This window comes from Aquarana catesbeiana, linkage group LG12, assembly GCF_042186555.1.
Source record: "Aquarana catesbeiana isolate 2022-GZ linkage group LG12, ASM4218655v1, whole genome shotgun sequence".
Taxonomy (NCBI): domain Eukaryota; kingdom Metazoa; phylum Chordata; class Amphibia; order Anura; family Ranidae; genus Aquarana; species Aquarana catesbeiana.
Window position 1 is genome coordinate 83,378,290 of NC_133335.1, and position 288,358 is coordinate 83,666,647.

A 288,358-nucleotide genomic window follows, 5' to 3' on the forward strand; every position below is an offset into this window, starting at 1 on the left:
ATGATCTTAGGCCGAGTACATGGATACCAAACATGACATGCTTTAAAATTGCGCACAAACGTGCAGTGGCGACAAACTAAATACATTTTTAAAAGTCTTTAAAAGCCTTTACAGGTTACCACTTTAGATTTACAGAGGAGGTCTACTGCTAAAATTACTGCCCTTGATCTGACCTTCGTGGTGATACCTCACATGCATGGTGCAATTGCTGTTTACATTTGACGCCAGACCGACGCTTGCGTTCGCCTTTGTGCGAGAGCAGGGGGGGACAGGGGTGCTTTTTTTTTTTTTTTTTTTTTTTCCTTATTATTTTTTTGCTTTTTTATCTTATTTTTAAACTGTTCCTTTCATTTTTTTTTTTTTTAATCATTTTTATTGTTATCTCAGGGAATGTAAATATCCCCTATGATAGCAATAGGTAGTGACAGGTACTCTTTTTTGAAAAAATTGGGGTCTATTAGACCCTAGATCTCTCCTCTGCCCTCAAAGCATCTGACCACACCAAGATCGGTGTGATAAAATGCTTTCCCAATTTCCCAATGGCGCTGTTTACATCCGGCAAAATCTAAGTCATGAAATGCTCGTAGATTCCGGTTTCTTAGGCCATAGAGATGTTTGGAGCCATTCTGGTCTCTGATCAGCTCTATGGTCAGCTGGCTGAATCACCGGCTGCATTCTCAGGTTCCCTGTTGGGACAGGAGAGCCAGAGAAAAACATGGAAGACGGTGGGGGGGGCATTCCCTCCCACTGCTTGTAAAAGCAGTCTAGAGGCTAATTAGCCGCTAGGATTGCTTTTACATGAAAGCCGACCGCTGGCTGAAAAGAATGATACCAAGATGATACCTAAACCTGCAGGCATCATTCTGGTATAACCACTCAAAGTCCAGCAACATACCAGTACATTGCTGGTCCTTGTTGGGCATACATTGTAAACTTTTTTTTCATGCAGCCTGTGGGCTGAACGAAAAAAAGATCTTGATCGGTGGGTATGCCCACCATTAGAATACCTCCCTTCATCCACCCACTTCTAATGATGGGCATACATGCACCGTTTTATATATGCCGAAGCATGGAGGCATCCTCCCACAAAAGGCAGGAGCAAATCGCTCCTCCACCCACTGCTGCCCCCACGCTTCGGCATATATGCTGAAGTATGTAACTGTGGTGGTGAAATCACCTCCGACAGCGCTGGAGTCACGGCTTTATGTATCGTGGGAGCAAACGCTGTTGCTGTCAAGATAAATAAATCCGCGCTGCAACTGAATGGCGTACCTGCTAAGCAAATGATGGTAAACAAAGTAACATTACAGTATAACAGTAATACTTACCATACCTGCAAAGCAAATACAAAAAAAAAACATAGTAAAAAATAAAACATTTAACGCAACCTGTGCCTACCTAAAATATATATATGCCGAAGCATGAGGGCATCCTCCCACAAAAGGCAGGAGCAAATCGCTCCTCCACCCACTGCTGCCCCCACGCTTCGGCATATATGCTGAAGTATGTAACTGTGGTGGTGAAATCACCTCCGACAGCGCTGGAGTCACGGCTTTATGTATCGTGGGAGCAAACGCTGTTGCTGTCAAGATAAATAAATCCGCGCTGCAACTGAATGGCGTACCTGCTAAGCAAATGATGGTTAACAAAAAACAAAGTAACATTACAGTATAACAGTAATACTTACCATACCTGCAAAGCAAATACAAAAAAAAAACATAGTAAAAAATAAAACATTTAACGCAACCTGTGCCTACCTAAAATATATATATGCCGAAGCATGGGGGCATCCTCCCACAAAAGGCAGGAGCAAATCGCTCCTCCACCCACTGCTGCCCCCACGCTTCGGCATATATGCTGAAGTATGTAACTGTGGTGGTGAAATCACCTCCGACAGCGCTGGAGTCACGGCTTTATGTATCGTGGGAGCAAACGCTGTTGCTGTCAAGATAAATAAATCCGTTCTGCAACTGAATGGCGTACCTGCTAAGCAAATGATGGTTAACAAAAAACAAAGTAACATTACAGTATAACAGTAATACTTACCATACCTGCAAAGCAAATACAAAAAAAAAACATAGTAAAAAATAAAACATTTAACGCAACCTGTGCCTACCTAAAATATATATATGCCGAAGCATGGGGGCATCCTCCCACAAAAGGCAGGAGCAAATCGCTCCTCCACCCACTGCTGCCCCCACGCTTCGGCATATATGCTGAAGTATGTAACTGTGGTGGTGAAATCACCTCCGACAGCGCTGGAGTCACGGCTTTATGTATCGTGGAGCAAACGCTGTTGCTGTCAAGATAAATAAATCCGCGCTACAGCTGAATGGCGTACCTGAAAACAAAAAAATGGTTAAAACACATTAAACTATAAAAAAATTACATACCTGAAAAGCAAACATGATAAAACATAACAATAAAACATTGCAGAATAGAATACAGTAAAAAAGAGCAGAACAATAGAGAGAAAATAGAGAGAGAGAGAACAATAAAACGACAACTATTTTTGTTTTTTTTTATTTTATATTTTTTTTGTGTATTTTTTTTTTTTTTTTACATTTTTTTTTTTATAACTGTAACTTTTAAAACTGTAACGGTTCCAGGTTTGGGTCTCTCAAAATGCGATGGCATCTTGGGAGACCCTGTGACCCCTGTGTCCTAGTCTGTGCAGTGCTGTACCCTACGCTAAAACTCAACTAGTGTATGGTAGCGTTCAAAACATTCACCAATGCAAAGACCAGGATTGCCAGGACAGGAGGGACAATAATACCGGGTGTCACGCCTAAATCCGCGCTTGCTGCAGACACGACATTTTCTTTGGGGGGCTCGTTGGGTAGGGGTACTCTGGAGGACATAAGGAAAATGCCTCTCATGCAGCCGGCCTACTGCATTTGGTTGGGGAAGGTGAGGTGGAGCACCGTCTGGAAACAGAAGGGCTCTGACGATCTCTTCCTGGAATTTAAGGAAGGATCCAGTCCGTCCTGAAGCTCTGTATAGCACGTGAGCGTTCAGCAAAGCCAATTGAAATAAGTATACAGACACTTTTTTGTACCAGCGTCTGGCCTTACGGGCAATTAGGTACGGCGCCAACAACTGGTCGTTGAGGTCCACCCCTCCCATATTTTGGTTATATTCGTGGACACAGAGGGGTTTCTCCACAACACCAGTCGCCGTAGTAATTTGGGTCGTCGTGTCTGCATGAAGGGAGGTAAGAACGAAAACATTCTTATTGTCCCTCCACTTCATAGCGAGCAAGTTATTACACTGCAAGCAGGCTCTCTCCCCCAGCCTAAGACGGGAATCTACAAGCCGCTGAGGAAAGCCCCGGCGATTAGGTCGCACGGTGCCACATGCTCCAATTTGATGATCAAAAAGGTGACTAAAAAGTGGCACACTCGTGTAATAATTGTCCACGTACAAGTGGTACCCCTTTCCGAGTCCCACACTATCTTGCCAGCGCTTCCTATGTAGTCAGGGCAGTTTGTCGGCTCTACGTGACTATCTTTGCCCTCGTAAACCATAAATCTACATGTATAGCCTGTGGCCCTGTCACAGAGCTTATACATCTTGACCCCGTATCTGGCACGCTTGCTGGGAAGGTACTGTTTGAATGACAAGCGGCCAGAAAATTTAATCAGGGACTCATCAACGCAGACAACTTGATGGGGAGTAAACAAGTCTGCAAAACGTTGGTTGAAGTGGTTTACGAGGGGCCGAATTTTGTAGAGCCGATCGTATCCAGGGTCTCCACAAGGACGACAGAGTTCATTGTCGTTGAAGTGCATGAACCGCAAAATCTGCTCGTATCGTGCCCTGGCCATGGAAGCAGAGAACACGGGCATATGGTGAATTGGGTCAGTGGACCAATATGACCGCAACTCACTCTTTTTGGTTATGCCCATGTTGAGGGAAAGGCCCAGAAAGATCTTAAATTCGGAGACCGTAATTGGTCTCCAATCTCTGGCAAGGGAGGACTGGGGAATAGTGGCGATGTGTTGACCAGCGTATAAATTGCTTTGGTCCACAATAGATCTATAGAGATCTTCGGTGAAAAACAGTGAATAAAAATCCAGTGGCGTAAAATCAACTGTTTCCACCTGAATTCCGGGTTGGCCAGTGAATGGGGGCAATACGGGTGCTGCAGAAGTGGTGGGTACCCAATTCGGATTGGCGAATGCAGCAGGAAGGGCACTATGGGCACGACGGGCCTGTGTTCGTCTTCTTGGTGGCAGCGGGACCCTACTAGTGCTTGCCACCTCACCAGCTTGAACTGCACTTATGGGACTCGCCACGTCACCACCTGATACTGCAGTGCTGGATGTACGACCAGGGTGTACTAGGCCGCTGGTGCTTGCCAGTTCACCAGAAGGAATAGCGGCACTAGTACTGCTCTGCTCCATACGAGGGACCTGCGGTTCTTGCACTTCAAGGACAGAAGAAGAAGTTCGGGGTCTGGCACGCCTGACCCTAGCAGGGACCACAACTCCGTCGTCAGAGCTATCTGTCATGGAGCCGCTGTCCTCTACAGGATCGTATTCTGAGCCTGAACTTCACTAGTGTACCTTCGATTTGCCATTTTGGGCTCTAAATTTAGGGGTACACTAGTGAGACTCACAGGCAAAAAAGCTCCTGACTGTCAGCGACTGATTCAAAACGCTACCAAAAAACTGTTAGCGATCGCAGGGATCAGGCCTGACTCTGCGAACGCTGCAGTTATGTGTGCTTAGTGTTTTGTGACAGTTATCGATCGATACTGCACTTGGGTGGGCTGGGCAGGGCTGGGCCGAGGAGCAAAACGCAGGTGCTAGCAGGTATCTGGGCTGATCCCGCTAACACTGCGGTTTTTTGGGGGACCCTAAACTGCTGGGGAGTATAGATCTGATCGGATCAGATATCGATCCGTTCAGATACTATAGCACTAAGGGAGGTGTATGCTGCGTGCGTGGGTGTTAGCGGTACTGGCGCTAACCTGACGCTGCCTGGGGCGACGCAGACCTTATCTGACCCTAAAAACTTAACTTATATCACCGCCGGGCAATTAGGGGGTTAAACCTTTATAAGGTAATAAACGGCGGGTGCCCTAAAACTATAATAAACTATAAAAAACTACAAAAAACAAACCAACTAACCAGCGTCACCCGTAACAATTATATGGTGATCACTGGTGAAAGGGTTAACTAGGGGGCAATCAAGGGGTTAAAACCTTTAGAAGGTAGTATATGGGGGTCCCTGTCGCTATAAAACACTGACGGCGAACCTATATACTTACCTCCCTAACTAGCGTCACCTGTGTCACTAATACAGCGATCAGAAAAACGATCGCTTAGTGACACTGGCGACGGGGGGTGATCACGGGGTTAAAACTTTATTAGGGGGGGTTAGGGGGGTACCCTGGACCTAAGGGGGGGTACCCTAGACCTAAAGGGGGCTAACCTAACTGCCCTAACACTTATAACTGACACAAACTGACACCAATGCAATAATCAGAAAAAAAAACTTTGTCGTTTTTATTCTTTAGATTGTTACACTTAATTTTATATTTTTTTGTTACTATTATAATGTGAATTTTTGCACTTATTTTCCACCACCCCTGCTAAGTCTATGTCTTTATGGACCTTGCTTTGTACACCGATGCGCAGTCATGTTGGAACAGGAAGGGGCCATCCCCAAACTGTTCCCACAAAGTTGGGAGCATGAAATTGTCCAAAATGTCTTGGTATGCTGACGCCTTAAGAGTTCCCTTCACTGGAACTAAGGGGCCAAACCCAACCCCTGAAAAACAACCCCATACCATAATCCCCCTCCACCAAATGATTAGGACCAGTGCACAAAGCAAGGTCCATAAAGACATGGATGAGCGAGTTTGGAGTGAAGAAACTCGACTGGCCTTCACATTAGAGTGGAGACTGCGAGCCAGGCCTTCTTGTCTAACATCAGTGTCTGACCTCACGTGCTTGTGGAAGAATGGTCAAACATTCCTATAGACACACTCCTTAACCTTGTGGACAGCCTTCCCAGAATAGTTGAAGCTGTTATAGTTGTAAAGGGTGGGCCAACTCAATATTAAACCCTACGGACTAAGACTGGGATGCCATTAAAGTTCATGTGCGTGTAAAGGCAGACGTCCCGCATACACCAGGGGTCTCAAACTGGTGGCCCTCCAGCTGTTGCAAAACTACAATCCCATCATGCCTCTGACTGTGGGAGTCATGCTTGTAACTCTCAGCCTTGCAATGGCTCATGAAACTTGTAGTTTCGCAACAGCTGGAGGGCTGCCAGTTTGAGACCCCTGATATACACGCATGTGTGTTCGAGCTTTGGGGTACACACCCTAAGGCAATAGGCTGCTCGCGCCTATGCTAGCACTCCATCTCCAGCTTCCACCCAAACAACTCCTCTCCAGCTGGGCTGACCCCTGAGTATTTAAGGAGGCCTGCCCCCTGCCAATCCAGATTGGGGATTGGTCAGGGCTCCTCAGAATACTCCAGGCAGTTCCACCTCTGCTCTCCTCCTTCTTTTCCAGAAAATTCCAGCATGTTGTGGGAGGTCTCAGTGATGCTGCCTGTGAGTCACCCAGATCTGCCTGAGTCACTCCCAACCCAGATCAAAACACACACAGACTTGGCTGCCTGCCAAGCTTGTTTAAGTTTTCCTAACCTAACCAAAAAAAAAAATATCTGTACATATCTAGCAACCTAGAGGGTGCTACACAAGAGTACATAAAAATGACATTAAATTAAAAATAAATTATGGTAGGATAAAGGACTGTTACAATGCAGAGTATATGTGAATCCCACTACAATTTACAGAATGACAATGTCTGCCTTCTTCGCCCCAAGGGTAGTTCGAAGGAGCGGGGATAGAGATATGCAATGAACATATTAAGTGCTAGGGAGGCCTTTTTAATGAGAGTCCTATTGGGTTTCTTTTTATGAAAGTGCACCATTGATGAGTTTTAATAAATATGCATGCTGCACAATGATGGTTCTATTTTATATTGTTCCTTGGTCTGTGGTCTGACATCTTCTTGTTGAGAGGGATATGCTGAATCTCTGCCTGCAGGAAAGGAGCAGCCATATTATTAACAAGCGTTATCTGACCCAGTTATAGTTAAAGGGTCAGTGGCTTTGGTGAGTTCTTAGTTTAGGTGGGGCACATCCTTTTAATGGAACATTGCATTGAGCACTTTTGAGGCGTGTCTGTTGGATTGGCACCTGGAAGCAAGCACTGAAGCACAAACTGTGTTATAACACCATATTAACTGTGGACTAGTGCACATTGTGCAACAATTTTGGGAAACATGTGAGGTATGTCACTGAGATTATATTTATTAGATGTTTATTTTATTTATGGTTTATCGCATTTAGCATCTTTTTTTTCACTTTAGCCTAGGTTCACATTGGAGCGATTTGTCATGCGAATTGAAAGTTCAAATTGCATGACAAGTCGCAGCCTATTGGAGGTAATGACACTGTTCCAATCAGTGCGACACTGATTTTGCGGCATCGCACCGATTTGCAAAAGTTGTTCCTGCACGAATTTTGCCGATTTCAGGTGCAACTTCAATAGACATCTGTGCATGAAGCCAACCAGATGTCTATCAAACAGCGCCTGAAATCGCGCTGACCTTGCTACTTTGAAATTGTGCTACTTCAACTGAACTGGGCGCAATTTCAAAGTAGCATCAATGTGAACCAGGGCTTAAGCACAGCTCTACATATGATTTTCATTTAGTATTAAGAGCATATAGGGTGAGCACTTTTGAGAGCAGCAGCTGGGTTTACACTGACGACACTTTTTCATAGCGCTGGTGTTAGTTTTAAGGTTGAATATAATTTTATTAAGATTTTTGAAGGTACAAAAATAACACAGATGCAGCATTGATAGAAAAAGGGGGAGGGAACCAAATACCAATCAATATATATGACATCTTAGGTTTCAGACATATGAATAATTGAAACAGTTCTTTACTGTATTAAACTCAACCATGTGGTGCCATCTGTCTTAGGACCCCGTCTAGGTTATACCGTTTATGTCCGAACTGTAGGGTGGGGGGTGAGGTGGGGAAGGAAGGAGTAAGAAGGGAGGGATAAGCTGGGGGGAGGGGCTCAGCAGAAAGGGAGTCACATCTTTGTAATTGCTCGTAGATTAAGCCATATAACAGTGCCAGATCATATTCATTAGTAATCAAGAACTCTGCTGTGTCACCATATTAAATAAAGGTGTGGCCTAATCCTCAAGTGGACACTCTATTGAGGAGGAGGTCTGAGGAGGAGAGTTGAATCCATGGGTACCATAATAGTTTATGTTTGTCTCAAGTGTCTCCCATTCTTGCTTGCATCTCTTCCATAAGCATAGTATCGTTAAGGGTATCTATCCATCTTGTGATAGGGGGGATGGTTTCAGTTTTTCCAAAATTGGGAGATGGTGTGGCGTGCTACGGACAAGAAGAACCTGAGGAGGCTCCTCTTGTGAGAGCTGGTGGAGCCTGGTAATAGGGATAGAAGGGCCATCTTGGGTGAGGGTACCAAAGATACATCATGTAAGTCATTATAGATACCAAATACCTTGTCCCAAAAAGGGCGAACTCGAGCGCACTCCCACCAGATGTGGATATAAGTGCCCTTTCCTCCGTGACAGCGCCAGCACCTATCGGACGTCTCCGGTAAGGATGAGCTCCGACCTGTTCGCACACTCCACGTGCAGAGCCCGTCAGGAAGTCGGCACTAGCACTGCACTAATCACAGGCAGTGAGACATTTTCCCAATTGGCGACTGCAGAGATCAGGAAATGTCTCACTGCCTGTGATTAGCACAGCACCGTGCTGACTTCCTGGCGGGCTCGGCACGTGGAGTGTACGAACACGCCGGAGCTCATCCTTAGTCTCCGGGTACATCTTGTTCACCGTGACTGGATCCCTATACCATCGTGATAGTAATTTGTAGTTTTTCTCTTGTGTGATCCCAGATATGGACGACTTGTGTGTGAGTGTGAACGAAGTGAACCATTGTTCCAAAGTTATCTCTAAATCCAAGTCCCTGGACCATCTTTGAGTAAAATTGGGTAGTGAGTCACAAGTGTGGGATTGTATGTCCTTGTAAATAGAGATAGCGGGTGTTTAGGGGTCTGAGAGAGACTACACATATCTTCAAATGTTGTAAGTGGTCTGTGGACCTGTCCTGAGAGATGAAGCCTTTTACTATGTTGTCTCAGGGATAACATAGAGAGCCAGTCAATCAAGGCGGCGGATTGGGTGTCTTGTTGTGGGTGGAAGTGGCCCGTGGAGGAGTGAACAAACTGCCTGGATGTAGGCCATTGCTCTCTCGTATACGGACCACACTGTCCTCGAGCCCTGTAGGTCGGGAGTGCTGGATTATCAAATAGAGATGAGAGAGGACTAGTATCAGTGGATAGGGCAAAGCCGAGTTGTTTGCCATACCATGTGGTTAGCGCCGCTATTGTCAGAGGGGATATTCCGTCAATTGTTCAGTATGTAGCATTGTGCACCCATAAAAGGGCTCTAAGGTCCACTTGTGCCATGTCTTGTTCGATGTTCGTGATGGTTTGGTTAATGGTCGTGGGAACCACTCTAGAAGTCTGGAGGTTATGGCCGCTGAGTGATATAATTGAAAGTCCGGGAGACCAATGCCTCCTCGAATTTTGGGGGCACACAGTATTTTGTGTTTAAGTCTGGGGGGGGTGGTGTTGCCAAATTAACTTAACTGCCAGGGAGCGAAACGTAAGGAAGAAAGCTTTGGGGAGAAGGATGGGCAAAGTTTGAAATAAGTAGAGAAGTTTGGGGAGGACGTCCATTTTAAGAACATTCATTCGTCCCCACCATGAGAGCTTGAGATGATGCCAGGATTCTAGGGCTGGTGTTAGTTTTAGATACATCCTGGCACAAAGGCGCAGCACTGGAATGTATACTGAGCTGTACATGAGCATCTAAGCATACATTCTGAGGAAGACTGTGAAACAGGCAGGTATGTTCAGGGCTTTTTTCAGCGGGAACGCAAGGGAACGCAAGGGAACGCAGTTCCGGCACTTCCAGCACCGAATTTATGCATTGGCAAGGGGTAGTGGGGTGTGCTGAAGGGTCCAATGATGCCAGGTGCTTGGGGATCTATCATAGCTTTCAACTGTCACTGATTTTGAGGGACTGTCCCTGATTTGGAACAAAGTCCCTCTGTCCCTCATTTTAGTCTGATCTATATATTTGTATGTAAAATGCACCTTTTGTCTTTCAAAAAGTGTTTCACAGTGCTAAGTCTTTAATACAATCTCTAAATTGCTGCATTTGTAAATTTGAAAAGCCAATATAAAGGAATAGTAGTGGTAAAAAATAAATATAAAAAAAAACAGTTCTTGTGGGTTCAACTAATATTTTATTTGTATAATTCTTCTTTAAGAGGGCATGGCAGGGTTTGTGTCCATACTTTTGCTAATATGTGTCCCTCATTCCCATCTCAAAAAGTTGGGAGGTATGATTTATTGTTGCCCCCCGTATTGTTGCTGGGGGGTCTTATGTTCCTTGCTAGGGGGTCAATTGTTGCTTGGAGGGATCCACTTCACCACTTCAACACTGCTTTGCATTGCAAGTGGTTACATGGCAGTTGCGGGATAACCCCATTCAGGCAAAGCTTCCAACTGCCGCTGATTTCGAGGGACTGTCCCTGATTTGGAACAAAATTCCTCTGTCCCTCATTCCTCCTCATTTGTCCCTCATTTTGGTCTGATCTATATAGTTGTATATAAAATGCACGTTTTATCTTTCAAAAAGTGTTTCCCGGTGCTAAACCTTTCATCCAATTTCTAAATTGCTGCATTTGTAAATTTCAAAAGCCAATATAAAGGAATAGTAGTGGTTAACCGATTGCCGACCAGCCGCCACAGTTTTATTGCGGCAGAATGGCACGGCTGCTCGAAAGGGCGTTACCTTACGTTACTTCGACTTTTGGCCACTAGGGGTGCCCGCCCACAGCGTATGCCCGAAGCCTATGCGAGTGCCCGGTGGGCACGATGACCGCTGGGCTCCCGCGATTGCTCGTGACAGAGCAAGAATCAGGATCTGTGTGTGTAAACACACAGATCCCGGTTCTTTCAGGGGAGAGGAGACAGATTGTGTGTTCATAGTTCTTTCAGGGGAGAGGAGACAGATCGTGTGTTCATACTAAGTATGAACACCGATCTCTCTCTCCTCCTAGACATCCCCCACAGAAACACACATAGGGAACACATTTAACCCCTTGATCGCCCCCTAGTGTTAACCCCTTCCCTGCCAGTGACATTTACACAATAATCAGTGCATTTTTATAGCACTGATCGCTGTATAATTGTCAATGGTTTAAAAAATGTGTCAAAATTGTCTGATGTGTCCGCCATAATGTCGCAGTCCTGATAAAAATCGCAGATCGCCACCATTACTAGTAAAAAAATAAATAATACAAAATACCATAAATCTATCCCCTATTTTGTAGACGCTATAACTTTTGCGCAAACCAATCAATATACGCTTATTGCGATTTTTTTTACCAAAAATATGTAGAAGAATACGTATCGGCCTAAACTGAGAAAAAAAATTGTTTTTGATAAAAAAAATGTGGAATATTATAGCAAAAAGTAAAAGATATTGTGTTTTTTTTCAAAATTGTCGTTCTTCTTTTGTTTATAGCACAAAAAATAAAAACCGCAGAGGTGATCAAATACCACCAAAAGAAAGCTCTATTTGTGGGAAAAAAAAGACGTCAATTTTGTTTGGGTACAACGCAGTGGCCTGGTCATTGAGCAGACAAAGCTTCCGGGGCTGAAGTGGTTAAAAAAGCATTTGTGGGTTTAACCAATCCTTTTTTTGTATAATTCTCCTTTAAGGGGGCGTGGAAAGGGGTGTGTCCTATGCCTACATACGTTTGCTAATAGGTGTCCCTCGTTGCCATCTCAAAATGTTGGTAGGTATACATTCAGGTGACTGAGTTCAGCAAGTGGTAGTGCCCACTGAATGTAACAGCAGGGAAAAGGTTTGTCATGTCCCCTACACATGCCTCTATTGCTGAAGGATTGGCGTACTACAGTGGGGACAGGAGTCCCACTGTCCCTATCCTGCTTGCCTCTGTGGGTGGCTGGGGAAGACAGGTGGGGAACTCTGCCCCCATGGCTATGTCACTCGTTGGCTGTCACACATGCTAGGAAGAGGCAGTCAGCGCTTGGCCAGCATGTGACGTCACCGCGCTGTGACCAGTGGCAGCAGGCGAAGCACTCTGGCTGGGCGGGTTAATGCCCACAGGATGTGGCTGTAGTGAAAGCTATAATATGCCCACAGTAAGGGCAGATGTGACACACATGGCTGCTATTAAGACAGTACAGCCAGCCCTCCTGTACTGGGCCCAGGCCCCATCAGTTCAAAAGGGGGGCCCAGCACCCGCCTAGCAGGCAGGCCAGCTGTACTGACTTATTGCTGACACTTGTGGATGCCCCTGCAGCGCTGCCAGCTTCTGCTCCTCTTTTTCCCCTCCATCTGCGCTTCACAGGGATTGGTTCTTGGATCTGCACCCCTTTCCATTTGCCTTCAGGCCTCCCTGTGTGCCCCTTTACCCACAGTGCTTGCGGCTTCTCTCCTCTCTCGCCTGCAAGCTGCTGCTGGCAAAAATACATAAGTTATATTTACTGGTCCCTTCCTTTCCTGAATAAACACAGTGAGCAATCGGTACCGATTGCTCCTGTGTCCATCACTAAAGCATAGTAAACAGTGTTTGCTATGCTTCAGTTTGTGAATGAACGGGAAGCCTGTGAGCGCTTCCCATATATTCACTGAAAAGTGCAACTGAGGCTCCATTCACACCTGATCGTGGGCGGAATCGCCACAATTTCAAATCGCTGCGAAATGCGGGACGCATTTGCGATGCCATTATTCTTAATGGCGCCCCAATCGTGCCGTGATTTTGCTGCAATTGTCACACGGTAAACTGCGATGGCAATGTGCTACGCTTTTCACTCAAAAAGGAACATGAGCTTCTTTTGGGGGACAAAAGTAGAGGAAAAAGTGAGACTTTATATGAAGCACGCAAATAAGTCAGATTTATTAGATTAAAAAGTAGTATATTGAATGATAATAATCATGGGCTGCATGTTAAAATATAGTTCATATACATAACATATACAGTATCTCACAAAAGTGAGTACACCCCTCACATTTTTGTAAATATTTTATTATATCTTTTCATGTGACAACACTGAAAAAATTACACTTTGCTACAATGTAAAGTAGTGAGTGTTCAGCTTGTATAACAGTGTAAATTTGCTGTCCCCTCAAAATAACTCACAGCCATTAATGTCTAAACCGCTGGCAACAAAAGTGAGTACACCCCTAAGTGAAAATGTCCAAACTGGCCCCACAGTGTCAATATTTTGTGTGGCCATTATTTTCCAGCACTGCCTTAACCCTCTTGGGCATGAAGTTCACCAGAGCTTCACAGGTTGCCACTGGTGTCCTCTTCCACTCCTCCATGATGACATCACGGAGCTGGTGGAAGTTAGAGACCTTGCGCACCTCCTCCTTCCGTTTGAGGATGACCCACAGATGTTCAATAGGGTTTAGGTCTGGAGACATGCTTGGCCAGTCCATCACCTTTACCCTCAGCTTCTTTAGCAAGGCAGTGGTCATCTTGGAGGTGTGTTTGAGGTCATTATCATGTTGGAATACTGTCCTGCGGCCCAGTCTCCAAAGAGAGGGGATCATGCTCTTCTTCAGTATGTCACAGTACATGTTGGCATTCATGGTTCCCTCAATGAACTGTAGCTCCCCAGTGCCGGCAGCACTCATGCAACCCCGGACCATCACACTCCTACCACCATGCTTGACTGTAGGCAAGACACACTTGTCTTTGTACTCCTCACCTGGTTGCTGCCACACACGCTTGACACCATCTGAACCAAATAAGTTTATCTTGGTCTCATCAGACCACAGGACATGGTTCCAGTAATCCATGTCCTTAGTCTGCTTGTCTTCAGCAAACTGTTTGTGGGCTTTCTTGTGCATCATCTTTAGAAGGCTTCCTTCTGGGATGACAGCCATGCAGACCAATTTGATGCAGTGTGCAGCGTATGGTCTGAGTACTGACAGGCTAACCCCCCCACCCCTTCAACCTCTGCAGCAATGCTGGCAGCACTCATATGTCTATTTCCCAAAGACATCCTCTGGATATGAAGCTAAGCACGTGCACTCAACTTCTTTGGTCGACCATGGCGAGGCCTGTTCTGAGTGGATTCTGTTCTGTTAAACCGCTGTATGGTCTTGGCCACTATGCTGCGGCTCAGTTTCAGGGTCTTGGCAATCTTCTTATAGCCTAGACCATCTTTATGTAGAGCAACAGTTCTTTTTTTCAGATCTTCAGAGTTCTTTGCCATGAGGTGTCATGTTGAACTTCCAGTGACCAGTATGAGAGAGTGAGAACGATAACACCAAATTGAACACACCTGCTCCCCATTCACACCTGAGACCTTGTAACACTAATGAGTCACATGACGCCGTGGAGGGAAAATGGCTAATTGGGCCCAATTTGTACATTTTCACTTAGGGGTGTACTCACTTTTGTTGCCAGCGGTTTAGACATTAATGACTGTGTGTTGAGTTATTTCGAGGGGACAGCAAATCTACATTGTTATACAAGTTGTATACCCACTACTTTACATTGTAGCAAAGTGTCATTTCTTCAGTGTTGTCACATGAAAAGATATAATAAAATATTTACAAAAATGTGAGGGGTGTACTCACTATTGTGAGATACTGTACATACAATAAGGTAGATTGTCACATGATTGTAGACATTACACATAAGATAAATAGATAAACACATGATACACATAATGAAAAATAGATAAAAATCTAATACAGCCCATGATGAATTGAAACACGGCATATGACAGCTCTACGCATTTCGTGGAGGTTATATCCACTCTTCAGGAGCATGCATTTGACTTGCATCTGATCAGGAGGTAGATGGCCCTACCAGTATATTAGCTCATATAAAGTCCCAAACCGTTCCCTCTCTTCTTTTTTGGGGGGACAAAGTTGCGCATTGTGATTTGCCGAGTTCACTGCATGATAATCATGACAAAATTGTAGCGCGATTGGGGTGCCATTAGACGTAATGGCATCGCAAATGCATCCTGCCGCAATCAGGTGTGAATGGAGCCTGAAGCTGCAGAGAAAGAGACTGATGAATCTATGTCCCAGTCCCTTTCTCTGTCACAAATGTGAGATATCAGGGGTCTGTTTAGAACAGGACAGTTAAAAAAATTGAAAAAAAAAAAAAATACTGTAAAAAATTGCAAAAAAATAATTTTTAAAAAATTAGGACATGTTCAAATGTCCTTTGCTTTCTGAAGAGCAGTCAGCATTTGGATCGCCCTTCAGAGAGCATTTGACAGCAATATGCCTCCTCACTGCCTGCTTTAACCCTGCACTACAATCGTGTGCTTTGCGGGACGCTTGCAGAACAGTGCTATTCAATTGAATGAGTATATATTCTGCCATGGCTGAGAAGCATAGAATCACAGCATTGACTCTTTAGCGAAAATATAATTTAATATTTTCTAAGAGGGGGTGTGCCCTGTCAGGTAGGCTGTACGGGGCACCTTTATTTCTAACAGTAGCCCTGGTGACACATCAGGAGGGAAGGATATGACACTGCCCCCAGCATGGGTGCAGTGCTCCCCTGTTTTCAGAACGGGACCAGTATATATTGGTATAATATTATGAGGTCCATGCAAAATGGAGAAAACACACATATGAGAGATAATGAAGCTGCACACCCCGAAAAATTGCAATATGGGATAGTTCCCCCAAGGGTTTTTTTAGCAGCAAATTATAAGGATCAGAAAGAGATAACTATTGATAAAAAATTCTTTATTGTACCAAGATAAATTTTAATAACATGTATTGGTTAAAATATAAGCTCTGGTTATACAACACAAAACACATTCCATAATATATAGCGGTATTAACACAGTGGAGCAAAACATTACATTACAGAATGCCAGCCACATTGACACCAAAACCCGTTTCGACCCGTACAGTCATGGTCTTCCTCAGGGGGATTATTTACTCTAAAACACATATATCAAAAAACTCAGAATTCAAAGCGTTTCATAATGCACAAACATCTATGTACACAACAATGGTATATTTACCACTAAAAGATGGAATTAGGAACAAAAATCCTATCACCAGAAATGTTAAAAAAGTTGGATAATCCAGAAAGCTCCATGATCTGAAAGAGACCAGTATATATTGGGATAATGGTATGAGGTCCATGCAGTGGTATGTACATGCCTTTTATTTGAACATACTATCTGATGCATTTATTAGCAATATTGGTGGCTTTATTGTATTGTTTCTTCACTTGCAGTACTCACATCCAGCCCCTGATGAAGAAAATATTTAGAAACGAGTTGGACTGTTCCCATACAAGAACTTGGGAAGCTCTTGCTGTAACATTTGTAATGACATCTTCTGTGATATGAGAATATGGGGTGTAAGCAGAGTATGCGGAAACAAAATTAACATTACCAGATACCAGCCAACAATTTTATAGCAGAATGTTTTATTGGTAACTAGAAATGATATTGATTTCTAATTAAAAATGGTAAGGCTGGGTTGGCATGTCTAAAAAAGTTACATTTTCACATTTCGACAATTTGTATGCATTTTAAGGTATTAAAAATTTTCCTTCGCGCTGGTAGATGTGGGAAAAAAATAATAATAGTGACTAAATGGTGTAGAATAATAAATGTAAATATTGCAGCAAAATGAGAGTGCTCACACAAACACTTGTTATAGTAAATATTTAAAATAAATTTCGCACAATATTGCTAATAGTAATGTGAAAAATGTGGGATAGGACAAAATTAATATATAGTGGTTGCTGTAGTGGTAGTTGCTAGGATCAACGATCTCTGTGTTGCAACATATATCAGTTACCACTATTTGACAGTAAAGTGATGGTGCTGTAATAAAGTGAAAACGTGCAAGTGTCTAAATTGCCAAAAAAATGGTAATAAGTGCAAGCAAGCTGGGATACCATAAATACATTATCGTGAATAAATACTGGTGAATAAAAAATCCTTATAAAACTGAATAATTAATACTGAGTGCAACCCATCAAAAAAAATGAATACATTATACACAGAAAGGTCCCAACAGTGAACTATAAAATAGTGCAATCACCATTCATTTAGATGTGCCTTTAAAAATAAGGTGACAACATTGCAGAATTAAAAATGAAAAGTTCATAAATTCTTAGATAGGTGGCGCTGTTGGGGAGGTAAAAATAATCCTTCTATTCAGATCTGTGTATATCTTGTGTGCTGGATAAATTATTCTTATAGTGGTGCCTCCTAGTACAGTCTCACAGAACTCTCACCTTAAAGTACCAAAAGTCAAGCTATGGTAATTAAATCCTTGAGGCGTGGAAGCACTGTCTGAGAGCCTCTCCTTCTAAGTGCTTAACTCTCCATATTTTCTCCTCGCTCACTCCGCTCTGGTGTAACTCAAAACAGGGGGGATAAAAATAGGGGAGGGAGAGAGAAGACAGGCTCCACTAGTGTGATATTGTTTTTAAATCAAAGGGGGGTGTTTATTAAGATCATGCTCTTACATTTAATAGCATAAAAACAGGCAGAGTAAAAACGGATGAGAAGTCTGGCGTTCTCAGCGCCCTCTCACTTGTGTTGTCAGCTGTGTGCCACTCCAGCCAATCCCTACGCGTTACGACACGTCACGTGTCTTCATCTGGGGAACCGGATTGGCTGTTCTATGTAACCTTATATATAATGAAACCGGAAATACTAAAACCGCCATTTTGCTTGTGGGTATGTTTGTTAAACTCGGCGGCCTGTATACTAGAACCGGAAGTTCTAAAACCACCATTTTACTTATGGTTGTATTTGTTTTATTCGGCGGTCATTTTTCTTTAGATTTAGGATGTCGATTCGCCACCATTTTGTTGTAGATAGCTGTAACACTACTCTATGTGATAGACTCCTATGTGGGCGGCCATTGTTTTGGTGGAGATACAATTGAATGTTATTTCTTATTTACGGCCAATGTGTGTAATAAAGGGAGTTACACCATAGACTATTAGAGCCGCAATACAGCAAATCCTTATTTGGTGCACTATTGGTGTTTTACAATAAAATATATACATATATATAACAATTTTACCGAAAATTAAATTGATTGATTAAAAGGTAATTATATTGCGGTATATAGCACTCTCACCTGGTTTTACCCATATACCGCAATATAATTACCTTTTAATCAATCAATTCAATTTTCGGTAAAATTGTTATATATATATATGTATATATTTTATTGTAAAACACCAATTGTTATATATATGTATACCTTTATACATATTTTTATTGTAAAACACCAATAGTGCACCAAATAAGGGTATTTGCTGTATTGCGGCTCTAATAGTCTATAGTGTAACTCCCTTTATTACACACATTGGCCGTAAATAAGAAATAACATTCAATTGTATCTCCACCAAAACAATGGCCGCCCACATAGGAGTCTATCACATAGAGTAGTGTTACAGCTATCTACAACAAAATGGTGGCGAATCGACATCCTAAATCTAAAGAAAAATGACCGCCGAATAAAACAAATACAACCATAAGTAAAATGGCGGTTTTAGAACTTTCGGTTCTAGTATACAGGCCGCCGAGTTTAACAAGCATACCCACAAGCAAAATGGCGGTTTTAGTATTTCCGGTTTCATTATATATAAGGTTACATAGAACAGCCAATCCGGTTCCCCAGATGAAGACACGTGACGTGTCGTAACGCGTAGGGATTGGCTGGAGCGGCACACAGCTGACAACACAAGTGAGAGGGCGCTGAGAACGCCAGACTTCTCATCCATTTTTACTCTGCCTGTTTTTATGCTATTAAATGTAAGAGCATGATCTTAATAAACACCCCCCTTTGATTTAAAAACAATATCACACTAGTGGAGCCTGTCTTCTCTCTCCCTCCCCTATTTTTATCCCCCCTGTTTTGAGTTACACCAGAGCGGAGTGAGCGAGGAGAAAATATGGAGAGTTAAGCATTTAGAAGGAGAGGCTCTCAGACAGTGCTTCCACGCCTCAAGGATTTAATTACCATAGCTTGACTTTTGGTACTTTAAGGTGAGAGTTCTGTGAGACTGTACTAGGAGGCACCACTATAAGAATAATTTATCCAGCACACAAGATATACACAGATCTGAATAGAAGGATTATTTTTACCTCCCCAACAGCGCCACCTATCTAAGAATTTATGAACTTTTCATTTTTAATTCTGCAATGTTGTCACCTTATTTTTAAAGACACATCTAAATGAATGGTGATTGCACTATTTTATAGTTCACTGTTGGCACCTTTCTGTGTATAATGTATTCATTTTTTTTGATGGGTTGCACTCAGTATTAATTATTCAGTTTTATAAGGATTTTTTATTCACCAGTATTTATTCACGATAATTTATTTATGGTATCCCAGCTTGCTTGCACTTATGACCATTTTTTTGGCAATTTAGACACTTGCACGTTTTCACTTTATTACAGCACCATCACTTTACTGTCAAATAGTGGTAACTGATATATGTTGCAACACAGAGATCGTTGATCCTAGCAACTACCACTACAGCAACCACTATATAATAGTTTTGTCCTATCCCACATTTTTCACATTACTATTAGCAATATTGCGCGAAATTTATTTTAAATATTTACTATGCATTTTAAGGGATGCTGACACTGCACACATTTCACATATAATCAAATATAATCAAAGGATGTACACAGCTACAGTACGTGTATAGTGGCACATGCACACAAATGTTAAAGAGTAACTCTACTTTTGTTGAGAAAAAAAATATTCCCCTCTGGGTGATCTCTGTACACTGCAAGGATTATAATAACCTTGCTTGCAGATTATTACCTTTTGTTATTCTGAAGAAATCTGTGTGTGTTTCCTAATTGTACATCACGGGACACAGAGCCATAGTAATTACTATGTGGGTTATAGGCCGCCTTCAGGTGATGGACATTGGCACACCCTAAGGCAGGAAGTCCACTCCCTATATAACCCCTCCCACTACTGGGAGCACCTCAGTTTTTCCACCAGTGTCTTAGGTGTTAGTCACGAGTAAAGATGTGCTGTGCTGAGCTCCACTAGAAGATTCCTTTGCTGGGGCAAGCTATGCAACCGGATCCATTCAAAGTGTCTTTTGTAGGCCGAATTAAATGGTACCCGGGCCTCGTGTCCGAATAAACAAGGTTTTGCCTGTAATGCTTCTCTTTTTAGAGAGCTGGACCCCAGGATCCAGTGCTTTGGTGTTTTCAGCCATAAAGTTTTACTGTCGGGGTGCTTTATGGGTACAGGAGTGTGGGTTCCCCGAGGGTCCCCGATTCCTGAAGGTTTGGTAATAGGAGCCCACCATGAGGGATGAAGATTGGGTCTGTTGGTTTTACCACAGAAATCCCTGCGGCGGGAAAGGTAAGTGGAAGTTTCTAAGGAATTTTTAAATTTTCTTATGAAATGTCTTTTAAAAAAAGTAAATGTTGTCATGCCTAAGAGTCACCACTGGGGACTGTATAGAGCACGTACCTTGTCATGCTTTCCTCAAAGATCACGCTGTGCAGCAGAAACAGCAGGCTTCCCTCCGGCTAGCAGCTCTGACCTCCGGTAAGATTGGGGGGGATTTTCTTCCACTAATCAACCCCCACCTGGACAAAGCTCTCCCCCTCTCCTTGGATAGGGGAAGCCAAAATTATCGGCGATGCCACTCCATTTTTTTCACCGCCTCTGCACCGCGGCTTGTCTCAGGTCTCCCCCTTGCAATCCCCTCCCCACACACACGCCAATTCCGTCGGATTGGAGGCCCACGCTCGTGCGGGAAAACCCTCTTTTGAAAAGAGAGGGGGCGCGATGTGACGGAAGGGGCAGGGCTTAGCGCGGTGTTAGCGTGCAGCAATGTCCAGCGCGGGAGTATGTTTAAAATCTCCATTTTTGCTGGATGCAGCTGTCGGAGGGACACAAGAGCAAAAAGAGACATGTAAGAGGTTGGTGAGACAGGCATTCCCTTGGCACATTTACTAATAGCATCAGGCTGAGCGTCAATAGTAGCGGCAGTGGCTGAACTATTGCTCAAGCAGTAAATGCGATTTCTTCTGGTAGTACCTCTGCATTTGTGCATCAGGCTATGGTCAGAAGGGGGGGCTAGAAGCACCCCAAAAAAAAGGGCTCAAGAGGGACTCCTTCAAGCTCAAAAAAGCCTAGAACCATCTCTAAAAAAATGGCATCCTCCCCGGAGAGTTCTGAGGTGGCTGGTCAGAGTGAGCCATCTGGGCCATCAGGTGTTGCAACTGTTACCAACACTGCAGCTCCTGTCTATGTTACTGAAGAGGTTTTTTCCTCAACCATATTGGGGTTGGAGCAGAGAATAGAGGCTTTAATCGCATCCCAGAATGGGACTAAGCGTGATAGGTCCCCTTCTTTTATCCAGGACCCTCAAACTGAGGAACTGGGGGCAGGAAATGATTAATTTCTCTCAGGGGACCAGTAAGAGGCTGATGACTCCTCCTTTGAGGGGTCAAATGCGGAAGGATCAGGTTCACAATCTGAAAGATTGATGGTACAATCTCTTACTGAATTGGTCTGCTCCACATTCATGCTACCTTTAACTGAGTCGGTCGATAAGCCTACTTCTTGTTTGAGTTCGCTAAAACCTTCCCAAGCTGTTCATGCTTTTCCTATCCATTCATTGCTGGAAAAGCTTATGTATTCTGAGTGGAATCACCCAGATAAGCAGTTTTACCCTCCTAAAAAGTTTTCAACACTTTATCCAAAGGAGGAAAAATGTAATAAAAAATGGGAAATTCCAGCAATTGACGCTGCTATATCCTCTGTGAATAAAAGTTTGACTTGTGCGGTAAACAATGCTCAAATGCTTAAGGATCCAATGGATAAGAAGTTGGAACTCCTATTAAAAAACACTTTTTCTCTGGCAGGTTCAGTAACTCAGCCTGCGCTGGCAGAAATTGGTGTATGTCAATCCTTGAGAGACCAGTTTAAACAGGTGCTCAAGATTATTCCTGATCAGCAGGCCCAAGAGTTGGCCGAGCTACCAGGGGCGTTATGTTTTGCCATAGACACTATGAGAGAATCTATTCTCCAGGCCTCACGCCTTACGCTTGGGCTGGTGCATATGCGTAGAATACTATGGTTGAAAAATTGGTCAGCTGAAGCGCCATGCAAAAAACTCCTGCCTAGTTTTCCCATTTACGGTGAACAGCTGTTTGGGGATGATCTGGATTAATACATCCAAACAATTTCTAATGGGAAGAGTTCCCTTTTGCCAGTTAGGAAAAGAAGTAAGCATTTTTCATTTAATGAGCTTCTTCTCCAGTGCCAGGGGCATCAGCCTCCAGGCAGTCTCGACGGCCTCCACCGCCAAGTTCAAGAGGTAAACCTCAGAGTCAACCCCAGGGACAGAAAAGGTCCTGGGGAAGGAAGCCTACAAGACAAAGTACTAAGGCCTCCTTATGAAGGGGCGCCCCCGATCGCTCGAGTGGGGGGAAGACTTCTGCAGTTCTCAAGGATCTGGCAGGAAGAGTGTTGAGACAAATGGGTGGCCTCCTCAATAACTCTAGGGTGCAAACTAGAGTTCCGAGAGCATTGGACCATCTTTTGTCTCAAAAGGTGATATCAGTGGTCCCATGGAAGAGCAGGGATTGGGGTTTTATTCAAACCTTTTCACAGTACCAAAACCAAATGGGGATGTCAGAGCCATTCTAGATCTCAAAGATCTAAAACCGGTTTTTGAATATCCGCTCTTTTCGCATGGAGTCAATCCGATCAGTAGTCTCCATTTTACAAGGTGGAGAACTTCTAGTGTCAATCAACATCAAGGATGCTTACCTCCATGTACCTATTTTTTCTGCTCACCAGAAATATCTACACTTCGAGAAAATCTTCATTTTCAGTTTGTAGCTCTGCCTTTCGGTCTAGCTACTGCACCTCAAGTGTTTACAAAGGTCCTGGCTCCTCCTCTAGCCAGGTTAAGGGCTCAAGGTATAACGATTCTAGCTTACTTAGACGATCTGCTCTTGATAGACCAGTCGGTAGCCCGCTTAGACCAGGTCACCACAGTCAGCTACCTGGAATACCTCGGTTGGATTCTCAATCTAGAAAAATCTTCCTTAAAACCATCAAGGAGATTGGAATACTTGGGTCTGATCATAGATACAGCTCAGAAGAGGGTGTTCTTGCCCCAGGCAAAGATCAGTGTCATAAGGGAACTGATTCAGGTGGTCAAGGCAAAGAAGAATCCTTCTATTCGACTTTGCATGAGATTGTTGGGAAAGATGGTGGCTTCATTCGAGGCCATTCCTTTTGCTCAATTTCATTCGAGACTACTGCAAAACAGTATCCTATCGGCCTGGAACAAGAAGGTCCAAGCTCTAGACTTCCCAATGCGTTTGTCTCCAAAGGTGCGCCAAAGCCTCAGTTGGTAGTTGATAGCCAAGAATCTATAGAAAGGAAAATCCTTCCTACCAGTTACCTGGAAAGTGGTAACAGATGCCAACCTTTTGGGTTGGGGAGCAGTCCTGGCAGAAGCGACTGTCCAAGGGAAATGTTCCAAGTCAGAAATGACCTTGCCCATCAATAGTCTAGAGATTTTGGCAGCACGCCTGGCCCTGAGGGTCTGGACGTTCAGGCTACGGAATTGTCCTGTCAGGATCCAATCCGACAATGCCACAGCAGTGGCCTATATCAATCACCAAGGGGGCACGAGAAGTCGCGCGGCCCAAAGAGAGGTGAATCATATCCTAACTTGGGCAGAAAACATTATACCTTGCCTATCGACAGTCTTCATTCCATGAATAGAGAATTGGACTACTTGAGTCGCCAGCAGTTGTTTCCGGGAGAATGGTCTCTTCACCCCAACATCTTTCTGACAATATGTCAAAAATGGGGAATTCCGGACGTGGATCTGTTTGCGTCCAGTTTCAACAAAAAGATCGACAACTTTGTGTCAAGAACAAAAGATCCGCTGGCATGCGGAACAGATGCCTTGATATTCCCCTGGAATCAGTTTTCACTGATTTATGCATTCCCTCCTGTTCTGCTGCTTCCACGACTTCTTCACAGGATCAAGCTGGAAGGGAAGTCGGCGATTCTTGTGGCCCAGGAGATCTTAGTATGCAGAGATCATAAAGATGGCGGTAGGGGTCCCATGGACCCTACCGCCACGTCCAGACCTTCTCTCGCAAGGTCCGGTATTCCATTCTACCTTACAAACGCTAAGTTTAACGGTTTGGCTATTGAGACCCACATTCTGAAGAAGTGTGGGCTGTCAGGTTCAGTGGTGTCTACCTTGGTTAATGCAAGGAAGCCGGCCTCCAGAGTCATATATTATAGAGTCTGGAAGGCATATGTCTCCTGGTGTGAATCCAGGGGTTGGCGCCCCAGGAAATATGTCATAGGTAGAATCCTTGACTTTCTACAGATGGGGTTAGAAATTAAGCTGGCCTTGAGTACTATCACCGGCCAGGTTTCTGCCTTGTCTGTATTATTTCAACGACCACTTGCTTCGCATTCTTTGGTTCGTAGCTTTATTCAGGGGGTAACGCGGCTTAATCCTCCGGTTAGGTCACCCCTGAACCCTTGGGACTTGAATTTAGTTCTGTCGGCATTACAGAAACAGCCTTTTGAGCTGATACGAGATATTCCCTTGGTCCTCCTGACAAGGAAACTAATTTTTCTGGTAGCCATATCTTCTGCAAGAAGGGTATCAGAGTTGGCTGCTCTTTCTTGTAAAGAGACATATTTAATTATTCACAAGGATAAGGTTGTATTGCGTCCTCATCGTAATTTTCTATCAAAGGTAATATCAGGTTTTCATCTAAACCAGGATATTGTTCTGCCTTCATTTTTCCCAGAACCCTGTTCTGCGAAAAAAAAATCACTACATTCTCTTGATGTAGTAAGAGCTGTCAAAGTCTACTTGAAGGCGACTGCTCAGATTCGGAAAATGGATGTTTTGTTTGTGTTGCTCTGAAGGTCCTAAAAGAGAACAGGCAGCATCGTACAGAAACAGTAATTGTTCAAGCTTATGGTTTAAAGAGGAAAATTCCACCTTTTCAAATTAAAGCGCACTCCACCTGGGCTATTAGTGCTTCTTGGCCAGTATATGACCAAGCCTCCATGGCTCAAATCTACAAGGCCGCAACTTGGTCTTCTGTCCATACATTTACTAGATTCTATCAAATAGATGTAAAAGGTCATGAGGATATTGCCTTTGGGTGCAGTGTGCTGCAAGCAGCAGTATAAGCCCTCTGGTCTCATGGTGCCCTAACTTTGTTGTGTCTCCCTCCCTTCAGTTGGCTTTGCTCTGGGACATCCCACATAGTAACTACTATGGCTCTGTGTCCCGTGATGTACGATTAAGAAAATAGGATTTTTATAACAGCTTACCTGTAAAATCCTTTTCTTTGAAGTACATCACGGGACACAGTGGTCCCTCCCTTCTTTCTGGTATACACGTTATTGCTTTGCTACAAAAACTGAGGTACTCCCAGTAGTGGGAGGGGTTATATAGGGAGTGGACTTCCTGTCTTAGGGTGTGCCAGTGTCCATCACCTGAAGGTGGCCTATAACCCACATAGTAACTACTATGGCTCTGTGTCCCGTGATGTACTTCAAAGAAAAGGATTTCACAGGTAAGCTGTTATAAAAATCCTATTTTCTCTGTGTCCATGTGGGAAAGTGAGTCTAATGGGAGTGGTTTTATAATTATCAACCAGCTGCTGCACCTGCAGGGCTCTAATGAGGAAAGTTGCAGGGTCTGCATCCCTTTAGGCCTGGTTCACACCTATGCAGGTTGCAGTTTGCATATCACAAGTGCGTTTTGCGTTTTTCATTCATTGAAGTCTGTGGAACCAAAAACCAGAAAAAAGTCCCTGGCCCTTTCCATAAAATGCAGATGTGAACATGACGCATAGGAAACCATGTGAAATGGACTGTAGTGCATTTCTACAAAACAGAAAATGCACTAAAAAATGCATAGGTGTGAGTCAGGCCTCAGACGTGTTCCTAATGGGAATATCTGACCAAAAATGAAATTTTTGTTGCAGGGGATGCCTGAAATCTGACTTGTATCTTAGTGCAGACTTATGGCAAAATCAGTGAGCTAATCACACAAGCAGGAAATGATGTTTCTGGGAGTGAGCAGTATACAATCTGTGTACAGAACAACTCTAGGTAGCCATATTGCGTTGAATTTTCAGAAAATTGCAGCGCTGCAGATTGAAAAATGAATACTCATTTTTAACCGCTTCAGCCCCGGAAGATTTTACCCCCTTTCTGACCAGAGCGTTTTTTGCGATTCGGCACTGCGTCGCTTTAACTGACAATTGCGCGGTCGTGCGACGTGGCTCCCAAACAAAACTGATGTCCTTTTTTTTCCCACAAATAGAGCTTTCTTTTGATGGTATTTGATCGCCTCTGCAATTTTTATTTTTTGCGCTACAAACAAATTAAGAGCGACAATTTTGAAAAAATCGCATTATTTTTTACATTTTGCTATAATAAATATCCCCCAAAAATATGTAAAAAAACATTTTTTTTCCTCAGTTTAGGCCGATCGTATTCTTCTAAATATTTTTGGTAAAAAAAATCGCAATAAGTGTTTAATAATTGGTTTGCGCAAACGTTATAGCATTTACTAAATAGGGGATAGTTTTATGGCATTTTTATTAATAATTTTTTTTTTTACTAGTAATGGCGGCGATCAGCGATTTTTATTGTGACTGCGAAGTTATGGCTGACATGTCGGTCATTTTTGACACATTTTTGGGACCATTGTCATTTATACAGCGATCAGTGCGATTAAAAATGCACTGATTCCTGTGTAAATGACACTGGCAGTGAAGGGGTTAACCACTAGGGGGCAGGGAGGGGTTAAGTGTGTCCTAGGGGAGTGATTACTAACTGTAGGGGGATGGGCTGTGTGCGTGACGTCACTGATCTCTGCTCCGATGACAGGGAGCAGAGATCCAGTGACACTTGTCACTAGGCAGAACGGGGAGATGCTGTTTACAACGGCATCTCCCCGTTCATCCTCTCCATGAGGCGATCGCGGGTATCCCCGCGGCACGCACGCAATGGCACGGTGGGGAATTCAAATGGACGTACACAAAACTGGAGTTACCCTTTAAGTCCTAAACATACAATACGTGTGTTGAGGACACTACATCTGTGTGCATGTGTCATTTTACACAAGTAGCGGCACATAGCTGCGTCTTGGCAGGTTCTTTTCTTGGGGGGCTTTCTTGGATCCAACCCATTGGTTCTGTGTATTATAAAAGGGACAGTGGTCCATAGCTTAGGGGCTCAGGGGTCTCATACACATGAGAAGCTGTTGGTACTGTTGCCGGACTCCATCCTGTCAGCCTGCTGAATATCCAGAATGACAAGAAAGGCACATCTGCTTTTAGGACCCTGCTATAGTTAGAAGGAGCTGCTGGGACTTGCAGTCTGCTTTGACAATGGTAATTCTGGATACTACCACTATGGACTCTGCCAAAGATGGACTCTCTCCTGTGCAGGTATGCTGGGGCAGCCACAAGCCTGAGTTAGAGGCCAGGGACTTTAGGAAAAGACTGCACTGTGTGGTGAACAGTCGTGTAAATTTATTTTCCAGTAAAGCTTTTGAAAATTTGCCTTTGCTTGGTCTGAAGTTACTAAAGGGGTGTAATACAAGTAACTGGTACACATAGAGGTTGATTTATTGAAGGCAAATAGACAGTTTCACCCTGCAAGAGCAGTTTCTCCAGAGCTTAGTAAATGAGCAGAAGCTCTGCTGACTTCCATCAGCCAATCATGTGTAAGCAAATATGCTGTTTTTAACCACTTGCCGACCGCCTCACGCATATATACGTGAGCAGAGCGGCACGGGCAGGCAAAATCACGTACCTGGTACGTGATTGCCTTCCCGCGGGCGGGGGGTCCGATCGGACCCCCCCCCCCGTGCCATCGGCGGTCGGCGTTTGGTTGGAAGCGATGAGAGACGAGGGGGAGACCATCCGATCGTGGCCCCCCCCTCGCGATCGCTCCCAGCCAATGAGAAACATCCCCTGCCTCTGTATAGTACACAGAGGCAGAGGATGTGATGTCATCTCTCCTCGGCTGGCCAGTTTCCGTTCCAGCGCCGAGGAGAGATGACATGTAAGTGCACCAACACACACACACACACAGTAGAACATGCCAGGCACACTAAACACCCCCGATCCCCCCCCGATCCCCCCCCAATCACCCCCACCCCCTGTCACAAACTGACACCAAGCAGGTTTTTTTTTTTCCTGATTACTGCATAGTGTCAGTTTGTGACAGTTACTGTGGTAGGACAGTTAGTATTAGCCCCCTGTAGGTCTAGGGTACCCCCCTAACCCCCCCTAATAAAGTTTTAACCCCTTGATCACCCCCTGTCGCCAGTGTCGCTAAGCGATCATTTTTCTGATCGCTGTATTAGTGTCACTGGTGACGCTAGTTAGGGAGGTAAATATTTAGGTTCGCTGTCAGCGTTTTATAGCGACAGGGACCCCCACATACTATCTAATAAATGTTTTAACCCCTTGATTGCCCCCTAGTTAACCCTTTCACCACTGATCACCGTATAACTGTTACGGGTGACGCTGGTTAGTTTGTTTATTTTATATAGTGTCAGGGCACCCGCCGTTTATTACCGAATAAAGGTTTAGCCCCCTGATCGCCCGGCGGTGATATGCGTCGCCCCAGGCAGCGTCAGATTAGCGCCAGTACCGCGAACACCCACGCACGCACCGTACACGCACCGTACACCTCCCTTAGTGGTATAGTATCTGAACGCATCAATATCTGATCCGATCGGATCTATACTAGCGTCCCCAGCAGTTTAGGGTTCCCAAAAACGCAGTGTTAGCGGGATCAGCTCAGATACCTGCTAGCACCTGCGTTTTGCCCCTCCGCCCGGCCCAGCCCAGCCCACCCAAGTGCAGTATCGATCGATCGATCACTGTCACTTACAAAACACTAAACGCATAACTGCAGCGTTCGCAGAGTCAGGCCTGATCCCTGCGATCGCTAACAGTTTTTTTGGTAGCATTTTGGTGAACTGGCAAGCACCAGCCCCAGGCAGCGTCAGATTAGCGCCAGTACCGCTAACACCCACACACGCAGCATACGCCTCCCTTAGTGGTATAGTATCTGATCAATATCTGATCCGATCAGATCTATACTAGCGTCCCCAGCAGTTTAGGGTTCCCAAAAACGCAGTGTTAGTGGGATCAGCCCAGATACCTGCTAGCACCTGCGTTTTGCCCCTCCGCCCGGCCCAGCCCAGCCCACCCAAGTGCAGTATCGATCGATCACTGTCACTTTTTTTTGTAGCGTTTTGGTGAACTGGCAAGCGCCAGCGGCCTAGTACACCCCGGTCGTAGTCAAACCAGCACTGCAGTAACACTTGGTGACGTGGCGAGTCCCATAAGTGCAGTTCAAGCTGGTGAGGTGGCAAGCACAAGTAGTGTCCCGCTGCCCACAAAAAGACAAACACAGGCCCGTCGTGCCCATAATGCCCTTCCTGCTGCATTCGCCAATCCTAATTTGTGAACCCACCGCTTCTGCAGCGCCCGTACTTCCCCCATTCACATCCCCAACCAAATGCAGTCGGCTGCATGAGAGGCATTTATATGTCCTCCCGAGTACCCCTGTGTCTGCAGCAAGCGCGGATATAGACGTGACACTCGCTATTATTGTCCCTCCTGTCCTGATAATCCTGGTCTTTGCATTGGTGAATGTTTTGAACGCTACCATTCACTAGTTGAGTATTAGCGTAGGGTACAGCATTGCACAGACTAGGCACACTTTCACAGGGTCTCCCAAGACGCCATCGCATTTTGAGAGACCCGAACCTGGAACCGGTTACAGTTATAAAAGTTACAGTTACAAAAAAAAGTGTAAAAAAAAAAAAAAAACACAAACAAAAATAAAAAAAAATAGTTGTCGTTTTATTGTTCTCTCTCTCTCTATTCTCTCTCTATTGTTCTGCTCTTTTTTACTGTATTCTATTCTGCAATGTTTTATTGTTATTATGTTTTATCATGTTTGCTTTTCAGGTATGCAATTTTTTATACTTTACCGTTTACTGTGCTTTATTGTTAACCATTTTTTTGTCTTCAGGTACGCCATTCACGACTTTGAGTGGTTATACCAGAATGATGCCTGCAGGTTTAGGTATCATCTTGGTATCATTCTTTTTAGCCAGCGGTCGGCTTTCATGTAAAAGCAATCCTAGCAGCTAATTAGCCTCTAGACTGCTTTTACAAGCAGTGGGAGGGAATGCCCCCCCCCACCGTCTTCCGTGTTTTTCTCTGGCTCTCCTGTCTCAACAGGGAACCTGAGAATGCAGCCGGTGATTCAGCCAGCTGACCATAGAGCTGATCAGAGACCAGAGTGGCTCCAAACATCTCTATGGCCTAAGAAACCGGAAGCTACAAGCATTTTATGACTTAGATTTCGCCGGATGTAAACAGCGCCATTGGGAAATTGGGAAAGCATTTTATCACACCGATCTTGGTGTGGTCAGATGCTTTGAGGGCAGAGGAGAGATCTAGGGTCTAATAGACCCCAATTTTTTCAAAAAAGAGTACCTGTCACTACCTATTGCTATCATAGGGGATATTTACATTCCCTGAGATAACAATAAAAATGATTTAAAAAAAAAAAAATGAAAGGAACAGTTTAAAAATAAGATAAAAAAGCAAAAAAATAATAAGGAAAAAAAAAAAAAAAAAAAAAAAGCACCCCTGTCCCCCCCTGCTCTCGCGCTAAGGCGAACGCAAGCGTCGGTCTGGCGTCAAATGTAAACAGCAATTGCACTATGCATGTGAGGTATCACCGCGAAGGTCAGATCGAGGGCAGTAATTTTAGCAGTAGACCTCCTCTGTAAATCTAAAGTGGTAACCTGTAAAGGCTTTTAAAGGCTTTTAAAAATGTATTAATTTTGTTGCCACTGCACGTTTGTGCGCAATTTTAAAGCATGTCATGTTTGGTATCCATGTACTCAGCCTAAGATCATCTTTTTTATTTCATCAAACATTTGGGCAATATAGTGTGTTTTAGTCCATTAAAATTTTAAAAAGTGTGTTTTTTCCACAAAAAATGCGTTTGAAAAATCGCTGCGCAATTACTGTGTGAAAAAAAAAAATGAAACACCCACCATTTTAATCTGTAGGGCATTTGCTTTAAAATAATATATAATGTTTGGGGGTTCAAAGTAATTTTCTTGCAAAAAAAATAATTTTTTCATGTAATCAAAAAGTGTCAGAAAGGGCTTTGTCTTCAAGTGGTTAGAAGAGTGGGTGATGTGTGACATAAGCTTCTAAATGTTGTGCATAAAATGCCAGGACAGTTCAAACCCCCCCAAATGACCCCATTTTGGAAAGTAGACACCCCAAGCTATTTGCTGAGAGTCATGTCGAGTCCATGGAATATTTTATATTGTGACACAAGTTGCGGGAAAGAGACAATTTTTTTTTTTTTTTTTTGCACAAAGTTGTCACTAAATGTTATATTGCTCAAACATGCCATGGGGATTTGTGAAATTACACCCCAAAATAAATTCTGTTGCTTCTCCTGAGTACGGGGATACCACATGTGTGGGACTTTTTGGGAGCCTAGCCGCGCACGGGACCCCGAAAACCAAGCACCGCCTTCAGGCTTTCTAAGGGCGTAAATTTTTGATTTCACTCTTCACTGCCTATCACAGTTTCGGAGGCCATGAAATGCCCAGGTGGCACAAACCCCCCCCAAATGACCCAATTTTGGAAAGTAGACACCCCAAGCTATTTGCTGAGAGGTATAGGGAGTATTTTGCAGACCTCACTTTTTGTCACAAGGTTTTGAAAATTGAAAAAAGAAAAAAAAAATTTTTTTTCTGGCCTTTCTTCATTTTCAAAAACAAATGAGAGCTGCAAAATACTCACCATGCCTCTCAGCAAATAGCTTAGGGTGTCTACTTTCCAAAATGGGGTCATTTGGGGGAGGGTTGTGCCATCTTGGCATTTTATGGCCTTCAAAACTGTGATAGGTAGTGAGGAGTGAAATCAAAAATGTGTGCCCTTAGAAATCCTGAAGGTGGTGCTGGGTTTTCGGGGCCCCGTACGCGGCTAGGCTCCCAAAAAGTCCCACACATGTGGTATCCCCGTACTCAGGAGAAGCAGCTGAATGTATTTTGGGGTGCAATTCCACATAGCCCATGGCCTATGTGAGCAATATATCATTTAGTGACAACTTTTTGTAAATTTTTTATTTTTTTTTTTTTTTTGTCATTATTCAATCACTTGGGACAAAAAAAAAAAATATTCAATGGGCTCAACATGCCTCTCAGCAATTTCCTTGGGGTGTCTACTTTCCAAAATGGGGTCATTTGGGGGGGGTTTGTACTGCCCTGCCATTTTAGCACCTCAAGAAATGACATAGGCAGTCATAAACTAAAAGCTGTGTAAATTCCAGAAAATGTACCCTAGTTTGTAGACGCTATAACTTTTGCGCAAACCAATAAATATACGTTTGGTAAAAAAAATGTCAATAAAGACATGTGGCCGAATACATTTTGGCCTAAATGTATGACTAAAATTTAGTTTATTGGATTTTTTTTATAACAAAAAGTAGAAAATATCATTTTTTTTCAAAATTTTCAGTCTTTTTCCGTTTATAGCGCAAAAAATAAAAACGGCAGAGGTGATCAAATACCATCAAAAGAAAGCTCTATTTGTGGGAAGAAAAGGACGCAAATTTCGTTTGGGTAGAGCATTGCATGACCGCGCAATTAGCAGTTAAAGCGACGCAGTGCCGAATTGTAAAAAGTGCTCTGGTCAGGAAGGGGGTAAATCCTTCCGGGGCTGAAGTGGTTAATTTATTTATTTTTTCCTTGCATGTGATTGAGTATTCTTTCTAAAGTGAAACATTACCTCATTTCAAGCTCTGGAGTAGACATGTGCAGAACAAAAAAAATTGTTTTGTTTAGTTTCAATTCGTTATTTACATAAATTCATTAGTTACATTTGTTTCATTCGTTTTCAGAATTAATTTTGTTTATTTGAATTCGAATTGAACTCAATTCGAACGAATTTGGAAAATTCAAATCAATTCAAATTCCATTCAAACTGCAGTCGATTTCGAATCTACTGTAATTTCTATTTTATTCGATATTAGAAAAACGGTTGTATTGTTATGTTCTTTCTATTCTATTCTATTTTCTAGTCTATTCTTTTCTATGTTATTTTCTATTCTTTTCAAATTTATGTCATTCAAATTTTGGAAGATGTTTATATTCTTTCTATTCCATTGTTTTTTTCTATTCTATTCTTTTCTATTATATTTCTATTCTATTCAAATTTTAATTTATTCTATTTGATATTTTGAAAAACAGTTATATTGTTATATCTTTTCTATTCTATTCTTTTCTATTGTTTATTCTATGCTATTCTTTTCTATTCTATTACTTTCTATTCTATTCTTTTATTTTCTATTCCAATGTATTTGATGTGGATTTTGGAAGATGGTTATATTTTTCTATTCCATTGTTTTTTCTTTTCTATTATATTTCTATTCTATTCAAATTTGAATGTATTCTATTTGATATTAGAAAAAAAAATGTTATATTGTTATATTCTTTCTATACTATTCTTTTCCTATTTTTTATTCTATGCTATTCCTTTTCTTTTCTATTCCATTCTATTCTTTTCTTTTCCACTCTTTTATTTTATATTCAAATTTATTTTATTCGAATTTTGGAAGATGGTTATATTCTGTCCATTCTATTGGGGTTTTTTTTTTCTATTCTGGTGTATTCTTTTCTATTCTATTCAGTTCTATTATTTTATTTTCTATTCTATTTTAATCTATTCTATTCAAATGTATTTTATTTAAATTTTGGGAAATGGTTATATTCTTTTTATTCTATTGTTTTTTTTAATTCTGTTCTATTCTTTTATTTTCTATTGTATTCAAATTCAAATTACTTCTATTTGAAATTTGATGTCACAAGATAGTTATATTCTATTTTGTTCTATTCTATTTTTTATTCTATTGTATTCAATTTTTTCCTTTTTTAGTCGACTTTTTTTTCTTTTCTATCCTTTTTTTTCATATTCTATTTTTTTTTCTATTCCTTTATTTTGTATTCTGTTCTGTTTTACTCTCTTTTATTCTTTTATTTTCTATTCTATTCTTTTCTATTCGATTCTAATCTTTTCTATATTTTACTCTCTTTGGAAATTCGAATTAGATTAGGAAAAGATTCAAATTGGATTAGAAAATTATTCGAATTTTGTCCGAAATTTTCGGAACAATACGAACCGCACATGTCTATTCTGGAGCAATTTCACTTTAAAAAGTGCACAGACTATTTGCCTTTAGTAAATCAACCCCAAAGTCTACATCTCGGGTCACTAAACATATTGAGGTATGAAGATAACAGTATAAGAGTTCATACAGTGTGAAGATACAGTGGTTACCAAGGGTAACAAAAACAAAGGTCTCTCTAGCAGCCTGTTGTAAGTGTGTACATGTGACAGGTGGGACAGCTTCTAGCAGGAGGAGTTGTTGTCCCTCTCTCTGTGAGCAGGTCTGTCTCTTATAGCAATGGGAGCAAGTACCCCATGTGTAAGACAGTGATCCTATTCAAAGTGCCTAGTGTAGCCCAGAAGACCCCACCCTGGGGTAGGCCTCTTATGTGACCCTTGCTTGGCACCTAACGTGGAGGGGAACATGGATGACGTGACAACCAACCACCTACAAGTAGTTCAAAAGGTGTGAAGAGGGAGTAGGGCAGCCCGCGGTTTCTCCTTGAAAAAACTTTATTGATCAGTATATAGAAAAAATAGACAAATTGTATTCACAGTTAATAGGCAATAGACAATAATTAAGTAGATAATGTTGTCTTACATAAAAGACATGCCCCGGTTTACAGCCACATCCAAAATCAAGCACACTGAAATACCACATAAATCTTGGGTACCGACTATGCCAGCTCAAGAATGAAAAGCAGGATGTGTGGGGTCTGAAGGGGTCCCAGGAAACTGCCGTGATGTCGGCTCTTACAACTCACAGTGGACATCTATGCTTCTTAATTCCCCAAATGGACTGGATCAGCTGGGCAGGAATCTGTATGTCACAGCATACACTGATGTTCCTGCAAATGTTTGATATAATGCATGGGTAAAGCGTGGGTAGCAGCTAGGATGAACTAGATCTAACAGCTATAAACCAATAATGCAAGTCACTGGTGTAAGTATCGGCAGTCCTGTGCGCTGTAAGTGACAGTTTATAGGTCTGGCTTATGGCAGTCTATGTTTGTGCATGTAGACACATGCAAATCCTGGTGGGTTGAGGCTACACATCCACTAAAACATGCAAATCCTGGTGAATTGAGGCTAAACATCCACTAAAACATGCAAATCCTGGTGGGTTGAGGCTAAACATCCACTAAAACATGCAAATCCTGGTGAGTTGAGGCTAAACTTGTGCAGTGCCGTTAATAGAGGGGCACTGCCTCCAGGTGCGGCAGGTGTCCTGATCAGGTTTACACTGATGTAATATGTATATAAGGCGTATTCTGAAAAGACAAGTCTCTCACTTGTCTTTTCAGAATACGCCTTATATACATATTTTCTCTCTGCAATACGCCTCTGAAGAAGGGACATCGTCCTGAAACATGTTAGGCTTATAGAGAAACATGTATTTAGAAATGCAAATGTAAAGTGATCAGTATGAAAGAAAATTTGCTGCACAAGCACTTTTGTACAGATTTATGTTCAGTTTGTCTTGTTTTTATGCTTTTTTTCTAACAAATAAATAATAGTTTTTTATTATAAACGTAATTGTCTTGTTCGACTATAAAGTCCCGCTGTACCGGGGGGTACATAGGTTCCCTATTCTAGGGTCCTTATTTTTTCACTTCTTGATTAGAGTTTGAACACTGCTAATTGGCATTCTCAATTCCTTGGATATCTTTTTATATCCTTTTCCTGTTTTATACAGTTCAATTACCTTTTCCCGCAGATCCTTTGACAATTATTTTGCTTTCCCCATGACTCAGAATCCAGAAACTTCAGTGCAGCACTGGATGAAACATGCAAGGGTCTGTCAGGAGTCCAGAAAAACATTGACCATTTATACACACACTAATTACAAGCAAACAAATCACAGGTGAGGATGGTTACCTTTAATAGCCATTCAAACCCCCTTTGTGTTAACTTGTGTGCATGTTATCAGGCCAAAAGCACCAGGGTATGTAAACTTTTGATCACGGTCATTTGGGTAGTTTCTGTTGTCATTATAATTTAAAAAGAGTAAACAAAGTTGGTTGATAATAAACGGCTTCAGCCAAACCATGAGTGAAAGAATGGCGAATAAATGGCTTCAGCCTAACCATGAGTGAAAGAAATGTTTTTGTGTTATCATTCATATTCTGTGAAAAATGGCCAAAAAATCATTAATTCTGCCAGGGTATGTAAACTTATGAGCACAACTGTATCTATCCTAATCCTTCTCCACGTTGTAACCTCATCATCAACTTCAATATCAATAGTCATCCTCATGATCTTCCTCATTCCTCTCCATAATCGTTCCCATCATCCCAATCACCCTCCAGAATCATCCTTCTCCATAATGTAACTCCATCATCCTCATCCCTCTCCACAATGTAACTTCATCATCCTCATCCCTCTCCACAATGTAACTTCATCATCCTCATTGTTCTCCATAACGATCTTCGTCTCCAACTTCATTCTCCATCATTGTCATCCTTATCCCTGGATTCTTATTACATATCTATCTTCATCTTCAACTAACCTCTCCATAATCACCCCGATTCCTTTTCAGAATCATCCTCATTGTTTTTTTGCTTTGTATCCCAGCCATCATCCTCATCCTTGAATTCTCTATCTGCTATTTCCTCAGTCATCCCTCTATTATTACCACATGATCTATCTTCATCTCTCTCTCCGTTATACTCATTCCTCCTGCAGCCTCTATCCTCCCTTCTTTCCCTAATCACTCATCATCCTCATCCCCACCATCTTCTTCATCCCTGACCTTGTCCCTCCCATCATTCCTTATGACAGAGGAGACTCTCCTGATGTCCGGGTGTATGACCTGAAGTGTAATGTGCTATGATGTCCGGGCAGATTAGTACAGCCAGTTAGAGTCCACAGGCTACACAGCACACTCAAGGCTCTCTTGAGTCCTTCATGTGCACCAGAGAAGGAGGGCTTGGTGTCTTCACTTCAGCGGCCAGCAGGAATTTATGGCAAGGAGTGGTCATTGTGTGCATGTGACAACAATATCACAAATTCTCCACAAATGTGGCTTGTATGGAGGGTTACAACAAAAAAGTCACTCCTCAAGAAACGCCGCATGCAATCACGACTGAGCTTTGCCAAAACGCACCTTGAAGATTCTGAGGCCACATGGAAAAGGTGTTATGGTCAGATGAGACTAAAATTGAATGATTTGACCTCAACACCAAACTATATGTCTGGCGCAAATACAAAACAGCTCACCATTAGGGATGAGCCGAACATCCCTCTGTTCGGTTCGCACCAGAACTTGCGAACAGGCAAAAAATTTGTTCGAACGCGCAAACACCGTTAAAGTCTATGGGACACGAACATGAATAATCAAAAGTACTAATTTTAAAGGCTTCAATGCAAGTTATTGTCATAAAAAGTGTTTGGGGACCTGGGTTCTACCCCAGGGGACATGGATCAATGCAAAAAAAAGTTTTAAAAACGGCCTTTTTCGGGAGCAGTGATTTTAATAATGCTTAAAGTGAAACAATAAAAGTGTAATATTCCTTTAAATTTCGTACCTGGGGGGTGTCTATAGTATGCCTGTAAAGGGGCGCATGTTTCCCGTGTTTAGAACAGTCTGACAGCAAAATGACATTTCAAAGGAAAAAAGTCATTTAAAACTACTCGCGGCTATTAATGAATTGCCGGTCCGACAATACACATAAAAGTTCATTGATAAAAATGGCATGGGAATTCCCAACAGGGGAACCCCGAACCAAAATGTAAAAAAAAAAAATGACGTGGGGGGTCCCCCTAAATTGAATACCAGGCCCTTCAGATCTGGTATGAATATTAAGGAGAACCCCGGCCAAAATTTTTTTAAAAATGGCGTGGGGTCCCCCTCAAAATTGATACCAGACCCTTCAGGTCTGGTATCGATTTTAAGGGGAACCCCACGCCAAAATTTTTTTTAAAATGGCATGGGGTCCCCCCAAAAATCCATACCAGACCCTTATCCGAGCACGCAACCTGGCAGGCCGCAGGAAAAAAGGGGGGGACAAGAGAGCGTCCCGCCCCTCCTGAACCGTACCAGGCCACATGCCCTCAACATTGGGAGGGTGCTTTGGGGTAGCCCCCCAAAACACCTTGTCCCCATGTTGATGGGGACAAGGGACTCATCCCCACAACCCTTGCCTGGTGGTTGTGGGGGTCTGCGGGCGGGGGGCTTATCGGAATCTGGAAGCCCCCTTAAACAAGGGGACCCCCAGATCCCGGCCCTCCCCCTGTGTGAAATGGTAAGGGGGTACCCTACCATTTCACAAAAAAACTGTCAAAAATGTTAAAAATTACAAGAGACAGTTTTTGACAATTCCTTTATTTAAATGCTTCTTCTTTCTTCTATCTTCTATCCTCTTTCTTCTATCGTCTATCTTCTATCTTCCTTCGGTTTCTTCCTCCATCTTCTTCTTCTTCTGGTTCTTCCTCTGGTGTTCTCGTCCGGCATCTTCCTCCGCGGCGTCTTCTTCCCTTCTCCTCGGGCCGCTCCGCATACATGATGCATGATGGGAGGCTCCCGCTGTGTGACGCTTCTCCTCTTCTGACGGTTCTTAAATAACGGGGGGGGCGATGCCACCCAGTGACACCGCCCCCTCTGACGCATGGGGACTTGACGGGGACTTCCCTGTGGTAAATTATCCGTGACGTCAGAAGGGGGCAGGGTTACGTAACGGGTGACCCCGCCCCCTCTGACATCACGGGGAATGCCACAGGGAAGTCCCCGTCAAGTCCCTGTGCGTTATTTAAGAACCGTCAGAAGAGGAGAAGCATCACACAGCGGGAGCCTCCCATCATGCCATCATGTATGCGGAGCGGCCCGAGGAGAAGAAGGGAAGAAGACGCCGCGGAGGAAGATGCTAGACGAGAACACCGGAGGAAGAACCAGAAGAATCAGAAGAAGAAGAAGATGGAGGAAGAAACCGAAGGAAGATAGAAGATAGAAGAAAGAAGATAGAAGAAAGAAGAAGCATTTAAATAAAGGAATTGTCAAAAACTGTCTCTTGTCATTTTTAAAATTTTTTACAGTTTTTTTGTGAAATGGTAGGGGTACTAGTTGTCTTCTGGGTCTTTGAATACAGGATTTTTCTTCACAGGGGCCGTGAGGGTCTTGTTAAGACATGAAAAGATTAGAGCATGTCTCCACGCATTGCTAAAGTTCCTTGGAAGCACTAAGAGCCACCAGCGAGGTGGAATCTGAGGCAGCAGATACCATCCAGACCCAACAGCACCTCCCGGAGGCAGAGCTGATGATTCTTTTAACATTAAATGCTGGTTTTTAACCCCCTCTTGTGAGTGTTACTTCAATGCCTTTTCATTAAATGTCTTAAATTACTACACTTAGATGGCACTGCTTTCTGTGTCTCTTTTGTAAAACATGAAAAGGACCATTTTCACAGGAAACTTTCCTCAATAGGATATTGTTGGGCCAAGCATTTTCTCCAGATAAGGCCAGACCCCATATAGAATAGGCTCCACCAGCAAGCAGACTGGGAAAGTTTTGTTTAGCCGCTCTAACGCTAAATAGGAAAGTACAGTGTCAATAAGGGTAGCAACGATATCCTTGTAATTGTAAAGGAAAAAAAAATATATTTTTAAAATAACAAACATGATACACTATACCTGCTTTATGTAATGGTTTTGAACAGAGCAGTCCTGGTCTTCCTATTCTGGGGTTCTCCATCAGTGTTCCTGACTCCTCCCCTCTTACGAGAGCCCCCATAGCAAGCCATTTCCTATGGGGCACTGGTGTGGACTCGATCCCAAGCCAGGCTCTGTGTATCCATTAACATACACAGCACAGCTTTGTAATGCCCCCCTCCCTCTCTCATCAAAAGCTGTGATTGACAGCAGCAAGAACCAAAGGCTCCCGCTGCTGTGTTTGAGCCACTGAGGAGAGAGAGAGCCAAGAGAGCTTGTGTTTTTGTATGCAGAGCAGGATCAAGATTTTGTCTTAAAAAAGTAAAAGGGGAGGCTGGGGAGAGCTGAACACAGGCTTTTTACCTTAATGCACAGAATGAATTAACGTAATTGAAAAGGATCATTTTTTTAAAATAAACTTGTTATACTTACCTGCTCTGTGCAATGGTTTTGCAAAGAGCAGCCACTATCCTCCGCTTCTCGGGTCCCCCCCAGTGCTACTGACCCCGCCCCCCATTCCGAGTGCCCTGCTATGGGGCACTTGTGCGTGCTCACTCCCAAGCTCACTCCCAAGCTTGTGTGTCCATAAGATTGGTCCTCTACACTGGCTGTGATTGACAGCGGCCATCGGCTCCCGCTGCTGTGTCTGAGCCCTTGAGAAACAAGAGAGCTGAGAGAGCCTCTGCTCTCGTGCACAGAGCAGGATCGAGATCGGGTGCAGGTAAGTATTTGGGGGGGGGGGGGCTTCTTGCAAAAGGTTTTTTAACTTAAGTTTAAAAAACCTTCCTTTTAGAACCACTATATGATAAAAAACTTTCTGCCCTTAGAACCATTTTAAGCTTGGATGAAACTGCTGACCCAGGGGTGTTATCCTGATGCAATTCCTTCTGAAGGAGAGGGATCATCCTCAATTACTACCTTTTCCTCAGCTAACATATTGGGTTCAAAGGCAAAGTCAAAGACCAACTCAGGAGAGCCAGAAGGGGTACTGTTGTGACACCTGCTAACAATGGCTTCTGTAAGCCCTGAGATTCTTCCCATAAAATCTGACATTGCGGCAGAAAATTCCTCGCTGGAAAAAAAAGAGCAAAATTGTGTAGCAGACAGCCAGCAGAATGGCAGAGGAAGGCAGGGAGTCAGATTAGGGACAACCATCAGAATAAAGGGTACTAGAGCCCTATGTAGATAAACTACCACCATTGCAGGAGCTAGGAACTGAGCCTGAGGTAGTGAGGCCATCGGATCCTTGGTTCTCTACACATGTGGTCCGCCGTGCCATGTGAAATGTTGTCCCAAAGGAATACCCACAACCTCTGCTGCTGTGAAAAGGGAGGGGAAGGCACTGGTGTCAAGTATAGGCAGCTGTGAACAAAGTTATCAAGGTGAGACAGTTGTGCTGTACTTTGAAAGGAGGCTGGGTGCTATTACCAGTTGGAAGGTGCGCCCAGAAAGAGGCATGGCACTCAGACTCAGTATCCCATGTAAGAATGAGGCAATGCAAGTGCATTAGGTTGCCATAGTGGGAAATTCATGCAGTTGTACCAGGCAAGTGCATGCCAGCATAGTAAAATGGCACTGCATTAAATTTTTAAAAACCTGACACACATAGCTCTCGCCAGCAACCATACATTTCAAGAAACTACCTAGGTTTTTGGCACCCTGAGCTGGAATGTTTAAAGAGCTCCTGTCCAATACTCACTGCTGAAGCATACACGCTTCAGCAGTGCTGTCAGCTTTTTGCTACACCAGTTTCTTTAGAATATTCATATGATGTATGATATGGGTAGGAGATGGGTTATATCACGCACCAAATGCCAATGATTTATAAAAAAAAAATAAGAGTAATATGGCACTTTTAATGTGCTTGCATAACACAAATGTGTACAAATATCCAGTAAAATTATCAAACAATGTATTCAGAATCCATTAAAACCATAATAAATTGTTTGCCAGAAAATGGTTTAAATGACATCTTCCATGCTACAATGATGTTACAGTCTCAACATGTTTCGCCAAATACACAGTTTCTTCAGGAGTTATTGTAGAGTTTAAAACTGCAAAACATAAACAATAAGAATTTATACAGAAGCAATGTTACAATATATTTTGTTTGTTTTGTGTTATTTTGTACCATGGAACCATGGAAACTATGTCATGGGCACTTACCTATTCAAGAGCTAGATTGGCGTAAATGGTTCCTTTCTGAATGAGATTAATTTAGCTATTGAATAGATAAGTGCCTGTGACATTGTTGTAGCATGGAAAATATCATTACAACCAGTTTCTGGCAAACAAGACCATATTGCTATTTGATGTTATTATGGTTTTAATGGATTCTGAATAAATTGTTTAATGATTTTACTGAATATTTGTACAAATTTGTGTTATCCAAGCACCTTAAAGCGGAAGTAAACCCATCCGTAAAACAGTTTCATTTCCGGTAACACTCCCATTGGTTGTGCTCTCAACCAAACTGTCAAATCATTCAATGGCTGGTGTCATCGCTGTTCACAAGTGCAGCATCATTGCAGTTGTAGATTAAACAGAGGCAAAGATGGCAGCTTCCTTGACTGAAAACGATAGGGGGGTTTACTTAGACTTTAAAAGTTCTGTACTACTCTTCATTTTTTTGTTAAAATATTCATAGTTCCCACAAGTTCACTTTAAAACTAGTGCCACATTGCGTAACTTTTTTGTTACAGAATGTGTCACTTTGATGAGCAACTGCCAGTAAATATAAAGCCATATAAAGGGAGTTTCACTTTGATATAAAAAAAGGAACAACTAACCACATTAAAGAACTTGGTTTCTGGTGGAAGGCAATGATGTAAATAAAGTATAGGAACAAGAATGTATTTATTGCCCTTATGTACTGTTCTTCTAAATATCCTGTAAAGAACACTTCCTCGCCAAGCTCTGCCTGGCTGTGCTCTCTGTGATACTAGATTACTATGTCTACACCTTCTATTGCACAGCAAATGCTATACAGCAGAACAGAGGAAAGAGTGAGCTTTCCATAAAATGTAGGGTGGCAAACAGTGCCAAAGGAGGTGCTTAACCCCTACCTCAAACTCTACCCAAAAAACCTCCAGCCAAAGAGTTTAGTTTTAGAGAGGGTGAGAGTCAGAACCTCTGCCAAGTTTACTGCTGTGTCCTCATTGAAATGATTTCTGGCCCATGCTTCAGCTCCGATTCACTGCAGAACTGCATTCATTAATGTACCTTGCCCTAAAAGCAATTATTTTAATGGGCTTCCAACACACAAAAAGTAGCCAAAAACAGACCATTTTTTTCCAATGTTGTGCATCATAAATACACAGCATGTAAATGGTGGTGTGTTGTGGTACATTAGTGCGTTGGGGGGCCATTCAAAATGAACTGTTTGGTTCTTGTTTTGACCCCCAGTATTTCAGATATCACGTAGTTTGCTAAAAGCTTGTTTACAAGTTTAAATCAGTATTTTTTGCTAGAGCATTACTTAGAACCCCCAAACATTAGATTTTTTTTTTTAGCAGAGACCCCAGAGAATAAAATGGTGATCGCTGCAATATTTTATCAAACTGTATTCGCGCAGCTGTCTTTAAAACGCTTTTAAAAAAATATATACACTTTAACCACCTCAATACAGGGCACTTACACCCCCTTCCTGCCCAGGCCATTTTTCAGCTTTCAGTGCTGTCACACTTTGGATCACAATTGTGTGGTCATGCTACACTGTAACCATGTGAAATGTTTATCATTTTCTTCACACAAATAGAGCTTTCTTTTGGTGGTATTTAATCACTTCTGGGTTTTTTATTTTTTCCTAAAAAAAAAAAAAAAAAAAAAAAGGCCATCATTTTAAAAAAAAAAAATTGGATTTTTATAACAGCTTACCGGTAAAATCCCTTTCTTGGAGTACATCACGGGACACAGAGCCATAGTATTAACTATGTGGGTATATAGGCACCTTCAGGTGACAGACATTGGCACACCCAATATAGGAAGTTCATTCCCTATATAACCCCTCCTCCTACAAGGAGTACCTCAGTTTTGTAGCAAAGCAATATACACAAATCCCAAAAGAGGGGTGAGACTTCTGTGTCCCGTGATTTACTCCAAGAAAAGGATTTTACAAGTAAGCTGTTATAAAAATCCTATTTTTTTTTATCGTACATCACGGGACACAGAGCCATAGTATTACCTATATGGGACGTCCCATAGCAATGTTATTTGAGGGGAAGGAGACACAACCCGTAGGGCACCCCCAGACTTGAAGACCTATACTGCTGCCTGCAGCACACTGCGCCAAAGGCAAAATCCTCATGCCTTCTTACATCCACCTGATAAAACCTGGTGAATATATGTACTGAAGACCAAATTGGGGCCTCACAGATCTGAGCCATGGAGGCCTGGTGATACACTGCCCAAGAAGCACTAACTGCTCTGGTAGAGTGCGCTTTGACTTGAAAAGGTGGAATCTTACCTTTTAAACCATAAGCCTGAATTAAAACTTGCCAAATCCACTTAGTGGATTTCGATGCTGCCTGTCCTTTCCTAGGACCTCCTGGCAGCACAAATAAGACATCAGTCTTCCGGATCTGAGCAGTCGTCTTTAAATAGACTTTGACTGCTCTCGCATCAAGACAATGTATTGATTTTTCTTCCCTAGAACATGGTTTTGTAAAAAAAGATGGCAGGACAATCTTGGTGTCAGGTGAAAACCTGAGACCACTTTAGGCAGAAAACTTGGACGAGGACGCAACACAACTCTGTCCTCGTGAATAATCAAATTTGGCTCTTTACAGGAAAGACTAGCCAATTCTGAAACCCTCCTTGCTGAGGATATAGCAACCGAGAACACTAACTTCCTTGTCAGAAGGACTAAGGGAGTATGATGTATCGGTTCAAATGGCTGATCTGACTGGCGGATTAAGCCGCATAACCCCTTGCATAAAACCCTGGAGAAAAGAATGTGAAGCAAGTGGTCTTTGAAATAAGACAGATAAAGCTGAGACTTGGCCCTTAATAGTACTCAAGGCGAGCTTCATCTCTACCCCTAATTGTTGAAAGGCAAGAATTCTGCCTATGTTGTACTTCCGCTGGTGCCAACCCTTGGATTCACACCAGGAAACATAAGCCCTCCAGACTCTATAATATATGATTCTGGAAGCTGGCTCACCTGCATTAATCAAGGTAGAGATAACTGACCTGGAAAGCCCATGTTTCTTCAGAATGTGGGTTTCAATAGCCAAGCCGTTAAATTTAGAGTTTGTAAGATAGGATGGAATATCTGCCCCTGTGAGAGTAGGTCTGGCTGTAGTGGAAGGGACCATGGATCCCCGCCGCCATCTTTACAATTTCTGCATACCAGGACCTTTCTTTACAGCTTGATCCTGCAAAGAAGTCGTGGCAGCAACTGAATAGGGGGAATGCATAAATCAGTGAGAACTGATCCCACGGGGTCACCAACGCATCTGTTCCAAATGCGAGTGGATCCCTTGTCCTGGACACAAAGTTGACCAACTTCATGTTGAATCTGGACACCAGAAGATCTACGTCCGGAGTTCCCCAATTTTGGCAAACAGCCCAAAAAATGTCGGGGTGAAGGGACCATTCCCCCGGGAGCAACTGCTGGTGGCTCAAGAAGTCTGCCTGCCAGTTCTCTACTCCCGGAATAAAAACTGCTGATAGGCACGGAACATTCCTTTCCGCCCAAGCTAGGATATGGTTCACCTCCCTCTGTGCTGCGAGACTCTTGGTGCCACCTTGGTGATTGATATAAGCCATAGTTTGGGCATTGTTGGATTGGATCCTGAGAGGATAACCCCGTAACCTAAATGTCCAGGCCTTCAGAGCCAGACCCACTGCCCCAATCTCTAGGATGTTGATGGGCAAGGAACTTTCGGTTCTTGACCACTGTCCCTGGACAGTTGTCTTTTCCAGCACTGCTCCCCAACCTGAAAGGCTGGCATCTGTTGTTACCACCTTCCAGAAAACTGGTCTGAAGGATTTTCCTTTCAGCAGATTCTGGGTTACCAACCACCAACTGAGGCTTTGGGACACCCTTGGGGACAGCCGCCTTGGCAAGTCTAAAGCTTGAACCGTTTTGTTCCAAGCAGACAGGATACTGTTTTGTAACAGTCCCGAATTGAACTGGGCATAGGGAACTGCTTCGAATGAAGCCACCATCTTTCCTAACAACCTCATGCAAAGGCGAATTGAAGGATCTCTTTTCGACCTGACCATCTGCACCTGCTCTCTTATGGCGTTGATCTTTGCCTGAGGCAAAGAACACCTTTTTCTGGGCTGTGTCTATGATCAGACCCAAGTACTCCAGCCTTTTTCTACGGTTTTAAGGAAGATTTCTCTAGGCTGAGAATCCAACCCAGATTTTCCAGGTATTTGGTTGTAATGCGCACGCTTTGCTCCATACGAGCCACTGACTGGTCTATTAGCAATAGACTGTCTAGGTACGCCAAGACTGTTATGCCCGGTGCCCTTAACCTGGCTAGAGGTGGAGCCAGAACCTTTGTAAACACTCGGGGATGCTGTATCTAGCCCGAAGGACAAGGCTACAAACTAAAAATTATGCTGTTCTACCTTAAACCGCAGAAACCTTTGGTGAGCGGGAAATATACGCACATGCAGATATGCATCCCTGATGTCGATAGACGCCAGAAGTTCTCCTCCTTGTAGGATAGAAACCACTGACCTGATCGACTCCATACAAAAATAGCGGATCTTCAGGAACTGATTTAGATTCTTTAGATCTAGAATGGGTCTGACATTTCCATTCCATTTTGGTAACGTAAAGAGGTTTGAATAAAACCCCAAACCTTGCTCTTCTGTGGGGATTTGTATGATCACCCTCTGAGGCAGTAATTGGTCTAGTGCCCGAAACAGAGATTGCCTTTTCCCTTGATCTTTGGGAACGTTTGACCTCAGAAAACAAGACGGTGGAAACTCCCGGAATTCCAGTTTGTACCCTAGAGTTACCATGGAGATGACCCATCTGTCCTGAATTTCCTCTTGCCAGACTTCTGAGAACTGCAGAAGTCTTCCCCCCACCCTGGCGAGCGGGAGCGCCACTTCATAATGAGGCTTTAGAATTCTGTTTTGCAGGTTTCCACCCCTAGGACTTCTTTTGTGCCTGGGCCTGACCATGAAGCTTTCCTCTAGACTCTGACAGCGGAGGCCATCGCCACTGCCTAGAGGCGGATGCCCCTGGTGCAGGAGAAAGAGCCTGCTTAAATGAAGGGCGTTTATTCCTTCTCTTGACTGGCAAAAGAGTACTTTTCCCACTTCCAGTCTTTTGGATGTCCTGTATTTATCGGCGTATAACACGCACTTTTTTCCCCTTAAAATCAGGGGAAAATCGCGGGTGCGTGTTGTATGCCGATCCCCTGCGATCCCCCGCTGACTGAGCGGAGCGATCGCCGACCGAAAATGGCGCCGCCGGCACTGAAATACACAGAGCCGGTCCTCGGCTCTTCTCGGCCGCTTCACTCGAGCGCCGCCCGAACCTAGCCGAGTGTACTCGGCTAGGTTCGGCTAGCTCCGCTCACAGTCACGCCCATCCCGGGCGGGACTACGAGTGGAGCCGAAAGTGGTCGAAAGTAAACAAGAGCCGCCGAGAAGAGCCAAGGACCGGCTCTGTGTATTTCGGCGCTGGCGGCGCGATTTTCAAACTGCAGTGACACTGACATGTCACTGCAGTTTAACTGCAGCCTGGGCAAGGCTGCGAAAGGACACAGAAAAGCTTCAGATCGGCACTGGCAAAGCTGCAAGGCTGCAAATGGACACTGATAAGGCTGCAAATGACACCAAGGCTGCTGACTGCAAGGCTGCAAATGACACCAAGGCTGCTGACTGCAAGGCTGCAAATGACACCAAGGCTGCTGACTGCAAGGCTGCAAATGACTGCAAGGCTGCAAATGACACTGGACAAGCATGCAGATGGACGCTGTGCAAGGCTGCATTGATGGGCATTTAAATGTAAGTTTTTTTCCTTAAAACATTTTTTTCCTTATAATTCCCTCCTAAACTTTGGGTGCGTGTTATACGCCGCTGCGTGTTATACGCCGATAAATACGGTATTTGTCCATGTCATCCCCAAATAGCCGATCCCCATGAAAAGGAAAACCAGTCAGAAGCCTTTTGAATGATGCTTCAGCTGACCAATTTTTTAACCACAGGATTCTACGCATGTGTACTAGCACAAGCGCAAGGCGGGACGCCTGGTGAATAGAATCTTTAATGACGTCTGTGGCAAAACATAATGCTCTTGGTAGTTCAGCCAAATCCTGGGCTTGTTGTACATGAACCTCCTTAAGGGCCTGTCTAAGCTGGTCCTTTAGGGATTGACAGATGCCTATTGCAGCGACTGCAGGCTGAGTAACCGCACCTGCCAAAGAAAAAGAGGATTTTAACAGGAATTCCAACCTTTTATCTGTTGGATCCTTAAGCATTTGTGCATTGTATACTGGACAAGTTAGACTTTTATTCACACTGGATATAGCAGCGTCAACTGCTGGTACATTCCATATTTTGGTGAATTTCTCCTCCATGGGATAGAGCACTGTGAATCTCTTTGGAGGGAGAAAATGCTTATCCGGGTGATCCCATTCAGCATAATTAAGCTGTTCTAGCAATGCATGGACAGGAAACGCATGCAAAGGCTGTGAAGGTTTTAAGGAAGCCAAAGGAGAAACTGAACTTTCAGCTGACTCAGTTAGGGGCAGCTTGAAAGTGGAACAAACCATTTCTGTAAGAGATTGTACCAGCAATTTCTCAGATTGCGAGGCTGAAAAGGGCTCATCCACCGTTGTTTCCTCCACAGAGGAGTAATCGGTTTGTCTTTCCTCCTGATCGCCTGAGGGTAACACCTCATCCTCTACCCACTGTTCCCTTGGTAAAGGGTCTAAGGTGGGGGATCTACCACGCTTCCTATCGCTTTGGATGGAGGATGCAATTAAAGCCGCTAATCTTCCCTCTAGCCCCAACAGGGCGGAGGAAAAGGCATCTTCAGTCATGTATACAGGGGCTGAGATGTGAGAAGCAGCTGCACCACCAATTGGTTCCAATGACTCACCCTGGCTTGCCACTTCTGGTACTTCAGAAGAAGATGACAGTGTGGAGGCACGACTGGAGTTCCCAGTGCCTGGGGGTGAAGTTTTTGGTACCTTTTTTGAGGTTTTTGTGGTGTCCTTTTTGGCAGGCATAGTCTTAAGCACAAAGCAGAGGTACTATTTAAATGCAATAATCGCTGAACAATAGTCTGACAATATAATGCCACTAATAAAAGTTCAGCCTAGCGCTGGGAAAAGATGTCCTTTCCTCTATTGGGAATGTCCATCTGCAGCCCTTACATGCCCCAGCCCTTCCTTCTCTGAACTGGCCGCTCAGCTGTCGGCTAATTGCCATCTCCCATCTCTCTCCACAGTTACCCAGGTGTTGTTGATTCTGCTCGTCAGTCCTTCCTACTTAAAGTTGTCCAGCTCACTTGATCTCTGCCTTTGCCTTTGTCAACATCACAGAGACTTTCTCCTGTGTTCCTGTTGAAGACTTGCTCGGCTGATGTTTTTTCTGGCTGCTGATCCTGCTTGCTGTACTACTACGTTTATCTCTGGCTCTCTGACATTTGCTTGGCTGACTACCCGATCTGGTTACTGAACTCTGGCTTGTTTTGACTACGCTTACTCTGTTTACCTTATTATTATTAAACAAGTGTGATTTAACTTTACCTCTGTCTCGGTCTGATTCATGGTTCCTTAGCGAAGGCATGAATTCAGAAGATACAGTCAATCCACTTGTTGGTAATATTTTTTCCAGATTGGATGAGCAAGATTACCGCATGGATCAGTTTGCCATAGCGTTACAAACGCTCCTGAGTCACACGGCTCACCTGGAAACTCCCACTGTGCCTGCTCCGCTACAACCTGAGTTGCAGACCGTCCCTGCTGCCGCGCCAGTCTCTATGCAGGCACCCGCCTCGAGTATTACCTCTATAAGAGGTATGTCTGGTTCCGCTCCACTTCCCCAGCGATTTGGGGGCGATCCAGTTCAATGCAGAGGGTTTCTCAACCAGGTTGAGATTTACTTTGAGATGCTGCCCCAGGCGTTTCCCACGGACAGAAGCAGAGTAGGTTTCGTGATATCTTTGCTTTCTGAGAGAGCCTTGGCCTGGGCAAACCCTCTATGGGAGATTCAAAAACCTGTTGTCTTGAGTTACCCTGACTTTGTGGCCTCCTTTAAAAGGGTATTTGACGTTCCCGCACGGTCCGCTTCTGCTGCCAAGTGCCTCATGTCCATCAAACAGAGTGCGAGAACTGTTGCCGACTACGCCATTGAATTCCGTACTCTGGCAGCAGAGGTTGCTTGGAACAATGAGGCCCTTGTGGCTGCTTTTTCTCATAGTCTCTCGGCTTCCATCAAGGATGAGATAGCAGCCCGAGATATACCCACTGAGCTGGAGAGGTTGATCACGTTTGCCATCCTCATTGACTCCAGACTCAGAGAGAAACTCACTTTTAACCAGTTACCAACCGTCCCATAGCTGAATGACAGCTGCAGGGCGGTTGGATAACTCTGGGAGGGCGTACAGTGATGTCCTCCCAGAATCCCGCTCTTGCGCGCCCTCTGGGGCACGCACCCGAAAACATCCGTAACCTGGACCCGGCGCATCACGGTAAACAGCAGCTGATAGAAAATGTGTTTTAACCACTTCCCGCCCGCCGGCCATCATATGACGTCCTTGACTTTGTGCGGGGATATCTGAATAATGCCTGCAGCTACAGGCATCATTCAGATATCAGCTTTTTCAGCCGGCGATTTCCTACACCATAAGAATGATCATAGCAGGTGTTCCGCTGCTTGATCGTTCTTACGGGAGGCGAGAGGGGACAGCCCCCTCCCGCTGCCCTCCGGTGCTTCTACTGACTCACCGCTACGATCGAAGCCAGGATCGTTTTTTTATTTTTTTTATTGCAGGCTTCCCAGCCTAGAGGTGAGACCCCATATCTCACTGTAAAGAGGACCTGACATGCCATATTCCTATTACAAGGGATGTTTACACCCCTTGTAATAGGAATAAAAGTGATCAAAAAATGTATTTTTTTAGAAAAAAGTGTCAAACTAAAATAGTAAAATGAACAATAATTAAAAAAAAAATTGAAAGCGCCCCTGTCTCCGTGTGCTCACATGCAGAAGCGAACGCATATGTAAGTCCCGCCCACATATGAAAACGGATTTCAAACCACACATATGCGGTATCGCTGCGATTGTTAGAGCGAGAACAATAATTTTGGCCCTAGACCTCCTCTGTAACTCAAAACATGTAACCAGTAAAACATTTTAAAACGTCACCTATGGGGATTTTTAAGTAGCGAAGTTTGGCGCCATTCCACGAGCGTGTGCAATTTCGAAGGGCGACATGTTAGGTATCTATTTACTCGGTGTAACTTTACTTTTTTTTTTTAAGCACAAAACTGTTTTGTTTTTTGTTTTTTAAACATATTAGAAAAATTGCTGCGCAAATACCGTGCTAGATAAAAAGTTGCAACGACCACCATTATATTCTCTAGGGTCTTTGCTAAAAAAACACACACACATATATATATATATATATATATATATATATATATATATATATATATATATAATGTTTTGGGGTTCTATGTAATTTTCTAGCAAATAAATGGTTATTTTTGCATGTAGGAGAGAAATGTCAGAATTGGCGTGGGTGCTCCAGAACGCCTGAAGTTGCTCCCTGCATGTTGGGCCTCTGTATGTGGCCACGCTGTGTAAAAGTCTCGCACATGTGGTATCGCCATACTCGGGAGTAATAGCAGAATGTGTTTTGGGGTGTAATTTGTGGTATGCATATGCTGTGTGCGAGAAATAACCTGCTAATATGACAATTTTGTGAAAAAAAAAAGAAGAAGAAAAAAAAAATATTGATTTTGCAAACAATTGTGGGAAAAAATGAAAACTTCAAAAAACACACCATGCATCTTTCTAAATACCTTGGAATGTCTTCTTTCCAAAAAGGGGTCATTTGGGGGGTATTTGTACTTTTCTGGCATGTTAGGGTCTCAAGAAATTAGATAGGCCGTCAGTACTTCAGGTGTGATCAATTTTCAGATATTGGCACCATAGCTTATTTTTACCAAAGATATGTAGCAGTATAAATTTTGGGCAAAATTTATGAAGAATAATTACTAATTTGCTAAATTTTATAACAGAAACAAAGAAAAATTCTTTTTTTTTTTTACAGAATTTTCAGTCTTTTTTCTTTTATAGCGCAAAAAATAAAAAAAACAACGGTGATTAAATACCACCAAAAGAAAGCTCTGTTTGTGCGAAAAAAAGGACAAAAATTTCATATGGGTACAGTGTTGTATGATTGAGTAATTGTCATTCAAAATGTGAGAGCACCGAAAGCTGAAAATTGGTCTGGTTAGGAAGGGTGTTTAAGTGCCCAGTGGTCAAGTGGTTAAGGAGCGCTTGCGGAAGCCTCCTGTACATTTGCCTCCAAGCTTTGCAGTCCCACCCGTGCCTCCCTCACCTCCCATGCCTCCTTGTACCGAGTCGGTCAGTGAAGATTAACCCATGCACTTGGGCTTCACCCGTCTCTCTGCGGATGAGAGAGCCTTTAGGAGGAGGGAGAGATTGTGCCTTTATTGTGGCCAGGCAGGTCACTTTTTGAAGTCTTGTCCTACTCGTCCAGGGAATCCCCGAACCTTGAGGTCCTGTCATGGACAGACCTTAGGTGGCGTTGTTTTGTCCCCAGTTATCCAGAAGAATAAGCCCCTGGTTTCGGTCACCCTTTCTTGGGCTGAGTCGTCCATCGAGATACAGGCTCTAATTGACTCTGCGGCTGTAGGCCTGTTCATTGATGCTGCCTTTGTATCGCAGCACTCGATTCCGCTGCAGCTGCGTGACACTCCACTTGCCATTGAGGCTCTTGACGGGAGACCTCTACAGCCTGCCCATGTGACTCATGAGATGGTTCCGTTGTCCATGGCCGTAGGGGCTCTTCACCATGAGATAATCCAATTCCGAGTTATTTCCTCACCTAGGTTTCCGCTGGTTATTGATTGGTTATCCTTGGTTACAGAGGCACAACCCCTCTTTTGATTGGCTCCATGCTGAGGTTCTCTCTACTGGTAGTTTGCCTCCACACCGGCCTTATGATTGTGCAATTGACCTTCAACCTGGTGTCATACCCCCTCGTGGCCGAGTTTATCCTTTTGTCAGTCTTGGAGGATAAGGCCTTGGAGGAGTATGTTGCAGACGCACTTTCTCGAGGTTTCATCCGCAAATCCTCGTCTCCTGCTGGTGCTGGTTTCTTCTTTGTGAAGAAGAAGAGCGGTGAACTGAGACCTTGTATTGATTTCGATTAAGAATGCCTACCCGATTCTGTTGATTACGGAGTTATTTGACCGCCTCAAGGGAGCAACGGTTTTCACGAAGCTTGATTTGAGAGTGGCATACAATCTTGTGCGTATTAAGGAGGGTGGAAAACTGCATTTAATACCAGAACAGGCCATTATGAGTACCTCGTAATGCCTTTTGGCCTTTGTAATGCCCCGGCAGTTTTCCAGGAATTTATTAACAATGTCCTCCGAGATTTGTTGCAGTTATGTGTGGTGGTTTATCTCAATGATATCCTCATATTTTCCAAGTCCCTGGAGAGCCACCACACAGATGTCTGTCGTGTGCTTCAGAAACTAAGAAAAAACAATCTCTATTGTAAACTGGAGAAGTGCGAATTCCATCGTGAACAGGTTAAATTCCTGGGCTATGTCATTTCCACTGCTGGTTTTTTGATGGACCCAGAAAAACTTTCGGCAGTCCTACAGTGGCCCCTACCCGTGGGTTTATGTCCTCTGCAGCGTTTCCTGGGCTTTGCCAACTATTATCGGAAGTTTATTCGTAACTTCTCGTCTCTGGTCAAGCCCCTGACTGATATGACTAGAAAGGACGTTAGCCCACAGAGTTGGTCTCCGGCAGTCCATTAAGGCCTTTGAGAGTCTCAAGGATGCCTTTGTTTCTGCTACTGTGTTGGCACATCCTGATCCTACGTTGCCTTTTATCCTAGAAGTTGATGCTTCTGAGACTGGAGTTGGCGCCCTTCTGTCTCAACGTCCTAACTCTGAGAGCGCTATGCATCCTGCAGAGTGCAATTACGAGATTGGTGACAGAGAGCTGTTGGCGATCATTTTAGCCCTGAAAGAATGGAGACATCTCCTTGAAGGTACCACTGTGCGGTTCTCATTCTTACTGACCATAAGAATCTCACATTCTTGTCTGAGGCTAAGCGTCTCATTCTTACCCCGTACTAAGAATGTAAGGGCTGACGCCTTGTCACGACAATTTTCCTCCACTTCCAAGTTGGAGTCGGTTCCGGTTCCTGTGATTCCTCCTGATCGTATCCTTTTTACGGTTCGCACCAGTCTTACTTCTCCTTTGGGTGACAAAATTCTTGCTGCTCAGGTCCATGCTCCTCCTGAGAAACCTTATGACTGCTGCTTTGTCCCAGAGTCTCCGTACTGCCGTGCTCCAGACTTACCACTCTCCCAAGGCTGCTGGCCACCCTGGGAAGAATCAACTCTTTTGGGCCACAATTCTGGTGGCCTAGTCTACGGGCTGATGTAACTGCCTTTGTAGCTGCCTGTTCCATGTGTGCTCAGAGTAAGACTCCACGACACCTTCCAGTGGGCCTCCTACAACCCATACCCAATGGAGAGAGGCCCTGGACCCACCTGTCTATGGATTTCATTGTGGAGTTACCCAACTCCCAAGGCAACACTGTTATCCTTATGGTGGTTGACGGTTCTCAAAGATGTGTCATTTTATTCCACTTAAGAAGCTGCCCACTTCTAAGGAACTGGCTTCCATTTTTGCTCGGGAGATCTTTCGCTTACATTGACTACCCAAGGTGATTGTCTCGGACAGGGGTACTCAGTTTGTCTCCCGGTTCTGGCGAGCCTTTGTGCACAGTTGGGAATTCAGCTCGCTTTCTCCTCTGCGTATCACCCGCAGTCTAATGGGGCTGCAGAACGAGCCAATCAGTCCTTGGAGCAATTCTTACGTTGCTATATTTCTGACCATCATAACAACTGGTCAGACCTATTACCGTGGGCAGAGTTTGCTCACAACAGTGCCTTGAATTCTGCTTCCTGGTTGTCCCCATTTATGGCGAATTATGGCTTCCAACCTTCCATGTTGCCTGACTCATTTGTTCCGCAGAGTATTCCTGCGTTAGAGGAGCATCTCCGTCGTCTTCGTTCCACTTGGGCACAAGTTCTGGAGGCTTTGCAACATGCTAACGATAGGTACAGACTCCACGCTGACCGCAGACGCCTGCCTGCACCTTCCTACCAGGTTGGGGACAGAGTCTGGCTGTCGTCTGGCAACCTCCGACTTCTTGTTCCTTCTTTGAAATTCGCACCTCGTTTTATTGGACCTTTCGGTATCCTTCACAGGATTAACACAGTGGCTTACGCCTTGGACCTTCCTCCTAGTATGCGCATCTCAAATGTGTTTCATGTCTCCTTATAGAAACTTTTGGTCTGCAATCGCTTTACCACCTGTGTGCCATGTCCTCACCCTATACAGGTTGAGAACCATGAGGAGTATGAAGTACAATTCATTGTTGACTCCCGTAGGTTCTGTGGGCGCATACAGTACCTGGTGCATTGGAAGGGGTACGGTCCGGGGGAACGCTCTTGGGTTTCATCCTTGGATGTACATGCCCCTGTCCTCCTCCGTGATTTCCATAGATGTTTTCCCCTCAAGCCCGGTGGTCCTCCGAGGGGGAGGAGTCGTTGAGGAGGGGGTACTGTCAGAGCTAGGCTCAGCCCTTCCTTCTCTGAGCTGGCCGCTCAGCTGTCGGCTAATTGCCAGCTCCTATCTCTCTCCACAGTTACCCAGCTGTTGTTGATTCTGCTCGTCAGTCCTGCCTACTTAAAGTCGTCCAGCTCACTTGATCTCTGCCTTCACCTTTGTCAACATCACAGAGACTTTCTCCTGCGTTCCTGTTGAAGACTTGCTCGGCTGACATTCCTTCTGGCTCCTGATCCTGCTTGCTGTACTACTACATTTATCTATGGCTCTCTGACATTTGCTTTGTCTACGCTTACTCTGTTTACCTTATTATTATTATTATTATTATTAATAAACAAGTGTGATTTAACTTTACTTCTGTCTCGGTCTGATTAATGGTCCCTGATAGATCCCCGCTGTGACAAGCTGCTGCTCAATCCACACACAGACTGACACTGAGCTGAAGTAAGATATGTGCATATGCTCCCTCTAGTGGAGATTTAAGGCATGACAACATTTTTCCCTAAGGAAGAAAAACCATAGGTGCACTTTTTACAGTTCCTCGGTTTCTTCCCTTACCATATCCTCGCCGCAGGATACTGCTGTGACAGACAGATCCAAACTTCACCCATCACGGTGGGCTGCGTTAGCAAACCTTCAAGGACCGGGTCCCTTTTTATTGGGGTTCCACTCCCTTGGACTTGTATAGCACCCTGCCAGGAAAAACTTTAGGTAATGTGAGCATGACCAAAGCCCTGGGTCCAGCCCTGCAAGGAAAGGCGTTACAGGCAAAACCTTGTTCTTCCTATACGAGGCCCGGGTACCATCCACTTTGGACTCAGTGGCACTTTGGATGGATCCGGTCTGTGGAGGTTTAAATCTAACAAGGATCCCTCCAGCGGAGCTCTTCAGAGCACATCTTTAATCGTGACCAACACCTTAGACACTGGTGAAAAAAACTGAGGTACTGCTGGTAGGAAGAGGGGTTATATAGGGAGTGAACTTCTGGTATTTGATGTGCCAGTGTCACCTGAAGGTGCCTATATACCCACATAGTTAATACTATGGCTCTGTGTCCCTTGATGTACGATAAAGAAATAAAGTTTTTCTTAGTTTGCCAGTAAATTTTGTAAATAAGTAATTTTTCTCCTTCCCTCATTTAGGGGGCGCTGATGAGGCGGCACTGATAGGCTGCACTGATGAGGTGACACTTATGGGCACTGATGAGGCACCAATATACTGCACTTATGGGTACTGATGGGTGGCACTGATGAGCACTGATAGGCGGCACAGGGTGGCACTGATGGGTGGCACTGGTGGGCACAGATAGACGGCACTGATGGGCATTGATAGGTGGCATTGATGGGCAGCAGTAATTGCCATTGATGGGCAGCAGGGATAGCCAGCACTGACTGGCATCACTAATGGCCACTGATTGCTGGCACTGGTGGGCACTGATTGCTGGCAGTGGTGGGCTCTCATTGCTGGCACTTGTGGGCACTTATTGCTGGCACTGTGGGGGCTTTATTGTAATCAGGGCACTGATGATCAGTGCCCTGATTACATAACTAGATGTCCTTTGCAAGGAGATGCCGCTGATCGGCTCTCCCCTCCTCACACTCTGTCAGTGTGAGGCGAGGAGCGCTGATTACCGGCATCTCCGTGTTTACATGTGACCAGCTGTGATTGGACCCAGCCGATCACATGGGTAAAGAGCCGTGGCCGCACGATAGCGGCCGTTCCGGGAAGCCGTCCACCCAGAAGGAGAGCCGCCCCGCCATCATTTGACGGTTTGCGGGCGGCAAGTGGTTAATGAATTAAAAACCAAAACACTAAAGTTAGCCAAATTTTTTGTATAATGTGAAAGATAATGTTATGTTGAGTCGAGTAGAGTAAATAAATACCTAACATGTCAAAATTGAGCATGCTCGTGGAATGGTGACACACTATGGTACTTAAAAATCTCCATAAAATATATAAAAAATATTTAAAGGTTACCTGTTTAGAGTTTCAGAGGAGGTCTTGTGCTAGAATTATTGCTCCCGCTCCAGCGATTGTGGTGATACCTCACATGTGTTGTTTGAACACCAATTACATATGCGGGAGTGACTTACGTATGCATTCGCTTTCTTATTTATTTAACTTTTTATTTTTACACTGTCCCTTTATTTTTTGATCACTTTTATTCCTATTACAAGGAATGTAAACATCCCTTGTAATAGATATAAGCATGATAGGTCCTCTTAATTGAGAGATCTGGGGTCAAAAAGACTCCCAGATCTCTCATTTACCTTTAAAAGCAAAAGAAAAAAAAATTTTTTTGACACTTTGATTTAAAACAAACAAATAAATAATTTCTTTATGCCCGAGAACCAGAAGTGGCTTCAGAGGTTGCTCCTATCCTCCAAGGGCATAGAGCCGAGTGGGGGCCATCTTGCCATCAGCCGGATCGGATCGCTTCATCAACAACTGGACTGGAATGCGGCGGGGGGTGTCAATTCTCCTATAAAAATGATCCCATGGTGAATCCATCGCCGAGATCACTTTTAGCAGACCCCCAATCGTCCCCAGGGAGAAAAAAAGGACTTATTAAACGTCAAAATAATGACATATATATACTGTGGGTGGTCGGTGAGTGGTTTTAATGAGGCAGTAAATTAGACACCACTTCATAGTTTTGTCCAAAGGTTTTTCACTTCCAGGTTAGACTTCATAGCAGTGGTCTCCAAACTGCGGCTCTTTGCCAGCTTTTATCCTGCCCTTGGGGCACTATTTCATCCATTGATAACAACAGTGGGGCATAATTCATAATTACCCCCACTGACAGCAATGATGGGACACAATTCCTCCCAATGACCGGACTGCTCACCGCAGGAGGGGTTTGGGTTCCTGGAGGACTGGGCCGACTTCTCAGTCGGTAACCGTACTATAGAAGGGACGGACTGCACCTAAATGAGGAGGGTGCAGATCTGCTGGGAATGAAGATGGCCAAAAAGTTAGAGGGGTTTTTAAACTAGGCGATGGGGGGGAGGGTCCAGAGACAGTGATAGCCAGCACGGATGATATTCCAGAGGGTAGTGTTGGGGGCATTAGTGGTAGGTTAACCAAAGCACAAAAACACAAGGTGAGTATAGTAGTAAGTCCTAGTTGCAATTTTGAAACACCCAATATGAGGACAATATGCGACCGGTCTAAACTATGTGGCATGTTCACCAATGCCAGGAGCATGGCAGACAAGATGGGTGAACTAGAGATACTGTTGTACAAGGAGGATTTGGATTTTGTGGGAATTTCAGAGACCTGGTTCAACAGCTCTCATGATTGGCTGGCAAACATTCAAGGGTATACCCTATACCGCAAGGATAGAGAGGGTAAAAAAGGGGGAGGGGTATGCCTATATATCAAGAATAATGTACAAGCGAATGTGAGAGATGACATCACTGAGGGAGCTAGAGAGGAGGTGGAATCCTTATGGGTAGAGCTCCAAAGGGATGAAGCTAAGGGGAAAATAATACTGGGAGTATGCTATAGGCCCCCTAACCTGAAGGAGGAAGTGGAGACGGATCTCCTATCACAAATTGGATTAGCAGCAAGGATGGGAAGTGTTGTCATAATGGGGGATTTTAATTATCCAGACATAGACTGGGCGGAGGGAACCGCACATTCATTTAAGGCTCGCCAGTTCCTTAATGTCTTGCAGGACAATTTTATGGGTCAGATGGTAGACGCACCAACTAGAAATAAAACATTACTGGATCTACTGATTACCAACAATACAGACCTGATCACAGATGTGGAAATACGGGGCAATTTAGGTAACAGCGATCACAGGTCAATTAGTTTCAGTATAAATCACACAAATAGGAAACATAAAGGGAATACAAAGACACTGAATTTCAAAAGAGCCAACTTCCCTAAACTACAAACCTTGCTAAAAGGCATAAATTGGGATAAAATATTAGGAACAAAGAATACGGAGGAGAGATGGGTTTGCTTTAAGAGCATATTAAATAAGGGCATTAGCCAATGTATCCCATTGGGTAATAAATTTAAAAGAGCGAACAAAAATCCTGGATGGCTTAACTCCAATGTAAAAATGCATATAAAAGCAAAGGAGAAGGCCTTCAAAAAATACAAGTTTGAGGGATCATCCTCAGCATTCAGACTTTATAAAGAATGCAATAAGAAATGTAAGGGTGCAATTAGGACGGCTAAGATAGAACATGAAAGACACATAGCGGAGGAGAGCAAAAAAAATCCCAAGAAATTCTTTAAGTATGTAAACAGTAAAAAAGGGAGGACAGACCATATTGGCCCCATAAAGAATGAGGAAGGACATCTGGTTACAAAGGATGGGGAGATGGCAAAGGTATTGAATTTATTCTTCTCCTCAGTCTTCACGAGTGAATCGGGGGGCTTCAGTAACCAAAACTGCAGTGTTTATCCTCATGACACAACACAGGAAGCACCTCCATGGTTAACAGAGGACGGAATTAAAATTAGACTTGAGAAACTTAACATTAATAAATCACCGGGACCAGATGGCTTGCATCCGAGGGTACCTGGGAACTCAGTCAGGTGGTTGCCAGACCGTTGTTCCTAATTTTTACAGGCAGTCTATTGACTGGAATGGTACCAGCTGATTGGAGAAAAGCCAATGTAGCACCAATATTTAAAAAGGGCCCAAAAAACATCCCTGGGAATTACAGACCAGTTAGCCTAACATCAATAGTATGTAAAATCTTGGAGGGGATGATAAGGGACTATATACAAGATTTTAGAAATAAGAACGATATCATTAGCAGTAATCAGCATGGATTCATGAAGAATCGTTCTTGTCAAACCAATCTATTAACCTTCTATGAGGAGGTGAGTTGCCATCTAGATAAAGGAAGGCCCGTAGACGTGGTGTATCTGGATTTTGCAAAAGCATTTGACACAGTTCCCTATAAACGTTTACTGTACAAAATAGGGTCCGTTGGCATGGACCATAGGGTGAGTACCTGGATTGAAAACTGGCTACAAGGGCGTGTTCAGAGGGTGGTGATAAATGGGGAGTGCTCAGAATGGTCAGGGGTGGGTAGTGGGGTTCCCCAGGGTTCTGTGCTGGGACCAATCCTATTTAATTTGTTTATAAACGATCTGGAGGATGGGATAAACAGTTCAATCTCTGTATTTGCAGACGATACTAAGCTAAGCAGGGCAATAACTTCCCCGCAGGATGTGGAAACCTTGCAAAAAGACCTGAACAAATTAATGGGGTGGGCGACTACATGGCAAATGAGGTTCAATGTAGAAAAATGTAAAATAATGCATTTGGGTGGCAAAAATATGAATGCAATCTATACACTGGGGGGAGAACCTCTGGGGGAATCTAGGATGGAAAAGGACCTGGGGGTCCTAGTAGATGATAGGCTCAGCAATGGCATGCAATGCCAAGCTGCTGCTAATAAGGCAAACAGAATATTGACATGTATTAAAAGGGGGATCAACTCCAGAGATAAAACGATAATTCTCCCGCTCTACAAGACTCTGGTCCGGCCGCACCTGGAGTATGCTGTCCAGTTCTGGGCACCTCAGGAAGGATGTACTGGAAATGGAGCGAGTACAAAGAAGGGCGACAAAGCTAATAAAGGGTCTGGAGGATCTTAGTTATGAGGAAAGGTTGCGAGCGTTGAACTTATTCTCTCTGGAGAAGAGACGCTTGAGAGGGGATATGATTTCAATTTACAAATACTGTACTGGTGACCCCACAATAGGGATAAAACTTTTTCGCAGAAGAGAGTTTAATAAGACTCGGGGCCACTCATTACAATTAGAAGAAAAGAGGTTTAACCTTAAACTACGTAGAGGGTTCTTTACTGTAAGAGCAGTAAGGATGTGGAATTCCCTTCCACAGGCGGTGGTCTCAGCGGGGAGCATTGATAGCTTCAAGAAACTATTAGATAATCACCTGAATGACCGCAACATACAGGGATATGTAGGGTAATACTGACACATAATCACACATAGGTTGGACTTGATGGACGTGTGTCTTTTTTCAACCTCACCTACTATGTAACTATGTAACATTCACTGTGGCAGGGCAGCCTGGCTGCGCAAAACAATGTACCTGTCCTGTATGTTGGACACAGTGGGAGTCAAGCAGCAGGTTCGGCAACCGCAATGGCCGCCGACCACACGCGATCGTTCGGGGGAATGACAGGACAGCGGTCTGCCTATATAAACAAGGCAGACCGTTATTCTGTCATAGAGGGAGAGAGAGATCTGTGATTCCTACTCATCAGGAACACTAATCTCTCTCTTTGTCTAGTGTCAGTATCCCCCACACAGTTAGAAAGCACACATAGGAAACACATTTAACCCTTTGATCGCCCCTGATGTTAACCCCTTTCCTTTCCTTTTTTTTTTAGCACTGATCACTGTATTGGTGTCACTGGTCCCCAAAAAGTTTAACTTAGGGTCCAATTTGTCTGCCGCAATCCCGCTAAAAATCGCTGATCGCCGCCATTACTAGTAAAAAAAAAAATAATAATAATACAAAGTCCCTAAATGTATCCCCTATTTTGTAGACGCTATAACTTTTGCACAAACCAATCAATATACGCTTATTGGGGTTTTTTTTACCAATAGTACGTAGCAGAATACAAATTGGACTAAACTGATGAAGAAATTTGATTTTCTTTCCTTTTTTTCATTGTATATGTTTTATAGCAGAAAGTAAAAGATTTTGTTTTTCTTTTTTCAAAATTGTAGCTCTTTTTTTTGTTTATAGCGCAAAAAAAAAAAAAACGCAGAGGGGATCAAATACTACCAAAAGAACTCTATTTTTGGGGAAAAGAAGGACATAAATTTTGTTGGTGTACAATGTTGTACAACCGCATAATTGTTAGTTAATGTTACGCAGTGCCATATCGCAAAAATGACCTGGTCATTAACCACTTCAGCCCCGGAAGGTTTTACCCCCTTCCTGACCAGAGCACTTTTTACAATTCGGCACTGCGTCGCTTTAATTGCGCGGTCATGCAATGCTGTACCCAAACGAAATTTGCGTCCTTTTCTTCCCACAAATAGAGCTTTCTTTTGATGATATTTGATCACCTCTGCCGTTTTTATTTTTTGCGCTATAAATGGAAAAAGACCGAAAATTTTGAAAAAAAATGATATTTTCTACTTTTTGTTATAAAAAAAATCCAATAAACTCAATTTTAGTCATACATTTAGGCCAAAATGTATTCGGCCACATGTCTTTGGTAAAAAAAATGTCAATAAGCGTATATTTATTGGTTTGCGCAAAAGTTATAGCGTCTACAAACTAGGGTACATTTTCTGGAATTTGCACAGCTTTTAGTTTATGACTGCCTATGTCATTTCTTGAGGTGCTAAAATGGCAGGGCAGTACAAAACCCCCACAAATGACCCCATTTTGGAAAGTAGACACCCCAAGGAAATTGCTGAGAGGCATGTTGAGCCCATTGAATATTTATTTTTTTGTCCCAAGTGATTGAATAATGACAAAAAAAAAAAAAAAAAAATTTACAAGTTGTCACTAAATGATATATTGCTCACACAGGCCATGGGCATATGTGGAATTGCACCCCAAAATACATTCAGCTGCTTCTCCTGAGTACGGGGATACCACATGTGTGGGACTTTTTGGGAGCCTAGCCGCGTACGGGGCCCCAAAAACCAAGCACCGCCTTCAGGATTTCTAAGGGCATAAATTTTTGATTTCACTCCTCGCTGCCTATCACAGTTTTGAAGGCCATAAAATGCCATGATGGCACAACCCCCCCCCCCCCCCCCCCAAATGACCCCATTTTGGAAAGTAGACACCCCAAGCTATTTGCTAAGAGGCATGGTGAGTATTTTGCAGCTCTCATTTGTTTTTGAAAATGAAGAAAGACCAGAAAAAAAAATTTTTTTTTTCTTTTTTCAATTTTCAAAACTTTGTAACAAAAAGTGAGGTCTGCAAAATACTCACTATACCTCTCAGCAAATAGCTTTGGGTGTCTACTTTCCAAAATGGGGTCATTTGGGGGGGTTTTGTGCCACCTGGGCATTCCATTGCCTCCGAAACTGTGATAGGCAGTGAAGAGTGAATTCAAAAATTTACGCCCTTAGAAAGCCTGAAGGCGGTGCTTGGTTTTCGGGGTCCCGTGCGCGGCTAGGCTCCCAAAAAGTCTCACACATGTGGTATCCCCGTACTCAGGAGAAGCAACAGAATTTATTTTGGGGTGTAATTTCACATATTCCCATGGCATGTTTGAGCAATATATCATTTAGTGACAACTTTGTGCAAAAAAAAAAAAAAAAAATTTGTCTCTTTCCTGCAACTTGTGTCACAATATAAAATATTCCATGGACTCGACATGCCTCTCAGCAAATAGCTTGGGGTGTCTACTTTCCAAAATGAGGTCATTTGGGGGGGTTTTGAACTGTCTTGGCATTTTATGCACAACATTTAGAAGCTTATGTCACACATCACCCACTCTTCTAACCACTTGAAGACAAAGCCCTTTCTGACACTTTTTGATTACATGAAAAAATTATTTTTTTTTGCAAGAAAATTACTTTGAACCCCCAAACATTATATTTTTTTTTAAAGCAAATGCCCTACAGATTAAAATGGTGGGTGTTTCATTTTTTTTTTCACACAGTATTTGCGCAGCGATTTTTCAAACGCATTTTTTGTGGAAAAAACACACTTTTTTAAATTTTAATGCACTAAAACACACTATATTGCCCAAATGTTTGATGAAATAAAAAAGATGATCTTAGGCCGAGTACATGGATACCAAACATGACATGCTTTAAAATTGCACACAAACGTGCAGTGGTAACAAAATTAATACATTTTTAAAAGCCTTTAAAAGCTTTTACAGGTTACCACTTTAGATTTACAGAGGAGGTCTACTGCTAAAATTACTGCCCTCGATCTGACGTTCGCGGTGACACCTCACATGCATGGTGCAATTGCTGTTTACATTTGACGCCAGACCGACGCTTGCGTTCGCCTTAGCGCGAGAGCAGGGGGGACAGGGGTGCTTTTTTTTTTTTTTTTTTTTTTTTCTTTATTATTTTTTTGCTTTTTTATCTTATTTTTAAACTGTTCCTTTCATTTTTTTTTAATCATTTTTATTGTTATCTCAGGGAATGTAAATATCCCCTATGATAGCAATAGGTAGTGACAGGTACTCTTTTTTGAAAAAATTGGGGTCTATTAGACCCTAGATCTCTCCTCTGCTCTCAAAGCATCTGACCACACCAAGATCGGTGTGAAAAAATGCTTCTCCAATTTCCCAATGGCGCTGTTTACATCCGGCGAAATCTAAGTCATAAAATGCTCGTAGCTTCCGGTTTCTTAGGCCATAGAGATGTTTGGAGCCACTCTGGTCTCTGATCAGCTCTATGGTCAGCTGGCTGAATCACCGGCTGCATTCTCAGGTTCCCTGTTGAGACAGGAGAGCCAGAGAAAAACACCGAAGACGGTGTTGGGGGGGGGCATTCCCTCCCACTGCTTGTAAAAGCAGTCTAGAGGCTAATTAGCCGCTAGGATTGCTTTTACATGAAAGCCGACCGCTGGCTGAAAAGAATGATACCAAGATGATACCTAAACCTGCAGGCATCATTCTGGTATAACCACTCAAAGTCGTGAATGGCGTACCTGAAGACAAAAAAATGGTTAACAATAAAGCACAGTGAACAGTAAAGTATAAAAAATTGCATACCGGAAAAGCAAACATGATAAAACATAATAACAATAAAACATTGCAGAATAGAATACAGTAAAAAAGAGCAGAACAATAGAGAGAGAGAATAGAGAGAGAGAGAACAATAAAACGACAACTATTTATTTTTTTTTATTTTTGTTTGTGTTTTTTTTTTTTTACACTTTTTTTTGTAAGGCTCGATTCACACTGGGGCAACACGACTTCAGCGCGACTTTGTACCGCGACTTCAACGCGGCTTCAGCGCGACTTTAGCGCGACTTCAGCGCGACTTCAGCGCGACTTCGGCAAATTACGAGGCGACTTGAAGTCGCCTCCATGACAGGCGACTTCGCCTGTGGCCAATCACCTCTCTGGGAGGGAGGGGGGAGGGAGGGGTTTTCCCTGCAAAGTCGCTTGACTTTACAGAGAGATCCGACTTGCAGGCGACTTACATTGAGTTGAATGGGTACAAGTCGCCTACAAGTCGGATAGAAGTAGTACAGGAACCTTTTCTGAAGTCGGAGCGACTTCAGTAGTGTCAATTAAGACGCTCCCATTGCCTACCATGATAATCTAAATGCAAAGCGACTTGGGGCGACTTGGGGCGACTTGAGGGCGTACAAGTCGGATCCCAAGTCGCCCCAGTGTGAACCGACCCTGACTGTAACTTTTATAACTGTAACCGGTTCCAGGTTCGGGTCTCTCAAAATGCGATGGCATCTTGGGAGACCCTGTGAAAGTGTGTCCTAGTCTGTGCAATGCTGTACCCTACGCTAATACTCAACTAGTGCATGGTAGCATTCAAAACATTCACCAATGCAAAGACCAGGATTGTCAGGACAGGAGGGACAATAATAGCGGGTGTCGCCTATATCCGCGCTTGCTGCAGACACGACATCTTTTTTGGGGGGGTTCGTTGGGTAGGGGTACTCGGGAGGACATAAAGAAAATGCCTCTCATGCAACCGACTGCATTTGGTTGGGGATGTGAATGGGGGAAGTACGGGTGCTGCAGAAGTGGTGGGTTCCCAATTAGGATTGGCAAATGCAGCAGGAAGGGCACTATGGGCACGACAGGCCTGTGTTTGTCTTTTTGGTGGCAGCGGGACACTACTTGTGCTTGCCACCTCACCAGCTTGAACTGCACTTATGGGACTCGCCACATCACCAAGTGTTACTGCAGTGCTGGTTTGACTACAACCGGGGTGTACTAGGCCGCTGGTGCTTGCCAGTTCACCAAAATGCTACCAAAAAAACTGTTAGCAATCGCAGGGATCAGGCCTGACTCTGCGAACGCTGCAGTTATCTGTTTAGTGTTTTGTAAGTGTCAGTGATCGATCGATACTGCAATTGGGTGGGCTGGGCTGGGCGGAGGGGCAAAACGCAGGTGCTAGCAGGTATCTGGGCAGATCCCGCTAACACTGCGTTTTTGGGAATCCTAAACTGCTGGGGACGCTAGTATAGATCTGATCGGATCAGATATTGATGCGTTCAGATACTATACCACTAAGGGAGGTGTACGGTGCGTGGGTGTTAGCGCTACTGGCACTAACCTGACGCTTGTGGACAAGGAAAAATTACTCCTGCGCTTGTGAGGGTCTGATTTGATTTTGGGAAGAGTAGTATTGTGAACTGTAACGAAGCTAGAAGAGATGGTAATGCTTGTCCCGCTGCCCAGAGAATGACCCCGGGGTGGTCAGGTAGGCTAAGTGGAGAATGATGGATGAAGGGCGCGTGATCAAGCTCACATCAAAACATAGAAAATTTAAAATTTATTTCAGAGGAAATAAAGAGCAAATAAAAACAGTGGAATAATACCAATACTACGTATCATGCAAACAGGTGACAAAATATAAAAGACATCAAAAATTAAAAATGGGTTAAAAATATATCAAGAGCCCATGTTTAGGCAGGTATTTAGAGTTGGCTAACGCGTTTCGAGGATGACCTCTTCATCAGAGCCTGTTTGAGAACCAGGGTGCAGTCTTTAATCGCCAGTAGGCCAAAGTATGTACATCAACATGATGGCTAGTTGGACAAAGCGGCCTGAAATGGAAGATGCGATTTTCTGTGTTCCATACCAGTCCACCATCAAGCGTTCTAGGTGGAACAGAGAACAGAAGAGAAATATATATATATATATACATATATATATACATATATCTATACACACATATATATATATATATATATACACACATGTGTACAAATTATAGATGCGTATGCACCTGTGTGCACATGCACAGGCACACACGTATACACAGACAGTATAAAAAGGAGAACATTTGTATATGTGTGCACACATATACAAATGTTCTCCTTTTTATACTGTCTGTGTATACGTGTGTGCCTGTGCATGTGCACACAGGTGCATACGCATCTATAATTTGTACACATGTGTGTATATATATATATATATATATGTGTGTATAGATATATGTATATATATATGTATATATATATATATATATTTCTCTTCTGTTCTCTGTTCCACCTAGAACGCTTGATGGTGGACTGGTATGGAACACAGAAAATCGCATCTTCCATTTCAGGCCGCTTTGTCCAACTAGCCATCATGTTGATGTACATACTTTGGCCTACTGGCGATTAAAGACTGCACCCTGGTTCTCAAACAGGCTCTGATGAAGAGGTCATCCTCGAAACGCGTTAGCCAACTCTAAATACCTGCCTAAACATGGGCTCTTGATATATTTTTAACCCATTTTTAATTTTTGATGTCTTTTATATTTTGTCACCTGTTTGCATGATACGTAGTATTGGTATTATTCCACTGTTTTTATTTGCTCTTTATTTCCTCTGAAATAAATTTTAAATTTTCTATGTTTTGATGTGAGCTTGATCACGCGCCCTTCATCCATCATTCTCCACTAACCTGACGCTGCCTGGGGCTGGTGCTTGCCATTTCACCAAAACGCTACCAAAAAAACTGCTAGCGATCGCAGGGATCAGGCCTGACTCTGCGAACGCTGCAGTTATGCGTTTAGTGTTTTGTAAGTGACAGTGATCGATCGATACTGCACTTGGGTGGGCTGGGCCGAGCCGGGCGGAGGGGCAAAATGCAGGTGCTAGCAGGTATCTGGGCTGATCCTGCTAACACTGCGTTTTTGGGAACCCTAAACTGCTGGGGACACTAGTATAGATCTGATCGGATCAGATATTGATCCGTTCAGATACTATACCACTAAGGGAGGCGTATGCTGCGTGCGTGGGTGTTAGCGGTACTGGCGCTAATCTGACGCTGCTTGGGGCGACGCATATCACCGCCGGGCGATCGGGGGGCTAAACCTTTATTCGGTAATAAACGGCGGGTGCCCTGACACTATAAAAAATAAACAAACTAACCAGCGTCACCCGTAACGGTTATACAGTGATCAGTGGTGAAAGGGTTAACTAGGGGGCAATCAAGGGGTTAAAACCTTTATTAGATAGTATATGGGGGTCCCTGTCGCTATAAAACGCTGACGGCGAACCTAAATATTTACGTCCCTAACTAGCGTCACCAGTGACACTAATACAGCGATCAGAAAAATGATCGCTTAGCGACACTGGTGACAGGGGGTGATCAAGGGGTTAAAACTTTATTAGGGGGGGTTAGGGGGGTACCCTAGACCTACAGGGGGCTAATACTCACTGACCTAACACTTCTAACTGTCACAAACTGACACCAATCAGTAATCAGGAAAAAAAAAAAAAAACAGCTTGGTGTCAGTTTGTCAGTTTGTGACGGGGGGGTGGTGATTGGGGGGGGATCGGGGGGCGATCGGGGGGGATAGGGGGTGTTTAGTGTGCCTGGCATGTTCTACTGTGTGTGTTTGTGTTTTACACTTACTTGGATGTCTTCTCTCCTCGGCGTCGGAACGGAAACTGCCGAGCCGAGGAGAGATGACATCACATCCTCTGCCTGTGTGTACTATACACAGGCAGGGGATGTTTCTCATTGGCTGGGAGCGATCGCGAGGGGGGGCCACGATCGGATGCCCCCCCCTCATCTCTGATCGCTGCCAGACAAATGCCGACCGCCGCTGGCACCGGGGGGGGGGTCCGATCGGACCCCCCCGCCCGCGGGAAAGCAATCACGTACCAGGTACGTGATTTTGCCTGCCCGTGCCGCTCTGTTCACGTATATATGCGTGAGGCGGTCGGCAAGTGGTTAAGGGGGTAAATCCTTCCTGGGGGTGAAGTGATTAAAGCTCAATAGCATTAGTAACTCCATACAGACAGATCTGGAAAAAAATTCTAATGGAAGCTTTAGTGAATGAACCCATCCTTGGAATACCCAAATGTTTATAAATAACTTGGCAGCTAAAGCAGCTAGGGTAGGGTAGGATGAAAATTTTCATATTCCAAGATGAGCAGGGAGCACATAGATCTGTTCTGGTCCTAAACCACCCCGTCCATTAACTTCTTAAGGACCAGCCGCTGTCATTATACTGCGGCAGGTTGGCTCTCCTGCGTGAATCACCGTAGGTGTATGTTGGCTGCTTTATCACCCCCTAGTGTCAACCCCTTCCCTGCCAGTGACATTTACACAATAATCAGTGCATTTTTATAGCACTGTTTGCTGTATAAATGTAAATGGTCCCAAAAAAGTGTTAAAAATCTGACTACCGCAATGTTGCAGTCCTGCTAAAAATCGCAGATCGGGCTGAGGGGGGCGTGACCGGATGGGCGGGTGCGTGCTGGGCTGCAGCATGGAGTGAGTGAGAGCGAGGACGCTGTGTGCTATATCCCACCTCCGCTCCCTTCTTCCCTTCGCATGTGTGGGCGGCTTGCCGGGTGAAGCTGGGTGCTGTCTGCTGCTCGCGTGGTGGCGTGTGGAGGGGCGCCTGGAGACTTGGTGCCTCGCCGCTTCTCCTGCTGGGATCTCCTGCTGGGATCCTTCACTCTCTAAAGGGCTATGAACGCCGATGAAATCCCCGGGCGTGACGTCATCCCCTGCACGCCGGTGTGAGACACACGACAGGCGGCTCTCATCCTCATGCTAGCCACAGAGCTGAAGACTTCTAGAACGGGTACAGTATGTGGACACTAGTTTGTAAATCAGATGATGTTTAAGAACCACAGATAACCTTTGGATTGGATTGACCTCTGGTAAGCAGACATTTTCGCAATAATACAAGATACCTATGTGTTTCAGTGACTTGCTTTGCTAGCTGAGTAAGTAGTACAAAGCTTGGGAGATAAAAGAGCTAAAGGAACTAATACAGAGAGTAAATACTTCTCTTTCTGTGCTGAGATTGGCTTGGGATCAGGAGCAGCAGGGGGGAATATAAACCTTCCATCCCCTCATCCTCAGGTGGTGTCACCCTTAACTCACCAAACATGAACTAGCCAAAAGCCCGGGATATTTTGTGTGCGTACCTTAATCGCTGCATACCGCTGGTGACTATCTTAGCGGCCTCAATCTATCTTTACAATATATGGTGTAACCCATTGGGGGGGTAGCACTAACTATTAAAGCAGCTGGGGTGCATATGTGGGGAGGGGGCTGACTCACACCTTTATTTTACTTTGGAGTGCTGCGGTACATCCTCTGTATAGTGCGTGGATAGGTGTATAGCCTCTCTCTTTCTTTTTTTTCTGTCCTCTTCTCCTCTCCCCCTTATTCCTCGGAAACTAAATTGTTGCCAAAAGAGTATATGATGCAGAACCTACGCTCCTCAAAAGATAAAAACCCGCACCTCTCCGCAGCAGCATCAGCAGCAGGGAAATTGGAGCAATATGCTCACACCCCCACTCTGACCCCTCCAAAAAAGGGGTCACAATTGAAAATACAACAAGGGGGGGCATCGGATAGGAAAAGCCAGGGCCAGACCCATTCACAGCCCTCTGGGGCTGTGTCGGTTACCCAGTCATCTAAAACACATAGCAATAAAGGACCAGGGCTAAGTGAACAAAACATAAATGTGAATATGGAGGTAATAAGCGTCCCGAATCTGCCCCCGGAGAAAGAGCCAACCTTAACGGACGTATTTATGGCAGTAGGGATGTGTAATGGCTCGCTCAAAGAACTCTGTGAACAGATGAAGGGAGTTAAAGCAGACCTGCTATTGGTCAGGCAAGATCTACAGAAAACTGCAGAGAGAACAACAGCCCTGGAAGAAAGAGTCAGTGGGCTAGAAGACAATATGGCCCCGCTGATTAAAGAAATAAGATGGATGAAGGAACAGATTTCCAAGCAAGCCTCCAAATTAGATAAGATGGAGAATAGGAGTCGAAGAGATAATGTGAGACTTGTGGGACTACCTGAAAAAAGCGAGGGCACCAATCCGATCGAGTTTCTAGAGAAATGGCTGGGGGAGCTATTTGGGAAAGAACAATTCTCAGCCTCATTCGCTATTGTAAGAGCCCACAGGATCCCCTTTAGGGCGGCCACGGAGGGGGGATATCCTAGACCCCTACTTCTGAGGTTTCTTAATTATAAGGATAAAGTGACTTTGCTCCGGAAAATAAGGGAGGCAGGGGGCGTTTTCTTTAAGGGCGTAAAAATATCATTCTACTCCGACTTTTCACCTGATCCGCAGAGGCGCAGAGCGGAGTTTATCCAGGCAATGCGCAATTTGCAAAAATTTAAGCTGCCATATGCTCTTCTCTATCCGGCAAGGCTGCGGGTTACAGCTTTGGGGGGAACTCTGTTTTTTGATTCTCCAGCTGGGGTTGAGAAGTGGCTTGAAGATAATAGAGAAAAAATTTTAAGCTACACGTAGAGAGATAGGGGAAGTATAATAGGCCTGTGTTACAACTGGGTGTTACAATAGGATATTGGGAGGTATATGGGCTTTATATAGCTATATGTAATTTTTTTTTTTCTTTTCTTTTTTTTTTTTTTTGTTCTTTAATATTTCATTCCTACCTGCTCCCCGCTAGAGCTCTTTGTTTATTGGGGGATGGGGGGGATGGGTGCATATAGATGTTTGTATGAGGGGAGGTGAATGGGAAGAGAATACTGGTGTAAAAGGGGGGTGTTAGTAGATGAGTTAACGGTCATGGTAAACCCCCGGGGGGGTTCACCTAGATAGGTGGGAGGGGATGGGGAAGAGGGGGGGGGTGGAAGGGGGGAGGGAGGGGAAGTAGGGGGGGGTAAATCACTGTTTGTGAGTATATACACCATTGGGAATTACCCTGGATGGTTCCAGGTTTTCGCTTGTAGATTTTTGGCTTCTAAATATGCACATGTAAGCACACTCTGTGGCAGATTCCTACTCAAGGCTGGGTTGTCATGGCTAAGATGAGCACGTGGTTTAGAGATTATATTGTTTATGCACGTAGAAGAGGCACAGAATGCACTAGGGAAAACTTAACTTTGAATGGAGGGGTGCAAAAATTTTATTGTGTAAAGAAATTAGTTCCACATAGTAGTACCAGTCGGGGCAAGTTATCCTTTTCAGCATCCTGATGCAAGCTAAAACTCTGATAATAGGCTCCTGGAACGTCAGGGGTCAGGGGACACCACTCAAAAAGCTGGCAGTGTTTTCTATGATGGAGAGATGCGGGGTCTGTCTGCAGGAAACCCACTTAACTAAGGACACCATTCAGCATCTACAGATGAAAAAATTTCAATATCAATTCCATGCAGTCCACTCCTCTTTTAGCAGGGGGGGTGAGCATCTTGGTGAAAGCTGGGGTGAAATTTTCCTGCAGACAGTCCAGTATAGATGAGTTGGGTAGATATATTTTTCTATTCTGCTCCATTGAATGTGTCATGTATGTGGTGGCAAATATATATATTCCTCCGCCCTTCAATCTGGAGGTCTTGCTTAAATTGAACAAATTTTTGTTAGATAAAAAAGAGGTGCCGATTATAGCAGTAGGGGACTTTAATGAGATCCTAGATAGAAGGCTGGATAGATTCCCACTACGAAACTGCTTAGAGGGTACAGATAAGAGTCGTCTAAGTCTATTTCTGGAGAAAGTGGGGCTAGTGGACTTATGGAGGGTGCGGAACCCGGGGGTGTTACAATATACCTGTCATTCAGCGTCATACTCTACGCTCTCAAGGATAGATTTAGCCCTGGGAAATGATAGAGCGCTCCAGATACTAGAAAAAATCCTGTATTGGCCAAGAGGCATCTCTGACCACTCCCCCATGGTGGTCACACTAAATATGGGAGAGTCTAGACCTCGGAAGTGTTGGAGTATTAGCCCGTACTGGTTTGAAGTAATTAAAAAATCAGATGGGATTCTCCCTATCCTGAGGGAGTTTGTCGAGATCAACCAGGGAACGGTAACCCCCACTGTGCTATGGGACGCCCTCAAGGCCTTCCTTAGGGGGGTCCTAATACAACAGATCGCTAAATTCAATAAAGAGGCTAGGAGGGAGGAAGAGAATGCTCTAAGGGAAGCTCTTGAGGCTGAAAATAACTTTATTAGTAATCCAACTCCGGAGAAGGAAATAGCATGGCAAGAGAAACAACAAGTGTATAAAGTAGTTATCACACAGAAGGCAGAGACCAGGCGCTTACTTCAGAGACAGGAATCTATGGTGGAGGGCAAGAGAGTGGGAAGGATGCTAGCGATGCTAGTGAAATCAAATACAGCTCCATCCATGGTCCTCGCCATTAGATCTCAGAGTGGAGATATATTATCAAGTACCCCAAAAATAGTACAAGCCTTTAGGGACTATTATAAAAAAATTGTATACCTCTCAGAAAAAGGGAAAGGAGGCCAAGATGGAGGACTTCCTAGGAGGGTTGTCAATCCCTGCCATATCACAAGAAGAAAGGGACATATTAGAAACTCCAATAACAATTGCAGAGTTACATCAAGCGGTAGCATGCATGGCAAGTATTAAGTCACCTGGTCCTGATGGACTCCCAATTGAGACTTATAAATACTATGGTGAAGTATTAATCCCTGAACTGTTAAAGGCCTTGGGAGGGGTGCTCAAAGGGGGCCAGCTGCCTGCATCAATGCTTGAGGCAACAATTATAGTGATACAGAAAGATGGGAAAGATCCCCTAGATGTGGCTGCTTATAGACCAATTTCTCTTTTATGCACTGACGCAAAAATCCTGGCCAAAGTCCTGGCGATAAGATTGAATGGAGTTATTCATAAACTGATTCATGAGGACCAGGCGGGATTTATAGCTAATAGATCTACAAGCTTGAATATCAGAAGGGCGTTCTTGAACTTACAGTCCCCAACGGAGAACGTGGGCTCGAGAGCCTTAATGACCCTTGATGTATCTAAGGCTTTTGACAGCGTGGAATGGGGCTATATATGGTGCGTGTTGGAGAAATATGGATTTGGCCCTTCCTTCATCGGGTGGATTAAAATGTTTTACACCTCCCCTAAGGCAAGACTGAAAATTAACAATGAGCTCTCGGATTGGTTTGAGTTGGAAAGGGGGACGAGGCAAGGGTGTCCACTCTCTCCTTTGCTTTTTGCACTGGCGATGGAACCCCTTGCCATCTCCATAAGGGAGAGCCAAGAGATAACTGGCTTCCAGAGAAAGTTGGGTGAGGAAAGAATTGCGCTGTATGCGGATAATATTCTGCTTTTTCTGGGGGATTCGAGAAACTCTCTGGCGGGTGCGATGAGAATAGTGGAGGATTTTGGTAGTTTCTCCGGCCTGGAGATAAACTGGGAGAAGTCCGAGTTTTTACCGATAGACCCCATAAGTGAGCCAATAATACGCGAAATGCCCCAGCTGGTAATGGTGGAAGCATTGAAGTACTTGGGAATCGTTTTGACGAAGGACCCCACCCTTTATATTAGTAAAAACCTTGTTCCACTATTAAAAAAATTTAAACAAAAAATAGGAATTTGGAGACGTCTACCCCTGTCAGCTGCAGGAAGATGTAGCTTAATAAAAATGATCTGGATGCCACAACTGTTGTATGTCCTGCACAACTCTCCAGTGTGGATTTGCAAGAGGTGGTTTAAAAGAATTGAGGGCCTCTTTAGGGAACTGATATGGAAAGGGAAGCAAGCTAGGATTCGACTACGAGTACTCCAGCTTCCCATCCGGGATGGGGGCTTTGCCCTCCCACACCCTGAGCGTTATTTTTTTTCAACACAACTGCAGCAGCTAATGGGATGCGGGACCCCGGAAGGGGGCACCCCAAATGGTAGGCTGATATTGTTAAGTGCCCCACACAATACAATAATTGAAGCTATAGAGGCGGATATGTTCCATCACGAATTTCCAACAATTAAATAGATAATTAAACTTTGGAAAACAATGAAGAAATTGATGAGGTACGAAGGTCTAACAGTTTATACACCTATCTGGAACAATCGCAACCTGCAGGAAATTCTTAAAATTGGTACATTTAGAGAGTGGGAGAATCTTGGCATTAGAAGGCTAAGTCAACTCTACACAGGTACTACGCTAAAGAAATTCCCAGAGCTGGTAAAGGAATTTAAGTTACCACAGAGTTCCCTCTTTCTGTATCTTCAGCTAGAACATGCCCTTAAAGCTCAGCTCAAGGATCAGACTTTGAGATGGGAAGAGGCGCCACTACTCCAAAGTGTAATCCAGGTAGCCCCCACTAGAGGGCTAATTTCAAGAATTTATGATCAATTAAGTAAATCAGATAACAACGGGGGGTTACTCCAGGGCGTGAGAGCTAAATGGGAGGGGGATATAGGAGCAGTGTCCCAGGAACAATGGGTGAGAATCTTGGAGTTGGGGTCACTGGTCTCGGTCTCCCCTTCACAAAAGTTTTCACACTTGATGCTGCTAAATAGAGCTTATTATACACCTAAACGCCTTTTTAGGTTTGGGAGAAGGTCTAATGACTGCTGCCCTAGATGCCGGGGGACAGGAGATCTCATTCATATGCTGTGGAGATGCCCCAAACTGTTCAGATACTGGGAGGGGGTGACTAGGAGCTTGGGAAATATCTTTGGCACTACAGTGATGAAGGAGGCTATAGTATGTATTTTGGGGCATAGAAGGGTGAAGGGAGAGAGACTGAGTATTACACTAGCCATCACGCAAGGCCTGTTTCAAGCCAGGAAAACGATAGCACTAAGATGGCAATCAAAGGATCCCCCAACTGTGAAAGATTGGATCTCTACACTCAGCGAAACCCTGGGCAGGGAAAGATTGGAGTACATTAAGAGAGGCAATCTTCAGGAATTTGATAGTATGGGGAAGCCGTGGGTGGAGAAGGTGAGCCGCTCTTAATGGAGAGCTTAGTGCGTAGCAGAGTAAGCGACAGCTTCAATACAGGTATATGGGTAATAGGAACCCTCGATGGTAACAAGTGTTTTAGAGAGGTGGTTTTGTCAAGTATATCTCTAGCCAAGTAGAAAATTAGCTGGGTACATATTAACCGGTTCAATACCGGACATTTTCACCCCCTTCCTTCCCAGATCAATTTTTAGTTTTCAGCGCTGTCACACTTTAAACGACAATTGCGCGGTCGTGCGACGTTGTACCCAAACAAAATTGACGTCCTTTTTTCCCCACAAATAGAGCTTTCTTTTGGTGGTATTTGATCACCTCTGCAGTTTTTATTTTTTGCGCTATAAACAAAAGAAGAGCGACAATTTTTAAAAAAACATAATATTTTTTACTTTTGCTATAATAAATATCCCAATTTTTTTTTAAAAAAACAAATTTATTCCTCAGTTTCGGCCGATACGTATTCTTCTACGGGATAGATTTATGGCATTTTAAAAAAAAATTTTTTTTTTTTTTACTAGTAATAGCGGCGATCGCGATTTTTTTTCATGACTGCGACATTATGGCGGACACATCGGACACTTTTGGCACATTTTTGGGACCATTCACATTTATACAGCGATCAATGCTATAAAATTGCATTGATTACTGTGTAAATGTGACAGGCAGTGAAGGGGTTAACCACTAGGGGGCGGGGAGGGGTTAAATGTGTTTCCTAGGGAATGCTTCTAACTGTAGGGGGAGGGGACGCACAAGGGGAGGAGACCGATCAGTGTTCCTCCGTTCTGGGAACACAGATCGGTCTCCTCTGAGCTGACAGGACGTGGATCTGTGTGTTTACACACACAGATCCACGGTCCGGCCCGGCTAACGGGCAATCGCGGGTGCCCGGCGGACATCGCGGCCGCCGGGCACACGCACCGGGTCCCGAGCAACGCGGCGGGCGCACGTCCCCCCTAGGCGGCCGGGAACCCGAGGCCGTCATATGACGTCCACCCAGGATGGGAGATCCCATCTGTGGACGTTATTTGACAATAGGCCGGTGCTGCAGTGGTTAAAGTATGGGGGGAGGGTGGGAGGGGTGGAATCAGGAACACTTAATTTTCTGTATAACATTGGTTATGTCAGTAGATGATGGGCATGGGGAGCCCATTAGTTTGCTTTTTCATGCTCTTACTTTTTTGTTTCCTTCTTCCCTTTATTTTCTTTTTTTTTTTCTTCTTTTTTTGGTTTTCTAAATATGCCCAGTAAAAGATAAGATCAAACTGATAATGGGCCTTAGTTTGCTCCCAGCTGGGTACATGGGTTCAGGGAAAATAGGGTATGTTGGTAAAGCAATGTAATAAAGTTTCATGTTGTGATTTTATAAAAGGAAACGAGGAAATGCATACACCACAATGATGTGAATTTGAGAAGGCGACAGTTAATGAACATCAAGCTGATTTAGCCCTCTAACATTGTTCGCTGATGTGGTAAAAAAAAAGGAAAAAGAGAAAAAAAAAAAAAGAAAAATCGCAGATCGCCGCCATTACTAGTAAAAAATAAAAAATAATAAAACTGTCATCAATCTATCCCCTATTTTGTAGATGCTATAACTTTTGCACAGACCAATCAATTTACGCTTATTGCGATTTTTTTTTAATCAAAAAAATGTAGAAGAATACATATTGGCCTAAACTGATTAAGAATTTTTTTTTAATTTTTGGGATATTTATTATAGCAAAAAGTTAAAAAAATATATTTTTTTCAAAATTGTTTATAGCGTAAAAAGAGGTGATCAAATACCACCAAAAGAAAGCTCTATTTGTGGGAAAAAAGGATGTCAATTTTGCTTGGGTATAGAATCGCACGACCACGCAATTGTCAGTTAAAAGGACGCAGTGCCGTATCACAAAAAATGGCCTGATCATTAAGGGGGCAAATCCTTCCGGTCCTTAAGTGGTTGAAGGCACATCTTACTTTTGTCAGTGCTGTATCTCCACTCCTGTATAAAGCCCAATTTTGGGCATTGCTATGCGGGAGCTACAGCACAGCCATATAGTCACTGTCCCCTCTCTAAGATGGCACTGTGAATAGCCCTGCAGTTCTGACTGCCCATTTACAAATTCAATAGTAAATGATCAGTCAGTGCTGTGTAATAGATCTGCCGACGCAGTGTATGTTTACCAGCAGTTGCAGATCTAACACACAGTCCCGACAGCACTGACTCTTCATTCATATTTTCAATAGTAAACCATCAGTCAGCACTGTGAGCTAGTGTGATTGATTTGCAGCAGCGCGGACTGATCATTAACCACTTGTTGATCGCCCTAGAGCAGTTTTATTGCTACAGGGCGGCAGCTCTACGCAGGATCACGTATTAATACTATAATTCACAGCAGAAGCCTATCTACTGGTGCTGGGCACTCGATGTCCTAAGGCACCTGCTGATCGTTGGCAAACTTCACAGACATTGCGGCCGCAAGGCACGCACATTGGCTCCTCAGTGACGTGGCACGTGTGCGCCCCCTATACCCCTTAAAGCTCCCGTCGTACAGCTATGGCGATTCGCGCAGGGGAGCCATTCTGCCGCCATTCAGAACACAGGCATATGGTTGGTGAAGCTTCCGAAGCAGTGGGTGAAGGCAACAGGAAGGAGTGAAGTGGGAAAGCTTAGGATTGCCAAAAACCAAGGAAAGACGGAGGTGTCTTTTACTGAATGAAGAGCTTGCCAGCATTTAGGATATAGGAGGCAGACCAGCCACATCCTTTATCACTGCACCAAGGAAGCATCCTTTTCAGTTACAGAGCGTGGAAGGGCAGACACTAACAGTATTTACTGAGAGCTTAACTGGTCAATCTGAGGAAAAATCTGAAAACAGGACAACTGACAAACTTGCTAGAAATTTATTGAGAGTGGGACTTTAGAGGTACTTCATATACACGACAAAACATTTGAACAATAGAAAAATATATAAATCATTTATTCAAGAAACACAGAAAATGATAATGGTAGGTCCTGGAGTGAGCGCAGCTGGGAGGAACCAAGACAGCCCCGCTGCCTAAAGCCAAAACCAGTCCATAAAATGTCAGACTTCCCATAGGGAGGGATGTAGGTTTTAGTTTGATCAAGGAGATAAAAGTGCAGCAGTATCTGCAATAAATTATGCATCAGAGTGAAAATGAATCATTTTTGGGATGGAAAGAGCACCAGTTCATAAGCAAAGTATAAATGAACTGTACTCACCACACTCCTATTGCTTTGTTAGTATAATAATGTCTGTACCAGGAGCTCATGTGGGCAGGAGAGCCAAAAAGGCGTTAATGTGTTCACTATGTATAAATCAGCACCTATCTTTAACACTAACACTGTAGATTAAAGGCGCACCTCAATTACTGCACCCACCCCCGTGAAAACAATAAGTCAGCCTTTAAAATAGAATGCCCCGGTTCCACTTGTTGTGAGAACCGGGACAAATTTGACATCATTAGTTTGTCATCTTATCCACTGTCAGAGGAGGAATCCAAGCTGTTACAACTTGGCTTGACATTTTGCCCTGATGAAGAAGCGGACAACTTTGAGTTAATTAAAGATTTGCACATATTTGCTAGACGCTTAATGTTCAAAGTTCTTTATGACAAGGAACCCAACACCGCCCAGGATTTGGGATCCTGCAACCCAAATATGGATGGTGTGACCTTTGAAGACCTTAGAGCCCTACAGGACCTGATGGACTTGTGGGACGAAAGCAATCCGGAAGAGGAGGGCTGGACTTTCAATCCATCGGCCACAAATACTACCCAATCTAGGGATCGGAGACTGGTTCCCCCTTCCCCTAGTTTTGGCCTTTCCCCTGGTGTCACTTTTGGTACACCAAAAACGTACAAGCCAAAGTCAAGATCATTCCCTGTACTGCAGGGTAACTCCAATATATGAAAATACATAAAAACAAGAGAGAGCGCACACCAGCCCTAGTGTGTTATCGTTTAATAGATGAAGGTAAGTGTATAAAAAACGAGGGTTGCACTCACAAACATCCAGCGTTAAATGGCATAAACAGCTCCATAATAACCTCCTCTCCTGGTCTGTAGGGATCAGTTAGCTCACAGCAACTAGCAGCATGGTAAAGTATTCCAGTAAGCACAGACCGCCTGCTTGCTTGTAACACACGCCGCCCAAAGCACTCGCACGGACCAGCCATTGCATTAAGTTTGCCTTAGAGAGGAATTATTTCTCTTTCCAGGGCAAATTTTATAGACAGATAGCTGGCACAGCTATGGGTGCACATTTTGCACCATGTTATGCAAATCTGTTCATGGGGTATTGGGAAAAATCCTGTATTTGGCAGCACAATCCATTTGCCAAACATCTGGTATACTATGGTGAGGTATATCGATGCTATACTGATTATTTGGAATGGACCACCTGATATTATTGACAGAATTGTCTCATATTGTAATAACAATATGTTTGGTATCCAATTTACCCATGTAGTAGACACTCATTCCCTGGTATTCTTGGACCTTGAACTGGGTAGTGATGGAGATGGCAACATCACATCCAAAACCCACTTCAAGGAAACTGCTGGCAACTCCTATTTGCATCAGAGGAGTTGCCACCACCCTAAATGGAAAGATAACATACCCTACAGTCAGTTCTGTAGGCTACACAGGAATTGTAGTAGCACCAAAGATTATGATGATCAGGCAACCATATTGTCAAAAAAGTTTTTGGAAAAAGGATATGCAGATCATCACATTCGAAAGGCGAGAGACCAATATAGAAAAGGCATCCAGAACAAGATTATGACTACATCTGCAAAAGAACAACATGACATTCTCTTTATTACAACATTCAATGATCAGCACTGGGTTATAGAAAGAGCTGTCCAAAAGCACTGGCCAATTTTGGGGCAGGACAATACACTTGGAAAAATCCTCCCCAATAAACCTCGGGTAGTATTCCGACGTGCGAAAAATGTGAAAAGTTTAATTGCCCCCAGTCGCCTTAAAGACAAACAAAGCTTGAAAATGCAAAATATCCCTCAATTCTTTAACATTACTGGATGTTATAGATGTAAAGGCATTAAATGCAAAGCGTGTAAATTTAACTCTCATGGCCAGAAGTCATTTAGTTCTAAAGATGGCCGTACCTTCTACATTAAACAATTTATATGTTGCAATACCCAGTTTGTTATCTATGGGTTGAGGTGCCCATGTGGGTACCTCTATGTAGGTAGAACGGTGCGTGCGATGAGGACCCGCTTTGGTGAACACCGTAGGTTCATAGAAAAAAAGGTTGAGAAGCATAGTGTGCCAAGTCACTTTAAGCATAAACATGATGGCAGCACTACAGGGTTGGAACTTTTTGGTATAGAATCCATACCTATGTCTATCCCGGAAGGTGAACGTTTTGCTCGTTTATGCAAACGTGAATCCTATTGGATTTTCACTCTAAACAGTATGGCACCAGAAGGGTTAAACAAAAAGCTTGAAATAGGTACTCTCGTATGATGTTATAGATGTAATTCTGTATATTCTGTTTGACATTGTTTGGCCTTTCATTCGGGTGGTGTTGTGGATGGGAGTTGAACCAGTGACCCTTTGTGCTGCTGGTTGAGAGTGCTACCCACTACACCACTGTGCTGCCCTGAATACTTATTCACTTTATAAATCCTCCATATTCATTACTTTAGTTTTAGACTTTCGTTTTGTATGAATCAGATTATAATTCTATCAGATAGGGGTCCATTTTAGTATGGGACCCCACCATATACTTTATAGCTTAATATAACTTTATTTCTTCACCACCTAAAAACCATATAATATAATACAATTAATTTCTACATTGGATATGCCATGACGTCTTGCATCTTTATTGATATGATGTTGTATTATGTATATATTATATATCATTTATTCATGTATTTTGATATGTATGATTATGCCCTTGCATCGTGATTTTCTGTTGTTGATGATATTAACTAATATATAGTATATATTTTATAGTATATTTTATAGTACAGTTCACATAAGTACTTTTTAATAAGTTTTAATTACATATGACAAGAATTCTTTTTATTTAGATTTACATTAAAGATAGTGCTAATTCTCTATGTTTATTTGTACTAAACACCATTTTAGGATGCTGTTGCTATATAACCCCTCCGTCTTGTAGATACCTCTTGCTGTGTACTCCGTGCTCCTGGTCTGTTATGATGCCATTGGTTCATAGATAGGAGGGGCGGGGGGTTTGAGCATATATTATCACTAGAGGAGATGAGGGCGTTACCTGAAGGAGGCCACGCCTCCGAAACATGTTGTCCTAGCAATTGCATGAAGCTTACGAGAGGAGTCAGCTGTATCACTGTGCATCCCCTCCCTGGCCACGAGTGACGTCAGGCAGCGCCGGCTGGTCCGTGCAAGTGCTTTGGGCAGTGTGTATTACAAGCAAGCAGGCGGTCTGTGCTTACTGGAATACTTTACCATGCTGCTAGTTGCTGTGAGCTAACTGATCCCTACAGACCAGGAGAGGAGGCTATTATGGAGCTATTTATGCCATTTAACGCTGGATGTTTGTGAGTGCAACCCTCGTTTTTTATACACTTACCTTCATCTATTAAACGATAACACACTAGGGCTGGCGTGCGCTCTCTCTTGTTTTTATATATTTTCAGAATCATGTCTATCACCCAGTGGACTATTGGGAGAGCTGCAACACCTTAAGCGGGGAATATACATACAGACTGTTTACTGTTGGAATAGGTATAGTGGGGACAGCGCAAAACTTGGTTTGTTGTGTGTGTTTTAACTCCAATATATGGGCCTTCGTGATTCAGGTCACTAAGGAAATTGAATCCACTAACTGGCAAATGGGACCTCCACCCAAATTGTCTAAAGATTTGAAAAAGGCATTACGCCATTTAAGCTCTAACAAGAATATTGTAGTCAAACCATCAGACAAAGGTGGCAACCTTGTCATAATGGACGTAGAGCAATATAAGAAAATGTGCTTTGGGACTATTGGGAGAGCTGCAACACCTTAAGCGAGGAATATACATACAGACTGTTTACTGTTGGAATAGGTATAGTGGGGACAGCGCTTAACTTGGTTTGTTGTGTGTGTTTTAACTCCAATATATGGGCCTTCGTGATTCAGGTCACTAAGGAAATTGAATCCACTAACTGGCAAATGGGACCTCCACCCAAACTGTCTAAAGATTTGAAAAAGGCATTACGCCATTTAAGCTCTAACAAGAATATTGTAGTCAAACCATCAGACAAAGGTGGCAACCTTGTCATAATGGACGTAGAGCAATATAAGAAAATGTGCTTTGATATAATTCAAAATACCAATTGGTACAAACCAGTCCCAAGGGCCCATGTTGATTACTACATGAAGAGGTACAGGGATATCTTGACCAAGGCTTACCATAGAGGTACCATAGATCTAAACACCTTTAAATTTCTTGACACCTCTAATTGTACTACCCCAACTTTTTACATGCTGCCCAAGGTGCACAAGAGCCTAGTAAACCCCCCTGGTCATCTCATAATTTCAGGCTGCGGATCATTGACTGAAAAGGCCAGTCAATTGGTCGACGAGTAGTTATATCCACACGTGAAGGGGTTATGTCAAGGACACAATCGAACTATTAAAAACTCTGGATGGGGTACACCTACCCCAGGGATCCTGGTTGGTCGCAATTGACATAGAGGCCCTGTATAACTCCATATCACATACCAGGGGAGTTGGAGTTGTACAGGACTTCCTGAATGAACGTGATCTTGACTCATGGAAATATAACGAGTTTGTTATCGAAATGTTAGAATTCATACTAACACACAACATTTTTGTATTCTAAGGTTCCCACTACCTCCAGGTGCTGGGTGTTGCTATGGGGGCCAAATGTGCCCCCTCCTATGCAAACCTGTACCTGGGGGGTGGGAAGGAGATCTTTTTTCTGACGAGTCAAGTTCAATGGATATCAGTCAGATTGTATCATGGCATCGATATATATAGACAATGTTTTCATGGTGTGGGCAGGATCAAAAGAGAACTTGATAAAATTCTTGGAAGATCTACAGGTGAATACATATAATCTAAAATTCACGTATACGTTTGACCGATCAAGGATAACTTTTCTGGATGTGGAAATCTTTATAAATGACACAGGGATGATTTGCTCCACTCTATTTAGAAAACCATCCGCGGGAAACAGCTTGCTACACGCCAGTAGCTCGCATCCTGAAAAATTGATTAAAAGCATACCGTACAGCCAGTTCTTAAGACTTAAACACAACTGTACACAGGATGGGGACTTTCAGAAAGAAGCCAATTTGTTGCGGGATCGTCTTTTAGCTAGAGGCTACAGCAGAACATGCCTAAAAAAAGCATCTAACCAAGCAAAAAACCTCAATAGACATAGGCTACTATATAAACCTAGGCAAGACAAATCCTCTACATCGACACACATCATTACCAAATATAGCCAACAACATGCTAAAGTACGTAACATCTATAACAAATATTGGTACTTACTGGCCACTGACCAAAGAGAGTGCAAATTCATCAAACCTTATACAGAGATCACTTACAAGAGATCTTGCTCACTTAGAGATACTTTGGTTACCAGCTACTACAGCAGTACAAATATAATTAAAACAAAGTCTCCAGGTACTTACCCATGTGGCAAATGCAGTTTTTGTCCCTTTATCATCGCAGGAAGGAGTATCGAGATTCCCAATAATAACACTTGGACTCCTAAGCACAGAACCAACTGTCAATCAGTTGGTTCTGTATATTTAATGAAATGCTGCTGTGGAGCGTTTTATGTTGGAAAAACGAAGGGCCCACTGTTTTGTAGAATCAGATACCATGTATCTCTGATCTCTAAACATAAAATGGAGACACCTATAAGCCGTCACGTGGGATTGTACCATAACTTCAATCTCAAGTCCATTGGTTTTTTCAGCCTTGAACACCTACCTCAACATGAACGTGGGGGGGATATGGATAACAAGCTTCTCCAGTTAGAGATTAGATGGATTTATACGTTGCAGGCTACCCGGTACCTGGGCCTCAAAGGGTATAAGCTACAAGCCCTTCCTGTGATGGGTGCCCCTCGTTGATGGGTATGTACTTGGTTCATGGGCAGCTGTCCTGCAATATAGGCTTCGTTCATCATAATTTATTTTGTCATTGATATCATTTTTCCATGCCACTCCACACACCCTTCGGAGTCCCCTGGTGACCCCATATGTGTGCATTCTGGCTCGTGCCTGGTCACTGTTCTTGGGGTGGTGTCGTCGACTGCTTGACCACCAAACAGTGAGTGAAATGTAAAGCAAGTGTTATATCCAATGTATATTGTGTACTTATGATAATTTATTGTTTATGTTGATTGTGAATTGATAAGTGTAATGCACATGCATAGCCATACTTGGCTTGTTCCCCGAGGTTTTTTTTTTTTTTTTTTTTATATTATTTCTTCCAAGACATATACCTGCTTCACCTGGATCCACTCTGGTCCCTGTCTTTAGATTCCCGTATGGACGCCCAAGGGTGTGCACTAGGACCAGTAATCTGCCCTTATGGGTGGTGCTGTCCCGCTGCATGCCCGCCTTGAGGTGCTTGGTCTTCTGCGGCGCTCTGGCTATATATCACATCTCTTAGGATTGCAGGACAGCTCTGCACGGCTTCTACTTTGCCATGTTAGACCGAAAACCAGATGTTGTCATCAATTCCGGTTTCCGGGTGTTAGTCCGCAATGCTTGCATCTCCCCCTTTGCATTCCGCAGGGCGCCAATGCGGCGCGACATTACACACCGTTTTTTGGCGCCACAGGGAGGGATATTTAAATCCCACACAATGCAGATGCTTTTGAACCTGCCCGGGAGCTCATAAGCTATACGGATGGGATTTTAAGGTAACTATTATTCATTTTTGGCACTAAGATTGATTGTATCTTCTTTTGGAACCCTAATGGACTCTGCATTGATGAGGACATATACATTTTTTATGTTGTAGAGATCGATTGTAGCCATCTTTTTTTTCCATTTGGAAATCTGGCTTCCTGATCCCCTGCCATCCCTATGCATCTTTCCAGTATTGGCGTCTGGGAAAGATCGGAATAGTCTAATGCCCCGTACACATGGTCAGATTTTCCATGGGAAAATGTGTGATACGACCTTGTTGTCGGAAATTCCAACCGAGTGTAGGCTCCATCACACATTTTCCATCGGATTTTCCAACACAAAAAGTTTGAGAGCAGGCTATAAAATTTTCTGATCGTGTGTACACAAATCCGACGCACAAAGTGCCACGCATGCTCAGAATAAACAAAGAGATGAAAGCTATTGGCTACTGCCCCGTTTAGAGTCCCGACATACGTGTTTTACGTCACCGCGTTTAGAACGATCGGATTTTCCGACAACTTTGTGTGACCGTGTGTATGCAAGACAAGTTTGAGCCAACATCCGTCGGAAAAAATCCTAGGATTTTGTTGTCGGAATGTCTGATCAATGTCTGACCGTGTGTATGGGGCATTAGAGTTAGTTACTCTGAGGTGAGAAGTTTATTGATTTATGTACTTTGAAACTATAGGGACAGGCTTGTAGAATTTCTTACAGTACAGTGCCTGATAGGTGTCTATATGTTTTCTTAGACTTTGTAGATGGCGTTAACTGATTTATACATAGTGAACACACTAACACCTTTTTGGCTCTCCTGCCTGCATGAGCTCCTGGTACAGACATTATTATACTAACAAAACAATAGGAGTGTGGTCGCCACTTCACTCCAGTCGTCCAAAGGCATAGAGATGAGCAGTGGTCATCTTGTCATCGCCTATCTCTATGGCAAGACACTGCCGGGGCCGAATGGTCCCCGGGGCTCAGCGATCGGTAACGTACGCCCGGCAACCACCGGCTGCTTCTAAAAGTGATCCCTTGGCAAATCCGCCACAGGAATCACTTTTATCTAAAAGAACAGCACCTAAGGGAAAAGAAAATACCAGGGTTATGGCATCTAGCTGCAGCCATAACCTCAGTATTTACCATCAAAGTAATAATTTATTTTCCCAGTTGGGCGGTTGGCAGGTGGTTAAGCACTTCTCTAGAATTTCCAAACTCATTATATACTCTTGGAGTAAAAGTCTAATAACATGTTATTTATTGTATTAAGGTTTGAACATGCACTACAGACACAGATTTAGCCGTTATGATATATGACCAGTGTTAATTTTATCATCAAATTTTTATTCAGTTTTAGTCATAGTCTTTTAAAATGCCATTTTAGTTGTATTTTAGTCATCAGAATTATTTTAGCTTTAGTCGTACTTTAGTTGACTAAAATAGTGTTCATTTCGTCAATGAAATTAACACTGCTTGACAAGCAGGACTCCTGCTGCAACTGTGCAGAGCGACCTGAGCACATACCTATACCACCTTCTAGAAGAAACTAGTTACCCCCAATAATAGGCAAGTTGAATAAACCTGATGATGGGCGTCAGGCAGAACCATAAGTTTGAGTGTGGGGCAAAGTGATGACTATGCAGTAGGGGGAGAAGCATTTAGTGTTACTGTGTGGACATGCGCAGAGTACACTGTTGATGTCAGGCACAGGCACCGTAACTTAAGGAATACTGTCAGTATGATATTAATTTGCTCAGCAGTACTCTACATTGCAGCAAGCAGGGGAAACAAGAAGCCACTGCAGGGCATATATAAATCGGCTGCAATTGTGGCCAGTGGTGAAACCCCAGGGGACCTCCTGCAGATCCCTAGTTGAGGAACCATGCCTTAGTAATATGTGTTGAGGTATCTAATACCTGCAGTGGCCAAACAGTAGCAGAAGACTGAAGACCTGGGCTGCCAAAAAGGTAAGTCTAGATGCTCTGCTTTTACAGGCTGCTATTGAATATCTGCTACTTGCTATAGTTCCTCTTGTTGGCTCATAAGTATAGAGGGTCTTCCTTTAAAGGGTGTACTTCAGTGTGGCATGGCCAAGCAAAGCATGTGAGCAGCTGCTTCCTCACAGAGCTTCCAAACTACATCCTGAATCCGGTCTCCAGCACTGTAAGCTCCCTGTTTTGGCTCCAGAGCAACCCAGGACACCTGCAGCAGCTCCTGGACCGATTTGCAGTGGTCGAGGTGGTATGATGACCCATAGAAATAAAGGAGAGGGTTTGTGGCAGGATCCCCAACACAGCGACCCTTCCACAGTGTGCTCGTGGTTTGGAGAAGAACAACGAGGTTGTGCGTAAACCACCTAAAGATCAGATGGGCGATCCTCCCAAAGACATGCGATACTATGCACAGAAGCTGACAGAGCTGTCTGAATGAGCTGGCTCATCAGAGACTGATAATGTTTTAGAGGCACTCGACACAGAGATGGTAGAGGGGGAGGAAAGTCAGGGAGCTGCCGCCATTATAGCTCAGACTGACAACTGCCCTTCTGAGGTGGAGGAGGATGAGACTGGAGAGGAGGAGGAAGAACAACTGACTTTGGCAGCAATCCTGAGGGCTGTTAACAAGTCCAAACTCGGTTAATAACCTATAAGATATGGAGGTTTAAAAGAGGAGGCAGGATCTGCAAAAGATTAAGGAAAGAACAACTGCTGCAGAGAGCAGAATCAGTGACAGAGGACAAGCTTCCCCCTCTTCTAAGGGAGACCCAGTCCACTGCCCGTCTAGCCAAAGCTACAGATATGCGGGCTGAGGACTTTGAAAATTGTTTAAAGTGCAATAATGTGCGTATAGTGGGGCTGCCAGAAAACTTGGAGGGTCGTGACTCTACTGAATTTGATTTGTTCTACAGAATGTGAGTTTGGAACGGAGTTTGCTACTTAGCAATTTTTCCATTCAAATTTACTCGAGACTTGGATACCGCCGTTAGAGGTATCGCGGACAGCGTTAGGGACCTTTTGTCCCACATAGTTCAATTGTTCTCATGGACAGTTTTGTGACTTATGATGTCTCGTATTCATGTTACAAAGGATAAATGCCTACCATGGCCTATTCTGAAATCCATTCAACCATGCCTATTTTATCGGGGCATGATTAAGATGCTTGGAGTACCATAATGCTCCCTTGTACAGTTCTCTTAGAAAAACCTCACTAGAGCATTGGAATGTTCTCAGTGTAGCCTCAATAGGGCAATGTTTACCTTTAGACTGCATTCACGATGGACACCACTGGAAAACCTGTCATTAGTTATGGGAAAGGATGCACTTCATTTGCTAGTGGCCTCGTTGTGACGGGGTCACTTTGAAGCTTCAAGGGGTTGTAAACCCTCGTGTTTTTTCACCCTAATGCATCCTATGCATTAAAGTGAAAAAACTTCTGTCACTCAGCAGCCCCCCCATTTTACTCACCTGAGCCCGTTCGTTCCCCCGCCGGAGACGCGCTCTACCTCTCTGGCCGGGTTTCTCGGCGCTTGATTGGATAGATTGATAGCAGCGCAGTCATTGGCTCCCGCTGCTGTCAATGAAATCCAATGACGTGGGCGCCAGGAGGTGGGGCCGAGTCCGGCATTCTGTGTCTATGAACACAAATTCTGGACTCGGGAGCACGACCCCCTGGGAGAGCGCTTCTCCTAGGGGGTTTGCAGATGCCAGGAGGAGCCGCAAGCGCGGCCGGGGGACCCCAGAAGACGAGATTCCGGGCCACTCTGTGCAAACTGAACTGCACAGTGGAGATAAGTATGATATGTTTGTTGTTTAAAAAAAAAGAGGGTTTAGTAACCCTTTAGTCTGCTTTGAAGTGATATTTTAGTTATAGGTGCAGCCTGATGGGATGATTCAGCCCCTGGTTTCTTAGATACGCCAACAGCAATATCATCCTATCACAATTTCTGACTCCATCTGGAAGTTTGGGGTGTCCTGTCCCATTCTTCATAATGTAAAATAAATAACACACTGCAATTGGGTAAGTGAGAACCCCGGATAATGGCTGCAGATGGCATGCAGGCCTGGGAACTCAAACACAGATCAAACCAACAGGGTACCTGAAAAATACAGGAAACTGTCAGGTGGTTTACCTCTCTGTGATCCACTAAAAATATTAGTTTTGGGAGGTCTAACACTTATAAGGAAAATCATCCTAGGAGAATTTTATTTTCAGCTTTCAGTACTGTCGCACTTTGAATGACAATTGCGCGGTCATGCAATGCTGTACCTAAACAACATTTTTACCATTTTTTTAGACAGACAGACTTATTTTTGTAAATAAGTAAGTTTTCTCCTGCACTGATATGCAGCCCTTATGGGCACTGATAGACGGCAATGGTGTGCTTAAGTGGGCATCGCTGATGGGGCTGCACTGATTTAGCGCAGATCCCCCATCAAGAGAGACACTTATTGGGTCTCCTCTACTCACACCTTGTCAGCGTGAATAGAAGAATGCCTACAACTGGCACTTCCTAGTTACGCTTTGATGGGACACAGCTAATTACGTGGTAAAGAGCCTACATCATAGGCTCTTTACCGTGATCGGAGATGGGGTGTGTCGGAGCAACGCACCGCACTACCAATTGGTGTGCATGAGCGGCTCATTCTGATATGACATCCAGTCAGAACTAGAGAGCTACCGCCTGGATGTCATTTTTGCTATAGGCTAGGCGGGATGTGGTTAAAGCTTACAAAATATAAACTATTCTGACTCCGATTGTTGTGAAGCGACTATCCCACATAAACATTTACATGTAGTATTCAAAAGTCTTTAGTGTTGGCAAGAATACATCCACAAATGTAACTGAATAATTTTGTCTGAGCCACTATACAGCTAAGTACAAGAACAAACAAAGCAATGGATTTGGATTTTCTATGGGTCACTGAAATTGTCACTGGGCATACTGGCTCCAGTTCAGCAGCACTCCAAAATACGGGGACCCCCTCAGGGGAAAGGACCCACAGTTAAGGATCCAGATGCTTACAATCAAAGGAAAACACCAAACAATCATTCAATAGTTCAAGGTAATTTATTGATAACATTGATTCAGAGCAGAATAGAGCCAACGTGTTTCGAGGGGCAAACACACTCCCCCTTCATCAGGAAATTGTGACCGCGCCATAGCCAAAAGATGGCTACAGCGTGGCTCTCTCGTTCCGGGAAGGCATCCATTGAAGTCCTCCGGGAAACCACGCCTCCTTTGGACAAAGCTAATCACAGATCGTAAAAAAGGGCCAATCACAGCGGCCCTTTACCACATGATCAATGTGCTGTCACAGCGTGAGGAGAGGAGGGCCGGTAACTGTCAATCTTGACAGAGGGGACATGTACACAGATAATCAGGGCATTGATCATCAGTGCCCTGCATATCAGTGCAGCCTCCTCAGTGCCTCCTCATCAGTGCAGTCTATCAGTACCCGTCAGTGCAGCCTAATCAGCGCACATCAGTGATGGAGAAAAAGTACTTATTTGCACAATTTTATAACAAAAACTAAAAAAAAAAAAAAAAAATCATTTTTTTTTATTTGTTTTTTTCGTTTAGCAAAAACTAAAAAACCCAGTGGTGTTTAAATGCCACCAAAAGACAGCTCTATCTGTCTAAGAAACAATGCAAAAAATTTGAGTACAGTGTTGCATGACTGCACAACTGTCATTCAAAATGCGATAGCACTGAAAGATGAAAATTGGCCTTGGTCTGGAAGGAGGAATAAGTTCCCAGTAAGCAAGTGGTTTAACCACTTGACATCTGCGCTATGGCCGAATGACAGCCACAGGGTGGACCTGAATTCCCGGGAGGCTGTAATACGACAGGGTGCGCGCCAAGCGCGCTGTGATCACCGGGTCACTGAGACTCGGGTGATCACCGATCCGAGTAAGGGGCCGGTCCCGGCCCCTTACCATGTGATCAGCTGTCAGCCAATGACAGCTGATCACATGATGTAAACAAAAGATCGGTAATCATTTTTTTTTTTCTAATGGTGATAGCGTGAGTAGAAAAAAAGCTGATCACTGGCTCAGATGCGAGGGACATTGGTCCCGAAGTGGAAGGGGCACATCTGCCTCATCTGTGCCACCTAACAGTGCCCACAGTGCCACCTGACAGTGCCACCTATCAGTGCCCACAGTGCCACCTATCAGTGCCCACAGTGCCATCTATCAATGCCCGCAAGTGCCACCTATCAATGCCCACAAGTGCCAGCTACCAATGCCCACCAGTAGTGCCAATCAGTGCCACCTAGCAGTGCTGCCTATCAGTGTAACTGATCAGTGCCCATTATTGACACCCATCAGTGCCCATTACTGCCACCCATCAGTGCCCATCACTGCCGTCTATCAGTGCCCATCAGTGCCGCCTCATCAGCGTACATCAATGAAGGAGAAAAATTACCTGTTTTACATTTTTTATAACAAAATATTAAAAAAAATATATATTTTTTTTAAATTCAGTCTTTTTACATTTTTTTAACAAAAAATAAAAAGCGCAGAGGTGATCAAATACCACCAAAAGAAAGCTCTATTTGTGGGGAAAAAATGATAAAAATGTAATTTTGCTACAGTGTTGTATGACCGCGCAATTGTCATTCAAAGTGTGTCAGCGCTGAAAGCTGAAAATTGGTCTGGATAGGAGGGTGTTTAAGTTCCCAGTAAGCAAGTGGTTAAAGGACTCAGTTGAGCAGATACCAAAGAAGACTGCACTGTGACTTACTGCATGGAAAGTTTCAGGAGGACAGGTTATGCCCGTGTTATTGAATGCAGCAAAGGACTTGCTGTGTGTATGGCCCCTGGAATGCATTGGCTCTATTCTGCTATGACTCAATTTTATCAATAAATTACCTTGAACTCTTGGACATTTGTTTGCCGCTCTCATTGGTATGTATGTGTCTATAGAGCCAAACGGCAGCTTTATTTCCTTACCATAATTATGTATACTAGAGTGTGTGTTGTTTGTTTTTTATTTCTTTTGCATCTCAGTGCTAAAATATGAAGAAATATGAAGTAGATCATAAGCACAGAAGGTATGGACCTGTGTCCTTTAATCACTTCAGCCCCGAACCATTTGGCTGCCTAAAGACCAGAGGTCTTTTTACAATTTGGCACTGCGCTGCTTTAACTGATGATTGCGTGGTCATGCAATGCTGTACCCAAACGAAATTTGCGTCCTTTTCTTCCCCCAAATAGAGCTTTCTTTTGATGGTATTTGATTACCTCTGCGGTTTTTATTTTTTGTGCTATAAACGGAAAAAGACCGAAAATTTTGAAAAAAAATGATATTTTCTACTTTTTGTTATAAAAAAAATCCAATAAACTCAATTTTAGTCATACATTTAGGCCAAAATGTATTTGGCCACATGTCTTTGGTAAAAAAAATGTCAATAAGCGTATATTTATTGGTTTGCGCAAAAGTTATAGCGTCTACAAACTAGGGTACATTTTCTGGAATTTACACAGCTTTTAGTTTATGACTGCCTATGTCATTTCTTGAGGTGCTAAAATGGCAGGGCAGTACAAAACCCCCCCAAATGACCCCATTTTGGAAAGTAGACACCCCAAGGAAATTGCTGAGAGGCATGTTGAATCCATTGAATATTTATTTTTTTTGTCCCAAGTGATTGAATAATGACAAAAAAAAATTTTATGCACAACATTTAGAAGTTTATGTCACACATCACCCACTCTTCTAACCACTTGAAGACAAAGCCCTTTCTGACAATTTTTGTTTACATGAAAAAATTATTTTTTTTGCAAGAAAATTACTTTGAACCCCCAAACATTATATATTTTTTTAAAGCAAATGCCCTACAGATTAAAATGGTGGGTGTTTCATTTTTTTTTCACACAGTATTTGCGCAGCGATTTTTCAAACGCATTTTTTGGGGAAAAAACACACTTTTTTAAATTTTAATGCACTAAAACACACTATATTGCCCAAATGTTTGATGAAATAAAAAAGATGATCTTAGGCCGAGTACATGGATACCAAACATGACATGCTTTAAAATTGCGCACAAACGTGCAGTGGCGACAAACTAAATACATTTTTAAAAGCCTTTAAAAGCTTTTACAGGTTACCACTTTAGATTTACAGAGGAGGTCTACTGCTAAAATTACTGCCCTCGATCTGACGTTCGCGGTGACATCTCACATGCATGATGCAATTGCTGTTTACATTTGACGCCAGACCGACGCTTGCTAGAGCAGGGGGGGACAGGGGTGCTTTTTATTTTTTTCTTTATAATTTTTTTGCTTGTTTATCTTATTTTAAACTGTTCCTTTCATTTTTTTTTAATCATATTTATTGTTATCTCAGAGAATGTAAATATCCCCTATGATAGCAATAGGTAGTGACAGGTACTCTTTTTTGAAAAAATTGGGGTCTATTCGACCCTAGATCTCTCCTCTGCCCTCAAAGCATCTGACCACACCAAGATCGGTGTGATAAAATGCTTTCCCAATTTCCCAATGGCACTGTTTACATCCGGCGAAATCTAAGTCATGAAATGCTCGTAGATTCTGGTTTCTTAGGCCATAAAGATGTTTGGAGCCACTCTGGTCTCTGATCAGCTCTATGGTCAGCTGGCTGAATCACCGGCTGCATTCTCAGGCTCCCTGTTGAGACAGGAGAGCCAGAGAAAAACACGGAAGACGGTGGGGGGGGGGGGGGGGCATTCCCTCCTGGGAATTAGCTAATTAGCCGCTAGGATTGCTTTTACATGAAAGCCGACCGCTGGCTGAAAAGAATGATACTAGGATGATACCTAAACCTGCAAGCATCATTCTGGTATAACCACTCAAAGTCGTGAATGGCGTACCTGAAGACAAAAAAATGGTTAACAATAAAACACAGTAAACGGTAAAGTATAAAAAATTGCATACCTGAAAAGCAAACATGATAAAACATAATAACAATAAAACATTGCAGAATAGAATACAGTAAAAAAAAGCAGAACAATAGAGAGAGAATAGAGAGAGAACAATAAAACGACAACTATTTTATTTTATTTTATATATTTTTTTTTTTACACTTTTTTTTGTAACTAACTTTTATAACTGTAACCGGTTCCAGGTTCGGGTCTCTCAAAATGAGATGGCATTTTGTGAGACCCTGTGAAAGTGCGCCTAGTCTGTGCAATGCTGTACCCTACGCTAATACTCAACTAGTGAATGGTAGCGTTCAAAACATTCACCAATGCAAAGACCAGGATTGTCAGGACAGGAGGGACAATAATAGCGGGTGTCACGCCTATATCCACGCTTGCTGCAGACACAACATCTTTTTTGGGGGGGTTCGTTGGGTAGGAAAATGCCTCTCATGCAGCCGACTGCATTTGGTTGGGGATGTGAATGGGGGAAGTACGGGCGCTGCAGAAGTGGTGGGTTCCCAATTAGGATTGGCGAATGCAGCAGGAAGGGCATGATGGGCACGACGGGCCTGTTTGTCTTCTTCTTGGTGGCAGCGGAACACTACTTGTGCTTGAATGTGACAGACCTAGCCGGGACAGAGGCTGTTGGAGAGGACTGAATGCAAGCCTGTTGCCTTTTGATTATGGGCCCTGGCATTTGGGGGAATGGTGCTCTCTGTGAGCTGTATGCCTGGGGACCCTGGGGTTGGTGTTACTTTGGATTCAGCTCCATGTCCCCCCAAAACACACAGACTCTGGGGACACTTTATATGCCATATTAGAATGATAAGACTGATTCATGCTGTTGGGACACATCCTGTGAGGAGATGCTGGTGTCATCAACTCCAACTACCTGTGTTTATGTTAATTGAATGAGCTGATCACATTGTCCTCTATACAATGTAGGAGACGGGACGACTCCTATTGAGCTGCTGCTGTTGTGAGAAGGTGTCCTGTGATAATTAACTCAGTCTGGGCAAAAGGTCATGTCTCAATCACCTAGGCTGTATAAAGGATTAGTTAATTAGCTCATGTTAATTAGGTTACGTTTGTATTGTTAGAGTAATATTTTCTCCTGTATATAAGACTGTATTCTGGTTCTGAATAAAGTGAGTTCATGTTAGCAACAAGCAAGTGTCGCCTTGTTTTGTGCTCAGAGAGGTTGGAATATCTGATATCTGTATACAGACTGGGAGGAAGTGGTATATGACGGAAGCACTCAAGCGGAGTGAGGGACGTTCCGTGACATTGGTGGCAAGCAGCGGGAAAGCTTCCTGCAGTCTGGGACATCCAAACTTCCATCTGGATCCAAGGTCCAGATAGCAGGAGAGGAGAGGTACAGATACCAGCCGCCATGGATGAGGAATTCAGAAGGAGGTTGCGAGAGATGCAGATACAGCACAGAGGACCAGTATCAGAGCAGGTCCTGCTGGGATGGTGTGATTCTATTCGCTGCAAACTCTGGAAGGAGGCGCTAGCCAGTGAGCAGCGACACCAGGGAAAAGTTCTCCCCTCCATCGAGGAAAGGTACTGGTCGCAGTACGGACTGCGGGTGCGGTTTTTGGGAGAAAAACCACACAAGAAGCAGACAGCTGAATTAAGCAGGCTGGTCTGGGCAGAGATAAAGCTGGATGAGAGCTACAGAGCCCTCCGGTGGCATGTATCCCAAGCATGTCCCTGGATAGCGGATGACAGCCCAACGGAAGGCTTGAGCTACGGCGGCTTGGGACTGTTGTATGTGAAGCTGACAGGGGACTCTAACTTTGGGAGTGATTTGGAGTGGCGGGTGGACGAAATCTTGGATTTCAGAGAAGGGCTACTGAACATTTCGGAAGTGCACTGGGCACAGGAAGATTTGGAGTTTCTGGCCGTTCAGGAATGGGAGCTAAAGATCGCCTACAGATGGCTGCTAGACATTGCTCAATGCCAGGGCTGGGCTCCCTTTGCCTGGGACTATCAGGAAATACCAGCTGACAACCCTGAAATCCTGGCTGAAGAGTCGGCAATGTGGCAGAGCAATAGTGTGCTTTGCCACCCTGCCCCCACAGCTATGGAGGCGGAGGTCTTATGGCGGATGCAGCAAGTGCTGACTGACCTTGATGATCCTGTTTCTGCATGGGATGATCTTGGATGGAGGAATGTGCCTGTCCAGCAGCATGCCAGATTTGGACCCTCTGTCCGGTTGCCAGCACTTCTGCTGGGGATTTGCTAGGTGGTTCCTCCTCTACAGAAACGTCTATCAAATCCTCAGTCTCTGGAATTGCTAAAAGTGTGGGACAAAGGTCTTGGACCCTCTGTTCAGTTACCAGATCTTCAGCTGGAGAAGTTTGTTGTAACTCCATAGATGCTGCTGGCAGAAAATCACATGTCCCTGTCAGTGTTGTGGGAGAAAGGCCGACTACCTCTTCTCTCAAGAAGGCCGAAGCCACTGTTGGTGCTGGGCAGAGCACAGTGAACTTTGGCCCTTATATATATATATATATATATATATATATATAAAGTGATAGAAGCTGCAAGCCAAAAAAGGTGATCTCTCACCAATGTAGTAATGAATTGGTAAAAAAATGGTGCGCTATTATCACAATACTCTGAACATAAAATATATATATATATATATATATATATATATATATATATATATATATATATATATATATATATATATATATATATATATATATATATATATATATATATATATATATATATATACATATAATTAAGTGCTGTGTGCTATACTGATCCCTGTAGATATCCTAGCTACTATATAAAGTGCAAAGTGCCTAAAAACAAGTCTTGACAGCTGTTAATTACCAAATACAAACAAGTGTACTAAGGTGCTAGATGTGCATGATGAGCTTACTCATACTAAATCATAATAAAAAAAGGATATATACGTGCTTAAAAAACCCCATCCAATATCGTTCCTGCTGGTAGTTAGAAACTAAAGCCAGGTAAATGAACACTGGGTGTGTACAATGAGAATATTAACTAAATAGCAATAGAAATGACAAATTGAAAGAGGTATATGCGTGCTTAGGAAAGTCCCATCCAATATTGTTATTGCTGGTAATAAAAAGCTGAAGCCAGGTATGGAAGCATGACAAAATTATGGCAAGAAATATAAATGATTGATCTTCCAGGCAATAGCTACCACATTTGGCTGGCTTGCGGTTCCAATTCAATTATTGGGATTCCCTTGAGAGTGTCACGTGACCTGTGACGCAACGCGTCGGGAGGAGGAGCCAGTGACGCCAGCCACGAGTGTGTGGCTACACGAAAAGGCTGAAAGGAGGAGTGAGAGTGACTGCCATACACACTTATATCCATTGGGCGTATGTGAGTGCACCGGCTTTAGTTTTGTTGACACTATTTTTTGCAGCACTATACTATTGTGTTTTCTTCTATTACATGTTTGAGTTCTGGAGGCTACGGAGAATGGGACAGAGAGGGGTGGCCCAATCAGCTGTTTGACTTAGAATTGGAACTGCAAGCCAGCCAAATGTGGTAGCTATTGTCTGGAAGATCAATCATTTATATTTCTATATTACTTTTTTTATTATGATTTAGTATGAGTAAGCTCATCATGCACATCTAGCACCTTAGTACACTCGTTTGTATCTGGTAATCAACAGCTGTCAAGACTTGTTTTTAGGCACTTTGCACTTTATATAGTAGCTAGGATACCTACAGGGATCAGTATAGCACACAGCACTTATTTATATGTATATTATATATATATATATATATATATATATATTATGTTCAGAGTATTGTGATAATAGTGCACCATTTTTTTACCAATTCATCCCTTAAAAGTAACTTTGAGAAGTTTTGGTCAAGTCTCGACTGCGAAAAGTTAGAATACAAGGTAACAAACAGTCTCAGGGGTTGAACTGCCTACGTCCACACTAGAAGAAAAAGGATCTTCAGGTGTATCATTTCATTTTTCTTGAAGCAGCCTTTCTGGCCTTGAGTAATGTGGGAATGATAGTCAGATATACCCGTCCTTCAAGACCCAGGCTTCAACAACCATGCCTATAAAGCCAGTGACCGAGAAGCAGGTATACTGGGCCAGCAAGCTTGCTTTGTTTGGAAGAGGTCAGATTTCATCTTCAAGGAGTGTGAGTATTTCTGTACCAGGTTCTTCTGGGCCAGTTTGGTGCAATTAGAATCACCAGTACCTCCTCTTCCTCTATATTCTGGTGCAGTCAAGAAAGAATCCACACTATTGGAAAGGCATATATTCCACACGCACAGAGTCCATGGGATTACTAGAGCATCAGATGCCAGTGCTATAGGATTTTTGGCCCTGGCCACAACGGGGCTAACTTTTTGAACCTGGTGTCAGGATGTCCAAAACTAGGTTCCCTATTTTTGACAGGAGATTGAAGATGTCAGGATGGAGGGACCATTCTCCTTGGTCTAGGTCAGAGGTCTCCAGACATTCTAAACAAAGGGCCAGCTCATTGTACTTCAGACTATAGGGGGGGCAGACTGTGGCCAGCGGGAGCGGAAATTTTTGTGGCAACAGTGGGAGTATACATCGCCACATTTGGTATTAGGGGGAGGGAAAGTACCCCATTTTAAGTATCATAGGGAGGAATAGTGCCCCCATTGTTGGTGTCAGATGGCAGAATAATGTCTCATATCGGTGGGAGGAATAGTGCCCCAAGGGCCAGATAAAGGTAAGCAAAGGGCCACATCCAGGCCCCCGGGCCACAGTTTGGAGACCACTGGGTCTGGGTGATGAGGGGATGTGGACAGCAGAGATCGCTGGACAGTTCATCTCTGTCCATGAGATGATCTGGCTTTCTTCCTTCAAAGCTGCATGACTCCTGGTGCTCCCTTAGTAGTTGATGCAGGCTACAGCCATGCCACTGGTTTACTGCACCCCGATTGGGTATCCTTGTAGAAGGGAGTCCGATGCTGCAGAGACAACGTTATTGCTCTGAGCGCCAGAATGTTGATGGGGAGGTTGGCTTCCATATTCCCTGGACTGTGAAAGACTGGAACACACCTCTCCAGCCTGAAAAACTAGTATGTGTTATCACTTTCCAGTGATAAGGAAAGAGGTCTCCACTGTAAAGGCTGGGCTGGATATCTACCAAGCTAGTTGAGCAAATAGCACAGCCTCGAAGATGCTACCTTGAGGCCTAAAATTCCTGTGGAGAATAATTGTGGGATGCCTCTTTAACCTCAATTCTTCACCCTTAAGCTCTGAGAGAATTTTTCTCTGGAAGGAAAGCTTTTGCTTGGGATGTGTCCAGAACCAGACCCAAGTATTCCAGGCGTAGAGTAAGCTGGAGGGCAGATTTCTGGATTTTGAGAACTCATTTGAAAGTCTGGAACATCTGAATTGTCCAGTGCTGAGAGCTGGAAGGGAGGTCACTTATTCTGGAAAAGGTTGTCCAGATAACCTTTGCACTGGATACCCTGAGTTCTTTAAAGGACATATTTGTGAATACTCTGGGAGCAGAGGATGAGCCAAAAAGCAATGTTTAAAACTGGAAATGTCTGTCTTCCATTTGAAAGCACAGAAACTGTTAACAAGGTTAATAAATGGGTATGTGCAGATTGGCATCTTGGATTTCTTTGAGTGCCGGGTACTCCCCACTTGTCTCAAAGAGGCAATAACAAATAGTGCAATTTCTATGTGAAATGTGACTGTATTTGTTGAAGGATTTTAGAGCCACAATAGGACGAATACCCTCGTTGGGCTTTGGTACCATGAACAGGTTTGAACTTGTCCTGTAAGGGTACTGGCACAACTACTCCCTGGGACAAGAGATGGTTCAAGAAATTCTGCTAATCTGACTGTCCTTGAGCATATCTTGGTTGATTTGAGAGAATAAAATGGTGAGGTCATAGTTATGAACTTTAGCTGTCCAGGCTTTGAGCCACAAGTTTCTATCCATGTGAATGGAGATTGGAGCCATTATAGAAATGTGTTTAATTTCTTGTTCCAAAGTATCCACACAAAAGAGCAGAACAGGAGGTAATTTATGTAATTGTTCAGTTAGGGCAGGGTTCTGGAATACAGATTGGTTGGATAATTGTCCTAGTCTAGTTAACTGCAGTTTGACCCACAGAAATAGCACCGATAGCTAGTTGCAAGTGTAAAGAGAGCTTTTAAGAGCATCCCAAAACTTCCTATATGAAGAATCTTTGAATGAAGAAACATCTTCAATTGGGACAGTGAGAAGTTTAAGACTGAAACTGCAGAATTAACTACTAGAACAAACCACTTATTAATAAACTCTTTCCAGTGGGTATAGTTCAGCAATGATTTCTGTATTGACTCAATTGTCATAAACGGCACATTCCATTTGTTCATTAAAAGCGAATGTCTTTTTAGGTTTAGTAGGTCTCTCTGTACCCATAGGGGCATGGCAAGACAGAGAAGATTCAAGTGCGACAAAGTTAAGGCTTTTGCGCATAGCAGAAGTGAGCATATTCACATTAGCACACATATTGCTTGAAGCTGCAACTTCAGGTGTGTAGGGGTCTGGGGGTGAGAAATCTTCCACAGCCCCCTCTAGCTCTGCAACATTGTCCTCTTCAATTTCCTTTTATGTCTACCTCTCCTAGGTCATAATCCAACTCAGACGAAGGAGCTGGAGAAGGGGATTGGCGTTTTGGAGTCCTGGACAGAGATGGCTATAATAAAGTGGTTAGTTGTCTGAGAAATTGTGACATTGTTGTAGAAAAAGCTGCCTTTGTCAGGTAAACCACTTGTTACATGCCTGAAGTAGAACTAGAGTCTGATGTAAGGACTGGTGCTAAAATTGGGTCCTGCTCCAGTGCAAGGGAAGCATTGTTACTCTGAGTGGTGTGCAGTGCCTTGGCAGAGCAAATGCTCGCCTAAGAGTTTGCTGTGGCTCCCTTTTGTCTGGTTTCCCCATAGCTACGGTGATCGCCTTTGGAGTAATCATGGGGTAGGAAGTGGAAAATATAGGGTAAGCGTGTCCAGAAGAAGTATGCAGCAACCCAGGTGTAGGCTGTCCTTGTGGAGCAAGGATAGGAGATAAAGCACCTGAGTATTTTATAAGGGCTCTTAGGTGAAAATTGCAGTAAAATGTGCAACCAGTGGTTTGATGTAACACCTGGTCACCCACCCAAGACTATGCACTGTATGGTTGAGTTCAAGCACCAAGTTTGAAAATTCGTGAATGGCTCCCAAGATTCCACTGGTGTTGCACTGATCTGGATGCACTGCTTCTACTAAGGTATTAAAAGACAAAGAAGAGTTAATTGAAGAATCTTGTTAGGCTAAGAGTAACTTCACCAATAAACTGAAATGAGTCAGGAGAGGCACCCAGGGGGGTGTCCCCAAAAGCTTTGCCAGTGCCTAATCACCCTGAAAGTACAAGCCTATATCCCAGGGTCTATGAATACTCAGCCTGTGTCCTGTATTGTACAATTAAGATATTTCCTGTAGTAACAAACCATGGGATGTCCCCAAGCAATAAACTGAGGGATGGGCAACATAGAAAAAAGGCCCACACACAGAAAAAGTTCCGCAGACTCTGAACATTCAGATTACAGCGTAAAGCTTCTTGTGGTTGAAGCTTGCATCAGCAGAGGCCCGGAGATCCATCCGGTATGAAGAGAGGACCAGGTGGCAACCTTGGACACCTGTGAAACAGATGCTTGATGCTGAAAAGCCCAAGAAACACCAACAGATCTGGTGGAATGCACCAGATAGGGAGGGGAGGAAGCATTTCCTTGAGGGCATATGCCCTGGGAATGAGCTGCCTGAGTCACCTAGCAATAGTGGAAGAGGACTCATATTCTGAAATATACTACTGCAGCTAGGTAGACCCTAACTGCTCTGAACATATCTAGGAATGAAATAGGGAATGGAGGATAATAACCTTATTGAGGTGAATGGAAAAGTCCACCTTGGGGAAGAAGCAGGGTATGTGCCTTTAGGCTATCTTGTATGTATGTAAAACCAGGTTCTTTACAAGAGAGAGCTGCAAACTCAGAGACATGCCTGACGGAGGTAATGGCCACATTACTGGTGAGGTCCCCCATGGGATATACCAAATCAGTTCAAATGGAGGTCCATGAAGAACTGATAATACCAGATTCAGATCCCTTGGAGACACAGCAGGTTGAAGTGCAGGACTGACATGAGCAACTGCCTGTACAAAGGTCTTGACAAAAGGTTTAGACGCAAAAGGTTTGTGGAATTGAATAGATAAAGCACAAACCTGTCCCTTTGGAATTCTAAGAGATTGGGATGTGATGGATATTTTCGGGGTTGGAAATATTCTTCCAATAGGGAGAAAAGACCTCCAATACTGCGCTAACTACAGGCCTATCCCCTTACTCAATTCCGACACCAAATTGTTAGCAAAGATTTTGGCCCGTAGACTTCAAGAGCATATGGGTGAATTAGTCCATCTAGACCAGACGGGATTCATGAAGGGACGTGAGGTGAGGAACAAAACCATTTGTGCGCTTCACGTTCTTCACTGGATGCAACATGGTCCTGATAGAGCCCCAAGGATCATACTGTCAATGGATGCCGAAAAGGCATTTGATAGGGTGAATTGGGGCTTTATGAGAGAAGTATTGAGGGGGGTAGGCCTGGGGGAACGGATGATGGTTTGGATAATGTCCTTGTATACAGAACCAAGAGCAAAGGTTAAAGTGAACGGCACACTGTCAGATTACTTTAATATACGAAACGGTATGAGGCAGGGGTGTCCACTAACCCCATTAATATTTGCTATAACACTAGAGCCCTTCCTCCGTAAGATCAGGAGTAATAGAGAGATACTAGGGACGTGTATTGGTTCTGATGAACATAAAGTATCAGCCTATGTGGATGATCTCATCTTCTTTCTCTCTGCCCCGCAGATATCTCTACCAGCACTAATGTTGGAAGTACATAAATTTGGTATTCTACCTAATTATAAAATTAATTTTGAGAAATCTATTCTCCTGCCTAGCCATGTTCCTTCAGTAATGGCAAGGTCATTGCAACACACATGCCCATTTATTTGGAATAGAGACTCCCTGGTATACTTGGGGGTACATATTAGCGCAGACCAGAAATTGCTATACGATCTTAACTATGGTTCACTACTGACAGGGATAATAGGAGACTTGAAGAAGTGGAAGGGCCAGTATTTAACCTGGTTTGGGCGAGTATGTGCCAAAAAATGAATATATTACCCAGATTAATTTATATACTTTATACCGTACCGATTAAATTACCAGAGACCCTTTTTAGACAAATACGAAGGTTGTTTGTGGCCTTAGTATGGAACGACAGAAGACAAAGACTGGTCTATGACATCCTGCGAAGAAGTAAAGAAGAGGGGGGCTTAGGATTACCAGACATCGCATTGTATTATAAGGCCATGACTTTAGTTTGGATTCTGAACTGGTGTAACGATTCCCAGAATAAATTATGGGTCCGATTAGAAAAGACAATGGCAGGGAGGAATCTGGCAGGGGCACCTTGGATTTTAAGTTCATCAAGAGGGCTTTCACAGTGGACGTCGCTGTTAACTAGGAACTCGTTAGAGGTATGGGATAAGTTGAACAGGATGGGTAAATATGCCCCTCAGATGTCCCCTCTGGCTCCTCTGGAGGGATTCTATTGGTTCCCACCAGGGAAGGAGACGGGGTATCTTGGGCCATGGAGCCAGGATGGGGACACCACGTGTGGCAGGTTTGCCCTACGTGGAGTCCTGCTAACCTTAACGGAACTGGTATCAGGTTTAGGGAATATATCTTTAGCAAAAATGGAAATATCTTCAATTAGCGAGTTTCTTTAATAAAATTAAGTTTTTAGTAAGACCTTTGAATTCACTTACCATATTTAAAAAGCAGTGTGTTCAATTGTCAGACGCTAGACATTTGCTGTCACAAATGTATAGAGTGATTCTTAGTGGGCAGGAAGGGACGGTTGCCTATTTTTTTAGAGAATGTGAAAGGGAACTGGACCAGGTGTTGACAAATACGCAAATTAAAAAGATGATTACACTAACTTACTCCACACCTATAAGCTCAAGGGTGCAGGAAATGGCATATAAATTTTTAACAAGATGGTACAGGACCCCGGTCAAATTATCACAAATAGATAGACGATCGTTGCTGGAGAGGTTGTGGACAGAAGGGCACATTTCTCCATCTGTGGTGGACATGTCCTGTAATCAAACCATTTTGGGAGTCAGTTGCCCCATGGATTGAGAAATTGACCTTTGGATGCCTGGAGTTTAAACCTCTACACTATTTATTTCATGGGATGCCTGGGTCTGTTAAAGTATATCGGAAAGGCTTAACTCTGCACTTATTAAATGCAGCAAAATTAGTAATACCTAAATATTGGAGACAGACCCAATTTCCCACATTAATAGAATGGAGGAATGAAGTTAACTCAATAATGGAAGCGGAGAGATGGGTCCATGTAGTGAAGGACCAACAAGGGAAATTTGAAAAGACCTGGACAGGGTGGGTATATTATGTTACAGAGATAGGGCAGGAGGAAAGTAGGATTGAATAGGTGGAGTACACATGGTACAGTCCCTAGGAACCTACTTAATTTAAGAGGTTGACACGGAAAAGTGAACTGTAAATAATTGGATACTAATCCTATATATTTATATATGTGGAGGGGGTGGAGGGTTTAAATTTTCCCCTTTTTTTGGGGAAGGGTTATGTATGTAAGATTGTGGAATTAATGTAATGTAATTATACAGCCCATAGTCTTTGGTTTATGGAATATAATGTTGTATAATGAGGAATGGATATGTTGTATTTATAAAAGGAAAATAAAAATTTTGATTATAAAAAAAAAAAAAAATCAGGCTTGTTCTCTTCAGGACTGCCTGACTTCTGGTACCCCCTTGGTAGTTTAAGTAGGCCAGTCATGGTATCGTCTGACTGCACCCTGACTGGGTGACCATGTAGAAAGGGGGGGGCTGGTATTGGAGACTCAGTCTTATGGTCTTCAGTTCCAGAATGTTAATGGGAAATATCAAGTGCTGCAAGGACCAGGTTTACAAGGCAGTCAGGGAATTGTAGACCCCACCCCAGCCCATCTAGCTTGTGTCTATCGTTACACCTTCCAGTGAAATTCAGCATGCCAGGAAAATTTTTGCCTGGCTGGACAGTGGTAGTGGGGGATCCAGAGAGAAGATATGTTTGTCTCACATGGTCTGAATGCTGTCCTGCAAGGGTCTCGATTGGGACTGAGTAAAAGGGGATAGCCTCAAAGGAGACAACTATGAAACAAAAAAAATCCTCATGCAGAATGCAGTTGTAAAATGCATCCTAGATCAACCCCAAATACACCAGATGATGGGAATGCTGGAGGACAGACTTCTTAAGGTCAATCGTATCAACTAGCAAAGCATAGAAAGTGTTGGTGGGCATGAAAGATGGGAATGTGAAGATGGGCATCTTGGATGTCCACAGATGCCAGAAGTGTGCTTCCCTCTGAGTGACGCAATGTACTGGAACTACAACTCATGCATGAAAAGGCCATAGGGATAGACTCAGAGGTCCTTTCCTTGTGAAAAGGGCTTCTGGGTAGGCTTGGAGGGTCTTGGGGTCCAAGCACGTGGCAAAAGGATGGGCACACTTTTGACTTAGAGCAGAATGCCTGGGTGGAACAAAAGAGACCCTTTTAGTGGTAAGAGGTGGTAGTCATTGCTGGAGACTACTCCACCCAGCAGACAGGGACTATAGCTATTTTTCAGCCACTCATAATACTTATACCCGCATAGATCTTTTGATGATGGACCAGTACTTCCTTGACTCCCTAGCTGGAGCTTTCATAGGCTCCATTACCATTTCTGACCATGCGCCGGTTTCTATCTCCTTGCATCCCCTATCTGTGGAGGCTTGGACATGGAACTGGCGTTTGAACCAAAACATATTGGATGATGCGGTTGCCCTGAAACAAGTCTGACACCATTTCTCTGTATTTTGCAGAAAATAAACCAGGAGAGGTAGGCATGGGATCCGTTTGGGAGGGTCATAAGGCAGTGGTTCGGGGGAGCGGATTTCCCAGGGGGCGAGACTGAAGAAAGCTAGGGAAGGGGAACTACAGACCCTCTTAGCTAAAATATGTTCAGCGGAACTCATGCACAAGAAAAATGTTACCCCTATTATGGCGTCGGAGCTATATGCCCTCAGACAGGAACTAGCTACTCTACTAGACACCAAAATTATGGCACGTATACGCCATTTGGCGCACAAATTTTATGAATTTGGCAATAAATGTGGGAGGTTGCTGGCGAGAGCCCTTAAGCACCAGCGGGCCACTGGACACGTATATAAACTCACTTCCACGACAGGTGCCTCAGTTATCCACTCCTCAAAAATAGCAAACACATTTAGGGAATACTATGCACAGTTGTACCATCTCCCAGGAGCCTTGCCCGGCTCTCCGGAACCCCAACGGGTCGAACGCATTCTTCAATATCTCACAGAGGCCAACTCCCCACAATTAGAGGCCTCCATTGGCAAACAACTAGATACCCCCATTTCCGTATCGGAGATTCAGGCGGTGGTGAAAGACCACCCTAATGGGAAAAGCCCCGGCCCAGACGGCTATACTAACACCTACTACAATAAATATTCTGAGGTGCTTTCTAATCCCATGTGTGCTTATTTCACGGCCTTGGCCTCCGGTACGGTAGTGCCCTCGGAAGCACTAATGGCGCACATCACAGTTCTCCCAAAAGAAGGGAAAGACCATACCCTGCCAGGAGCTATAGGCCTATATCACTATTGAACACAGATATTAAGATCTTAGCCAAAATATTGGCCAATAGACTCAAACCGATCCTCCCGACGGTGATCCACCCTGATCAGACGGGATTTATCACGGGCAGGGATAACTCAAATAGGGCACTCCAATTGATACATTGGGTTGAATCTCAGGGGACGACCTCCCCCTGTCTCTTGCTTTCCACTGATGCGTAGAAGGCGTTTGATAGGGTGGACTGCACCTACATAAAAACGGTGCTGACCAGACTCGGTTTGGGCCCCAATATGCTGGCTTGGATATCCTCTCTGTATAGCTCCCCGACTGCCAGAGTGACAGTTAATGGGCTACTGTCCGATACCTTCCCGATTAGTAATGGGACACGCCAGGGGTGTCCACTATCCCCTCTTGTATTTGCTCTAACCCTTGAACCGCTGCTTAATAGGATCCATCTCAATAATGGTATCAGGGGCTTTAGGTTAGGTCCCACAGAACATAAGATATCCACTTATGCAGACGACGTCTTGTTTTATGTCTCTGATCCCCTGATATCGTTACCTAACATTATGGCAGAGCTGAAAGCATTTAACTTACTATCTAATTTCAAGATAAATTATAACAAGTCTGAAATTCTGTCACTAAATGTTCCCCCGGGTTTGCGTACACAGCTGCAATCTGCTTTCTCATTTACATGGTGCCCAACCGCCCTGAAATACTTAGGGGTACACTTGCCAACAAGCTGTTCCCAGCTTTATGAATGCAACTACGCACCGCTACTTGCTACTATTAAAGTAGACCTGAAAAGATGGGATAGGGCTGCATTTTCTGGATGGGCAGAGTCAGTGTTCTTAAAATGAACGTGCTTCCTCGTATATTGTTTTTACTGCAGATGGTGCCGATTGCCCTTCCTAGGACTTTCTTCTCAACCCTCAATAGTCTGTTTATTAGGTATATATGGGGTGGGAAATGCCCTCGGCTAGCTTTACGTACGTTACAGTGCCCCAAGACAAGGGGAGGTTTGGGGGTAACCATAGTCCGCAGATACTACGAAGCAGTAGCTGTACAACGCATTTTAGATTGGTATCATAATACCCCTTACAAACTTTGGGTACCCCTAGACAAGTTTATAGCAGGCCGAAATTTATCTCATACCCCTGGGTCCCCCGGGAACATAGAGGTCTCTCGACGCTGGTTTCTCCATTGGCTGCCCACACCTTGGCGACATGGGATGCCCTGAACAGGGGAGGGAAGCTTGCACTACCCTTGGGGCCCCTCAGCGTTTTCCCCTGGTTCGCTCCTGGGGAACATCCTTCCTTCTTTCGATCCTGGGCAGCTGATGGAGAGTCCAGATGTGGCAGATTTGTTCAGGACCAGGGCCTGTTAACACTGACCATGTTAAGGGAACAGTATGGTTCTTTCCCTATGGATGAATGGCGTTACAGACAGCTTAGGCACTTTATCAACAGTCTTCCCCAAGGAGTACGGTCACCTACTTTAGCCTCGCCATTCGAGCGTTTATGTATGGCGGGCTCGGCTATTCCCCATGCCATCTCAGTACTATATGACCTATTGTTGCACATGCATACTGGGGAAAAGGCAGGGTTCATCAGAGAATGGGAGAGAGACCTTCAGCACATCTTCACAGAGCCTCAGCTGGACCATCTATATAGATTGACACACTCGAGCACAGTGGATACGAAAATGCAGGAAAATAGTTATAAAATTTTGACTAGGCGGTATAGAGTACCCTCCAAGCTCAAGAAGACATATCCTTCCCTTTCAGATGCATGCTGTAGAGAATGTGGCCTCAGAGGCTCATTCCTTCACATCTGGTGGGAATGCCCCAAATTACGACCCTTTTGGTTGGATATCCATGCTCAGATTAAGATTATTCTGGCCTTGGAGCTCCCAGATTCCCCGTTGGAATTCTTGTTGCACTTTCCCGACCACTCCTCTTGCCCAATACCGCAAATCCATACTACCCCATCTGCTTAATGCAGCACAGCGGCTAATCCCAATCCATTGGAAAACCCCCCGTATACCTACTCGTGCCGAATGGGTGGCTTTAGTTAATCAAATTAAGGCCGCGGAGGAGTGGATGTCACAATATAAAAATAGATATGAGAAGTTTTACTCCATGTGGGCTACCTGGATAAATTATGCAAACCCACCTGGGCTATCTGCTCAGGGGCCCTTAATGGCTGCAGCCCCCTCTGTTTGATGGGGTTGGGCTGGGGAGAGCACGAGATCTTAATAGGTTCAGGGACAGCAGAACGCTGGCTGGCCTGCCACAGATTACCTTATCTTACCTATCGTGCTAGCAGAGGTTTTTGGTTCTTTTCAGATTTAGGACACAGTACTATCTTATTTTATTTTTGTTTCTCTCTCTTACTTTAATATGTTCCCCTCACCCCTCTTTGTTCCATATGTTGATGGACCCAGGGTCTAAATGTGCGATCTAAGGTTTACTTTTAATTAGAGACACACATCCTCTATAGCGATGCACCGGATAGGGATGACAGGTGTGATCCATTGATGTTAGAGTTCATATCATAATTTTAAAATGTTGATAACAATTCCCCGGGACGATTCCCTAAAATTGTGTTCATCTCTGAGGTATTTTCCTATTGACCACATGCATCTGATAAGGGACCCATCATTTTATAACCTGTCATGTCATATCCTCTACCATTTACATGTCTTCTTAAATGTCTATTTGTTTGTTACCTAAAAATTCTTTAAAATAAAGATTATATAAAAAAAGAGGTGGTGGTCATGGTAGTAGTAGGTTTAAATATTTTTTTTTGTGGGTTAGAAGTATTTTTCCCACAAAACTGTCAAGAGTTTTTCAAAGAAATCAAAGTTCTAATAAAATCTACCCTAGTCTGATAGGTCACCTGCTGTGGGCTTGAGAGGGACATAGTATTAGAGGAAGAGAGGTCTCAATATATGACCTTGCCTCAGTGCCATCTGTAGCACAAGTGCGATTAGGCCTTTCTTTCCTTTGCCATTGCTTAGTGAGGGGATTGCCTGTGGGGTACTCACTAAATGGATGCAGGCTGAAAGAGGAGCCACTATAAACCAGGCCCTAGCCCATTGCTGTGTCTCTGGAAGGTAAGCAGTTGGGAGATTTGCCGATGTGCTTTCTGTGTTCTCAGCAGAAATGGAAGGTGATATGCCCTGTACACACAATAGGATTTTCCGATGGAAAATGTGTGATAGGACCTTGTTGTCGGAAATTCCGACCGTGTGTAGGCTCCATCACACATTTTCCATAGGAATTTCCGACACACAAAGTTTGAGAGCTTGCTATAAAATTTTCCGACAACAAAACCCCTTGTCAGAAATTCCGATCATGTGTACACAAATCCGACGCACAAAGTGCCACGTATGCTCAGAATAAATTAAGAGACGAAAGCTATTGGCTACTGCCCCATTTATAGTCCCGACGTACGTGTTTTACATCACTTTGTGTGACCGTGTGTATGCAAGACAAGTTTGAGCCAACATCCGTCGGAAAAAATCCTAGAATTTTGTTGTTGGAATGTCCAATCAATGTCCGACCGTGTGTACAGGGCATAAGTGTGTCAACTGGAAAGTGTATTGCAACTGCATCACCACCCAAGTATCAACGCTGAGTGGGAAACTTGCCAAATTGTAAAAGCAAATGTAATAGATACTTTTACAGAGGGGTTAATGCAGAAAGTCCACCTTTCTCAATCTTCTAACCCCCAAATAGATTTCAGGCTTTGGGGAACCCCAGGTAAAACAAATTATTTGGGGATCAGTGAGAAATATACCTTTTACATATGTAGTCAGTTTGAAGAATGCCACCCGTACCATCAACGAAAAATCTTTGGTGCCATGCCATTGGTTCTGCCAAATGGCGTTGCCTCTGAAATTATGCAGCCACCATCACACGGGAGTTAACTGGTCACAGCGCCTATGGAGGAATCCTAGGGTTCCACAGAACTCTGGTTGAGATCAGCTGCACTAAGTAAATAACACCCTTACTGTAAAAATAGAAAATAAATACAGGGCAACCCTGTCTTGTCTTATCCACAGTGCAGATTCCCAGAGGGGACCAAACCTCACCCACCAGAGTGCCATCAGGGTCTGAGTGCCATCGGAAAGGACCATGGCCCTGGATCTCTATAGCACCCAGTGGCTAACTACAGTTGTTGCACCATGTGTCAAGGTGAGTGCCTAATGCAGAATCCAGTGCTCAAGATGTGTCATCGAAGGAAACAGATCTAGAAACTGCTAGTGAGTCCTGAGGCAATAAGCAGCAGGATCTTGATAGAAGTGATAGTGGAAGTAGTGAAAAAAAAAAAAAGTTTAGAAACGTCCCCATAGGAGGAGATCCATCACTTAAGGACATTAGCAAAAAGCTGGAGTCCCATGGGAGTCCCATTGGGTGGGTTATAGGAGGGTGCAAAGGGGGAGGGGGCCTTTCCAGCACAGCTGTTGCCAGTGTCCAGTCACCTGAAGGCAGCGGCAAATAATCCGTGGTCTGTGACTTCAAGTCCTGTACTATACAATTAAGATAAAAAGAGCTTTCAGTTCTACTTTAAAAACTGTGACCTTGTCCACAGGCCCTGCTAGGGTCTTGTTTAGGTAAGATATAGGAGAATCCGCCACAGGGGCTGACCACTTCTTATAGAAATCCTCCCCCATATGGTACTGCTGTGCAGACTGTTTTATGGAAACAAAGATTTTTTTTCAGGCTGAGCACAGTCTTTGTAAAAAGCCGCCTGCATATGAGGATATAGAGCCACTTTTGGCACTTTCCAGGACCCTAAACCAGAGACCTTAGGAACTGTCGCTTTTGGTTGTTGCAACTTCGGGTTGCTATGCACCACATTTGTGAGAATCACTTGTTTTTAAGGCTGGAGAAATGACATGGAACTGTGCCTCCTCCTGCCTGGATTCAGCCAAAGGCCTCATGCACACGAGACGCTGGTGCAAACTCTGCTGAACACGTTTTCAAAAGCTGAAACTGGCGTTTAGAAACGCCCGTTTTGCAGCGTTTGCATGCCGCATTTTACCGCGTTTGCATTTAGAAGCGTCTGCAGAGCAGAAAATGACATTTTGCGACCCAACTTTGGGGCCCCATATCTCGGGGCCACTTGGTGCTAGGAACCCCAATTTGGTATGCTAACACAGTTGGACTAACACTATAACATATCCAAAGTTGGGGTTCCTAGCACCAAGTGGCCCAGAGATATGGGGCCCCAAAGTCGGATTGCAAAATGTCAAGCACTTCTGCAGCAGAGAATTACATTTTCCGACCTGACTTTGGGGCCCCATATCTCGGGGCCAGTTGGTGCTAGGAACTCCAACTTTGGATATGTTATAGTGTTACCCCAACTGTGTTAGCACACCAAAGTTGGAGTTCCTAGCAACTTTGGTGTGCTAACACAGTTGGACTAACACTATAACATATCCAAATTTGGGGTTCCTAGCCCCAAGTGGCCCCGAGATATGGGGCCCCAAAGTCGGGTCACAAAATGTCAAGCACTTTTCTGCAGCAGAGAATGACATTTTCCGACCTGACTTTTGGGCCCCATATCTCGGGGCCACTTGGTGATAGATCCCCAAATTTGGATATGTTGTAGTGCCACTGTGTTTGCACACAAAATTTGGGGTTCCTAGAACCAAATGGCCCCAAGATATGGGACCCCAAAGTCGGGTTGTAAAAACACTTATAAAACGCAAACGCGGCTAAACGCGGTACCGGCGTTTAGGCGCGTTTGGCGTCTGAAACGTGGAAAACTTTTGCGTCTGAACCCATTTTTTTGCTTCTGGAAAAACGAGGTTAAACGCAACTGCCTAAAAACGCCAAAAAACGAGACTGTGTACATGGACACATAGGATAACATTGAATGGGTTCAGGGGCAGTTGAAAAAAGTGTCCAACTGCCGCTGAACGTGAGTTTAACAGCGTCTCGTGTGCATGAGGCCAAAGAGGTCATGCAAAGTCCAAAGGGCACATAAGAAAAGTCCCAAGAAAAATCTAATGGGAGACCTAGGACCCCACCTCCTTGTGTCTGAGGTCTAATACGCTTGCAATGTGACTTTCCCTTAGTAGCAAACTCATGAGGTGGTTCCATGCTATGGAGAGGGAAGCCTTGTGTTTACAACACTCAATGGCTTGTAGGGTAGTACAGTTGTGCAGCTGAAGGTAACTCTGCATTGCCCGCATAGAAAAGGCATCCAAAGTGGTGCCTGCATGGAGGGTCAGACCCAGACGTGCCAGAAGACTGCCCTAGCACCAGGAAGTTGGTCACCACTAATCAGCCACTTGTCTCCCACTACTGCAGAAGAGCACCAGCCAGCCTCTTCAAAGCACAGTTCTCACTTGCCAAGCCCAGCAGGGTGGGAATACAGCACACTGAAGCTCCATACACAGGGGCACTTTCAGTGTGAAGTCTAGAGATGCAGAGATGAGGGCACAATCTTGCTCAATTTTTACTTCACCTACGCCAGGCATACCCACACAGGGGTCATCAGACTCTAGGCTCCACTACAGTGGACCATTGCCCTGGACCTGTAGAGCACTCTAAAACGCAATGCAAACTGCCTGCCAAGGTGAGCAGTATCTGCAGGGTTCAGTGCCAGTTAATAACTTACAGGCCATCCCTATTCCTCATAATGGGATCTGGGTATAGCCTCTCATGTTACATAGACCAATCTGGATAATGCTGCCAGAGCAAGTCCTAAGACTCTGCAGCTGGCAACCAAGAAATAATTACTAGAAGATCATGACAAATACCAGTAATAGGGAAAAAAAAAGGCAAATATTCTCTCACAAGGAAGAGAAACACTCCCATAGTCTGATTAAAAAAAATGAGGTATTCTGGGTAGAGGATGGGTTTTATGTGGGCTAGCTTATAATCTTAGCTCCTGTGCACAGAGGTAAAACCTGTTTCTGAATTCCCATGTCTTTCATAAAAACACACTTGTCACAATCAGTCTGAAGCTTTCCTCTTCTACGTTTAGCCATAGTGCGTTCAGAGCAAAGTCACCGTATTTCGGGGAAAACAGCATAAAGTTTTCTTAGCAAACACCCAATTTTGATCTCTACTTGAATTTTAAAAATTCAGTGCCCCACATTACCACGCACCTAAGAAGTAGCAGAACAAGGTAGACACCTCCCTTCTCTTTCCCAGCAATGGAGGTTTCTCTGAAGTCAACTGTAATGAGGGTTGCGGCTGTTACTTACAGTGCCATGAAAAAGTATTCATATCCCTTGAAATTTTCCACATTTTGTCATGTTACAACCTAAAACGTAAATGTATTTTATTGGGATTTTATGTGATAGACCAACACAAAGTGGCACATAATTGTGAAGTGGAAGGAAAATTATAAATGGTTTTCATTTTTTTTTAACGAATAAATATGTGAAAAATGTGGTGTGCATTTGTATTCAGCCCCCTTTACTCTGACACCCCTAAGATCTAGTGGAACCAATTGCCTTCAGAAGTCATGTAATTAGTAAATAGAGTCCACCTGTGTGTAATTTAATCTCAGTATAAATACAGCTGTTCTGTGAAGCCCTCAGAGGTTTGTTAGAGAACCTTAGTGAGCAAACAGCATCATGAAGGCCAAGGACCACACCAGAAAGGGCAGGGATAAAGTTGTGAAGAAGTTTAAAAAGTAAACCCTCTTTTGTTTCCAGCAAACCCTGCAAAGTAAACGCATAATGGGCTAGTATGCATTGCAGGGTTAGGTTATAAAAAAAATATCCCAAGCGTTGAACATTTCACTGAGCATTGTTCAATCCATCATCCGATAATGGAAAGAGTATGGCACAACTGCAAACCTACCAAGACATGGCCGTCCACCTAAACTGACAGGCCGGGCAAGGAGAGCATTAATCAGAGAAGCAGCCAATAGGCCCATGGTAACTCTGGAGGAGCTTCAGAGATCCACAGCTCAGGTGGGAGAATCTGTCCGCAGGACATCTATTAGTTGTGCACTCCACAAATCTGGCCTTTATGGAAGAGTGGCAAGAAGAAAGCCATTGTTGAAATAAGGCCATAAGAAATTCAGTTTGCGAGAAGCCATTTGGGGGACACAGCAAACGTGGAATAAGGTGTTCTGGTCAGATGAGACGAAAATTAACATTTTGACCTAAAAGAAAAATACAGGGCAATCTTAGAAAAAACCTAAAGGGGAGGGAGAAAAATTGGGACTTTAATTGAGGCATACATATTGTAATATGGGCCTCCATCCCTGATTCAATGAAATGTAAAGAGGGAATTGAGGCAAGTGGCAGCTAAAAAAGGTAATACATACATACTGACCCAATGAGTTTATTATCATAAAGAGGGTATGGAATCGCACTCAGTATGAAGTACATTGAAAGCCACCATATATGTGATTGATGAAGTACAGTTCATAGACACATACAATAAAATCTAAAAATACATATTCCAAACAGTTCATGTAACTGCAATTGTAACCTTAAAAACGAAATAGCAGCACATTCCAGTTGCCAATGTATGGAGTATATACTCCGTGTAAGAGGATAACAAGTATTGTAATTAGATGCGATGATGATAAACTAAAACAAGTTTGCATCCTGTCAATGCTCAACGCGTTTTGTGTGAAAACACTTCTTCAGGAGCAGATGCATCCGTTGGTATGGGACTGGAAAGCAGGAGTATGTAATGCTGCAATTAAAAGAAACCGCTAGGGTAAGTCGTCTTTCCCGGGAGCATTATCGCATCTAATTACAATCTTTGTTATACTCTCTTACACGGAGTATATACTCCATACATTGGCAACTGGAATGTGCTGCTATTTCGCTTTTAAGGTTACATTTACATGTACTTCATCAAACAATCACATATATGGTGGCTTTCAATGTACTTCATACTGAGTGCGATTCCATACCCTCTTTATGATAATAAACTCATTGGGTCACTATGTATGTATTACCTTTTTTAGCAGCCACTTGCCTCATACAAAGTCCCAATTTCCTCTTTACATTTCTTAGAAGAAAACCTGTTAGAGTCTGAAAGCTACAATGGAATGGTTTAGATCAAAGCATATTCATGTGTTAAAATGGCCCAGTCACAGTCCAGACCTGAATCCAATTGAGAATCTGTGGCAAGACATGAAAATTGCTGTTCACAGACGCTCTCCAATCCACCTGACAGAGCTTGAGTTATTTTGCACAGACGAATGGGCAAAAATTTCACTCTCTAGATGTGCAAAGCTGGTAGAGACATCCCTAAAAAGACTTGCAGCTGTAATTGCAGTGAAAGGTGGTTCTACAAAATATTGACTCAGGGGGGCTGAATACAAATGCACTCCATACTTTTCACATATTTGTAAAAAAAAATTTAAAATCATTTATCATTTTCCTTCCACTTCACAATTATGCAATTATGTACCTCTTTGTGTTGGTCTATCACATAAAATCCCAATAAAATACATTTACGTTTTCGGTTGTAACATGCCAAAATGTGGAAAATTTCAAAGGGGTATGAATACTTTTTCAAGGCATTGTAGCTTGGTCAGGATAGAGCACTGAGTCTAAATTGAGAAAACAGCCTTTTCACCTAGAGCAGTGATGGCGAACCTTGGCAGCCCAGATGTTTGGGAAATAAATTTGCTGCTACTCTACTCTGCAGTTGAGCATTATGGAAAATGTAGTTCCAAAACATCTGGGGTGCCAAGGTTCGCCATTACTGACCTAAAAAAAAATGGATTTCCGTGTAAAAATCAATCACAAATCATAACATGCAGGGAAGGGGGAATCTGCGTAGAGATAAAAGAGCATGAGAAGTCAATTGGGCTTTAACCACTTCCGGACCACCGCACGCCGATATACGTCCTAATTTTGAAGAGGAATATAATTGTTATGGCAGCAGCTAGCTACCATAACCCCGGTATCCTCTTCTTCGGTACAGTTTCCGATAATGGTGGTCTCTGCGGCGGATTCGCCGCAAGATCACTTATCGGCGACGGGAGGGTCCCCCCCTCCTCCCACCGCGCTCCGGTGCCCTCCGCTGCCTACTAGAGCCGTCGGCAGTGGCAGAGGCGATCGGATCCTCTTCCTTGCTGGGTATGGAGACGAGCGAGGGGAAGATGGCCCCCACTCGTCTCCATACCATTGCACGGCGGAAGCGACATCAAAACGTCACTTCCGCCCATAGCTCTTAAAGGGACATTTTTTTTTTTAAATTACATTTTTCTTATTGCATTTTAGTGTAAATATGAGATCTGAGGTATTTTTGACCCCAGATCTCATATTTAAAAGGTCCTGTCATGCTTTTTTTCTATTACAAGGGATGTTTACATTACATTCCTTGTAATAGGAATAAAAGTCACATTTTTTTTTTTTTTTAAAAGAACAGTTTTTTTAAAAACCCGCCCCATCCCGCTGAGCTCGCATGCAGAAGCGAACGCATACGTGAGTAGCGCCCGCATATGAAAACGGTGAGGTATCGCCGCGATTGGTAGAGTGAGAGCAATAATTCTAGCCCTAGACCTCCTCTGTAACTCAAAACATGTAACCTGTAGAATTTTTAAACGTCGTCTATGGAGATTTTTAAGGGTAAAAGTTTGTCGCCATTCCAGGAGCAGGCTCAATTTTGAAGTGTGACATGTTGGGTATCACTTTACTCGGTGTAACATTATCTTTCACAATATAGAAAAAAATTGGGCTAACTTTACTGTTGTCTTATTTTTTTATTAAAAAAAGTGTATTTTTACCAAAAAAAGTGTGCTCATAAGACCGCTGCACAAATACAGAAAGTATTGCAACAACCACAATTTTATTCTCTAGGGTGTTAGAAAAAAAAAATGTATAATGTTTGAGGGTTCCAAGTATTTTTCTAGCATAAAAACTGTTTTTAACTTGTAAACAACAAATCTCAAAAAGAGGCTTGGTCCTTAAGTGGTTAAAAAAAAGCTGTTCTATCAGTCAGAATAAGGCCCCTTTCACACTGGGGCGGTTTGCAGGCGCTATTGCGCTAATAATAGCACCTGCAAACCGACCCCAAACAGCCGCTGCTTTGTCGCCAGTGTGAAAGCCCCCAGGGTTTTCACACTGGAGCGGTGCGCTAGCAGGACGGGAAAAAAGTCCTGCTAGCAGCATCTTCGGAGCGCTCCTGCCCACTGAAATCAATGGGACAGCGTGGCTATACCGCCGGCAAAGCGCCTCTGCAGAGGCGCTTTGTGGTGCTTTTTAACCCTTTCTCGGCCGCTAGCGGGGGGTAAAACCGCCCCGCTAGCGGCCGAATACTGACGGTAAAGCGCCACTTTACCGCCGACGTTGCCCCACCCCAATGTGAAAGGGGCCTAAGTCCTATGGGTGAGCACCAAGTTTGCCAGTAATGAATAAATGTAATATTTTTTTTTTTTTAATCTCTAATACAGCTAACCATCTTAACCTAAAAATAAAATGAGGTCACTAACAGGCAGATGAAGAATACACATAACTTTTATTATTATTAACAGTTAACAACTATCTACCATATGATGCATTGAGGATTAAATACAGGAGCTGTTCTTAATTATTTAAACACTGCTTTGATTTTTTTATAGATATTTATATATATACACACACACACTATTCATCTGCAAGGATGCAGGATATACACAAATCCCCAAATACACAATCAAATGGTCCCAGTGCGTTCCTAACCTGGTTCACATAAGTCTGAAGGAGAGAGACAATAATGGACCAAGACCGAAAAAAAAAAAAAAAAAAAAGGGTCAAGAAAGAGGGACAGAAAGCAGTTGCTGTTGTACTGTAGGGATTACTATACTTAGGTCAATGCATTAGTACTTCAGCAAGAGAAAGCCTTTAACTGTTGCTATCCTGATCAATTATATTATGATTACACAAGGATCAGACATAGCGTGAGTAATCTTCATTTATCACATCCATTTTGCCTGTAGGCCCTCTCAGAGGGTTAATATCTATTGCAACATTTTACAGCTGAAGTAATAAAAGTGTAAGGCTCAACATGATAAAAGAACACTTTGGCTTGCACTTTTACTGGAGCTTGCAACACATTCTTAGCACATGTTCAGCTTTAAACATTTAGGTTTCCTGCAGTTGTATGTGAATCGTGTGTATGTGAACGGAATCATCTGTTGGACTTTTAAATTTAACTGACCAGAAGATCAGAACAGGCCTGATTTTTCCATTAACAAAACAAAAAACGATTTCGAACATATGGAATGAAACATATCTTGGTTGAACATCTTTAGTGCTTCTGCTTATATAGGTTACTTGTTTACCATCAGTGCAGAAAACCTCATCAATCATAGGCTTAAATTGTAGGCAATCACACGCTTTATATTCAAAGCCTTTCCCTTATAAAGGAGCATTGATTTATTATTGATTCCACATTTATTCCAGAAAATCTGATTGGATAATGATGTCTGCTCAGATCATATGAACCTTTTATCACATGGAATGGAAAAAGGAGGTTGTGATGCAGGTTAGCTCAATAAGCAAAAAGCGTCAATCCCACTGCATTTTTCTTATTAAATAAGCAACCGGAGTTAACCTGGTCATGAGGAAGGACTTCCTTATAAAGAAACCAAGAGGCCAAGATTTGCATAGAGAGAAATGGCTGGATTTTTGTACACTTTATTTTACAGGTGCGTGTTGTATTGAGTGCGCTGCAAAAACACACATGCACAATAAACAAGAATTGGTGTGAAGAAACATAGAACAAGGGAGGAACAGCAGCAGTAAAGGGAATTTGTTAATTTAAAAAAAAAGTCTCTTGTTTCTGTTTAATTTAAAGGTAACTTTTGGCATTCTAAATCAAACATCTTTAACTTCCCACCCCCCACCCCCCATGAACTTGCCGGACTTTGAACACCCCTCAACCACCCACCCACCCCAAATTAAGTCTCACACAGAGCCAAGGGGACATTCTTGCTTCAATAAAATGCTGAGAGGCAACTGTTTACAGCACAGACAGACAACTGGGTTAGTCAACGCATGTCAGGGACTGTCTTATCACGGTTTAGGTTTAGTGCCAGTATCTTCCTCTCCCCTAAATCACATTTCTGTCAGCCCATAAAAAATTCCGCCCCATTCAAGTCTGCTATACCCCTGTCATGTCATGAAGCTGCTTCCCTGAATTATTATACTAAGGTTACTTTCTTCTAGGTCAGTGTGTTGCCTGTCCATGTTCTTCTATTTAGTTATCCATTGTTCATTCACCCAAATTCTATTCATTTGCCTCCTAGTCCCCCAGCAATCCCACCCAGGTAAGCTTGTCTGTGCTCCTCCTTGGCTCCTGGTCCTGTGCCGGCTCTAGTTACAGGTTGCGGTTTACTGGTGTCACATAATTGCGTGGAAACATGCCAGTTTGGCCGTGACATGTGCCTTTCCACCAGTTGGGGTCTGAGTTGTCCACGACCTGGATGAAGTCTCCTCGTCTGAATCCAAGCTCCCCATCTTCCTGGGGGTCAAAGTCAAACAGCGCCTGCACATAAGTAGGTTGCTGTCGGGGTGGAAAGTTCAGAGGTTATTATGTATATTCTTTTAAACACATGTTCTAAATCATCTAAATAAAACTGGTTTAGCTTAAATTCTGTACACGCAAAACAGATCTTACATAAGGGGGTTGAAAGCCAAACCCATTACATTATGGCTCAGTTAAAAGCTGAGTGTGAAAGACTGCACTACCTAACATTGACATTTTTACATCATTAAAATCTTAAATTCCAAGGCTATCTAGAAACAGATGTACACCTTTCTCTTAATGCCCCCCCTCTATATACCTGTGTTAAACTTGTGGCTCTGTCTCCCCCGTGTACCTGTGGCACCTGCTCGATGTCACGTAAGAAGATCTGCTGGTTCCGGGACACAGATGTGGACCGGTGGTAGTCCACTAGCTCATTGAGGGAGTTAAACTTTACCACCCACAAGAAGTATTTCCCTGCCCCGTCTCGAAGGACTTTGAAATGCTGTACATCATTGCCAAACCTGTAAAAAAAAAAAAAAAAAAAACAATAAACAAGGGCACCTGAAAAACATTATACAATTCCTTCACTGGCTTCCACTAGCCTAATGTTTAAAAGACAAAATACTAACCACAACGTACAAAGCCATCCGCAACCACCTCATCTGCAGATATCGTCTCGTCCAAATCGTCCTTCCCTCTCCTCCCATGCTCGCCTCCATGACTTCTCCAGAACCTCTCCCATGCTCTGGAACTCCCTACCCCAGTATGTCCAGTCAGCTCCCACCCTGTCTACCTTTAAGCGATCTTTAAAAACTCATTTATTCAGGGAAGCCTACCCCTGCAGCCTCTCCTGCAGCTATTACTTTTTGTACCGCCTCCCCTTCCTTTAGATCAGGGGTCAGTAAGCCACTGATCGTCTGAGGGCAGCAGACAGGTAGATTGGGAACATACCTCTGCACTGCGGGTCCTTCCCCTGCCTTCCTGGTCCTTTCGCCTCCGACACTCCCCCCCCCCCCCCCACCCTCACTGCAGAGCGGAACATATCTCAGTACAGGAGCTGCTGGAGTTAACTGTTCACCACATGGGGGAAGGTTTAAAGGGGGACACAGGAAACTGGCAATAGGGGGAGGGGCGGGCAGAAGAAATTACTTGTGAAAAGGGGGGTCAAAACACTACATGGGGGTGTTGTAAAGGGGGGCACAGGACACTTACCGGGGGGGGGGGGGTAAGAAGACACTGTTATTGGGCTGGGGGGTATAAGCAGGGGACACTACAGTGGGGAGGTTTTGTTTTTTTTTTTTAAATGGTGACCAGCCCCCCCCCCCCCCCCCACCCCTTTTACCTGGGGAGCTTTTATTTCCTCCATGTTGTCCAGGTAGAAGGTTGCCTACCCCTGCTTTAGATTGTAAGCTCCATGAGCAGGGCTCTCCTATTCCTTCTGTATTGAAATGTATTTTAATTATACTGTCCCCCTTTGTATTGTAAAGTGTTGCGCAAATCGTTGGAGTGAAGCAGCAGCCAAGCTGCTAACACCATACAATAAATCACTGTGAAATTCCTGGTTAGTGTTAACCTCCGATCCTTGTTCCAGAAGTGGATAAAACCTACTCACTTGACTGACAGCGAGAAGTCCCCCGGGGCACTTTCACTTTCTCGGATCAAAAAGGCACCGTCATGTCTTTGTTTTCCAAGCATCTCCTCTGCCTTGGCACGTGGAATTTTGCCAAAAAACCAACTAGAAAAAAAGAGCAGTTTTATTATCATGCGTGAAATTTAAAATCCAATTACTAATCAAAATGAACAAAAACTCTTTTTGAAGGTCCATAAACATTTCTATATGTATGAAGTTATTATGTAAAACATAATAACTTAAAAAGCCTTAAAGTTAATTAAAACAATGCTTCATTCCCCTTGAAAAGTAATACATTGGAAGCAATGGTCTTACACTTTTGGTAACAAAAAAAACAAAAAGTGTGATAAGAGAAAAATCACTGCTTATTGTACAGATATTGAAAAATGTCCTTAAAAAATGTGTTTGCAGTCCTAGAAAAGTTTATAAATATTTGGATCACAGTGAAATTTCAGACATTTTTGTAATTCATATTACATATGTTCAATCCTATAACCAGTCAGTCCGTTATCCTATTTAACCTGTTCCCACCGGCCATACGCATATATGCTGTCTCTCGGCGGGTGGGATTTAACGGCAACAGGCCACATATATGCTGCCCAAATGTAAGCAATTCTGTACGGGATCCGGAAAGCGCCCAATGCCTTTGTGCAATCAGAAGCTTTCCAATCTTGTGACTGCCCAATCACAGCGGTCACATTATCTGAATGCCCGCCTCCACCTCCCAGCATTTAGAACTCTTAAAAGGGCCGATCAGTAGAAAGGGGTTAAATTGAGAAAAGTAGTCACCCTGCTGTATGGCATTGTTGTGTGCACCACAGTGAACACCGCACAGGTGAATCAAAAGATAGAGAGTTGTCTGAGGAGAACAGAAAAAAAATATTATAGACCAGCATGTCATGGGGAAAAGCAAAAAGACCATCTGCAATGATCTTGATGTTCCTGTGACTAAAGTTGTAAATATTTTACAACCCCAATTCCAAAAAGTTGGGACACTGTGTAAAATCTACAAACAACAGTACACTGTACTTCTCAGTGAATGGCTGTGCTTGGCGTGTCAGCACAAGTTGGACCATTGTAGAACCAGCACAGCCAAAAAACTGACCATGCTGGGGAGGATGTGCTTCTATGCCTAGTGTGGTCAACACAAAGGAAGCAATGCAAAGAGAACAGGATACTATTTAAACATGACTACATGCTACAACAGAGACATCGCTGGAATACGAAATGTTGAGGTAACATAATTCTTAATTTTGGCTGGTTCATTAGGAACCAAAATTTGTACAGTGTACGGCCAGCTTTAGAATTCAGAGGATACCAGTAACTAAACCCATGTGTATACTGGGGTTTGTGCTAATATGGTAAAGCTGAACTCCAGACTTGCCTCCAAGTCTTGCAATGTTGTACAGGCTCTTCTCCTGTACTGAAAATATTACTTTGATTTCTTCCCACATAGTGGTGATGAGTTACTAAAATGGGAGAGTGCAAAATCTGGTGCAGTTCAACATAGAAACCAATCAGCTTCCAGTTTCTTTTTAAGCTTAATCAAACAAACTGAAGTTAGAAGCCGATTGGCTACCATGCACAGCTGCACCATATTTTGCGCTCTTCAGTTTTAGCAATCAACACTACTGTGCTTTAGAAGCTGGAACAAGTCAGATTCAGCCTGGTTTCCTAGCTGGAGGATGTGCAGCATCATCTAGCACTTTCCTGCCCAGCTGAACTTTCTCTGGCCCACTCCCTTCATTCATTAAATTTAAGTTCTGTCAATCATGGAGTCTCAGCATCACATGTGGGCTTTACCTAGGGCAGTCAGTTGTTTTCAGGAAGCTATGTGCAGCCCCTCCCATCAGCCGTGACCTGCGTACATTGCACAGAAAAGCACAGACACTCAGTGATGACATCATTCGGTATAAAATACGGTGTGCAATGAAAATTTCATTAGCATGCTCATGAAGGGCAGAGGGATTAACCACTTGCCTACTGGGCACTTTTACCCCCTTCCTGTCCAGGCCAATTTTCAGTGCTGCCGTACTTTGAATGACAATTGCGCGGTCATGCAACACTGTACCCCTATGAAATTATCATTTTTTTCACACAAGTAGAGCTTTCTTTTGCTTGTATTTAATCACCACTGGGGTTTTTATTTTTTGCTAAACAAATGAAAAAATATCAAAACTTTAGAAAAAAAAAGTTTCTTGGTTCTGTTTTAAAATTTGCAAACAGGTAATTTTTCTCCTTCACTGATGTGTGCTGATGAGGCTGCACTGATGGGTACCGATGAGGCAGCACTGATGGGTACCGATGAGGCAGCACTGATGGGCACCGAGGAGGCAGCACTGATGGGCACCGAGGAGGCAGCACTGATGGGCACCGAGGAGGCAGCACTGATGGGCACCGAGGAGGCAGCACTGATGGGCACCGAGGAGGCAGCACTGATGGGCACCGATGAGGCAGCACTGATGGGCACCGATGAGGCAGCACTGATGGGCACCGATGAGGCAGCACTGATGGGCACCGATGAGGCAGCACTGATGGGCACCGATGAGGCAGCACTGATGGGCACCGATGAGGCAGCACTGATGGGCACTAATAGACAGCACTGATTATTAGGACTCTGATGTCCTCTTTTACACTAGCCAGTTATTAGCTCTCTCCTCTCACGCTGTGATTGGCTCTTTATCCCGATTTATGATCAGCTGTGTCCTTTGGACACAGCGATTATGGAGCACGCCACGGTTCTGGGAGGACGTCATATGACGCCATGGGGAGATTACATCTATGCTCCTGCAGGGCCATGTTTTACCTGCACAGGGGTTGCATGCCCCGTGCTGGCAGTACCATTTATGTCTAATGGGACGCAGCTGCTATGTCCCAATATGACACCTGTGTGGGTTTAGGTGCATGCGGGTCCCCAAACTTACCCTGGGTGCATTCGGGGATGTGCACCCAAATTGATGTCATATTAGGACACAGCAGCTGCACCCATACAGATGCTGTGTACCAATAGACATGAATGGGAGTGCTACCATGGAGATGCATGGAACACCTGTGCACCCCTGTGGCAGTAAAACACGGCCCTGCATGGGGCATGGATGAAATCTTACCATTATTAGTTATGCTCATCTGCCATACCCAAATTTGAGGAAAAAATATATGGAAGGTATGAAAATATATCAAAGCAAAAGAAAGAACAAGAAGTTCTGCTGCTGACAGTACATATGACAGACACCCTCAAGCACTTGTATGTTCTTGCCCAAGTTCCAGTTCAGGGAATCCAATGATCGGAATTATAGGGCACCCTGGTATACAGTACATCTATCCTCTCAGCTTCTCACCTCCTACTATCTTCAAAGTATCATTCTTGGCCAGTAATGTCAGCCCTCACAGTGATAGGCCAGTAGTAAGGCCTAAAAAGAATGAGAGGGCCATGTGCCCAACCCAGGTAGCAGTATACCAGCGCTTCCTCGGAACCTAGTCCCTATGTCATTGGACTGGAATAAAAACTTGAGGTACAAGGAGATGGAGCTGCATGCTATGTGCTGTCAGCAGTGTTTGAGGACTTCTTTTTGTAGTCATTTGCTTTCCAAAACATAAACATAAACCTCTATGTTAGCAAATAAATATTCAAAAGGGAAAGCAGTGTTTGTGATCAATAACTGATATGTATAATACTTGTATGACAGGCCTCAAATGCAGTAGGCCACCAATATAAACTGTCCATCAATAACAAAGCTCAAAGCTGCTAATATCAGAAACCTACAGCTGTTATCTATCTTGCAATACAGCGATAAAAGCTGGCCAACGGTTGCTTATTGGCACCTTTTGCAAGAAACATTCTGCACAAGGGCATTGTTATAGCAACAGGTAAACTCTTATGCACTGATAAATGATATCATAGGCTCCCCTCCCTTAAGTAGCCTTCAAAAAAGGCTGCAATATCAACAAATTGTAAATAAAGCAAAGGTATGCAAGAATTGGAAGTAGCACAACATAAACTATATTACCAAAAGTATTGTGACGCCTGCCTTTACACACGCATGAACTTTAATGGCATCCCAGTCTTAGGCCCCATTCACACTTGAGCGTAGGGTTTTCAGGCAGAAAGCCGTCCGATTTTGTACAGGTCAAAGGGTCACCAATGTAAAAAGCAGAAAAACGCCCAAATCTGCCTTAAAAAAAGTTCCAGAACTTGTTTGAGCTTCAGGCGTTTTGGAGCTTCTGGCTTTAGGAGTGGAGATGTGAACCATCTCCATAGAGAATAATTGATTTTTTTTCCCCTCCAGCGTTTTGTAGCATGAGGCTTCAAGCTACAAAACTCTCAGGTGTGAATGGGGCCTTAGTCTGTAAGGTTCAATATTGAGTTGGCCCACCCTTTGCAGCTATAAAAACATAAACTCCTCTGTGAAGGCTGTCCACAAGGTTTATGAGTGTGTCTATGGGAATGTTTGACCATTCTTCCAGAAGTGCATTTGTGAGGTCAGGCACTGAAGTGGATGAGAAGGTCTGGCTCACAGTCTCCGCTCTAATTCATCCCAAAGGTGTTCTATGGGGTTGAGGTCACGACTGTGCAGGCCAGTCAAGTTCCTCCACCCCAAACTAGCTTATCCATGTCTTTATGGACCTTGCTCTGTGCACTGGTGCGCAGTCATGTTGGAACAGGAAGGGACCATCCCCAAACTGTTCCCACAAATTTGGGAGCATTAAATTGTCCAAAATGTCTTGGTATGCTGATGTCTGAAGAGTTATCTTCACTGGAACTAAGGGGCCAAGCCCAACTCCTGAAAAACAACCCCACACCATAATCCCCCCTCCACCAAATGATTTGGACCAGTGCACAAAGCAAGGTCCATAAAGACATGGATAAGCCAGTTTGGGGCGGAGGAACTTGACTGGCCTGACCTCAACCTGACCTAAGATCCTGCCCATGCTCTCTTTCATTGTTGTGGAAAAACACTAAGGGCTCATGTACACTGCAGTTCGAAGGAGCTCAAAGAAGCAGCTCCTACATGCTTTTGAGCTTTTTTGAGCTCTCATTCTTTCCATCTAGAAACTCCCCTCCATGTTACCCAATGTGTCCATGTACACTTTGGCTTTTTCAGGCATATGCTCCTACAGGCAGAAAAAACCCCACCAAACTTGCATTTTTGAGAGGAGCTAGTGCCCCAAAGAGCTAAAAAAAAAAAAAAAAAAAAAAAAAAAAAAAAAAAAAAGCTGAAAAACACACAAAAATGTTTGTTCCAGCTTTTTGTTTTGTTTATACAGTGGTTAAGAAAATACTATCTAGGAGAGTTTGAGGAAAAAAAACACTTAAAAAAGATCAAAGGAGCTCGAAAGAGCTTGAAGAATAAAAACGTGCACAAGAGCACAAAAAAGCACAAGTTTCTTCAAGATGAAATAAAAGCTGAAATGCTTGTAAAAGCAGCTTTTTTTTGAGCTGCAGTGTGCATGAGCCCTAATTTTGTCTCAGCTTGGAAGAGATCTATGATATCTTCACATCGCCTCTGACACTCAAATAAAGGACTCTTACCAGCTCTTTGTTTATGGGACAGGCAGTTTTGCTCCAGTGACCACTGTGACCCCTCTAAGACAATATATTTCAGGCTATCAGTGCAGGACTGGAAAGCTATACTAGTTTTTAACCCTATAAGGCAAAGCTTTACGATGAACTGTTCAATTGACTAAAAGAAGCCTTGTCGCTTCCCTGATGAAGGAGATTTTCTCTCTGAAACGTGTTGGCTGACAGAAGACAATGTGCACCATACAGATTATGGAAAGCAGACGATAACCTCTGCAGTTTTAATTTTTTGCGCTATAAACAAAAAAAAGACTGTCAATTAAAAAAAAAAAAAAAAAAATTATATATATATATATATATATATATATACACACACACACACACACATATATATATATATATATATATATATATATATATATATATATAACTTTCTGCTATAAAACATATCAAATAAAAAAATGTAAAAAAATCTAATTTCACCATTAATTTAGGCCAAGTTTATATTGATTGGTTTGCACAAAAGTTAACATTTTCATCAAACTATGTGATATTTTTATGGAATTTTTTTACTAGTAATGGCAGCGATCAGTGATTTTTTTGCAGTACTGCGACACAGCGGCAGACAAATCTGACAATAAGTGACATTTTTGGGGGACCAGTGACACCAATACAATGATCAGTGCTAAGAAAAAAACTCATAACACTGTCAGGGAAGAGGTTAACATCGGTGACAATAAAAGGGTTAAATGTGTTCCTAGAGAGTGCTGAGTGTGTGTGTTGGGGGGAGGTGCTCTGGCTGTGAGAAGACAAAGATCCCTGTTCCTACTTAGAAGAGACACAAGATCTCTGTCTTCCTTACTAGCAGTACTAGTTCTTTCTCGGGAGTGATCGGTGAGTCTGCCGGACACGCTGATTGGCTCCCCCAGTGTCCAATCACAGCGGGAGCAGGTCGCCGGCGGCGTGCCACAGACCCGGAAGAGCAAAATCATGTACAGGTACATGATTTCGCACAGGAGAGCCACCACCCCGCAGTACGTGGGGCGGTCGGCAAGTGGGTAAGTAAACCCCGCATTTTACCATGCGTTACCACAATGCATATACTGTAGTACGTTTCTGTGCCAATTATTTTTAATGGCATCTCAAATGTAATGCAGCTGTGTGATAGAGCATCACACCATGTGATAACACAATGCCATGCGGTGTGGTGTGCTGCGTTACGTCAAAAAAAAAAAAAAAGAAAAAAAAAGTACAAGTTTGATTATTGCTGTGTTATGGTGATATTAGCAGCCCATTCAAATTAATAGGCTGCCTTTACGCAACTCACATAAGTGCAACACATCATCTATATGTGCTCTTCTGTAAGATCAAGCTGGGTTTGCACGGACTGAAATGAGCACAATGGCGACATTTTCCAGATTTTAAATTGTTAAAATTACAGCTAAACCTCACCCACCCACCCTACCCAGTGACTTGACCTTGCTAATCATTAGGAGAAATCGTATTGGGCGGAGAGGTTATGGGTGGGCTGGGCTTAGCGGCAGAAATGTGGTCTAGTCCCTATGTCAAGCAAGTCAAACTGGGACCAGTTTCAGAGGGTGACGAGCAGATTTTTCTGACTGAGAAAAATAGCAGCATGCCAGACATTGCATTTTAACCTGGCTGACAGGTTTGCTGGTTCTTTTCAGGGAGTTGACTTCCTCATACCTACCTAATAGCACAGTGACATTGGCGGGGCCATGTATTAACAGTGTATGTAATAAGTGTTCATATGTCATTCTGGGGCATCCCAAAACAGTCAAAAATACAATGCTTACAATGACCTCTTGTCCTTGGAAGTACAAATAATACAAAAACATATGAAGAATACTTGTAGATGTTGCCAATTTTCAATTAACCACTTTACTTCCGGAAGATTTAACCCCCCCCCCCTTCATGACTATTTTTTGCGATACGGCACTGCTTTACTTTAACTGACAAATGCGCAGTCATGCAACGCTGTACCCCAAAAAAAAACTATGTCCTTTTTCTCCCACGAATAGAGCTTTCTTTTGGTGGTATTTGATCCCCTCTGCGGTTTTAATTTTTTGCGCTATAAACAAAAGGAGACTGACAATTTGGGGGGAAAAAATATATTTTTAACTTTCTGCTATAAAACATCTCCAATTAAAAAAAAAAAAAATAATTCATAGATTTAGGCCAAAATGTGTTCTGCTACGTTTTTGGTATAAAAAAAAAAAAAAAAGAAAAAATTACCAATAAGCGTATAGTCATTGGTTTATGTGAACGTTATAGTCTACAATCTATGATCTATCTATCATTTATGGAACTTTTATTTTTTTATACTAGTAATGGCGGCGCTCAGTGACTTATAGTGAGACTGTGATATTGCGGTGGACAGACATTAACAGACGCTTTGCGGGAACCAGTTACGCTAATACAGTGATCAGTGCTAAAAATATGCACTGTCACTGTACTAGTGACACTGGCTTGGAAGGAGTTAAACATCTAGGGTGATAAAAGGGGTTAACTGTGTGCCTAGCCAGTGTTTTTGTGTGCTGCTTTCAACTAGGGGAAGAGATTCATTCTAGTCCCTGCTTTGCAGGAACACATAATCCATCCCTTCCCTCGTCAGAACTGAGATATGCCTTGTTTACATAGGCAGATCTCAGTTCTCTGTGTATTGCCAACGATCGGCGGGTGCTGGAGAACATCGAGTGCCCAGCACCTGCAGATCAGCTTGTGCTGTGAATTATCAAAGCAGAGCATCCCGCCAGCGAAGAGCATGTGCCCACTGCAGGCGGAAGTCCAGAATCACGTACATATACGTGATCAGGGCACAGCTGACACCCCGTAGCAGTAAAAATACTACAAGGTGGTCAGCAAGAGGTTAAAGTGCTGTGCTATATATGCTGAATTTTCAAGCAATTGGTAACCCTTTAAACCATCCACAATGTCACAACGTTATCCAACATAATATCGCTCAAATTCGATATTTGCCTAACTCCTGCCAAATGCCAACCCACTGCTTGTGTCAGGGTTTAATAATCTGGAGAGTAGCAGACAGACAAAGTGCTGGTGTTTTCATGAGGTACAGCTCCCCGATGTCCCTCCCACCAGCAGCCCTGATTTGCCTGCATTGCACAGAGAACCACAGAGAACCAGTGATAACATTTTGGATCTAAAATAAGGTAAATATTAAAAACAGGTTTTGTTTAAACCTCATATTTAAGGCCATGATAAAGCTGTGGCCTGGACATGGAATTGTTTACCATGGCATAATTCATAACTGTGAAACTTAAAAAAAATAAAATAAAATAAAACATTTTGAGGGAGAGATGAGTAGTTCTCAATTTATGTTATACAAGTTTATATATATCTTCAACCACTAATAGGTTTACTCTCTTGTGGAAAAATACATCAAAATATTTCTCAAACAGGAGATCTTACTTGGGAACAATACGAGGTGGTATCAAAAAGGTTTGAGACTAGTTTTGTAACACGCCAACAGATGGCAGCAGAAGGCTGCATGCACAGTCACAGGGAGCACCGACCTTCATAAGTCAGTATGCCAAAAGACATCGTCCTACATACATCGGGAGCTGTGCAACTGGTGCTATTCTGACCACGAGCGTTACTACGTCTGCTATTACATCATGGACAGCAAGTTACAACAAACGTTTGTTTCTCGCCGGAAACAACATGATCTCACTTCCAAACCCACCCTATTTGACAGATTTGGGTCTTCCCAGAAGAAGATCCAGCTCAAGGTTCACCGTTTTGACACCACTGCAGAGATCCAGCGTGAATCACAGAGGGTGCTCGACACACTTCAAGAATAAGATTTCCAGGACACATTCCAGAAGTGGCAGGAATGCTGGGAGCACTGTATTGCTGTGCAAGAGGATTATTTTGAAGGTGATAGGGCTCCTTCACACGGACGTGTCCGTGTACGGAGCCCGCTCCTCTGTTTAGCAGGGGATCGCTCCGTCGATCCCCGCTGTGCAGGCAGATGACAGGTAGGTCTCTGCACACTGTGCAGGGAAGGATCTGTCAAAGCACTGCTCTCCCCTATGGGGGATCGGATGAAGACGGACCGTAGAGTCCGTTGTCACCCGATCCGATGACGGATGGAAAAGTAGGTTCCTCCGTCACACTTTTTCGGATCGGGTCGGATGTCAGCGGACATGTCACCGCTGACATCCGACGCTCCAGAGAGGTCTATAGTGCGTCCGTTCAGGTGCGCCTAAATAACTGACAGGCGGACCTGAACGGATCGTCCGTGTGAAAGAGGCCATAGTGTGTAAACGTAGATAAAGTACTTTCTTGTAAACAGAGCTAGTCTCTAAACTTTTTGATACCACCTCGTATACCTTTAAATAAATATTTTGTATATGGACATTCTTGTATCTACAGTGCCTTGAAAAAAGTATTCACACCCCTTGCAATTTTCCACATTTTGTCATGTTACAACCAAAAACGTAAATGTATTTATTGGGATTTTATTTGATAGACTACAAAAAGTGGCACATAATTGTGAAGTGGAAGGAAAATGATAAATGGTTTTCAATTTTTTTTACAAATAAATATGTGAAAAGTGTGGTGTGCATTTGTATTCAGCCCCCCTGAGTCAATACTTTGTAGAACCACCGTTTGCTGCAATTACAGTTCAAGTCTTTTTGGGGATGTCTCTACCAGCTTTGCACATCTAGAGAGTGACAGTTTTGCCCATTCTTCTTTGCAAAATAGCCCTAGCTCTGTCAGATTTGATAGAGAGAGTCTGTGAACAGCAATTTTCAAGTCTTGCCACAGATTCTCAATTGGATTTAGGTCTGGACTTTGACTGGGCCATTCTAACACATGAATATGCTTTGATCTAAACCATTCCATCGTAGCTCTGGCTGTATGTTTAGGGTTGTTGTTCTGCTGGAAGGTGAACCTCCGCCCCAGTCTCAAGTCTTTTGCAGACTCTTAACAGGTTTTCTTATAAGATTGCCCTGTATTTGGCTCTATCCATCTTTTCATCAACTCAATGACCAGCTTCCCTGTCCCTGCTGAAAAAAAGCATCCCCACAACATGATGCTGCCAACACCATGTTTCACGGTGGGGATGGTGTGTTCAGGGTGCTGTGCCGTGTTAGTTTTCCACCATACATAGCGTTTTGCTTTTAGGCCAAAAATTAAAATTTTGTCTCATCTGACCAGAGCACCTTCTTCCACATGTTTGCTGTGTCCCCAACATGGCTTCTCGCAAACTGCAAACGAGACTTCTTATGGCTTTCTTCTTGCCACTCTTCCATAAAGGCCAGATTTATGGAGTGCACGACTAATAGTTGTCCTGTGGACAGATTCTCCCACCTGAGCTGTGGATCTCTGCAGCTCCTCCAGAATTACCATGGATCTCTTGGCTGCTTCTCTGATTAATGCTCACCTTGCCCGGCCTGTCAGTTTAGGTGGACGGCCATGTCTTGGTAGGTTTGCAGTTGTGCCATACTCTTCCCATTTTCGGATGATGGATTGAATAGTGTTCCGTGAGATATTCAAAGCTTGGGATTTTTTTTTTATTACTTAACCCTGCTTTAAACTTCTCTACAACTTTATCCCTGACCTGTCTGGTGTGTTCCTTGGCCTTCATGATGCTGTTTGTTCACTAAGGTTCTCTAACAAACCTCAGAGGGCCTCATAGAACAGCTGTATTTATACCGAGATTAAATTACACACAGGTGGACTTTATTTACTAATTAGGTGACTTCTGAAGGCAATTGGTTCCAGTAGATTTTAGTTAGGGGTATCAGAATAAAGGGGCTGAATACAAATGCACGCCACACTTTTCAGATATTTGTAAAAAATGTATAAAACCATTTATAATTTTCATTCAACTTCACAATTATGTGGTGCTTTGTGTTAGTCTATCACATGAAATCCCAATAAAATACATTTACGTTTTTGTTTGTAACATCACAAAATGTGGAAAATTTCAAGGGCTATGAATACTTTTTCAAGGCACTGTACTAGTGTTCCTCGCAGTATAGAACAGCAAATGCTCTTTACCATGGTCATGTCTCCCCCTCACCTTCATAAAAAAGGCTGTTGGTGAGCAGACCTATTATCGGAATTATGAGAATTATATCCTCCAAACATAGGCTTACAATGCTAGGGCTCTAAACTAGATAGAGGTATTGAGGGGGAAGTTTATCATTTTGAGCCATCAAAGTCAAAGTTCCAATTATCAAGAAAAAAAAAAAAAAAAAAATCACTTGTTGAACCTTTAGTGTCAGCATTTCAGGTAGTATATAACACCATGTTCAGCACAAATGTCCATGGAGGTGTCCCAAACACCCCACACGTCAAAGATGCACTGTATGATATGGATTCACCACATCCTTAGTTCTCAGATTTCTGTATGTCATTGTGAGGTTCAATGCTACAGAGAACTGAAATCCCTGACCAAGTTGTAATAGTTTTTGTTGTACATTCAGCTGACATGCATTGTCCTTATGAACAATCAACATCTTTTAGATAGATGGGATCAGTCCTGGTTGTAAAAAGCAAATACATAGGCCCTTGAGATACAGATTAAGCTACAGCTCCCTGGGGAGTGCAATTAGGACTGATCTAGAATAGCTTAAAGCGGAGTTCCACCCATTTAAAGGTCAGCAGCTACAAAAAGTGTAGCTGCTGACTTTTAATAATCAGACGCTCACCTGTCCCACGGTCCAGCGATGCGGGTGCAGGAAGCCTCGCTCCCCTCCGCGGCGCTGGCATTCTAACTGTGGCAGGCGCGCACTGCTCATGCCTAAGCCGTGCTGCGAATGGCCGGGCAATCTTCTGGGACCTGTGATGTGTCCCAGAAGATTGCAGGGAGGGAGGGGAGGTGATCTTCCTTCCGGCGCCATGGTGGCAGGGAAGGAAGTGGGACCTGGGTGCCTCTAAAAACAGGGTACCTGCTCCCCCCACAAAAAAATTACATGCCAAATGTGGCATGTCAGGGGGTCACCAGCACTTAAAGCAGAAGTTCCATTTTTGTGTGGAACTCTGCTTTAAGGCCAGCTTAGGTCTGGTCTTAAATGCTCGTTTGACACAACTATTATGGAAGCACCCTACAAGGTCCTCCTTAGGTGGTACTGGCTTGGACTGCAAAAGCTGTCCCATCCTATAATGTCAGGTGCTTCCGGCAATGTGGCCACACGAGTAATATCGGCCACACAAGGCATCCTGGTCACAGTAATGCTGAACAAGCTAGTAGGGGTTATGGGGTATTTCCTGAAACAAAGAGGATGTGTTTGCATATTTTGACCAGTTGGTCCTACAAACAGAGGCCAGGTGGATATGGAAACTGGAAGCTAACAATCTGTCTGGTCTAAATGACAGTTTGAGCTTCAGCCCCTTCCTGGTATGAACTTGTTCAGTGGAACTGACCACTACGAGCCTCTGTTTCCAGTTTATGCCTGTTACAGGGAAACGCGTCGGGTGGAGCCGGATTTGTGACGTCACTATGCACGAGCCTGCTGCCAAGGTCTGCGGCTGTTTTGGATATTTGTTTGTACTTCTTCTGATCCATTTTTAATATGTAATTGCTATGATATATTTTAAATAAATTATAGTTTTACATACAGCACTATGAAGCTTCTTCCATCTGTTATCCTCCATGTATGAGAATTCATAGTGGCACGTTTTGCATTGATCTGGTGGATACTTTGGATACATTGTAACAGTGGAGCTGTGATCATACACAGAGGCAGTGTTCTTAAAGTGGCCAAGGAGTGGAATACCTCTGGAGGTTGGAATCTGTTGGAGCGAGATAGATCTCTACAATTTGGGATCCATTCCTTCTGGTAAGAGGCGTGTGTATATGGGAGGAAGGCACCTTGCTGAGCACTTGTCTACATAGCACTGCTCATTTAAGAGCACGGATAAATCAGTTGGGCTTTCACCCTTTTCACTGTGGACTGAACATGTTTGGATTGATTTTTTAATCAATACTATTTTGTTATTTTCAATCTTGATGGTTCAAATTTACGCTATTTACTATAACACAATTATTAAATTGTGTCACTGTCATTGTGTGGAGTTGTGCACTTATTTCTTTTATATACTATAGTCAAAGCTTTTTTGGCGATACAGTACTTCTTCTGAGGATCACAAGAGTGCACTTAGTCCTTAGAACTAAAACCCACTGTCGGGATCCATCCAGATGACTGACGGGCAGCTGCCTCAGCCTCTCAGCACGCCGATGAGAGTCCATGGTAGCCACTCCTGTACCCTCCACAGACCAGTGCTCCAGTGAGAGCTGGAGGGACAGAGCAGAGAGCTGGTGACTGACACTCACCACTCTCTATGCTTAGTGAAGACCGAGAACTGAGCAATCAGTAGAATTTGATCACTCAGATGAGTATGTACGTTTGTTTTTTTGTAAACCCACACTTCTTTGTTAATGTGTCTCATGGTTGGCTGTATTATTAAGCAATTCAAAGTGTTGTTTTCTTTTTCTTTATATTTTCAAGGTGTTAGTGTGAATAATGTTTACTGTCCCCTTGCAACCCGGACTCTGGATATATATGGGGTTTTGAATTAGTTCTCACCGGCATTTGAGGTGAAATGGTACCATCAGCGCCCCCATCTACGGGATATGCCCATATATGCTTGACATCACCATGACATATTTGTGGGGACTAGCATACTGTCTACATAATGCATGACCTAATAAAGTGTGGGCTTTCTTTTGGATGATTAAGATGTCGATTTACTGTCCTATTGTATCATGTATTTACACTATGGGTAATTTAGAATATCAGGTGCAGGTAGTTAAAGCCATTTTAACGTCATACTTGGCCAAGTATTTTAGCCATATGTATGGTATTTTTGGAGTTTGATGTGAATAAAATAGTTATATTTCTATATAGGAGCTTATGAACTTTGCTGTTTTCTTCTATATCATTTCTTTTCCATATAAGATAGAAAGTGGAGTTTTGCAGTAATTGCTAGGTATTTTAGAATTTTTGGGAAGTTTGAAGTCTACCGGTAACTGATAAGGAAACTGTAAATTCTGTAAAAAATTGTATTCTATTTTGCATGCTTTGCCTATGTTTGCACACTGCACTCATTGTGCACACAGCACCAATAATGTTTTCATTACACATTTGCATCCTTTTGAGTGCTGATTAGAATTAGCCTTCCTATGTTACGCCCCTTGTTACCATACAAGTACAATTGTAATATTAACCGCTTCCCGCCCGCGCTATAGCTGAATAACAGCTACAGCGTGGATCCTAATTGCTGGGAGGCCGTCAATATATGCCCTCCCGTGCATGAGCTGCCTGTGCACCCCCTGCGGTGCTGGGTTGATCACAGATTGGAGTAAGGGGCCTTACCACGTGATCAGCTGTCAGTCAATGACAGCTGATCACGTGATGTAAACAAAAGATCGGTAATCGGCTTTTTTGCGTGAGCAGAAAGAAAAAAAAAGTCGATCACCAGCTTTTGTTAGAGGGACAGCAGTCCCGAAGAGTGTGAGACATCACCCAAGTATCTGTGCCCAACAGTGCTACCTGCCAGTGCCTAGCAATGCTGCCAACCAGTGCCACCTATCAATTCCCATCAGTGCCACCTATCAGTGTCACCTAGCAGTGCCACCTATCAATGCCATTCAGTGCCACCTATCAATGCCCTTCAGTGCCACCCATCAGTGCCCACCAGTGCTACCTATCAGTGCAGCCTCATCAGCGCACATCCACGAAGGAGAAAAATTACCTGTTTTTTAGCAAAAAATAAAAAACCCAGCAGTGATTAAATACCACCAAAAGAAAGCTCTATTTGTGGGAAAAAAAATTATAAAAATTTCATTTGGGTACAGTGTTGCATGACCATGCAGTTGTCATTCAAAGAGCGACAGCGCTGAAAGCTGAAAATTGGCCTGGGCAGGAAGGGGGTTCAAGTGCCCAATAAGCAACTGGTTAATGTGATACCTACATAATCATGTGTATAAAAAAACTTAAATTGCGTTGAGTAAACAGAACAGTTAATTTGGAACCACTAATCAATAGGAGTATAGGAGTTGCCTATCTATAAAATTTCCAAAACAATAAATAGCTTTATTCTTTATGACTTGGAATTCCTCCTGTGGTACATTGGGGCTTTATTGATTTTATCTAGGTTTCATAGATGTACCTTCTACACCCTTTTCACTGCATATAGAGGGGTACACATATATTTTCCAAATAGAGACAAAAACAATTTTTTTAACAAATTCAGTGCAATTGTTACCACTCTGGTTGACCAAGAACTCTCTATTCTTTGTCATCTGGCATGTTTGTTGGCAATAGGTCTTTGGGGTGACATGCTAGAATGTCATTATGTCCTTCATGTCACTGAACCTGCCCTGTAGCATAGCTGAAGTTTGGTATATCCAGTCTAAGGAGTGTATAGCGATGCCCTCTACCTGCATTTTCAATGAGGCTATAAAAAAACTGCACTGAACTCAACACCTCCTGCAACAGTAGTTCCCCCCTTTTATCTATGTCTGGGTAGATGTGTGTACATATAAGGGGTTCTCAAAGCAGAACTTCACCCAAAAGAGGAAGTTCACTTCCTCCTCCCACCCACCCTGCCATATTTGTAACATTTATTTTAGGGAGGGGGTAGTGTACCTAGTTTTGGCAGGTACCTGCTCCTACTTTCGCTTGGATCTCCTGGGCGACCCAGGTAGAAGTTCTCCTCCCCCCCTCCATATTCACAGCCTTCTGGGACACATCACAGGTTCCAGAAGGCTTCAGGACCATTCACAAAGCACAGCGTGGCTCTGACGCTGCAAGGAGTAAAAGCTGGATGCCCACACTTAACATGCCAGCGCCAGGAACCCAAAGACTGGTGAAGACGGTGCTGGATCCTTGAACAGATGAATGTCTGCTTATTAAAAGTCAGCAGCTACAGTTTCTGTAGCTGATAAACTTTTGATTTTTGCAGATCTGACTGAAAAATCGCTTTAAAAATGTTAAATGTGCTGAATCTGCTATAAGCATTGATAAGGTGTTAGCCATGTGTTGTCCCTGCATGTCTTCCCATTCTAAAAAGCACTAAGATCTGGAGAGGGATCCAATGTGCCATAGTGAAAAAAGTCTTCAGCCTGGATGCCACCTGTGCCTCTCTGGCCTTGCACTAGTGTAGGACTTGGTGCCATCTTAAGAAGGTCCTCCTAGAAATTCCTGTGCCACCCTGGATCTGGTGGCACCATTGGTAGCTTTGTAAGTGGCATGAAGTCCTGGCTTTCTCGTGTAGCATGGATGTCAGCTAAAATAAGATCATTATAGGCTTTGCAGAATATGTAGCAAGAGCCTTGAAACGACTATATATTTAGATGCCGCCAAGGCCCAGGTGGTAGACAGCGCTTAATGTCTGTGCTGACTGAACTAGCTTGGGGATCAAGTGAATAAAGCAGCAAACACAGGCACAGCTTGCCAGGATGATCCAATAAGATGATTTTGGTCTCTAAAAAACAACTATTACATTGCATACATTTGTATCAAATGAGGGGAATTTACTAACAATGCAGCAGACAGAATCTGGAGAAGCTATAAATGGCAAATGAACAGCTTCTATCTCTCATTTTCAAAGATTAACTGAACAAGCAGAAGCCGATTGATTACTATGTACAACTTCTCAGATTCTGTCTGCTCCAATTGCAGTAAATTCCATGTGATGTCTTTTCTTTGCCCTTAGAAAATACTTACGGGTGTGGCTTCATTTCTATATAGTTTTTTGGAATAAAACCATCCTTGCCATTAAGCTCAGCCTTGTACCAATTTTGATCACACTCTTCATTCAAAACCTGAAAGTGGACCACACACACAAAAAAAAAAATGATTAGAGAAAGTCACATCTCATCTCATAAAACATCATGACTGTAAAACAAAAGATACAATTCACTGAATTGAAAACAGAACTACTGAACTAAATAAAAGACCCACCTACTACAAAAATAATGTACTCAATCAAAATCCTTAAATATATGTTTAAACTAGTTTCTCGGTATTTCTTTGTAACAGACTTCTGTAATCCCCTGCGTAGCAGGTCTCAGACTGGGAGAGGAAGGAACAGCACTGAAAGCCAATCAGGCTCAGCTGCACTACACAGTGCTGTCAGTGTCAACATAACACAGAGAGCTTGCAGACTGAGCACAGAGGTGGCCTCGTCATGAGCTATTACTATCCAATCACAGGCCGAGGCAGGTCCATATTAGAGATGCGTTGCTTTAACCCTTTCGCTGCCAGAGCCATTTTAGCATTTTTTTGGACATGTTTAAAAAAATAAAATTTAGTGCAAATTACATAAAATCCCCAAAACATTATAAATTTACTGAAAGCAGACACCATACAGAATAAAATAGTGGTAGTTCCAAAATTACCGCAAAGGTCTGGGACACGCAAAATTCCAGAAAAAAAAACAAAAAACTAAAGTTAATTTTAGGGCAAACACACGCAATAAATGATTACCGTATTTATCGGCGTATAACACGCACTTTTTTCCCCTTAAAATCAGGGGAAAATCGTGGGTGCGTGTTATACGCCGATCCCTGCTAATTTTGAGCAATTCACATAGCGAGTAGTTTTAAATATGGCGCCGCGGAGTTCGGAGGGACTCGGCGGAGCTGAACGAGCGCCGCCGAAATCACAGAGCCGAGATACACATAGTCGAGTGTATTCGGCTCTTTCCGGCGCCGCTCATAGTCACGCCCAGTCCCGCCATTGGACCTGTGTTATGTCCATCATAGGGCGGGACTGGGCGGGACTGTGAGCGGCGCCGGAAAGAGCCGAATACACTCGACTATGTGTATCTCGGCGGCGTTCGTTCAGTTCCGCCGGCGCCGAGTCCCTCGAAACTCCGCTGCGCCATATTTAAAACTACATGCAGCTATGTGTATGGCGGCGGTGGTAGGCATGGACACTGGGGGCAAGGCTGCACTGACCACTGGGGCAAGGCTGCACTGGGGCAAGGCTGCACTGACAAGACTGCACTGATAAGGCTACACTGGGGCAAGGCTGCACTGACAAGACTGCACTGGGGCAAGGCTGCACTGACAAGACTGCATTGGGGCAAGGCTGCACTGACAAGACTGCACTGGGGCAAAGCTGCACTGACAAGACTGCACTGGGGCAAAGCTGCACTGACAAGGCTGCACTGGGGCAAAGCTGCACTGACAAGGCTGCACTGGGGCAAAGCTGCACTGACAAGGCTGCACTGGACACTGGGTCAAGGCTGCACTGACACTGAAAAGGCTGCAATGACACTAACAAGGCTGCAGATGAACACTGATGAGGCTGCATTGATGGGCATTTTAATGTAAGTTTCTTTTCCTTAAACTTCCCTCCTAAAAGTTTTTTTCCTTAAAATTCTCTCCTAATCTTGGGGTGCATGTTATATGCTGGCGCGTGTTATACGCCGATAAATACGGTATATAAATATGAATAAAAGGAGTAGATAAACCCTCCCGTTTCCTCTTCACCAAAACAAGGGAAGGTTCTCTAGTTTACAAGGAGAACTGGGTAGGATAATAACCAGTTAATCAATGATATGTATTTAACCACCTGAACACAAGGCCTTTTCTGACACTTTTTGTTTACAATCTGTATTTTTGTTAGAAAATTGCTTAGAACCCCTAGACATTATATATATATATATATATATATATATATATATATATATATATATATATATATATATATATATATATATATTTTTAAAGCAGAGAATAAAATGGTGGGTGTTAAAATAAATAAAAATGTAGAATTTTAATGCAGAAAAACTTACTATAATACCCAATTGTTTAGTAAAATATAAAAGATAATGTTACGCCGAGTAAATAGATACCAACATGACATGCTTTAAAATTGTGCACACCTGTGCAACAGCAACATACTACATAAAATGTTATTACCCATAGGTTGCTACTTTAGATTTAGATAGAAGGTCTGGTGCTAGAAATACTGCCCTCGATCTGAATTTCACGGTGATACCTCATATGCCTGCCATCCCAGTATAACCAAAGTCCAGGGACGTACCAGTACGTCACTAGTCATCAAGTGGTTCAACTGGTTTTTTTTTAGCAAGTTTGCCTATAGTTTACAGAACGCAGAAAGAACAGAACTGCATTTGAAATAGAACATGGAAGTTTTGCATTCAGCTATCATCACTGTATGTGCGCAGCTTCAAAGAATCCAGGACTAGAAAGAAAAGCTTGGTTGTCACAGTCCCTGCCCATCATTGCCAATAACTCTATACTTGTCAATGTATCTAAAAAAAACAAACAAAAAAACAAAAACAAAAAAACACTGAAAAGACCATACAATCCTTTTAATTAGCAGCTGGGGGTAGGGGAGCACGGCACAGAAAACATTAATAAGTACATGAAGCAAAAAAAGAGCATAGAACCACACTCAGGCCACACTCACTTCACTAAGTTTTCTGCCTCTGCAGATGGCACTGTAGAATGAAGGTGGCAGTGTGCCTTTGCTTTTTGCAGCAACTCTCCAATACAATTGCAACTTGCCGCCCACAGGCTATATATAGATATATCTATATCTATAGATAGATAGATATTAGAGCTGCACGATTCTGGGAAAAATGAGAATCACAATTCTTTTGCTTACAGAATAAAGATACCGATTCTCTCACAATTCTCAAAAACTTTTTTATTGTAAAGATTCTCATATATATATATATATATATATATATATATATATATATATATATATATATATATATATATATATATATATCAGTCCTCCCTATGTCACCATACACCACCCACAGATCTACATTTTAAAATGGTTAATTAAAAAAAAGAACAATCTATATCAAAGTTAAACTCAACAAGTTCCGACAGCTTCTTCTCCGGTCCAGGCCACATCCCGGGGACACCCGAAAAAATTGCCGAAATCCAGGCTGGAGATACAGTAGCTGAGGGGATGTGAATCGAGATCACGACTCTATATACGATTAATCATGCAGCTCTAATATATATATATTACACATATACACAGTGGAAAATTGGATTACGAGCATAATTTGTTCCAGAAGAATGTTTGTAATCCAAAGCACTTGTGCATCAAAGCGAGTTTCCCCATAGAAGTCAATGGAAACTCAGATAATTCATTCCACAGCGACTTCTATGGTATGCAGTACCACATGTGGCCAGAGGTGGGGGGGCGTTGGAAACGCTCGGAGTCTCTCGGATGCACTCGGACAGGGGTTCTGTTGAAACCAAACCCCGGTCAGGTAGACCAACTAAAATTTCAGCCACAACTGCCAGGAAAATTGTTTGAGATGCAAAGAAAAACCCACAAATAACTTCAGGTGAAATACAGGACACTCTGAAAACATGTGGTGTGGATGTTTCAAGATGCACAATAAGGAGGCACTTAAAGAAAGATGGGCTGTATGGTTGAGTTGCCAGAAGAAAGCCATTACTACGCAAAGCCACAAAGTATCCCCCTTACAATACGCCAAATAGCACAGAGACAAGCCTCAAACCTTCTGGCACAAAGTCATTTGGAGTGAGGAGACCAAAATTAAGCTTCTTGGCCACAACCATAAACACTACATTTGGAGAGGAGTCAACAAGGTCTATGATGAAAGGTACACCATTCCTATTGTGAAGAAACATGGAGGTAGATCACTGATGTTTTGGTGATGTGTGAGCTACAAAGGCAAATTTGGTCAAAATTGATGGCAAGACGAATGCAGTATGTTATCAAAAAATACTGGAGGAACATTTGCATTCACCAGCCAGGAAGCTGCGCATGGGATGTACTTGGACATTCCAACATGACAATGATCCAAAACACAAGGCTAAATCGACCTGTCATTGGCTACAGCAGAATAAAGTGAAGGTTCTGGAGTGGCCATCTTAGTCTCCTGACCTAATATCCTAATCAATATCATTGAGCCACTCTGGGGAGATCTCAAATGTGCAGTTCATGCAAGACCGCCCAAGAATTTACAGGAACTGGAGGCTTTTTGCCAAAAGGAATGGGCAGCTTTACCATCGGAGAAGATAAAGAGCCTCATCCACAAATACCACAAAAGACTTCAAGCTGTTATTGATGTTAAGGGGGCAATGCATGGTATTAAGAACTGGGGTATATAAACTATTGATCAGGGTCATTTGGCTAGTTTCTGTTGTGATTATGATTTAAAAAGAGTAAACACAGTTGATTGATAATAAATGGCTTCAGCCAAACACGAATCATGAGTGAAAGAAAAGTTTTTGTGTTATCATTCATATTCTCTGAAAAAATGGCCAAGAAATCAAATTCTGACAGGGTATGTAAACTTATGAGCACAACTGTGTATATACAGTGGGGACGGAAAGTATTCAGACCCTCTTAAATTTTTCAGTCTTTGTTATATTGCAGTCATTTGCTAAAATCATTTAAGTTCATTTTTTTTCTCATTAACCCCTTCCCGCCGACCGAACGCATATATGCGTACTCGGCTTTCCGGGGTTATACCGGGATGATGCCCGCAGCTGCAGGCATCATCCCGGTACCGTTGTTTTCAGCGGGCGATCGGCTACCCGAGTATAACAACCGATGCGGCTAAAAGCTGCTCGGTTGTTATACCGGAGGAGCGGGAGGGGACATCCCCCCCCTCCCGCCGCTGTTACCGGGCCTCCCGTGCGATCGGGAGGCCCGGTGTCCGTTCGGCTGCCTTCGGCGGCTGGGGGCGGACTGGAACGAAGCTACGAGCGGCTTCGTTCCAGCCTTCTTCTTGTAAAGATCCCTCCATAAAGAGTACCTGTCACCACATATTACTGTCACAAGGGATGTTTACATTGCTTGTGACAGCAATAAAAGTAAAAAAAAAAAAAAAAAAAAAATTTTAAACACAATTTATAAAGTACAAAAATAAATAAATTAAATAAAAAAAAAAAAAAAAATTTTTAAAGTGCCCCTGTCCCCGCGAGCTCGCGCAGCGAAGAAAACGCATACGGAAGTCGCGCCCGCATATGTAAACGGTGTTCAAACCACACATGTGAGGTATCGCCGCGATCGTCAGAGCGAGAGCAATAATTCTAGCCCTAGACCTCCTCTGTAGCTCAAACCTGGTAACCGTAAAAATTTTTTAAATCGTCGCCTATGGAAATTCAAAGGTACCGTAGTTCGTCGCCATTCCACGAGTGCGTGCAATTATAAAGGGTGACATGTTTGGTATCTATTTACTCGGCATAACATCATCGTTCACATTATACAAAAAAATTGGGGTAACTTTACTGTTTGGATTTTTTAAAATACATGAAAGTGTCACTTTTCCAAAAATTTGCGTTTAAAACACCGCTGCACAAATACCGTGTGATAAAAAATATTGCAACAATCGCCATTTTATTCTCTAGATTCTCTGCTAAAAAAAATATATATAATGTTTGGGGGTTCTAAGTCATTTTCTAGCAAAAAATACGGATTTTAACTTGTAAACACCAAATTTCAAAAATAGGCTTAGTCATGAAAGGGTTAATGTACACACAGCACCCCATATTGACAGAAAAACACAGAATTGTTGACATTTTTGCAGATTTATTAAAAAAGAAAAACTGAAATATCACATGGTCCTAAGTATTCAGACCCTTTGCTCAGTATTTAGTAGAAGCACCCTTTTGATCTAATACAGCCATGAGTCTTTTTGGGAAAGATGCAACAAGTTTTTCACACCTGGATTTGGGGATCCTCTACCATTCCTCCTTGCAGATCCTCTCCAGTTCTGTCAAGTTGGATGGTAAACGTTGGTGGACAGCCATTTTTAGGTCTCTCCAGAGATGCTCAATTGGGTTTAAGTCAGGGCTCTGGCTGGGCCATTCAAGAACAGTCACGGAGTTGTTGTGAAGCCACTCCTTTGTTATTTTAGCTGTGTGCTTAGGGTCCTTGTCTTGTTGGAAGGTAAACCTTCGGCCCAGTCTGAGGTCCTGAGTACTCTGGAGAAGGTTTTCATCCAGGATATCCCTGAACTTGGCCGCATTCATCTTTCCCTTGATTGCAACCAGTCGTCCTGTCCCTGTAGCTGAAAAACACCCCCACAGCATGATGCTGCCACCACCATGCTTCGCTGTTGGGACTGTATTGGACAGGTGATGAGCAGTGCCTGGTTTTCTCCACACATACCGCTCATAATTAAGGCCAAAAAGTTCTCTTGGTCTCATCAGACCAGAGAATCTTATTTCTCACCATCTTGGAGTCCTTCAGGTGTTTTTTTTAGCAAACCCCATGTGTTTTGTCTCACATGCCTCATGTGTCTTGCACTGAGGAGAGGCTTTGGGTTCTTCTTTACCTCTCTCACCGAGGCTCTTCTCCCCTGATAGCTCAGTTTGGCCGGACTGCCAGTTCTAGGAAGGGTTCTGGTCATCCCAAACATCTTCCATTTAAGGATTATGGAGGCCACTGTGCTCTTAGGAACCTTAAGTGCAGCAGAAATTTTTTGTAACCTTGGCCAGATCTGTGCCTTGCCACAATTCTGTCTCTGAGCTCTTCAGGCAGTTCCTTTGACCTCATGATTCTCATTTGCTCTGACATGCACTGTGAGCTGTAAGGTCTTATATAGACCGGTGTGTGGCTTTGCTAATCAAGTCCAATCAGTATAATCAAACACAGCTGGACTCAAATGAAGGTGTAGAACCATCTCAGGCTGGGTTCACACTGGTCCGACAAACGCTCCGACATTGGGAGCTCATGTCGCATGACGTGTGAAATTTAATGTTTCCCTATGGGAGCCGTCCTAACTGGTCCGACACAAGTTGTTCCGACTTTAGAAATGCTCCCTGTACTACTTTGGTCCGACTTTGATCCTACTTCAGCCTATTGACTATCATTGAAGTCGGATCAAAGTCGGATTGCCGTCTTGCATGATCCGACTTCGGCACGCGACTTGTGCTCAGATGTTCTTGAGGGGGAACTCCGCGCCAAATTTTAAATAAAAAACCGGCATGGGTTCCCCCTCCAAGAGCATACCAGGCCCTTGGGTCTGGTATGGACCTTGAGGGGAACCCCCTACGCCGATAAAAACGGCGTGGGGGTCCCCCCCAATCCATACCAGACCCTTATCCGAGCACGCAGCCCGGCCGGACAGGAATGGGGGTGGGGACGAGCGAGCGCCCCCCCCCCTCCTGAACCGTACCAGGCCGCATGCCCTCAACATGGGGGGTTGGTGCTTTGGGGGAGGGGGCGCGCTGCGGCCCCCCACCCCAAAGCACCTTGTCCCCATGTTGATGAGGACAAGGGCCTCTTCCCGACAACCCTGGCCGTTGGTTGTCGGGGTCTGCGGGCGGAGGGCTTATCGGAATCCAGGAGCCCCCTTTAATAAGGGGGCCCCCTGATCCCTGCCCCCCACCCTATGTGAATGAGTATGGGGTACATGGTACCCCTACCCATTCACCTAGGGAAGTGTCAATAAAAAAAAAACCACAGTACACAGGTTTCAAAATTAATTTATTGGGCAGCTCCGGTATCTTCTTCCGACTTCTCCCGGTGTTCCGCCTCTTCTCCCGGGCCCCGCCGCTATCTTCTTCCAGCTCTATTGCCAGCGAGGGGCCCGGTCTGCTGCCGCTGTCTTGTCGCCGCTGTCTCGCCGCTTCTTCTCTTCATCTCTTCTTCCGATGTTGACACGACGCTCTCCCCGGCTGGAATGCTCTCTGTGCGCTCTGCTCTGACTTATATAGGCGGTGACCCCGCCCCCTTATGCCGTCACAGTCCCTGGGCATGCTGGGACTGTGACGGCATAAGGGGGCGTGGTCATCGGGTGATGACCACGCCCCCTTATGCCGTCACAGTCCCAGCATGCCCAGGGACTGTGACGGCATAAGGGGGCGGGGTCACCGCCTATATAAGTCAGAGCAGAGCGCACAGAGAGCATTCCAGCCGGGGAGAGCGTCGTGTCAACATCGGAAGAAGAGATGAAGAGAAGAAGCGGCGAGACAGCGGCGACAAGACAGCGGCAGCAGACCGGGCCCCTCGCTGGCAATAGAGCTGGAAGAAGATAGCGGCGGGGCCCGGGAGAAGAGGCGGAACACCGGGAGAAGTCGGAAGAAGATACCGGAGCTGCCCAATAAATTAATTTTGAAACCTGTGTACTGTGGTTTTTTTTTTATTGACACTTCCCTAGGTGAATGGGTAGGGGTACCATGTACCCCATACTCATTCACATAGGGTGGGGGGCCGGGATCTGGGGGCCCCCTTATTAAAGGGGGCTCCTGGATTCCGATAAGCCCTCCGCCCGCAGACCCCGACAACCAACAGCCAGGGTTGTCGGGAAGAGGCCCTTGTCCTCATCAACATGGGGACAAGGTGCTTTGGGGTGGGGGGCCGCAGCGCGCCCCCTCCCCCAAAGCACCAACCCCCCATGTTGAGGGCATGCGGCCTGGTACGGTTCAGGAGGGGGGGGGGGCGCTCGCTCGTCCCCACCCCCATTCCTGTCCGGCCGGGCTGCGTGCTCGGATAAGGGTCTGGTATGCATTGGGGGGGACCCCCACGCCGTTTTTATCGGCGTAGGGGGTTCCCCTCAAGGTCCATACCAGACCCAAGGGCCTGGTATGCTCTTGGAGGGGGAACCCATGCCGGTTTTTTATTTAAAATTTGGCGCGGAGTTCCCCCTAAAGATTCATACCAAACACAGTGCCGGGCATTGGCGGGGATCCAAGTCGGATCCCCGTTCATTGAAAGTCGGACACATGCCGGCTTCATGTCGCAGGGCAAAGTCGGATCCAAAGTAGGACGGCTGTCGTGTCGCACCAGTGTGAACCCAGCCTCAAGGATGATCAGGAGAAATGGACAGCACCTGAGTTAAACATATAAGTGTCACAGCAAAGGGTCTGAATACTTAGGACCATGTGATATTTCAGTATTTCTTTTTTTAATAAACCTGCAAAAATGTCAACAATTCTGTGTTTCTCTGTCAATATGGGGTGCTGTTTGTACATTAATGAGGAAAAAAAAATTAACTTAAATGATTTTAGCAAATGGCTGCAATATAACAAAGAGTGAAAAATGTAAAAATGTAAGGGGGTCTGAATACTTTCCATCCCCAGTGTGTGTGTATGTATATATATATATATATATATATATATATATATATATATATATATATATATATATATATATATATACAGTCTGAACTTGAAGCGGTTAAAACAAGCTTGATATAATGCCTCCTGGCTTTTCAGTAAAAGTGATCCGTGTGCCTCAAAAAGCTATAATTCAGGGTGAAGCCTAAATTCATAGCCTGTAAAGGTGTTTAAAAGGTCGCCTAAAGACAATTTTGGGTACTGGATTTATTTGTCATTTCAGAAGTATGCACAATTTTAAGGTTTCACATGCTTGGAATCTATTTACTCGATGCAACCACATCTTTTCTACTGTATGAAGAAATTAGGTATTAGATTGTGTTTGTGTAAACTAATATTAATATTGTGTATTTTATCCTGATAAATTCTGCAACATAAAAAAAATTAACTGCCACCACTTTATTCTACAGGGCATCTGCTTTCAGGAAATATATATATGTTTCAGGGTTTTAAGTAACTTTCTATCAAATAAATGCAGAAAATTTAGAGAAGAAAAAAGAAAAAAAAATTCAAAATATGCCCTGGACGCAGAGTGATTCAAAAAATATAATGCATAAATGAAAAAATTAATATTAATTTTATTTATTTTTACAACGTTTTACAATGCATTTTCATAACACATAAGTATGTTAATATCAGTTGCAATGTGCTGTCATTAGTTTTTAATGGCACTCCAATGCACATACACTCACTGGCCACTTTATTAGAAACCTGTTCAATTGCTTGGTAACACAAATTGCTAATCAGCCAATCACATGGCAGCAACTCAATGCATTTAGGCATCTAGACGTGGTGTAGATGACTTGCTGAAGTTGAAACCGAGCATCAGAATGGGGAAGAAAGGGAATTTAAGTGACTTTGGCATGGTTGTTGGTGCCAGACGGGCTGGTCTGAATATTTAAAAAACTGCTGATCTACTGGGATTTTCACACACAACCATCTCTAGGGTTTACAGAGAATGGTCCGTAAAAGAGTAAATATCCAGTGAGCAGCAGTTGTGTGAATGAAAATGCTTTGTTGATGTCAGAGGAGTATGGGCAGACTGGTTCCAGATGATAGAAAGGCAACAGTAACTCAAATAACCACTTGTTACAACCAAGATATGCAGAATATCATCTCTGAACGCACAACACATCCAACATTGAAGCAGATGGGCTACAGCAGCAGAAGGCCACACCGGATGCCAACCCTTTCAGCTAAGAAAATAAACTGAGGCTACAATTCTCATAGGCTCACCAACATTGGACAATAAAAGAATGGAAAAACGTTGCCTGGTCTGATAAGTCATGATTTCAGCTGCGACATTCAGATAGTAGGGTCAGAATTTGGAGTAAATAATATGAAAGCATGGATCCATCCTGCCTTGTATCAACAGTTCAGGCTGGTGGTGGTGTAATGGTATGGGGGGTATTTTCTTGGCACACTTTGGGCCCCTCAGTACCAATTGACCATTGTTTAAACGCCACGGCCTACCTGAGTATTGTTGCTGACCATGTCCATCCCTTTATGACTACAGTGTACCCATCTTCTGATGGCTGCTTCCAGCAGGATAATGCACCATGTAACAAAGCTTAAATCATCTCACCACTGGTTTCTTGAACATGACAATGAGGTCACTGTACTCCAATGGCCTCCACAGTCACCAGATCTCATCCAATAGAGCACCTTTGGGATGTGGTGGAACAGGAAATTGGCATCATGGATGTGCAGCCGACAAATCTACAGCGACTGCGTGATGCTATCATGTCACTACGGACCAAAATCTCTGAGGAATGTTTCCAACACTTTGTTGAATCTATGCCATGAAGAATTAAGGCATATCTGAAGGCAAAAGGGGGTCCAACCCGATACTAGCAAGGTGTACCTAATAAAGTATTCCAGATATATTGAATGCAGGGTTCTGGGTTTAGTAACACTTTAAAAAGGAGGAGAATGTCAGGCGTCTTAGGACCTTCTTGTTTGCCCCTCTCCATCAGCACTAGGGTCACACTAGGTGTATGAGGGAGAAGAGAAACATTGGACTAACAGTCAAAACCATTGTATAAAGGTATATTTGCTTTGTCAGAATAATTTGCCTCTGATGTTGGGTGTCCTATGTGTGTGGATGGTGCTGCATTATGTACAATTATTAGTTTAGTTGTTTTACATTTTAGAATGGGGTTCCTTGAGATTGTGCATAATTTAAAGGCTGCCTTGACTAAAAAAAAAGGTTGAAAATTGAAATGACAGATTGGACCCAAATCCAGACTGGTGCAAGTGTCAAAAGATGTCACTCTAAGGACAGGGGGCATACCTTCATTGTGAGGAGGGCTTCTGGGCAGGCTTGGTTCAGGGCTTGTGATACCTACAGTATCCTTAAAGGAGAGAACATTCTCAATAGGAACTGTAAGGTGTTTCCATAGGATGAATCCCAGCAAATAGCTTAGGAGGAGTGTATACTCTTGCAGGGCTAGTTCACACCACAATCCCTGTGTTAAGTGTTGATTCCCACCGATGCATTTACACATTTACATTTTTAATGCAGGTGTAATACATTCCAGTGATTTGTTTTTCTTTACTAAGGATGTCTGCTCTTAACCACTTGCTGATCGAAATACGTATATATACGGTGCAGTTTGCAAGTGTTATGGCTGAAGCTATCTTTTTCTTCAGCCGGTGGCTGTCTTTCTTATGAAAGCGCTCCGAGTGGCTCAAGAACCGATGGAGAGCTTTCAGAAGCAGCAGGAGGGAACACCCCCCCCCCCCCCCCGACGCTTGCTGGTGCTTCTCAGGCTTATCGTTCCCAAGAAACGATCTGGCGGTGTGGCTGGCTGGCCACAGAGGTGATAAAAGACTAGATTGTCTGATCCCCTCTATGCCCTTGGAGGATCGGAGCGACGTCATGATGTCACTTCCAGTTCAGGGTGGAAGTAGATTATTTTTTATTTTTTTAACCTTTTGCCTTTAAAAAGGTACAGGAGGGATTTGGGTTCTCTTTAACCCCAGATGTCTCCATAAAGAGGACCTGTCATTCTTATTTCTATTACAAGCGAACGCATACGCAAGTCACACACGCATATGTTAACGGTGTTCGCACGTGAGGTATTGCTGTGAAAGTTAGAGCGAGAGCAATAATTCTAGTGCTAGACCTCCTCAAACTCAAAACAGGTAACCTGTAAAAAAATGTAAAACGTCACCTATGGAGATTTTCAAGTACCGTAGTTTGTCACTATTCCATTCTATTTATCTATTATCATATCTATTTACATGGCGAAACATCATATTTCATATTCTACAAATAAATTGGGGTATATACTGTGTTTTAAAGCACATTTGGAATCAATTAAATAATCAATTCCTCCCAACACACATGTATCAATATCTCCAAAGCCGCTACTATAGCAAATGAAATAACTCACACATATGCTTGAACAAAAGGCAAACATATAAGAAAAAGACCTTCTTTGACACTCCATGCGTATGAGGTGTCAAATAATTTGCACGAACCAATTATTATACACTTAACGGGATTTTTTCTTACCAAAGACATGTAGCAGAGTACATTTTATTGTTTTTTTCCCGAATTTCTGCTCTTTTTTTGCTTATATCGCAAAAAATAAAAACGGAGCCGTGAATAAATACCACCAAAAGAAAGCTCTATTTGTGCGAACTAAATGATAAAAACTTAATTTGGGTACAGGGTAGCATGACTGCGCAATTGTCAGTTAAAGCGAGCGCTGAAAGCTGAAAATTGGCCTGGGAAGGGAAGGAGGCGAAAGTGCCCGGTATTGATGTGGTTAAAATTATCTTAACAGCATCACGCTATGTGAGTGTCTATTTTATGGTGACGAGTTGATATAGTGTAGATGAAGGGTTTGACCTTCAACAGACCGCGAGATAAAGAGATATGATCGTATAAGGCTCGGCTTTTGCTGTGGTCTGGTAAGTTGTTACCCATTGGGGGGGGTTATCACAAGGTGTGGTAATGGGAACAATCTTTTGCCATTCAACCCAGATTGTGAACAGATTCACAGCTTTCATACTCATGGAGTGTCAAAGCAGGACTTTTTTATATCTTGTGTTTTGTTTTGTATCCAGACCGACTCACGCCGATATATGTCGGCACTTTGAACAGGAATATCGTTGTTATGGCAGCAGCTAGCTACCATAAGCCCGGTATCTTTTTCAGTGAGCGATCCAGTTTCAGATAAAAGTGCTCTCTGCGGCGGATTCACCGCAAGTTCACTTTTATCGGCAGCGGGAGAGGCCCCACCCCTCCCGCTGCGCTCAGGTGCCTTCCGCCGCTTACTGGTGCCGTCGGAAGCGGCGGAGGCGATCAGATCCTCTCCCTGGCTTGGTATGGAGATGAGTGATAGGAAGATGGCCCTCACCCGTCCATACCATTGTAGAGCAGAAGCGACGGTAAAATGTCACTTCCGCCCATAGCTCTTAAAGAGACATTTTTTTTTTTTTAAATGACATTTAATTTTATTTTTTTTTTATTGCAATTTAGTGTAAATATGAGAGCTGAGGTCTTTTTGACCCCAGATCTCATATTTAAGAGGTCCTGTCATGCTTTTTTTCTGTTACAAGGGATGTTTACATTCCTTGTCATAGGAATAAAAGTGACACCATTTTTTTTTAAAAGAACAGTGTAAAAATAAAAATAAAAAAGGTAAAATAAATAAGAAATAAAAAATGTTTTTTTTAAACGCACCCCACCCCTTTCTAGCAATACACACCAAACTGAGCAAGTGCAGAGTGCCTCCAAAGGCTCTGTCTTATCAGGAGATGGATTGGGGACAGTTGAAGAAGGGGAGGATCATAAAAGACAGGATCAAACAGCCCTTTTACACAACATAGAGGATTAACACAGTGAGTATAACAAGCACGCTTTACTGCATATACAGACTGATTTTACTGTTGTGAGTTTAGTAACACTTTAAGGATTGAGTACTACTAGAGAGGGAGAACTTCTAACCTTTGACCAACTGAAAAACAGACATGACATCCCCAATTCATACTACTTTAATTTCCCACCAACCCTGTCATGCATTTCAGATCCAATTTCGTGATCTGGGGATAGAGACTCTGCCTTCTGCTCTCGAAAGTCTATTGTCAGATGAGGGTCTTTCCAAAACTTTGTCTGTGGCTTACAGGGAGTTATTTAAAAAAACACCACCCGTGGTTGCAAAATGTAAGGATAAATGGATTTCTGAGGTACCTGAAATTCAGGGGGAGGACTGGGACAACATGTGGGAACAGCCTTTCAAGCATCTTGTCTCAGCTAGGGATAACCTAATCCAGTTTACATTTCTGCACAGGATCTACTATACACCTGCTAGGTTGGCTAATATCTACCCCACAGCCTTGGCGGAGTGCTGGCGGCTAATGCTGACCATATTTTTTAGACCTGTCATAAAATTCAGGACTTCTGGTCAGAACTCCTCACAATCCCTATCCCTATGTCAGTTAGGGTTTGCCTCTTAGGCCTGGTGGATGGAAGTGTTACCTTCCAGGGCACATAGAACGTTGCTTAATATTTTATTGTTTTATGCTAGAAAGGCTATTCTTTTACATTGGAAGAAGTCTGCTGCTCCCAGACTGTCCTTTTGGAAGGGCTTAGTTAATTCTATGGTGCCATTCTATAGAGCAACATATGTCTCTTGAGGGTGTGAAAAGAAATGTCATAAAGTCTGGCAAACCTGGTCATCTACCTCTTCTACTGTGGGGAAGGTATTTTCAGTTTAAGAAACGGGGGACCCCCCCCCCCTTTTTTTTTTTATTTTCTGTCATTTATAATTGTACTCCTGTGTAAGTCCAGGTATCAACTTTACTCCTCCTATAGACAAAGTTATACGGTCTCATTTTACTCCTCCTATAGACAAAGTTATACGATCTCATTTTACTCCTCCTATAGACAAAGTTATACGGTCTCATTTTACTCCTCCTATAGACAAAGTTATACGGTCTCATTTTACTCCTCCTATAGACAAAGTTATACGGTCTCATTTTACTCCTCCTATAGACAAAGTTATACGATCTCATTTTACTCCTCCTATAGACATAAAGTTACGGTATACGGTCTCATTTTCCTTCCACTTGTCCTAAATGTTTAACCGAAAAAGATTGTAAAGTTATCACATTCACTATAATAATTTGGTACACTGTATATCCTGTCTTTCATGCCTCATGGGTTTGTCTGGATGATCTGGTGCTTGGGAAGGCCTTGTATTAAGTTACATTAGTTGGTCTCTGTTAGTTGGTAATGTGCTGTGAGTGTTTGTGCGTGGCCGTTTTGATGGCGTGGGTCTTGCAACAGCGCTGCTATGTTATGTCACTTTATTCAAAACTTTAATAAAAAGAATAAAAAAAAAAAAAAAAAAAAAAAAAAAAGGGTTCAGCATTAATCTGTGTGTGTTCCTAGTGCCCATAGGTGTTTGTTTAGGCTGTGTGTACCGCCATAGCTTGTACCTCATAAAATGCACGAGAAGGAAAATCCTCTTCAGTTTCCACTACAAAATCAGGTTCTCAATACTTCCCTCCATAATGTCCTCAAGTAAAGAGGTGTCTGTCTCTGATTCCTGTACAGGGTCAGAGGGAATACAGGATGTGAAGTGCTTTTGGCCTCTGGAAACCAAAGATTCTAGAAGTGTCAAAAGTTTGCCAAAGAATTCAGTACTCACAGTAATGCCTCAGTGGGTTACTCATGGTACTGGAGTTTAGAATGGATGAGGTTTTGCATGCCACTATAAGCCAGGCACTGACCATGTTCCTATGGCTGCTTCGTTTTCAGAAGGAATGCATCATCTGGGAGTATGACGCAATACTATGTCTATGCTGAAGATCAAAAAACTCAAAATTTAGATTAGGGGCGGTGAGCTGGTCTCACTGCATCCACCCCCCCTTTTTTTTCTTCTTCTCTTTTTTCCTTTGTCTTACCTTTTCATTCTTCTTCTGGGGCGGTCATGAAAACCGCGGTCCTAGTCCTTACTATCTTCCTATTATGAAAATATAAAAATGTTTTGGAAATGTGCAGGGCGATTCAGAGTAACATCCTACACCATGCTTTGATGTAAGCGGTTGCCGATGCCCCATGAGACAGCTACCGTGGTTGTACTAGCTTAGTTGTGATGTACTGTTATACTTTTTGACAAGGTGTATTCCTTTTGTGATATATTCACTGCTCTATGTTCATTTTCCAGACTGCAAAATAAAGAATAATAAAAAAATAAAAAAAATAAGAGACAAAATGGCGGGGGGTTACCAAAATAAAGTGGCTAACTCCTAGGGTGGATTTGATTTAAATCATAATTTTTAAAGAGCAACTGTCATCTCTGTCCCACAACGGCTCCTCCTCTGACCCGCTGTTGACTCACCGACAGTCCCATTCACTTTAATGGGACGGCTGATGATGCGGCAGTGACACAACAAGGTGAGGGACGTGGCGGCAGCAGGTGAGTGGATGTCCGCTAACAGGCGCTGCCATGATGGGTCTCAAATGACAGGTGCTCTTTAAATGTAGGGACTCATTCTTGCTGGTAGTTAGAATCTTTAATATCTGCAAACAAAATGAAGGTCACCTATTTAGAATAATAAGCTGTCAGGTTAGTAAAACAGCGATATCCGAACCAATTCAATCATACAGTTTGTAGTGTACATAGGTTTGCAAAACAATGGGATAAAGGAATATTCCTGAACTTTGGTTTATCTCATGGTTACTGTGAAATTGTGTGAATGCATCAATGTAGTGCATGTTATCTCAGCTTGCAGAGCTTGGATTCATTGAATGAGTTTACCAAAAATGTAAATATTGCAGAATATACAGCCTCATACTACATAACTAAGCTCCATTTCATGCTGAATAAACTAAATTATTAATGTATCTTAAATAGAAAACTATATTTGGATAGATTTTTACTCCAAAAGCATTTTATTAAGATAAATTTGATAAAAATATAATAAAATATAAAATAATATATAAAAAAAATCGTATTTTCTTGATTTTTTTTACAAAAATTATTGATTTATATCCACCATGCTAACTCCCAAATCCTCTGCTTAAAAAAAAAAAAAACACATAGTGTGTTCCACACTGTGTATTGTGATACTAAAAGTCAGGAACTGGTGTTCACATACAGGAAAATCTTGTCTTACCTCATCAAAGACACTGTTCCTAATAGAGGTCCAGGCTTCAACCATCACAAAAGACATACCTCCAAAGGGGTCTGGGAACCACAGACATGTACCATGGCCCTGGACCTGTATAGCACCTTACAGCTAACCACGTGCCAAGGTGAGTGCCTAAAGCACACATTACAGGCTGGCCCCACGTAGTGGTGTCCGAGTACAGTACCCAAGGTACAAAATTATGTTAACAGATCTGTAAACTGCTAGATAGCCAAAGGCTATAGGCAATCAGATCTTGACAGAAGCTTCAGAGAAATATGGAATAGTTTAAAAAAAAAAAAAAAAAACTTCTCCAGAGAACAGGTACTTCACTTTACACCACTAGCAAAAAAACAGAGTCTCACAGAGTGGGTGGGGGTTATACGAATATACTTTAAGGCAAACTGTGGCCCTTTGGTCGACTTTATCCGGTCCTTGTGGTACTGTCCCCCCCCCCGACACCAACAATGGAGCCTTATTTCTACCACTGACACCAACGATAACGCACTATTCCTCCCACTGACACCAATGGGGAACTACTCCTCTTACCAATGATGGGGCATTATTCCTCCCGCTGACACCAATTATGGGGCATTATTCCTCCCACTGACACCAACAGTAGGGCATTATTCCTTCCACTGATACCAAGTATAGGGCACTATTTTTCCTGCTGACACAATCAATGTGGCACTATTCCTCCCACTGATTAGACACTATTTCTTCCACTGATGGTGCTCCTTTTCTCCCGCTAACACCATCAATGGGGCACTATTCCTCCCACTGACACCAATGGGGAACTACTCCTCTTACTGATACCATTGATGGGGCACTATTCCCCCCACTGACACCAATGATGGGGCACTATTCCCCCCATCGACACTAATGATGGGGCACTATTCCTCCCACGACACCAATGATGGGGCACTATTCCTCCCACCGACACCAATGATGGGGCACTATTCCTCCCACCGACACCAATGATGGGGCACTATTCCTCCTGGTGACACCATCCATGGGGCACTATTCCTCACACTAATACCAGTGACTGGACACTATTCCTCCCACTGATACCAATGATGGAGCACTATTCCTCCCACTGATACCAATGATGGAGCACTATTCCTCCCACTGATACCAATAAAGAAGCATTATTCTTCCCACTGACACCATAGATGGGGCACTATTCTTTCCACTGATATCATTTTCTACTCCCACTGGCCACAGTCTGGCCCCCCTAAAGTCCAAAGGGCAGTAAACCAGTCCTTTGTTTAGAAAGTTTGGAGACCCCTGCTTTAAAGCAACCCTAACAAGTTTTTTTTTCTGTATCTGTGTCTAGCAAGTCTGTGCCCATGTACCTGAAGGTAGCTTGCATATAACCCATGGTCTATGAATACAAGTGCTATGTCCTGTACTGTATGATGGGGCACACTATTTCGTCTATTTCCAATACAGACATACACAAATCTGATGCGCCTTCTACTTTAATGGGCTGTAATTCCTGATTTATAAAATGATCATGTACAGATGGGTAGCATGGAACAGAATTAGGAAGAAAGCTGAATAGCTTTTACTATAGATATAAAAAGAAGAAGCAGACTGCACAGAATGACAAGAAGCCTCATCCAGGAAGTTACAGTGGATGTGGTTTGTGAAATTCTGCAAAAGGCTTTTAGCTGTGAACCATAAAAGAGATAGATAAAGGAAACAGGAATAGAGGTGTAACTGGCAATACATTCTTCAGGTGACCAATTGTTGCATGTACAAACATCACGCTTCAATGCAAACTTTACTTTATACTTAAAGAAAACAGAATGGCTTAGATGACAAAGCAGGCACTGTAGTCTTTTTTTTTTTTTTTTTTTTTTAATCAATGTCTTTCTTAACAATAAACTGATTGATTGCTTCTCTTGCTCACCTTTAGTATGTCCCCTCGTTTGAAGCTTAGCTCATCATCAGCTGTGGCTTTAAAGTCATATTTAGCTATGGCTTCCATGGTTACCGCAGCGTCGTTGACCTGCGGGGGGGCCTTCGAAACAGAAAGGCGGGACCCCTCCGCTGCCCAACCTCCTCAATGTCACGTAGCGCAGTTAACTAATGTCTTGATTGCCGCACCACACACGGCTGGTTGATGCTCCGAAGGTAAGACGACGGCGGAATCGCTTGCGGCCTTTATGAAAGAAGAAAAGAAAGAATGCCTTAATTACAGAATGCCACAAATGTTATATGTATTTAGGCAGTAATATATAATATGGAGTCAAGCTTAGCAAAGACATTTTTAATTTCAGCCCAGCCAAAGAGTTCATAACAGGTAACTGCATCAAACCAATAGTTACTGCAGATCTGAAAAGAAACGTACCATGCAATAACTGAAGACACCTCCATGAGCCTGCTTTGCTTTAAAGTGTATTTCTGGTATGTGCAGTAAACTTCTAAAGTTTGAGCTGATAACACCAAGTCTGCTGCATTTACATTCCAAGCAATATAGTCAGCTCTGTTCTCTGCTCCTGGACTACCAAACATCTCCCCTTCACAAATCTCTGGTTGCAATATAAAATGTCTCTGTTGCCTCTTCTGATCTCTGCCCCATTTTACATGGTCATACTGGTGAGCGAAGGATCCTTTTTAGGTTGGACAAAACCAAGAATGATGAAGTTCAAATGCAACTACAGCATTTTTCATAAAGTAACCAAAGAAGGCAACTGAATTTGCTTTGAATCTAGGAGCCAGCTAAAAAAGTTAGGAGCCAATTTTTTAAATCAGCTGCCCGGCGCCCAAAACTGCTTGTATGGGGCGTCAGGCAATAGGAATTGATCACGCCTGGTGCCAAAAAAGACAGAAAATTTTACTTTTTTTTAGTTTGATATAAAATTTAGCAAATAAGTATTTTTTTTTCCCTTCACTGATATACGCTGATAGGCTGCACTGGTGGGTATTGAAGGTGGTACTGATGGGCACTGGTAGGTATTGAAAGGCTGCACTGATGGGCACTGATGAGGTGGGCACTGATAGGCTGCACTCCCCATCCACTCACCGGCGGTAAGGGCGACAGATCAAGCCCGCAACCACAACTCCAGCACCCAGCTGTTAAACTGGGAAGGGGATGGGCAGTGAGAGCAAGCAAGGGCACACATCATCACAGCCCCGCCCACCAGAGGATGACGCCGGTTTGCACAAAGGAGCGTATATCCTGCTCCAGCAGGCCGCAAAGCCCCGGCCTCAATTACTGGTGTTCTGTCAAAATAGCCAATACATCAAGATCTCCAATTAGGTCACTTCCGGATACTGTAAACCATCATTAATTGGAGATTTCGATGACTTGCCATTTTCACACAACAGCAGGTAACTAGGAAAAAGTTGTCACCGCTGTTAGTAATGGGGGGGGGGGGGACTAATTATATCCGCTCATAATACCGTGTACCAGAGTGTATACAGTTGCCAGTGTTGTGTCAAAACAGCAAGTCTTCGCAATCTCTAATTACTGATGGTTTACAGTAACCGTTAGTGACGTAATTGGAGAATCGCTTGCGGCCTTTATGAAAGAAGGAAAGAAAGAATGCCTTAATTACAGTATGCCACAAATGTTATATGTATTTAGGCAGTAATATATAATATGGATTCAACTGGAGATCTTGATGAATTGCCTATTTTGACAGAACACCGGCCAGCCCGACATTTGTCCGCGCACCCACGGGAGGGGCACATGGGGGAAATCCAGACTGCTGCTTCAGTGTAGCCCAGGAGCCAGGACACAATTTCCGGTCACCATGGCGACCTGGCGCCTGGGATTTATTGAGCCCTGCTGTAAAGAGTTAGACCATTATAATACAGGATAGCAGGCTGTTGTCAGTATGTCAGGGCACCTTTAGGTCAGGTATCTGCGCTTTTTTTGACAAGTAATGCATTTATTATCATAATCATGGCCACAAGCTTTATCCCTGCCAGTGTGGAAGACTCCACATCTAAAACTTAGACCTCACGCACACGGGACGCTTGGCCATCTCTCCTAGAAGCATTTCCACCTGGAAGCAGCGTTTTGGCAGCAAAAACCCTTGATGCTTATAAAACGTGTGTAAGGCATTTAGGCGCACCATGTGCTTGAGCGTTAATTTATTGAATTGGCCTGAATAATAATTTATTCTGGCCACTGAAATGAATGAACGCTCAAGCGCTAAACGCGCCTAGCATCGCAATTACACACGACAATCGTTTTTCCTGCCAAAATGCTGCTGCTCCTGTATGCGCTGGCAGTCGGGTTTTTTTCTGCCTCTAAATTCCTATGCATGCTTGAACACATAGGCCAACATGCAGGGGTGATTAGGAGTTGGGGAGAAAAAATGTCCCTAAAAGCAGCATTAAAACCGACCAGTGTGCAACAGGCCTTAAATATAGACTGAATATAATAACTGCAGGCTTTCTGAACTGCAACTCAACCTGATCTGGTGATTAGCGTCTTATCAGGGTGTCTCCTAGCTAAGAAGGATGAAATCATAAAAAACAAAAAAAAAAAAAAAAAACAAAGCTCAGTTCTCTGGAAATGCAGCCGAATTACTTCCTCATCATTTCATGGTAAACTAAGAGCTGCAATTTTTCTCTACCTCTTAATTCACTTGGCAAGGTTCCTACAACATAATGACTAATACATTACTTCTCTTACAACATATATATAAAATATTAATCTGGTCTCTCCCCCTTCCCTTTGCCCCCTTATCCCTCATAAACATGCTAATGACATTTTTAAAAAAGCTCCATTTTAATCACAAGCCTTATTTTTGCTGTCTTCGCTGACATCACTCGCTGTGCTTCTCTATGCAATGCAGGCAGATCATGGTTGGTGGGAGGGGCCAGAAGGATGCTGTACATAGCTTCCTGAATATATCACAGCACCCTGCCTCACTACTCCACTCAAAAACCCTCGTCCCTAATCCAGGGAGTGGGCTGGGTGTTGGGAGGAGTTATGCAAATATCATAATGCCTTGATGGGTGGTTGTCAGTCTGGAGGAGTAGTCGTTCCTGGACTGTTTGTGGACTGTATTTGCATGCAGACCACCGTAATTTTCACCTGCCATGCTGAGAACTGAAATTAGCAGGACAAAGTCAGTAAGGCAGGGGAGGAAAGAGGTAGAGGACGCCTGATGTTAACCAGCCAGGAACTGAAGTAGGCTCCATCTGACTTGCTGAAGCTTCTAATGCACACTGTGCAGGCAAATCGGCAATATCAGTATAGGAAAGCAGGCTAAACAACTGTATAAGAATGAAGGTAGCGAGAGAGTAAAGCTTCAACCACTTTTCCAACAATGCCATTTGTCCTGTTTTTGCACATGTTTAAAATGCACGTTTTAGACATGAAGATTAAAAGTGATTGTAAGGATTTTTTCTTTTTTAATTAACAAACATCTCTATCCTTGCCTGCTCTGTGCAATGGACTTGCACAGAGCAGCCCTGAACCTCCTCTTCTTAGGTCCCTGTTGGTGCTCCTGGTTCCCCCTCTCTGTCTAGTGCCCCCACAGGGAGCCGCCTCCAGGATGGATATAAATCAATGATTTAAAATAAAAAATTAAAAAAAATTTTTTTTTTTTTTAAATTTAGATCAACTTTTTTGACTTTATCAAATTTATTTTCATAAAATGCTTTTAGAGTAAAAAATCAATCTAAAGATCGTTTTCTATTTAACCGGTTCCCGACCGGCTCCTGTAGATATATGTCGGCAGAATGGCACAGCTGCGCAAAGTAACGGACCTGTATGTTACTTTAAATTTGCCGCCGTGTGCGCGCACGCGTGCCTGCCGTGATCTCCGTGAGTCGGGTCGCGGGTCCCGCGGACTCGATCGCCGCGGACATACCCGCGATCGCCTCACGGAGAGGACGAACGGGGAGATGCCGTTGTAAACAGCATCTCCCCGTTCTGCCTAGTGACAAGTGTCACTGGATCTCTGCTCCGATGACAGCCCATGATCAGTGACGTCACATACACAGCCCATCCCCCCTACAGTTAGAATCACTCCCCTAGGACATACTTAACCCCTCCCCGCCCCCTAGTGGTTAACCCCTTCACTGCCAGTGTCATTTACACAGTAATCAGTGCATTTTTATAGCACTGATCACTGTATAAATGACAATGGTCCCAAAAATGTGTCAAAAATGTCCGACATGTCCGCCATAACGTCACAGTCACAATAAAAATCGCTGATCCCCGCCATTACTAGTAAAAAAAAAATTATTAATAAAAATGCCATAAAACTATCCCCTATTTTGTAAACGCTATAACTTTTGCACAAACCAATCAATAAACGCTTACTGCGATTTTTTTTTCTACCAAAAATATGTAGAAGAATACGTATCGGCCTAAACTGAGGGAAAAAAAGTTTTTTATATATATTTTTTGGGGATATTTATTATAGCAAAAAGTAAAAAATAATGCACTTTTTTCAAAATTGCTGCTCTTATTTTGTTTATAGCGCAAAAAATAAAAATTGCAGAGGTGATCAAATACCACCAAAAGAAAGCTCTATTTGTGGGAAAAAAAAGGACGTCAATTTTGTTTCGGAGCCACGTCGCACGACCGTGCAATTGTCAGTTAAAGCGACGCAGTGCCAAATCGCAAAAAGTGCTCTGGTCAGGAAGGGGGTAAATCCTTCCGGGACTGAAGTGGTTAAGATACATTAATAATTTAGTTTATTCAGCATGAAATGGAGCTTAGTTATGTAGCATGAGGCTGTATACAGTATTCTGCAATATTTACATTTTTGGTAAACTCATTCAATGAATCCAAGCTCTGCAATCTGAGATAACATGCATTGCATGGATACATTCACACAATTTCACTGTAACCATGAGATAAAACAAAGTTTAGGAATATTCCTTTATCCCATTTTTTTGCAAATCTTTGTACACTAAAAACTGTATCATTGAATCGGTTCTGATATCGCTGTTTTACTAACCTGACGGCTTATTATACTAAATTGGAAACTTTCATTTTGTTTGCAAACATTAAAGATTCTAATTACCAGCAAGCGCAAGTCCTTACACTTCAAGAGCACCTGTCATTTCAGATCCATCATGGCAGCACCTGTTAGCGGGCATCCACTCACCTGCTACCGCCATGTCACTCACCTTGTTGTGTCACTGCCGCATCACCAGCCATCCCATTAAAGTGAAAGGGACTGTCGGTGAGTCAACAGCGGGTCAGAGGAGGAGCCACTGCGGGACAGAGATGACAGTTGTTCTTTAAAAATTATGATTTAAATCAAGTCTTTATACTAGTGATTTAAAATCATGATTTAAAACAAATCCACCCTGTCCGCATCCCATGGGGGCACTCATGCATGCTCAGTCCTGAGCCCCACTGCTGCATCCAATGACACAGACAGCAGGACTGGACCCTTGCAACCCCCCCCCCCCCCCCCCCGCGCTCCCTCGTCACTGGCTGTGATTGACAGCACTGGGAGCCAATGATTCCCGGTGCCCCAGCGAGACACGGGAGTGAGGGGAGATAGAAGAGTTGGAGATGTGCACAGCGCTGGATCAAATGAGGGTTCAAGTAAGGGGCCAAAATCGACGCCTAAACAATTTTTACCTTAATGCAAGGAATGCCTTAAGGTCAAAAATGTTTAGGCTTTAGAACCACTTTAGTTAAACCCCCCAAATATGATATATTTTCAGAAAGCAAAAAACCCTGCAGAATAAAATGGCTGATAGTCAGCAGCTCTCTGCTTGGGAAGTTATGGGAACCAAGCCATCGGCGGTGTTAGATCGCTCGGTTTTCAGTAGAGGCTCTGGGGGACCGACGCTGCATCCACTTAGGTATGTATGATTCTTAAATAAAAAGAAAACCCATACTTCCCTTTTAACCACTTCCGGACCGCCGCACGCCAATGTATGTCCAAGCTAGCTGCCATAACCTCGGTGTCCCCGTTTTCGTGCGGCGGTCCTCTTTCTGATAAAAGTGGTCCCTGTGGCGGATTCGCCGCAAGATCACTTTTATCGGTGGCGGGAGAGGGCCCCTCCTCCCGCCGCGTTCCGGTGCCCTCTGCTGCTTACCGGAGCCTTCAGTAGCGGCGGAGGCGATCGTGTCCATCTCCCTCCTGTGCCTGGAGACGAGTGAGGCTAAGATGGCGCCCACTCGTCTCCATGACACTGCTGGGCGGAAGCGACGTCAAAATGTCACTTCCGCCCACGCCTCTTAAAGGCATATTTTTTTCAATGTCATTTTTTTAAATTACTTTTTTTTTTTTTTTTTTTTTTTTGTGGGATGGGATTTTATGGGATTCCAATGGGACGGGTGATCTGTCTATCAAAGTGCCTGGACAAGGGGGAGGGGCTGTATGTGACGGCGCACAGCGGGGAACACACAGCTATTGAAATGAAAGCTGTGATGTTCCCGGCGCTGTAATCAAACAGGCGGCGGCGGCTCTCCTCTCCCTTCACTGGCTGCAATGGGGACACTGGTTGCAATGAGGACAATGGCTGCAATGGGGACACTGACTGCAATACTGGGGACTTAGGCTGCGCTACTGGGGACACTGGCTGCGCTGCTGGGGACACTGGCTTGGCTGCAATGGGGACACTGGCTGCACTACTGGGGACACTGGCTGCACTACCGGGGACACTGGCTAAACCACCGGGGACACTGGCTAAACCACCGGGGACACTGGCTAAACCACCGGGGACACTGGCTAAACCACCGGGGACACTGGCTGGCTGCATCTGACGGGCACTGGTAAGGCTGCATTGATCTTTTGTATCATGTCCGCAGTCTCTGACTCTCTGACCATGTCCCCCAGTCTCTGACCATCTCCTGTACCATGTCCCCAGTCTCTGACCATCTCCTGTACCATGTCCCCAGTCTCTGACCATCTCCTGTACCATGTCCCCAGTCTCTGACCATCTCCTGTATAAAAATATTTTTAAAAACAGTCACTTTCGGTATCAGTGTTGTTTCAGTATCGGTTTCGGTATCAAGGAAGATTTATTTTCGGTATCAGCACCAAAAAACCCATTCGGTGCATCCCTAGTAAATATGAAATCTGAGGTCTTTTTGACCCCAGATCTCATATTTAAGAGGTCCTGTCATGCTTTTTTCTATTACAAGGGATGTTTACATTCCTTGTAATAGGAATAAAAGTGACACATTTTTCTTTATTTTTAAAACGGTGTAAAAATAAATAATAAAATGTAAAATAAATAAAAATTAAAAAAAAAATGTTTAAAAACCCCCCGTCCCGACGAGCTCACGCGCAGAAGCGAACGCATACGCGAGTATCGCCCGCATATGAAAACGGTGGTCAAACCACACATGTGAGGAATCGCCGCGACCGGTAGAGCAAGAGCAATAATTCTAGCCCTAGACCTCCTCTGTAATGCAAAACATGCAACCTGTAGAATTTTTTAAACGTCGCCTATGGAGATTTTTTAGGGTAAAAGTTTGACGCCATTAAATGAGCGGGCGCAATTTTGAAGCGTGACATGATGGGTATCAATTTACTTGGCGTAACATTATATTTCACAATATAAAAAAAAATTGGGCTAACTTTACTGTTGTCTTATTTTTTTATTCAAAAAAGTGAATTTTTTCCAAAAATACGCTTATAAGACCGCTGCGCAAATACGGTGCAAAAAAAAGTATTGCAATGACCGCCATTTTATTCTATAGGGTGTTAGAAAAAAAACATATATAATGTTTGGGGGTTCTAAGTAATTTTCTAGCAAAAAAAAAACTGTTTTAAACATGTAAACACCTAAAATCCAAAACGAGGCTGGTCCTTAAGTGGTTAATGTGCTTCTATTCCTTTTTTTTTTTTTTTTAATTAACTTTATGCTATCACACAAGGGCGCCAACAGAAAAAGGTGGAGTTAGCCTTTATTGGCGCAATAGAAAAGGATAAGAAAATGCAAAGTAAACTGGCGAGCCTTTCTAGTGGTAATGTTTTCTGCACAGCATAAGCAGATCAATAGGCATTGGTTTCATTTATGTTACAACGAAACTGGGTTTGCAGTGAATTAGCTGCATGTATATCACACACTGCTCAATAGGAGGCAAGACTTGCAGCTGAAGATAACACTGCTGCTGAAAAGAAGAGAAGTTATCAGGCTTACTCAGACTGTGTGGTAAGAAAAAAAAAAGAAAAAACGCACAGAACAGGGCCGATTGTACACAGAAATGAAAAAACATGTAGGTGTTAAGCATTTAGGCAGAAAAAAAAATTATATACAGTGGGGACGGAAAGTATTCAGACCCACTTAAACTTTTCACTCTTTGTTATATTGCAGCCATTTACTAAAATCATTTAAGTTCATTTTTTTCCTCATTAATGTACACACAGCACCCCATATTGACAGAAAAACACAGAATTGTTGACATTTTTGCAGATTTATTAAAAAAGAAAAACTGAAATATCACATGGTCCTAAGTATTCAGACCCTTTGCTGTGACACTCATATATTTAACTCAGGTGATGTCCATTTCTTCTGATCATCCTTGAGATGGTTCTACGCCTTCATTTGAGTCCAGCTGTGTTTGATTATACTGATTGTTCTTGATTAGGAAAGCCACACACCTGTCTATATAAGACATTACAGCTCACAGTGCATGTCAGAGCAAATGAGAATCATGAGGTCAAAGGAACTGCCTGAAGAGCTCGGAGACAGAATTGTGGCAAGGCACAGATCTGGCCAAGGTTACAAAAAAATTTCTGCTGCACTTAAGGTTCCTAAGAGCACAGTGGCCTCCATAATCCTTAAATGGAAGATGTTTGGGACGACCAGAACCCTTCCTAGAGCTGGCCTTCCGGCCAAACTGAGCTATCAGGGGAGAAGAGCCTTGGTGAGAGAGGTAAAGAACCCAAAGATCACTGTGGCTGAGCTCCAGAGATGCAGTCAGGAGATGGGAGAAAGTTGTAGAAAGTCAACCATCACTGCAGCCCTCCACCAGTCGGGGCTTTATGGCAGAGTGGCCCGACGGAAGCCTCTCCTCAGTGCAAGACACATGAAAGCCACATGAAAGCTAAAAAAAACACCTGAAGGACTCCAAGATGGTGAGAAATAAGATTCTCTGGTCTGATGAGACCAAGATAAACTTTTTGGCCTTAATTCTAAGTGGTATGTGTGGAGAAAACCAGGCACTGCTCATTACTTGTCCAATACAGTCCCAACAGTGAAGCATGGTGGTGGCAGCATCATGCTGTGGGGGTGTTTTTCAGCTGCAGGGACAGGAGGACTGGTTGCAATTGAGGGAAAGATGAATGCGGCCAAGTACAGGGATATCCTGGACGAAAAACTTCTCCAGAGTGCTCAGGATCTCAGACTGGGCCGAAGGTTTACCTTCCAACAAGACAATGACCCTAAGCACACAGCTAAAATAATGAAGGAGCGGCTTCACAACAACTCTGTGACTGTTCTTGAATGGCCCAGCCAGAGCCCTGACTTAAACCCAATTGAGCATCTCTGGAGAGACCTAAAAATGGCTGTCCACCAACGTTTACCATCCAACTTGACAGAACTGAAGAGGATCTACAAGGAGGAATGGCAGAGGATCTCCAAATCCAGGTGTGAAAAACTTGTTGCATCTTTCCCAAAAAGACTCATGGCTGTATTAGATCAAAAGGGTGCTTCTACTAAATACTGAGCAAAGGGTCTGAATACTTAGGACCATGTGATATTTCAGTTTTTCTTTTTTAATAATCTGCAAAAATGTCAACAATTCTGTGTTTTTCTGTCAATATGGGGTGCTGTGTGTACATTAATGAGGGAAAAAAATGAACTTAAATGATTTTAGCAAATGGCTGCAATATAACAAAGAGTGAAAAATTTAAGGGGGTCTGAATACTTTCCATCCCCACTGTATATATATATAATGGAGTAATGACCCAGCATTGGCAGTCAGTGGATGGAGGAATGACCCAGCGTTGGCAGTCAGTGGGTGGAGGAATGACCCAGCGTCGGCAGTCAGTGGGTGGAGGAATGACCCAGCGTTGGCAGTCAGTGGGTGGAGGAATGACCCAGCGTTGGCAGTCAGTGGGTGGAGGAATGACCCGGCGTTGGCAGTCAGTGGGTGGAGGAATGACCCAGCGTTGGCAGTCAGTGGGTGGAGGAATGACCCAGCGTTGGCAGTCAGTGGGTGGAGGAATGACCCAGCGTTGGCAGTCAGTGGGTGGAGGAATGACCCAGCGTTGGCAGTCAGTGGGTGGAGGAATGACCCAGCGTTGGCAGTCAGTGGGTGGAGGAATGACCCAGCGTTGGCAGTCAGTGGGTGGAGGAATGACCCAGCGTTGGCAGTCAGTGGGTGGAGGAATGACCCAGCGTTGGCAGTCAGTGGATGGAGGAATGACCCAGCGTTGGCAGTCAGTGGATGGAGGAATGACCCAGCGTTGGCAGTCAGTGGATGGAGGAATGACCCAGCGTTGGCAGTCAGTGGATGGAGGAATGACCCAGCATTGGCAGTCAGCGGATGGAGGAATGACCCAGCATTGGCAGTCAGCGGATGGAGGAATGACCCAGCATTGGCAGTCAGCGGATAGAGGAATGACCCAACATTGACAGTCAGTGGATAGAGGAATGACCCAACATTGACAGTCACATTACCTTAGTGGCATGCTTTTGCAAATAGGCAACCTACAGCAAATACATATGGGGTATAGAAATGTGTGTGTGTGTTTATATATATATATATATATATATATATATATATATATATATATATATATATATATATACACACACACACACACACACACAGTATCTCACAAAAGTGAGTACACCTGTCACATTTTTGTAAATATTTTATTATATCTTTTCATGTGACAACAGTGAAGAAATGACACTTTGCTACAATGTAAAGTAGTGAGTGTACAGCTTATATAACAGTGTAAATTTGCTGTCCCCTCAAAATAACTCAACACACAGCCATTAATGTCTAAACCACTGGCAAAAAAAAAGTGAGTACACCCCTAAGTGAAAATGTCCAAATTGGACCCAAAGTGTCAATATTGTTTATCGCCACCATTATTTTCCAGCATTGCCTTAACGCTCTTGGGCATGGAGTTCACCAGAGCTTCACAGGTTGCCACTGGAGTCCTCTTCCACTCCTCCATGATGACATCACAGAGCTGGTGGATGTTAGAGACCTTTCACTCCTCCACCTTCTATTTGAGGATGCCCCACAGATGCTCAATAGGGTTTAGGTCTGGAGACATGCTTGGCCAGTCCATCACCTTTACCACCAGCTTCTTTAGCAAGGCAGTTGTCGTCTTGGAGGTGTGTTTGGGGTCATTATGTTGAAATACTGCCCTGCGGCCCAGTCTCCAAAAAGAGGGGATCATGCTCTACTTCAGTATGTCACAGTACATGTTGGCATTCATGGTTCCCTCAATGAACTGTAGCTAGCCAGTGCCGGCAGCACTCATGCAGCCCCAGACCATGACACTCCCACCACCATGCTTGACTGTAGGCAAGACACACTTCTCTGTGTACTCCTCACCTGGTTGCCGCGACACACGCTTGACATCTAAACCACATACGTTTATCTTGGTCTCATCAGACCACAGGACATGGTTCCAATCATCTATGTCCTTAGTCTGCTTGTCTTCAGTGAACTGTTTGCAGGCTTTCTTGTGCATAATCTTAGAAGAGCCTTCCTTCTGGGATGATAGCCATGCAGTCCTGTTCCTGGCCTGTTCTGAGTGGAACCTGTCCTGTTAAACCGCTGTATGGTCTTGGCCACCGTGCTGCAGCTCAGTTTCAGGATCTTGGCAATCTTCTTATAGTCTAGGCCATCTTTATGTAGAGCAACAATTATTTTTCTCAGATCCTCAGACTTTGCCATGAGGTGCCATGTTGAACTTCCAGTGACCAGTATGAGAGAGAGAGAGAGCGATAACACAAAATTTAACACACTTGCTCCCCATTCACACCTGATACCTTGTAACACCAACGAGTCACATGACACCGGGGAAGGAAAATGGCTAATTGGGCCCAACATTTTCACTTAGGGGTGTACTCACTTTTGTTGCCAGCGGTTTAGACATTAATGGCTGTGTGTTGAGTTATTTTGAGGGGACAGCAAATTTACACTGTTATACAAGCTGTACACTCACTACTTTACATTGTAGCAAAGTGTAATTTCTTCAGTGTTGTCGCATGAAAAGATATCAAATATTTACAGAGATGTGAGGGGTGTACTTACTTTTGTGAGATACTGTGTATATATATAAATATATATATAAAACACACACACATAAAACCCACACAACTTGCAACACACAGGAAATCAGACAGGGAAGTCATACAAACCCACCTCAGACTTGTGAAATGTAGGCAAAATCCTTACCTCAGCACAAAAATTTGTACCAGCAAACGTGTTGCTTTTGTATCTCAGAATTAAAAAGACATTAAACAATACCCATATTTTCCAAAAATAATACAGGCACATCCACTACTTAAAGTGTAAGTAAACTTCCATCACTAAATTTTACCTATAGGTAAGCCTATAATAAGGCTTACCTATAGGTAGTGTACATATCTCCTAAACATGCGCCGTTTAGGCGATATTCACTGTACATGCGGCCACCCGTGCCCTTACTTCAGAGTCCTGATGCCGTGACCGGCTGCTCCCATGATGTCATTGCGGCTCTGGCCAGTCACAGAGCCGGAGTTTGCGAACCTGGAAGCAAGACGGGTGAAGATCGCCTCCAGCGATGACAGCATATCACTAGAATGCTTTGTTTTCAGGTAAGTTTCACATAATGTGCTAGTATGCGATGCATTCTAGCACATTATACCTTTACCTTGCAGGGTAAGAAAAAAAATGTCCAGCGGTTTACTGGCTCTTTAATTTATTTTTCATGAACGTTGTCACACGCGCTACTTTATGCACACTACAAATCCCATAGTCCACTGTCCATCTCAAGAGCGAGCAAGAGAGTATGACCACAGTGAATAAATGCAGCCACCTTCTGACAGGAAGTCAGATCACAGCAGCTAAAAAAAACCCCAAAAAAATACAAGAAAGAAACTTGGAGATTTGTATGAAAATGACAGCAATAGAGGGATCAGTAGTTGAAATTCTTCAGCTGGTTCCTACTGAACTTCGATCAATGTATGGATAGTTAACTGAAAATAAAACTACTAAGTGCATGAAAGGATAAGTTCACCTTTTCAAAAAAAATAAATATATATATATATACATTTTTTGCAGGTAAAAAAAAAAATATGCATTTACAATTTTTTTTTTGTAGGAGCCAGGAGCTGTGCAGACTGTCAGTGTGAGCTGTCTGTGGGTACCTCGTATAGTTTCACACTGACAGGAAGACAAAATGAACTAACAGAGCACTCAACAGCACCGTGGTAATGCATTGAGAACTACAAAGTTGACACCTGCTAAGGCTGTCAGTAGTTGTAGTCCATTCATTCACAGAATACTGTAAATGAATAAATGACGTGGACCAGGCAAGAAGGGGGGGCGGGGGGTTGGGGGGGATCCCCTACTGCTGTAAAAACAGTGGATCATTACATTTGTGACACATTACATGTTAGACCCTGAATGTGGGTGTAACATGTTACAAAAGGTGAACATATCCTTTAACAATATTCACAAATGCATATGATTTAGACCTGGTTCACTGTAATGCAATTTCAGACTTGAGCCACACAGAATCACATGACAATGGAAATCACAATATTCTCTATGGTACCTGATCGCATCAATGCAGCACAGGACGGTGCATTTTTGGAAAACGTGGTACTTTGGTGTGATTGCAGCGAAATTTTGGCCCTATAGACTCCAATGGAAATGCACCAAAAACTTACATACATGCCTTTTTGCAAGTTGTTAAAGCTCCTTAACAACCAGCAATCCAGTCTCCTTCCCCTACCAAAAAAATGAAGTAGTATCAAAAACATAACCAAGTCGCACTACATAACCACACAGAAAATAAAATCTACTAGTATGTACCTAGCCTTGAGGAACAACCATCACCAAGCCAATACAAATTACTGGATACCTTTTACCAGGGTGGATATAAATCAATGATTTTTTTTTAAATTTAAATCGATTTTTCTGATTTTTATCAAATTTTCTTTAATAAAATGCTTTTGGAGTAAAAACCAACCTAAAGATTTTCTATTTAACCACTTCAGCCCCGGAAGAATTTACCCCCTTCCTGACCAGGCCATATTTAGCGATACAGCACTGCATCGCTTTAACTGACAATTGCGTGCGACGTTGTACCCCAAAAAAATTTACATCCTTTTTTCCCCACAAATAGAGCTTTCTTTTGGTGGTATTTGATCACCTATGCATACACAATATCTTTTAGTTTTTGCTATAATAAATGAAAATAAATCCAATTAAAAAAAAAAAAATGTTTTCCTCCGTTTAGGCCAATATTTATTCTTCTACATATTTTGGTAAAAAACAAAAAAAAATTGCAATAAGCGTATATTGATTGGTGTGCGCAAAAGTTACAGTGTCTACAAAATAGGGGATAGATTGATGGCATTTTTATTTTTAAATTTTTTTTTACTCGTAATGGCTGCGATCAGCGATTTTTATCAGGACTGTGATATTGCGGTGGACAAATCGGACACTTTTGAGGACCAGTGACATTTATACAGCGATCAGTGCTATAAAAATGCACTGATTACTGTGTAAATGTCACTGGCAGGGAAGGGGTTAACACTAGGGGGCAATCAAGGGGTTAACTGTGTTCCCTAGGTGTGTTCTAACTGTGTGTGTGTGGGGGGGGGGACTGACTAGGGGAGTAGGAACACACGATCGGTCTCCTCTACCATGACAGAAACTGGATTTGTGTATTTACACACACAGATTATCGCTCTGACACGAGCGATCATGAGTGCCCATGAGGATGTATATTCTGCAATATTTACATTTTTGGTAAACTCATTCAATGAATCCAAGCTCTGCAAGATAAGATAACATGCACTGCATTGATGCACTCACACAATTTCACAGTAGCCATGAGATAAAAACAAAGTTCAGGAATATTCCTTTATCCCAATGTTTTTCAAATCTATGTACACTACAATCTGGATGATTGAATCGGTTCTGATATCGCTGTTTTACTAACCCGACAGCTTATTATTCTAAATAGGAAACCTAGATTTTGTTTGTAAATATTAAAGATTTTAACTACCAGCAAGCACAAGTCCTTACATTTAAAGAGCACCTGTCATTTGAGATCCATCATGGTAGCGCCTGTTAGCGGGCATCCACTCACCTGCTGCCGCCACTTCCCTCACCTTGTTGTCACTGCCGCATCACCAGCCATCCCATTAAAGTGAATGGAACTGTCGGTGAGTCAAAAGCGGGTCAGAGGAGGAGCCGCTGCGGGACAGAGATGACAGTTGTTCTTTAAAAATTAAGATTTAAATCAAGTCTTTATACTAGTTATTTGAATCAAATCCATCCTGATTTTTACTATTAAAAAAATACAACCTTTATATTTGCTCACTAAATGACCCCACTGCTGCAGCATATAGTAATAGTTATGTGCTATTATACATTAACCCCTTTGCGCCTAAGGCTAAAACAAATCTTAATGCCCAAGCACAATTTAGCAACTTTGACGTGTTAGTAAAACCGTACAGATCATCACTACTTTATACCGTGTTTTTTTTATGAACAAATTCATTTGGTGATAAATGGTAATGGTTATCTCCTAACCTTTTTTTTATTATAAATGGAAAACTGGCCCAAAAATGTAAAAAAAAAAAAAATGTATTTTTTTATTTAGCTGTAGATTTCTTGTTACTACCATAACCTACCATCAAAGAACAACCCAAAATAAATTCTGCTCCTGACGATCGCAGCAATACCACATGTTGTATGTTATTTGTTGTTTGTAGTATAGCCCAGAAGCAATAGTGTGCAATTTTTTTTTTTTTAGTCCTACCTAAAACACACTGACACCAATTTAGGAAAAAAATTCAAGGAAAGTGACAGATACATTGTATCTTTCCTCTCCATTGAAAGAGACACAGGGGCGGGCTTCACAGTGACTGATCACTATGGTAGCCAATCAGAGGCTACCACAGCGATCAGGTGACCCAGAATCGGGAGTTCTGGCTCCGGATCGTCAGTACAGGACCCGGTCACTGTGCTGGAAGTGCAATGTGCGGTACACTCCCAGCACAAAGGTTGATCCGCATATATGCGACCCCACAGAAAAAAGCCCAGTGCAGTGGGGTCCCATATATGTGTTACGTCGGCGGGATGAGGTTAAACAACTGAAAAAAATCTAGCCAGTAGCTACAGGTTTGTCTCAACCACAATATTACTGGCAGAAGGAATACCAGAATAAAGAAAAACTGGTGCATATAGTGTAATGGCAGCATTAAAGGCCATAAAGTATCACCCCTGAAATATTCAAATTTGAGCATGAAACTCAGAGGAACTCAAAAAAATTTGACAGTTCTCCTTTCAACTATCAATCCACGTTAATTTTGTTTCAAAGATTAATATTTGGGTAATAAATAAGAGCAGCCAGGGAACAGGCTTCCCATTGTGCAAAGCAGCAGGCTAATCCATCCTAAACCATACACACAGAAGGCAGTACTATCTCTTTAACTGACATAAGACTCAAGTCACAAAGATAACTCACCAGGATAAACATAGGAATGTTCTAAAGAGTGACATTTATACAACCCACCATACTGCAGCACTCCGACTTGTCCAAGCAGTTGTGGTCTGGTGTAGGAGCTTAGACAAGGGAATACTGTCATGGCACTCCTTCCACATTCCAGTGTTCACGTCTGGTGATTGGTCATTAATGTCATGGTTGCACACTCCATCATACCTAGAAGCCCTACTCCATCAGTGATGGTTCCAACAGTGTGGGTAGGTAGAGAGGGAGCATGGCTGGATATATGTGTATATATACGTGTATGTGTAGACCTGAATGGGCAAAGGAACAACATTTAAAGTGTTACTAAACCCACAACAGTAAAATCAGTCTGCAGATGCAGTAAAGCATGCTTGTTATACTCACTGTGGAACCTCAGGGGTTAATCCTCTGCATTGATTAAATAAGGCTGTTTAAATCTGTCTACTCTGATCACCTTCTGCCACTGTTCCCAATCCATCTCTTGATTGTACAGAGCCTTGGAGGCACTCTGCACATGCTCAGTTTGGTGTGCATTGCTAGAGAGTTTGTTTTTTTTTATCTTGGGAGGGTGCATGTGATCAGCACAGGGCCAATCAGCACTGTCCAGACAGAGGGTCAGGGGTGCTGCAGGAGAGGACATTCAGAGTAGAATGAAAACTCCTCCCACAAGCTTTAACCAGACTCTGATAGAAATTACAAGACTGCTATACACTGTGTCAGGGCTGGGCTCAGACCTTCCTTCTCTGAGCTGGCCGCTCAGCTGACGGCTAATTGCCAGCTCCCATCTCTCTCCACAGTTACTCAGCTGTTGATGATATCCAGTTCGTCAGTCCTGCCAACTTAAGCCGTCCACTCCAGAGGATCTCTGCCTTCGCCTTGGTCAACATCACAGAAACGATCTACTGCGATCCTGTTCAAGATCTGCTTTGTTAACATCCCTTCTGGCTCCAGATCCTACTTACTGTTCCAGTACACTGATCCCTGACTTCTGGCTTGGCTGACTATCCGTTCCGGTTACTGAACTTTGGCTATGTTTTGACTACGTTTGTTCTTTTCTTCATTTTTTTTGGGGGGGGACCGGGTACCCAGTTTTTTAGTGGCTCCCACTTCCTCTCTTGGGGCCAAAGCACCAGAATTAAGTTCACCTCTCCCCCTCCCTCCCTGCAATTTCTGGGACACGTCACAGGTCCCAGAAGATTTCCCAGCCATTCACAGAATGCAGTGCGGCTCACGCATGCGTGCCCGGCTGTGTGCCCACAGTTAGAATGCCGGTGCCGCGGAGAGGAGTGAGGCTTTGTGCACCCGCAACGCTGGACCGTGGGACAGGTGAGTGTCTGATTATTAACCACTTCAATACTGGGTACTTTCACCCCTTTCCTTCCCAGGCCAATTTTCAACTTTCAGCACTCTTGCACTTTCAATAAGAATTGCGCGGTCATGCAACACTGTACCCAAATGAAATTTTTATAATTTTGTTAACACAAATAGAACTTTCTTTTGGTGGTATTTATTCACAAATCCGTTTAATTTTCTGTGATATAATTGAAAAAAAAAAAAGAGGAAATTACAAAAAAATAAATATGTTCTACTTTCTGTTTTAAAGAAATTCAATAAAATCTAATTTTGTCATAAATTTAAGCCAAAATGTATTCTGCTACATGTCTTTGGTAAAAAATAAATCCCGTTAAGTGTATAATAATTGGTTTGTGTGATCACTGACATATGTGCGCAATGATCACTGACATATGTGCGCAGATGATCACTGACATATGTGTGCAGATGATCACTGGGACATATGATTTTACTGTTACATATGAGGGGAACAGGCGTTTTTACTGTGTGGGGACAGTGTTTTGGGGACATTGTGATTTTACATTGTGTGGGCACATGTGTGGGGACACTGGGCCGGTGATCAGTGTGTAAAAATCTGTAAAAACCACTCATACTCACTGATTACGGGCTGGCTTCAGCGATCCGCTCTCCTCTCCTCACTGACAACTTCCGTGTGAGGAGAGGAGAGCTGATCGCCTAGCAACCGGCTCTCTATTTACATCACATGATTGGACAGCCATCATGTGATCAAGAGGGCCAAACACAGAGCCCTCTTGCCGATCGGCGATGCGCCGTGTCCGGGCGACACGAGTGCATCTGGATCGCGCCGTTGCGCGCGTGATCCCCCTCCTTCTGTGTGATGTTCCTGAACGACCACTCAGAAGGAGGAAGCACCCACCCGGCCATATTTGTGCAGTGGCGGGGTGGGAGGTGGTTAAAAGTCAGCAGCTACACTTTTTGTAGCTGCTGACTTATGAATGTGTGGAACTCCACTTTAAGGAGATTTACCCTCAATATTTGTCCTGTTTACCATTATTATTGACAGTGAAAGTAAAAGAAAATCCCAAAATTTGGGTTGTTCCCATAAGGCTTAAAGTACACGGGACGTTTTTACAACCTCCCCTGAACGATTTACCTTGACAGATAGCAACCCACGTTTAAAACGTCCGTTTTGCCGCATTTACATGCTGCGTTTAGCCACGTTTGCGTTTAGAAGCGTTTGAATTTATTTCTTTTAAATAGCCAAAACTGAAAAACGCTGTAAACGAAAAGCGCCTAAACGTGGTTTACCAAACCGCGTTTGGTGCTTGAAATGCCTCTAAACTCAGCGTCTGAACTAATTTTTTTGCTTTCCAAAAAAGGCCTCTAAACTAAACTGCCTAAAAACAACATAAAACAAACCTGTGTACATGAACACATAAGATAACATTTGATGAGTTCAGGGGCAGCTGAAAAAAGCATCCAACTGCCTCTGAACATCCGTTTACCAGCAGCAGTGTACATGAGGCCTAAAAGTAATCTTCCCATGAGGACACTAGTTCTGGTGACCTGGGGGTCCCCAAGAATTCCTTTCATTTACAGGGATTTACCCTAACTTCATGTTTGGATATGGGACAGGAAGTGAAGGGAAATCTCTGCAATGGCACACAGATGGCAAAAAAAAAATCTGACAGGGGTTATAACCCTTCCTTGCTCTATCCAAGATAAAAAAAAGTTTTGCCTATAGTTCTACTGTAAGGATGGTAAAGAAGCTGTTATTTTCATCTTTGTTTTTCCAGGATATAATTTTTCCCAAACAAGGATATAAATACTAACGATGCCACTGATGATTAGTTCTTAAAACAAGCAGTTTCGGGGTGACCCTAATTTTGTCTTCCCTACCTAGTGAGTCACTGAGATTCAACAAGCATGCAACCAGGCTGGAAATTCTGAATTCCTTTCTTGCCTCTTTCTTCATAAAGCTGAGGCCTGGCCTGTCTGGTGCTTCCATACAGGTCAGCAAGTCTACCCATCGCAGCAGACCAAAACTGCAGGCGGCAGCAAGCCTAACCTCAGCTTAAGAACTGAATTCAAGAAACGCATAACTCCAGAGTACCCCAGATTTCAGAGTTCCTAGGTGCTCTGCCAAGAAACAATTGTGACAAAGTGAGGCCCTACCACTGTGAAAACCTAGGAGAAAGTGACACAGGGTTTGCACATATGCAGTTTGAGGGGCTCCAGAATGTCAGTTGTGAGTGGAGAAAGGTGGGTTTTCGTCTTTTTCCGGGTTTTGTAATTTCAGAATCAGGGTTTGAAGCTTGGAGAGCTTAAAGTGCTTTGGGAGGGAAGCACTTTGTCTGGGTCTTGCCAAAAACCTGCACAGTGCAGGAGAGGTTGGCGACAGAGCAGCAAAGAGCTGGAAAAGAGCCAAGGTACAGAGTTTGCATGGGAGCACTGAGATTCTGTGTTAGATGGTCTGGAGGACCGAGGCAACAGGCCTGAGCAGTGGCGCTGCTAAAGAGAGCAAAGAGGCAGAATGTTACTTATATTCCTGTTAATGGTGGAAACCCTTGCCTGGGAAATTGATTTTCAGTGTGAACTTTTTCGTTTTAATAAAAGTGGCCAAACAAGCCCTTAACCTCCCTGGCGGTATGATTATTTCGGATTTTAGGTGCTGAAAGCGGTACAATTATTTTGCATGGAAATTTGGCATTTTATATTGTAGGTCTGTAAATCTTAACAATAACACACTTAAATCTGTCCAAACCAGAGTCTAGTAGATATCCCGGGTATGATAAAGTTTGAAACACAAAAACATAAATTATAATATAATAAATAAAAATAAATAATTAAAAAAAATTAAAAAAAATAGTAATAAAATAAATTTCCCCACAATTCACTATCGCTCAATTCTGCAAGTGTTCTAATTTACTATCGCTGTTTTCTAGCTGGTCTAAAGCCACTTTTGACGTAAAGGGACACTTTTTGGTTGCTATGGACAATCTCCAGTTTCCAGGCAGAAAGAACAGTGTATATCATGTAAAACTGCATGCAGGGCATGGGCCAGAGCACTGGGGACAAAAGGGATGTGAAATCATTTCATACAGTACTGTAATCTGTAAGATTACAGTACTGTATGTGTTATGATTTTGACATTTTTTTGAATTTGCCGCCAGGCTCCGCCCCCGTGCGTCGCGCCGCTTGCAGGGAACGGAGCCTGGCACGGAGAGGCTTCGGAGGAGGACGGAGCCCTCGGACACTGCGGGGGACATCGCAGGATCCCGGGGACAAGGTAAGTAACGCTGCCCCAGGATCCTGCAATGCGATCCCGAGTGTGGCTCGGGGTTACCGCTAATGGGACTGAAATTTAACCCCGAGCCACACTCGGGAAAACCGCCAGGGAGGCTACAGAGCATTTCTGTAGTGAACTGAACTCACTGGGAAGCACTACAACAGAGCAAAAACCACCACAACATCACACACATTACAAGCAGGCACCTTTACAGAACTGCCTTTTGGTTTGTGGTCACTTCAGGTTGAACAAAATGTTGCCCGATCAATCCCAAAACATAGGCAAAAGAAATAGATTTTATCTACAAAAATGACCAAGGGGCTGTGGCTATATAAAACATGTTCATGTGCTAAGAGCCCATTCACACCTGAGAATTGTGCTACTTGATGCCCACTGCTTGAAGCTTAAAAAAGTACATGAGCTTTTTTGGGGCAGAAATTTGCATTTTTGTCCTCACACTTTTATGGTTAATTCAGGAATTCAGCTTCTTTGTACAACGTGAAGGTACACTATGAGTTAAGTCCAAGGCGCTGCATGACATCTGCTGGGCTTATACCCATTATTTACATTTAACAGGTTGATTGCACTGCTAGAGAGACACTCCCTGGGGATCTGAGGAGAGAAGCTCACAGAGTTGCTATGTGAATGTATTTACATAATACAAAGGCTTCTGTGAATGGGCAGGAGGAGGGGTGGGGAGTGATGGGAACAGCAGCTGTATTCTCCTGTTAAAGATACAGAGCTCAGAATTACTATAAACCTGTCAGATATAAATAATAGAGCTAAGCCCCATAAGGTGTCATGCACCTCGCTGGACTTAATTCACAGTGTGCCTTCATTTTTTATTAAGAAGCTGGAATTCAGCTTTAACACCTTCCCGCCTGGCCTAAAGTAAAATCACAACTGGGTGGGAGCACTGTTGTTCTGGGATGACGTCATAGGACATCATCCTAGAACACACATCCCGTGCGGCCACAGGGCTGCCACCAGACACAGCCCATGTCTGATCACTGCACCGGCCTGCTGCCAGTGTAATGTGAATGCTGTGACCAATCAGAGCAAATCACATGATAATTGTAAACAATGGATGGCTTCCTTTCGCACCATCCATTGTATACAATTGTTACTAGCTGTGATTGGCCACAGTGATCACATAATATAGACAAGACAATCACAGCCCATCTGTACTATGTGATTAGCTTTGACCAATCACAGCTAATCACACCAAAGGACACTAAATTAACTAGTTTCATTCAGTAAACATGGTTGCTTATACCAATGAAATTCATATTGTGTAAAAAAAAAATCCTGATTACTTTCCTAGAGTAGTAGCAACACTGTATTGCTCTGTTAGGGAAAATAAAATAAAATGTAATAAAAAAAAAAAAAAAAAAAAAAAAGAAGATGATTTATGAATATATATATATATATATATATATATATTTTTTTTTTTTTACATACTGTCACCAGCCAGTATTCCTGATCACCCCCACACCAGTTATGTGATGGTGCTGTACTGCACTGGTGACAGTATGTAAAAATAGTAAAAAAATGTCAGAACATTTTTTTTTCCATTTCTTACATTTACAAATAATTGTGACAAACAATTACAACTTCAAAAAACCCGCCATGCCTCTTACTAAATACCTTGGACTGTCTACTTTCCAAAAAGGGTCATTTGGGGGATATTTGTACTGTCTTGGCATTTTGGGGCCTCAAGAAATAAGATGTCAGTACATCAAGATTGATCGACTTTCAGAAATCTACCATAGTTTGTGGACTCTATATTCACTGATTTGGGTTATTTTCACCAAAGAAATGTAGCAGAATACATTTTGACCTAAATTTAGGAAAAAAGATTTATTTACAAAATTTTATACCAGAAACCAAGAAAAACACCTTTTTCTTTTAAAATTTTCCACTGTTTTTCATTTATTTAGCAAAGAATAAAAAACCCAGTGGTGATTAAATACCACCAAAAGAAAGCTCTATTTGTGTGAAAAAAATAATAAAAATTTCATATGGGTACAGTGTAGCATGACCGCGCAATTGTCATTCAAATTGTGACAGCATGGCCTGGGCAGGAAGAGGGTACATGTGCCCAGTATTGAAATGGTAATAGGAGCACCTGAAAACTGTATGTTTCCACACATTTTTCCCATTTAAAAGTCTATTTGCTCCTCTACTATACTACAAGTAGATGTACGAACATGAAAAAGAAAAAAAAAAAAAGTCTCAAAATAACCCAGCCAGGGTGGATTTGATTTAAATCATCATTTTTAAAGAGTAACTGTCATCTCTGTCCTGCAGCAGCTCCTCCTCTGACCCGCTGTTGACTCACCGACAGTCTCATTCACTTTAATGGTACGGCTGATGATGTGGCAGTGACACAACAAGGTGAGGGACGTGGTGGCAGTAGGTGAGTGGATGCCCGCTAACAGGCGCTGCCATGATGGATCTGAAATGACAGGTGCTCTTTAAAAATAAGGACTCATTCTTGCTGGTAGTTAGAATCCCTAATATCTGCAAACAAAATGAAGGTTTCCTATTTAGAATAATAAGCTGTCAGGCTAGAAAAACAGCGATATCAGAACCGATTCAATCATACAGTTTGTAGTATACATAGATTTGCAAAACAATGGGATAAAGGAATATTCTGGAACTTTGTTTTATCTCATGGTTACTGTGAAATTGTGCGAATGCATCAATGCAGTGCATGTTATCTCAGCGTGCAGAGCTTGGATTCATTGAATGAGTTTACCAAAAATGTAAATAATGCAGAATACACAGCCTCATGCTACATAACTAAGCTCCATTTCATGCTGAATAAACTAAAATTATTAATGTATCTTACATAGAAAACTATCTCGATTTTTACTCCAAAAGCATTACAAATTAATTTGATAGAAATCAAAAAAATCTGGTTTTAAATAAAAAACAACATGAATTTTTTTTTTTAAATCTTTGATTTTTATCCACCCTGGACCCAGCTATGATCACTGTGTGAACAGGGGCTTAGAGCTGGACTCTGGGCACAGAAACAACTACCAAAGTTGTATAATTAGAATAGAGAATAGGAAGAATACTGCAAAAGGCAGCCTAAAATGTTCATGTTTTACTGATACCACGTCCCTTCACAAAGGGAAACTAGCTGTAACTTTTTTTTTTTTTTTAATTCTCACCATATATTATGCTTGCTTGCCTTATTAAAACAGAACTAGACTCTCAATCAACATGAACTATTTTTAATCCTTATGCTGCTAGCATTAAAGTGGTATTAAAAACACAACCAAGAGCCTGAGCTGTCTAATGTATGGAGCATTAGAAATCACGTGACTATGGATGATGTGTTCGGGATGGAAACAACCTGTGGATTTCCAGCTGTCAAGGTGCTGCAGCACTCAGCATAGTACCTACTTGGTTGGACATGCTGGTATTTGTAGTTCTTCAGAGCTTGGCATGCTAAATAACTTCTAATGTGGGGATGCTGGGCATTGTCCGATTGCCTGCAGTCCCTGACTTCCACTGATGTCCCAGATCCTGGAGGTTTGTCCCTAGAAAGAATGTTTCATGTAATTGTGACCTTCCATTCCTATTTTCATGGCTTAGTGTAAGGTGAATGTCTGGACAGAAGAGAATCTGATCCATGGGCAAGGTGGTGTGATCTTAGATTCTGTTCACATCAGTGCTTTGGAAAATGCCATATACAAATTATGAAACCACATATTGCATTTTTACTGTGTTGTGCTTTAAAATTGAATGCAGTGCATAATGTGTTTTGCATGTGCATGTTTAGAAAAACTGACAACAGGGGACTCAAATGTGTACAGATGTGAAAGGTTAGGGTGCTCTCTTCCCACCCACCCCCCACACCTGGGTTCCCCGGACCCCTTTCACACTGAGGCAGTTTTCAGGCGTGTTAGCGCTAGAAATAGTGCCTGTAAAGCACCTGAAAACTACCTTCCAAGCCTCCCCAGTGTGAAAGCCTGAGTGCTTTCACACTGGGGCGATGCTCTTGCAAGACGTTACAAAAATTCCTGCAAGCAGCATCTTTGGGGTGGCTTGGGAGCGCTGCATACACCGCCCCGCCCATTGGAATGCATGGGCAGCGCTTCCGAAGCGCCTGAAAGCACAATATAATACACCTAGATACACTAAGTAGTTACAATGAAATGTACAGAGTCACTAACACAAGTCAAAGTTTCAAAACTGTGTTCAGGTGTTTAGATTTGTTTTACCCTCCATCATGATCATCACCCTCCATTAGAGCTGCACAATTAATCGTTAAAAAATCGTGATCTCGATTCACCTCCCCTGACGATCTCTCCTGCTGAGTTTGACGATTCTTTCATATAAACAAGTGGAGAGATTATCTGCTCACTCAGCTGTCAAAAGAAAACATCCAGGCATTCTGCCAAGTTTAGAACTTGAAACATTGTATCTAACTTCCTTCTTAGATCAAAGGGATAAACTTCTCTGTGTAAACAAATAACCTGGGCAATCTGCCAAGCTTTAAACAACGTGTAAATGCAGGAAGTTTAACCACTTAAAGTCTAAATCTTTTTCTGACACTTCTTTCTTAAGTTAAAATCAATATTTTTTGCTAAAAAAAATTACTTGGAACCCCCAAACATTAGAGATAATATATATATATATATATATATATATATATATATATATATATATATATATATATATATATATTAGGGCTGAAACAACTAATCGATTAATCGACAACTAATCGATTATGAAATTAATCGATTATGAAATTAATCGATTACTATTTTCATAATCGATTAATCGGACAGTAACATAATGGGGTTAAAAAAAAAAAAAAACTAAAATGAGCATTTTATAGCACAAAAAGAGCAAATAATTGTTGCTGTAAATATTACTTTCACAGTTCTACAGTAAAAAAATGAACCCCTTACAGTAGTGATTATCTAAAGGGCTAATTTTATTTTTTTTAACCCCATTATATTACTAAACGTCTTAGACCTGCTTCACACCTATGTGTTTTTTGGTGCTTTTTGCAGAAACGCACTACAGTTCATTTACATGGCTTCCTATGGGACACGTTCACATCTATGCTTTTTTCAGCCGCTGCGTATTTGGAAAGGGTCAGGGACTTTTTTTTTTTTTTTTTTCTTAACGCAAACCAGTGCTTTTTTGGTTCAAAATACTTAAATGGAGAAGCTGCTAAAAAGCATGTAATGCGTTTTTGCAGCAATTTGTGTTTTTAAATTTGCCCAACAAATTGTCCAAAAAAAAAATGCAAAAACACAAATCGCAGCAAAATCACGTGTGCAAAAATCAGAACGCACAGCAAAAAGCACTGCAGAAACGGATCAAAACCAAACTGCATAGGTGTGTACCGAGCCTTATGCTGGCCACACGGATCAATTTTCAGACGAGAATATTTAGACGAAAAATCTTTGTACATTCGCTGAATGAAAGAATGAAAAAAATGGATCTCTGAGTCTGATGATATTTACCAGATTCACCCTTTAATAGTATATCTCCTCTAATAGTATATACAGTATATCTCTTCTAATAGTATATACAGTAGATCTCCTCTAATAGTATATACAGTATATCTCTTCTAATTGTATATACAGTATATCTCTTCTAATAGTATATACAGTAGAACTCCTCTAATAGTATATACAGTAGAACTCCTCTAATAGTATATATAGTAGAACTCCTCTAATTGTATATACAGTATATCTCTTCTAATTGTATATACAGTATATCTCCTCTGTCTTATTCTCAGAGTGGATTAGAGCTTTTGCTCCCTAACCATGAAGTTGGTAATTTATATTTACCACTGCATTGAGATATTTAGGAATACATTTCCTTTTTTTTTTTTAAACTTTACATATTAAACTAAATTATACACCACAGTTTTTTTTAAGGTTATTAACCGAATAATCGATTAATCGAAACAATAATCGGCCAACTAATTGATTATGAAAATAACTATTAGTTGCAGCCCTAATATATATATATATATTCTAATATTTTATAATATGGAATAAAATGGCAATTGCTGCAATATTTTATGTCGCACTGTATTTGCCCAGCGGTCTTTCAAATGCAATTTTTTGGGAAAAAATACACTTCAATAAATTAAAAAAAAGAAACAGTAAAGTTAGCGCAATTTTTTTTTGTTTTAATGTGAAAGATGATGTTACGCCGCGAGAATCGTGAGAGAATCGTGATCTATCCTCTAAGCAAAAAAATCGTGATTCTCATTTTAGCCAGAATCGTGCAGCTCTACCCTCCATACATAGAAGGGGAAAGCCAAGTAGGATTTTAAAAGTGGAGCTCCACCCAAAAGGGAAGCTCAGCTTGTTCACACCCCCCTCCCCCTCCACTGCCTCATTGGGCACTTTTTGGGGGGAGGGAGGAGCGGGTGCCTAGTTTTGACAGGTACCCATCCCAACTTCCAGGTAAGATCGCCTCACAGCGATCTACGACATATCCAGCCCCTCCTCCTTCTGGGTGTATGTCTCAGAAGACGGTGGGACCATTCAGAAAATGCAGAGCGACTCATGCATGCGCAGTAGGAAACCAGCTGTGAAGCCTAAACACTTCACTGCCGGTTTCTCTTACTTGGCCCGACATAATCTGTTTGCATGCCCACTTTCTGCCAGGATAGTTGATGCTAACAGTACAGGTTCTGTAGGTGGCAAAAAGACAGCAATAAGCCATCGTTCCCTATAACTGCTACAAATGGAGGTAAACTATAAACAAAACCGCAAAGCAAGTGAGCTCATCATGGTAATAACTGCACCAAGAAACAAGCAAAATGTAGGCAGTGCCTGCAATAAGAACTTCATTATCAGTGAGATACTTCCTAAGATTTATCTAATAAAGGTATGCAGATACTACAGCTTTACTTATTAGAACACTGAGATTTGCTCAGGTGGTCATAATGAATACTGACCCTAAAATTGAAGAATGTGTCTTGAAAGAACACGGTGAAAAACAGCTATTTCTTCAGAATAGAAATAGGTACAAATCTATAACAAAGTTTGTTCAAATCCTTGCAGTATATCTTGATCACTGCAGGGATTGTTTTATTTCCCCACAAAAGTGGAGTTCCACTTTAACATTGCATTTAGCTGTCTGTCTGGAGTTTTTCAACCTTCTTATTTCCAAACAAATTATCTTGAGCTACAGTATATTGAAAGAAAATTAAATAATCCAGTGGAGCTGAAAGCAACTGAAGGTTTTCAGAAGGTATATTGCCTCCTTTATCATAAAGGAAAAAACCTGACTCACTGTTGTTGACAAGCCAAATGAGAAAAAGTAAAAACCAAAACAACAATTGTAGACATCAGTAGGAGAGAAGTCGTCATAAGAGAAGAATGGAGGCTGCAATTGCTGAGCTCTCTTTCTGAAAATGCTAGGTGCATGGCTGCACACAAGGGTCTATTCATACTTCTGCCTTCCTGTGTGTTAACATGTACTAAGGTTCCATTCACACCTGTGTGACTTTGGAGTGCAACTTGGACTCGACTTCGACCAATGATAATGGACCACTGTTGTTTGCATAAGATTCAGGTGCAACTTTTAAGGGTTTTACACTGCAGTCTATGGCACTTGAGTCGCATGAAAGTCACACCAAAATAGTGCAGGAACCTTTTTTAAGTCGCTCATATTTGAGAGGTTGTCATTAAAAAAAACAGGGTGCTACATGTCAAGAACCTTTAATGTCCAAAGTCGCATGACCAGTAATGCAAGTGTGAATGGAGCCTAAGTGAAGCATTATTTTGCTTTTTGTTAAGGTGATTGTTAACCCATCTATACAAGTCTATGCCAGCCCTTCTATTAGAGGCTGGCATAGCACACTATGTCATTCGTTTTCAAAAAAGAGCGCTGTAAATACCTAATTTGAGCTGTCTTCAGGCCGGTCACATCACTCTCGGCCGCTTTTCAGCTCCGATACATTGCTTCTGAGGGAGGGGCTGTGATCTCCCTCTGACGTCAGAGCCCGCAGCGTGTGCCCGGAGCCAATGCGAGTGCCCGGTGGGCGTGATGACCGCCAGGCACCCGCGATTGCTCGTGACAGAGCGAGAATCAAGAACTGTGTGTGTTAACACACAAATCCCGGTTCTCTCTGGGGAGAGGAGACAAATCATGTGTTCATACTAAGTATGAATACCGATTTCTCTCCTCCCCTACAGTTAGAACACACCTAGGGAACACATTTAACCCCCTTGATCGCCCCCTAGTGTTAACCCCTTCCATGACAGTGACATTTATACAGTAATCAGTGCATTTTTATAGCACTGATAACTGTATAATTGTCAATGGTCTCAAAAATGTGTCAAAAGTGTCCAATTTGTCCACCGCAATATCGCAGTACCGATAAAACGCGCAGATCGCTGCCGTTACTGGTATAAAAACATAAATAAATAAAAATGCCATAAATATATAACTTTTTGCGCAAACCAATTAATATACGCTTATTGCAATTTTTTTTCCAAAAATATGTAGAAGAATATAGATTGGCCTAAACCGAGGAAAAAAATTGGGGATATTTATTATAGCAAAAAGTAAAAGATTTTTTTTTTTTCTAAATTGTCGCTCTTCTTTTGTTTATAGCTCAAAAAATTAAAACCGCAGAGGTGATCAAGAACCACCAAAAGAAAGCTCTATTTGTGGGGAAAAAAGTATGTCAATTTTGATTGGGTACAGCGTCGCACAGTCGCACAATTGTCACTTAAAGCAACGCTGTGCCGCATCGCAAAAAATGGCCTGGTCATTGAGCAGCCAAATCTTCCGGGGCTGAAGCTGTTAAATCAAAAAAAAAAATCATTGATTTTTATCCACCCTGCTGAGCTGTCAGAAAACAGGGGGCAGGGAGCTAAAGTTACACACTGCAGAGTTAAGTGAGGACACGCTCCCTTTATACAGCACACAGGAACATAACAGAGGCTGTCAATCAGCTGGCAACTCCCTCCCGTCACCTTTTTTCTCTTGGCGTCAGGAAAAAATCCCTCCCCTGTCACCTTTTTTCTCTTGGCGTCAGAAGTGATTCATGCTGATAGAGGAATGATGCAGCAGACAGAAAAGACACTTAGTGCTCTGGATTTAGAAAAGTACATACTATAGAGGGATGTGCTTTGTTCATATTTCATGTCTGAGGTTTAAAACCACAAGGAACCATATTACAAAAGTTTGTTCCTGACTCAAATCAGCAATATGCAACAAGTAGGCAAATAGGGACCATTGACTTTCTGGATCTGCACTAAGATACAAGTAACATTTATGCACCCCATGCATAAGGAATTTTATTTGATACTCATTGAGATACTCCCTCAGGTTTTTCTACTAAAGGGATGCAGACGCCTTAGGAGAACACCGAGGTCAGGTCAGGTGATTATAATAAACACTGACCCTATCACTAAGAAGTCTGGAAAGGACATGGTGAAAAACAGCTATTTCTCCAGAACAGAAAAAGGCAACAAGGTTTGTCAAAATCCTTGCTGTATACGCTGATCATCCAGAGGGGATTTTCTTTGGTTTCCTCCACTGTTTCTATTCCCCGTCTTTATCTGGTCTCCTGATTGCTGGCTGACATGCAAATGCAGCCTAAAAGGGCACTAAACATGAGGCTTGCCTCTGCCCCCCTCCAAAGGAAATGACTGAAAGTGGCTCCTTAGGCAACTCTGTCATTTAGGAGGAGCATAGGCATGTCTTGCTTTATTGTCGTTTTGGGCTTCCTGCACAAGTCGGTATGCCAAAGGGGACATGTAACTCTGACAACAGAATCACATGACTTTGATTTACATTTTGAGTATGCCCTGAAGCGCTGAACCGAGGTGCACAGGAACATAGAGGTTGCAGTGGTGAAGACTATAAAGTGTTTCTGGACTTCCCGGTCAGTAAGCAGTTATTGTGCGCTACTCAACACCAACGTAATTAGAGCTGAAGAAAAACTTCCAACCGCCTAAGACACTAGCAAAAAACGGAGCCATGCTTGTAATGGGAAGGATTATATCCGAGAATGACCTTGTTTGTCAGTGTCCAATCCTCCTGTAAAGGGCAATATGAAGACTTCCAATGTCCTCAATGGACAAAAAAACAGCATGTTAATTTGTATTTCACCTGTGTATTTATGAGTTTGACATTTTAAATTTAGCTTTAAACTTATTAAGCCCATCTTTCCCACAATCACAATTCCGAGGATATATTTATAAACGCCCGTCCCATTGAGGGTCACTATTTGACACTTTGTGCAGATGGTGGCTCTCAATCCCACTGCCACTGACAGCTTAGGTTCACACAGAGGATTAGGAACCAATTACAATGGTCCCTGGTCATGTGATCCCTACGTCATACATTACACAAAATACCCTTGCAGGCCAGAGGCGTCATAGAGAAAATAAAAGCCTTCTCTGTTCTCTGCAGAAGAACAGTGCCACCTTCAGGCTGAAGAGGCACGTGACATAAAAAGGGTTAAAACATGTAAATGTCAGATACAATACAATGCTAGAAAAAATAATAAATTAAAATAGAAAAATGTGTTAAATGTGTTTTTGTGCATTTGTCAGCCTATAAATAAGCAGCAGCAGAATTTTTATGTAGTGCGTACCAAACAAAAACCATATGGGCTCTACACGTGCTTCAAAATGTAGCATCTGACACACTTTCTTTGAAAGCACTCTGAATCAAAGCACCTGTCACTAAATACAATGATTTGCTTACAGTCCTGTCCACACGTTGCATCTGCTTAAAAAATGACCCCCCATGTCGCTTTCTTGGTGCTTCAAAGCGTCTCCAAAGGCTCCATAGAAGTCTATGGCAAAGCTCGCTAACAGCACCTGCAGCTTTTGGAAGGCTTTTATTCAGTTAGCTTTGCTTTGGTGGTATTGCAGCTATGAGATATAACAGGATGTACTTGGAAACAAGCAAATGAACCAGACAGATGTCATCAGCAGTCACTTCCAGTTCATTCTAGAAGTGTCTGGTGCAGATGTCACATCTGGTGTGCAGTGAGGAGCAGCAGGATGGTGAACAGGGTCTGGGCTGGAGAGGAGCAACTAGCAGACAGCACAGGTGGTGTGCAATATGGGAACACTATAGCAGAAGGTAAAAGGGACTAGAGAGTGAGGACTGGGCAGTGGTGTATCAGCAGAGACCACAGCAGGAGAAACCAGCAGATGTCACATGTGGTGCGCATCATGGGAGCAATATAGCAGGAGTGGGGACCAGTGAGAGAGGAGGATCAGAAAACCAGAGATTCAGCATTGCTGAGGGTTACCACTGAGCAGGGAATCAGCATTGCTGAGGGTTACTACTGTGCAGGGAATCAGCATTGCTGAGGGTTACTACTGTGCAGGGAATCAGCATTGCTGAGGGTTACCACTGAGCAGGGATTCAGCATTGCTGAGGGTTACCACTGAGCAGGGATTCAGCATTGTTGAGGGTTACCACTGAGCAGAGAATCAGCATTGCTGAGGGTAACCACTGAGGAAGGAATTAGAAGAGCCAGGGGGTACTATTGAGTGGGGCATCACCAGAGCAGGGGATCTGCTGAACTAATGTACTAATAAGCTGGGGATCTGCTGAATGGTAGATATTAATGAGCTGGGGATCTGCTGAACAGGGGTACTAATGAGCTGGGGATCTGCTAAACGGGGGTACTAATGAACTGGGGTTCTACTTTTGGAACAAACAGAAAATCAACACACGGGGCATTTGCCAAGTTCCATTAAAGATTCAAAGAAGCATCAATAACACATCAAAAAAAGCATGTTGAGGCAGTAGGCGCTTCAATGTGTGGTAAGGTTAAAACAAGTGTAAACAAGTCTGAATTATTGTCAAGTTAAAAACGTTGATGCTGCTAAATTTGCTCTTGACATCTATGCATCAATTAAAGCTGGTCATAAAATGGTTAAAAAACTCAACAGCTTCCCTCCTCACCACAACCAAAGAACACAGGCAATAAAGAAACTGCATTTCTGTACTGTGTGTTCTATAAATCATGATCATAAATGGTTCTCAGTGTTAATGACCTCATTAATGAACACTAAACTCATTTACCGACAGTGCATTACATCCAGAAGTACGTACATTGCTGATCAGACCATGTTAAATTGGAAGATAAGGCTAACTAACGTTTCCTAAAAAGTTTCCTCCCCCCTCCTCCTACCTATCCTGAATACCCTGTATAAAAAAGATCTCCATACCTATTTTTAACCTGGTCCGGTCACATGATTCTGCAGCTCTGGCACCTGAGTCAGAGAGCGGATGCTGCAGGGGAGAGGGGGGATGCTGACATAAGTGTGCACACCCTTAAACTAATACTTTGATGGGGTGATCTGAAGAGGGCTGTGCACAGGAGATGCCCTCACAATCTGATAGATTTGGTGTGTTTTTGAAAAGAGTGGGCAAATATTGCCAAGTCAAGATGTGCCATGCTGATAGACTCATACCCAAAAAGACTGAGTGCTGTAATAAAATAAAAAGGTGTAACAACAAAGTATTATGCCCCGTACACACGGTCGGACTTTGTTCGGACATTCCGACAACAAAATCCATGGATTTTTCAGACGGATGTTGGCTCAAACTTGTCTTGCATACACACGGTCACACAAAGTTGTCAGAAAATCCGATCGTTCTAAACGCGGTGACGTAAAACACGTACGTCGGGACTATAAACGGGGCAGTGGCCAATAGCTTTCATCTCTTTATTTATTCTGAGCATGCGTGGCACTTTGTCCGTCGGATTTGTGTACACACGATCGGAATTTCCGACAACGGATTTTGTTGTCGGAAAATTTTATATCCTGCTCTCAAACTTTGTGTGTCGGAAAATCCGATGGAAAATGTGTGATGGAGCCTACACACGGTCGGAATTTCCGACAACAAGGTCCTATCACACATTTTCCGTCGGAAAATCCGACCGTGTGTACGGGGCATCAGTGTAAGGGTGTGCACACTTATACAACCATATTATTTTAGATTTTTTTTTTTACTTCCTGCCACCTAAAATATTTCAGTTTGTTGTTCAACTGAGTTGTACAGTTTATAGGTCACATTAAAGGTGGAAAAAGTTCTGAAATTATTTATCTAAGTCTCATTTTTTTACATCACAGAAACCTGACATTTTAACAGCGGTGTGTAGACTTTTCATATCCACTGTATATGCCATTCAAAGTGTTTTGAGTGTTATAACTGCTCAATAAGTACACTAAATTCTTGTTGATCCTGCCAGAAAACCAGTGAGATCATAACTTCCTGTGCTGTCTGCGCCAATATCTTAGAAGTGTTATAAGCCCTGTGTGTAGACTTTTTATAACCACTGTAAGAGTTCATTGTTAGTATTTACATAAAGAGAGAGGTGAGAGACTGGACTGACCTGTTCAAGCTGACAACTATTTGACTAGTTAATTATTGTTTATAGAAATGGGGTGCATACAACACAACGAACCTAGAGAACATTGGACTACACCTGCAAAGGGTCAAACATAGTCCTGTTCTCCTACATCTCACTTTGCATCATGTGAGTCAGTGGTGGCCAACTTTCTTGATAAGGGGAGCCTCAAGTGTGGTCCTTGACAATACTAAAGGGCCGCACATAAAATTCAGTGACTATTCAGTGTCAAAGACAACACACACACAACCAGGATATAGTCAAAGACTATGAGCATGACACAAGCAAAGGTCAGAGACCGCAGACATGACACAATAGATGGTCAGAGACTGCAAACATGATACCAAAGAAGGTCAGAGACCGTAGACATGATACCAGAGATGGTCAGAGACTGTAGACATGATACCAGAGATGGTCAGAGACTGCAGACATGATTACAGAGATGGTCAGAGACTGCAGACATGAATACAGAGATGGTCAGAGACTGCAGACATGATTACAGAGATGGTCAGAGACTGCAGACATGATTACAGAGATGGTCAGAGACTGCAGACATGATTACAGAGATGGTCAGAGACTGCAGACATGATACCAGAGATGGTCAGAGACTGCAGACATGATACCAGAGATGGTCTGAGACTGCAGACATGATTACAGAGATGGTCAGAGACTGCAGACATGATTACAGAGATGGTCAGAGACTGCAGACATGATTACAGAGATGGTCAGAGACTGCAGACATGATTACAGAGATGGTCAGAGACTGCAGACAGGATTACAGAGATGGTCAGAGACTGCAGACAGGATTACAGAGATGGTCAGAGACTGCAGACAGGATTACAGAGATGATCAGAGACTGCAGCCATGATACCAGAGATGGTCAGAGACTGCAGACGTGATACAGGAGATGGTCAGAGACTGCAGACGTGATACAGGAGATGGTCAGAGACTGGAGATATAATACAAGAGATGATCAGAGACTGCAGACATGATACCAGATTTGGTCAGAGACTGCAGACATGATACCAGATTTGGTCAGAGACTGCAGACATGATACAAGAGATGATCAGAGACTGCACACATGATACAAGAGATGATCAGAGACTATAGACATGATACAAGAGATGATCAGAGATTGCAATCGTGATACAAGAGATGGTCAGAGAATTCATTGAGCTAGCATCTGCTCCTTCCCCAGGAAACTAAATTTCCCATCATGCAATGCATAACGGGGTGGCATATAAGCGTGTCTGAGAAGAAAGGAATGGGTGGGACATAGGCTTAATCAAGCATGCAAAAGTGGGTGGGGCCTAGGCATATCCTAAATGTTGACAGACATGCCTGGGTTACCCCTCCATTACAGTTACACCCTCTGTAATGTCACAGCACAAGGCCGTATGCCGATCTGGAAACACACAATGCAGAGAGTGACAATGCAGCAATTTGGATAGAGGGGAACTGCGTCTACACCTAAATAAAGGAAATGGGCTTGTAAGCCCTCAGCAGCCACAGCCAGGATTTCTCACAATACTTGCTGTGTAATAAAACACGTGCAGAGATGTTTTAGATATGACAGTGCTTTACTGAATATTGAATTTCAGTTTTTCACCATAGTTCTTTTTTCATTACAAAGGTTTAAATCAAACTTAACAAGAAACCCTTAACTCTATTCTAATACAGGGCCTTAAGTTAATCAAACCCCTGAACTAGTGTTTCTTAAACTATGGTTCGGGACCCAAATTTGATGACGGATATCTTTTTGCAGGGTCCCCACTTGACTGTGTACCTTAGTTTGTTCAAGTGTGGGATCAATAGGTCACTATGAAGTACATTTTTTCATATGTGGGGATGAGTGGGTTGGAGGTCTGCTCAATGATTGGGTTCCTTAATGAAACGCACATTACTACACTATAATGGATTGCTAAAGTATTATTCAGTAGTTAAGGTGCAGCTAAAGCCAAACTTCTTTTTTTTTTAGTTTTGGATAGAGAAGTGCAGAGACAACAGATATTGCTGTCTGTGCCCCTGCTGGGTAAATTCATTCTTCCCCATTTGCCTTTGATTACTGTCACTACATTACTGTCACCAGGACAGAAACTGGTAAGATATCTAAATTTTACAGTTGTCACCATAGCAGAGATAAACAGAAAGTCATCTTCGATTGAGAACACTTATTACAGTTGTCTAATATTGTTTTTGCCCTCACTTTGGAGCAATTTCCTCTAATTTCCTGTTGCCATGATGTGAAAGTAAGCTATGCATTTTTTGTACAATACAACAAGAGTTCCCCCCACCCAATTACACAGTGGGTTAATGTTTCACAGTAAGCTCTGACTATAACCCTTAAAGTCTAACTCCAACTTTTATTCAACTTCAAATAGTTCATTTGGACCAAGCTGGTCCAAACAAACTATTTCCTTCACTAACAGATGCACCCACTATGATCATGGTATAAATGGTATGTGGCCACATATACAGTATACCACATATACAGCACTGTAATCCAGCAGTGGTATGGGGACTTCCCATCCTGCTCCCAAAACAAAACTGCACTGCTCAGCCATTCACAGGAAGCTTTGTATTTTTATGAATGAATGCAAAGCTTCCTCTGATTGGCTGATGTGGATATTGTGATGGCATCTGCTCACCTCTTCAGCGAGTTAAAGTCTGCTAATTGAGAAATTGGCCTAAATTCTATATTTTACATATGTCTGTTTTGAAGTCAAACTTCAGGCACAAAAAAAAACTCAAATACATTCTTCAACAGTTCCAAAAAGCACTTTGTGTGCACCAAATCCATTTACAAACCAAGATATTACATTGAAGTGTTACTGTGATACCATCACTGTGCTGCAGATAGCCTGAATGGTGAGTAGAGCTGTGGAAGGGACCAAGCAGGTCCACCTACTACTAGCTGCTTGCAGAGAGGTGGATACAAGACCAGTCACCGTGCACAAGGAGAGAACACAGCAGTGACTGGTCTTTATTACAGGAAGCTCCCACACCGAGGAAAGGTGCAGTTGTTGTTTCATGCTGGATTACTGCACAGACCTGAAAGAAATGCACACAGGGCACCAAATGTGCCTTCTATTTGGTCAGTATTTGTTTAGCTTGGTTTTCAGCTTTAGATTATATATTTAGCAGACTTTCTACATAAACTGGGCTTGTGCAAAACAGCCCATTAGTATCCAGGACTGACCGGTTTAGTGTCACCCCTACATTTGCACCTCATTGAGAAGCAGCCTCATTATAAAGTTATTTCATCTGTAAATGGGAAAAATGTTTACCAGACCCAATCTAGAACGGAAAGATCATACTTTGAGTGGACTTGCCCTTTTAAGAGTTCCTAAAGGAAATGCAATGGCAAAAATCCATAGAGCGAGGTCAGAGTTGGCAAAAGCTACACTGCGCTTCTAGTTTATGGAACTGCTGCCAACATTGCTTAAGTGCAGGTAAGCATAGCAAAAACGTGGGGTGAACCCAATCACCTAAATGAAAAAAAATATATATAACATATGAATCATCTCTAGTAAATCACTGTTCTGCTTATTTCTACATCTCTATCAAACATCTTCACGCTTGGTACAATACTTCTTCTTTTGCAGGGAACAGATTTTCGTTTTTGGGATTTTTTTGCAGCAGTGCCATCTTTAGCTTGGTCTCTGATTAGCCAGTATTTATTGCAAAACCAGATATTTTCTTAAGGGAACTCAGCAAGTGGTTCGAAAGCCTGAAGTTTTTTTTTTTTACCTTTATGCAGTCGATTCTGCTCAGCAGAGAATCCGTGAGCAGATCACCTACTGAATTGGAACAGAATGGGGTAACACTGAAGCTTAGCAAAATGGTTAGGTCTATGGGCAGGTTGTAAATGCATGTGTGTCCGTTTAAATCCCTTTACCACCAATCCATCATCGCTATATTATATTTTTCAGACCTAGATGAACTCAGAGGTAATCAGGTGTAAAAGGAAAGCATTTCCTTTTACATCCGCCTGCCCGTGGATTGGCACTGAGCTGTAGTTTAGGCCCATCTGAAAATCTGACACGCAGATCTAACAGAGCAGCCGCCTTAAAGGGGCCGAAACCATTCCCATTTATCAAATAAAATAGCTGGAGGTTTTGTTCAACATTTAAAAAAACAGTAAAATGTAGGCTACCATCGATGTCCTCTTTAGTTGACTGTTTTCAGATTTAGTATAGGTAACAGATCTGGAACAAGTAAAGTCAGAATTGCTCTGCATGATCAGCCCCTCGATGTGTTTGAACAACAATCCTGTCACTCATTGCTTCCCAGCTCCCAATAGGTGACCACATGGAAAGGAAAGCCATGTCTTTCTGCAGACATCAGGTCAACCTTTCCATACACAACATGTTGCTGAAATCTTCTGTGCAATCATAGTTGGCAGCTGCAGTATAAGGGTATTGTGGTAATACTGCAATAAATGTTATTTATGTCAAATGTTTTCTAAGCCTTTTGGATGCACCAAACTGGACACAGATTGTAATATTTACTTAGGTTTGTATTGCTCTGACACAGCAATGCCTCTCCAAAATCAACAATACATACATAAAAACGACCTTACCCTTTTATGATCAGAGGTATTTAACCACTTCAATACCAGGTACTTAGGCACCTTCCTGCCCAGGCCATTTTTCAGCTTTCAGCACTGTCACACTTTGAATGACAATTGCGCGGTCATGCTACACTGTACCCAAACAAATTTTTTATCATTTTGTTCCCACAAATAGAGCTTTGGTGGTATTTGATCACCTCTGCGGTTTTTATTTTTTGCGCAACAAATAAAAAAAGACCGAAAATTTTGAAAAAAAACAAGTTTTTCTATGTTTCTGTTAAAATTTTTTGTAAAAAAGTTTGTTTTCTTCTTCAATGACAGGCACTGATATGGCTGCACTGACAGGCACTGATACAGTGGCATTGATGGGCACCGATGAGGTGGCCCTGATGAGGTGGCACTGATGGGCACTGATAGGTGGCACTGATGGGCACTCATAGGTGGCACCGATGGGCACTCATAGGTGGCATTGATTGGTACATATGGGTGGCACTGATGGGTACTTATGGGTGGCACTGATAGGTGGCACTGATGGGCACTGATAGGTGGGCACTGATGGGCACAGATGGGCACTGACAGGTGGCACTGATGACATTGATTGGTGGCACTGATAAAACTTATTGGTGGCATTGCTGGGCATAACTGAAACATAATGGTGCCAATTAGTGCCCATTTGTGGGCACTGATTGGCACAGATTGGGCACATTGGGCACAGGTGGATGGCCATGGGGTACATACCTGGCCATCCACATGTTGCCCCTTCCCTGGTGGTCCTAGTGGCAATCCCTAGTGGTCCAGTGGGGTGATCTGAGGGGGGGCTGCGCTGATAAACAATCAGCGCAGACCCACCCTGTCAGGAGAGCCGCTGATCCGCACTCCTCTACTCGCGTCTGTCAGACGCGAGCGAGGAAAAGCCGATCAACGGCTCTTTCTACTGACATCGTGATCAGCCGTGATTGGACACGGCTGATCACGTGGTAAAGAGCCTCAGCCGGAGGCTCTTTACCAAGATTAGTGGAGCGGTGTGTCAGGCTGACACGCCGCGTGGCGCGCAGCGGCATGTTATCCTGCTGGACATCATATGACGCCCAGTCAGGATAACGGAATCACTTCCCGGACGTCAATCCGCTATAGGCTGTGTGGGAAGTGGTTAAACACCCTGGCCAAGTTTAGCAGTGTTAGTATACGTCTGTAAGCTTTGACAAGAACTGTGTGTAATTTATAGAATGACATTGGGTCTGAACTAGGAACACACACAGTTGCGCATTCCGAGATCTTTGCTGTAAGGTTACATAACATTGTCACAGTAAGGGGCAATTTACATTTGGACATATTGTAGTCACAAAGGGATGAACGTATACCTAAAGCCAAAAATATATTTTATTTTGGGTAGAGTAGGAAACAGTTAAAGCTGAACTCCACTCTTCATAGTTCGTTTGGGCAAACAAACGATCTCCCTCACTAACATGTGAGGCCATTGGATGTGGAGTATAAACTGTATATAGCTGCGGCTACATACAGCCGACACCTTCCTGTCTCATACCCGGAACACAGTAGAGTCTATCTGAGTGGCGCTCAGCCATTCATAGAAAGCAATGTATTCTAGTAAAAAATACAAAGCTTCCTCTGATTGGCTGAGGGGTGGGCTGATGATGTCACAATCTCTTACTCAGCCAATCAGAGGAAGCTTTGTATTCATTGCTAGAATACATTGCTTTCTCTGAGCAGCTGACCGCCGCCGTGATAGACACTTCTGTGTTCCGGGTATAAGACAAGAAGTCTTGGATCAAACCCGGAACACAGTGCAGTATGCTGTATGTAGCTGCAGCTATATACAGTTAATACCACGCATCCAGCGGCCTCACAAGTTAGTGAGAGACATAGCTCGTTTGGGCCAGCTTGGCCCAAACAAACTACGTAAAGTGTAACAAAAGCTGGAGTTCAGCTTTAAGACCCATTTGTTTTCCATTTTGGGGATAGCATAAATGTTCCTGGCGTCCAAGTGCTCTGAAATGCATTTACTTTTTTGACACTGGGTCGGGTGCCTAACCCTGCCCGCTTCTATTTTCTCAGCCTTTCTTTTGCTCCAAAATTATGATGGGCATCCTCACTGGCCAACAGAGAGGGTCATGAGATGGAAAAGGCAGGGTGAAGCTCCACACCCATTGACCAAGTATATTTTAGAGCTTGATCTGAGGAACAGCCTCATGTGCAGGATCCTAAAGGTACCTCGTATGTGCCGGTAAGCACAGGATTGGACAATTCTCTGTTAAATATGGAGCATGGTTCAATGTACAGTACTAGCAAATGGACTTGTTTTATGGTCCGCTCACATAACGGAAGCGGTGTACGGGCAGCTGTCTGTTTCAGCTACAGTGAGCTGGCAGTAGGGGGCAATGTGATACACATTTTATCACAAAGCACAGCTCCACACCTCCCCCCCCACCTTTTTTTGTGTGCAAAGTGACACTTCATTCATGTCACTGCAAAGCAGTGCAGCGCATTGCGCTGCTGTACAGTGGCACACGGTACCTTCCTGTATGCTGTGATTAAATGCAGCATGTCTGCACTTTATTACAGCTCACTGCACAGCAGCTCCAGGCTGTGTTGCAGTACAAACACGGCATGTAGAAAACAATTGTACTAGTGGTGACTGGTGTTCTTCCATGTGTGAATAGGCATTTAAGAACACCATACAAGGTACCGTAAATAATATCAACTCTAAGTTTAAATCAGTATTTTTTGTTAGAAAATGACTTATTATAACCCCCAAACATTATACATAGGGAATAAAATGGTGACCGTTGCAATCTTTTTTATGTCACACAGTATTTGCACAGCGGTTTTTCAATTTTGGGATAAAATACATTTTAATGAATTAAAAAAAAAAAAAAAACACAATATATAGCTCAATTTTTTTGTATAATGGGAAATATGATGTTATGCTGAGTAAATAGATAGCCAACATGTCCTGCTTCAAAATTGCGCCCGCTCGTGCAATGGCAGCAAAATACGATACTTAAAAATCTCCATAGGCGACGCTTTAAACGCCTTTACAGGTTACCTGTTTAGAGTTAGAGGTGGTCTAGCACTAGAATTATTGCTCTCGCTCTAACGGTGTAATGCGAACATCATTTACATATACGTGTGTGACTTACATATGCGTTCACTTTTGCGCAAAGCATGAAGGGATGGGGGTACTTTACATTTTTTTTTTCTTTTTATACAATGTTCCTTAATTTTTTTTAATCACTTTTATTCTTTTTACAAGGAATGTAAACATCCCTTGTAATAGAAATAAGGATGACTGGTTCTCTTTATGGAGAGATCTGGGGTCAAAAAGAGCCCAAATCTCTCCTTTACCTTTGAAAGCAAAAGATTGAAAAAATAAATAAATAAAAATTGATCTTTTGCTTTAAAAAAAAAAAAAAAAAAATTGTTTACCATCCTGGACCAGAAAGTGATGTCATGACATCGCTCCAGTCCTCCAAGGCCATAGAGACGATCAAAGACGATCTAGTCTTTTAACGCCTCTGTGACCAGCTGGCAGCTCTGTCAGATCAATTCTCGGGCGAGTCGGTGGAAACAGTAAGTCCAAGAAACACCGGCAAGCAGCGGGAGTCTCCAGATTCTGAAAGCGTTCCAATACCACAATTATGGCTGACAGCTTCAGCCATAATCCCTGTAAACCACTTGCAAACCGTAAAGTATATATATTTATTGTGGTCGGCAAGTGCTTAATGGCCCCTGTGAGCTCCCAAACTTCTCCTTTCCTACCTCACATCCACTTGTTTGGACCAAGCACCGCAGTTGTGGTGTTGTATGCACTACTCTATGCACACTACAAATCCCATAATGGGAGCAAACAAGAAAGGAAGAAAGGGAGCCTATATTCCCACATACAGAGGGAACTCGGAGAATGAACCTAGCCACCCCCTAACCACTGGAAGACAGATCACAGCAGCAAAAAAAAAAAAAAAAGAATTTGGAGATTTGGAGGAGGCCGAGAGCAATAGAAGGGACTTTTCTGAGTTAGGAAGACAGACGTGAATAGAACCTTGTTTTAAATTCATAATTTAGTGTCACTTTAAGCCTTTGTCAACAACTAGGTACTTTCTTCCAAAGAAAATATATCCACCATTTAGGGTTGTGCAACAGTTCAATTTGGACAGAGCAAACGCATTTCCTCATTCAGTGATATTTATCACTATTTTCTTGCAATTACTTCCTGGACTGTAAAAACGCCATTGACTCTTTAATTACCGTTCATATTTTCTCTAGCATTTAGCTGTGCCAGGCTTTCCTGTAACACTATCAGCAGGACAGGCAGACAGGTGGATCTTAAAAAGAGCAGCACAAGGTTAAGAACCACCCCCGGATCTTTACTACAGGCATCGGGCATGGTAAAGCTTCGTTTTGGCAGGGTGTCAGCCTACGCCACCAGCTCCCCACACACAGGAAAAGGGCGTGTGTACAAAGTGGCTTTACCCTTTAGGGTGCAAAGGAAGTATTTCTACAGCTGAAAAGAAGTTAAAATTACAAGGAGAAAGTAATTATCTATATACACTCACAGGCTACTTTATTAGGTACACCTTGCTAGTACCGGGTTGGACCCCTTTTGCCTTCAGATCTGCCTTCATTCTTTGTGGCATAGATTCAACAAAGTGTTGGAAACATTCCTCAGAGATTTTGGTCCATATTGACATGATAGTATCAGGCAGTTGCTGCAGATTTGTCAGCTGCACATCCATGATAATAATCTTCCTTTCCACCACATCCCAAATGTGCTCTATATTGGATGAGATCTGGTGACTGTGGAGGCCACTGGAGTACAGTGACCTCATTGTCACGTTCAAGAGACCCGTGGTGAGATAATTTGAGCTTTGTCACAGTACTAAAGACACTGGCAGGGAAGGGGTTAACAATCAGGAGTTAAATGTGTTCCCTGGGTGCTTTGACTGGGTGAAGACAGAGATCTGTGTTTCCTGCTTAGGAGGAACACAAGATTTCCATCTTCCCCTCTGACAAAACGACAAACTGCCTTGTTTACATAAGCAGGCCGCTGTTTTGTCTGCCTTGGGAACGATCGGTGGGTTCCGGCAGACATCGGGCCCACTGGACCTGCTGTTTGGCTCCTGCTGTGTCCAATCACAGTGGGAACGGGCCTCCAGTGGTGCGCGAGCACCCGAGACCCAGAGAAGGAAATCACATACAGGTACATGATTTTGCACTTAAGGGCCGTCCTGCCGCAGTATATGTACGTGGAGCAGTCCTTAAGCAGTTAAAGTGGTTCTAAAGGCTCAAGGTTTTTTACCTTCATGCAAAGTAGGTAAAAAAACCTTCTGTGTGCAGCAGCCCCACCTAATACTTACCTGAGCCCCATCGTGATCCAGCGATGTGCACAAGAGCCTCAGCTCTCCAGGGACTCTCCCTCCTCATTGGCTGAGACAGCAGAAGGAGCCATTGGCTCCCGCTGCTGTCAATCACAGCCAATGAGAAGACAGAGGGGGCAGGGCCAGGCCACGGCTTTGTGTCTGAATGAACATGCAGAGCAGCGGCTCGGGAGGGAACCCGCTTGGGTGCCCGCCCCAGCTCCTTGCACTGGGGGCACTTGGCAGGAGGAAGGGGCCAGGAGCGCCAGCAGGGGACCCATGAAAAGGAGGATCGGGGCTGCTCTGTGCAAAACCATTATACAGAGCAGTAAGTATAACATGTTTGTTATTTATTTTTATTTTTATTAAACTTGCCTTTAAAGTGGAAGTTCAGGCTAAAATTATTAAAATCCCTGCATCTATAGCCAATAACATTCTAACCAGGGTGGATAAGAATCAATGATTTTGTTTAAAAAAAAAAAAAAAAATCTGATTTTTTGGATTTAAATACGATTTTTTTTTATTTAAATCGATTTTTCTGATTTTCATTAAATTTATTTTAAAGAGAGTTTTCTATTTAAGATACATTAATAATTTAGTTTACTCATCATGAAATTGAGCATAGTTCTGTAACATGAGGCTGTATATTCTGCAATATTTACATTTTTGGTAAGCATTCAATGAATCCAAGCTCTGCAAGCTGATATAACATGCACTGCATTGATGCACTCACACAATTTCACAGTAACCATGAGATAAAACAAAGTTCAGGAATATTCTTTTATCCCATTGTTTTGCAAATCTATGTGCACCACAAACTGTATGATTGAATCAGTTCCGATATCGCTGTTTTACTAACCTAACAGCTTATTATTCTAAATAGGAAACCTTCATTTTGTTTGCAAATATTAAAGATTCTAACTACCAGCAAGTCCTTACATTTAAAGAGCACCTGTCATTTCAGATCCATCATGGCAGCGCCTGTTAGCGGGCATCCACCCATTAAAGTGAATGGGACTGTCGGTGAGTCAACAGCGGGTCAGAGGAGGAGCCACTGCGGGACAGAGATGACAGTTGTTCTTTAAAAATTACGATTTAAATCAAGTTGATTTAAATCAAATCCATGCTGAGTTTAGAGACATTGCAAGCACTAAACGCGGTAACTCGCGTTTAGTCACGTTTCGTTTATAGGCGTTTTTCATTTTTGGCTATTTTGAAAATAAAAAAAACATTTTTTTTCAAACGTGGCTAAACGCAGCATGTAAACGTGGCAAAACGGACGTTTTAAACGTGGGTTACTATCTGTCAAGTTAAATCGTTCAGGAGAGGTTGTAAAAACGTCCCGTGTACATTAAGCCTTAAAGTGAAATTAAAGTGGAAGTCCATGCTAAAACTAAAATCCCTGTAGCCCCCAACATTCTAACACTAACCTCTCTAGCCCTGAAAAGAAAAAAAAAAATCAGTATACATACCTTTTCTGCATGTGATCCGACCCGATCTTCAGCGCCGGAAGCTCTGCTGAGTACACGTCCGACAACGGCTGTGAAATGAATGGGAAGTGACATCTCCCATAGAGTTACTATGGGGTTTCTGTTGATGGACATGTCCTCTGCACCCGCCTACACAGCAAAATCGCGGCTGACAGCTCTGCATGGGATCAGAGCTTCTGCCGCTGGAAATCGGGTCGGATCGCCTGCAGAAAAGGTATGTATGTGGCCTTAGAATCTTCAAGGTGCGTTTAAGGTAGTCAGAGACTAAAATTGAAATATTTGGCCTCAACACCAAATGATATGTCTGGCGGAAATCCAATACAGCTCACCATCCAAATAACACCATTCCTACAGTAAAGCATGAAGGTGGTAATATCCTGTTATGGGGGTGTTTCTCTGCAGCAGAGACTGTCACTTTTCAGGATAGAAGGAAGAATGGATGGGGCAAAATGGCATCAAATTCTTGAGCATAATCTGCTGCCCTCTGTCAGAAAGCTGTCAATAGGAAGAAGGTTTACCTTCCAACATGAGAATGACCCAAAACACACAGCAAAAATGACCACACAGTGGTTGAGGGGAAAAAAAGGTGAATGTCCTTGCATGGCCTAGTCAGAGCCTAGACTTAAAGAGGAAGTGAACCCTGATGGGTTTTACTTCCTCTTTATTCCCCTGCAAAGTAAAAGCATAATGCGCTAGTATGGATGCATACTAGCCCTTTATGTGGCACTTACCTGCAAGCGAAGCCACGATGTCCCCGTTGGTGGAAGCATCCATCTTCGCCCCTCTTCCCTCCGGGACCTCAGACTGCGGCTCTGTGACTGGCCAGAGCCGCGTGATGTCACTCCCTTACACCTGCCTCAGGAGCCGCCAGTCACAGGACACGTTGGGGAAGAAACAGCATGGAGGGCCGTTTCTTCACTGCACATGTGCTGATGACATCATCGGCGCACTACAAGGTAAACATCTACTAAATTGTGCACGTTTAGGAGATATTTTCAGTACATATAGGTAAGCTTTATTATAGGCTTACCTATATGTAAAAATGTCTCAGGGGTTTTACAACATCTTTAAAGGGGTTGTAAACCCTCGAGGTTTTTCACCTTAATACATTCCATGCATTAAGGTGAAAAACCTTCTGTAGTTCAGCAGCCCCCCAGAGCCCCCCTTTTACTTACCTGAACACGATCGCTCCATTGACAGGGACTAGCACAGCAGCTCCAGCCGTTGTCTCGGGTCCTCATTGGATAGATTGATAGCAGCACAGCCATTGGCTCCTGCTGCTGTCAATCAAATCCAGTGACACGGAAGTCGGGGCCGAGTCCTGCTGTCTGTGCAATGGATGCAGCAGCAGGGCTCGGGAGCACGTCCGCATGGGTGTCCCCCTGGAATGCGGGTCTCCGAGGGGGCACTCGATGCGGGGAGGAGCCTAGAGCGCTGCTGAGGGACCCCAGAAGAGGAGGATCAGGCCATTCTGTGCAAAACCCTAGCACAGAGCCGTAAAGTATAACATGTTTGTTTAAAAGAAAAAAAAAAATAAACGAACCTCTAAAACCCCTTTAAACCCCATTGAAAATCTGTGGAATGACTTGAAGACTGTAGTCCACAAATGGTCACCATCATATTTAACTGAACTTGAGCAGTTCTGCAAAGAAGAGTGGGTGAATATTGCAAAGTCTAGATGTGCAAAGTTAGTAGACAAATCCCAACAGACTAAAGCCTGTAATTAAAGCCAAAGGTGGTTCAACAAAATACTAACACAAGTGGGTGATCCTTTTCCCAACTCAGTGATTCTGCTTTTGAATTTTATTTTTTCTGGCATGTGGTATATCTTTCACTTGAGTGTTATAAGTTGCTCTAGTAAATGCAGCTGGATAAAACAAAAGCTGTGTCTGTCTTCATTTTAGGCTGCAAAGCAACAAAATGTCATTATTTTAAAAGGGGGGTGATTCTTTTCTATACCCACTGTATATGGTTGCTGCTGATATCACGTGCTCACCCCAGTCACCTACTGACACAATATAACGTCTTGAATTATCTGCTGCACTTAGATAAATCTGCTTCCTGCACACAAAGTTGGGTTCTTTGCCCTTTATTTGCATAGTGAGGAACTTTGACACTGTTCACTTAAAGTCAGGATAAGATATAAGCAGAAGGGAAAAAGAAATCTGAAAAAAAAAAGCAGAAAAATAAGGAAATAATGTGTGATAAATCAGTACAACCAATAAAAACAGGCTAGCAGGAGAAGGTATAGATCTGGAAGAGGCATAGAAACAAATGAAGCCTCATGCAGAAAGCAGCAATGGGGCCATACAGTGTCCTTTTGGGCCTATTTCTCTGCCTGGGAGTGACCAGTGGATCATACAGACATCCTCTACAACCCAATGACAGGCTAACTGAAGCCACGGCTTTATAGTTATATATGAAAATTGCACACTGCCCTGAATGCAGATTATATAGGTGAGGAAGAAGGGGCCTAGGCTAGGTTCACATGTGTGCGGCTCCTGCGTGCCGTGATTGAATGGGCTGCTGTACCTGCAGGAAACACAGGGAAAAAGTCCCCATCCCTTTTTTTAAAACCCATCCAAACACATGCCATGTTTTCTGATGTGTGGGGATGCTATTGGGAATTAATGGCACCTCTACGTGTCTGCATAAGAGCAGCGTGTTTTGTCTGCGGGGTCACAAACACATGTGATTGGTATGTGTTCCCCAACCCGCATATGTGTGAACCTAAAAGAGGATTTTTTTTTTTTTGTTAAAGCAGAACTAATGTTTTTTTCACTGGAAACACTCTGAAAGTTAAAAATAATGCATACAGACTTGCACAACTGAGTGTCTTTCTCAATAGGGCTCTCAGCAGCAGGATCTAGGGTTCTCCATGACCTCTTGTCTTGATCTTGGCCAGCTGCACAGCTCAGAAAACATCAAAACCGGAGCAGCCAGAATCTGGAGCAGTGAAGATGTCAGAGCCTGCACCCGAAACGGATTCAAATAATCCGACATCCCTCGACCCCTATAAGTGTCCTTATATTAAAAGTCAGTCAGCTGACTTTTAATTTTTTGGGTGGACACTAGAGCTCCTCTTAAACCACTTGCCGACCCGCCGCCATCATACTGCGGTTGGTCAGCTCGTTCCCGCAAATCGCTGTACGTCGGTCCGTTTTACAGCTATAGCAGGTGCACATGCAAAACATACATGTGGGGGTGTGATTAAGACTCAGAGATGACATTTAAAGGGGTTGTAAAGGCAGAAAGTTTTTTATCTTAAAGCATTCTTTGCATTAAGATAAAAAGTCTGTGTGCAGCAACCCCAATCAGCCGCCCTAACACTTACCTGAGGTCCCGCTCTGTCCAGCAGATGTCCACAAATGTCTTAGCTGTCTGAGACTCTCCTTCCTGATTGGCTGAGACACAGCAGCAGCGCCACTGACTCCCGCTGCTGTCAAAGTCAGCTAACCAATCCGGGGAGAGAGGGGGGGTTGGAGCTCCGCGTCTGAATGGACACAGGGAGCTGTAAATTGGCTTGGGTGCCCCTATAGCAAGCTGCTTAGTGTGGGGGGCACTCAATAGGAGGGAGGGGCCAGAAGAACCAAAGAGGGACCAGAGAAGAGGAGGATCCAGGATGCTCTGTGCAAATCCACTACACAGAGCAGGTAAGTATAACATGTTTGTTATTTTTATAGAAAAAAAAAAAAACACGAGACTTTACAATCACTTTAAGTCTGCATTCACACCTGGGCGTTTTGAATCCCGGGCAGATTTGCAACAATTCTAAAACGCCCAGGTGTGAATGACAAATCGCACAGCACACATTTCAGATGTCATTGAATGGCACCTCAAAACACAGTGCAGATCTGCCACGATTGTCATCAGGAGATTTCTTCCCGGTGGCATGATTTACGCATTAGGTGGTTTACGCGACAATACCACACTGTGTTTTAGGTGCCATTAAAATGAATGGCATCTGAGATGCGATTCAAAATGCCCAGGTGTGATGCAGCCTTAGAGCTAGGCACAACAGCCCCCTTAAGTTTTCTGTTTTTGAATGCTATCTACTGCACATACCTATTCTATAAAAGAGGAAGCGTGTTCTATGGAAATAAAAGCTGAAACCTGATTGATTGGAATGGACAACATTCACTTCTATTGGAAGACGTTCAACAATGACATCTCCAGCAATGTGATTCAGCATGACTTCATAACACTTCAAAACTGTGTAAAAAGCTGCATAGTTTCATAGCTGAGAAGACACTGACCAATTAACATACAGAAAAAGGGAAGTCATGTGTGTATAAAAAAGAAGAAAAAACAGGAATTACAAAAGGAAATGCCCACTATTACCAAAAAATATTGTATTCTGGTAAATGAATGTTATTAATACCGGTCACAAACACTCTTGCTTTCTTTCTCATTGGTGCCTTCTGTTCTGTCCTATCAGGGGACCGTAGACCATATCTGTTCTGATATTTCCTTCATCCTATCATAGAGGAAAAAGGGACCCATATAATGCCTAGGCGTGCCTAGATGGAAGCAGACACATGTTCATGTAGAACAGCCACATCCAGTCACATCAGTAAAAGCGGACCTGGCCACACACTTAAGTTTGGTCTGAAACACCTGAACCATATGATCGCAACCTTTCCCGAGCCTGGACCGGCTCTGACGTCAGCTGACAGCGGGCTTCAGCTGCAAACAGGTCACAGGAGTGCAGAACGATTTGCACTCCTGTGATCCACAGGGGAAGTACTTCCTCTTTAAAGGAGAAGTACAGCCAAAGCTCATTGGGCTGTACTTCCCCCTGTGGATCACAGGAGTGCAGATCATTCTGCACACCTGTGACCTGTTTTCAGCTGAAGCCTGCTGTCAGCTGACGTCACAGAGTCAGCCCAGGCTCGGCAAAGACTGCGACCATATGGCTGGGATCCGCCCACATGCTAACACCCAGCTCAGCCTCTAATTAAGCGGCTGAGAAACTGAATCGGCTGCTCCCGCCCCCTCCACAGCTCAGCGCTCCACTGAGCACCTTGGTGCAGAGCAGAGAGCCTGTGAAAGACAGTCACCAGCTCTCTGCTCAGGGAGCACTGAAAACCGAGCGATCAACGATGTTCAATTGCTCGGTACTCTTAGATCCAGCGGGGGACTGATGCTGCATCCACCTGGGGAACTATGATTAAAAATAAAAAAAAAAATTCCCATGGTTCTCTTTTAAAGAGGAGGCAAGTATACTGACTTTAGTTCCGCTTTAATCGCTGTAATCACAGGTGAGATTGCACATGCACACTTACGATATGTGCAGATCAAGGGGTCCAGTGTTTGTTGGATTTGGGGTTTAACCCCTTGCCGACCGGCTCACGCCGATATACGTCAACAGAAGGGTATGTACAGGCATATTAACGTACCTGTACGTTGCCCTTTGAAACGCGGCATTGTGGGCGCGCACGTGGCGCGCTCCGCGAGTGTGATCGCAGCTCCCGCGGAGATTACCCAAAATCATCTCACGGAGAGGAAGAACGGAGAAATGCTGATGTAAACAAGCATTTCCCCATTCTTGCTAGTGACAGGACACTGATCGCAGTTCCTTGTGATCGGGAGAGGTGATCAGTGTCGTAGCCCATCCACCCCACAGTTAGAATCACTCCCTAGGACACACTTTAATAAAAATGCCAGAAAACTATCCCCTATTTTGTAGACGCTATAACTTTTGTGCAAACCAATCAAACGCTTATTGCAATTTTTATTTTTTTTTAACCAAAAATATGTAGAAGAATATGTAACGGCCTAAACTGAGGAAAAAAAATTTTTTTTTATATATTTTTTGGGGATATTTATTATAGCAAAAAGTAAAAAATATTGTGTTTTTTTCAAAAATGTCGCTCTTTTTTTGTTTATAGCACAAAAACTAAAAACCGCAGAGGTGATCAAATACCACCAAAAAAAAGTTCTATTTGTGGGGGAAAAAATACATAAATTTTGTTTGGGAGCCACGTCGCACGACCGCGCAATTATCAGTTAAAGCGATGCAGCACCGAATCGCAAAAAACGCTCTGGTCTTTGGCCAGCCAAATGGTCCGGGGCTGAAGTGGTTAATTCCCTTACTAAAAATGGAAGTAAACTTACTTTAAGGGATAAGTTCACATTTTGTAACATGTTTAGGGTGTAACATGTTACAAATGCACCCCCCCCGCAAACCCTGATCCCCCCACTCACTAAAAAAATGCAACCGTGTGCGGCTCCACCCAGCAGGCCACATCATTCATTCATAGTGTTCTGCGAATGGGAAAACTACATCTGCAGCTGTCAGCTTGTAGTTCTCAATGAACTACCAGGGTGTTGTTGAGCGCTGTGGTAGTTCATTGAGCTTCCTGTCAGTGTGCAACTGCCTGCCCATATCAGAGGTACGGGCAGACAGCTACACAGACAGTCTGCAGGACTGTGGCATTACACCCATCATCTGCTGATCATGGGTGTAATGCTTTACAGGTTCCTAACAAAATAAATGAATGTATATTTTTTTACCTGCAAAAAAACACACACACCAATTAAACAGTTACATGCAAGGGATGTCTTGAATGAGAACAGTCCGTTACCAGTATGTGTTAGCTCTCAACAGAACTGTCAAGCCATCGAATGGCTGGTGTCAACGCTGACCACATGGTCAGCGCCATGGCAACTGCAGATCAAACAGAGGTTAAGATGGCAGCCCCCTTGGCTGCAAAGGAATTGAGAGTTTAGGTTTGCTTTGACAAAAAAAAAAAAAAAAAATCAGAAGTTTTACAGCAAAAGACACATGCAAACACTTGTCCCTGGATCTGGGTGATTTTTGTTCGTTTTGCTATGTACACTGCATGGCACATCAAGAATACAGCCGTTTCCCAGAGACAATATGTGTATGTGCAGGAGTTACATCATCAGTGACCAGCCAACGGCCAAAAGGGAGCCCCATGGGACTTGGAAGAAGCCAAAGTTGCAGCAGGATCCTGAACTCTCTTATCTCCGAGTATGCTATTTCAGATAATGAAAGTTCACGCCCCCACTAACAAATCTCACTTCAGCTTTCAGGTCCATCTAAAACTACTTTTTTTAATAGGTGACAATGTTGCTGTGATGCCACTGCAAAATAAAGATTTTTGCAAACTTGCTGAAGGAAGTTAAAAATCCTCAGATCGACAGGTATGGGCAAACAAGAAAACAATCTCACACAAGGCTCCGATATCAAATAATGTTTACTAATTTATTATTGACTAAATTACGATTGCCAGGCTGCATCATAGATGACATTTTGTCCTTTGCACATTGGTCCCCATCCCTAATATATCTGTTCCCCTGTATTTTTAGGTCTGCAACGTTAGCACTAAAAGCAAAAGTTATTTTATTTCCATAAGCAGCAGCTGCACTTATAATAAATTATCCCAGCACCAGAAAGCAAAACAAAAACAGCAAAACCATGTCCACCTATATCTATCAGTAATTTGAGTACTTAAGATTGAAAGCAAAAATCAGCTCAGCAATTTTCAATTGCCATTTGCTGTCTAATCAGCTTTTGATATGAATTTGAAAGCCAATACAGTGTCCAAGCAGACCATACAGACTGAAAGCTGATACAAAGAGCAGCCTGCATATTAGAAGCTTGAAAGAATAAACATCGCTTGAAGCTCTGGTGTTTATGTATATACCAGTCGAAAAAGAGCTCACCCTCACTCCCATAAAACACCATAAATATAAATATTTATAGGACTTCTATGAATAAAGCCAATCAGGGTGAAACTTGTTAGAGGGCGTGGCCAACAGTCAGGGGCTGTCATCTTGGCTGAATAAACACTGGGTGACATCATCAGTGTGAGGCGTAGCTTTATATTATTGGTAACCTGCGTAATAGTTACCATGTTCTTTTTTTAAAGTGACTATTGTGAGTGTCTACAGGTCTATCCTGTAAAAAATTACCGTATTTATCGGTGTATAACACGCACCTTCAATTTAAGAGGGAAGTTTCAGGAATTTTTTTTTTTTTCAAAATAAACCACTTTGAAGCAAAATAATGGTCAGTGCCCATCAATGCAGCCTGTTATGTGCCCATCTGCAGCCTGATATGTGCCCACCTGCAGCCTCAATGCAGCCTGATCTGTGCCTATCTGCAGCCTTAATGCAGCCTGATATGCGCCCATCTGCAGCCTTAATGCAGCCTGATATGCGCCCATCTGCAGCCTTAATGCAGTCTGATATGCGCCCATCTGCAGCCTTAATGCAGCCTGATATGCGCCCATCTGCAGCCTTAATGCAGCCTGATATGCGCCCATCTGCAGCCTTAATGCAGCCTGATATGCGCCCATCTGCAGCCTTAATGCAGCCTGATATGCGCCCATCTGCAGCCTGATATGCGCCCATCTGCAGCCTTAATGCAGCCTGATATGCGCCCATCTGCAGCCTTAATGCAGCCTGATATGCGCCCATCTGCAGCCTTAATGCAGCCTGATATGCGCCCATCTGCAGCCTTAATGCAGCCTATCTGCCATCAATGCAGCCTGATGCCCATCTGCAGCCTCACCATCTCTCATGCAGGAAATCACCGAGCCGTCATCTCCTGTTTACTCAGCTCTCAGTCAGCAGTCACATACACAGTCCTGCCTCCGCTATTGGCATTGGACCAGCTCCTGTGATTGACAGAACACTGGTCCAATACCAGTGGCGGAGGTGGGACTGTGTGTGTGACGTCAGAGCCGAGTGAGAGCCGATTATACAGCTGACGACTCAGTGAATTCCGGCTCGGTAGCGCTCATCCCCCTCCTACCCTCCGAGCTACACTATCGGCGTATAACACGCACCCGTGATTTGCCCCCCTATTTTCAGGGGGAAAAAGTGCGCGTTATACGCCAATAAATACAGTACATTATTACTCAGTCTTTTCTACTACTTGATTATTAGCCTTGTGTATATTGTCACTGCTCCAGGTAAATTGCCACATCAGACTCCTACGGTGCAACCCCAGTTAAACAATTACGGATTTTGGAAATTTGGATGAAAGTTTTATTGTATAATCAACAGTACATAAAAGTACCACATATGCAATAGCGGGGGAGACATCTGAGCGTTTTGTTACCTGAGGCAAAACGCCTGAAAAACGCTCTAAGCTCAAAAAAGAACATGAGCTTCTTTGGGGCAGATTGACAAAACACGCTACTGACAGAACCGCTATGACAGAACACGCTATGACAGAAACATGAAATGACGATGGAAGTGGAGCTATCCTACCAATCAGCCCCCCCCCCCCCCCCCCCGCTGGTCTGCACCCCCACTTGATTTGTGACCCCAAGGTAGCCTGGACTATGAAGTCTCAGCTGGCTTGCTCTCCCAACTCTCAGGGCCATGCCAGGATAGATCAAGCCAAACATGTCCTCACTAGGATGTACTGAGAATCTGGTGATGGAGCCTTTGAACAATTAAATGAAATTGAAATGGCATTCTCTGCTGTGCCTACCCCCCCCCCTATCTCCATTCCAGGACTAAAACAGCTAACTAATGCGTGCCCCCCGTTGATGCCCAGCTTGAGCACCAGGAGGGTGGACCCCCCCCCCCATGATGCCCGGCGAGCAGGAGGAGTGAGCGCCCCCTACCCCCCATGCTGCCCGGCGTGAGTACCAGGAGAAATGAGCGGCGGCCCTCCCTCCGATGATGCCGGCGTGAGCCCGGGAGAGGCGAGTGGGCAAGTAAGTGGCCCCCTCCCGAATGAAGCCCGGCGTAAACCCGAAAGAGGTAGCGGTGGGCGGGCACCCCCCCAATGAAGCCCGGCATGAACACCAGGAGAAGAACCGCTCTGTGAAGAAACCGGAAGTGACGCAGCCACCCGGAAATGAAGTGCGTCGGCTGTAACAATTTAGACAAGCCGATGCACGATCAGACAAAGGAGGAGGGATATATACCCCTCAGACTCCTCCTACAAATACTCCGGCCAGCCTTCTCACATGTCCCCCTGTGTGTGTTGTATATAAATAAAAAAAAGTATATACCTTATCTGTGAGTGCTGATCAGCGGTCACGTGATGCGCTGGCTCTTTCCGGCTTTCTCCTCCTCTGCCCCAGACCAGACTGAAGTCGGGGGAGGAATCTCGGCCCCTCCCGCTGCATCTGACAGACAGGGAGAGGAGAGATGCGGCGCGTCACGTGAACGCTGATCAGTGCTCACAGATAAAGGTATATACGGCTTTTTTTTTTTTTTATATACAAACACACACACACACGGGGGGGGGGCATATCATTAGAAGACATGTGGGTTAACAAACACTTTAAGACAACTGTCAGCTATCTAATGGAAGTGATTCAGCCATCCAAGCATTTCCACATCCACTGGAAGCTGTGAAAGCAATAAACTTACAGTAGAAGTTACTGGAGGCCCATACTAATGTGCCAATTTCTTTATAGGTTATTCGAAAATTCAATAAAAAAACTATTGCATGAATCAAAAACAAATGGTGAATCTGGTGGCTAGAGGTAATACACGGAAGTTTTCCTTTTTTTTTTTTTTATACAAGTTCAATAAAGATTTGACAGTATCGAGCCACGTGCACAAAAGTCATCTTCATCAATTATTACTCAGAAGATGCAATCAGCTTTAGATAACACACTATGAGATCAGGCGTCCTACTATCTAAACGAGCAGGGACAGACACGGGACATTTTATATCTGTAGCTATGAAAGAGGGAAAGTGTAGCACATACAACTGTAAAAAAATATATATATTAGACAACCAGTTGGATTGGTTTACCGATGCCTCTATATTATATGCCTACTCTCACATTATTATGTGATGTTACTGGTTGGTACTATATGGTTACAGGTTACTCTCACATCATTATGGCAAATCAGGGCGTGTGCCTCCTCACCAAAGAATACAAAATGTCCTAACCACTTGGCTGTAGTGCATGTAGGTCCCTGTTGTCCAACCTGCGGTCCTTTGGTACATGATGTGCAGCCCTCAGATGTCTGTAGTGGGAACATTGATTAGGGTAATAGCATTGATTTCTATTAGTCTCATGTAACATGTTCCTCAGTCTCGTATTATCTTCTGCAGCATATCCCAACCCAAAAATGTAGCATGTGCACACTCTCTGACCCTCATTTCCTCTATTAGGTCTGCAGTCTGACAGTCCTCTCAAGCATTACATATATTGAACATTACGTATGGCCCATTGGTGCTATCAGGGACAGCAGTTGAGGCCCCCTTTAGCTCATAAGTTGACAGCCACTGATGAAGGTGATTAGGGAGATGATCCAGTATAATGTTACTGTGCTGCAGAGTGTCCATTATCTCTGAAATATCACTATTGCAAACCATATCCGGCTGACAGCCGAGAATTATTTCTGTACTATCTACAAGGATTGTTAATAACATGTCCTCCAACAATCTGGCTCTCTAAATATTTTTCATAGATACATAAGCTCTTCATAACTATACAGCTGCATAGTCTACATATCTTAATATCCACAATGAAGAACAGATAACAGAGAAGATGACAAACCCTTCCAAAGCAAATTATCTTTTTTTCTTTTAAGCTCCATGCACACTGGCTTAACCACTTGCTTACTGGGCAGTTTTACCCCCTTCCTGCTCAGGCCAATTTTCAGCTGTCAGAATTTCTCACACTTTGAATGACAATTGTGCGGTTATGCAGCACCCCAACAAAATTGTTATATTTTTCACAGAAATGGAGATTTCCTTTGGTGGTATTTAATCACCACTGAGGTTTTTTTTTTCATTTTTTGCTAAAGAAACAGAAAAAACCCAACATTTTTGAAAAAACAAAACAAAAACATTTTTCATAGTTTGTTATACAATTTTGCAAACAGGTAATTTTTCTCCTTCACTGATGTGCGCTGATGAGGCGGCATGAATCGGCTGGCACTGAGAGGCACTGTAGGTGACACTGATGGGGACTGATTAGCAGCACTGGTGGGCACCGATAGGTGGCACTGGTGGGCACAGATTGGTACCGATGTCCCGGTTACCAGCTTTCTTCTTTTCTCCTCACGCCGATAACCGGCTTCTGTTTACTTCTGTAATCAGCTGTTTACCCTGTTTTTACCCTGTTCTCCTGTACTCAACGATCAGAACGCGGCATGGAGGCAGCACAATCACGGGAGGACGTCTAGGGACGGCTATAGCGCAGGTGGAAAGTGGTTAAAAATCGCTGCTTCTACCAGCATTTTGTGTTCTGCCTGTAGAAGCAGCTCAATGTTATGCTATGTGTCCATGTACATTAGGACGATTACAGGCATATTTCAAGCTCAACGTTTAGAGGCAGGAAAAAAAAAAAACCTTCAGGTTTGTGTTTCTTATTGGAGCTCTCTGGCAGAAAAAGGCTAAACTTCTCCCAAACTCGTCTAAACTGTGTACAAATAAATGCTCTTTGAGAGTTTTTTCTGCCAAGGGAACCTTTTCTCATCAGCAGTATATAGCAGTCTCGTGACTTCTATCAGTGTCTGGTGAAAGCTTGTAGGAAGGGTTTTTTATTCTACTCTGACTGTCCTGAGGCTGTAGGACCCTGACCCTCTGTCTGGACAGTGCTGATTGGCCCTGTGCTGATCACATACACCCTCCCAAGAAAAAGAAAAAATTCTCTAGCAATACACAAACTGAGCATGTGCAGAGTGACTCCAAAAGTTCTGTCTTATCAGGAGATTGAGGACAGTAAACAGCCTTTTTACACAATGTGGAGGATTAACCTCTTAGGTTTCACAGTGAGTATAACAAGCATGCTTTACTGCATATACAGACTAATTTTACTGTTGTGGGTTTAGTGATACGTTAAGCCCAGTGTGCATGGAGCCTAAAACGCATCTAAACCCAAAAAGGTAGTACATGGCAGCTTACCAGTCCTTAGATTTGGTGGTGGCATAGATTTTCAGGTGTTGTTCCCTATATTTCCACCTGGTAATCTTGTGAATAACACACTGCTTGTCTCTGGATGGCTACATTTACATAGTTACATAGTAGGTGAGGTTGAAAAGACACAAGTCCATCAAGTCCAACCTATGTGTGTGCTTTTATGTTAACATTACATTTTATATCTCTGTATGTTGTGGTCGTTTAGGTGCCTAATATATTTTTTTTAATTATTGATGCTCCCCAGTGAAACCACTGCTTGTGCACATCCTAACCGCTCTTACAGTAAAGAACCCTCTATTTTAAGGTTAATCCGCTTCTCTTCTAATTTTAGTGAATGGCCGCGAGTCTTTTTAAATTCCCTTGTGCGGAAAAATTTTATCCCTATTGTGGGCTCACTAGTATGGTATTTGTACATTGAAATCATATCCCCTCTCAATCATCTCTTCTCCAGAGAGAATAAGTTCAATCCTTGCAGTCTTTCCTCATAGCCGAGATCCTCCAGTCCGTTTATTAGTTTTGTTGCCCTTCTCTGGACTCTCTCCAGTTCCAGTACATCCTTCCTGAGGACTGGTGCCCAGAACTGGACAGCATACTCCAGGTGCGGGCGGACCATCTTGTAGAGCGGGAGAATTATTGTTTTATCCCTGGAGTTAATCCCCTTTTTAATGCATGCCAATATTCTGTTTGTTAGCAGCAGCTTGGCATTGCATGCCATTGCTAAGCCTATCTACTAGGACCCCCAGGTCCTTTTCCATCCTAGATTCCCCCAGAGGTTCTCCCCCTAGCGAGTAGATTGCATTTATATTTTTGCCACCCAAATGCATTATTTTACATTTTTCTACATTGAACCTCATTTGCCATGTAGTTGCCCACCCCATTAATTTGTTCAGATATTCTTCCAAGATTTCAACATCCTGCGGAGAAGTTATTGCCCTGCTTAGCTTAGTATCGTCCACAAATACAGAGATTGAGCTGTTTTCCCCATCCTCCAGGTCGTTCATGAACAAAATAAATAGGATTGGTCCCAGCTCAGAACCCTGGGGAACCCCACTTCCCACCCCTGACCATTCTGAGTACTCCCCATTTATCACGACCCTCTGAACTCGCCCCTGTAGCCAGTTTTCAATCCATGTACTCACCCTATGGTCCATGCCAACGAACCTTATTTTGTACAGTAATCGTTTATGGGGAACTGTATCAAATGCCTTTGCAAAATCCTCCACTATCTACAGAGAGAGCCATGTTTACCACCTAGGTTTCACTACTAAGGCTCAGTTCACACTGCCACGACTTGGGATCCGAGACCCCAAGTCACATGACATGTGAAATCCCATTTTAGTCAATGAGAGCTGTCTTAATTAGCACTACTGAAGTCGCTCCGACTTTAGAAAAGGTTCCTGTACTACTTCAAGGCGATTTCTATCCAATTTGTACCCACAGACGGTAATGGAAGTCGCCTCCAAATAGAATCCTTATCTATAATGATTTAGTGATTTGGATCTGACATTACAGGAAGATTACCCAGGCAGTGCATGACATCTTCCTGCATGCTATTATCTCTGCATATCCGCACAAGAAAAAGTGCTTCAAAATAGTACTGAAGTCGCCTGGCAAAGCCAATACTGTATGTCTGCCTTTGTTCATCTTTACTACGTTGTAGCTTACATAAGAGATAACATTTTTGGATCAACAGGTATTATCTCTACTTGCTAACAACAATTCCTAGCCCAAAAAATAAAGGAAACGAATGCAGGTCACCAAATCTAGGGACTAATCTGTAATGTATTACATTGTGTTCTTGATGAGCATGTTGTGACATTGGGCATGCGCGTACTAGCAAGGAATATGTAAAATATATCAGAGTAATCAACAAGCAATTTATAGATGACTGCTCCCGGTCAATAGTTTTGAAAAGTATATATGCAACTATAAAAAATAAACATAAGATTTAACCACTTCAGCCCCGGAAGGTTTTACCCCCTTCCTGACCAGAGCACTTTTTACAATTCGGCACTGCGTCGCTTTAACTGCTAATTGCGCGGTCATGCAATGCTGTACCCAAACGAAATTTGCGTCCTTTTCTTCCCACAAATAGAGCTTTCTTTTGATAGTATTTGATCACCTCTGCAGTTTTTATTTTTTGCGCTATACACGGAAAAAGACCGAAAATTTTGAAAAAAAATGATATTTTCTACTTTTTGTTCTAAAAAAAATCCAATAAACTCAATTTTAGTCATACATTTAGGCCAAAATGTATTCGGCCACATGTCTTTGGTAAAAAAAATGTCAATAAGTGTATATTTATTGGTTTGCGCAAAAGTTATAGCATCTACAAACTAGGGTACATTTTCTGGAATTTACACAGCCTTTAATTTATGACTGCCTATGTCGTTTCTTGAGGTGCTAAAATGGCAGGGCAGTACAAAACCCCCACAAATGACCCCATTTTGGAAAGTAGACACCCCAAGGAATTTGCTGAGAGGCATGTTGAGCCCATTGAATATTCATTTTTTTTGTCCCAAGTGATTGAACAATGACGAAAAAAAAAAAAAAAAAAAAAAAATTACAAAAAGTTGTCACTAAATGATATATTGCTCACACAGGCCATGGGCATATGTGGAATTGCACCCCAAAATACATTTAGCTGCTTCTCCTGAGTATGGGGATACCACATGTGTGGGACTTTTTGGGAGCCTAGCCGCGTACGGGGCCCCGAAAACCAATCACTGCCTTCAGGATTTCTAAGGGCGTACATTTTTGATTTTACTCCTCACTACCTATCACAGTTTTGAAGGCCATAAAATGCCCAGATGACATAAAACCCCCCCAAATGACCCCATTTTGGAAAGTAGACACCCCAAGCTATTTGCTTTGAGGCATGTTGAGTCCATGGAATGTTTTATATTTTGACACAAGTTGCGGGAAAGTGACAAATTTTTTTTTTTTTTTTTTTTTTTTTTGCACAAAGTTGTCACTAAATGATATATTGCTCAGACAGGCCATGGGCATATGTGGAATTGCACCCCAAAATACATTTAGCTGCTTCTCCTGAGTATGGGGATACCACATGTGTGGGACTTTTTGGGAGCCTAGCCGCGTACGGGACCCCGAAAACCAATCACTGCCTTCAGGATTTCTAAGGGCGTACATTTTTGATTTTACTCCTCACTGCCTATCACAGTTTCGGAGGCCATGGAATGCCCAGGTGGCACAAACCCCCCCCCAAATGACCCCATTTTGGAAAGTAGACACCCCAAGCTATTTGCTGAGAGGCATGGTGAGTATTTTGCAGCCCTCATTTGTTTTTGAAAATAAAGAAAGACGAGAAAAAAAAATTTTTTTTTTCTTTTTTCAATTTTCAAAACTTTGTGACAAAAAGTGAGGTCTGCAAAATACTCACTATACCTCTCAGCAAATAGCTTGGGGTGTCTACTTTCCAAAATGGGGTCATTTGGGGGGTTTTTTTGCCACCTGGGCATTCCATGGCCTCCGAAACTGTGATAGGCAGTGAAGAGTGAAATCAAAAATTTACGGCCTTAGAAAGCCTGAAGGCGGTGCTTGGTTTTCGGGGTCCCGTACGCGGCTAGGCTCCCAAAAAGTCCCACACATGTGGTATCCCCATACTCAGGAGAAGCAGCAGAATGTATTTTGGGGTGTAATTTCACATATTCCCATGGCATGTTTGAGCAATATATCATTTAGTGACAACTTTGTGCAAAAAAAAATAAAAAAAATAAAAAATTGTCTCTTTCCCGCAACTTGTGTCACAATATAAATTATTCCATGGACTCAACATGACTCTCAGCAAATAGCTTGGGGTGTCTACTTTCCAAAATGGGGTCATTTGGGGGGGTTTTGAACTGTCCTGGCATTTTATGCACAACATCTAGAAGCTTATGTCACACATCACCCACACTTCTAACCACTTGAAGACAAAGCCCTTTCTGACACTTATTGTTTACATAAAAAAATAATTTTTTTTTGCAAGAAAATTACTTTGAACCCCCAAACATTATATATTTTTTTTAAAGCAAATGCCCTACAGATTAAAATGGTGGGTGTTTCATTTTTTTTTTTCACACAGTATTTGCGCAGCGATTTTTCAAACGCATTTTTTGGGGAAAAAACACACTTTTTTACATTTTAATGCACTAAAACACACTATATTGCCCAAATGTTTGATGAAATAAAAAAGATGATCTTAGGCCGAGTACATGGATACCAAACATGACATGCTTTAAAATTGCGCACAAACGTGCAGTGGCGACAAACTAAATACATTTTTAAAAGCCTTTAAAAGCCTTTACAGGTTACCACTATAGATTTACAGAGGAGGTCTACTGCTAAAATTACTGCCCTCGATCTGACCTTCGCGGCGATACCTCACATGCATGGTGCAATTGCTGTTTACATTTGACGCCAGACCGACGCTTGCGTTCGCCTTAGCGCGAGAGCAGGGGGGACAGGGGTGCTTTTTTTTTTTTTTTTTTTTTTTTTCTTTATTATTATTATTTTTTTATCTTATTTTTAAACTGTTCCTTTCATTTTTTTTTTTTTTTAATCATTTTTATTGTTATCTCAGGGAATGTAAATATCCCCTATCATAGCAATAGGTAGTGACAGGTACTCTTTTTTGCAAAAATTGGGGTCTATTAGACCCTAGATTTCTCCTCTGCCCTCAAAGCATCTGACCACACCAAGATCGGTGTGATAAAATGCTTTCCCAATTTCCCAATGGCGCTGTTTACATCCGGCGAAATCTAAGTCATAAAATGCTCGTAGCTTCCGGTTTCTTAGGCCATAGAGATGTTTGGAGCCACTCTGGTCTCTGATCAGCTCTATGGTCAGCTGGCTGAATCACCGGCTGCATTTTCAGGTTCCCTGTTGAGACAGGAGAGCCAGAGAAAAACACGGAAGACGTTGGGGGGGGGGAGGGGCATTCCCTCCCACTGCTTGTAAAAGCAGTCTAGAGGCTAATTAGCCGCTAGGATTGCTTTTACATGAAAGCCGACCGCTGGCTGAAAAGAATGATACCAAGATGATACCTAAACCTGCAGGCATCATTCTGGTATAACCACTCAAAGTCGTGAATGGCGTACCTGAAGACAAAAAAATGGTTAACAATAAAGCACAGTAAACGGTAAAGTATAAAAAATTGCATACCTGAAAAGCAAACATGATAAAACATAATAACAATAAAACATTGCAGAATAGAATACAGTAAAAAAGAACAGAACAATAGAGAGAGAGAATAGAGAGAGAAAGAACAATAAAACGACAACTATTTTTTTTTTATTTTATATTTTTGTATGTGTTTTTTTTTTTTTTTTTTTTACACTTTTTTTTGTAACTAACTTTTATAACTGTAACCGGTTCCAGGTTCGGGTCTCTCAAAATGCGATGGCATCTTGGGAGACCCTGTGAAAGTGTGCCTAGTCTGTACAATGCTGTACCCTACGCTAATACTCAACTAGTGTATGGTAGCGTTCAAAATATTCACCAATGCAAAGACCAGGATTGTCAGGACAGGAGGGACAATAATAGTGGGTGTCACGTCTATATCCGCGCTTGCTGCAGACACAACATCTTTTTTGGGGGGGTTCGTTGGGTAGGGGTACTCGGGAGGACATAAAGAAAATGCCTCTCATGCAGCCGACTGCATTTGGTTGGGGATGTGAATGGGGGAAGTACGGGCGCTGCAGAATTGGTGGGTTCCCAATTAGGATTGGCGAATGCAGCAGGAAGGGCACTATGGGCACGATGGGCCTGTGTTTGTCTTCTTGGTGGCAGCGGGACACTACTTGTGCTTGCCACCTCACCAGCTTGAACTGCACTTATGGGACTCGCCACGTCACCAAGTGTTACTGCAGTGCTGGTTTGACTACGACCGGGTGTACTAGGCCGCTGGCGCTTGCCAGTTCACCAAAACGCTACCAAAAAAACTGTTAGCGATCGCAAGGATCAGGCCTGACTCTGCGAATGCTGCAGTTATGCGTTTAGTGTTTTGTAAGTGTCAGTGATCGATCGATACTGCACTTGGGTGGGCTGGGCTGGGCTGGGCTGGGCCGGGCGGAGGGGCAAAACGCAGGTGCTAGCAGGTATCTGGGCTGATCCAGCTAACACTGCGTTTGTGGGAACCCTAAACTGCTGGGGACGCTAGTATAGATCTGATCGGATCAGATATTGATCCGATCAGATACTATACCACTAAGGGAGGCGTATGCTGCGTGCGTGGGTGTTAGCGGTACTGGCGCTAACCTGACGCTGCCTGGGGCTGGTGCTTGCCAGTTCACCAAAACGCTACCAGAAAAACTGTTAGCGATCGCAGGAATCAGGCCTGACTCTGCGAACGCTGCAGTTATGCGTTTAGTGTTTTGTAAGTGTCAGTGATCGATCGATACTGCACTTGGGTGGGCTGGGCTGGGCCGGGCCGGGCGGAGGGGCAAAACGCAGGTGCTAGCAGGTATCTGGGCTGATCCCGCTAACACTGCGTTTGTGGGAACCCTAAACTGCTGGGGACGCTAGTATAGATCTGATGGGATCAGATATTGATCCGATCAGATACTATACCACTAAGGGAGGTGTACGGTGCGTGCGTGGGTGTTAGCGGTACTGGCGCTAATCTGACGCTGCCTGGGGCTGGTGCTTGCCAGTTCACCAAAACGCTACCAAAAAAACTGTTAGCGATCGCAGGGATCAGGCCTGACTATGCGAACGCTGCAGTTATGCGTTTAGTGTTTTGTAAGTGACAGTGATCGATCGATACTGCACTTGGGTGGGCCGGGCAGAGGGGCAAAACGCAGGTGCTAGCGGGTATCTGGGCTGATCCCGCTAACACTGCGTTTTCGGGAACCCTAAACTGCTGGGGACGCTAGTATAGATCTGATTGGATCAGATATTGATCCGTACAGATACTATACCACTAAGGGAGGCGTATGCTGCGTGCGTGGGTGTTAGCGGTACTGGCGCTAATCTGACGCTGCCTGGGGCGACGCATATCACCGCCAGGCGATCGGGGGGCTAAACCTTTATTCGGTAATAAACGGCGGGTGCCCTGACACTATAAAAAATAAACGAACTAACCAGCGTCACCCGTAATGGTTATACGGTGATCAGTGGTGAAAGGGTTAACTAGGGGGCAATCAAGGGGTTAAAACCTTTATTAGATAGTATATGGGGGTCCCTGTCGCTATAAAACGCTGACGGCGAACCTAAATATTTACGTCTCTAACTAGCGTCACCAGCGACACTAATACAGCGATCAGAAAAATGATCGCTTAGTGACACTGGTGACAGGGGGTGATCAAGGGGTTAAAACTTTATTAGGGGGGGTTAGGGGGGTATCCTAGACCTAAAGGGGGGTAATATTCACTGCCCTAACACTGTAACTGTCACAAACTGACACTATGCAGTAATCAGAAAAAAAAAAAAAAAAAAAAAAAATACTGCTAATGTCAGTTTGTGACGGGGGGGGGGGGGTGATTGGGGGGGGATCGGGGGGGGATCGGGGGTGTAAAGTATGCCTGGCATGTTCTACTGTGTGTGTTTGTGTTGTGTGGACTTACATGTCTTCTCTCCTCGGCGCTGGACGGAAACTGCCAGACCGAGGAGAGATGACATCACATCCTCTGCCTGTGTGAAACTACACACAGGCAGAGGAGGATTCCCATTGGCTGGGAGCGATCGCGAGGGGGGGGGCCACGATCGGATGGTCTCCCCCTCGCCTCCCGACGCTCCCAGTCAGATGCCGACCGCCGATGGCACCGGGGGGGGGTCCGATCGGACCCCCCGCCCGCGGGAGGCAGATCACGTACAGGTACGTGATTCTGCCTGCCCGTGCCATTCTGCCGACGTATATATACGTTAGGCGGTCGGCAAGTGGTTAAAGATTAATTTTAAAAAAAAAGTGTTTTAAGAACCAGGTGTCCTCTTTATTTTGGGAAATTGGCACAAATTGGTTGCCATTTACCTGCCTGAGATACTTCGCTATCGCTGACCTGACAACGCTAGCTGTTATATTGAGTCATTAACCCCAAACAAGTATGCAGCTAGTAAAGTCAGAACTCCTGATCTGACTTAACATTTTCAAACGGTGGTCAGCAATAAAATCTAATTTCTACATTATATCACTCAAATCAAACTTCTGTCACTCATCCACATTCTTAAAGCTGTAGTAAACCCCACTTGATCATTTTTACCTACACCTAAGCCTATACCTGTAGGTAAAATGAATATCTCCTAAAGATATTCACACTAGATGCAGCCGATGACATTACTGGCGTATGTGCTCTGAAGGTCCGGCATACTTTGATAGACCTTCAGAGCTTCGTGCCAGAACATGCGCGCAAAAAGATAGCCGGAGCGCGCGACCCCAGAAGAAATCAGCCCTCTCAGCGGTGATCGCACAGCGCGCTTCACCTTCGTTTCAAGGTATTTCATAATGTGCGAATGGCACATTATGCCATTGCCTTGCAGGTGATTTTTTTTTTTTTTTGCGGTTTACTACTGCTTTAACCATACTGACACGGTTTGTGTCCATGTTTTGCGGTCACCAACCTGATTAAATATTTTAAACAGACCTTTCAGATGTGATAGTTCCTATTATATGCAGGTCAGGCTAAGCAATGTATACAGTTTGGGCCCCTTGCAGGATACCAGCATTCTGAGCACAGGTCCCTGAACACACAGGACCCAAAACAAGACTACCATTCAGTACAGTTTTCAGCCTGTCAAAAACTTTGAGTGGGGTGGGGTTGGATGCTGCCTCCTGAGTTCACTAACATGCCAGTATTGCACACACAGGGTCTAGAGAGCCCTTATAAAAGGGGCACTTACAGCTAAATATTACCTTTAAACAGAGATAACAGCACTCTGCCTGCAAAAATATTCCTCTTAAACCACTTGAGCCCCAAAAGATTTTACCCCCAGGCCAATTTTTGCTATTAAGCACTGCACTGCTGGTAATTGTACGGTCATGCAACGCTGTACCCAAACAAAATTTATATCACTTTTTTCACACAAATTGAGGTTTCTTTTGGTGGTATTTGATCACCACTGGGTTTTTTAAAGTTTTTTTTTGCGCTATAAATGGAAAAAGAACAAACATCTTAAAAAAAATAAATAAATAATATTTGTTTTTTTACTTTCTGCTATAAAACATATATAATAAAAAAATAAAAATAAAATGTACTTATAAATTTTGGCCAGAATGTATTCTGCTACATGTTTTTTGATAAAAATAAAAATCCTAAGTGTATATCTATTGGTTTGCATTAAAGTTAGCAAAGATAGCACTTACAAACTATGGTATATATACTGGAATTTTAATTTTTGTAATGCTACTAATGGTGGTGATCAGTGGCTTATAATGGGACTGCGATAGTGTGGCAGATAATCTGACACTAACTGAAGCTGGGGGGAACTAACTGCCACTGACATCACCAGTGACATATATACATACATACAGTGATCAGTGCTAAAAATATACACTGGCTGGGAAGGGGTTAATATCTAGGGCAATCAAGGGGTTAAATGTGTACCTATGTGTAATGTGTATAAAGTGGGCTGTTTTTTTTTTTTTTACTATTGATCTCTCAGAGTCTCATCCCATCTAATTTTTTTCAACCTATGGTTGCAGGGAAGAAATCTGCACCACCTATGGCTGGGATCACACCTATGCATTTTTCTCCCCGAGTTTCCCAATGAAATCAATAGAAAAGGATTAGCACGGGTTGATGTGCATTGTCAATGTACTCTGTAATGAATATCAACATGTGATGATGCGTCAATGTGCATTAAGGTCATAACACACATGTTGAGATGTGTTTGACATGTTTCAATTGATTACAATGAGAAATGGATCAAGCAAAAATACAAAGGTGTGAATCCAGCTTCAGACTTCATTGTCTACGCTGCAGACCTAAATATTTTCTCCTTACAGTTACAGAGGTAAATGATAGCCTATTTTATTTGGTTTTATCTCTTGCTCAGAAATGATCAATACTTTGGTGTCTATAATCTGGGCACAGGTGCATTTCACTACAGGAAGTGAGGCGAAACCTCTAATAGGGACACTGACAGCAAAATACATCATTCATTTTTTATTTTGCTACGGTAAGTGTGGAATGCTAAGAATGTCTGGGTCCTCACTGAGGATACTACCAATACTTCCAGCACAAGACATGGGTATCAGACAGAACAGGATGTGAAGAGAAGTCACTTGTTAAACTAGCTAGGTGAAATTCCTTGAGTGCTGGAAATGTGTGGTAGACTGCTGGTACAGGAAATATTTCCTGCAAGAAACAGAAGCTGCCCTTTGCTGACATTGCATGCGGCAAATATAAAAACAGAAGTATGGCCAAAGCAGTTTTGGCCATACTTCTCTTGTGGGTCTCAGGAGTGCATTTAGGTTCATCCTCCTGTGAAGAGTCAGCTGATAGCGGGCAATATGATGGGGCAGTGCAGCTCCAGGCTCGGGAAGCATCCTGACAGTATTGGGGTGTACGATCGCTCAGTTCTCCATCCTACAGCAGACATGGGATAGATGCTGCAGAATGGAGGGGACTTTGTCGTTTTTTTTTTTGTTTTTTTAATCCCAAACTTCTTCTTTAATTACATGGATGTTATGCTGGCCCTCAAGCTTCAAACATTTTGAATTAATAAGGGCTTGTTCACACTGGTGGAGGGGTTGTAAAAACAGGTGATTGAGCAGTGTTTTTATCACCACTCGAACGCCCTCCTTAAAACAGAGCTCCACCCAAAAGGGAAAGCTCCGCTTGTCTGCTCCCCCCCCCCCCACTGCAACATTTGGCACCTTTTGGTGTGAAAGGGGGATTGGATACCTGTCAAAACCAGGCACCCGCTCCCACTTCCGGGTAAGATTGCCGCAATAGTTGTGCGATTTCTGGCCCCTCTTCCTTCCACCCGCTGCCTTCAGGGAGGCACACAGGTCCCAGAAAGCAGCGGGAACATTCAGAAAGAGCAGCGTGGTTTGCCCATGCACAGTAGAAAGCAGCAGTTGAAGCCGCAAGATACTGGCGCCCCGGAGCCGATGGACGGATCAGCTTCGGGTGCCGGCATCGCGGGATCCCTGGACAGGTAAGTATCCTTATATTAAAAGACAGCAGCTACAGTATTTGCAGCTGCTGACTTTTAATTTTTTTCCCTCAGGCTGGAACTCCTCTTTAAAGGAATTGTAAAGTCTCATGATTTTTCACCTTAATGCATTCTAAGCATTAAGGTGAAAAAACTTCTTTGCTGCAGCCCCCCCCAGAGCCCCCCCTCCCCCCTCTTTTCTTTACCTGAGCCTATCCAGCCCCTGGCTCCCGCTGCTGTCAATCAAATCCAGTGACACCGGGGCAGGGGGCCGGGCCAAGTCCCACTGTTTGTGTCAATGGATGCAGCAGTGGGACTTTGGAGTGCACCCGCATGGGTGTTCCCTGGAAAGCAGCTCTCTGTGGGGGTACCTGATGAAGGGGAGGAGCCAGGAGTTCTGGCGGGGCACAGAAACTACCCAAATGACCCTGGTCAAAAGTTCACATACCCTGGTGATTTTGGACTGATAACATGCACACAAGTTGACACAAAGGTGTTTGAATGGCTATTAAAGGTAACCATCCTCACCTGTGATCTGTTTGCTTGTAATTAGTGTGTGTGTATAAAAGGTCAATGAGTTTCTGGACTTCTGGCAGACCCTTGCATCTTTCATCCAGTGCTGCACTGACGTTTCTAGATTCTGAGTCATGGGGAAAGCAAAAGAATTGTCAAAGGGTCTACAGGAAAAGGTAGTTGAACTGTATAAAACAGAAAAGGGATTTAAAAAAATATCCAAGGAATTGACAATGCAAATCAGCAGTGTTCAATCTCTAATCAAGAGGTGGAAAATGAGGGGTTCTGTTGAAACCAAACCATGGTCAGGTAGACCAACTAAAATTTCAGCCACAACTGCCAGGAAAATTGTTCAGGATGCAAAGAAAAATCCACAAATAACTTCAGGAAAAATACAGGAAAATACAGGTAAAAACATGTGGTGTGGCTGTTTCAAGATGCACAATAAAGAGGCACTTAAAGAAAGATGGGCTGCATGGTCGAGTTGGCAGGAGAAAACCATTACTACGCAAATGTCACAAAGTATCCCGCTTTCAATACACCAAACAACACAGAGACAGGCCTCAAACCTTCTGGCACAAAGTCATTTGGAGTGATGAGACCAAAATTGAGCATTTTGGCCACAACCATAAACACTACATTTGGAGAGGAGACAACAAGGCCTATTCCTACTTTAAAACATGGAGGTGGATCACTGATGTTTTGGGGGAGGTGTGAGCTACAAAGGCACAAGAAATTTGGTCAAAATTCATGGCAAGATGAATGCAGTATGTTATAAAAAAAATACTGGAGAAACATTTGCATTCATCAGCCAGGAAGCTGCGCATGGGACGTACTTGGACATTCCAACATGACAATGATCCAAAACACAAGGCCAAGTCCACCTGTCATTGGCTACAGCAGAATAAAGTGAAGGTTCTGGAGTGCTCATCTCAGTCTCCTGACCTCAATATCACTGAGCCACTCTGGGGAGATCTCAAACGTGCAGTTCATGCAAGACAGCCCAAGAATTTACAGGAACTGAAGGCTTTTTGCCAAGAGGAATGGGCAGCTTTACCATCTGAGAAGATAAAGAGCCTCATCCACAAATTAGAGCTGCACGATTAATCGTATAGAGAATCGTGATCTCGACTCACCCCCCGCCCGCGATCTCCAGCCAGGATTACTGTGATTCTTGGGGGGGGCGTGGTCTCAGCATGGAAGTGTGAGGACGTGTTCCTACTGAGCTCCCGGTCCGCGGCTCTCCACGGTAGACATACCTAATATTATCCTCTCCAACTAATTACCCGGGTGGCAGGGAAGGCAAGAGAGGTCCCGCTGGTGAGATGAAGCGTTTCCTGGTCCGCGGTTTCTACCCCAGACACATCCAAGATGGCGCCGGCGGTTACCACATGGACGGCACTCAGACTGTTGGCTGCAGACCTGGAGAGAGAATTGGATGGCTCAGGCAATGATATGCTGCCATTCTCACTACCCAGTGATCTCTCCCTGTGCCTGCCTCGCTCTCTCTCACCGCTCCTTAGCCCAGACAATGATGAGCGCTGCTCCCTGCATATGCCACTATCCAATGTCCATGCAAGCTGATTTACCTGGACCCAGCTTCTCTCAGTCCCGGAGTGGGACAGAAAGACACGCTCTGAACCCTGATGTCACATCTCCGGTCACAGTGAGTACATCACACAGTGTGACACGCCAGCAGTGGTCTTTTACTGGGAAGCTCACTGAGCAGACTATTTGGGCATTCTTACAAAAACTCCCCACCAGATAGGAATTTGAATCACTGGCCTCTCGTGTAGAGATGGCTCTCAGGGGGGAGCTGGCTCGGCTTAAGCAGGAAGTAGTAGATGTTACAACACGGGTCACCATGCTAGAATCTGAGGCAACTAACATCACTCAATCTGTAACCAACATGCAGACAGCGCACGCTGAAATTGCTGACCAAGTTACTCAGTTAACTCTACTTTTGGATGATTTAGGATTACCGCGATTCTTGCCAGTGTCCCCATAATGTAGCCTAGACCAGAGGGCCCGGAGGAGAAGCCGCCGGAACCAGCATGGAACACAAATGGCGCCGATATCGGAACTGACGTCAGCAACCAGAACTGATGTCAGTCAGCAGAGAGCATAGTGCCCGGCCTGGACTGCGCAAGCGCAATCGCAATCAACACACTGCTCGCTCCCGATGCTCCGGGCTGTTTATCCACCCCTTTCTGTATTGAATGAATAAGCAGCCCCGAGCATCGGGAGCAAGTGGCGTGTTGATTGCGCATGCACCGTCTACAGCTGATTTTTCTTTTTTAAAGTAACCATTTTAAAGAATCGTGAGAGAATCATGATCTTTATTCTAAGCAAAAGAATCGCAATTCTCATTTTTAACAGAATCATGCAGCTCTACCACAAATACCACAAGACTTCAAGCTGTCATTGATGTTAAAGGGGGCAATACACGGTATTCAGAACTAGGGTATGTAAACATTTGTTCAGGGTCATTTGGGTAGCTTCTGTTGCCATTATGATTTTTAAAAAAGTAAACACAGTTGATTGATAATAAATGGCTTCAGCCAAACATTGACCATGAGTGAAAGAAAAGTTTTTGTGGTATCATTCATATTCTCTGAAAAATGGCCAAGAAATCAAATTCTGCCAGGGTATGTAAACTTATGAGCACAACTGTATAACAAAAAATAAATATTTTCCATAATATCAGATGTGCATGGAATGTATGTTATTTACCTGTATAGACATCCAAAAGTCTCGAGACTGCTACTGGGTACCATCATCTTGGATGTGATGTCAGCAGCACAAACAAGCTCAGAGCACTCACTCTGGTGATGCTCTATAATATTTTCTCTCTCTCTCTCCTTCCCATCTGCCACAATCAAGCTCATGTAGAAAAGAGAGGGGAGGGGTGGAGGAGCTAGGCCAGCACAGACCATAATTAGACACTCCCAGAAGAGGCGGCAACTATGACATGGCAGCAATTGTCTCTTCCTGGAGTAGTCAAACTTTTCAGCACATTACAAGTAAAAAAAATGATCTTCTGTACTTTCACCCTCATTTTTTGTTGGTGACAGGGAGTCCTTAAATACTTTCTAAGCTATAGATCTAAAACAAGTAGACAGATCTGGAAAGTCAGCTTCTCAAATTGATGCCATCGGATCGACATGCCTGAGAGACAAATACCATTTAAGGGAGGTTAAGCAATTGCTGCTTGGGTGTTTATGACAGGTTTCCTCTGTCAATCCTATCTGTGCAACACTTTCAATTAGTAAACCTTCCAGAAAGATCACCATCTTCTGCTGCTTCTGAATAAACCCCTTACACCAGCAGTTCTCAACTCCTGTCCTCAGGGCCCACTAACAGGCCAGGTTTGTAAGATAACTGAAATACATCACAGGTAATATCATTTGCTGCTCAGTGATTGCAGTATTCTAGTCTGCATTTCCCCCAAGGTAATACTTAAAATCTGGCCTGTTAGTGGGTCCTGAGGACAGGGTTGAGGACCACTGCCTTATACCCAAAATAAAGACAAAGCCCATCACCACTAAATAATCCTTTAACATATGTGCTAGTTGGGTCTCTGGATGATCAATTCTATTTAACCACTTCCAGCCCAGGCTAGCATTCCTCTCCTACATATAAAAATCATGGAAAATTACTGAGAACCCCTAAACATTATATATAGGTTTTTAGCAGAGACACTAGAGAATAAAATGGCAATTGTTGCAATTTACGTCACACCGTATTTGCGCAGCAAATTTCCAAACACTATTTTTTTTTTTTAAACTGAATTAATTTTATTGCAACAAAACACAATATTTAACCCAATACTTTGGTAAAATATAAAATATGATGTTACACAGAGTAACATGTCGCACTTTAAAACTGTGCACACTTTAGAATTGAGCACAATCGTGGAATGGCACCAGTCTTCAGTATTTAAAAATCTCCTTAGGCTACACTTTAAACAGTTTACAGGTTACCAGTTTAGAGTTAAAGAAGAGGTCTTGTGCACGTGAGGTACGTTTGTGGCGATACCTCACCTGTGGTTCGATGGGGGGGGGGCGGGGGTGTTCCCTTACCACTGCCTGTAAGAGCAATCCAGCAGCTGAATAGCTGCAAGGAAGGCTTTTTCATTACAGGCAATTGCCAGCTCAAAACAAAGATATCTGAATGAAGCCTGTAGCTGCAGGCATCATTCAGATATCACCACTTCAACCTAAGAACGTCATGTGACTTCCTACAGGCAGGAAGTGGTTAAAACCTTTTTTACTGTGACAACAGCATGTGCAGATAATGTCACTCCCTCATTGTGTCCACACATCACAGACATGGGTGCATGGCTCATTTTCATTGTGACCACCACCAATCAGATATGTCAGGGGCGGTGCAGAAGGTGTGGCCAGAACAAATACAGTTTGCTGTGGCTTACCGTTGTCAGCCTACAAAAGCAAGCCTAGTGCACAGTGCTATTACTAACCACTGAGAGCCTGAGCCAGCCCCCTCCACAGCCCAGCGCTCCAGTAAGCACGGGGGGGGGGGGGGGGGGCAGAGCAGACAGCGGTGACAGTCATCAGCTCTCTGCTCCTGGAGCTCTGAGAACTGAGCAATCTGCATTGTTTGATCGCTCAGATCTCAGCCTTGGAGAGATTCGTGCTGCATCCAAATAGGCAAGTATGATTGAAAATATACATAATTCCCATACTTCTCTTTTAAGGTCAGCAGAGACTGCCTACGGTTTCCGCTGCTAATGTAAATGGGGGGGGGGGGGATGCTGGGCAACCGGACGTAGAAGGGGATGTATAGAGGACCCAGATGCAAAAGGGGGGCTGTGATGTATAGGGGACCCTGATGCAAAAGGGGGACTGTAGTGGGATGTATAGGGGACCCTGGTATAAAAGGGGGACTGTGATGTATAGGGGACCCTGACATATAGAGGGACTGTGATGTATAGGGGACCTTGATGTAAAAGGGGGACTGTGATGTATAGGGGACCCTGACATATAGAGGGACTGTGATGTATAGGGGACCCTGGTATAAAAGGGGGACTGTGATGTATAGGGGACCCTGACATATAGAGGGACTGTGATGTATAGGGGACCTTGATGTAAAAGGGGGACTGTGATGTATAGGGGACCTTGATGTAAAAGGGGGACTGTGATGTATAGGGGACCCGATACAAAAGGGGGACTGTGATGTATAGGGGACCTTGATGTAAAAGGGGGACTGTGATGTATAGGGGACCCGATACAAAAGGGGGACTGTGATGTATAGGGGACCCGATACAAAAGGGGGACTGTGATGTATAGGGGACCCGATACAAAAGGGGGACTGTGATGTATAGGGGACCCGATACAAAAGGGGACTGTGATGTATAGGGGACCCGATACAAAAGGGGGACTGTGATGTATAGGGGACCCGATACAAAAGGGGGACTGTGATGTATAGGGGACCCGATACAAAAGGGGGACTGTGATGTATAGGGGACCCGATACAAAAGGGGGACTGTGATGTATAGGGGACCCGATACAAAAGGGGGACTGTGATGTATAGGGGACCCGATACAAAAGGGGGACTGTGATGTATAAGGGACCCGATACAAAAGGGGGACTGTGATGTATAAGGGACCCGATACAAAAGGGGGACTGTGATGTATAGGGGACCCGATACAAAAAGGGGGACTGTGATGTATAGGGGACCTTGATGGGGATTTTTATGTCCTGTGATTGTTGGTGAAATACACAAAGCAGAACTTGTACAGATCCCTGGTGTAAAAGTATGCAGACCCTTCCACTTCCCTAATCAGAACACAGAGAGTGTAGCAGGTGATTATAATGCCCCACACCCTCCCATTCAGGAGTCAGTGTACACAAGACATAGGGAAACACACAGCTATATCATCATAGTAACACAAGGCAGGACTCGGCTACAAAGGGTGAACTAATCATCCCACTATACATTGGGGGGGGGGATATATTTTTTTGGAATCAGACTTTGTAGGACAAAGCCCTGGTCCCTCCCTGTATTGTATCTCAGTGATTGATCAATGACCATCCTCCATAGATGACTAGGTCAGTGTGATGTAGAGGAGACCAGTCAGTGATTCCGTGCTATGTATGCTCTGATCATCTCTCCATTATTACCACCCCCCTCCCCAATAGTGGACATCTGCCCCCATCGCACACCCTCCCTCCTACTCCACCCAACAGATGTTCTCCACACTGACACACCACCGCCGTGCCTACTCAGCACTTCCTCCTACGCCATGGCACCCCCCAATTCTCCTTCCCCTCACCCAACTACCACCAACCCCGGGGGCTACCATCCCGCTACCGGCCTCACCGTTCTCCGCGGAGCCGCCTCTCCCTTCTCTTCTTTCTGCCCGCTTCCGCTCCGCCCCGGGGCAGATCCTCCCGCGAGACTTCCGGGGCGACGTCAGATCCCGTGGGCGTAGCAGCGTATGGCGTCATTGCGTTAGGGGCCTGGGAATGAAGCCAGTGTGTGGCCATATTATGTGTGGGCAAAACTGACCCCCTACATTGATATCCGTCCATTCATCACACCATTATCCCTATAGTGGGTGTGATGGAGACACGTAATCTACAATGTTATGCTCGAGCTCTGAACTTTATTTATTCATTTATCACATCTTCTCTCCTAAGAAGGAGGGCCTATCCAATTTACAACCCTTCTGTCCCTCATCCTCCTCCATGTTCTATTCACACAGATCAGCCATAACATTATGACCACTGACAGGTACAGTCAGGGGTGTCAAACTCAATTAGGCCACATCAGCACAGGGCCAGGACAAGGGGTGGGCAGGGGGGTGGCTGCCCGGGGCGCTTTGGTATTTAGTGAGGTGAGGAGCATTGCATGGACCGTGCCTACCTAAGGGCTGGAAGAGGCCACAGAGATTTTTCTTTGAGGAGATTTTGGTTTACAAAGGTAATTTGTGCTTGGGTTTAAGTGCTCACATTTTTGGGGAGGGGATCTTTGCTGACACATAATGCTCATACATTTTGTGGAGGGGGGCACCATTTGGCCCTGGGCGCTAGATGACCTTGTCCCGACACTGCATCAGCATTACAGTTGCCCTCAAAGGGCCCCTTTTATCTATTAAGACTAGATGTCCAGAGCACCCCATCCCCCTTACATTAGCTGGCAAGAGCCCCTACACCATCAGAAGTCAAGTGACCCCCACCCGCCCTTACATAACAATGCACCCCCTTACCTTACCACCCTTACCTTGTGCTGCTGCCGGGAAAATTCTGGAGGGGCAGAGCTGGGAACCAGAAAGTGCAGGGTCTGGAGGAGGACCAGAGGAGGGCTGGAGCCAGCTGCCAGAATCTGCTGAAGGCTGAGACCAGGGGAGGCGGAGAGGAGGGGGTGCTGAACAGAGAGGCACAAGAACTGTAGTAGGAGTTCTGTCCTCCTCTCTGATTATAACTGGGGGGCAGAGACAATCCTCTTCGCAGCTGCATGGAGAAGTGCAGGATCTGGTGGAGGAGTTCTGTCCTCCTCTATGCTGCTGACTGCTGAGACTCAGTGACGTCACCTGGGTGGGTGCGGATGGCAATTGGGTGACACCCGCCAGAGGGTATTTTTCCCCTGCCCCCCTTTCCCCCACCCCTCTCACTCTCCCTGCCCCCGGCTCTCTTTGCCCCCTCTCTCTCCCTGCCCCCTCTCTCTTTCTTTTTCCCTTCCCCTCCCCTCTCTCCCTGCCCCCCTCTCTCTGACACAGCAAATCACCAAATAGGGTACAGGACCACTGTGATCAGTCCTGGTACCATGTGACCACATGTGACCAATTACAGCAATCACATGTCCAGTAGTAAACAACAGCTATCATTCATGATGTCCAGTGAAACAAATTATCTTAACATAATGCCATTATTCCAGTGTAAAAGTAATCAACATAGAGCAACATATAACACAAACTAAAAAGTAGGGAGAGTCCAAATCCAAATGATGCCAAACAAGTGCTTATAATCTTCTTGCGTGTTCCAAAACAGTGACTTTTTCCCATCACCTGTCAGGGCTGGGCTCAGCCCTTCCTTCTCTGAGCTGGCCTCTCAGCCTTCGGCTAATTGCCAGCTCCTCTCTCTCCACAGTGACTCACCTGTTGATGATATCCTGCTCATCAGTCCTGCCTAGTTAAGCCGCCCAGCCCAGATGATCTCTTCCTTCGCCTTGGTCACATCTCCAGAGATTCTCTCCGGTGTTCCTGTTAAAGACTTGCTTGGCTGACATTTCTTCTGGCTCCAGATGCTGCTTGCTGTTCTACTACGCTCATCTCTGGCTCCCTGACGTTTTGGCTTGTCTGACTATCTGTTCCTGTTCCTGAACTCTGGCTATGCTTTAACTATGTTTACTCTGTTTACCTTTTTATTATTATTATTAAACAAGTGAGGTTTAACTGTACTTCTGTCTCAGTCTGATTCATGGTTTCTGACAGTAGATGAAGGCCATGAATTCAGAAGATGCACTCAATCCACTTGTTGATAATATTTTTTCCAGATTGGATGAGCAGGATCAGTTTGAGTCGCACGGCAAACTTGGAATCTCTGTGGCTGCTCCAGTACAACCTGTGTTGCAGGCCATCCCTGCTGCTGCTCCAGTCTCTGTGCAGGCACCCGCCTTGAGTATTACCTCTATAAGGGGTATGTCTGGTTCTGCTCCGCTTCCCCAGCAATTTGGGGGCGATCCAGTCCAATGCAGAGGGTTTCTCAACCAGGTTGAGATATACTTTGAGATGCTGCCCCAGACGTTTCCCATGGACAGAAGCAAAGTAGGTTTCCTGATATCTTTGCTTTCTGAGAGAGTCTTGGCCTGGGAGACGCAAAATCTGTTGTCTTGAGTTACCTTGAGTTTGTGGCCTCCTTTAAAAGGGTATTTGACGTTCCCACATGCTCTGCTTCTGCTGCTAAGTGCCTCATGAGTACGAGAACTGTTGCCGATTACGCCATTGAATTTCGTACTCTGGCAGCAGAGGTTGCTTGGAACAATGAGGCCCTTGTGGCTGCTTTCTCTCATGGTCTCTCGGTACCATCAAGGATGAGATAGCAGCCCGAGATATACAAACTGAGTAGGAAAGGTTGATCACGTTTGCCATCCTCATTGGCTCCAGATTCAGAGAAAGACTCTCTTTTAAGGAGCGCTTGCGGAAGCATCCTGTATATTTGTCTCCAAGCTTTGCAGTCCCACCCTTGCCTCCTTCACCTCCCATGCCTCCTGGTACCGAGTCGGTCAGTGAAGATGAACCCATGCACTTGGGCTTCACGCGTCTCTCTGCAGATGAGAGAACCCTTAGGAGGAGGGAAAGATTGTGGCCAGGCAGGTCACTTTTTGAAGTCTTGTCCTACCCATCCAGGGAACGCCCGAACCTTGAGGTCCTTTTGTCCCCAGTTATCCAGAAGGATAAACCCCTGGTTTCAGTTACCCTTTCTTGGGCTGAGTCGTCCGTCACGATACAGGCTCTAATCGACTCTGGGGCTGCAGGCCTGTTCATTGATGCTGCCTTTGTATTGAAGCTGCAGCTGCGTGACACTTCACTTGCCATTGAGGTTCTTGACGGGAGACCTCTACAGCCTACCCATGTGACTCATGAGACTGTTCTGTTGTCCATGGCCATAGGGGCTTGGAGATAATCCAATTCCAAGTTATTTCCTCACCTATGTTTCAGCTGGTTATTGGTTATCCTTGATAGGCTCCGTGCTGAGGTTCTCTCCTGGTCACTATAATGCAGTAAGTCATGCTTCCAGAAGGTAGTCAGGGTCCTGTGCACTTCTTCTCTCTCCTGCCTGCCGGAGGAGTACCGCGATTTTGGTGATGTCTTTGACAAAGGTCAAGCTGGTAGTTTGCCTCCACACCAGTCGTATGATTGCGCAATTGACCTTCAACCTGGTGCCATACCCTCTCATGGCCGGGTTTACCCTTTGTCGGTCTTGGAGGATAAGGCCATGGAGGAGTATGTTGCAGACGCACTTTCTCAAGGTTTCATCTGCAAATCCTTGTCTGCTGCTGATGCTGGTTTCTTCTTTGTGAAGAAGAAAGGGTGGTGAACTCAGACCTTGTATTGATTATAGGGGTCTCAATCATTTCACGATTAAGAATGCCTATCTGATTCTGTTGATTAAGGAGTTATTTGACCGATTCAAGGGAGCAACGGTTTTCATGAAGCTTGATTTGAGAGGGGCATACAATCTCGTGAGGATTAAGAAGGGCGATGAGTCGAAAACTGCGTTTAATACCAGAACAGGCCATTATGAGTACCTCGTAATGCCTTTTGGCCTTTGTAACGCCCCGGCAGTTTTCCAGGAATTTATTAACAATGTCCTCCGAGATTTGTTGCAGTTATGTGTGGTGGTTTATCTCGACAATATCCTCATATTTTCCAGGTCCCTGAAGTGCCACCACACAGATGTCTGTCGTGCGCTTCAGAAACTAAGAGAGAACAATCTCTATTGTAAACTGGAGAAGTGCGAGTTCCATCGTGAACAGGTTAAATTCCTGGGCTATGTCATTTCCACTGCTGGTTTTTCGATGGACCTAGAGAAACTTTCAGCAGTCCTACAGTGAGCCCAACCCATGGGTTTACGTCCTCTGCAGTGTTTTCTTGGCTTTGCCAACTATTATCAGAATTTTATTCGTAACTTCTCGTCTCTGGTCAAGACCCTGACTCATATGACCAGACAGGATGGTAACCCACAGTGTTGGTCTCCGGAGTCCATTAAGGCCTTTGAGAGTCTCAAGGCTGCCTTTGTTTCTGCTCCTGTGTTGGCACATCCTGATCCTACGTTACCTTTTATCCTTGAGGTTGATGCTTCTGAGACTGGAGTTGGTGCCCTTCTGTCTCAAAGTCCTATCTCTGAGAGCGATATGCATCCTTGTGGCTACTTTTCCAAGAAATTGTCATCTGCGGAGTGCAATTACGAGATTGGTGACAGAGAGCTGTTAGCGATAATTTTAGCCCTGAAAGAATGGAGACATCTCCTCGAAGGTACCACTGTGCTGGTTCTCATTCTTAGTGACCATAAGAATCTCACATTCTTTCTGAGGCTAAACGCCTATCTCCCAGTAGGGCGCGATGGGCTCTTTTCTTGTTCAATTTTTCTCAAGTTTCAATTACATTATCTCATTCTTACCTGGTACTAACAATGTAAAGGCTGACGCTTTGTTGTGACAATTTTCCTCCACTTCCAAGATGGAGTCGGTTCCTTCCGGTTCCTGTGATTCCTCCTGATCGTATTCTGGCCTTTGGGTGACAAAATTCTTGCTGCTCAGGTTCATGCTCCTCCTGAGAAACCTTGTGACCACTGCTTTGTCCAAGAGCGTCTCCGTACTGCCGTGCTCTAGACTTACCATTCCCCCAAGGCTGCTGACCACCCTGGGAAGAAGCAACTCTTTTGGGCCATTTCCCCAACAATTCTGGTGGCCTAGTTTACATGCTGATGTAGCCGCCTTCGTAGCTGCCTGTTCTGTGTGTGCTCAGAGTAAGACTCCACGACACATTCCAGTGGGCCTCCTACAACCCATACCCAATGGAGAGAGGCCCTGGACCCACCTGTCTATAGATTTTATTGTGGAGCTACCCAACTCCCAGATCAACAGAGTTATCCTTATTAGACATGTGCACACTGAAAAATTTTGTTTCGGAATTTCGTTTTCGTCCGAAAAATAAATTTATTTAGTTACTCCCGAAATTCGTTTTTATTTATTTCGTTTTCGTCAAAAATTGCATTCCTCCGAAAATCCAAATTAATTAAGGTCGAATCTGTCATTGAAGGCTTATGGTGTCTGTCGAATGTTCAAAGAAGATTCGACAGAGCAGCTAAACTGTACGTGTACATTTCCGGTCTAATTTTCCGCCTACAAGCTAGCTGTAGTAGAATTCTAATGTTGTATGACTAGTAATAATTATATTTATTAATTATTTTACTAGTCAACCAACAGTAGAATTTTTCTATAGCCTATGGGCAGATGCATTTGACCGATTGCAGCGTCGTACAGTTTAGCTGCTCCTTCGAATCTTCTTAGAACTTTTGACAGACACCATAAGCCAAAGATTCGACATTTGTATGTTTTTCATTGCTTTGTCGAATCTTCGTCGTTCATGTTGAATGGTCTACTCTACCCCAACAGTCAGCCAACTTTCACATCCGTTTCTCAATCTCCAAGTGCAATGGCGGGCGCGGCATCTGACGTTGTGTCAGATATTGATATGGCATTATAATATAGAATCTATAATAATAAATCCCCCCCACGGGCAACACGGGCAGCCTCTGAGGCTATCACAACACTAGCAACACTAGTATCACTATCAAGTTCACAACACTAACAGAATAGCAGCAGATTATTATGAAAAAGTTAAGTTGAACTGTAGCTTGCTTCACTATTGTTCTGCTGCTGTGCTTATGCTTAATTGTTAAATAATTCAGGTTCTCTGACAAACGGACCAGCTAAGATTGACTGTCTTCTGAGAAGATTAAGTGTGTGTGTCTCTCTCTGCTAGAAAATCGTAAGGGAAAGTAAGTTGGCTGTTTGTGTATACTTAGTTCTAGCTATTTTACTGCCCCTCCTCTTTGGTTACAATCGGCCAATAACATTCATCATCATCATTATTTTTATTTTACTTCCCCCACACAATTCCAGCAGCGATCTTTTCTCTCTATGTCAAATCTTTTCTCTCTATGTCGAATCTTTTCTCTCTATGTCAAATCTTTTCTCTCTATGTAGAATAATCTTGGACTAATAGAGTTAAGGTTAGGCACATTCGACCACAGGTTCGATAGACACAGATTGTTATTGTCAGCGTCATATCGAATCTCCTATCTATATCGCACTCTGTTGTCGCAACGGAAACGAAAATAAAGCACTTGTTTATGTCGGATCTTTCGGTTTTTGTATTCTGCACTTTCGTTATCGTTTGTTAAAACGATAAAGAAAATACCTGATATTCGGACAAAAATGGATGCACATGTCTAATCCTAATGGTGGTTGACTGGTTCTTGAAAATGTCTCATTGTATTTCACCTAAGAAGTTGCCCACTTCAAAGGAACCTGGCTTTCATTTTTGTTCGGGAGATCTTTCGCTTACATGAGCTACCCAAGGTGATTGTCTCGGACAGGGGTAGTCAGTTTGTGTCCCGGTTCTGGCAAGCCTTTTGTGCACATTTGGAAATTCAGCTTGCTTTCTCCTCTGCGTATCACCCGCAGTCTAATGGGGCCGCAGAACGAGCCAATCAGTCTTTGGAGCAATTCCTACGTTGCTGTATTTATGACCGTAACAACTGATCAGACCTCTTACCGGGGGTGGAGTTTGCTTACAATAGTGCCTTGAATTCTACTTCCCGATTGTCCCCGTTTATGGCGAACTATGGTTTCCAACCTTCCATGTTGCCTGACTCATTTGTTCCGCAGAGTATTCCTGCATTAGAGGAGCATCTCCGTGGTCTTCGTTCCACTTGGGCACAAGTCCAGGAGACTTTGTGACATGCTAATGATAGGTACAGACTCCATGCTGACTGCAGACGCCTGCCTGCGCCTTCCAACCAGGTTGGGGACAGGGTCTGGCTGTCATCTCGCAACCTCCGACTTTGTGTTCCCTCTCTGAAGTTCGCACCTCGGTTTATTGGGCCTTTCCGTATTCTTCACAGGATTAACCCAGTGGCTTACGCATTAGACCTTCCTTCTAATATGCGTATCTCAAATGTCTCCTTATTAAAGCCTTTGGTCTGCAACCGCTTTACCACCTCGGTGCCTCGTCCTCGCCCTGTACAGGTTAAGAACCATGAAAAGTATGAAGTACAGTCAATTGTTGACTCCCGTAGGTTCTGTGGGTGCATACAGTACCTGGTGCATTGGAAAGGGTATGGTCCGGAGGAACGCTCTTGGGTCTCATCCTCGGACGTACATGCCCCTGTCCTCCTTTGTGGTTTCCATAGACGTTTTCCCCTTAAGCCTGGTGGTCCTCCAAGGAAGAGGCGTCATTGAGGAGGGGGTACTGTCAGGGCTGGGCTCAGCCCTTCCTTCTCTGAGCTGGCCGCTCAGCTGCCGGCTAATTACCAGCTCCTATCTCTCCACAGTGACTCACCTGTTGATGATATCCTGCTCGTCAGTCCTGCCTAGTTAAGCCGTCTAGCCCAGATGATCTCTGCCTTCGCCTTGGTCACATCTCTAGAGACGCTCTCCTGTGTTCCTGTTAAAGACTTGTTTGGCTGACATTCCTTCTGGCTCCAGATCCTGCTTGCTGTTCTACTACGCTCATCTCTGGATCCCTGACGTTTTGGCCTGTCTGACTATCCGTTTCGGTTCCTGAACTCTGGCTATGTTTTGACTGTTTACTCTGTTTACCTTTTTATTATTAAACAAGTGAGATTTAACTGTACTTCTGTCTCAGTCTGATTCATGGTCTCTGACATCACCGTATAATTAAGCCTCCTACCAAATAAATATGACCCCTAATGAAATTAGGTCATCTGCACTTGTGTGACAGTATAGATCACTGTATGTATGGTAACAAACAGCTTCTGCCTCAATCCCCCAAAGGATTCATAACAAGCTCCTCAGATATTCACAGGATGGAAAAAGATCTGATCTGAAATTCTCCTCCTTCTGGCCTACATATTACCTCCTTCTGACATGAATTTCACCTCCATCTGACCTGCATTTCTCCTCCTTCCTACCTACATACCACCTCCTTCTGACATGAACTTCACCTCCTTCTTACCTGAACTTTACCTCCTTTTGACCTGCATATCACCTCCTTCTGACCTGAACTTCTCCTCCTTCTGACCTGAACTTCTCCTCCTTCTGACCTGAACTTCTCCTCCTTCTGACCTGAACTTCACCTCCTCCTGACCTGTATTTCACCTCATTCTTACCTACACACCACCTCCTTCTGACTGGAACTTCTCCTCCTTCTTACCTGAAATTCACCTCTTTTTGACTTTTTAACATCACCACATTCTGACCTGCTTTTTAATTCCATCTGACCTGTACTATAAGATATAATTGGCTGCAATAAGTCACATCCCTTACATATAAATGCACAGAGAAAATTTGTAATTAAAATTCCCATCACTTTATTACAAAATATCCAATGTTAAAAAAAGAAAATCTATAAAATCATCATGATAATTTAATCTCCAACTACCATATCATTATTGTAATATATCAAACCATCTCTGATCATACTCAGAATCAGGTGTCAATTATAAGTGTATGGTGTGAATCGTGCCTCAAAAATCCCACACAAAATCTCTTTGCTCCTCCTGACCTGTATTTCATGTCTTTCTGACCTGACCTGACCTTCTCCTTCTGAGCTACTTTTCACCTCCTTCTGAACTGCATAATCCTTCTGACCTGGAATTCTTTTCCTTCTGCCCTGCATTTCACCTACCTTTCCCTGCATGTCACCTTGTCTAATCTGAACTTTTCCTCCTTCTGAACTGCATTTCAATTTCTTCTGACCCGTATTTCAACTCCTGTACTGCATTTCACCCCCTTCTGACTTGTATTTCACCTCTCTCTAACCTGTACTTTACTTCATTCCAGTGTTGCCAACCCCACCCCCCACCCAAGTGAAATTTACAGGCAAGATGCCAAAATTTACAAACAGCACCAATTTTTTACTGGCACTGCAAAAAAAGTACCTAAAATGGCTGTTTTTGGCGCTAAACTGTGAAACTATTAGTATTTAAACTATAAGCATGTAGCTAGTGCTATTAGCAATGTGTTTAAGTTAAACAAAAGTCAAAAACCAAATTTCTCTATTTACATGAATGTCAGGGTAATATAATCCGACCAGCACAGAGTTCCCCCTTATAGTGATAGGGAGAACTCTGCGGACCTTGATGTAAAGGACAATGCCACAGATCATGAACTAAGGGGGAACTTTGATGTAAGGGGGGGCTCTGCGCTCCCCTTTACATCAGAGTTCCCACTTACATCAGGGTCTGCAGCATTGTCCTTTACATCAGGGTCCACAAAGTTCTCCCTTGTACTATAAGAGGAAATACTGCAGACTCTGATGTAAAGGGGAACATTGGGAACGCTAATAAGGGAGGGGACTCCGGTGACCAGAGATTACCTTCCAATGAGTGAATACACTAAGGTAAGGGGGGGGGGGTTACTGATATAAGGGGAAACCTTTATTTCAGTGCCCCCTTACATTATAGTGTTCACTCCCCCCTTACACCCTTACATCAGTGACCCCTCCTCAGACTGACCTCCTCTCTGGTGCACCGTGCAGGGCTCAGTCAGGCAACTCCAGCTTGGCGGCTCTGGTTTTATCCTATAGTCTACAGTCCACACACATCTGACTTCTCTCGTGATCCCCAATCTGGCAGCGCTCCCACTCTTGACTCTTCTCCAGGCTCCCCCCTCAGAGACTGCAGACATGATAAAAGATGAGATGGTCAAAGATTGCAGACATGATAAAAGACAAGAGATGGTCAGAGATTGCAGACATGGTACAGAAGATGGTCAGAGATTGCAGACATGGTACAGGAGATGGTCAGAGATTGCAGACATGGTACAGGAGATGGTCAGAGATTGCAGACATGGTACAGGAGATGGTCAGGGGATATAGACATGGCACAGGACATGGTCAGAGGATATGGGCATGGCACAGGTGGTCAGAGGATATGGACAGGATACAGGAGATGGTTACAGGCTGCGGACAGGATACAGGAGATGGTCATGCAGACAGGATACAGGAGATGGTCATGCGGACAGGATACAGTCATGTGGACAGGATACAGGAGATGGTCATGCAAACAGGATACAGTCATGTGATGGTCATGGGGACAGGATACAGGAGATATCACAGAGACTGCCCAGTGTGGTGAGGTGAGGACGGTCATGGGGCGGACATATTAATGAGGGAGCTTCTCCTCTCCAATAGGTGCCCCCTCACTCTATCACACAGACACTTACCCAAGTTGCAGTCAGTGTCGTGCTGTCCCCTGTCAGTGCCCCTCAGCTCCCATATCTGAGCCTCCTGCCCCCACCGCCCCAATCAATGAGCAGAGCCAGGCACACCTGTGGGCGATGCACACATCCGCTCTCCAGCACAATACCAGACAGGAAGTAGAGAGGACTCAAAGGAGAGAGTTACTGACGGCGGCGGCGACGAATCTTCCATTTAAACAATGGCGCCGCATCACTGCGCATGCGCCTGCTTGGCCGAAAATAGGTGAGGTTTCCAGAGCCTGGCAGACTTTTGGACGGCGAATGCGCAGTAGCACTGTCAGCCCGCAGCCATCATTTTTACTGGCAACGCTGCCCATAACGGCATTCACGGGTAGCCCGAAAATGGGCTGAAATTCACAGGCTGCCCGTAAATTAACGGGCGGTTGGCAACACTGCTTCATTCTGACCTGCATTTCATCTCCTTCTGACCTGCATTTTACATACCTACTTATGAATAGCATATCGCCCCCTTAATGTCTCCTACTTCTGACCTGCATATCACCTCCTTCTTATCTGCATATCACCTCCTTCTTATCTGCATATCACCTCCTTCTGAACTGCATTTCACATCCTTCGAACCTGAACTTCTCTTCCTTCTGGCCTCCTTCTGACCTACATTTCAACTCCTGAACTGCATTTCACCTCTCTCTGACCTGTACTTTACTTCATTGTGACCTGTATTTTATCTCCTTCTGACCTGGACTTTTCATCCTTCTGAGCTGTATTTCACCTACTTCTAACCTGTATTTCAATTCACTCTGACCTGTGTTTCACTTCAATTTGCCATCTGACCTCATTTCTCCACCCTAACTGCTTTATGCCTTCTTTCCACACTTTCACGGCTCAAAAATGTCACCGATTTTCGATTTGTGCCCATTAACTTAATAAACGAACTGTCCAAATGACAGATTTTCAAATGATTTTTCATCTAGTATATGGCCACCATTAGTGTTCACCAGCAGATTTCTCCCAGCACTGAGCAAGTACCAGCAATCAGCTCCACCTGGACTCACCTGCAGGGAGGGTATTTAAGTTCCACTTCTGCTATGGCTCCTTGCCTCAGTGTTGTGGCTGCTCCTGCCTTGTTCGCTGTGTTGCTGCCAGACTCTGTTGCCATTTACCCTTGATCTTGCCCTGTATCCAGTACCCTGTTGCCTTGTTCCTTTCTCAGTCTTGTTTCACTTCTTCCTATCCGCTCCCCCAGTTTTCTCCCTGCCTTGTATATTTCACCTGTATATATCAGTATATTTAGTTAGCTGTTAGGTTTCTGCATTTTGGTTGTTCATTTTAGATTTTCACGCGTTCTCATGTTTATTGCTGTTGGTGTGTGGTTAATGTTTACTGTAAATAAATCTGTTTAAAGATATACATACATGGTCTGGTCCCAGTTTCCTTATATAGCTACATACATTTGGTCTCCCAGCTGCTGATTCTTGACAGTGTGCTTGTCTTAATCCTGAGTACTAAGACCCCTTTCACACTAGGGCCGTGGCTGCATTCGTGGTAAAGCGCCGCTCGTTTTACCGCTGTTTTAGCGGCGCTTTTGCTCCGATTTCGGACGATAGCGGGGAGCTTTTAACACCAAAAAAGGGGTTAAAAACTCCCATTTTGCAGCGCTTTCAAAGCGCTTTTAAGGCGCTTTGAAAGCGCTGCCTATTAATTCCAATGGGCAGGGGTGTTTTTCAGAGCTCCCAACCCACCCCAAAGATGCTGCTTGCAAGACATTTTTTCCCGTCCCGCAAGCGCACCACCCCAGTGTGAAAAGGCACACTGTGTCGTGGAAATTCCACTATACTCTTGCGCTATTAAGCACCCTTTCAGGATTTTGGTATAATGCATCCTTAAAGTAGGGTTCCCATTTAAAAAAAAAAAGGAAATTAAAAGTCAGCAGCTACAAATACTGCAGCTGATGACTTTTAATTGGACACTTACCTATCCCAGGGTCCAGCGATGCGGGGGATCGAAGCCCCGCTCGTCCCCCCCTCCGCTCGGTGGCGCCGGCATTCTAACTGTAGGCGACCGGCTGTGGCTTCACAGTCGGGCACCCACTGCATATGCGCGAGCCGCGCGGCGCGCTGTCACTGGCCCTGCAATCATCTGGGACCGGTCACATGTCCCAGATGATTGACAAGAGGGAGGGGAGAGAGGCGATCTCCCTTCCTGCGGCGAGGGAAGTGACGTCAGGAGCCCAGGCACCGAAGGAGGCAGACTACGAGGGACCCCGTAGCAACAGACATTTAGGGTTGAGTAAAAAAAAAGAAAATTTCTCCAAATTTTTTTTTTCATTCTTTTTAACCACTTCAGTTACCCGGCCATTGTTAAATGACGTCCACAGATGGGATCTCCCATCCTAGGTGGACGTCATATGACGGCCTGGGCTTCCTGGCCGCCTAGGGGGCGCGCGTGCGCCCGCTGCATTGCTCGGGACCCGGTGCATGTGCCCGGTGGCCGCGATGTCCGTTGGGCACCCGTGATTGCCGTTAACTGGGCCGGACCGTGGATCTGTGTGTGTAAACACACAGATCCACTTTAAATATCCCATGTCTCCCCTTTTCCCCAGTGAACGGACATAATCACCATCTTAGCTCCATCGTTCCTTTAAATGCCCAGCAGAGCAGAGGCTCTCGGCTTTTATTCACACACTTTAAAGTGGAGTTCCACCCCCCCCAAAAAAAAAATATTAATGTGCTTAAAAAAAATCCAAAAAAAAAATTTGGAGAAATTTTTTTTACTCACCTCTAAATGCTTGTTGCTAGGGGGTCCCTTGTAGTCTGCCTCATTCGGTGCCTGGGCTCCTGACGCCACTTCCCTCGGCGCAGGAAGGGAGATTGCCTCTCTTGTCAATCATCTGGGACACGTAACCGGTCCCAGATGATTGCGCAGCCAGTGATGGCGCGCGGCTCGCGCATGCGCAGTGGGTGCCCGGCTGTGAAGGCACAGCCGGGCGCCCACAGTTAAGATGCCAGCACTGCTGAGCGGAGGGGGAGACGAGCGGGGCTTCGAACCCCCGCATCGCTGGACCCTGGGACAGGTAAGTGTCCGATTATTAAAAGTCAGCAGCTGCAGTATTTGAGTATTTGTAGCTGCTGACTTTTAATTTTTTTTTTTTAAGTGGGAAGCCCACTTTAAATATCCCATGTCTCCCCTTTTCCCCAGTGAACAGACATAATCACCATCTTAGCTCCATCGTTCCTTTATCTGCCCAGCAGAGCAGAGGCTCTCGGCTTTTATTCACACACACACAAAGGAAGTCACAAACAGGATGTGACCTCACAGGATATGACTAAACAAGGATATGACCAAACAAGGAGATGACCAAACAAGGATATGAATTTATACAACAACCAATGAATAATGACTAGGGGAGTCTTATGGGCGTGTCTGGGCGGGGGCAGCGTGTATGATCTCCAGCCCCCTGTCTCTGTACACCAAATGAGATCACAGGAAGCCTTAGATTATGAACCCTGCTCCCGACCACAACGATTCAAAGACTGCTGTTTTTACCGTTTTTCGTGAATCCTTATTCTGCGTTGTTCAGAGAACAAAGCATACCCGGACTATACTACTGTCTCTGTGGACGGGAGATTATCTGCAGGTATAAGCCATGGCACCCCAAATATGTTGATCAGACATACAGGGGTGACCCGAGCGCACATCCGCTAAACCGATAGTGTCTTTGCAGAGCAAAAGCATCCCCTCCAGACGATCGTTATGTGCATCGCACAGAGGCCCTTTGCTGGGGGACAAATCCCCACTCCGCAAACACTTCTCTACATCCCCAAGGAGTTTTCCACCACCAAATGGATCTCAACCAGCGTCAGTCAGCAATTTAGAGCGGGCTGCGGGAGTGCTAACACTGGGAGACACTATGACAATACATATTAAAATACATCTTCATAAAATTTCCATAACAACTGGAATGAATGGGAGGCAGTTTTCAGGCCCTTAGCAGAGGCTATTTCTAGCGCTAAAGCACCTGAAAACCGCCTCAGCGTGAAAGGGCTCTAAGGCTACTTTCACACTGAGGCACTTTACAAGCGTTTTAGTGCTAAAAATATCGCCTGCAAAGTGCCTGTAGCGCCTCTCCTGTCACTCCAGCGTGAAAGCCCGAGCACTTTCACACTGGAGCGGTGCGCTTGCAGGACGCCTAAAAAAAGTCCTGCAGGCAGCATCTTTGGGGCAGTGGAGGAGCCGTGTATACACCACTCCTAGACCGCCCTGCCCATTGAAATGAATGGGCAGTGCTGCCGAAGCGCCTGTAAAGCGTTTCGGCAGCGGCGCTACACGGGCGGCATTAATCCCTTCCTCGGCCACTAGCAGGGGTTAAATGCACCCCACTAGCGGCTGAAAAGCGCAGCTAAAACTTTGGTAAAGCCCCACTAAAACTAGCGGCGCTCTACTGCCAACGCTCTCACCACCCCAGTGTGAAAGTTGTGTCAGTGTCATTTCTGTCCGCTGTCTCATTCCTCTGCTATAAGCATGTGTCACTTCTGATGAATTTTCCTGACACTGAGAGAAAAATGGTGACAGGGGTGGGACCTCCAGCAGATTGACAGCTTTAGCTCTATTCCCGTGTGCTGTGTGAAGGAAGGTGTGTCCTTTCCTTCCAATCAGCTGTCAGAGCTCTCTTCACTGATGTAACTTCAGCTCTCCGCACCCTTCTTTTCAGAGCTGAGAGATCCCATGTAAATTCTGCACTTTAAATGGATGTAGGGGAAAGGCGGCTATACTGTAGTGATACAGGTAAAACTTATGTAGGAGGATTTGTTTAATCTCTCTGTGTATCACCTGAGGCCAGTTACTTCACTAGGTATATGTGAGAGTTTACAACCACTTTAACCCCTTTGTGACAGCGCTATAGCCAAATGACAGCTACAGTGCGGCCGCACTTTGATGGGAGGCCGTTATATGATGTCCTTCTGTGCTCACACTGCCTGCACACCCCCTGCGGTGCGCATCATCAGTGATCTGTGATTGCTGCGTCCTTAGGATGCAGCTGATCACAGATTGGGGTAAAGAGCCAATCATGGTGGCTCTTTACCACGTGATCAGCTGTGTCCAATCACAGCTGATCAAGGATGTAAACAGGTGTCGGGTATCGACAATCCTCCCCTCTCGCCGACAGCACATGGAGAGCTGAAAACCAGCAAATCCACATAGGGGACACATAGGGGACTAATTATCAGTGCAGCCCCAACAGTGCACACCAGTGCTGCCAATCTGTGCTCATCAGTGCTTATAATCAGTGCCAATCAGTGCCACCTATCAGTGATGCCTATCAGTGCCACCCATTAGTGCCACCTATCAGTGCAGTCTCATCCATGCCCATCAGTGCAGCATATCAGTGCAGCCTCATCAGCACACATCAGTGAAGGAGAAAATAACTTATTTACAAAAACAGAAACTAAGAAAAACTTTTCTTTTTTTTTTTTTTTTTGTTTGTTTAGCAAAAAATAAAAAACGCAGTAGTGATTAAATACCAGTAAAAGAAAGCTCTATCTGTCTAAAAAAAAATTATAAAAATGTTATTTGGGTACAGTGTTGCATGACTGCGGAATTGTCATTCAAATTGTGACAGTGCTGCAAGCTGAAAATTGGCCTGGGCAGGAAGGAGGTAAAAGTGCCCAGTAGGCAAGTGGTTAATGTAGAGAATGCATTCAAGTATAAAACCTTCTGCCTTTAGAACTACTTTAAAAACAATTAACAATAACTGCAGCTTACATTTTGGCCTCATGCACACTATACTCTTATGTATGCTTTCCACAGAAGAGGATAGTGAGCACGCTTTTCGTGTTTAGACACATTCAGTCACGTCAAGCGTTTGGGCATTCATTTATTTCATTGGCTGGAATAACAATTTATTCTGGCCACTAAAATGAATGAACGCTCATGTGCTAAATGCACCTAGCATTAAAGCGTGTTTAGACATGAAAGACGAGTTTGGTGCCCTGCCCTCTTCTAAACGTGACTTTGGTGCGTTCAGATTTTTGCCCCTGAACACCCCTGCCTCTAAATGCCTGTAAATGCCTATGTGTGCATAGACACATAGGCTAACATAAAGGGGCATTTAGAGGCAAAAAAAAAGTCAAATGCCTGTAAAACAGGCATTTGACAGCTGCAGTGTGCATGAGGCCTTTAGATGATCTTTTCTGGAAATATCAACAAGTTAAACTTGTTCTTAGTCTTTTGCTGTGAGAGGGCTGGGAAGCTGTGTTTCCCATACTTAAATAAGAGAAGTATGGGCTTTTTTTTTTTGCAGAATCATACTTACCTAGGTGGATGTAGCATCAGTCCCCCGCCGTCTCTAACACTGAGAACTGAACGATCAAACACTGCCAATCACTCGGTTCTCAGTGATCCCTGAGCAAAGAGCTGGTGACTATCAGTCACCACCTCTCTGCTCTGCCCCCTCCTCGCTCACTGGAGTGCTGGGCTGTGGAGGGGGCGAGAGCGCCCAACAAAGATTTAGGAGCTGGGCTTCTCCATGGTATGTTAACCACTTCAACCCCGGAAGGATTTACCCCCTTCCTGACCAGAGCGTTTTTTGCGATTCGGCACTGCGTCGCTTTAATTGACAATTGCGTGGTCGTGCGACATGGCTCTGAAACAAAATTGACGTCCTTTTTTTCCTACAAATAGAGCTTTCTTTTGGTGGTATTTGATCATCTCTGCGATTTTTATTTTTTGCGCCATAAACAAAATAAGAGGGACAACTTTGAAAAAAACGCATTATTTTTTACATTTTGCTATAATAATTATCCCCCAAAAATATATAAAAAAACATTTTTTTTCCTCAGTTTAGGCCGATACATATTCTTCTACATATTTTTGGTAAAAAAAAATCGCAATAAACGTTTATTGATTTGTTTGCGCAAAAGTTATAGCGTTTACAAAATAGGGGATAGTTTTATGGCATTTTTATTAATAATTTTTTTTTTACTAGTAATGGTGGCGAGCAGCGATTTTAATTGTGACTGCGACGTTATGGAGGACATGTCGGACATTTTTTACACATTTTTGGGACCATTGTCATTTATACAGCAATCAGTGCTATAAAAATGCATTGATTCGATCGAGTCTGCGGGACCCGCGACCCGACTCACGGAGATCGCGGCAGGCACGCGCGCGTGCGCACACAGCGGCAAATTCAAAGTAACGTACGGGTACGTTACTTTGCGCAGCCATGCCATTCTGCCGACGTAAAAGTACAGGAGCCGGTCGGGAACCGGTTAATGAGAACTGGACTGGCCAGTCCCCATCCCAGCTCTTGAGACAGATCACACTGAGCTGGTTGAGAAATTTTTGCAGTCCACCGTGCCAACTTCTCAGAAGCATCAAAAAGGTAAGAAATTGGGTATATTTCCCTTAACTTTCTGTCCCATAGTCAAAACAGTGTCCCCATTAGAACATTTCCTCCCTATTCCTGTTCTGGTGACAACCCAAAATGTAGGATTTGCTTTCATTTTCAGTGATATTGATAAACAGGACAAATAGAGAGATTGAATCTACCTAATGGGGACACAAACAGCAATAAAAACCTACGGGGGGATGTTTAGGCTTGGTGGTATTGCATTATTCAGTGAGTCGCGTCAGTCCCAACTTGTGTCCCAACTTGTGTCCCAACTTGTGTCCCAACTTGTGCTTCAAAGGCTTTCTGGCCCACGTTTATTAAAAGGAAAAGCAAAGTTCAAGCAAAGATTTCCACGTAGGGGTTTTCCAACAAGGAAACAATCAACAGAAAATGCCAAGCCAACCTGCTTCTCTTGTCTTCAGCAGCACCGTTGCTCTCTTTACTTTGGACTCTTAATCCTCGTACACACAATCGGATTGTTGGCCAACAAAACCTCAGAATTTTGTCCGAAGGGCGTTGGCCCAAACTTGTCTTGCATACACACGGCACACAATTGTTGGCCAACAATTACGAACGTACTGACGTATTACGTGGTTACGGTCGTTTGTCAACCAGCCACATTGCGGAATCGGAGGAGACGTGTTATTTATTATTGGCCTTGGAGTTACTGCTTTGACATTATTTTTTTGGTTGAATAATGATTTGATTTAGTAAATTTTCTATATTTTCAATGCATAGAATGCACTTTTTGGTTAAGTTCTATTCGCAGATAGCATGTCTAATTTTATTTGTTTTCTTTCTTAATGCACAATAAAAAAATTGCGGAGAATAATACTTGGCTATGTGTTTTACTTCAAATGACAGTTTGGGAGTAGGCAGTTACATTTTAAAAAATACAATGTAAAATTAACAAGGGACACCAACAGTTGTATCTTTGATCTTAAAAACTACGGGATAATTGTGTTGTGGTAACTTGCCCAAATAAAAAAAATAAAAACATAATAATATTATTCTAATAATAATATCACTAGAAAAAAAATCCTTTGAACATTTGTTTGCAATAACTCCATCAGTATCACCAGCAAAGCAGCTTCATTATTATCCCATTAAAGAAGAAGAGAATGTGCGCTGCATTTCGAGATTTCCTAATTTGCCACGTCACAAATCTGAATTCTCCATTACGAACGCTAGTTTACAAGACCGAACGCTTCTGGCTCGTCCTTGCTTCCAAGCATGCGTGTTTGTACTTTGTACTTTTGTCCGACAGACTTGTGTACACACGCTAGGAAAATCCGACAACACACATTTATCCATGGAAAATTTTAAAACCTGCTGTCCAGCATTTGTCCGCAGAAAATCCGACAACAATTGTCCGATAGAGCGTACAAACGGTCGGATTTACCGCCAACAGCCTGACATCACACAACTCCCATCTGAAAGTCTGATCGTGTGTACGAGGCCTTATGCCGCGTACACACAGTCGGACTTTTCAGCTACAAAAGTCCGACAGCCTTTCGACAGACTTACGACGGACTTTCGACTGACTTTTGGTGGATTTTCAACAGACTGTCTAACGACCGCACTTGCCTACACATGATCACACCAAAGTCCAACGGATTCGTACGTGATGACGTACACCGGACTAAAATAAGGAAGTTGATAGCCAATAGCTGCCCTAGTGTGGGTTTTTGTCCGTTGGACTAGCATACAGACGAGCGGATTTCTGGGGGTGGCGGAGTTACGACGTAAAGATTTGAAGCATGTTCCAAATCTAAAGTACGTCAGATTTGCAACTGGAAAAGTCCGCTGAAGGTCCGGTGAAGCCCACACACGATCGGATTGTCCACCGGATTTAATCCGTCGGCATCCATCGGACAAGTCCAGTCGAAAAGTCCGACCGTGTGTACACGGCATAAGACCTGTTCTCACTCAACCCCTCTTGGCTCACTCAGTGAGAACAAATGCAACACTTCTGCTACACAAGCTCACTCCCTGACCTCTCAATAAGGGGTCCTCAGGCACCTTGGATTGGCACACTCCTCCTGAGACTTACGGACTTCCACCAATCCCCTGGACTCACTAGCCACCATAGCTTTCCAAGTTTCAACAGACTCGCATGTGGGCAGGTTGCCCACTGTATGCATACCTCCCAACTTTTTGAGATCGGATTAAGGGACACATATTAGCAAAAGTATGTAGGCATAGGACACCCCCCCCGCCGCACTCCCTTAAAGTTTTAAAGAAGAATTGTACAAATACAAATGATTGGTTAAACCCACAAGTGCTTTTTTTTACCACTTATATTCCTTTATATTGGCTTTTAGAATTTACAAACACAGCAATTTAGAAATTGGATGAAAGGTTTAGCACTGTAAAACATTTTTTGATAGATAAGTAGTGCATTTTATACACAAACATATAGATCAGACCAAAATGAGGGACAAATGAGGAGGAAAGAGGGACAGAGGGACTTTGTTCCGAATGAGGGACAGTCCCTTGAAATCAGGGACAGTTGGGAGCTATGTGTATGTATAGTCAGCACTCAGCTGCCCAGGTCGGGTGAAGGGGTTAATGTTTTTGCCACCTTTCCCTGGTAGGTTCTTGGACTTTTGCTGGGATCCAGCCTCCCTCACGTGTTATATTAAAGGGAAGAGGTCCGGATCCTAAGGGGGCTCCGGGGAACACTTGGGAATCTACGTTACGACTTGCTGGGACTTATGGTCTGCCTAGAGTGCCAATTGCCAGAAGAACCCTGCATCATGGACTTCTCTGTCAGCGTACCTCCAAGTTTTGACTTTCTTCTAAGAGACTTCGCCTGTGCAGGTAACCTAGGGCAGCTACAGTTAGGTTCAGGTAGGAATGGAAAGTTATTACATGTTATACACGTTGCCAAGTTTTTAGTAAATGTTGAAATAACTGCACAGAGCCTGGCCTGAAGTTATTCAAAGGGGTGCATGTGAGGTTTAGGCATACTACTACAGAACTTGGGTCTGCAACCACAATACGGGGTATGTGTAACATTGCTACAGCAGAGGATTTTAAGTAACTACAAGGAAAACGGCAACCAGTCATTAGCGTGGTACGTGATAGGTGACAGGTTCTCTGGTAGTGAGGGGGTCAGAGCTTGGACTCCTTGTCCCTTTCCATCAGTCAGGGCCGGATTAAGAGCATCATGTGCTTGGTGCTGAGGATTTTGGTGGACCTTTTTACTGGGCACCCTCCTGTGTTTCTAATGCCCCGTACACACGGTTGGACTTTGTTCGGACATTCCGACAACAAAATCCTAGGATTTTTTCCGACGGATGTTGGCTCAAACTTGTCTTGCATACACACGGTCACACAAAGTTGTCGGAAAATCCGATCGTTTTAAACGCGGTGACCTAAAACACATACGTCGCGGGACTATAAACGGGCAGTGGCCTATAGCTTTCATCTCTTTATTTATTCTGAGCATGCGTGGCACTTTCGTCGGATTTGTGTACACACGATCGGAATTTCCGACAACGGATTTTGTTGTCGGAAAATTTTATAGCCTGCTCTCAAACTTTGTGTGTCGGAAATTCCGATGGAAAATGTGTGATGGAGCCCACACACGGTCGGAATTTCCGACAACAAGGTCCTATCACACATTTTCTGTCGGAAAATCCGACCGTGTGTACGGGGCATAACAGTGTTAATTTAGTCGACTAAAATGACCTAAAAATTTTAGTTGACTAAATGAATACTATTTTAGTCGACTAAAATACGACTAAAACTAAAACAATTTAGATGACTAAAATGCGACTGAAACTAAAATGGAATTTTAGTCAAAAGACTAAAATGGGACTAAAACTAAAATGCCATTTTAGTCAAAAGACTAAGGCCCCTTTCACACTGGGGCGGTGGGGGCGTCGGCGGTACAACAGCGCTATTTTTAGCGCTGCTGTACCGTCGTTCTTGCAGCGGTATTCGGCCGCTAGCGGTTCGGTTTTAACCCCCGCTGGCGGCCGAAAAAGGGTTAAATCCGCTCATACAGCGCGGCTATAGCCGCGGTATTACCGCGGTATAGCCGCGCTGTCCCATTGATTTCAATGGGCAGGAGCGGTTTAGGAGCGGTGAATACACCGCTCCTTCCCCGCTCCAAAGAAGCGGCTCGCAGGACTTTTTTTACCGTCCTGCGAGCGCACCGCTTCGAGGGCTTTCACACTGAACAAACAGCGGAGGCTGTTTAGGGGCGGTTTTCAGGTGGTATTTTTAGCGCAATACCGCCTGAAAACCGCTCCAGTGTGAAAGGGGCCTAAGACTAAAACTAATTGAAATTTGACTTCAAAATTAACACTGGTCTGTAGTGCATGTTCATACCTCAATACCATAAATAATAGCATATTAGATTTTTCAATCCAGCAGTATATAATGAGTTTGGAAATTGTAGAGAAATGTTAACTAATGCATTACAATCTAATTACACCCATTAGATTTTAGACGATTAAAATTAGTTTTAGTCGATTAAAATGTACTCGAGATTTTAGTAGACTAAAACGTAAGACATTTTAGTCGACAAAAATTTACTGGAGATTTATTCGACTAAATACGACTAAAACTAAAACAATTGTAGAAGACTAAAATGTGACTAAAGCTAAAATGCAATTTTAGTCCTGAAACTTATGCCCTGTACACACGATCGGACATTGATCGGACATTCCGACAACAAAATCCATCGGATTTTTTCCAACAGATGTTGTCTTGCATACACACGGTCACACAAAGTTGTCAGAAAATCCGATCGTTCTGAACGCGGTGACGTAAAACACGTACGTCAGGACTATAAACGGGGCAGTAGCCAATAGCTTTCATCTCTTAATTTATTCTGAGCATGTGTGGCACTTTGTGCGTCGGATTTGTATACACACGGTCGGAATTTACGTGAACGGATTTTGTTGTCGGAAACTTTTACAGCCTGCTCTCAAACTTTGTGTGTCGGAAATTCCAATGGAAAAAGTCCGATGGAGCCCACACAACAAGCTCTGATCGTACATATTCCGTCGGAAAGTCCGACCGTGTGTACAGGGCATAGGACTAATGCCCCGTACACACGGTTGGATTTTCCGACGAAAAATGTGTGATAGGACCTTGTTGTCGGAAATTCCGACCCTGTGTGGGCTCTATCACACATTTTCCATTGGATTTTCCGACACACAAAGTTTGAGAGCAGGATATAAAATTTTCCAACAACAAAATCCGTTGACGGAAATTCCGATCGTGTGTACACGAATCCGACGGACAAAGTGCCACGCATGCTCAGAATAAATAAAGAGATGAAAGCTATTGGCCACTGCCCCGTTTATAGTCCCAACGTACGTGTTTTACGTCACCGCGTTTAGAACAATCGGATTTTCCGACAACTTTGTGTGACCGTGTGTATGCAAGACAAGTTTGAGCCAACATCCGTCGGAAAAAATCCTAGGATTTTGTTGTCGGAATGTCCGAACAAAGTCCGATCGTGTGTACGGGGTATAAAACGAAATGAAAATTTGCTGCTAAAATTAACACTGGTTTCTAAGAGCCTGTGTTGGCATGCGCCCAAACTCCAAAGGGCACATGCCAACTAGGGAAGCCTGGCATTTGGCTTACCAGGTTGCCGTAAGGGCCGTGCGTTGGCGTGCACTCTGAGCGGAAAGAGTGCAGCCGAGCAGGCCTAACACTATGGAAGCCCCAGATTTCTGCATTGGCATGCCCCAGGCTTCCGTTAGGACTGCTCATGTGGCACCCATTATCAATCCCACCACCCTGCCCAGGTGGTGCATGTGGAATGCAGGGCCTGTCAGGAGAGAACTCTGTTGGCCCATTGCTTTTCATGAGCAGTGTGTTTCATTTTGGGTGGCTGGGCCTAAATTAAGGTAGGGGCCTGGAGCTGCAGCTCCAGTAGCCCCTACGTTAATTCAGCCCTGCCATCGGTCACCAGGATTAGAATAGCGTTACGGAGATCTATGCCTGGTCACTTGGTACGAAAAGGTAAGAGTTAACTGAAAGCACGCATGAGGTCTGTGCTATGTGCTCGGCGGGACCCTATTCTGTTACTGGGAGTGAGGTAGCAGAGGTACACTGACTGGTGGAGTGGACAGTGGCTCAGCCTGTTCCTCCGAATGGAACACATGCATCAGTACAAGTGTGTAGAACAAGATCAGTACGAGTGCGAAGAAGTTAAGGAGAAACTCCATGCACATGTGGCTCATCATAGAGTTAGGAGACTTAATATTTGACTGTTCACATGGCTGTGGCTCCTGCCTGGACCCCAGGCTTTGGTGAGCATGCCTTCGGGCGAAGTATTACCCCGTGCAAGGGTTGATGTTCAATGCCTGGAGGAGTCCAAGAACCAACCCCAAGAGTGAACCTCTCATGTGACCATTGCTTGGCACCCAACAAGAGAGGGAAACATGGAGGATGTGACAAAACAGTCTACCTCCCCTTACAAGCGTAGCTGTCCCAACCCTCCTAGTCCTGAGGGCAAGGAATCTCCCCCAAGTCCAGTAAGACCTGGACACAGCATTGGAGACTTCTTACCTCCAAAATCACTTTAAAGTATCTAAGCTCCAGATCATTGGTGTGTGTGTGTGTGTATATATATATATATATATATATATATATATATATATATACAGTCTGACACACACACACTTATAAATATAAACAATCATTTTAAAATGTATTAAAATGTGGACAGTGGCAGTGGATGGTGTCAGTAGGGCAAAAACTGGTGTCAGCTGGGTAGTGTCAGTAGTTTTTTATTTTTATTATTTTTTTTTTTTTTACAATATTTTTTATTTACAATTCTTTTAGGAGCCCCAATGGGGGCTTTGGTGAAATATCAGGTGATGTTTCACTTTTGTGACAGAGAAAGGGGCTGAGGACAGAGACTCCCCAGTTCCTTTCTCTGCAGCGTCAGCTGCACTGGACAGTGAATGAATCAGAAGTGTTCTGTACTGAGTGGCTTCCTGTTCATTCACAAACTGAAACCTGGTAAACACAGTTTACTATGCTTTAGTTATGAATGAACACAGTGAGTGATCTGTACCAATCACTCACTGTGCTCATTTACAAAAGGAAGCGGCCGGTAAATAACACAAGCCCAGGTAATAGGGGAAATCTATGCCACATAGCGGTAATTAGCTATGCTCCAGACCCTGATTCAGGATTACCAAACCCAGAGAAAGCTGTACAAACAGTTTTCTCTGCTCAAAAACAACACTGAGCCCGGGTTCACACCTATGCGAATTAGATGTGCGTTTCCGCACATCTAATTCGCATAGCAGGAGAATGTGACTGGCTCCCTATGGAGCCGGTTCACATATCTCCGGGGCGGCTGCGGAGCGCACTGCACAAAAACGCTGTGCGTCTTTGGCTCAGTTTCAGGGCCGAATTCAGGCATAGAATCGGCCCTGATTCGTCCCTGAAACATGGAACAGGGACGCACAGCGCTCCTGTGCGATCCGCAGCGCATTATAGTGTGAACCCAGGCTGAAGCTTCACACTCTGGCTTAATGCAAGTCATGTGTGCATTTTTCCTATAATTTCACCCTGGTAGGGCCTAGCAGGTCACAAACCCGCCACTATATCCAAATTAAAAAAAGTTTTGCCATTAGTTGTACTTTAACAGCTTCTGGACTGCCCACCATATATATATACTGCGGCAGGGCGGCCCAGCTGCACAGAGTCACGTACCTGTATGTAACTTTGTGCACACAGTGAGCGCCGCTCCCGCTGTGATTGGACACAGTGAGAGCTAATCAGCAGGACCCGCCAATCGTTCAGTGGTGAGACGGAGCAGCGGTGTCAGGGAGCATAAGAGAGATCTTGTATTTCAGCTAAGATGAAACACAGATCTCTCTTTTCCACCAGTGTGTCCATCACCCACACAGTTAGTAAGCACCTCCCAGGGTCACACTTAACCCTTTGATCACCCCTGGTGTTCCCCCCTTCCCTACCAGTGTCATTTATACTGTGACAATGCATTTTTTCATTGCACTGATCACTGTATTAGTGTCACTTATGCCCCGTACACACATCGTGATTTTGGTCAGAAAAAGATATGATGGCTTTTCTGACCGGATTCTGCTCAAGCTTTCCTTGCATACACACGGTCACACAAAAGTTAGCTGAACCTTCGACCGTCAAGAACGCGGTGACTTACAACACTACGACGAGCCGAGAAAATGAAGTTCAATGCTTCCGAGCATGCGTCGAATTGTTTCCGAGCATGCGTAGGAATTTTGCCCGTCGGAATTGCTACAGATAATCGCATTTTCGGACAGGAACTTTTTCCGACCGAAAAATAGAGAACCTGCTCTCAATCTTTTATACACACTACTACCATTAGAGCGGCGCTGCTCTTTTTTTCTGCTTGCTCTCAATCTTTTGCTGGCTGGAATTCGGCCAGCAAAAGTCCTATGGAGCATACACATGGTCGCATTTTCCGAAAAGCTCTCATCGGTCTTTTGCTGGCCGAATTTCCGAACATGTGTACGCGGCATTAGTGTCCAATTTGTCTGCCTCATTGTCACAATCCTGCTAAAAATCACTGATCACCGCCATTACTAGTAAAAAAATATATATAAAAATGACATAAATCTATCCCCTATTTTGTAGACGCTATAACTTTTGCGCAAACCAATCAATATACACTTATTGGAATTTTTTTTAACAAAAATATGTAGCAGAATACAATACGTATTGGCTTAAACTGATGAAGAAATTAGATTTTTTACATTTTTTTATTGGATATGTTTTATAGCAGAAAGTAAACAATGTTGTTTTTTATTCAAAATTGTCACTCTGTTTTTGTTTATAGCGCGAAAAATAAAAACCGCAGAGGTGATCAAATACCACCAAAAGAAAGCTCTATTTGTGGGAAAAAAAGGATGTCTATTTTATTTGGGTACATCGTCGCACGACCACGAACTGTCAGTTAAATCAACGCAGTGCCGAATCACAGTAAATGGCCTGGTCAGGAAAAGGGTAAAACCTTTCCGGGGATGAAGTGGTTAATTGATGTTCATCTAGAATATTACACAATGTAATCATCTTGTTTTTTGTTCAAACAAATATGCCTTGTTCACAAGGGCGTTCGCTTTTATAAGAACAGTGTGTACAGTAAACCTTTACAAAATATTTGCAAACCTTCAACAAGATTCAAGCAGCGGTGTTGATGCTCTTACACAGGCTTCATCCAAGTTTTAATCAGTGCTAAAGTTTAGTGAAGCCCGAGTCTAGCACCTTGTTTAACCAGCATATTAAAGTCTAACTCCAGGAAGTCTGAAAATGCTTCCTTATAGCGGGGCTGCACCCCCCACTGCAAGGGTTAACTGCCCATTTACCTTTAGGAGAGGATAAACACATTTCAGCCCTGGTTCACATTGGAGCCATTTGGCATGCGATTTGGTGTGAACTGAGTGATCACATGACCGCTGATCACTCAGTACTTAGTCAGCTCGGAGCGGAGAGCAGTGAATGAGAGCTTGGTTCACTTTTGTTGTATGATTTCCAGTGCAACTATGCAGTGCGACTTGTTTGCGACTTTAATGCATCTTAAATGCGACTTTACTCACAGAAGTCGTAGCAGCATAGATAAGAAAGATTCCAATGCGACTTTGAAGGATGAGAGTTTTTTTTTAAAGCTCACTTCTTCACCCTAGTCACCCTTGCTGCCAAAAAACTTCCTCCCAAGCACATTCCATTCAGACCCAAGCATATCGGAAATGAGTGTTCCCGCTCAGGTTTTTTTCAGGCATAAACGTGCATCGCACATAGGGCAGCCCATGCACTTGAATGGGCTTCCCTACGCGCAACAAACACCCCAAAGTAGCTCAAGAACTTTTTCGGTCGTGGGGTGTCACATGTTTTATCAGTGCACATTTTGGCGCGTTTGTAATGCGTTTTGTCGGACAGCAAAACGCGTGTTTGGTAACCGTGATTGGAGTGTCATTAACAATTAGGCTTGCGTTCAAATCCACACGTTTCCATTTTGGAAATACGCTGCTGTGCGCAATTCATGCTTGCATCGCCATTATGGCAACGCAATCGCGGTGCGTATTTCCAAAATGTGTTGCAAAGCACATGTTTTCTGTACGAGTTGGTACGTGCTCGGAAACACACAGAGGCAAACACAGACTAAATGGCAATGCAAGTGTGACATTTGTTTCCAAAATGTGCTGCACAATTTGCATTTTCTGTGCATGTCGCTGAGCTTTTCGGAAATGCATCTGTGCGTTTCTGAACGTGTGTTATGCGTTTTCTGCGTGGGTTGCCATGTGTTTGGAAAGGCTCAGAGGTGAATGCATCCTAAATGGCAACACAATGCCCGTTTGACTAGTGCTTCCAAAACATGCGCATGTTTTCTGTGTGGGTTGCTATGCGTTCGGAAATGCCCAGATGTAAATGCAGGCTAATTATTAATGGCACCCCAATCGCAGTTAGCAGGCACGTGTTTTGCTGCGTGACAAAACATATTACAAATGCGCCAAAATGCACTATGCTCCACAATTGAAGAGATTCTTGAACTACTTTGGGGCGTTTGTTGCGCCTAGGGCAGCCCAAGTTTAAAGTCAAGTGAATGGGCTACCCAATGCGTGTTTACGCATTAAAAAACGCACAAAAAAATGCAAGCAGGAACGTGCATCTCTGCAACATTCAGGTGTGAATGGGATATACTAGGTAGGAAGTTTTCAAGTAGCAAGGAGGACCAGAGAGAATATTTTTGGTCACTGTGACTTGAGTTACAGCAGTTAAGATGGTACCCATTGAAATGAATGTGTTTTGACTTGTCAAGCAACTTTCTGTGTCACATCAGAAGTCGCACTAATGTAAAACGAGCCTAAGTGGATCTTCAGGTTGTCAGCCAAGGCTTTGTCATTTGGTCGTCGAAATCTACACCTCTACCTATCCACCCCTGACCATTCAGAGTACTCCCCATTTATCACCACCCTCTGAACTCGCCCTTGTAGCCAGTTTTCAATCCATGTACTCACCCTATGGACCATGCCAATGGACCATATTTTGTACAGTAAACGTTTATGGGAAACTGTGTCAAATGCTTTTGCAAAATCCAGATACACCACGTCTACGGGCCTTCCTTTATCTAGATGGCAACTCTCCTCCTCACAGAAGGTTAACTGATTGGTTTGGCAAGAACGATTCTTCATGAACCCATGCTGATTACTGCTAATGATACCGTTCACTTTAGTATATGGTTGCATTGTACCACAACCTACAGTTTGCCGGAGAAAAAGGTATAAAAAGTGACATGCTACAATAGAAATTGTCCACATAGAGATGGTATCCTTGATGGAATATGGGTGACATAAGGTCCTACACTATGTTACCGCTATTAAGCTGGCCATAGATGGATCAAAATTTGACTGGTTCAGCAGGGACAGACCGAATTTCAATCCATCTATGGCTGTTCCTGCTCCACAAAAGTCAATCTAACGTTCAACTTCTATTGAACAGTAATGTTGGAAAAATTTGTTTGATGAGTAGCTGCAGGAGCTGATCAGTATATTCTGACAGCGGAGGAATCCCACTGTCAGAATACAACAGTATTTGTGTGGATGGGGGGAATCCATTTGTTTGTTTTCATTCGGTCCACTGGCTGACCATAAAAAAAAAAAAGATTAATCTATGGGCTGCCTTATTCATATAAGATGAGCATCCAGGGGCACTTTGGGACAATAGTCCCAATTCTTCGTGGCTGATGTTGTAAAGCCCCAGTACTTGTGCTCGTCACTTCACGAGGATGTACTGCACTTTGAAGTTGGCTTGGCTGAGAGCCAGGCCTAGGCTGAATCCGGGTCAGGGTTGAGTGACTCAGGGAGGCTGGATGACAGCTCTTCTGGTGCCTCCCTCTGTTTTCTGGAACTTTGGAGAAGGTTCTAGATGTAGTGGGTGGAAACTAGGAGTGGCTGTCATGCATATTTATGAGGACCTTGGCCAATCCCCAACAAATGGGCTGGCAGGGGGCAGGCTCACCTCAAAAATATACATGAGCCATGCCAGCAGGCCAGCAAGGGAGTCGAGTGGAAGATGGCGATGGAGTGCTGAGAAGGCTTTTGGAGGCCCTCACAGGGCGCCCCCTAGTTCGGGGGGGGTGACTCAGACCTGGAGCTCAGGTGCTAGAAGGATCCTCCACAACACACAGAGGAAGCCCTTTCTGGAGGCACGGGAGCAAGGAGAGGACAGCGGGATGAAGTCAGCACTTCTGGGGGATCTCCTGAGAAGTCAGCCGGGTGGGCTGGTGAGTAATCAGTCTGGGAGGACTGTGGAGAAATTAGCTAGGAGGGCTAGTAAAGGGGAAGCTGCAGCCAAGCGGGTTGTCAGTGCCTGAAGAGGTGGTGCTGGGATCAGTAGCTGCAGGAGGAGTGATTAATGCTGGACACTGACTTTTGCTACACATCTAAGGGGCCTCGGGTTCCTGCCTCCAACAGGCTTTTGCTCTGATCTGAGTGCCTTGCCAAATCCACCCTCGGTGTGCCAGCGGAGTTCTGCAAGCAAGTGCAGGAGGAAGCAGAGGAGTGTATATAGACTGTATATAGAGACTGTATATAGGAAGAGTTGTCCCTGAAGTTGTTTTGAGGTCAAGTGGGCATCCCATAATTTCCAACCCTAGCCAAGTTATAGCCCTCAATAAAACAAAAAAAAACAAAGTCACAGACTGTTCTCTGAATCAAGTGTACCTGTGGAAATTTGGTGTGCCTGGCTGTGCAGGATGGGGGATCCCAGTTCATTTGAGCAGTGGTAGCTGGTGCTCAAAATTTTTGGGGGGTGCAAACAAACTGAAAAATACTGAAACCCCCCCCCATCAATTGCAGCCTCACTGTGCCCATCAAATGCAGCCACTGTGCCCATCAATTGAAGCCATTGTGCCCATCAAATGCAGCCATTGTGCCCATCAAACGCAGCCATTGTGCCTATCAAACGCAGCCACTGTGCCCATCAAACAAAGCTACTTGTGCCCATCAAATGCTGCCACTTGTGTCCATCAAACACAGCCACTTGTGCCCATCAAACGCAGCCACTTGTGCCCATCAAACGCAGCCACTATGCACATCAAATGCAGCCACTTGTGCCCCACCAAATGCCGCCACTTGTGCCCATCATATGCAGCCACTGTGCTCATCAAATACAGCCACTTGTGTCCATCATATGCATCCACCTGTGCCCATCATATGCAGCCACCTGTGCCCATCATATGCAGCCACCTGTGCCCATCAAATGCAGCCACCTGTGCCCAAATGCAGCCACCTATGCCCATCAAATGTAGCTACTTGTGCCCGTTATATGCAGCCACCTGTGCCCATCAAATGCAGCCACTTGTGCCCATCAAATGCAGCCACTTGTGCCCATCAAATGCAGCCACTTGTGTCCATCAAACACAGTCACTTGTGGCCATCAAATGCAGCCACTTGTGGCCATCAAACGCAGCCACTTGTGCCCATCAAACGCAGCCACTATGCACATCAAATGCAGCCACTTGTGCCCCACCAAATGCCGCCACTTGTGCCCATCAAATGCCGCCACTTGTGCCCATCATATGCAGCCACTGTGCCCATCAAATACAGACACTTCTGTCCATCATATGCAGCCACCTGTACCCATCATATGCAGCCACTTGTGCCCATCATATGCAGCCACCTGTGCCCATCAAATGCAGCCACTTGTGTCCATCAAACACAGACACTTGTGCCCATCAAACGCAGCCACTTGTGCCCATCAAACGCAGCCACTTGTGCCCATCAAATGCAGCCACTATGCACATCAAATGCAGCCACTTGTGCCCTACCTAATGCCGCCACTTGTGCCCATCATATGCAGCCACTGTGTCCATCAAATACAGCCACTTGTGTCCATCATATGCAGCCACCTCTGCCCATCAAATGCAGCCACTTGTGCCCATCAAATGCAGCCACTTGTGCCCATCAAATGCAGCCACTTGTGCCCATCATATGCAGCCACTGTGCCCATCAAATACAGCCACTTGTGTCGATCATATGCAGCCACCTGTGCCCATCATATACAGCCACCTGTGCCCATCAAATGCAACCACCTATGCCCATCAAATGCAGCCACTTGTGCCCGTTATATGCAGCCACCTGTGCCCATCAAATGCAGCCACTTGTGCCCCACCAAATGCCGCCACTTGTGCCCCACCAAATGCTGCCACTTGTGTCCATCAAACGCAGCCACTTGTGCCCATCAAACACAGCCACTTGTGCCCATCAAACGCAGCCACTATGCACATCAAATGCAGCCACTTGTGCCCATCAAATGTCGCCACTTGTGCCCATCATATGCAGCCACTGTGCCCATCAAATACAGCCACTTGTGTCCATCATATGCAGCCACCTGTGCCCATCATATGCAGCCACTTGTGCCCATCATATGCAGTCACTTGTGCCCATCAAATGCAGCCACTTGTGCCCATCAAATGCAGCCACTTGTGCCCATCAAATGCAGCCACTTGTGCCCATCATATACAGCCACCTGTGCCCATCAAATGCAACCACCTATGCCCATCAAATGCAGCCACTTGTGCCCGTTATATGCAGCCACCTGTGCCCATCAAATGCAGCCACTTGTGCCCCACCAAATGCCGCCACTTGTGCCCCACCAAATGCTGCCACTTGTGTCCATCAAACGCAGCCACTTGTGCCCATCAAACACAGCCACTTGTGCCCATCAAACGCAGCCACTATGCACATCAAATGCAGCCACTTGTGCCCATCAAATGTCGCCACTTGTGCCCATCATATGCAGCCACTGTGCCCATCAAATACAGCCACTTGTGTCCATCATATGCAGCCACCTGTGCCCATCATATGCAGCCACTTGTGCCCATCATATGCAGTCACTTGTGCCCATCAAATGCAGCCACTTGTGCCCATCAAATGCAGCCACTTGTGCCCATCAAATGCAGCCACTTGTGCCCATCATATGCAGCCACTGTGCCCATAAAATACAGCCACTTGTGTCCATCATATGCAGCCACCTGTGCCCATCATATGCAGCCACTTGTGCCCATCAAATGCAGCCACTTGTGCCCCACCAAATGCCGCCACTTGTGTCCATCAAACACAGTCACTTGTGGCCAAACACAGCCACTTGTGCCCATCAAACGCAGCCACTTGTGCCCATCATATGCAGCCACCTGTGCCCATCAAATGCAGCCACTTGTGTCCATCAAACACAGTCACTTGTGGCCAAACACAGCCACTTGTGCCCATCAAATACAGCCACTTGTGTCCATCATATGCAGCCACCTGTGCCCATCATATACAGCCACCTGTGCCCATCAAATGCAGCCACCTATGCCCATCAAATGCAGCCACTTGTGCCCGTTATATGCAGCCACCTGTGCCCATCAAATGCAGCCACCTGTGCCCATCAAATGCAGCCACTTGTGCCCATCAAATGCAGCCACTTGTGCCCATCAAATGCAGCCACTTGTGCCCCACCAAATGCAGCTACTTGTGCCCCACCAAATGCAGCCACTTGTGCCCCACCAAATGCCGCCACTTGTGCCCCACCAAATGCCGCCACTTGTGTCCATCAAACTCAGCCACTTGTGCCCATCAAATGCAGCCACTTGTGCCCCACCTAATGCTGCCACTTGTGCCCATCATATGCAGCCACTGTGCCCATCAAATACAGCCACTTGTGTCCATCATATGCAGCCACCTGTGCCCATCATATGCAGCCACCTGTGCCCATCATATGCAGCCACTTGTGCCCATCATATGCAGCCACTTGTGCCCATCATATGCAGCCACTTGTGCCCATCAAATGCAGCCACTTGTGCCCATCAAATGCAGCCACTTGTGCCCATCATATGCAGCCACTGTGCCCATCAAATACAGCCACTTGTGTCCATCATATGCAGCCACCTCTGCCCATCAAATGCAGCCACTTGTGCCCGTCATATGCAGCCTCCTGTGCCCATCAAATGCAGCCACCTGTGCCCATCAAATGCAGCCACCTATGCCCATCAAATGCAGCCACCTATGCCCGTCATATGCAGCCACCTGTGCCCATCAAATGCAGCCACCTGTGCCCATCAGATGCAGCCACTTGCCCATCAGATGCAGTTACTTGTGCCCAGTATATGCAGCCACTGAGCCCATCAAATGCAGCCACTCTGCCCCCCCCCCCCCATAGCACTTTTACTACTACAGGGTGGCAACTGCTGTAGACACTAGACATGTGCACTGCCAAAAAATTTGTTCGTTTTTTTCAGAAATGTAAAACTTCAGAAATTTCAGAAAATTCTGAAGTTTCTGAAAATTTGGAAATTCGAAAATCCAAAAATAAAAAATAAAATGCAAAAGAACGTAAATCCAAAAATTCAAAATAATAACTAACTAATAATAACTAATTATTAAATTATAGGTATGGAATTTCCTTTTAAATTTGGCTGTTAGTGAACATAACAAATACAAATTTATCTGAAGTTACAAATTATCCGAAATAACGAATGCTGCATCTAAACCAGGGGTCTCAAAGTACCGGCCCGCGGGCCATTTGCGGCCCGCGGACCGGTTAAAAATGGCCCGCAGGCAGGGCTGATAAAGGACTAGAGGTCGACCGATATTTGGCCATTAGGTCGATATATAGCACTGGCCGCTGCTCTTCCTTCCTTCTCCACACTCAGCACTTGATGCTTGTGTGAAACTGACACGTAACAGGAGGAGAGAGACAGAGGGATCTGTCAGATTTGAGGTTGATGTCGGGGGTGGGCGGGACCCGGCCGGGGTGGGCGGGACCCGGCCAATATCAAACACCAGCCAATGGGATCTGGGCGGGCAGCTACGTGTATGTGGCCCGCCCCTTTTCTTAAGCAGCCCAATCATTGGCTGGTGTTTGACAGCTGCTGGCCCCGCCCACCTCGGCCGGGTCCCGCCCACCCCGACATCAACCTCAATTCTGACAGATCCCTCTGTCTCTCTCCTCTGTGCTACGTGTCAGCTTCACACAAGCATCAAGCGCTGAGTGTGGACAGCTCCTTGTCAGTTTCACACACTGTTACACTCCGCTCAGTGTGAAACCTGCCAGTGGCACCTGCCTGTGCCAATCAGTGCCATCTGTCAGTGCCATCTGTCAGTGCCAGCTGCCAGTGCCACTGCCAATCAGTGCCACCTGCCAGTGCCAACCAGTCTGCCATTGCCACCTGCCACCTCCAACCAGTACCACCTGCCAGTGCCACCTGCCACCGCCAATCAGTGCCACCACCAACCAGTGCCTGCCAGTGCCACCGCCAACCAGTGCCCCTGCCAATCAAAGCCACCTGCCAGTGCCACCTTCCGCCACCTGCAAGTGCCACGCCAATCAGTGCCACCTGCCAGTGCCAACCAGTGCTTGCCAGTGCCACCTGCCACCACCTGCCAGTGCCACGCCAATCAGTGCCACCTGCCAGTGCCACGCCAATCAGTGCCACCTGCCAGTGCCACGCCAATCAGTGCCACCTGTCAGTGCCAATAGTGCCACCTGCCAGTTCCAAACCAGTGCCACCTGCCAGTTTCAAACCAGTGCCACTTGCCAATGCCTGCCAGTGCCACCTTCCAGTGCCAACCAGTGCCACTGCCAATAAGTGCCACCTGCCAGTGCCATTGCCAATCAGTGCCACCTGCCAGTGCCATCTGTCAGTGCCAATCAGTGCACCCTCCAAACAGTGCAACGTGCCACCTGCCAGTGCCACCTGCCAGTGACAGACAGTGCCACCTGCCAGTGCCACCTGCCTAAGCCAACCAGTGCCATCTGTACTGAGGACATCAAGTGTTTGGTAGAGTGACAGGAGCAAGCAGGGAGGAGTGGAGTGGGTGAGGTTTTTTTTTTTTCAAATCGGCCTAAAATATCGGCCACAAAAATCGTCATCATATATCGGCCATCGGCTTTACCTCTCCATCTCTTCTGTCCTCTCCGCTGCACGCTGCTGCAGCCCAGAGAGAGAACAGAGCTGAGAATGGAGCGGAGGAAGGATCCGCTCATCGATCCGCCCACCTAGGCATTGACGATCGACCAGAGCTCCAAACCAGGGTCCTGCTGCCACCTCAGGGCGGGAGATTGTGTTCTCTGGGTCCCCTGTCACTAGGCCTGTATGGAAGCCAGGAGGAGAGGATTTGGGAGGCAGATGATCCTGACTGCCAGGAGAGGTGAGTGAGCCATCACACTGAGGCAAAGTCCTTAGTGGGGTGACTGGGGTAGAAATTTGTGCAGTGTGGGGGGTATTTTATGCAGTGTGGAGGGTGATTGTGCAGTGTGGGGGGTAATTGTGTAGTGTGGGGGTATTTTATGGAGTGTGGGGGGTATTTTATGGAGTGTGGGGGGTATTTTATGGAGTGTGGGGCTATTTGTGCAGTGTGTGGCTATTTGTGCAGTGTGGGAGGGGTAATGCTGGGTAGTTAATAATGCGTTTGCTGACACCAATGCTGGGTTAATAATGCGCTTACGGACACCAGTACTGGGTATAATGCGTTTGCTGACACCAGTGCTGGGTATAGTATAGTATATTATTGCTGGTATAGTTCATTGCTTTTGAAGTTTTAAAAGTTTGCATGCGGCCCCCCATGGGATATGAAAACTTGTCATGTGGCCCTCAGGCAATTTGAGTTTGAGACCCCTGATCTAAACAAATGAAATGGAAAGAATTAATAATTAATACGTTTTTATTATTATTATTGTTTTTATTTATTATTATTAAATAGTTATGTTCCATTCATTTAGATACGGCATTCGTTATTTTGGATAATTTGTAACTTCAGATAAATTCGTATTCGTTACTTTCACTAACAGCCACATTTGAAAGGAAATTCCAATAGCTATAATTTAATAGTTATTATTTCGGATTTTCGTTCTTATTTTTGGATTTTCGTTCTAATTTTTGGATTTTCGTTCTTATTTTCGAATTTCCGAAAATTTTGATATTTCCGAATTAACGAATTTGTCAAAATTTGTTAAACAAATTTGGAACTAAACTAATTGGACATGTCTAGTAGGCATGTGATTTCGCATTTCCACCTGCAGAGGGCATGTGCGCCGTGGCTTCTGCTGTGAAGCTGATCTGTGGCTCCCAAGGACTCGATTTCCTCCAGCGCCCTCTGATTGTCAGTAAAACACAGAGAACTGAGATATACCTATGTAAACAAGGCTGTCAGTTCTGACAGCGGGGGAAGGGATGATCTCTGTGTCTCTGTGAAAGCAGCACACATACTAAGGCCCCTTTTATACTTGTACAACCTGAAAGGTGCCCAACTTTGCTGTGACTTGAAGCAATGCCTGTGTAATCATAAGGTCTATGGACCTCAAGTCACATCAAAGTCGGACCAAAGTAGTACAGGGACTACTTTGAAGTTGCACAGATATGAATGGTACTCATTGGAAATCATGGGGGACGACTTGTCATGCGACTTCACAGTCCCAAGTTGCAGGACAAGTGACACAAGTGTGAAAGGGACCTAAACCAAAACATAGGCTAGGCACACGGTTAACCCTTGCCCCTGATGTTAACCCCTCTCCCAGCCAGTGTCATCAATACAGTGACAGTGCATATTTTTTAGCACTGATCACTGTATTAGTGTCACTGGTTTCCGCAAAGTGTCAAAAGTGTCAGTTAGTATCTAAGTGTCTGCTGCAATATTGTCGCCACCATCACTAGTATAAAAAAAAAAGAAATATATAAAAATTCCATAAACATATCCCATTGTTTGTAGCCGTTATAATGTTTGCATAAACCAATCAATATACGTTTATTGGGATTTTTTTTTTTAACCAAAAATATGTAGCAAAATACATATTGGCCTAAATAGATGAAGAAATTCAATTTTTTTTTTTTTTTTTGGATTTGTTTTAGAGCAGAAAGTAAAAAAAAAGTTGTTTTTTTTTTTTAACCGCTTCAGCCCCGGAAGATTTTACCCCCTTCCTGACCAGAGCGTTTTTTTGCGATTCGGCACTGCGTCGCTTTAACTGACAATTGCGCGGTTGTGCGACGTGGCTCCAAAACAAAATTGACGTCCTTTTTTTCCCACAAATAGAGCTTTCTTTTGGTGGTATTTGATGGCCTCTGCGATTTTTATTTTTTGCACTATAAACAAAATAAGAGCGACAATTTTGAAAAAAACACATTATTTTTTTACATTTTGCTATAATAAATATCCCCCAAAAATATATAAAAAATATATTTTTTTTCCCTCAGTTTAGGCCGATCGTATTCTTCTATATATTTTTGGTAAAAAGAAAACACAATAAGCGTTTATTGATTGGTTTGCGCAAAAGTTATATCGTTTCCTATATAGGGGATAGTTTTATGGCATTTTTATTAATAATTTTTTTTTTTTACTAGTAATGGCGGCGATCAGCAATTTTATATTGTGACTGCGACGTTATGGCGGACATATCGGACATTTTTTACACATTTTTGGGACCATTGTCATTTATACAGCGATCAGTGCGATTAAAAATGCACTGATTACTGTGTAAATGACACTGGCAGTGAAGGGGTTAACCACTAGGGGGTGGGGAGGGGTTAAGTATGTCCTAGGGGAGTGATTACTAACTGTAGGGGGATGGGCTAGCAGTGTCATTACTCTGAACACAGCTCCCAATAACAGGGAGCTGTGATCAGTGACACTTGTCACTAGGCGGAATGGGGAGATGCTGTTTACATCAGCATCTCCCCTTTCGTCCTCTCCGTGAGGCGATCGCGGGTATCCCCGCAGAGATCGAGTTCGCGAGAACCGCGACCCGACTCACGGAGCCCCCGGCCGGCGCGCACGCAATGGCACGGCGGGGAATTCAAATGGACGTACCTGTAAGTCCATTTGCCCAGCCATGCCATTCTGCCGACGTACATCGGTGTGCGCCGGTAGGGAACCGGTTAATTGTTGGTCTTTTTTTGTTTATAGCGCAAATAATAAAAACGCAGAGGTGATCAAATACCACCAAAAGAAAAGCTCTATTTGTGGGGGAAAAAAAGGACATCAATTTTATATGGGTACAGCGCCGCATGACCGCGCAATTGTCAGTTAACCACTTCCCGCCCGCCCTATAGCGGATTGACGTCCGGGAAGTGGTTGTGTTATCCTGACTGGACGTCATATGACATCCAGCAGGATAACATGCCGCAGCGTGCCCCCGGGGGCGCGCATCGCGGCGATCGGTGGAGCGGTGTGTCAGTCTGACACACCGCTACACTGATCTTAGTAAAAAGCCTCCGGCGGAGGCTTTTTACCACGTGATCAGCCGTGTCCAATCACGGCTGATCACGCTGTCAATAGGAAGAGCCGTTGATCGGCTCTTCCTCACTCACGTCTGACAGACGCAAGTAGAGGAGAGCCGATCGGCGGCTCTCCTGGCAGGGGGGGTCTGCGCTGATTGTTTATCAGCGCAGCCCCCCCTCAGATCACCCCACTGGACTACCAGGGATGCCACTAGGACCACCAGGGAAGGGGCAACGTGGATGGCCAGGTATGTACCCCATGGCCATCCACATGTGCCCAATCTGTGCCAATCAGTGCCCACAAATGGGCACTGATTGGCACTATTATATCCATGATCTGCCCAGCAATGCCCAGATCTGCCCAGCAATGCTTTTTTCAGTGCCACCTGTCATTGCCCACCTGTGCCAACTGTCATTGCCCATCGGTGCCACCTATCAGTGCCCATCTGTGCCCATCAGTGCCCACCTATCAGTGCCCATCAGTGCCACACATAAGTACCCATCAGTGCCACCCATATATACCAGTCAATGCCACCTACGAGTGCCCATCAGTGCCGCCTATGTGTGCCCATCGGTGCCACCTATGAGTGCCCATCAGTGCCGCATACCAGTGCCACCTATCAGTGCCCATCAGTGCCGCCTATCAGTGCCCATCATCAGTGCCCGTTAGTGCCACCTCATTGGTGCCACCTCATCGGTGCCCATCAGTGCCGCCGTATCAGTGCCCATCAGTGCAGCCATATCAGTGCCCATTATTGAAGGAGAAAGCGTACTTATTTACAAAAAAATTTAACAGAAACAAAGAAAAACTTGTTTTTTTTCGAAATTTTCTGTCTTTTTTTATTTGTTGCGCAAAAAATAAAAACCGCAGAGGTGATCAAATACCACCAAAAGAAAGCTCTATTTGTGGGAACAAAATGATAAAAAATTTGTTTGGGTACAGTGTAGCATGATCGCGCAATTGTCATTCAAATTGCAACCGCACTGAAAGGTGAAAATTGGGCTGGGCGGGAAGGTGTCTAAGTGCCTGGTATTGAAGTGGTTAAAGGAAGACAGTGCTGTATCGCAAAAAAACGGCCTGGTCAGGAAAGGGGTAAAACCTTCTGTAAGTGAAGTGGTTAACCTGTCAGTGGTCAAAAAGAGTTGGCTGATCTGTATATTCATTAAATTACAAAAAGGATAGTTGCTTATTGCAGTGGCTGCATTACTGCGCTCTGGCTACACACATTGGCACCTCTGCTGGAAAACGTCAGCAGAAGCAATAGATAGATAGATAGATAGATAGGCCTATTGAGCGAGGCACCGCCCGATATGGGAGGGGCCCAGTCTACCCGCCAATGGCTGAACGCCGAGCGTTTATGGAGGAGTCTGAGGGCGGGGAAGAGTTTTTTGATTGCACCGACCCATCCTGAGCAGATGGAACGTGGCCGCAGTAGACACCGGAGAGGGGGCGGTGGTGGTCGTAGGCCGTACCGGGGCCGTGGCTCGGGAGGTGACCGGGAACATGTGTACAGAGGACACAGGGGACCGGCCCGGGAGCACACAGGAACCCCGGAGGCCAGGAACCAGGATGCGGACAATGGCGGGGAGACGGCGGAAGTGAGTGAGGAACGGACCGGCGGGTTCTCTAAGAGGAAACTCCTCTCTAACTGGGAGCGCTATGAGGCGGCGGAGAAGCATGAAGCGGCGGAGGCGGCGGGGAGTGAGGTGCTGAGGAGGGGAGAGGAATACTCCGTACTGCTGAGCTCCGCCGGGGACTCGTACACTCAGTTCCGGCTCTCTGAGGAGAAGGAATGGGGGAGCGGGGCAGGAGAGGCCCCGGGGTGTGCGGACTATAAGGTTCTCCTCACAGCTCTGCAGACTCTACCCCTCCACCTCATCCTCAATATAGAGGAGGAGCTCGTACAGGAGGGCCTGCCCCAGGAGCTGCCTCATTTCATCCCCACCATGGGGGCCCAGCCTCCTCTCCCAGGGGCCACACCTTCCTCTCAGCCTCCTCTCCCAGGGGCCACACCTTCCTCTCAGCCTCCTCTCCCAGGGGCCACACCTTCCTCTCAGCCTCCTCTCCCAGGGGCCACACCTCCCCACCAGACCCTGGACCAGGAGCTGGACTTCCTGCTGGGTCTGGAAGCCCCTGTCTTGGAGGGAAAGGCTGAGTCCCCTGTCCTGGACCCCGAACCTAAGAAACCTGAGACACCCACCATGATGGACAACGTGGAGGAGGAGGCCAAGGCCATCACTGCTGAGGATCTGGAAGACTGGCTCGATGCCATGATTGCCTGAGAAGGATAACGCCGCGCAGATGGAACTTCTAGACCATAGCAGTCCGGAACTAGGGCTGGCCATCTACCAACACGTGGGTGTCCTCACCTTCACCTACACATTGAATCAAGAAAGAAGAGGACTGTCTCCAGATTGTTATTGCCTAGTCTGCTAAAACTATGAAGGTGCCATGAAAAGAAAAATCGTGAGACTTCATATACCCCATTAAAACATAAGTAAAGGCCACAATACCTTGCCTTCAACAATCTGACACTCCACAGGTCAAAGGTGCCACTACTGAGGCTGGACACCATGGTTACATGAGGACAATAGTGCAGAGGTGGGACTTCTAGTCCATTGTGGTCTGACTGCCTATCAACATACGTCTGTCCTCACCTTCACCTACACATTGACTGGCTTTGAATCAAGAAATAAGGACTTTCTCCAGATTGTTATTGCATAGTCTGCTAAAATCATGTCTGTGCCAAAAAAAGAAAAAGCGTGAGGCTTCATATACCCCTTAACACAGAAGTAAAGTCCACAATTCCTTTCCTTCAACAGTCTTGGCACCCCAAAGATCCATCACCACAGGCCAAAGCTGTCACTACTGAGGCTGGACACCATGGTTACCTGAGGACAATAGTGCAGAGGTGGGACTTCTAGTCCATAGTGGTCTGACCACTATGACTGCCTACCAACATACATTTGTCCTCACCTAAGCTGCTGCTTTTAGATAAATCTGCTCAAATGATATCAGTGCAAAAAATAAAAACAATAAAGCATGCAACTTTATAAACCCCCTTAAATTTCTACAGTACTTACCTTAACTTCATCAGTCTGACACCCAAGAGGTCCCTCACTGACACCAGCATCTTCTGCAAGATTTTTCCTCATGCCAGTCCTTGGCCATCTTGATCAGCTGGTGCAGAGTGACTTTACTCCTGTGCAGTTCAGCCATCCCAGCACACAGACACGGTGCAAAAATGTATGCTGAGTTGTGTATGCACAGCTTAGTGTACATTAACCCCCTTCCCAATGACCGTACTCATATGCAGCCTCACAGAAGTGAGCCTTTACCTGCGGGGCTGCATATTACCAAAAGTATTGGGATGCCTGCATTTACACGCACGGGAACTTTAATGGCATCCCAGTCTTAGTCCGTAGAGTTCAATATTGAGTTGGCCCACCCTTTGCAGCTATTATAGTTTTAACTCTTCTGGGAAGGCTGTCCACAAGGTTTAGGAGTGTGTCTATAGCAGTGGTCATCAACCCTGTCCTCAGGGCCCATTAACAGGCCAGGTTTGCAAGATAACTGAAATACATCACAGGTGATATAATCTGCTCAGTGATTGTAGTATTCTAGTCTGCGTTTCACCAAGGTAATACATAAAACCTGGCCTGTTGGTGGGCCCTGAGGGCAGGGTTGATGACCACTGGTCTTTGGGAATGTTTGACCATTCCTCCAGAAGCGCGTTTGTGAGGTCAGGCACAGAAGTGGATGAGAAGGCCTGATTCGCAGTCTCCGCTCTAATTCATCCCAAAGGTGTTCAATTGGGTTGAGGTCAGGACTCTGTGCAGGCCAGTCAGGTTCCTCCACCCCAAACTCGCTCATCCATGTCTTTATGGACCTTGCTTTGGGCACTGGTCCAAATCATTTGGTGGAGGGGGGATTATGGTGCGGGGTTGTTTTTCAGGGGTTGGGCTTGGCTCCTTAGTTCCAGTGAAGGGAACTCCTTAAGGCGTCAACATACCAAGACATTTTGAACAATTTCATGCTCCCAACTTTGTGGGAACAGTTTGGGGATGGCCCCTTCCTGTTCCAACATGACTGCACACCAGTGCACAAAGCAAGGTCCATAAAGACATGGATGAGCGAGTTTGGGGTGGAGGAATTTGACTAGCCTGCACAGAGTCCTGACCTCAACCCACATTATTATTATTCAGGATTTATATAGCGCCAACAGTTTACGCAGCGCTTTACAATATAAAAGGGAGACAATACAGTTATAATACAATACAATAGGATTAAGAGGGCCCTGCTCAGAAGAGCTTACAATCTAATAGGGTGGGGTAGAACACCTTTGGGATAAATTAGACTGGAGACTGCGAGCCAGGCCTTCTCGTCCAACAGTGCCTGACCTCCAAAAATGCACTTCTGGAAAAATGGTCAAATATTTCCATAGACACACTCCTAAACCTTGTGGACAGCCTTCCCAGAAGAGTTGAAGCTGTTATAGCTGCAAAGGGTGGGCCAACTCAATATTGAACCCTACGGACTAAGACTGGGATGCCATTAAAGTTTATGTGCGTGTAAATGCAGGCGTCCCAATACTCTTGGTAATATAGTGTAAATGCGTATCTGTCTTTGTGCTGGGAGCCCCGGGTCCTGTACTAACGATCAGTGCCCAAGACTCTCGGTTACAGGCCACCTCATCGCTGTGATAGCCTCTGATTGGCTATCATAGTGATCAGTCACTGTGCAGCCCCCCTGTGTTTTCTGGAGGGAGGGATGAATTGTATATTTCTCTCGTAGGGAGAAAGATGTAAATAGATAACACACATATATATATATATATGTTATGTGTTATCAAGGTTTGCTCTAGGTCAGTGCCAGGGTTAGTGTTTGGGTCAAAGGTCAGGGTTAGTATATTTTGGGCAGGATTGTTTTTTTTTTTTTTTTTTCAAAAAAGCTTTTTTTTATTAAACTAGTATTAGTGTCAGTATGTTTTAAGTAGGATTAAAAAAAGCAAAATGCGCACTATGGTTTCTGGGCTGTGCTATGGGTACAAAGATCAACTAACATACACATATGTTGTATTGCTATTAAGTTCTTTGGTGGAAGTTTATGGCAGTAGCAAAAAAATAAACGGCTAAATAAAAAAAATAGATACATTTTGCGAGTGCCACAGTACCATGCAGCTTGGTACGGTGCAATAAAAAAAAAAGGATCAGGGCAGGGACTTATTTTATTGCGTTTCTGCTTATAAGGCAGCCCACTGCAATAAGGGGGCCGCCTACATGCAGTACACAATAATGTGAAACTAGCCTCAGATCCTTCACATCACAATCCTTTTTATTACATCAGTGTTCTCAGTCCCCCTGCACATCATGCCCCCCTTCACATTCTTCTGTGGTCCCCCTTTATATCACCCCCTACTTCAAATTGCAGTTCCCAGCCCCCTTCACATTCCTGTTAGCACCCCCTTTCACATAACTGTTTTCACCCCCTTTATAGCACCCCCCTTCACATAACTGTCCTCACCCCCTTTGTAGAACCCCCCTTCACATAACTGTCCTCACCCCCTTTGTAGAACCCCATGCCCCTGCATATCACTTCCTTCACATTTATGCCCTGCCTCCCTTTTATATCTTCCCTCCTCCTTCATTACAGTTTCTGATGCTTTCCCCTTTCCCCCTCCGTCCTTCATAACAGTAACTGTGCCCTCTTCCCTGTCTTCCCTTACACAGGGCACAGCAGCTGACATCAGAGGCACAGCACAGTAGGAGGCACAGCATAGTAGGAGGCACAGCAGCTGACATCAGAGGCACAGCAGCTGACATTGGAAGTGCGGCAAAGGGATGGACGGAGGGCGGGCTCTGCCCCAGTTAACTGATTGGTTGTTAGAATGCAGGGCCAGCCCCCGCCCTCCGTGCATCGCTGTGCTGCTCTTACAATGTCAGCTCTGTAAAGACAACAAAGCCAGTGGGCAGCGGTGGCTGAAGACAAAAAAGCAGATCTTAAATGGCGGGACCAGACGGAGCATTGAGGCGGTCCACCATTTAGTGATATTTGATGTAGAGGGATCAGTATATCTAGTACATACATAAGAAAAAAAAAAAAGGTCAGAAGAGAAGCTGCTCAGCACTGGACTCAGAAGACTTCTCCTATCAGTGTAGTAGTGGTCAGTATTACAGGGAATTGCAGCTTCCCCAGCGATCGATCAGTTATGTCACCTACATACTTATATTGGTCCAAGCTCTACCAATGTAACTGCAATAAAATCCATATCTAAAATTATGATTTAAGCTGGCTATACACTGATCTTTTTCTTCATTCAGCCTACAAGGCATTATTGGATGCACCAACTGATTATCCAACAATTTTTTCCCAGCTCCTTTGATTTTTCATTTAATTTGGGCAGAGTGGTGCAGACAGGACCACCCACAGAGAACATTTTGCCCACTTCATCAAGATAGTATTGGTATTAGTGGTCCTTTAGATGTGGTAGCTGCATTGATTTTTTTCACACTATTTCTCCTCTATTTTAATCTGGTAATAATGCTATTAACCACTTGCCTACTGGGCACTTCCACCCCCTTCCTGACCAGGCTATTTTTCAGCTTTCAGCGCTCTCACGCTTTGAATGACAATTGCGCAGTCATGCTGCACTGTACCCATATGACATTTTTATTATTTTCTTCACACAAATAGAGCTTCCTTTTGGTGGTATTTAATCACTACTGGGTTTTTATTTTTTGCTAAACAAACAAAAAAAGAATGAAAATTTTGAAAAAAAATTTCATAGTTCATTTTGCAAACGGGTAATTTTTCTCCTTCACTGATGAGGCGGCACTGATGGGGCTCTGATAGGTGGCACTAATGAGGCTGCACTAATAGTTGGCACTGATAAGTGACATTGATGAGTAGGCACTGATTAGCAGCACTGATAGGTGGCACTGATTAGCAGCACAGGCCGGAAATGTTGGGACCGATTTCCCTTTAACAGAAGCTGGTTATCGGCTTTCCTCCTAAAAATATAAAAAATATAAACTGCTTCTGTTTACATCGTGTGATCAACTGTTGGCTGACAGCTGATCACACGGTAAAGGCCCTTTACCCTAATCTGTGATCAGCCACATCCAGAGGACTCAGCGATCATAGAGCGTGCTGAAGGGGGCGCATGGGCAGCGTGAGCACGTCCATGGGCGCCCTCCTGGCATTGTCAGCCCGTGGTGTTGCCATCTTTCGGCTATGGGGTGGGAAGGGGTTAAGAGACTTTCTGTCCTAGGGTGATTAAAGCGGAACTTCAGTCATCTTTCCATCTATGAAATCTTCTGCCCTTGTTTAAACTTTCAATAGTAAAACATTTTTTTTCTGCCAGTAAATGCCTTATACAGCCCACTTCCTGTTTCTTGTCTAGTAAAAAGCCTAGGCTTATGACATCATGCACAGCTCTCTCTCTCTCATTCTCATGAGAGTTGCCAGGAAGGGAGGGAGTCATAAGATGGCCAATGAGAGCATTAGGGCTGCAGAGCTGGAGGTGTGCCTCTGTGTAAATCCAGGAAGTGAACAGGCAGCAGCTTAAGCTGCCCACAGTTAAAATGGTTACAGCCAGACTCAGTGGAGGGAGATCTTTGCAGCATATTTGGCAAGTACAGAATCAGAGTATATATAAAATAATATGCAAAGTGGTTGGAGGGAAGCGTCTGAACGGCAAAGATGTTTTTATTACAAATTATGTAAGCAGACTGCAGTTCCTCCTTAACTCCTTTCTCCTTGGCCTATAGCAGAATAATGGCTGGACAGTGACTTTACCGTTCAGAGTGAACATCATAGAGAAAAGGAAAGCAGCCCTGGGACTTTAAATGAGGTGGAAGAGATTGGGACACTTCCACAATAAGTGCAATAAAATTGTTTTATTGATCACAGAATGCTGTGTGAAACACATGGGAACAGCAATAAATGTGCGTTACCCGGCATAATAGCCTAGTTCCAAGCATACGTAGAAAACAACTACAATTCATAACACCTAATTTGTACATCCATAAAAAACACTATACATAATTGCACATACATAATATAAATTAGTAAAATGCATAGTACATAATACACATGCATAAAATGAATCAATATATGACCATGGTATGACCAGCTTCAGATACCCGACAATATGGGCATACATGTGGCATCGATGGTACCCTACGCATTTTGCGAGTCTTCCTCGCTCATCAGGGGCTGATGCATAATTCATGTGTCTATAACAAGAATATTGGAAAAAATAATAATGTATATAAGTGGCTAAATAAATCGGGGTAAGGGTGATGGTTGGCAAGAGAGGTCAATGAGACAACGACCTCATACTTACCACTCGGCTGGACCGGGTCACCAAACCACTGGGTATCAAAAATGGCGGCATTACGCAATGCCGGTTCGGGGGCTGAGGGGACGTGGCAACCAGAAACCGCAGCAGGGAAACTCAGGACGTACAGCACGGACTGCAGGATGCATGTGGTTGGTGGTCAGAGTGTGTCCATATCCATGTCTAGAAAAAATATATATAAGGATGCATGAGTCTCAACAGACATACTGAAAACAGACTAAGCATCAAAAAGTAATCTCTAACCCTGACAATTGACCAGGGAGAGTTGTATTGAAAATAAAATATGTATATATATGAAATGAAATGGGTTTCTAGTGTGGAATATGGTAAATGATATAAAAATCGTCATGATGACAGATAGTTAAGGGTAGGGCTGTGAAAAAGTGCAAACACTGTTGATGTATGATGGAAATTAAACCCAAGGAGTGTGTGGGTAAGTGTCTAAACAAACAATACTAAATGAATGATATTGTGTGTAGTGAGATGGTAACACATACACAACGAGTATTGAGTGGGAGGAACCACTTGAATGAAGGATATTACCTGAGTAGGAGTGATGAATCCCAGGCATATAGGTGCACTCACAGACCTCTGACCATAACCACAGACCAGCAAAACACAAATGCAAGCTGCAGCTGCGCCGAGCATCAAGATATACCCACAGCGGCCACAGAAGCTCCGCCCCCAGCGTCATGTACGGATGGCGATAGGCAGACGTCAAAGCCGCCAACCCGGGAGACCGGGTAAGCGCGCCAGCCACCATTCGTCCATCCGGGATGTTCCACACAGCCCCAAAGATGTGAGGTCATCACATGGTGGGCGTGGAAAACATCATATGACGTCCTCTCAGAAAGGTTGCTTGCTGGGTCGCACAGTGGCGCAATCTGATTAGTGTTCCTGCTCGATGCCGGTAACGTGACTGCTGTGACTAATCAAAGCAGATCACATGACAGTTGTAAACAATGGATGGTTTCCTTCCATGCCATCCATTGTGTACGATTGTGTTGCTAGCTGTGATTGGTCAGTGTGATCACATGGTACAGACAGGCTCAGGCACAGCCCATCTGTACCATGTGATTAGTGTTGACCAAAACAAACAATGAATCAGTAAACTTTACTTTCATTTGGTAAAATGCTTGCTTATAGCAATGTAATTCACTGCCATAAGCAATCATAATGTGTAAAAAATAAATAAAAATCCTGATTGCTTCCCCAGAGTAGTACAATGTTGCTATGGTAACATTGTATTACTCTGGTCACAGTGTGTTAAAAAAAATTGTAATAAAAAAAACAAAAAAATTTAAAAAAACGTACTTTTTTTAATCTTTTTTTTATTTTTTGTACTCGCACCAGTCAGTGTTCCTGATCACCGCCACACCTGTTATACAATGAAGCTGTACTGGTGACAGTAGTTAAAAGAAAAAAAAAAGTGACTCGACATGTCTCTTACTAAATACCTTGGACTGTCTACTGTTATGCATTATACGTTTGAGAATAATTTTCCCGGAATGATAATTATAACAAGTTGTTTTTATCGATTACATTTCTTTTTAAAAACACACATACGAATACGAATACAGACTAAATAGGGAATATATTTATTCACAATAAATAGTTAGATATGGGTGACATAAAAAAAAAAAATAATCTCACATAAAATACAAAATTATTTGTAACAGTCGCTAATGGGTTTTGCTCAGCAATATCAATGAAATGAAAGGATTACTTTCTCCCAGTATATAAAAACCATATAATATAGAATTAATTATCAGACAAAAACGTCTGTGATTAGCCCACAGTTAGTCCTCTGTAGTTAGGGTGAGAGTCAAACTACATAAAACTGGTTTGCTAATATAGCGCCAAACAAAAGGTGGTAAAATTTAGAAAAACAAAAATAAAGTTAAAGAAAAATCTACAATGATTGTTACATCTGGGGAACAATGATCTAAATATCATGAGCACCCAATAGTCCGTATTCAAATAATCAATGATAAAATCAATATAACAAGATAATATATTTACCCTTCAAAAATGGCTGCTGGCTCATAATGGTTGTTACCAGAGTCCCTAAGATGACTGTCTTTCCCAATATGATGGCCTGTTAAGGAGGAGCTTGTGTCGTGCGACATTAAAGTTTGAGGTTTGATGAGAAGCGTGTGATCAGAGTGAGTTGATGAGAAGTGTGAAGTGTGTTGAGAAGTGTATGGAGTGTATCGTGTGTGTGGTCTGTGTTGTGTGTCCCCAATGGCTTTCTATCTTGATCCTATATACCGTTCTGTACAATAGGCTCATACAAATTATAATAAGCCTAGCCCAGAAGGTGTACCTTCTTTCCATTGGTTGAGATAGATAATAATTTACCTTCCTTATTTGATTAGTCACTGCCTCTTTTAACCACCAAGTGTCATCAGATGGCAGAAATAATAATTATTTGATCCCCTGCAGATTTTGTACGTTTGCCCACTTACAAAGAAATGAAGGGTCTATAATGCCGCGTACTCACGACCGGTTTTTATGGCAGACATTGTCCTGCGGACTTTTCGACGGACTTTACAACGGACTTTCCGAATGAACGGACTTGCCTACACACGATCAACCAAAGTCCGACGGATTCGTACGTGATGACGTACGACCGAACTAAAACAAGGAAGTTCATAGCCAGTAGCCAATAGCTGCCCTAGCGTCGGTTTTTGTCCGTCGGACTAGCATACAGACGAGCGGACTTTTTGACCGGACTCGAATCCGTTGAAAAGATTTGAAACATGTTTCATTTCTAGGTCTGTTGAACTTTTGGGGAAAAAAAGTCCGCTGGAGCCCACACACGATCGAATTGTCTGGCGGACTCCGGTCTGCAGGACCAAGTATGCCGTAAAGTCCGGTCGTGTGTACGCGGCATAGTTTTTACCATGGGTGTATTTTAAATGATAGAGACAGAATATCAACCAAAAATCTACAAAAAACACAAGTTACAAATGTTATAAATTGAATTGCAGTTCAGTGAGTAAAATAAGTATTTGATCCCCAAGCAAAACATGACTTACAGTGCCTTGAAAAAGTATTCATGCCCCTTGAAATTTTTCACATTTTGTCATATTACAACCAAAAATGTATTGCATTGGGATTTTGTGTAATAGACCAACACAAAGTGGCACATAATTGTGAAGTGGAAGGAAAATGAATCTGTCCACAGGACAACTAAAATCTGGCCTTTATGGAAGAGTGGCAAGAAGAAAGCCATTGTTGAAAGAAAGCCATAAGAAGTCCTGTTTGCAGTATGTGAGAAGCCATGCGGGGGACACAGCAAACCTGTGTAAGAAGGTGCTCTGGTCAGATGAGACCAAAATGTAACTTTTTGGCCTAAAAGCAAAACGCTATGTGTGGCGGAAAACTAACACTGCACATCATCCTGAACACACCAGCAGGGCAGAGGAAGCTGGTCGGAGTTGACGGGAAGATGGATGGAGCCAAATACAGGGGAATCTTAGAAGAAAACCTGTTAGTCTGCAAAATACTTGAGGCTGGGGGTGGAGGTTCACCTTCCAGCAGGACCACGACCTTAAACATACAGCCAGAGCTACAATAGAATAGTTTAGATCAAAGCATATTCATGTGCTAGAATGGCCCAGTCAAAGTCCAGACCTAAATCCAGTTGAGAATCTGTGGCAAGAAAATTGCTGTTCACGGACAATCTCCATTCAATCTGACAGAGCTTGGGCTATTTTGCAAAGAAAAAAAAAGAA

The 288,358-nt window shown here is 43.8% G+C and overlaps 2 protein-coding genes across 5 annotated transcripts; one reads left to right on the forward strand and one right to left on the reverse strand.

Moving 5' to 3' along the window:
• Positions 1-119,764: 119,764 nt before the first annotated feature.
• GRB2 (growth factor receptor bound protein 2) lies at positions 119,765-237,157 on the reverse strand. Of its 4 annotated transcripts, none has more exons than XM_073608153.1 (7): positions 237,038-237,157; positions 160,085-160,336; positions 140,648-140,745; positions 125,207-125,263; positions 123,386-123,508; positions 122,126-122,294; positions 119,765-121,809 (listed from the first exon to the last, which is right to left on the reverse strand). In XM_073608153.1, exons 2-7 carry the CDS (start codon positions 160,160-160,162, stop codon positions 121,624-121,626), a joined length of 711 nt encoding a protein of 236 aa, XP_073464254.1. In that variant the 5' UTR covers positions 160,163-160,336; positions 237,038-237,157; the 3' UTR covers positions 119,765-121,623. The 4 variants fall into 4 exon arrangements, with proteins under 4 accessions (XP_073464254.1, XP_073464253.1, XP_073464256.1 ...); XM_073608152.1 differs by having other exon boundaries at positions 122,090-122,294; XM_073608155.1 differs by lacking the exon at positions 125,207-125,263.
• Positions 237,158-277,553: 40,396 nt separating this feature from the next.
• LOC141114466 (cell death regulator Aven-like) lies at positions 277,554-279,313 on the forward strand. Its single transcript, XM_073608156.1, has one exon. It carries the CDS (start codon positions 277,567-277,569, stop codon positions 278,536-278,538), a length of 972 nt encoding a protein of 323 aa, XP_073464257.1. The 5' UTR covers positions 277,554-277,566; the 3' UTR covers positions 278,539-279,313.
• Positions 279,314-288,358: the final 9,045 nt, after the last annotated feature.

Coding starts and splice junctions, on each gene's coding strand:
- GRB2 (XM_073608152.1), bottom strand. CDS start 160,162: ATGGAAGCCATAGCTAAATATGACTTTAAAGCCACAGCTGATGATGAG. Junction 125,264..140,647: donor ATAGAAATGAAGCCACACCC/GTAAGTATTTTC, acceptor CAATGTACGCAG/GTCACGGCTGATGGGAGGGG. Junction 122,295..123,385: donor GACTTCTCGCTGTCAGTCAA/GTGAGTAGGTTT, acceptor TTTTTTTTACAG/GTTTGGCAATGATGTACAGC.
- LOC141114466 (XM_073608156.1), top strand. CDS start 277,567: ATGGGAGGGGCCCAGTCTACCCGCCAATGGCTGAACGCCGAGCGTTTA.